At 40.3% G+C, this 288140-nt stretch overlaps 4 protein-coding genes across 8 annotated transcripts; 2 read left to right on the forward strand and 2 right to left on the reverse strand.

The window, feature by feature from the left end:
* The first annotated feature begins 4499 nt into the window (after positions 1-4499).
* NOPCHAP1 (NOP protein chaperone 1) lies at positions 4500-13569 on the forward strand. Its single transcript, XM_027967681.2, has 4 exons — positions 4500-4903; positions 7019-7105; positions 9785-9921; positions 12023-13569. The coding sequence occupies exons 1-4, from the start codon at positions 4789-4791 to the stop codon at positions 12260-12262; spliced, it is 579 nt and encodes a 192-aa protein (XP_027823482.2). The 5' UTR covers positions 4500-4788; the 3' UTR covers positions 12263-13569.
* A 3566-nt stretch (positions 13570-17135) lies between these two features.
* On the reverse strand, positions 17136-80557 carry ALDH1L2 (aldehyde dehydrogenase 1 family member L2). 2 transcript variants are annotated; one of them, XM_004006689.5, is made up of 23 exons: positions 80444-80557; positions 68494-68638; positions 66944-67178; positions 64791-64956; positions 60328-60429; positions 60037-60126; positions 57381-57515; positions 56162-56287; positions 55320-55411; positions 51071-51218; positions 46747-46866; positions 46004-46131; positions 44181-44331; positions 41031-41101; positions 40844-40949; positions 36646-36733; positions 33580-33673; positions 32318-32417; positions 31607-31705; positions 28592-28757; positions 26620-26725; positions 24436-24635; positions 17136-21377 (listed from the first exon to the last, which is right to left on the reverse strand). In XM_004006689.5, the coding sequence occupies exons 1-23, from the start codon at positions 80489-80491 to the stop codon at positions 21322-21324; spliced, it is 2772 nt and encodes a 923-aa protein (XP_004006738.2). In that variant the 5' UTR covers positions 80492-80557; the 3' UTR covers positions 17136-21321. The 2 variants fall into 2 exon arrangements, with proteins under 2 accessions (XP_004006738.2, XP_042103099.1); XM_042247165.1 differs by lacking the exon at positions 57381-57515.
* A 33636-nt stretch (positions 80558-114193) lies between these two features.
* On the forward strand, positions 114194-172085 carry WASHC4 (WASH complex subunit 4). Of its 2 annotated transcripts, XM_004006690.6 has the most exons (33): positions 114194-114340; positions 117289-117428; positions 118346-118399; positions 118493-118558; positions 119352-119397; positions 119861-119928; positions 124255-124337; positions 125904-125946; positions 126584-126687; positions 127270-127390; positions 129012-129135; positions 129234-129361; positions 130187-130347; positions 134799-134925; positions 140218-140343; positions 142412-142519; positions 142996-143142; positions 143261-143340; positions 144482-144587; positions 145065-145181; positions 146305-146473; positions 147143-147297; positions 149976-150050; positions 150302-150406; positions 152760-152894; positions 155497-155605; positions 160079-160145; positions 160644-160730; positions 163414-163561; positions 166577-166673; positions 167289-167485; positions 167816-167915; positions 169825-172085. In XM_004006690.6, the coding sequence occupies exons 1-33, from the start codon at positions 114280-114282 to the stop codon at positions 169890-169892; spliced, it is 3522 nt and encodes a 1173-aa protein (XP_004006739.3). In that variant the 5' UTR covers positions 114194-114279; the 3' UTR covers positions 169893-172085. The 2 variants fall into 2 exon arrangements, with proteins under 2 accessions (XP_004006739.3, XP_027823483.1); XM_027967682.3 differs by lacking the exons at positions 114194-114340; positions 117289-117428; positions 118346-118399; ... (1 more) ...; positions 119352-119397; positions 119861-119928 and having other exon boundaries at positions 124320-124337; positions 126572-126687.
* A 3586-nt stretch (positions 172086-175671) lies between these two features.
* Positions 175672-231090, reverse strand: APPL2 (adaptor protein, phosphotyrosine interacting with PH domain and leucine zipper 2). 3 transcript variants are annotated; one of them, XM_027967684.3, is made up of 21 exons: positions 230829-231090; positions 222442-222540; positions 211724-211783; positions 211086-211157; positions 205711-205798; positions 203147-203188; positions 202972-203030; positions 201868-202014; positions 198492-198574; positions 195073-195231; positions 193241-193429; positions 191766-191808; positions 191617-191673; positions 191428-191516; positions 185630-185788; positions 185416-185468; positions 183358-183532; positions 179438-179474; positions 178910-179050; positions 178047-178094; positions 175672-176578 (listed from the first exon to the last, which is right to left on the reverse strand). In XM_027967684.3, the coding sequence occupies exons 1-21, from the start codon at positions 230880-230882 to the stop codon at positions 176552-176554; spliced, it is 1881 nt and encodes a 626-aa protein (XP_027823485.1). In that variant the 5' UTR covers positions 230883-231090; the 3' UTR covers positions 175672-176551. The 3 variants fall into 3 exon arrangements, with proteins under 3 accessions (XP_027823485.1, XP_027823484.1, XP_060270095.1); XM_027967683.3 differs by having other exon boundaries at positions 175672-176794; XM_060414112.1 differs by having other exon boundaries at positions 175672-178094.
* Between the last annotated feature and the right edge of the window lie 57050 nt (positions 231091-288140).

Consider the following 288140-nt stretch of genomic DNA (forward strand, 5'->3'; position numbering starts at 1 on the left):
AAAAAGATGCTTGCTCATTGGAAGAAAAGCTATGACAAACCTAGACAGTGTATTAAAAAGCAGAGACATTACTTTGCCAAGAAAGTTCTGTCTAGTCAAAGCTTATGGTTTTTCCAGTAGTCATGCATGGATGTGACAGTTGGACCATAAAGAAGGCTGAGCACTGAAGAATTGATGCTTTTGAATTGTGGTGTTGGAGACGACTCTTGAGAGTCCCATGGACTGAAAGGAGATCCAACCAGTCCATCCTAAAGGAAAACAGTCCTGAATATTCATTGGAAGGACTGATGCTGAAGCTCCAATACTTTGGCCACCTGATGCTAAGAGCTGACTCATTAGAAAAGACCCTGGATGCTGGGAAAGATTGAGGACAGGAGCAGAGGATGACAGAGGATGAGATAGTTGGATGGCATCACCAACTAAATGGACATGAGTTTGAACAAGCTCTGGGAGATGGTGAAGGACACAGAAGCCTGGTGTGCTACTCCATGAGGTCTCAAAGAGCTGGACACGACTGAGCGACTGAACAACAACAAATCTCTTGCATCAATATTCATAATTAAGATTGATCTTGTCATAAAGGTTGTCAGTGCCTCATGCATAGCCCATTGGCACTTACTATTTATATACACTTCTGCTCAATTTTCTTTTTTCAAAAAATTGTTTTAATTAATTAATTTAATTTTTAGCTGCGCTAGGTCTTCATTGCTGGCATGGGCTTTCTCATTGTTGCCATGAGCAGGGGCTACTCTCCAGTTGCCAAGCGTGGGTTTCTCATTGCAGTGGCATCTCTTGTTGCAGAGCGTGGGCTCAAGCCCATGGGCTCAGCAGTTGCTGCATGTGGGCTTCAGTAGTTGTAGCCCTCGGGCTTAATTGTCCTGAGGTATGTGGAATATACCTCAGACCAGGGATCGAATCTGTGTGCCCTGCTTTGGCAAGAGGCTTCTTAACCACTGGACCACCAATTTTCAATGAACAGCATTTGTAACTTTCTGCCTGAAGATTTTCTCTTGCCACTGGAGCCCACTTTAACTAGAAAGCAAAGACCAGGCTGGAAATGCTGGGCAACTTGTACCGTGTAGGAGCAGCCCTCAACCAATAACTGACATGAGCTAGTAGACAAATACCTAGGCTCACTCAGGATAACTGAGAATTCCCCAGCAGAATTAAGTTCCAGTTGCCCTTAGCCACAATTTGCTATTGTGGATTCTCAGGTGGCGCTAGTGGTCAAAGAATCCGCCTGCCAATACAAGAGACTTCAGAGAAGCAGATTTGATTCCCTGGGTTGGGAAGATACCCTTACCCTGCAGTTCATTCTTACCTGGGAAATTCCATGGACAGAGGAGCACGGACAGTCCATGGGGCCACAGAGAGTTGGACACAACTGAGCACATAGCACAGTACCGGTTCCCTTCCTCCTCTGTTTCTCTTCCCTCTTCTGGCTCCAAAGCTACTTGCACTTGAACCTCATCTCTAGGCTGGCTTCTAGGGAAACCAATTAAGCCAGTTCGATGATTTTCTTTTTTGTACAATCTTTCTGAAGTTTGGGTATGAATGCTATATTCATTTCTTAGAACTTGGGAATTTTACTTTTATTTCCCATGCTCTGAAATAGTTTAAGTAGCATTAGGTTTATCTGATCTTTGAAAGTTTGATAGAAATCCCCTTGTAAAACCAACTGGGCATGGTGTTTTTATGTGAGAGCTCTGACAACCCTCTCTGTAACGTCTATAAAAACTGCTCTATTTAGACTTGCTATCGAATTCTGGGGAAATTTTGTAAATTATATATTTCTGGAACATTAACCATTTCAAATGGTTTCATTTAGCCTTTCAATTTTCTTTGCATAGAGTTGTGCAAAGTAGTGTTTATACGTTTTTACATATTTCCTCTGATTTTATGGTTATTGTTTCATTACCTTTTATTTCATATATTTATACCTTCAAACCTTCCTTCACCCCTGTATTTTGACTCACATTAAGCTAGTGGTTCGTCGTTTTCTTGACTTTTTCAAAATAGCTTTTTAAGGGCAAAGGTTCATTTCATTATTTCCTTTTAATGCAAGGATTGATTAGCAGTGTGTTTTTACATTTTTAGGTGGAAGAGATTTTTTTAAATGTCATTATTTGCTAGTTATATAGAATTGTGATCACAGAAGGCCACTTATATCATTTATATTTTTGGAATGTATTGAAATTTTGTGGACTATAATATGGCAGTTTTGTGAATTTTTCATCTGACTTAGATAGAAGGTTTAATCTCTGTTATCAGGATTCAGTGTTTACATTTATTAGATCTGTGTGTGTGTGCTCAATTGAATCTAACTCTTTGCAACCCCATGGACCATAGCCTACCAAGCTCATCTGTATGTGGAATTTTCCAGGCCAGAAAATTGGAGCAGCTTGGCATTTCCTACTTCAGGGTATCTTCCTGACTCAGGGATCAAACCTGCGTCTCCTGCATTGGTAAGGTGGATTCTTTACCTCTACTTTATTTATAATTTTGTTTAGGTCTTCTGTAACCACATAATTTTTTGTCCAATTAGATATAGTCTGTTCTGAAACAGTGTTAAAATTTCCAATTAGTAGAGTTTTTGCTTAATTTTCTTTGCATTCCTTTTTACTTTCTGTTTTATAATACTTGTTGCTGTTTTATTAGGCATGTGGATATTAATGATAGCTTCCTCTTTGCAGATTCTAGTATTTAGCATTATATTTATATTTAGCATTATAAAGTATCTTTTTGTTTCCATTTAGGGGAAAGAGCCTGAATTCTTCTCTATCTTATTAATTTTTATATTTATGAATATTTTTATTTTGTTCTAATAACTGTATTCAATATCATTCAGTCTCCTTTTATTTTGATATTGTCTTCTTACCACGAACAACATTGTAACTTACAAGTAACCTCCTCTTTCTCTTCTCTCCATTACCCCAAACATCTAACTTAAAATATTATCCTTTTATTCCAAGTTTTTAAAAAGTCAGATTTCCTCTTACTATATAGTCTCCGGGAGTTGGTGATGGACAGGGAGGCCTGGCGTGCTGCGATTCATGGGGTCTCAAAGAGTCCGGCACGACTGAGCAACTGAACTAACTAATATAGTCTCTGCTTTCTCCCCCTTTTTTGTCTTATATCCATGCTATCAAAACCTATAAAAATTAAAGACTATTCTTTCAACCTTATTCTCACTGTTTTCCCCCAATTCTACTGTAAAATACTACCAAAACTTAAGTTGCATTTCTCCAATTATTTTCTGAATCATATTTTCTAGGAAATTCCTCAAGGAGAGTTTGGGAGCAATATTTCCTGAGTTCTTGTATGTTCATAATGGTCTATGTCTCTAAAATATTATCATATATCTGATAAGAAAAGATAAATAACTCCTACAATTCAACACCAACAAAGCAACCTAACACAGGCAGTGGATGTGAATACACATCTCTGCAAAGTAGATACACAAATGGCCAATGAATAGGTGAAAACATGCTCAATATCACTAATTGTTCAGTTCAGTTCAGTCGCTCAGTCATGTCTGACTCTTTGCGACCCCATGAATCGCAGCACGCCAGGCTTCCCTGTCCATCACCAACTCCTGGAGTTTACCCAGACTCAAATCCATCGAGTCAGTGATGCCATTCAGCCATCTCATCCTTGGTCGTCCCCTTCTCCTCCTGCCCCCAATCCCTCCCAGCATCAGAGACTTTTCCAATGAGTCAACTCTTCACATGAGGTGGCCAAAGTACTGGAGCTTCAGCTTTAGCATCAATCCTTCCAAAGAAATCCCAGGGCTGATCTCCTTCAGAATGGACTGGCTGGATCTCCTTGCAGTCCAAGGGACTCTCAAGAGTCTTCTCCAACACCACAGTTCAAAAGCATCAAGAGAAATGCAAATCTAAACTACAGTGAGTTATCACCTCACACCAACTAGAAAGAAAGAAAGAAAGAAAGTGAAGTCGCTTAGTCGTTTCCGACTCTTTGAGACCCCATGGAGTGTAGCCTACTAGCTCCTCTGTCCAAGGGATTTTTCCAGGCAAGAACACTGGAATGGGTTGCCACTTCCTTCTCCAGGGGATCTTCCCAACCCAGGGATTGAACCCAGGGCTCTCGCATTGCAGGCAGATGCTTTACCATCTGAGCCACGAGGGAAGAATCCAACTAGGATGGACAGCCACTATTTAAAAAAAAAAGAAAGAAAGAAAAAGCAAATAAACATTGACGAGGATGTGGAGAAATTGGAGTCTTTATGGCACCCCACTCCAGTACTCTTGCCTGGAGTATATGGGTTTTTTTTTTAATTTAAGATTTCTCTTTGATGTGGATCATTTATAAAGTATTTATTGAAATTATTTTTAATATTGCTTCTGTTTTATATTTTTGTTTTTGTGGCTGGGAGACATGTGGGATCTTAGCTCCCAGACCGGGAATCCAACCTATACCCCCTGAACTGAAAGTCCAAGTCTTAACCACTGGACAGTCAAAGTGTGTTCTACGTCACAGAGGTTTGAAGGGGAGGGCAGCCCCCATGGTGCGCTCTTCACTTTTAAATCCAGCCTTGCTAACTCTTTGATCCAATCACAGATCTCTAGAGTCTCCACCTACCCTTTCTCCGGATAGGAATGGCCTCCTCACTCCGCTAGGTGCCGCCCTCGCCGCGGCCCTCCCTCGCCCTGCCCCTCGCCCCGCTCCTACGAGTTTCCTCCAATCGCAGTCCTGGCCCCGCCTCCTACCCCAGCCTTTTTCCTGCATCCGGGCTTGAAGAGGCCGCTGTGAAGGCCAGCGAGCAGCATGGAGGTTCGCGGCGAATCCCAGTCCGGCCCAAGCTGTTCGTCGTCCTCCCGGGATGGCTCCGGGGTCTCGGTCTCCAAGGAGTTGCTGATGGCAGGGAGCGGCGGCCGCGGAGGTGACGGACGGGTGGGCGGCAGCGGCGTGGGGCGCGCACGTGCAGCTGGGGGCGGCGCTGCTGGAGCCGCGGGTCAGGGGCTACCTGCGTAGCCCCTGCACCGCCGAGGGACCCGGACATGCCCCCGGCTGCGGGGTTGGGGGACTGGCCGGCCTAGGTGTGGGCATCCGGCCTCGAGCCCGAGGGTGGTTTGTGTTTTCATGTTTTAGGCACAGTGCTGAGTGCCCAGTGCTGAGCGCCGCAGCACGACCTCCCCTCGCCCCCCTCCCCCTCCCAAGGGGACGACCTTAGAGTCAGGTCTGGGTTCCAGCAGTTGGCTTAAGGGGAGCAGGTGAGTATTATGGATTGAGCACCCTCTCTCTGCAGATGTTCACAGAGCCTCCCTTAGTGCGCTCCCTTAGTGAGCTGCTCTGGTAGAGGGAGACGCGTCCAGGAAACCCTCGTAGGTTTTTAGACATCATAATAGAGAGCTAAAAAAAACAAACAAACTAGGGTTCGAATCCCAACCCCACGAGTAATTAGCTGTCGAACTCTTTTTGGAGGGGGCCGGTGTTGGATAATAAAGTTCATTCGAGTGGGAGACGCTGTTAGAACAGATGGCTGGCTCAAGGAAGAGCCAACCAGCTGTGGAACCTTTTTGTGGCCAATGTCCGACGCTTTGCGACCCCATGGACTGCAGCACTCCAGGCTTCCCTGTCCTTCACTATCTCCCTGAGTTTCCTGAAACTCATGTCCGTTGAGTGGATGATGCTATCCAACCATCTCATCCTCTGTCGCCCTCTTCTCCTCCTGCCCTCAGTCTTTCCCAGCATCAGAGTCGGGCTCTTCACATCAGGTGGCCAAAATATTGGAGCTTCAACTTCAACGTCAGTCCTTCCAATGAATATTTCAGTGTTGAGTTCCTTTAGGATTGACTGGTTTGATCTCCTTGCAGTCCAAGGGACTCTCAAGAATCTTCAGCACCATAGTAGGAGAGTTGTTTACATCCCCAGTGCTTCAGTTTTTACATTTGGAAAATGGAAGTAGTATTACCTATAATGTTTGTTTGTTTGTTTGTTTTCTGAGAAGAAGAATGAGTGTAATGTTGTGGGCATATCCTCATTAAATGTTAACTTGAAAAAAGATTCTGTGAGAATGGAGAGCATTCGAAGACAGTATAATAATAGCTGAAGCTTCTTAGTGCCTACTCTGCCCCAGGAATTAATTCGCTAAATTTAATCCTCACAACCTCCCTGTGTGGAGTTGGTTCTGTTAGGGCAGTTGTATAGAAGAGGAACCTGAGACCTGGTGTATCACACAGATAAGTAACTTGTTGGAGATCATGTGGGTGGAAAGTGGCAAAACTGGGATTTGAATCCAATCAGTGTGGCCCCAGAGTCCATGCTCTTTTCACTAATCCAGTTATTAGGTATAAGCTATTGATAGTACGCTAGGAGTGTTGAGCTGCTGCTTTGAGGGTGAACAGGATTTTTATACCAGAGTGAAGAGATTTTCCAGGTGTGGGAACCAGGGTGCATAAAGCCTTGGGTTTTGAAAGTTAAGTCCTGTTCTCTGTGCTCTGATGGGCTGGAGAGTTGGGTTGATTTGAGGAGCTGTGAAAAGGCTAAAGGGGTTCTCTTTAAAGGGCTGTTTTGTCTACATCAGACATCTTGACTGAAAGGGAACTTACCAGGCAGAGATGTTTTATAAATGAAGAAATTAATACTCAAAAAGTGTAGGTGATTTGCCCAGTATAATGCAACTGGTAAACCATTTCTGGCTTTACTTAACCCTTATGTACTCTGTACTGCTTCCTGCATTCTGTCAGTGCCGACCTACATTTGTTGCTGGTAGATTTCTGGCCCAGAAAGGTGCAGTTTAGTGGGCATTTATTACCTGACATTGGTGAGGCAGAGATGTAAGAGACAGGTTTAAAGGGGGGAGATCTGCAGAAAGAACTAAAATGTTGTAATGAAACTTGGAGTGCTCTTTTTTTTTTTTTTTTTTTTTTTAATGTGTTAGAAAGTGAGGAAGGAACAGTCAAGACTTGAGGATGGAGGGTGGTCTCAGAAAGTCTGCTCTTGGGCTCCTGTTTCTTTGTGCCTTAATAAAGGAAGTGTGTGTGTGTGTTTTCAGGTATATGGGACAGGTTGCTCATCGACTCCAAGCCTAATTCCAGAAAGAATTCTGCTCTTCAAACAGTTCGGATAGAGAGGAGTCCCTGTAAGTACCCTTCCCTCTCTTCTCTTTCTCTCTCTCAAGAACCCTCTCTGATGTGAAATTCTGCCTAATTAATCACTTATTTGTTGGGACAGTGTCTGCTTTTGTTGTCAGAGTCCATTCTAGCAAGTCTTACTTGGAAATTACATCGTGAATTCAGTGCACAGGGATAAAATTTCTTGCATTATTCCCCTGCAGTAAGAGGGCGGGGCTTAAACCATGCAGGAGACTGGTTTGATTCCTTGGTTGGGAATCTCATGGACAGAAGAGCCTGGCAGGCTACAGTCCTTGGGGTCACACTTAAGAGGGTAACCTTGCCCAGAAAAACTTGTGGGATGAATTTTTGGAATTCAAAATCAATTATTGTTAAACTCCATGGGAAATTTTTCCAGAGGTTACTGAGTCCCAAATTTCACACACAGATGTGGGAAAACACCACCAGATTTGATTAAATTGGACACAGTAAGTTAAATGGTAAATGTTACTCATAACAGGGCCAGTTCTTTTTATTAATTACTCTGCGCTGTTGCTGTACCGCATACTCTAAATATAGGTGAGTCAGACTTTGTTCAGATAGCATCATGTAATACTTAGCATCTGTGTAATTCCCTCTTAATGTTTAAAAAAAACAAAAGACAAGAATTAGTAAAAGTGGTGTAAATGATACATGAGGTTATCATGTCTGTAAACTACAAAATCGTGAGTAGTCGAGGGGAAGTTAACCATAATATGCACTAAATGTACAACAGCTGAAATGATTGCATGGTGGCTCCCTATTCAAATATAAGTTTTTGTGTGGACATAGGTTTATATTTTTGGAGGGTACATATCTCTCAGTGGAATTTTAAGAATTTTTATTTTTTAGTATTTTTGCCATGCCACCCATCATGTGGGATCTTAGTTCCCCAACCAGGGGTGGAACTGTCACCCCCCTGCATTGAAAGCATGGTGTCTCAACCACTGGACCCCAAGGGAAGTCCCCAGAGTGTATTTTTCAATAGAGAAAAGATTGCCAAATTCTTTTCCAAGTTGGGTATACCACCTGGAATTCACAATTCAAGGCCGTTTCTTGATCCTCACCTCCATTTTCTTCCTCCATGCTCTGAACATTTCAGTCCACTGTTGCATGGCTGTCAGTGACTTAAGTTCTGAGAGCTCATGACGTGCATGGTTATATGCTGGGCCTCTCTTGAGAGCTAACTCAATAAATGACATATCCCTGTTTTTTGTCTCCCCTGTGCTTAGCACAGTACCTGATAGTTACTACCCTTGTTTTACAGATGAATAAACTGAGGTTTTGATTGGTTAAATTAAATGTATTAGATTCCTCTGGTTGCACATGAATGAAACCCAGCTCCAATTGCCTTTAGCCAAGTGATGTTGGCTCATTTTGGGGGGAAAAGTACCCCCAGTGATTTCAGGTACCTCTGCATCCAGGTGCTCAGCGTCATCTGGGATCTGCCACTCTATATCTCTTAGTTCTACTTTCCTAGGTGTTGACTTTATCTAGAACCAGCTCTTCCCTGATGATGGGTGGTAGGTGGGCTGGTTTATCAGCAGCTCTGGGTTTACATTCAGCAGCTCACCTTGTCATTGACTCTGAAAGAATGGACATCTTTCTCAACAGTCCACAACAGAGTCCCAGGGTGATCCCTAATTGGCTTGCCAGATCACAGTGTCACGAGACCAAATCACAGTGGCCAAGGTTGTGGAATACATAGGCATGAACTGGGTAGGGACAAGAGTGACTAAGAGTGACAGAGTTTCAGAAAAGTCATCATTATCAGAAGAAAGGGAAACAGATGTGGGGCTTCACCAACATCCATTGCTTCATTAACCCGGAGAAGGCAGTGGCACCCCACTCCAGTACTCTTGCCTGAAAAATCCCACGGACAGAGCCTGGTAGGCTGTAGTCCGTGGGTCGCTAAGAGTCGGACACGACTGAGCGACTTCACTTTCACTTTTCACTTTCATGCATTGGAGAAGGAAATGGCAACCCAGTTTAGTGTTCTTGCCTGGAGAATCCCAGGGACGGGGGAGCCTGGTGGGCTGCCGTCTATGGGGTTGCACAGAGTCGGACACGACTGAAGCGGCTTAGCAGCAGCAGCAGCAGCTTCATTAACCTGCCCCAGGTAACTCAGATAGTAAGACGTGGAACCGGAGTTCTCTGAAGAGCCTCATCAGTCTGACCCCAAAGCCTTGGAGTCTCATGCATTAAACTGTTAAGTCCTACTGCCTACTTATTCAGTTACTGTCTGTTGAATGCCATTCTTCTAGGAATTTTCAGTTCTGAGCATATATGAAAACCAGAAAACATTGAGAAATAATTGATGAATTGTACAGTCATACTGTTCTACGGACAGAGGAATTCCCCAGACAAGAATACTGTCGTGGGTAACCATTCCCTTCTCCAGGAGATCTTCCTGACCCAGGGATTGAACCTGGGTCTCCTGCATTGCAGGCAGATTCTTTACTGTCTGAGCCACCAGGGAAGCCCACTGTTTTAAGAATTCAGAAGAGAATGGAAATTCTCTTTTAAAATAGAAGGAATTTGAATGCTTTTTATTGAACTGTTGCTATTATTCCTGTCAAATTGAGAAGTGTTTTTATAGAAATTCTGGATTTTAAAAGTTTGGCCAAAGACTAACATAAATATTGATAAATGATATTTTCGCTCCTTAGTATTGGACCAAGTACGGACCTTTCTCCCACAGATGGCTCAGGCAAATGAAAAGCTAAGAAAAGAAATGGCAGCTGCACCACCTGGTCATTTCAATATTGAAAATACTGATGAGACTCTTGGACAAGTTATTCAAATGGTAATTATGCCTTGTTTTCATTTCATAGTATAAAAAATAAACAATATGTTTCATCACCTGAAAAAGAAGGAGAACTTTTAAAATTTTGATTCCAAGTGTTATTTTCCTTCTTGCAAAGTCAGCTCATGTTTCCAGTACTGCACAGGTAACTCAGTCATTTGATGATTAAATGACCAAGTTATTTAATCCTAATAACCTCATAAGTCAGCAAGCTTCCCTGGGTGAAGTCTAGGAATTTAGTTATTCAGACTCATAGAAAGGCTTTTTCAACTCCAATAACACATGTGTTATCTAGAAGCATTTATATACTAAGTGCCCTGAGTTTTTTTTAAACTTCCCATTCAAGGCCAGAAAGAAGTAATCAGAGTCTTGATTCATTGAGAATGTAAAAATAAACAGTGTGTATAACAGAAAAACTGATTATATAACTCAGGTGTGAAAATTGTCTCTCACTTTGGGCTCCTCTTATTTCTGCACTGAAATCCCCTTTGTAACACTCGTGTCCGGACAGAGCTGACACCGTTTTTAATAATCATATACCTGATCCATCAGCAGTTATGGCAGCTCTGCATCTAGAGTACATCCCAAGTCAAGCCACTCCTGCTCGGCACCACGACCGTCACTCTAGGTGATGACAGTCTCTCCTCTGGGTTATCCCAGGAAGTTCCCAGCCAGACTTTCTGCTTCCACTTTTTTTCCCCCAGAGCTTGTTCTTGACGCATTGCATGTGGCCCCCAGTTTGGGAACCAGGGGGCTTCCTGTCTCATTTCTAATTCAGAGTCCTTCATGGGCCAGTGTGATCCTGCCTCCATCTCTCCATTGACCTTCTCTCCCACCAAGGACCCTCACTGATTGGACTCCAGCCTCCGTCTCCTTGCTCTGGGCCTCTTCCCTCTTTGTAAAATCCCATCCAAAAATTCCATCTTTCATCACTCGTCACCTCAATGGTTTTCTGTCTTCTTTTTTCTTTTTAAACTTTTCACTCCCCTCCACTGTGCTTTCTGAGTAACTGTTTATTGCCTTTTTAAAAAGATACATTTATTTATTCAGCTGCACCAGCCCTTAGGCTTTCAGTTGTAGCACATGGGATTTCGTTCCCCAACCAGGGATCAAATTCGGGCCCCCTGCATTGGGAGCATGGACCCACTGGACCACCAGAAAACCTGTTTCTTAACTAGAACAGAGGTCAGCAGCCATTATATGTAGGGGGCCAGATAGTAAATAACGTTAGGCTTTGTGGACCACGCTGTCTCTGTTATGACTGTTTATTTCTGCCATTTCCATGTGAAGACAGCTGTGTGTGTATGTGTGTGTGTTCGCTAAGTCGCTTCAGTTGTGTCCAACTCTTTGCGACCCTATGGACTATAGCCTGCCAGGCTCCTCTGTCCATGGGATTCTCCAGGCAAGAATACTAAAGTGGGTTGCCATGCCCTCCTCCATTGGATCTTCCTGACCGAGGGACTGAACCCACATCTCTTATGTCACCTGCATTGGCAGGCAGGTTCTTTACCACCAGCGCCACCTGTGAAGCCCCAAAGACGGCTGTAGATGATACATAATGAGTAGGCATGTTTTATAAACTTTTTATGGAATCCAAAATTTGAATTTCATACAATTTTTGCATTTCATGAAATACTATTCTTTTGTTTTGCTTTTTTCCTACCGCTCAAAATGTAAAAGCATTCTTAGTTCATAAGCTGCATGAAAACAGGCAGGGGGCTGGGTTTGCCCTGCAGGCCATGGTTTGCCAACTCCTGCTGAAAAACATAAGTTCCACCAAGGCAAGGATTTTGTTGTTGAGATTCTAATGTGGTGCCCGGTTAATGTTGGTATTTGTTAATATTTGTTGAGTGAGTTTTGTTGAATAGAGTCAGCTGTATAGAATTCAGTTGTGAGGAACTTTTTAGACTTGTAATAAAAGTAAATCCTTAGGCCGGACTCTGGCAACTGAAAGAATAATAGTATTGTATTAAAAACATTTCCTGTCTTCTGTGCTTCAGTATTTGTGCTAAGTGTTGGTCATTCCCAAAGTTGTTTTAATAACTTTTTAGGGAACTGCCCCAAAATAAATCTCCCACATGGTGTGTTTTTTTTCTTTCAGGACGTGGCCTTGTTTGAGATGAATCAGTCTCATTCGAAAGAAGAGGACAGTTTGGAAGAGAATTCACAAGACAGTTCAGAGGAAAGTTCAGAGTCTGAGGATGAAGATGACAGCACCTCTTCCGAAGCTGAAGTCACCATAGATAATATTAAGCTTCCTCATTCAGAAGACGGAAAAGGCAAGATAGAGGTTCTGGACAGTCCTGCTAGTGAAAACAAAGAAAAACAGGGAAGTAAGTGATCTGAGGAACAGGTGATAGATGCCTGCTAATTCTGTGGAAAAGAGTGTGAGTCACTAGTTGTTTTGCATTTCAGATACCTATGGTGCTTTTTTGCAATATTGAATATACTTTGTTTCTTGAAAAAACAGAAGCTGGCTTTTAAAGAGCTGGAAGAGATAGCATTTGGGGATCCTCTGAGAGCACACTGTATTTGATTTCATGCTAAAGAGATTGCGTTTAGAAAGCTTAATTTTATGTATGGTAATGAGTGAGTTTATTGGCATCCTTCATAGCATAGACTTCAGAAATCTCAAACTTATTTTAAGATAAAAATACATATCACCTGTTTGTTTTTACTTTAAATCGTCCACTTGGATAAAACAACCTAGGTTGGTTTTTATTTTTTAAGTTATAAAGTCAGACTTATTTATTACCATCAAAATGGGGGTCAGTGAGGGAGAAATCTTTTAAAGAAGTTTTTTATGGCCACCCTCAGACATATCTACTTTCATTAAAAAAAAAAAAAAAAAATCCTTTCCAGTTTAAGCTGGAAAACTGGTGTTTTGTGGTTGAATCACTGTCGATGACTCTGCAGCCCCTTATTACATACTAATATGTAGAAATTTTATATTTCTCCCTTGCCATGGCTGTCTCATATAATACAACTATATAGTTAAAGAAGTCATCTAAGTTCAGTTCTCTGAATTGTATGTAGAATTTACTCTCTTGGTTTTGTTTTTTCTTTTTCTCATAAAGCAATGTTTTTGTTTGTTTCAACTATTGAAATTATTCCTCACAGTTGCCCAGTGTTGAAATCTGTAGAGAATAGGGACACCCCAAGAAAAATAGGGCACAGTACATAAAAAGATAGTAATTGGTTTTCCCTTTCAAAAGACAAAATGATCCTACTTTGGAGTCTCCTTTCTGCCTTATTCTTGACCTTATTAAACTTGTTTGGGTTCTTATTTGCCATGGAACTGGCTTTGCTCAGGATGTAAACTAGAGAATTTAAAGGAATGTCTCCAAGTGCATTGAGCTGCTGGAACTGTGTTCCCTAATGTTTTAGGGTGTTTTTTTTTTAACTTTTTTTTTCTTACTCCTCAACCTTATCCTTGTGAATACTCTGAAGATTATTCTCAAGGTTCTTTCTGGTATTTCCCATTGGAAATTGGAACCTGGCTGTGCCTTAAAAGTGTGCAGAGTAAACAGATCTGGAAACCAGATTTCTCAGCTAGAAAAGATACTATGTTGTACCTTGTAGCACCAAACACAGCTGTGATGAATTATTGGTGTAATCATGTATTTGAATAAATTAATATTTAAATAATGTCTTCTATCAGCTAATATTTATGCCACATTGTGGGAAGAATTGCATTTGTCTGGTTCACTCCTTAGCATGGTGCATGGTACACAGTAGGCACTGAATGATGTACATAAATGAATCAACAGGTATATGGGGATGTACAGGGCGTTTTAAGCCATGGTATCCATGGGGATATGAAGGTGTAAGTTCACCAGAAATGCACACCTAAGTAGAAGTAGACTGGTCAGTGAAAGAGACTAGTCAGTGTAGAATTACATACTAGTATGTAGAATTTTAATATTTCTCCCCTTACATGGCTATCTCATATAATACAACTAAGTATTCTATACAGTTAAAGAAGTTACCTAAATTCAGTTCTCTGGACATTCTTATGACATTGGAGGAAAAACAAAAATCTAATATGTGATAGGGTTGTCCTTTTCAGTTCAGTTCAATTCAGTTGCTCAGTCATGTCCGACTCCTTGCGACCCCATGAATTGCAACACGCCCGGCCTCCCTGTCCATCACCAACTCCTGGAGTTCACCCAAACCCATGTTCATCGAGTCGGTGATGCCATCCAGCATCTCATCCTCTGTCGTCCCTTTCTCCTCCTGCCCCCAATCCCTCCCAGCATCAGAGTCTTTTCCAATGAGTCAACTCTTTGCATGAGGTGGCCAAAGTATTGGAGTTTCAGCCTCAGCCTCACTCCTTCCAATGAACACCCAGGACTGATCTCCTTTAGAATGGACTGGTTGGATCTCCTTGCAGTCCAACAGACTCTCAAGAGTCTTCTCCAACACCACAGTTCAAAAGCATCAATTCTTCGGCGCTCAGCTCTCTTCACAGTCCAACTCTCACATCCATACATGACCACAGGAAAAACCGCAGCCTTGACTAGACGGACCTTTGTTGGCAAAGTAATGTCTCTGCTTTTCAATATGGTATCTAGGTTGGTCATAACTTTTCCTTCCAATAAGTAAGTGTAAGTTGGATCCATTATTTAATACACAGTGTCAGGGATGGCTGTTTTTAAACAAAGTTAGAATCTAGGCTCATACCATGTACTAAAGTCAAGGAACAAATTGGGGAAAATATTTGCAATAAAAGGCAAAGAATGAGTGTTAATAGTATAAAATGGGCTCTTACAAATTAGTTAAAAAAAAAAAAAAAGACTAATAATCTCAGTAGTGAGATGTGAGCAGATAATTCACAGGGAAAAAATTCAGTCCCAAAAGTTCAGTCCCATTTCTCAAAGAAATGCAAATAAAACTAAGGTTGTATTTTTTTCACTTGTTGAAGTGGCAGATGAAACAACAGCTAGTACTTAACTAGTACTTAACCTTTTTGTGTGCCTGACACTATTCTGAGTGTTTTATGAGTTACCACCACTCTCACACATAGAAAAATTTATCGAGTTACACATTTAACATCTGTGTACTTTGTATGTTATACCTTAATGAAAAAGCTGTTTTGTTTGTAAGCAGCTTGCTCTATAGTCTCTTGGAAACTGAGTCACTGTCATGCTTTGGTTGGTCTGACCCTGTGCATTCTCTGCCTGATTCTTAGGTGTAAGGTGACGGCTGCCATTTGAACAGTCTTGTTCCTGCTAAGGCTGCTGAAATGTTCTCTTTAACCTGCGTGTCATCTTTTTATGGCTCTTTGACAGTCATAAACTGGGTAATTAGGTTTAATGGTCTTGGAAGCAAAAATATTCTTAATGAATCTCCTCTATCCTCATAATACTTTGTGCATCAAATGTGGTATTTATATATAAAAAAAAAAAAACTGCCTTGCCAAGTAGCTTGTATTCCTGTGCCTGAGTCTACTGCCGTGGCAGAAAAGACAAGAAGAGATTGAGTCTTTCATTTGTATTTTCCTCAGTGCCTGGCATGGTGCCTTTCACTCAGAATGTACAATAAATATTCATGAAAAAAAAATTTTTTTTCCTCTTGATCCCAATAAAGTAATACATCTTAAGCACCAGTGGTCACCAGTCCTGAAGAAAGACAGGTTTACTACTATCTTTTGTCCAACTGATTAGTAGACTTTTCCCCAGAGTTTAATGTTGGCATCTTTGTGGGTGACTCCCCACCATATGGGCTTCCCTGGTGGCTCAGACAGTAAAGACTCTGCAATGCGGGGTATTGAAAGGATGGGTAGGAAAGGTCCCCTGGAGAAAGGAATGGCAACCCACGCCAGTATTCTTGCCTGGAGAATTCCATGGGCAGAGGAACCTGGCAGGCTACTGTCCATGGGGTCGCAAAGAGTTGGATACGACTGAGTGAGTAACACTTTCACTTTCTCCACCATTTGTTCATGGAAAATCTTTGCAGTGATTGGTGTGGGGGATGGGTATGTGACAACCTTCACAAAGAGGCACAAGCCAAGTCTTGTTAGTAGACTTTCTGGAAAGAAAAGGATTTCTTATTCCTAAGAAGGAGGCACATGAGAAAATGGCTCCTTTGGAACCATGGATATCTTGTCGTTGGATATGGCTCTTGCCACTCCGACCTAGTGGGCATACCTGGAGCCACAGTCAGCATGCCAAGGAGAGCACAAAGAAGCAAGAAACATCACTGAATTACTGCATCAAATAACTTGACAAAGCTATCACTGGACTTCTAGTTTTGTGACAATGAATTTCTTTTTTATTTAAAAAAAAAAAAGCCAATTATGAGATACTCTTATACCTACTTCACAGATTTAAAGAAAAAAGTGGCAAGGAGACACTAAGCAAAAATTTTAAAGCCTCCCAATCGGTTAAGTGGTGGAGAGAGTTCCCCGGTGGTCCAGTGGCTGACTGTCCTTCCAGTGCAGGGCGCCCGGGTTCAATCCCTGGTCCAGGAATTAGATTGCACGTGCTGCAACTAAGACCCCGTGCAACTTACGTGGTGGAGCCACATTCTCAATTCGGTCAGCCACACGCTGCCATTATGGGTCTGCCAGTCACAAAGCCACAAGCACAGGCTCTGAAGCGGGATCGATCCCAGCCCAGCCACTTACCTTAGCTTTTCCATTTGTAAAATGGGAATAATAGTATCTCCCTTATGAGGTTTTAGTATTAATAAGAAATGAATGACTTAATACCTATCACGTGCTTAGAACAGTGTTTGGTGTGAGGTGTTATGCTATAACAAAAATACAGTGGTGGCAAAAATATGGAGAAGCTGTTGGTAAGATTGCTATATCCTTTTAATCAGATTATACCTCTAGGAATTTATTCTAATTAAGCAAATACAGTTTTGTTCACAAATTTCTGTATAAGATTGATTGTAGGGAACTCCCTGGTGGTCCAGTGGGTTAAGAATCTGCCTTGCAGTGCAGGGGACTGGGGTTCAATCCCTGGTCAGGGAACTAAGATTCCACATGCCTCGGAGCAACTAAACCCATGTGCTGCCCCTACTGAGCCCAGATACTGCAACTAGAAAGTCCATGTGCTGAAACAAAATATCCTGCATACTGGGATCAACTAAGACCCAGTGCAGCCAAGTAAATATTTTTTGGGGAAAAAAAAAAAAAAGATTGATTGCAGTGTTTAAAACAGTCAAAAAGCAAATATAAATGTCCAACAATAAGAGAACAAGTTGAATTAAAGCCAGTGAACATATATAGAGGTATGTTTATTGACATAGAAAGATGGTTACATATTTTTAATTGAAAAAAGCAGATAAAGTTATGTACAGTATATACTAGTTCTAAAAAAAAGTATACTCAGAAAAAATCTGGAACAATCTCAGATATCATCTGGTTATTTGTGGAGAGTGGTTGAATCTTACCTTCTCATTTTAATATTTTTACAAAATAAGGTGTGACTTAATCATTAAAAATCCACTTAGGTATTATTTGCATAATAGTAATAATCATAATAATTCATCCTTTCAATCATGTTCGTTTCTGATAACCTACTCCTAGACCAGGTTCCCTTGAGAGCTTCTGTTTTCTTAAAAAGGCAGGTGTAGGGAAACCAATTTGTTTCCTCACCCTGTCTCTTGACGTTTCCACAAAAACTCTCACAGTTCATGTTCCACTCAGTTTAGCTTTGAATTTGACAAATATTTAACACATGCCTACTATTCATTATCCAGGGTCTGATTTGGTTATGGGCAACAATGGGATCTTAGCTTGGTTAAAAGACTTTCAGCTTCATTGCTTGAGTACCTGCTCTGCCACCGAATAGCTGTTTGATCTGGGCAGATTACTTAACCTCCATCATTTGAAAACAAATATTTATTGAACTCCTCCTATGTGTTAGACACTGGAGACACAGCATTGAACAAAAGCCCCTGCTCACAAAGCTTAAGTTCTAATGGGAAGAGATCGATGATTAATAACCAGGTGGTGATAAGTGCTGCAAAAACAATGCAGGAGAAGGCAAATAACAAAATGAGAGGACAAATGAGGTGTGGATGTGGGACTCTTATGTGCTATCTTTATGTGCTCAGTGAATGGAGATGATGTTCGAGCAGAGACCTGGAGAAGATGAGGCAGCCTGTTGGGAGGTGGCATGTGGGGCAAGTTTCAAAAAGAGGCAGTGGTGTACTGGCTATAGCTCACACTTGTTCTAATCACACTCATCTCTTCCCAATTCTGTGTTCAGTGAAGTTTGTAGCTTGAAAGCAGCCAGTATGAGAGCATTTATACACAGAAATCAGAAAATGCTACAAGTCAGAATTTTGTTTTTGTTTTTTTCCCCAGAGAGCCCACTTGTTAAATATTTACCAGCACACTGTTGGGAACAAGGAGCAGTAAGTGCAAAGGCCCTGCACTTAGGAGTTAGGAGTGTGCTTGATCAGTTTGAGGAACATCAAGGCAGCCAGGGTGGCTAAACAGAATGAGAGGGTAGATGATAGGAGATGAGGTCAGAGGTAGCCAGGAACAAAGTTGATAGGACTTTGCAGGCATGGTAAGTGGTAGACTTTATTGTAAGCGAAATGGGGGCTATAAGGAGGTTTTGTGCAGAGGAGTGACACATTCTGACTTAGGGTTTGAACCACACAGGGAGGGATCAGGAAGGCCAGTCAGGAAACGCAATAACCTCTTGGTGGGGGTGGAGCCAGTAAAAAGCACCTCGATTTATTCATCTTTTCAGATGTGAAGTTTAAGTAAGCTGGTTTAGCATAGTGACTAGCATACAGCAGCCCCTACATAAGTGTTAGCTGTTATTATTGACAGATGGCAATCCTGAGAGTGGGGAAGGGATTCTCATATCTAATTAGGAAGACCAATCATTCCAGCACCACGTGGTAAGAACTGTGTTCCAGACAAAGTATAGAGGAGAGACTTAAAACCAAGCTGGGCATTGGAAAGGCCAGGAAGGGTGTTTGAACAAAAGGGCAGCACTAGGAAATGGGAGGAAAATAGAATGTTTAAAAGTGTCCACACCTTCTCAACTCCCCAGTTAGGGGAACAAATCACAGCTTTATCCTTTAGCAAAATAATCAGTGATGTGAAGAAATGGTGATAAATTACTCAGTATGTTAATTAAATTACCTAGTAGGCTGTGTATCATTAAATTCTCATTCAAATTCACTTGTCATTTTATAAATTCCATGTAGCCTTTGATTCTGGTCAGCAATCGGATATAAAAACTCAAGTCACTAAGAACTTCAAAACTCACTATGAAAAAATGAGTTCTTAATCTAGAGCTCAAGCATGGGTTTTAGGAGGTCTGTGAGTTTCTTGAAGATATTTGCAGAATTAGGTGTGAAGGTGTGAGTTTTGGACAGGGGCATCCATAGCTTTTATCAGATTTTCAAAAGAGGTTTATGACCCACCCCCCCAAAGATTAAAAGCACTGCAGTTGAGATTAATATTAGAAGGTAAAAGTCAGCCTAAAAGAAATGGGCATGTTTTTGTTTGCCATTTCATCTATCAGTAAAATATTCGGCAAAGTGATATTTTAAATCACATGAAATCAGTAAAAACACTGCATTTAAAACGTGGTTCCTTTATAATAAGAACTTTGTCATTTTATTCAAATATGAACTGTCAGTTTGGACCCTGTTGGGTCCAAATATAGAATTTTATCTGTGCCAACTTGCTTACAGGCAAAATTTGCTCTATTTATCATGCCAGGATCATACCTAATATTCTTCCTTTTGAAAGTTTTCTGCCCCTGACTTTTGTTATTGTTGTTTATTGATTAACAATTCCCTACACTCTTCTTGGTTAAATTGCTGAGTTCCAAAGTAGTAAGTAATCCCTAAGGGCTTCTTCAAAGCCAGAGAGATAGGAATGTTTACCGAAATTTTACTTTAAAAAGAGAATTAATGGAAATTAATTGCTCTGACAAACTTCTAGAGACTCTTCAAGTTAGGCTGTCACCTTCTGCTAGTCATACCTGGACTATTTACCCACCTATTTTTGTCTGACAACAGGCAATTATGAAGTGCTTCATGAGTTGTAATAATTCCTCTTTCTTGAGCACACAGAATGATCTAGACACCTGTTGAGTGCATTATGTATATAATCCCATTGAATCCTTACAATACCTAATGAGATAGGAACTTTATCCCTATTTTATAGATTGCACCTCTCGGCTTTATACTGATATATTAGGTAACCAGTCTGCCCTTTATTGAGTATTTACCATGAACAAAGCCCAGTGCAAGGTGCTTTACTAAAATTATTGCATTGAATCCTCACCTCATCATAAGGTTCCTGAGGGAGGCATTACTGTCCTCATTTTACATACAAGGAAACTAAGGCTTGGAGAAATTGCATCGGTTTCCCCAAGTCACATAGATAGTAAGATAGTATGTTATGAACCAAGATCAGCCTCCAAAAGCTACTTTCTTTATAATATATCATACTGTAAAAAAATTCACTTTAAAAGCTGTTGACAAGAATTTCAACTATCTGGGGTCAAAGATCATGTCATTAAACTTTGTGTACTCCTCAGGACATAATATAGCACCTCGGACTTAGTAGGTACTCAAGAACTATTTATGAGCTGGTCACATCACAGTGGGTTGAAAAATAGAACATCAAAGGCATAAAGATGTATCTTATTTCCAAAAGAAAATAAAAAAACTTCCTTCACTTTCCTTGGGAGATATACTGTTTCTTGAGAGCAAAATAATAGGGGAAGAAAGAATGGGGCAAATGGAGAAAGTGGTATTGACATGTATACGCTACAGTGTGTGAAATAGATAGCTGGTGAGAAGTTGGTATACAGCACAGAAGCCCAGCTTGGTGCCCTCTGATGACCTAGATGGGTGGGATGAGGGAAAGGAAGGGAGGCTCAACAGGGAGGTGATAGACGTATAATTTTGGCTGATTTGCCTTGTTCTGTGGCAGAAACCAACTATATTGTATAGCACTTATCCTCCAATTAAAAAATATATTTCAAAGATTACAGAAAATCTTTTTAATAACCCCCACATGCCTGGTTCATAGGTTAAAACCTTACCTGTTATACAAGGGTTCCCAACTTTCTGTACTATAACTGCCTCATATTGATGTTTGTAAAACTAACAACCTGGATTAGGATTAGTCTTGGTGGGGGCGGGGGGGAAAACAGCTCAATATTTTAGAAATACATGTGGTATATAACATAGTCAAAACCCAACATCATTTTAAGGTATAAAAGGGGTATTAGAAAATACTCAGGCACAGGTATAGATGCTTAGACACGTGGCCCCACCCTCTTCATGGTCCATGTGCGTGTTTTTCGGAGGGCGGCTGACACCTCTGTCCTCGGCGCAGCCGGGCTTCTTCAGCAGGAGAGCTGACAAGTGGCGGGCCTACGAGGAGTTCCCGAGGATGGCACTGCTCTAGTATTCCAGCGTCACAGACTTGGTTTTGAGGTACTCGTTTAGAGCTTCCTCGCCTAGGAAAGAGAAAAGCAGTTGATGGACCATGTGCACAGGTGGACATGATGGCGCCAGGTGTAGGTGTATCAGTCACTGAGCAAGAGAGTGGGGCTGAGATAGTGCTTCTCAAACGTTCAATTTCATGTGAATCACCTGATCTTATGACACTGTAGAGTCTGATTGGATTAAGTCCACCAGAGGCCCCAAGGTTATAAGGGAAAGTTGCTTAGTCGTGTCTGACTCTACAACCCCATGCACCATAGCCCACCAGGCTCCTCTGTCCCTGGGGATTCTCCAGGCAAGAATACTGGAGTGGGTTGCCATGCCACCCTCCAGGGGATCTTCTCAGCCCAGGAATAAAACCTGCATCTCCTGCATTGCAGGCAGATTCATTACCATCTGAGCCACCAGGGAATCCCTATATGCTTCTAAAGAAAGTGAAAGTGAAGTTGCTCAGTCGTGTCCGACTCTTTGCGACCCCATGGACTGTAGCCTACCAGGCTTCTCTGTCCATGGGATTCTCTAGGCAAGAGGACTGAAGTGGGTTACCATTTCCTTCTCCAGGGGATCTTCCTGACCCAGGGATCGAACCCGGGTCTCCCACATTGGAGGCAGACGCTTTAGCCTCTGAGCCACCAGGGAAGCCAAATATGCTTCTAACCATTCCCCAAATGCTGATGCTCATGGTCTACACTTTGAGGATAAGGGCTTAGACCAGCTACCAGGCCTTCTAAGGACCACACTGTTGGCTTATCAACCTCTACCCAGAACCCTTCTCCTTTATGTCCTGGCTTGATGACAAATCTACATGACAAATCTACAAATCTACAAATCTCTCTTCCTCGCCATTTAAGCTGAACAAAAGTGATCAGGATACTGTCCTTCCAATTACATTAAATGTAATTATATTAAATGCAGTTAAATGCATTAAATCCAATTACAATAAATGCAGAACAGAGTGAAGTTTGAGATCATTTTGTTTCATTTTGTTAGAGAAAAGAGAAATGTATTTTTCCTGACTTACATAGTATGTTAAAGACAGACAGGCATGCATGCATGCATGTAGTTACTATAGTCGTGTCTGACTCCCAGCAACCCTATGGACTGAAGCCCTCCAGGCTCCTCTGTCCATGGGATTCTCCAGGCAAGAATACTGGAGTGGGTTGCCATGTCCTCCTCCAGGGGATCTTCCCGACCCAGGGATTGAGCCTGGGCCACTTGTGTCACCTGCATTGTAGGCGGTTTCTTTACCCACTGAGCCACCTGGGAAATGCACAGAAGGCATATCCAGGCAAAAAATAGGTCTGCCATTTTGTTTCTGTTCTGTTCCTGTTTTGAGCTTCCACAGTCATTGATTTCTACAACTGTTAAGGGGCATGAATACCATGAGTGAAACTAATGAAGTATATGATTCTGGAGTTAAGCTTAAACTCAGGGTTCTTACTGTTAAATTAGAATCACGTTAGGGAGCTTTTAAAATTCCTGATCCCAAGTCACACCTCAGACCAGTTAAATCAGCATCTTTGCATTTTTTTTTTTTTAAATCTCCCAGGTGATTCTACTCCAGTGTGCAGCTGGGAACCATTGAGCTGAGGGAGTTTCAAATTCAGAGAGGAAGAAACTGTTAAGACAAAGTCTACTGTGTTACAATAAAACAGACAAATCGATCATTGTCTATCAAAAGACAAATGGAACACTATTGCTTCCTGATAATAATTTCCCTAAGAAAATCTACCCCTGTAGTTTAGATCCAGGGATGAAAGCCAGATTGAAGACATGAAAAAAAAAAAAAAAAAGAATTTATCTTCAACTCAATGGAATTTAAAACGGGAGTCACTCTTATTTTTGCAAATTGTCAAATGTCATCAGGAAAGAGAAGATACCCCAAATTAACCAAGCAGACTGTAATTTTGGTGAATCACAAACATTTCAACTTTTGAAACAACATGCCAGACTGACTGAAGGGTGAGGACATGGGCTACACAGCTGGAAGACCTCGCTTTGCAGTCTTTTTGCCCATGGGTGGCTGGCTGACTTTGGGCAAGTTACCCAGTCTCTCTGAGTGCCATTGTCCTCATCTGTGTAAAATAAAGATAACAGTAGCACCTGGGCTCCCGTGGCTGGGGCTTCCCTGGTGGCTCAGTGGTAAAGAATCCACCTGCCAATGCAGGAGATTTGTTCGATCCCTTGATCAGAAAGATCCTTTGAAGAAGAAAATGGCAACCCACTCCAGTATCCTTGCCTGGGAAATCCCATGGGCAAAGGAACCTGGCATGCTATAGTCCATGGGGTCGCAAGGAGTTGGACACAGTTTAGCCACTGGATAGCAATGCTCCCATGGCTATTGTGAGGGCTGCTCATATGCTCTTATAGGCCTGGTATGCATTTAGTTTTCAAAATAAGCTATCACTGGAAATGTGATAATGTTGCTGCCCACTGTAAATTATGTTTGGGGGAGCTTTCTGCAAACTCTACATCTGAGCTCCCAGAGGCCCAGAAAACTCTGCCAGTTTCAGTGTTGACTCTGAAAGACTGCCAAGTGGTTCAGAGACAGAATACATTCTTGGAGCTAGCTGGTTATTGCCTTCTACCCATTTTCCTTTCTTGGTTCCACTTGGTCCCATGACATCTAAACCAAGTTCATGCTGAATGTCCAGTTAAAAGAACCAACCGAACATATTTTAGCTAAATTGTCAGTGTTTTCTTTTCGATAGGAATCTTCTTTTTTAAAATGAAGCCCTTTTCCATACAATTTGTGTTCTTTTCTATATGTATGTTATGTTCAATAAAATGTTTAACCATTGATATGTGGCAGCCTGAGAGGGGCGGGGAGTTTGGGGAGAATGGATATGTTTATATGTGTGGCTGAGTCCCTTTGCAGTCCACGTGAAATTATCACAATATTGTTAATCAGCTATACTCCAAATGAAATAAAAAGTTTTTAGAAAATGTTTAACATTGAAAGAAAAATCAATACCATGTAGGAAATGCCCTTTACAGCAACATACAAGTGTTGGACAAAGCATGAGGTGGGCTTTTTGTGATGTGCAGTAGAAAGGTAAGACGTGTTCATACCTAAGTCTTTTCCAAACCCAGACTGCTTAAATCCACCGAAAGGAGCAGCCACATCCGTCTTGTTGTAGGTGTTAATAAAAACAGTTCCTGCTTCTAGTTTTTCACTCACATACATGGCTTTATTTATGTCTCTTGTAAAAACTCCTGAGGCCAAGCCGTATTCTGTATTATTTGCTCGCTGCAACACTCCATCGATGTCCCTGTAAGATGTTTTTAGGAAGACATAAAACCTCATTAAACGTAAAAGCAAAACACTTTCATTTTATGTTCTAATATTTTTCCCTTCTGTGCTAGAAACAGGAAAACGTTACTGCCAGTGTGCTTACGTTTTTATAAATGAAATATTCCAGGCTTACACCAAAAGAAACGTCCAATGAGATATTCCGGCCCTAGTATTGTATTTTTTCACATACAGCATGTGACACCCTTTAAAATCTGAGCTGAAGTCATCTTTTCAATCTTCTTCATTGGTTTTCCTTCATGACTGCCCCATTTGTCTTTCTCTCCCCTGAGTTCCATGTATAGATATTATATATTCTCAGAGCACCCTCTCAGTCCCTCCATCTATTCAGGTTTTACATGCACAGTTCAAGGGCTCATTCCATGCCTCACCCTGAAGCCTTCTCAGATCCCATCAGTGGTCCTGCTTAGGTGGTAGAGTGGAGTGGCCCAGTGAGAAGGCTCAGCAGCCACACTGCCTGGGTGACCTTTGGGCAAATGACCCCATCTCCCCCAGCTTTTCTGTATTCTTGTGAAAAAATGGAAATAGTAATAATAGCACCTGTCTGTTGTCATAAGGATTAAATGAGCCAATAGTGTCTGGAACAAAGGGAATGCTCAGTGAAAATCAGCTATAATCAGGTAGCCCATTTTCCTCCAACTCAGTCACCTTCCAACTAGATAGGAAGTTCCCCGAGGAGAGAGAGAACATTTTATTTTTCTCTATACTAGGATGTTGCAATATCAAATCTGAACTCAATTAACAGGCTAATCCAATAAAAGGGCAGTAAAATCATTCATTCAGTGGGTCTGGTGACTTCCTGCCTTTTGTCCAGTATGTGTGCATGGCCAAGTCAGTGCAGACATGAACCCACTCATGTCTCCGCTTGTTCCAGTTCCCATGTGCCTGCCGTACTGTGAGTATCTCATTTTTATGAGTGTCATCCTAATGTTAAAAAAAAAAAAACCAAAACATGAAATTTCTACAACATGGCCAGTAAATGCAAGCCAAGATTTCACCTGGGGATCCGGCAAGGAAATGGGATTTCTGTTCCAAAGCTGGAAGAAAAATTAATTGTGCTGAATTCTTTGAAGAGACAACAGAGGCTTGAATGTGGTGCCTCCCCTAGGGATTTTCAAAGGTACTGTTGTCTCTATCCAATTTCCAACTCTCATGAGAAATGTGGAATCTCACTTGGAGTGGACTAGGCTCTGCTAAAACTCTCACACTTGATACATGTCAAAATGTTACTCACTACAAGTTAGTGTCCCCAAAGTTCTCTTACAACCTATCAAAGACCAAGAAGCCCTTCTGAACTGGATATTCTGGTTTTTTACCATCTTCTCATGGGTTAAAGGAAAACTAAAGCCAGAATTCTAAAGAACTGTGTGCAGTATACCAGAGAGTCTATTATATTAAATATTATGTTAGGAACTCAGCTACCATATGGACTTCTTTGATATGCTAAATACTTTGGGAAGTTTCGGGGACCCTGACAAACCAGTACGTCATTTATGGTTGTTTATAAGGTGACTGTGGACCTTCTACAAAGAGTTGAGTTTTAGGTTTTGGGGGGCATGATCCCCTGTGGGGAAAACACTCCACTCTTTCTTTGGGAAAATCAGATTTCATAGATGCTGCCTTCTCTAGAAATGTAAATGCAAAAACCACTTCTGTTAGTCTCAGTTACTGACCTTATTCCAGAGATGCTTCAAATGCCAACTGTACAAAAATGAAAACTAGCAAATACCATATAATGTCAGCCATTAATTTAAGCTAAGGAGCAAAAATTTATTACAACTTACATTGTAAGTTAGCATTCTCTTCTAATTATTTGTCAATTATTATTATGGTAGAAGTTGTATGTTCATTAATTTTATGCTCCGTATATAGCACAGTGGTAGGGAAAAAGAAAAACAAACCCGTATTTAGTCAACCGGGTTAGATTATGCCTAAGAACATACCCATTTGGGAATTTAGAAATGACCATGATAGGCCCAAAGGATTCCTCTTTGGCAAGATACATGTGGTCTTCCACATCTGTGAAGACAGTAGGTTCCATAAAAAAGCCTATTCGAAAAGCAGAAGAAAATAACATCAATTATAGTGTAATTTTCAATTAGTAGTTCTCTCATTTAATTACATTATAACTTTTTTTTCTTTCCTTCTGGGTCAGTAAAACCAAGAAGACTTTCATTTTCCTATTTGGTGTTAACAATCCTAGGTTCTTACATTTTTAATGTACTTATTACAAAAATTTCAAACATGTAAAAGTAGAGAAAATAGTATAATGAATAGTAAAATAAATCTTTATGCATATATTTTGCTATATTTGATTCATTTTGTCCCTTGCTGATATAGTTCAAAGCAAATTCCACAGATCATAGATTCGTACTGGAATACTTGGAGTATAAATTGTAATGTACATTATCATACCTAGCAAAATGAATGCTAATCCCTTAATCATAGTTTGTTTCAATTTAACTTCTAATTTTTTAATTGAGATGTAATTGACACATAACATTAATTTCAGGTGTACAACATAATGATTTGATATTTGTATTCAATTTCTGATTTCTAGAAAATATCTCTTTGTAGTTGATTTGTTTGATTCAGGGATTCAAATAAATTACACTTTGCATTTGGTTGTTAGATAGCTTTAATCTGGAACATTTCCTCCTTTATGCCCGCCCCTTAATTTTCATGCCACTGACTTGTTAAACAGGTGAATTCCCAGTGGAAAAGAATCTGCTTGCTAATGCAGGAGATTCAAGAGACACAGGTTCAATCCCTGGGGTGGGAAGATTCCCCTGGAGTAGGAAATCGTAACCCACTCTGATATTCTTGCCTGAAAAATCCGATGGACAGAGGAGCCTGGCAGGCTAAAGTCCATAAGGGTCGCAAAGAGCTGGACATGACTGAAGTGACTTAGCGCACATGCATGACTTTGTTAAACAAACTGATTCAGTTGTCCGGCAGAATATCTTAGGCATTTCAGATTTGTCATTGCTTCTTTGGGATGATATTTGATTTGTTTCCCTATCCCCTGTGCTTCTTTAAATAGAAAACATGACGTAAAGGCATGGTTAGATTCATGGTTAAATGTTTTTGGTAAGAATACTTCATAGGTGATGCTGTGTTCCACACTGGATCCCATAGGAGACACATCATACCCAGCTGTACTGCCGGTACTCAGTCCACTGATCACAGTAAGACAGGAGGTTTTACAGTTGTTGTTTGTTCGCTTTTCTCTCCTTTTGGGTATCATGACATGGAGTCATTCACATACTTCTGTAACAAGTACTGGGTTCAGTTCCGTTCAGTCGCTCAGTCATGCCCGACTCTTTGCGACCCTGTGGCCTGCAGCACGCCAGGCTTCCCTGTCCTTCACCAACTCACAGAGCTTGCTCAAACTCATGTCCATCGAGTCAGTGATGCCATCCAAGCATTTCATCCTCTGCCGTCCCCGTCTCCTCCTGCCTTCAACCTTTCCCAGCATCAGGGTCTTTTCTAATGAGTCAGCTCTTCATTAACAGTTACACAACAGGAATGAATCCTTCCCAGGCTAAACTGGCTAAGATTAAGCCTCACATTGCCAGGAATGAAAACCGCCAGTGCCTGAACAACACTTATCCATTACACTTGCTTACTGCACAGCTAAGGGCCTGTCACATCATTTTATTTGATTTTCACAGCCTCGTAAAGCAGGATGTGCACATTTCATCGCATTTGACAACTAGGGCTCAACATAACTGTTGTCGAAGGTGTCACACCTTAAAAGTGGCCAAGCAGGATCTAGAACATACTTCTTCTGATCATAACATAAATGCCACTGTTTACTTCTGCGGCAAGATGGTGCTGTAATGAAACCTGTTACCGATTATTCCAACTTAAGAAGCCAGGCCTCCAGCATCCCTCCCCTGGAGGTGATCATACCTGGCCTTTGGACTTGTCTTCCTCCGTACACCAGGGTGGCCCCCTCTTTCACTCCAGCTTCACAGTACTGCAGAAGCTTTTCCAGATGGGCCTTATGATTTTGGGGCCCATGGTCGGTAGATCTGTCAAGTGGATCACCAATTTTCATCTTCTTAATTTCTTCCACCTGTATGTCACCCAGTTCACAGAACACAATTGACTGTTAATAATAGCAATGGATACCCTTCACCGAGCTTCCGCTGTGATGGGTGTTGTACTAAGCTCTTCCCAGATGTGTCCTCACTTAATCTTGGTAGCATTGGAGGTAGATATTTATTTCCATCTTACATATGAGGAAACTGAGGATCAGAGGGCTAAGTGACTAGCCGAAGGGCACACAACCACTAAATACTGTAGTTTTCTTGATGTGAAAGCCCAAGCTTTTCACCACTGAGTTTTAAACAGAACACAAGCCACATGCATTATATTAAAATTATCCTGAATGTTAATCCATTAAAATAGCAAACCTGATATTCTGGAATTTTTGTCAATACAGCATACTCTTCATGGCAAAGTAATTTCTAAAATGGTCACATTGTCGCCTTTTTCCTCTTCCTAAATGTGGCAGACTGCCCTCGTGAAAATCTCACGGTATAGCCACACCGGAGGATATACTAGAATGTTCTGATGAAAACCCATCTTTATATGGAATATTCATCACTCACACATGCTCCTTGGTTATCTTTTTTTTTAACTTTAATTTTGGAGTACAGCCAATTAACAATGTTGTGATAGTTTCAGGTAGACAGCAAAGAGACTCAGTCACACATATACAAGTATCTATCTATTCTTTCCCAAACTGCCCTCCCACTCAGGCTGCCACATAACACTGAGCAGAGTCCTCTGTGCTATACAGCGGGACCTTGTTATCCATTTTAAATACAGCAGTATGTACCTGTCCATCCCAAACTCCCTAACTATCCTGTCCCCCCATCCTTCCTGCCCTGGTAAGCACAAGTTTGTTCTCCAAATCTCTGAGCCTGTTTGTTTTGTAAATAGGTTCATTTTGTATCATTTCCTTTTAGATTTCAATATAAGGGAAGTCACACAATATTTCTCCTTCTCTGTCTGACTTACTTCACTCAGAATGACAATCTCTAGGGCTCCTTAATTATCTTAATCTGTTTCTGAATTTCTTGATGTTAAGACCAATTCTAATAAGGAGAAAGAATGGGAGTTACCACAACCCCACAGGGCCATGAATTTTGAATTTAGGTCTGGCTAAAATCCCTCAGTAAGTGCTCAAAAAATAGCTATTGAATAAATAAATTAATTCTGTTCCTATGTGTGCAAAACATATTACTGATGGACTGATAGCAGCAAATCCTTGACATTTCTGGTCTTCAGTTCAGTTCAGTTCAGTTCAGTCGCTCAGTCGTCCGACTCTTTGTGACCCCATGAATCGCAGCACGCCAGGTCTCCCTGTCCATCACCAACTCCTGGAGTTCACTCAGACTCACGTCCATCAAGTCAGTGATGCCATCCAGCCATCTCATCCTCGGTTGTCCCCTTCTCCTCCTGCCCCCAATCCCTCCCAGCATCAGAGTCTTTTCCAATGAGTCAACTCTTCACATGAGGTGGCCAAACTACTGGAGTTTCAGCTTTAGCATCATTCCTTCCAAAGAAATCCCAGGGCTGATCTCCTTCAGAATGGACTGGTTGGATCTCCTTGCAGTCCAAGGGACTCTCAAGAGTCTTCTCCAACACCACAGTTCAAAGGCATCAATTCTTTAGTGCTCAGCTTGCTTCACAGTCCAACTCTCGCATCCATACATGACCACTGGAAAAACCATAGCCTTGACTAGATGGACCTTAGTTGGCAAAGTAATTAATGTCTCTGCCTTTCAATATGCTATCTAGGTTGGTCATAACTTTTCTTCCAAGGAGTAAGCGTCTTTTAATTTCATGGCTGCAGTCACCATCTGCAGTGATTTTGGAGCCCCCCAAAATAAAGTCTGACACTGTTTCCATTGTTTCCCCATCTATTTCCCATGAAGTGATGGGACCAGATGTCATGATCTTCATTTTCGTGGTCTTAGCATTTGAAATTTCAGTAAGTTGTAGTTGGGAAAGCCCATGATGTGTCATGCTGTGCCCTGTATTTTACTAAGGCACAATAGTGAATTTCTGGGCTGCTCATGAGCCAGACACTGCCTGCCGTCTGCCCTTCTGTATGGCTTCCTTGTTTCCTACTCTCATGAGGAAAGATGCCTTTGCTTCTTGGGGGTGGAATTGGGGAATTGGCTCTGAAGGAAAAGAAAAGCTGGGTGCTGGTTTTTCAACTAGAAACAAGTTTGTGATTACTACGACCATAATGATGATACACTGTAGTATGTTCAGAGTTCATTTTTACCACAGAATTCATCTTAATAGTTCTATAAATGCTTCTAGTCTCATATTTATGGAATCATGTCCAACATCAGGGGTTATGTAGGTATGTATCTATCTTAGTGGAGGAAATATATATGCTGTCATTTTACTGTAAATTTGGGATTTGTAAGAATCTAGTGGTATATCTCATAGGCATTTTAGGGATTTATAATAACATAGGGGTATATATTCCATAAATATCAAGGATCTAATATACTATAAATACAGAGCGAGATAAAGAGCTCTTCAGTATACTTTATCAGGTTTTTTAATATAGACCTATAACTTTTTACTATGAAAAATTATAAAATTACATATAAAAGTAGGCAAATAACATAATGAAACTCCACATACCCATCAGTTAGCTTCAACAACTGCCAACCCATGATCAGTTTATTCCCTGACTGACTTCCTCCCCTTCTGCAGTATTTTGGAGCAAAGTCCAGATATCATAATCTAATCTATAAATATGTCAGAAAGTACTTCTAAAAAATAAGGATTGTATTGTTTTTAAAAAATATACTATCACCACTAATAATCCCAGAAGTACTTTGAAAGTAAAGACAATTTCTATCCAACTCACATAGCAAATCTGAAGATGCTTACCACTCTTGTCACAAATTCATCGTGGATGGATTCTTCCACAAACAGCCGACCAGCTGCAATACAGTTTTCTCCTTTGTTGAAAAATACTGCCCCCATGCCCTTTGGCAGTAAAAGACAAAATACTGTTGTTATTTGGGAAGTCAAGGTTGTCATAAAATTGCACACATTAAGAATTGTCTTATCATAAAATAGCAGGCAACACAGAGAAGTCAGAGAAAAAACACAAGCCCTTGGTCTAGTTAGTGATGCTTAGAGATTCTTGGTTTTGATATTTTTAGAAATTTATTTCTCCATTCCTCTTTTCTATCTATGAGTACTTTACAAGAGATGTACCTATCAAGGATGATATACCGATAAAAAGATTTTGTGTTATAAGAAAATGTAGACTACTCTATACATTTAAATGTAATGTTTGTATACCAAATTTTGCTTTTAGAATCTCTACATCAGTTTATATAAATCATCAATGTTTATAAATCTCTTCATCTGTTTGTAAAAACCTGGCTTCCAAGTTTTAAAAAGACCTTTGATTATAATGACATAATTTTTAAAATTAAGTGCCCTGAGCAATCCCAAATCTAAGCATAAAGAGAATGGTTTCTGTTTATGGTCAGATAAAACCAGACCTCATTTTAAGGCTCCTGATAAACAAGAAGCTGAAATGTGTTTCAGAAGTAGGCACCTATTTCACTGGACTTGACCTACTCTTACCATTCGCACAGCCTTCTCAAGTTCACAGTCATTGAATATTATAAGTGGGGATTTTCCACCAAGTTCAAGGGAAACTTTCTTCAAGTTGCTCACAGCACAGCTGGAGAAAAATAAATGGAATATGAGCATTTACTCTCTCGGTTTCTTTCTCTTATTTCTTGGACACAATTACTACTTAGCATGGAAAATATAATTGAGCCTCAGAAATATTAAGAAACTTAGCAAAGACAAAACATGAATGGTAGAATGGTGATGATAGCTGAAGCTGGCTGATGAGCACATTCATGGAGGTTCATTACACTATTCTGTGAGCTTTGTGACTATTAGAAATCTTCTGTAAAAATTGCTTCTTTAAAAAATTCTGTGGTCAAATAATTAGAGATTCTCATGGGTAAATACAGATTCTTTGGGTGTAAGAATTTTGATTACATAAAGGCCTGGCAAAGAATTTAACATTTAACTAGATTACTGGCACATTGGAGGAAAATATCCATTTTTAGAAGTTATTAAAAATTCTGTTTATTACTTCCTATTTGCAAAAATTTGTTATTTAAAGCATTTTAAAATACTTTTAAAAATTCAGAAAGAAGGAAAAAAATCACAAAGTTCCATTCCATGGCTCATTGATGACTGTTTTCTTTTTTTTTAACCATTTTGATATACTTGTTTCTGGTCTGTTTCCAAACACAGCCTTTGCCTTAGTTAACATAGTTAGGATTACCCAATATGTACAACTTTGTACCTTATTTTTCTTTCCATTTACCATTTAATAACAGTCTAGAGTTATTAAAAATTCTCCCTGACCACACAGTATTCCATTATGTTAACAAACTTTAACCACTGCCTTATTTTAGACATTTAGATGGTTTGCATTTTTTTGAACTAATGTTACTGTTTTTCAGGAATGCATTTTATAAATAATCCAGATTTGTCTTTTATATGTCTTTTCAGTTTCTTACTTAGGCTTCCAACACCAATTTGGGCCACAGTTTTAGTATCAAAAATTTTTGTGCCAGATTGTTAAAGCTGCCAGAAGCCTGCAGGCTTTCAATACATCTCTGGTTTTACTGACTTTGGGCTTTACACTTTAGAAAGTATTTTACTGTATTCAAACATTTCAATACCCTGGTGTGATAGGATTTCTCTTCCACATTCGATGTGATTTTTCTCCTTCCAAAAGCACCTTATTTAAAAAAGTAAAAGCAAAGCTAAAGACCTGGTCTAACAGGCTCCTGAGCAAATCAGCACACTAACACCAATACCTCTTCATGATCTGCTTGCCAATCAGAGTGGAGCCAGTGAAACCAAGTTTGCGGATATCAGGGTGCTCTGAAAGGCGCTGTCCCACTACGCCGCCTGTGCAATTAATGGAATAAAACACAAATTAAAACTTCATCAAGGTCTTAGGGTAAAGGTGTCTTTGAATTCACTGAAGCAGTTTTCCAAGCTCTCATTTAAATCTTAGTTTTACATTTTCTATAATAATAAAAGCGTGACAAAAATCTGAATAATGTCCTCTATGCAATTGTCAGTACCCCAAAGATGGGTGTCTCAATTTTTTTAATCTTCCAAAGTAATTTTGATGCAAAAGTAGGAAGTCAAGAAACACCTGGAGTAACAGACGAATTTGGCCTTAGAATGCAGAATGAAGCAGGGCAAAGACTAATAGAGTTTTGCCAAGAAAATGCACTGGTCATAGCAAACACCCTCTTCCAATAACACAAGAGAAGACTCTACACATAGACATCACCAGATGGTCAACACCAAAATCAGACTGATTATATTCTTTGCAGCCAAAGATGGAGAAGCTCTATACAGTCAACAAAAACAAGACCAGGAGCTGACTGTGGGTCAGATCATGAACTCCTTATTGCCAAATTCAGACTGAAATTGAAGAAAGTAGGGAAAACCACTAGACCATTCAGGTATGACCTAAATCAAATCCCTTATGATTATACAGTGGAAGTGAGAAATAGATTTAAGGGAGTAGATCTGATAGACAGAGTGCCTGATGAACTATGGACAGAGGTTCGTGACATTGTACAGGAGACAGGGATCAAGACCATCCCCATGGAAAAGAAATGCAAAAGAGCAAAATGGCTGTCTGGGGAGGCCTTGCAAATAGCTGTGAAAAGATGAGAAGCGAAAAGCAAAGGAGAAAAGGAAAAATATAAGCATCTGAATGCAGAGTTCCAAAGAATAGCAAGAAGAGATAAGAAAGCCTTCCTCAGCGATCAATGCAAAGAAATAGAGGCAAACAACAGAATGGGAGAGACTAGAGATCTCTTCAAGAAAATTAGAGATACCAAGGGAACATTTCACGCAAAGATGGGCTCGATAAAGGACAGAAATGGTATGGACCTAATAGAAGCAGACAATATTAAGAAGAGGTGGCAAGAATACACAGCAGAACTGTACAAAAAAAGATCTTCACAACCAAGATAATCACGATGGTGTGATCACTCACCTAGAGCCAGACATCCTGGAATGTGAAGTCAAGTGGGCCTTAGAAAGCATCACTATGAACAAAGCTAGTGGAGGTGATGGAATTCCAGTTGAGCTATTTCAAATCCTGAAAGATGATGCTGTGAAAGTGCTGCACTCAATATGCCAGCAAGTTTGGAAAACTCAGCAGTGGCCACAGGACTGGAAAAGGTCAGTTTTCATTCCAATCGCAAAGAAAGGTAATGCCAAAGAATGCTCAAACTACCGCACAATTGCCCTTATCTCACACACTAGTAAAGTAATGCTCAAAATTCTCCAAGCCAGGCTTCAGCAATATGTGAACCGTGAACTTCCTGATGTTCAAGCTGGTTTTTGGAAAGGCAGAGGAACCAGAGATCAAATTGCCAACATTTGCTGGATCATCGAAAAAGCAAGAGAGTTCCAGAAAAACATCTATTTCTGCTTTATTGACCATGCCAAAGCCTTTGACTGTGTGGATTACAATAAACTGGAAAATTCTGAAAGAGATGGGAATACCAGACCACCTGACCTGCCTCTTGAGAAACCTGTATGCAGTTCAGGAAGCAACAGTTAGAACTGGACATGGAACAACAGACTGGTTCCAAATAGGAAAAGGAGTATGTCAAGACTGTATATTGTCACCCTGCTTATTTAACTTATATGCAGAGTGCATCATGAGAAACGCTGGACTGGAAGAAGCACAAGCTGGAATCAAGATTGCTGGGAGAAATATCAATAACCTCAGATATGCAGATGACATCACCCTTATGGCAGAAAGTGAAGAGGAACTAAAGAGTCTCTTGATGAAAGTGAAAGAGGAGAGTGAAAAAGTTGGCTTAAAGCTCAACATTCAGACAACGAAGATCATGGCATCTGGTCCCATCACTTCATGGGAAATAGATGGGGAAACAGTGGAAATGGTGTCAGATTTTATTTTTGGGGGCTCCCAAATCACTGCAGATGGTGATTGCAGCCATGAAATTAAAAGACACTTACTCTTTGGAAGAAAAGTTATGACCAACCTAAATAGCATATTGAAAAGCAGAGACATTACTTTGCCAACAAAGGTCCATCTAGTCAAGGTTATGGTTTTTTCCAGTGATCATGTATGGATGTGAGAGTTGGACTGTGAAGAAAACTGAGCACTGAAGAATTGATGCTTTTAAACTGTGGTGTTGGAGAAGACTCTTGAGAGTCCCTTGGACTGCAAGGAGATCCAACCAGTCCATTCTGAAGGAGATCAGCCCTGGGATTTCTTTGGAAGGAATGATGCTAAAGCTGAAACTCCAGTACTTTGGCCACCTCATGTGAAGAGTTGACTCATTGGAAAAGACTCTGATGCTGGGAGGGATTGGGGGCAGGAGGCGAAGGGGATGACAGTGGATGAGATGGCTGGATGGCATCACTCGATGGACGTGAGTCTGAGTGAACTCCGGGAGTTGGTGATGGGCAGGGAGGCCTGGCATGCTGCGATTCATGGGGTTGCAAAGAGTCAGACATGACTGAGTGAGTGAACTGAACTGAAAGTAATTTAAAAAACTGAAATGGGACACCATAGGGTAGTTTTATCATGTTGTACAACTTCCACCCTCCCACTCAATTCACCTGCCACTGTATTTCCACTTTAAGATATTAGCACATGGTGAGTATGTTTCTATTGCACTGTTGCTAAACTGTATTTAGTTTTAATATTTTGGATTGGACAGAATGTTCATTCAGGTTTTTCCATAGGATGTCATGGAAAAGCCTAAATGAACTTTTTGACCAATCCAACAGCTATGTCAGGACAAGACTCCAGTGGGAAAACTCAATTACCCTTGACTGTTTATTAGTTACAGCAAAGTAGGTTCTTATTGGCTTACCTGAGCCTGGAATGATGTTGATTACCCCCTTCGGAAAGCCTGCTTTAACAGAGAGCTCAGCAAACTTCAAAGCAGTCAAGGGTGTGACCTGAGCAGAAGCAGACAGCAATTGCTTTCTTCAGACTCCGTCCTGTCCTGTGGATCAATACCTAGCTTTCCTTTTATGGCCACACAGTGTGGTGGGTTTTTTTTTTTTTTTTTTTTTTTGGTGGTTTTTCTTTCTTACTAGAGTTTATTTTTTCTCTTACTTTTACATAATTTCTGACTTATAGCAAAGTTGCAAAAAACAGTACAAAGAATTCCTATGTATCTGTCACCCAGATTCCTCAAATGTTAATATTTTACTGTTTGCTTTATCCTCTTCTTCTCTCTGTGTGTTTTTGAACTGTTTAAGGAGTATGATATAATCCCAACATCCACAATATATTTTACTTATTTGCTTAGTCCTAAAATATACAGAAAATATTTTGAAAATTACTAAGCCACATTGCTATGAAAAAGAAGCCTACTAACTTGAATACTTATTTACAGTGTTTCTGCCTCCAGTCTGAGGCCATAAAGTCCAAATGTCAGTCAAAAGTTTCTTGGGTTAGTGCTTCCTCATTGCCTTTAGCATGATGCTGTTATTAATTTGAAATTTAGCTTTTTTTTTTTTTGTATTCAGTGTTGGCATCCATGTTGATTATATTTCTTTTCTTTATTTGCTCACTTGTTGTTTTGTAGAGTATGGGAAACATGCTTCCAAAAGTGAGGATTATACAGCAGTACATTCAGAGATGTGTTGTTCTCCTGAACACCCCTTCCCCCATCCTTCCTAGGTCATCCTCCCAAGTAGTTAATCAATCTCATTAGGCTCTGATTTACCCTTACCATGTTTCTTTTTGCTCAAACGAACCCATAATATTTTCCCTTTCTTTTTACCAAAAAAAGTGGTATAGTTATGGATCTCATCTTAAAGATCTCTTACAGCAATGCATATCTCAGAAGCAAAATGAGAGTAATATGTTTACACTGAAAAACCAATGCTGATTAAGTCTTAAATTAGTATTCTGTTAGCTTGGTGTCAAAAAATGGAATGGACGAAAACTGAGTTGTGAATAGAAAAATAGTAGAGCTTCTATTTATATATTTTAACAGAGGAAGATAGGAAATAAATCTAACATAGCTAACAGTTAATATGGGGCTAGATAATGGTGCTCTCACTCTGTCTGAATGAAGGTCAGATGATCACCGATCACAGGTAAGTGCGGTGTCCTAGGAAAGAACAGAAGCTCACAAGGCCGAGGGACAGACTGTGGCTTCCTCACTTGCTCAGTATGCTTTCAGAATAGTGCCATGTGTTGGAGTTCACAGGCCTGCTTGCATATTCATAGTCTATATTGTTGTTTTAGCTAATAAAATGGTCAAGTGACTGAAAGGGACTCTATACAGAAACTGCATAATAAATAGTAATATTAATATGACAAACACAAGCAACAACAATAAAAAAGCAGGGTTAACATTTTTCCTCCTTCTAGTGACAGGTCCATGGCAATAAACATTATGATGTTTAAAAAAAAGTCAACGTAGTTATACCTGATGAGAAGTTTTTCAAATGCTCAGATATTTAAAATTGGCAAGAAGATATTCAAATAGTGCTTTATATCTACTATAGTTAAAGAGAATCCTGGACCAAAGTGTATATTTTTATGCCTTAGTATGAAATCATCATGATTGGAAAGACTTTTAAAAACTATCCTGAATCAGTAATTTCCATGGGACAGAAATTTTATGTCTTTGTCACTGATAATATGCCTGACAATTAGTGTGCACTCGATACATGTTTGTAATTTTTTAATATTCCGTGGAGTCATTGGAGTTTTCCAATGCTTAGCACTCTCTTTGGATACCACCATCTAGTGGTTCTCAACTCTGGCCGTACCTTAGAAATGAATGTGAGGAAGTTAAGTAATACCAAGGTCTGGTCTCTGACCCAGACCAATTAAATCACAATCTCTGCCAAGTGGGGCCAAGGTATTAGTATTTTTCAAAGAGAATTCTAAAATTTAGAATTTTAAATTCTAGAGAGAATTTAAAAGACGATTCTAATGTGCAGCCAGGATTGAGCACTGCTGGGCTAAGTTACCCGCCTCCTCTCTTCATTTTACTAGTTTTTTGCCGTTTAACGAGTGCCGCTGCTTGGGAGAAACAGCATTCGTACAGGATGCTGGTGAATTACTCAGTCCTTGTGAAAGAATGAGCCAATATCTATCACACAAAACATGGATCTATTAACTAAGTGATTCTGCTATTAGGAACATATCTTACAAAGATAGTTGCACATGTGCATGAAGCTGTATATTTTTTTCAAGTAAAAAATTTTTTTTGCTGTGCTGTGTGTGGGATCTTAGTTCCCTGACCAGGGATCAAACTCACACGCCTTACACTAGAAGCTTGGAGTCTTAGTCACTGGACTGCCAGGGAAGTCCCATGATGCTATATTTAAAAGGTTATTAATTGTAACATAGTTTATAACAGCAAAAAGGTGGGAAAATCTCAATGTCCATTAATTAGGTATAGGTTAAATAAAATAGTGTTTGTTTTTTATACTGGGCTTCCCTAGTGGCTCACATGGTAAAGAATCTGCCTCCAATGAGGGAGACCAGGGTTCTATCCTTGGGTTGGGAAAATCCCCTGGGGAAGGAAATGGCAATCCACTCCAGTATTCTTGCCTGGAGAATTCCATGGATAGAGGAGCCTGGCAGACTATAGTCCATGGGGTCGAAAAGACTCGGACACAACTGAGTGACTAACACATTTTTTACACTGAAAACTTTTTTTTAAAAAGTGTTTTCCCTTTTTGGTAAGTATGTATAGAGTGCTTCTATTTTACTTCATTTTATTTTTATACTGTATTATATTGTGCTAAGAACACTTAACATGACATCTACCCTCTTAACAATTTGTTTAGTGTACAATACAACATTATGGTTGTTCAACTGCTAAGTCATGTCCGATTCTTTGTGACCCCATGGACTTCCCAGCATGCCAGGTTTCCTTGTTCTCCACTATTTCCTGGAGTTTACGCAAATTCATGTCCAATAATATGATGTATAGCAGACCTCTAGAACTTGCTCATCTTACATAATTGAAATTTTATGCCTCTTGATTAGCAATTTCCCATTTCCCCTTCTCCTCCTGTGTGGTTTTCAGTTGGTTAAAAAATATTTTTAAAAACATTACCTAATTATTTAATTTTAAAAATATGCTTGTATACACAGAGAATATATCTGAAAATACCTCAGAAACTAATAAATAACAAAAACACTGGTTGCCTTAGGGAGGTAAATTTGTTAGCCAGGAGAATAAGAGGGAGACTTTTCATCATCTATCTCTTTGTATTTTTTTAATTAAAAAAATTTTGAATATATCTTTTTTTTTAATGAGGGAAACAAGATGGCTGGAGTCACATGACTATGTAGTTATTCTAAATGAAAAAAAAACTTTTTTTTTAATCCTAAAAGAAGAAATAAAACAATAATAGGTGGCAAACTGTAGACTCTTATTGAATAGAGACCAAGTTTTCCCCACCAACTTGGGTACCTCGGAGTGTTCACGCCTGTTCACTGTCTGGAGGAAATGCTTAGCCGGATGTTAAGTTTGCTACCACATTTTTTTTTTTTCTTGAAAAGTTACTCTAGCATTAAAAAGATGTTTTTGAGAACTCTATCATTTGAATTATTTTTAAACTAACTTCCTGTTTTCCACATATATATATATATATATATATTTCATACAGCTACAATTATGTATATTATTTGCATGATTTTCCCACATCTTCCATAACTTTACAATATTTTAATGCCTGTATAAAACTGCTTTTGGTATTTCGTAACTACTCTAAATAACTCCGTCAGTTCGGGGCCTGTGGCATTTTGCAAGCATTGAACTGGTTTGTAGAAATTCAGGGGATTTCACTGACATACACTATGCCTGCTTCCATTGTCATGGAGGTTTTAAAGTTTGGAATCCCCATTTTGGGTAGCTATTAAAAATGAATATTTACTAATATGAAAAGATGCCCAGGATATATGGGATATATGAAAGGATATATGAAAAGATGGTATAATATATGACCCCATTTTTTTCAAGAAATAATATTTGTCAACGTACATCTGTGGGAGGGGGTAGATGCCGCACCTGGCCTCACATGTCTTACCTGTGCTGGCTTGAGCACTAAGGTGTTGCCTGCTGCCAGACACGCGGCACTCTTCCATGCCAGCATCATCAGCGGGTAATTCCAAGGGATGATAATTGCACAGACTCTGCAAGGGGAGAAAGAGACAGCCTCAGTCCCCTCAAACTAACTTAATACACGTCACTCAGAGGCACTCTCCTTGTCTTACCCAAGAGGCTCCTTCTTGGTAAAGGTCAGATTGCGATTTGGACGGGCCTGGTTGATGGGAATTGTGGAACCCTAAAGAATAAAAAAAGGTTGATACTACTTTACTAATTTCATTTTTTTTCCTTTGCCATGCAGCATGTGGGATCTCAGTTCCCCAACCAGGGATCAAACTTGTACCCGCTGCACTGGAAGCATGGAGTCTTAACCACTAGACGGCCAGGGAAGTTGCTCCTTTATTAATTTAAATGAGTCAATTTAATCTCAATGAATCCATTTTCTGTCTGCCTCTCTTACTTTCTCTTAGCTGATATTAAAAAAAGCAGTGTTCATATGGGACTCTATTCAATGTTAATGTGTCAGCATGGATGGGAGGGGAGTTTGGGGGAGAATGGATGCGTGTATATGGCTGAGTCCTTCCGCTGTTCACCTGAAACTACCACAACATTGGTAATCAGCTATATCTCAATACAGAATCAACAGTTTGAAAAAAGAAGCATTGTTCAATTTATAAGAAACATAGCCACACCTAAAAAGGAACTGCTATGCCTTTCTCAAAAGAACTAAGACACAGGAGAAAAAAACCACATAATTCTAATTTGATCATCAGTCCCTTGGACTGCAAGGAGATCCAACCAGTCCATTCTGAAGGAGATCAGCCCTGGGATTTCTTTGGAAGGAATGATGCTAGAGCTGAAACTCCAGTACTTTGGCCACCTGATGCGAAGAGTTGACTCATTGGAAAAGAGTCTGATGCTGGGAGGGATTGAGGGCAGGAGGAGAAGAGGACGACAGAGGATGAGATGGCTGGATGGCATCACTGACTCGATGGACGCGAGTCTGAGTGAACTCTGGGAGTTGGTGATGGACAGGGAGGCCTGGCGTGCTGTGATTCATGGGGTCACAAAGAGTGGGACACGACTGAGCGACTGAACTGAACTGAACTGATTCCCAATTCCTGGGCATGGCAGAGAATGTTAATTGCCTGCCCAATATCTGTTCTCCCCTCTGTTCTTAGTAACAGAAATCCTTGATTAATAATGGGGGTGGCAATGTGCCAGGTAAAGTACTCTGTTCCCCAGTTTCCATAGCAAATAGTGATGATTAACGGAAGATGTAAGTACAAAGCGCTGGAAGGGGAACACTCTTTAAAGTAGGCTGACTCAGCTGAAACAAGTGCTGTTTTACCCATTCCCTCACTTCTTCATTCTTCCTTCCAGAGTGTTGCTAAAAAGGCTGGTGCTGCAGTGGCTATCATGACACCAAGAGGCAGCCATGAAGGTAGCCAATCACATGGTACTGAGGATGGCCTGGCAAAGAGACAGAAGGAATCTTCCCCTCTCAGACTAGTCTTGATTGCCTGCTTTTGGACTCCTTGAAAGTGAGATGAAAACAGACTCCTTGGTTGGGTTTTCTATTATATGCAGCTAAATTTGATCCCAACTGATTTTTTGGCAGTAATCTTGAACTGAAACTATCCGTCTGTTTTGCCACATAAAATATTGTTGCTGTTACTAATACAAGTATATAATCTCTCATCTGAAACCCTAGGGTCAGGTGTGCTTTGGGATTCAGAATTTGACTTTAGAAACATAATATAATGCATAAACAATACCTTATATAATGTTATAATATCTATAACCCCCATTAATGTCTGGGGTAGCCTCCCATAATCAAGCATATTAATATTTATTCAGCGCTTTCCTGGTAGCTCAGCTGGTAAAGAATCCACCTGCAATGCAGGAGACCCTGGTTTGATTCCTTGGTCAGGAAGATCCTCTGGAGAAGGAATAGGCTACCCACTCCAGTCACCTTGGGCTTCTCTGGTGATTCAGATGGTAAAGAATCCACCTGCAATGCAGGAGACCTAAGTTTGATCCCTGGATTGGGAAGATCCTCTGGAGAAGGGAAAGGCAACCCCACTGAACACTTATTCAGGGAACTATGAGTATTCACTCTAAGTGAGATGAATAAAACTTATAGACTTATGTTGGTTTGGGTAAGATTTTGGCACCAAATGAGTTTGAGTCAATCAAATCAATTTTCAGGTTTCAGAACTATTTGGATTTCATAATTGAGAATAAAGGATGGACTTAAACTGCTCTTACTAAATACTTATGACTTTGTAGCTGAACAATAATAAAAACTACACTTATGTGCAAGACCTACTATAGTACAGACTTTAATTCTGTATATATTAACTCGTAGTATATAAACACTCATTTCCAATTCTCATAACGTAGTTTGCAAGGTATGGATTATCATGACCATTTTACAGATGAGGAAAGTAAGGCTGAGAGAAGTAAATAACAACAACTGCTAGTAAGTGGCAAAGATGAGGCCTGGAACCAGGTTGTCTCTCTGATTCTATAAAAATGGTGGTACAGCAATGTGACCAGAAAAAAGTTTCCCAGTATCCTTAGTAGATAGAGACAGCCAATGGGAGATACAAGCACAAAGTGTAGGGAGGATGGGAATGCTTTTTAAAGTCCTTTTACCTTTCTCCCTCTTCCCCACTTACTCCTGGCTTTGGGAATGTGGCTGTGATGGCTGGTGCTTCAGTGGTTACCATGAGACTAGAGGTGGCATGCGTTCTGCTGTTTGCTGAAAGCCCTATTTCCCTTCTGTATCTCAATACCAAAGCCAAGTGTAGTTGCCATTTATCATCACACATGTGCTATTTATTTTCTTGTAAAAAGAAGGAAATTGACATTTTTATCAAATTTATGTTTTAAGAAATTTTTCTTATAACCAGTCTGCATAGCCCAGCTATGTTAGCTCTCTGACCTCCACAGGTATTTGAGTCTTCAATTCCTCCATGATATCAGGCTTCTCTCTATATGCCAACAAGACTATTAGATGCTCTAAAACAAAGAACAACATTAGATTTTAAGCTCAGAAAATCTTGAGTTCAAATCCTAACTCTACTTACTATGTGACCATAGGTAAGTCTTCATTGTCCTCAAACCTCAGTTTCTTCACCTGTAATAAGAGGTAACAACTATCCACCTACCTCAGATAACTGTTATGGGGATCAGATGAGAAAACCTACGGAAGTGGTGACTCTGACAAAGGGTCTTTATAAACTAACAAACATTCATCCATTTTCCTCTAGGAATGATCTCCACAGAAAAAAACAACATTTTGCACTTACCTGAATCTTGTCACACCAGCCAGCAAAATATCTGAATGTTTGCACAGACATTCCAATGTGAGTCTTCAGAGCCAAGGTGTAGACAGCCCCAGAATCGAGAGCTTCAATGGTTGCCAGTTCTTCTTGTTTCTCTTCCATTAGGTCTGCAAGTCTGTTGGCCAGTGAAAGAAATCCATTCAGCAAATATTGAGTCTCTACTGTGTAAAAGGCGCCCTCCCAAGGCCTGAGAACTCAGAGGTGGACACAAATGGACCAGGTCTCCATCCTCATGGAGAACGTGGTCTCATAGGGAAGACAGGCATTGAACTAACAATTGCATGAATAATTTGTTTTAAGAGTTATCATGAAGAGGCAGAGGGTGTTGGAAGTGTGTATCATTCGCATTGTAGATGCATAAGAAGTAAGAGGGATGGAGTCACAGTCAGCCAAGGAGATCTGTGACAGAACACAGTGGGAACGTGGATGGCTCCTGAATACACTGGGAGATGTTAGAGGGCGCCCCACACCCCTGGAGAACCTGTGAACACCTGAGGGTTTCTGGCAGGTGTAGAAATATTTCCACCACTGGCTGAAAAGGACAAGACAGAAATACATGGGATGAACTATAAACACCACAACAGGCTTCTGTTTGTCTGGTTTCTGTGGAAAGATGACTAGAAACTGTCTAATGACTATGAAATAGTCAAAATTCATCTTTCATGTTCGCCTCTTCCATTTGTTTCCCTTCCTTCCTTCCTTTCATGGTACTGACCCATTTCTTTCAGACCATTCCAGGTCAGGCTTGAAGTCTTCCTCCCTAATATTTCTTCCAGATCCTGCTCTAAGAGATCTTTTGAGCAAGGTCAGCTATTTGTCATTTAGTAAGCAGAGAACTGAATCTGGGATTGAATCTAATTACTCTTGGCAAACTCAGCTACCAATTTATAACACCCTTTCCAGGCCTTCGTGTTTTCCCTCCTTGTTTCTACTCACACATCAAGTAGATTTAAAGTTTCTCTTTGGAAACAGCAAGGTGCTGGATGTTCTCTATGTGCTGCATAAGCAGATGCTCTGTGACCCCTGGAGGATGACTTTTATAGATTACATCACTGGCTTCTGGGCTCTCTCACTGGACTTGAGTAATGACAGGCCAGTGGGAGGCAGCCCCAGGAGACTGGCAAACGAGGATAAAGTGGTCTGGGGATGGCTGACTGGTGGGCTGTGGATCGGCAGCGGCAGCTGCTATGTCCTCCCACCGAAACCCACGGGTGTGGTCTCCTCCTGCAGCCATAGATCTTGCCAGATTCTAGTAACAGCTCCTTCCTCTGTCCCTTTAGGCCTTGCAGTAAGAGCAGTTTCCCTGTTCTATGTTCAGCCTGAGTGCTTCATTATCCTTTGCTGGATTCCCTTGACCTTGCTTACATCTTTACAAATAAGTAGTCCTTTACTAAACTGCTCATATAGGGATGGTGACTGAAACAAGCAAAAATACAAAAATCAGGAACTCCCATATATGGGAGTTTATATGATGGAAGTGACAAAAGACATGCTATCTAATAGGTGCATAATAGAAAGTCTTGAAGATTTTTTTAAATCTTGGCAGTGTTAGTCAGTATCCAAAGCCCACAGACTTGTGCTCTTCTTCTTTTTTTTTTTTTTTTAAATATTTATTTATTTGGCTGCACCAGGTCTTAGCTGCAGCATGCAGGATCTTCAGCTGCAGCATGTGGGATCTAGTTCCCTGACCAGCGATCACACCTGGGCCCTCTGCATTGAGAGCGCGGACTCTTAGCCACTGGACCACCAGGAAAGTCCCCAGACGTGCACTCTTAAAAGAATCATACCGATACATCAGTCTTCCTCTGTCTCGTGCATTCATTCTTCCCCATTCACCGTTTTCAAAAGCATCTTTTGCTGCTGCTACTGCTTTATCAACATCCACCAAAGAGGCATAGGATACTTGGCATATCGTCTATTTCAAGGCAAGAAAACATAGGTTATAGACTACTTTTATAGAGAGATATACAACTTTTTCTTGAGATTAATATTCTACCATAAAATTCGAGGAGTTTTTATGATGGAAAATCAGTACTTCCAGTAAACTTCTGGTAATATAGCAAAGAAAAAGAAACCATTTTAACACGAAAATTGTGAGCCTAAAATTCAGTACTTCTCATTCACACTACACTATGAGAAGACACATGTAGGAAACTGTAACTATTTCTTCTCCTGCCTTAGGAAAGCTGAATTTCTCACCATGAGCTTGCACATTCTGAGATTTTCTCACATACACAGCTCCATGTGGAATTGTACCTCTGATGTATATAGTATAGCGACCCATCTAAATTCATCATAAATATTCATTCTTAAAAGTAAGTTACAGGAGATAACAGCAGCCAGAACCAGAGCTGAATAGTTTAAAAGAATACATGAAGTACATTTATATTACATGCTCAGACAGAGTAACAGAATAATAGAGAGACAGAGTAATAGAATAAGTAATTCTTAAGACTGTTTTATAATGGTGTATAAATGAAAAAAAAAATCCATGATCAGTGGTTACTGCACACACTAAGTCACAACTCACAGATCCATCTGTTGGGTTGATAGTATCATAAGTCTTTCCATCTTCAGCATCTGTGAACTGTCCATTTATGAAACACTGATATGGCATTTTTACTGTCATGTCATTGATCTCCTTTGAAACCTAAGAGAGAGAATTACTTTAATAAAGTCAATGGATTTCTGTATTTATGCAAAAAAGAAGCTTATTCACTAACGCAGACAGAGAAGTTGTCAGTGGGACTCTAGTGCCTACTGTTCAGAAGAGACAAGCAGATGTAATAGTTAGGCCTTATGATACTTAAAGTGGCCATTGAGACAGGAGGTCAGCTTCTGCGACGACCAAAGTGGTCTGAGTCGGGCATTGTAAAGATCTGTCTTTTCCTCATTGAGATGAAACATGACTCAGAAGACCTCCAGATAATGGAAACACCGCCATCTAGTGGCACTACTTATGGAGTTCAGCCATTGCTGTCACGCAAATTTTTGAAATTGCCCATCAACCCTCTTTCCTTTTATACTGGTGACATTTTAAGTTTTCTTTCCAGTGTCCATCCCCATTTTCAGTCTCCCCCTCTTACATATGTGCTGCTTAAATTGTAGTCTGTACTATTAGCTGGCAAGTGAATTTATATTCATCCATTAACCTCTATAAATCTTGGTTTGTTTCAACAATAAAATGATAATATACCTGCCTCATACAGTCATTAAGAGACATAATTAAAATCATATATGTGAAAGAGAACTGTTGGCATAAAATCCCACTTCAATGAAAGGTATTAAAGAGAAATTTTAATGATTTAAGAAATTATTTTATATAGAGAAATTGAGGATGCTTAGAAAAGAAACAAAAAAAATAGCAAAAGCGTAGTTTGCTGCTCATCATCACTAATTATTAGGGAAATGCAAATCAAAACTACAGTGAGGTACCACCTCACACTGGTCAGAGTGGCCATCATTAAAAAGTCTACAAATAATAAATGTTGGAGAGGGTGTGGAGAAAAGGGAACCCTACTACATTGTTGGTGGGAATGTAAATTGGGGTAGCCACTACAGAAAATGGTATGGAGGTTCCTTAAAAAACTAAAAGTAGTATTGTTAGGGGAAGCACACACTGATTGAAACTGCCCACCCTGGCCAGGCACCATAGTAACCATTTGCATGAGTTGTTTACAGGTGGTCCCTGCAAGGAACACAGAACTAATAATCCTCCACCAACCGGAAGAGTTTGGGAAAGGTCAAAAGGAGAAACCACATGTCCGACCACCTCCTAGAATCCTCCTCTCTGGCATCCATTTGGCTAAACAAGGCGTGCACCCCCAGGAAAGACTCTGAGTCAGATGATTGGGTAAAGACAACCCAGAAACTAATCCCATCACCATAAAACCTGAGACTGCAAGCCACGTGGCAGAGCAGTCCTCCTGGGTTCCCTTTCCCTACTGTTCTCCACCCGGGTGCCCTTTCCCAATAAAATCTCTTGCTTTGTTAGCACATGTGTCTCCTCGGACAATTCATTTCCGAGTGTTAGACAAGAGCCCAGTTTCAGGCCCTGGAAGGGGGCCCCCTTCTGGCAACAGTATCATACCATCCAGAAATCCTAATCCTAGGCATATATCCAAACAAAACTTTAATTATGAAAAGATACATACACTCCAATATTCATAGCAGCACAATTTACAATAGCCAAGACAAGGAAACAACCTAAATGTCCATCAACATATGAAGATGTGAGATATATATATATATATTTATATAAAAAAATATATATATAAAACCTACAATGGAATACTACTTAACCATAAAAGCAATGAGCAATAACTGAAGTTTTTAAAGTCATTAGAGGGGTTCAACAGGAGATTCAAGCAGGCAGAAGAAAGAAATAGAAAACCAAACAATGGGTCAATAGAGACATCCAGTCTGAAAATAGGAAAGAAAAACAATTTTAAAAATGAATAGAGCTTTAGAAGCCTGCAGGACACTATCAAATGTACTAACGTGCATAAAGAGAGTCTCAGAAAGAGGGGTGAGGGATGGAGGGGTAGAAAGACTATTTGAAGAAATAATGGCAGAAAATATCCCAAATTTTATTTTAAAAAATCAATCTGCACATCCAAGAAGCTCAATAAACTCCAAGTAGACAAATCTCAAAGAGATCCATCCTAAACGCATCATAATAAAATGGTCAAAAGACAAAGACAAAAAGGGAATCTGGAAAGCAGCAAGGGAGAAGAAGCAACTCATCACATGAAAGTTATCGCCATTAAAATTAACAGATGACTTATCCTCGGAAACTTCAGAGGCCAGAAAGCAATAAGATTATATATTAAAAGTGCTGAAAGAAAGAGAATGTCAACCCAAGATTCCATATACAGCAAGAATATCCTTCAGGAACAAAGGAGAAATTAAGTCATTCTCAAATGAACAAAAACTAAGATACTTCACTGCCAGCACATTGTCTTTCGAAAATGACTAAAAGGTGTCCTTGTGACAGAAATGAAAGAACACAGACAGTGACTTAAATCTACCTGAAAAAATAAAGAACACCGACAAAGGTAAATATAAGTCAGTATAAATGTAATTTTTATTTTAAACTCCTTTCTTCTCCTATCTGATTTAAAAGAAAACTGCATAAAGTGATAATTATAAGACTATGTTGATGGGCTAATACTGTATAAAGATGTATTTGTATGACAGTAATAGCACAGGTAAGCGGGTAGGGAGCAGAGCTATACTGTAACAAATTTTTTCTACACTATTGGTATTAAACTGGTATTAATCTGGGCAAGAATGTTTTAAGAAAAATGTCTCTTGGAAGGAATCCTCAACCACTAAGGAGATAACTAAAAGTATATAGCAAAAAACACAATAAGAGATTAAAAGGGTGTACTAGACAATATCCATTTAACAAAAAAGAGAGCAGTAAAGAGGAAGAGAGGAGAGAAAAAGGCATAAGTCAAGACTTACAGAAGCACAAGTGGCCAAAGGACAAACAGATTAATCAAACTTAATCACATTTTACAACTTGTGTGTGTTAAAGGATGCTATCAAAAAAGTGAAAAGAAAACCCACAGAATGGGAGAAAATATTTACAAATAATTCATCTGATTAGGGTCTACTATTTAAAATATACTCAAGCCATTTACAACTAAAAAATTAAAAAGACAAATATCCCAATTAAAAATACAGGTGAAGGGTTTGAGGGACCTCCCTGGTGGTCCAGTGGGTAGGACTAGGTATTCTCACTGCCAGGGGCTTGGGTTCCATCCCTGGTTGGAAAAGTAAGATCTCACAAGCCACCTGGTACAGCCAAAAAACAAAGGAGTTGAACAGATATTTCTCCAAAGAATATATACAAATGGCCAATAAGCACACGAAAAGATGTGTATCACTAGTCATTAGGAAAATGTAAATCAAAACCACAATGAGATACCACTTCACACCCACTAAGACAGCTGAAATAGAAAAAAATAGACAACATGCTGGCGAGGACATGAAGAAATTAGAAGCTTCCTCCATTGCTAGAGGCAGTGTAACATGATGTAGTCACTTTGCAAAGCAGATTGGTAGCTCCTCGAAAAGTTAAACACAAGAGTTCCCATATGACTCACCAATTCCACTTCTAGATATTTACCCAAGAGAATTGAGAACATACGTTCACACAAAAACTTAATATTGGGTTGGCCAAAAAGTCCATTCAGGTTTTTCTGTTACATCTTACCAAAAACACAAATGAACTTTTTGGCCAACCCTATGTGAATTTTCATAGCAGCGTAATTTATAATAGCCAAAAAGCAGAAACAACTCAAATGTACGCCAACCAAGGAAAGGATAAATAAAACATAATTATTCACACGGTGGACTATTGCTTGGCCAGGAAAAGGAATAAAGTGATAATCTACTCTAGAATGTCGATGAACCTTGAACACATTATGCTGAGTGAAAGAAACCAGCTGCAAAAGGCCACTTATCGCCTAATTCCATGTGTACGAAATGTCTCAAATAGGCAAATCCATAGAAACAGAAAGTAAATTGGTGATTTCCTGGCGCCAGGGCCCAGAAGAGGAGAGCAGAGAATGAATGCCAGTGGATATGGAGTTTCTTCGGGTGGGGGGGGGGGGTAAAAAAATGTTCCATAATCAGATCGTGGTCATGGTTGCTCAACTCAGTGAATAGACAATGAATTGTACATTTTTTAAAAGGTGAAATGTATGGTATCTGAATTATAATCTCAAAACTGTCTGTCATTTAAGAAAGTTGTAAATGAAAAGCAAATGGGTGAAAGGCACAGCAGTGTTCTCTAGCATGAAGGTCTTAACCATGTGGATTTTCAACACCGTGGACAGGCTTACATAATCCACCACTAGCTCTGCTTCCTGATCCTCTCCTCTCAGTTTCCTCACGACTTTTTGGATGAAGTCTTCAAATTTGGTGGCCATATAAACATCCTCATTCTGTAACTGAAGCCCTCCACACTTCTGTCTTATCTCTTCAACCAGTCTGAAAAGAAGAACCAGCTCACGTTACTGACATTTTTTTAAAGAGTTTAGAGGACTGTATGATTACATTTAGGTTGCTTTGAGGTAGGACTTATGTCACATACTAATTTATGCTCCATGAGATCATCTATATTAGAGAAATTAATAAGATTGAGAGAAAAAAATGTTAAAGCTTTCTCAAAAGGCAGCGGCAGTTTTTTTAAATACAAGAAACTGAAGCAAAGATATTTTCATTACTTTCAAGAGAAGAGTTGGACACAACTCTTCACTGAGCAACTAAGCACAGCACAGAAGCAGGTGATAAAGGGCACATAAAATCAGTCTCTATCCTTTCAAAAGTACTCCAGGAATAAAACATAAAGAAAATTTCTGAACTGTCATAATTCTGAGAGACCAAAGTCACAGCATAGACGATTTTCTCTGGATCTGGTGTAAGAATAAAACAAACATTTGTTTGTATTTCATGGCTAAGTGAACGTTTTAGTTCCTCAGTTGTGTTTAATTCTTTGGGACCCTGTGGACTGTAGCCTGCCAGGCTCCTCCATCCATGGAATTCCCCAGGCAAGAATACTGGAGTGGGTAGCCATTCCCTTCTTCAGGGGATCTTCCCAACCCAGGGATCGACTCCTCATCTCCTACACTGCAGGCGGATTCTTTACCCTCTGAGCCACCAGGAAAGCCCACATGGCTACGGTGGGTACTAAACAGAACCTCCCCAGGTAGTGCAGTTAGTAAAGAATCTGCCTGCCAGTACAGGAGATGCAGGAGACGTGGGCTTATCCTTGGGTCAGGAAGATCCCCTGAAATACAAAACGGCAACCCACCCCAGTATTCTTGCCTGGAAAATTCTGTGGACAGAGGAGCCTGGTGGGCTACCATCTATGGGGCCACAAAGAGTTGGACACAACTGAGCGTATACACACACACGTGTATATAAGATAGATAACCAATAAGAAGAACCTACTGTACAGCACAAGGAACTCTACCCAATGCTCCACAGTGGCCTATATGAGTATAAAATCTAAACAAGACTGAATATATGTGTATGCGTGAAATGAACATATCTCCTGCCATTTTAATATACAGAAAATGTCATAGCCATCAGCAATTTCTGGCCTCCAAATGTGAGTAAGGGCTCCCCAAACTGAGATCCAGCGGATGCTACCAACCCCTATGGTGATTGCTGAGGAGCTGGGGGAACACAGCAAGCAAGGTGAACAGGGAAACAGGATTGTGCCTAGGTAGCTGAGGTGCACGTGAAGGAATGAATGCAGTGAGCCCAGAGGCTTGCAACTCTCCATACTGCTGCTGCTAAGTCGCTTCAGTCGTGTCCGACTCTGTGTGACCCCATAGACGGCAGCCCACCAGGCTCCCCCGTCCCTGGGATTCTCCAGGCAAGAACGCTGGAGTGGGTTGCCATTGCCTTCTCCAATGCGTGAAAGTGAAAAGTCAAAGTGAAGTCGCTCAGTCGTGTCCGACTCAGCGACGCCATGGACTGCAGTCTACCAGGCTCCTCCGTCCATGGGATTTTCCAGGCAAGAGTACTGGAGTGGGGTGCCATTGCCTTCTCCAATCTCTCCATACACAGAATGCTAAATTCCTTAGCTCAGATACCTGAGTTCTGATGTTCAGGTGGCCTGCTCCCTTTGTTGCAAACTTGTATATAGCCAGACTTCCCCTCGTGCCTCCTTGGAGCAGTTTTCTCAGAGCTACTGAGATGCTGTCTCCTGGGCTCAGAGTTCTAAACATTCCCACCAAATGAAATAACTCTACTTTCAGGTTGTGACTTTATTTTTTAGTCAACAATGTGTAACTGATTCACTTTGTTATATAGCAGAAAATAACACAGCACTGAAAGTTAACTATACTTCAATAAAAATTATTTTAAAAAATACAAGAATGAATATGTGAACAGAATATTCATCAAGAACACTTGCTTTGTCAACATGAAGACTTTTACCTTGTTTATTTAGTAAATAGCCGTACGGTGGCCCTCAAAGGAAAAGCACCTCTACAAAATTCTCTACTATTAGGATCCTGGTCTGCTCTTCATGCCATAGAGGGCGGCTTTCTAGTCCTCTAGCCCTTTCTACCTATTGCAAACTTCTGCAGAGAAATTCTGACTATAGAGTGACTACTCTTACTCTTGCAAGAAGTCTGATGATCCTCATTCTAGATATACCATACTGGGTAACTTGGGGAGTTAGGAAAAAAGATTTGGGGTAAGCATAATCAATGTTAGGTATCCTTTTAGATGCAATTATATAGGAAAATTCCAATTAACATTCTCACTTCAGTTCAGTTCAGTCGCTCAGTCGTGTCCGACTCTTCATGACGCCATGAATTGCAGCATGCCAGGCCTCCCTGTTTATTACCATCTCCCAGAGTTCACTTAGACTCACGTCCATCGAGTCCGTGATGCCATCCAGCCATCTTATCCTTGGTCGTCCCCTTCTCCTCCTGCCCCCAATCCCTCCCAGCATCAGAGTCTTTTCCAATGAGTCAACTCTTCGCATGAGGTGACCCAAGTACTGGAGTTTCAGCTTTAGCATCATTCCTTCCAAAGAAATCCCAGGGTTGATCTCCTTCAGAATGGACTGGTTGGATCTCCTTGCAGTCCAAGGGACTCTCAAGAGTCTTCTCCAACACCACAGTTTAAAAGCATCAATTCTTCGGCACTCAGCCTTCTTTACAGTCCAACTCTCACATCCATACATGACTACAGGAAAACCATAGCCTTGACTAGACGGACCTTAGTCAGCAAAGTAATGTCTCTGCTTTCGAATATACTATCTAGGTTGGTCATAACTTTTCTTCCAAGGAGTAAGTGTCTTTTAATTTCATGGCTGCAATCACCATCTGCAGTGATTTTGGAGCCCCCAAAAATAAAGTCTGACACTGTTTCCACTGTTTCCCCATCTATCCGGTCCTCATCTGGTGGGACCGGATGCCATGATCTTCGTTTTCTGAATGTTGAGCTTTAAGCCAACTTTTTCACTCTCCTCTTTCACTTTCATCAAGAGGCTTTTTAGTTCCTCTTCACTTTCTGCCATAAGGGTGGTGTCATCTGCATATCTGAGGTTATTGATATTTCTCCCGGCAATCTTGATTCCAGCTTGTGTTTCTTCCAGTCCAGCGTTTCTCATGATGTACTCTGCATAGTCAAGTGGGCCTTAGAAAGCATCACTACAAACAAAGCTAGTGGAGGTGATGGAATTCCAGTTGAGCTATTTCAAATCCTGAAAGATGATGCTGTGAAAGTGCTGCACTCAATATGCCAGCAAATTTGGAAAACTCAGCAGTGGCCACAGGACTGGAAAAGGTCAGTTTTCATTCCAATCCCAAAGAAAGGCAATGCCAAAGAATGCTCAATCTACCGCACAATTGCCCTCATCTCACACGCTAGTAAAGTAATGCTCAAAATTCTCCAAGCCAGGCTTCAGCAATACGTGAACCGTGAACTCCCTGATGTTCAAGCTGGTTTTAGAAAAGGCAGAGGAACCAGGGATTAAATTGCCAACATCCACTGGATCATGGAAAAGCAAGAGAGTTCCAGAAAAACATCTATTTCTGCTTTATGACCATGCCAAAGCCTTTGACTGTGTGGATCACAATAGACTGTGGAAAATTCTGAAAGAGATGGGAATCCCAGACCACCTAACCTGCCTCTTGAGAAACCTGTATGCAGGTCAGGAAGCAACAGTTAGAACTGGACATGGAACAACAGACTGGTTCCAAATAGGAAAAGGAGTACATCAAGGCTGTATATTGTAACATTCTCACTTAGAGCCTCCCAATTCGAATTGGAGGAGAATAGGCTAAGAAATATGAAGACATATTTTTAAGTGAAATAAACAATTAGTAGGGTGGTTTTCTAGGTGTATAGTCAATATGAAAACACTCCTAGTTAGCAACAAAGAAAAGAGAACAAATACATGTGTTTGACCATGGAAACAAGCAAAGAAAGATGAAGGAAAGAGAAATATAATAGATGGGTATGATAGAGTGATGACATCTAGTACAAAGGATTTAGATTCGATTTTCAAGGTCAAAGTGAAAATCCCTGGTGCAGGGGTGTGAGTCACTGAGGTGGTGGTTTTACCTGGCAACATCCATTGATCTTGCTCCAGATTTAAAGAAGTCTGTTGAATCTTCAATAGCAGGGACATTGCTTAAAATTCCAGCCCAGATGACCTATATGACACGAGGGAAACTTTCATGAGGGAGCTGCCATATGGAACACTGGCGGAGAGTACTAGCTTCTCATCAAACCTACTTGTTTACATGTCTCAGCATCTCTTCAATTAGAGAGGGCCGTTTGACCAACTTCTAGCCAGTGAATATGAATATAAGTGACCTGTACTGTCCATCTTGATTCCCTAGTGGCTCAGTGGTTAAAAAGATCCACCTGCCAATGCAGGAGATGTGGGTTCGATCTCTGGATTGGGAAGATCCTCTGGAGAAGGAAATGGCAACCCACTCCAGCATTCCTGCCTGGGAAGTCCCATGGACAGAGGAGCCTGGCGGGCTACAGTCCATGGGGTTGCAAAAGAGTCAGACATGACTTAGCGACTAAACAACAATAACACTCTCAATTGTGGCCCATGAAAAACCTTCGTCACACGATTTTCTGTGCTCTTTTGCTCTTCTTGGCTGTCTGGGATGGAGATAACACCCAGCGGGTCCTTAAAGATAGCAGAGCCTGGGTTCCTGCTTGACTCTACCCCTAGCCCTCATATTCCCACTTTACCCCCATGCAAACCTAGAACTGCCTTGGATTACTTATATGAATGAGAAATAAATGTGCATCCTTTTGCAGCTAATACAAAAAAAGAGGAACTAAAAGTTCCATCCCAACTCCTTTGAAGATTAATGGTATGAGTTACAAAAATGGTTACAAGAATTCTTGCAAGACAAGGAACATTAAAAACTTCACGTGTTCACCTTGATGGTCTCTGCCACCTTCATCTCTTCAGCTGTGAGTTCCACCACTGACATCTCACCCGATGAAAAGTACTGAGAGGCAGGAATCATTTTTCCATCTTCAAACTGCAGATTTCTCACCATCAGCTGTAAAATAATGACAAAACAAGCGAAAAAATTGAGAATTAGGACAATTCAAAAGTGAGATTGGTGTGAGAAAGCATCTTATGTGAGTATAAGGACCAGCTTATTTGGCAAATACGAAAATATGGATTGAAAGCACTACCTACTGTGTATAAAAGGGCTGAAATGGTATTTCAGTTATGGCAGCAGAGAGGATGATAAACACCCCTAAAATTGACACTTGGATTCAGGTATTGGTTCTAAAGCTGACAATGACTACCATGCTACTAATAGCACTATTACTGCCTCTACTGCCATCTTCTGCACTCTTAGTCTGCAGCAGGCACAGTGCTAAGTACGTATATGCTGAGTATCTTATTCAGTCTCCTAAATTCTGATAGATGCAGGTGTCCTTATTATCCCCATTTTACTGATAAGCAAATGAAGGCTCAGTGAGGTTTAGTAATTTGCCCAGTGCCTCACAGCAAGTAACAGAGCTGAGGTTACAACCCAGGACAAGCTGGACTCTGAGGCCTACAGTCTTTATAACTGATGTATCCTGTGAGCCCAGAGAAGGTATCTGTGAGATGCAAATTCCCTTTTGTTTTGCTCATTGGGCACCTGCCCAAGAGCCCACCGAGGGTCAGAGTTCATGCTCCCACGTGCAGGCAGTGCAGATGGGCATCTCCCTATTGGCAAAGGGAGGACCATCTGAGAAGGCTCACACCACCTGATCCTCCCAGACCAGATCACACTCTCTGTTCTGTAGACGGAGAAACGGAGCCTCAGAGGCGAGAGGCATCCTGCTCACAACTGTAAGCGACAGAGCAGGGATTCACACCCTGGCTCCTGACCAAACGCTAAGCTCTTTCTACTGTATCACAGAGCAGGCTGTGCAGGTCCAGTGGGTCCATCCTGAGATGCCTGGTTCTCAATCAAGGCACATAAAGCCAGCTCATCCCCAGAGAGAAATGGGCCACAGACATCTTAAACCCCCTATATCCCACTATACAGCCAGACTGTCCTGGGAGTCTGCCCTGCCAGACTCCCTCAAGAGCTTGGGTAATTGAAGGAAACCACCAAAGTGATTTTATAGGGAACCCTATTGAACACTCACTGCTTTTCCATCGTTACCAAAAAGAACAAGTCCATTTTTGGTAACAAGACCAGGCTTCTCAGCACCTTTAATTTCCAGTGGTTCTCCAGGAGGGACGGAGCTATTCAGCAATGATGAGCCATAGAAAGTGACCACCTAGTAAAGAGACCAAACCCAAGTTGTGAAAGGAGGAAATGAAGGCTGTCTATAAGGGTGTATGAAAGCAGCATGCCCTGCAGAAAAAAGCAGCTGACATTCTCATTTATGCCCAAATGAGAGACCTCCCACTGCCAGTGTGAGAGACTATATCAAGCACCTATCGGAATGACACAAGGCAAGAGACAGTCTGTGAGGGTATGACTGAAGAGTTGAAAAACGCCCCACATCCAGGGGATGCAAGTATACATGTATCATTTATTTGCACTGACGCAAAGGTGAATGACATGACAGCTCTCACAGACTTTGCAGCCTGAAGGTAGAGTTTTTGTGGGAAGTGGAGGTATTGATGTGGGCGCAGGGAGGCAGGTGCAGAGTAGTAAACAGACTATTGCATTGCAGTGGAATGTGTGATGGGAGGTACAGGAAGCGTTGTGGGTCAGCTCATGGAAACAAGACTGGATCCAGACTGTAACCAAGAGAACTGGATATTAATTGATTTGCTATTGTCATGATAGTCATTACTTTAATTTTATGCTTGCCTGTGTGCTCAGTCCCTCAGTCGTGTCTGCCTCTCTGTGACCTCATGGACTGTAGCCTGCCAGGCTCCTCTGTCCATGGGATTTCCCAGGCAAGAGTACAGGAGTGAGTTGCCATTTTCACCTCCAGGGCATCTTACCAACCCAAGGACTGAACCTGTGTCCCTTACATCTGCATTGGTAGGCGGATTCTTTACCACTAAGCCACCTCTTATAATTCTGTGGTCATCAGCTACCATTTATTGACAACTCTATTATTTAATATTTATTGAGTATTTATTCTATGTCAGGTCTAAGTGCTTAGATGAATTAACATGTATTAACTCATTGCATCTTTACAACAACTCCAAACCAATGAAGGAGGCACTATTATTATTAGTCTCATTCTGCAATAAGGAAACCAAGGTACTCAATGGTTAAGTAACCTGCCCAAGGTTATACAACAAATAGTGGCAATGCCAGAATTTTACTGGAAACATTCTGGCTTCAGATCCCATACTTTTGGTGTGTGTGTGAGTATAAATGCTTTGAAAAACAAGGCATTATCAATTGTGATAGAATATATTCATACGCTATATGATGTCACTATAGTCCAAGATGTATATCCAATATTCCTCATGTAATCAAGAGTACATTTGTATAAGGATGTCCATGATAAAATGTTTTATTGAAGTATAGTTGATGTACAATATTATATAAGTTACAGGTGTACAACAGTGATTTCACAATTTTTATACTTCATTTATAGTTATTATAAAATATTGGCTGTAATCTCTACGTTGTACAATATATACTTGTAGCTTAATTTACACATAATAATTTGTACCTCTCAATTCCCTATTCCTGTCTTGCTCCTCCCCGCTTCCCTCTCCCCACTGGTAACCACTAGTTTGTTCTCTATATTTGGAGTCTGTTTCTTTCTTGTTATATTCACTACTTTGTTGTATTTTTTAGATTCCGTATATAAGTGATATCAGACGGCATTTGTCTTTCTCTGTCTGATTTATTTCACTTAGCGTAGTACCCTCCAATTCCATACTCTTATCCATGGCACTGGACTTCCACCTTTGGTTCTTCACTGATCCCATATAGTTTTATTGATATCTAATATGCACTGAGGACCCAGCTGAAGGACCGAGACTATCAAGACAACAGCATGATGCCCTTGCCCTTGAGGGGCTCCCGGTCTGTGGTGGGTAGAGGGATAGATACATAAAGAAATGCTTACAATAGACAATATGCTGAGTCAGAGCTAGGCAGGGCATTACTGGAAAGGAGAAAAGGGATGCCCAGTCCCACCAGGCTGGGAGTATGAGGTCAGGAGACTTCCTAGAGGAGGCAAAGCTTGAGAAGCTGAGTTGAGCGGAGTTTCCCCAGGTATCAGAAGGCTTTTCCTGTCCCTGCCCCTGCCCCTACCCCTGCCCACCGCCCCTGCAGCATCTCTTCTCCGTCCTCTCACTCTCACTCCTCACATCTGAGGCCCCAGCTTCTCTGAACTCTACTGCAAGTTCCTGTCCGGGTAACATGCTCTCCTACCTCTGGGTCTTTAACTCTGTGTCTCATTCTCTACTTGTTGACCTCTTCTTGAAGTGCAAGCCAAACAACTTTTCTAGGAAGGCTTTCCTAAGATACCTGAGGCTGGACCTCAGTTACAGCGTTTGTCTTACTGCCTTGTGAGTGCTTATTCATTTCCCTGCTTTCTCCATAAAACTACAGTCTCCCTGAGAGCAGAGGCTGTGCCTAGTGTCTGCCTCACATCAAAGGCTCCATATGTGCGGAGTAAAAAATGCAGCACATGACCATGTGCACCTAGGCTCTTTTAGCTGGCCACATGTACCTAAACTCCTTTAGTTGGTCATGTGTACCTAGAACACAAACTCTCCTCACAAGCAAAGGAAGAACCAGGGGAAGCCTCAACTCATGAGTAATGCCTCTTACAAAGGTCACACGCTGAAAGAAAACATTGGGCCTCTAGAACATACCTGTCCATTTATCTCTGCCCAAGCTCCAGGGACTTTATCATGACCTCGGATCCAGTTATGTAAAGCTTCAGCAGACTGATTCCAAGAGATCTAGGAATGCGCAAAGCACAGGTTGAACTTCTCAAGTCTCAAAGGCAATAGAGACATGTCTCTCCATCAGTGGCAGACATGGGTAGGGATGGGGCAGGTGGCTTGGAGATCTTCTTTTCATTGAGGAAATGGTACACTGAGAACTGCTCAAAGGTGGGGGACAGTGAATTCTGAGAAGCGTAACTAAGTTGATATAAATACCTCAGCATTTTCCTTTTTCTGGATACCTTCATATGTTGCTCCTTCTTCTGACTGGGGAATGCGAGGAGCTTTACCATCAGCTATAAGTTGGACAGCTTCCACCTAAAGCCAAACATGTTACCACTGTTTAACTGAAGTTTCTGTTTAACAGAATTACTATATATAAATATGTCCAGAGAGTCAGACTTTGATAAAATTTCTTTGAATCCATAATTGTACCAGGCAGTGTGTTAGGTGGGGCTTCCCAGGTGAGAGAGTCAATTCCTAGGCAGGTTGATAAGAAGTCCGGGGGTCCCCAAGGAGAGAGGGGTCAGGGGTTCTCAAGGAAGAGCTAGGGGTCTGGAATTGTTAGCCCCCATCTGTAAGAGAGAAAGAAGCAACCAGCACCATCTCTCTACCGGAGGCGTCCCTCACTGATCTACATGGGGGTATAGACAAACCTTACACCAAAGCTTCCCTTCCTTGGTCGGACTTAGTCTGTCCCTTACCGATGCAGTCACTGTACTCTTCCCTCCCAGTTCTACCACCGAGGCAGGGCAGAGATGCACCAGGGGTAGACCTGATGGCATCCCAGACTGATGTCCAGCTCCTCACCATTAAAACCTTGCTTGCCTCTGATGCCACCTGAGGTGCAATCAGTAACCTTCTGGAATGCCTCTCAAGCTAAGACTGCTGGGGGAAACATTCGTCACCTAAGTGCCTGTGCACAACCCTAAGTATATTCCTGACCACAATAAGACCAGTATGAACATAAAACTGAGATGTTCCTTCCAAGCATCACCACACCAGTATAAGCAATAGCAAAAGAGATGGTGAAGGACTGGCCAGTGAGGAAAAATTGATTTTTGTCCTCGAGTTATTAGGGCCAGTCCTTCCATTTCATTCCCACAGACTCCACAGAAAGAATATCTAAGGAGTTGGGACAAAAGCCACTGGAAAGCCTCCTCTGGTCCACTAAGAGCTAGCATTACCAAAGGAAGATACCCATTGCACTTCCAATCTGAGTAACCTTTAACCTCAGAGATGCTCTTGGGGCTAGAGCTCCATCTAGCTTCTGAACTTTCGACTCCTAGCAAGGCTAGGCGCTTCCTGACTACCAATCCAAGTTGGCGTCCTAAGTAACAGTACACAGTAACAGCATAGATCACAAGTCCCTTGAAAGTCTATGATCCGACAGATAGGTTAGTAGTTCTAATTCCCAAGGAGTTATGAAATGGTCAAAGAAACTGGAAAGTTTGACTGAGAAAGGAGAGTTCGGTCCACACACTTTGCCCATTTCTGGTCGGTCGCCAAAGGAGACATTGGGTGCCTCTTGGCATTGGCAGGTCGGTATAAACCCCTGACAGGTTTCTGCCATAAGCCATATGAGGTCACTGCAGAACCGCAGAACAGGGCTCCTCCTCACTTGCTTTGCTCAAGGCATGTCATTCATTCACACAAGCATACTGTAGAGTTAGTAAAGTACAGCAGAAAACGTGTTCGCTAGGAGAACAAAGAACTAGAGCTCCAAGCATCCTTACCTTGTCCTGAAGAATCCCGGACGAGCCCCAAAGATGAAAGGTTGTTACTGAACCATGAAAGCTGCTGGGATTCTTGGCCTCCGAAGGAGAAGAATTCAATCCGGGGCCAGAGACGAGGCTTGATCACTCAGAGCTTTTGTGTAATAAAGTTTTATTAAAGTATAAAGGAGATAGAGAAAGCTTCTGACAAAGACATCAGAAGGCGGCAGAAAGAGTGCCCCCTCGCTAGTGTTAGCAATGGAGTTATATACTTTTTAATTAGTTATTACAGTGAATCAAAAGAATGTCTGGAGGTTGTAAAAACCTTACTAGACCCACTCCCATAATTTACATTTTAAGATAACAGGATTAGCCAGAAAGTTTTTTCTAGAAACTGTCCTTAAGCAGGATACATTTCTGTTATATAATCCTAAGGAATGTAGAGGAAAAAAAGTTTGTCCTTTCCTCCTCCTTGAGAATTCCAGACCCCTCTCTCCTTGGGGACCCCCTAGACTTCTTATCAACCTGCCTAGGAATTGACTCTCTCAAAGGTGGCACTAATGGTAAAGAATCTGCCTGCTTGCCAATGCAAGAGGCATAAGAGACTCAGGTTCAGTCTCCAGGTAGGGAAGATCTCCTGGAATAGGAAATGGCAACCCACTCCAGTATATTTGCCTGGCAAATCTCATGGACAGAGGAGTCTGGTGGGCTGCAGTCCAAAGGGTTGCAAAGAATCGTACACAACTGAAGCAGCTTAACACACACACACACGGGTTAGCTTCTTTATGTAAAATATCCCTTGGTGGCTCAGAGAGTAAAGAATCTGCCTGCAATGCAAGAGACCTGGGTTCAATCCTAGAAGAAGGAAATGGCAATCCACTCCAGTATTCTTGCCTGGAGAATGCCATGGACAGAAGAGCCTGGTCAGCTACAATCTATGGGGTCACAAAGAGTCGGACATGACTGAGTGACTAACTAACATCACACAAGTCCTACAAGGTGGATATTATCAGTCTTGTTTTACATATGAGGTTGCAAAAAGCCTCAAGCAATTAGCTTGAGAAAAAGCAACTAGCTCAAGATCACAGAGGAGAAGGCACTGGTGACCCACTCCGGTACTCTTGCCTGGAAAAGCCCATGGATGGAGGAGCCTGGTAGGCTGCAGTTCATGTGGTCGCTAAGAATCAGACACAACTGAGCAACTTCACTTTCACTTTTCACTTTCATGCACTGGAGAAGGAAATGGCAACCCACTCCAGTGTTCTTGCCTGAAGAATCCCAGGGACGGGAGTCTGTGGGGCTGTCATCTATGGGGTTGCACAGAGTCAGCCATGACTGAAGTGACTTAGCAGCAGCAGCAGCAAGATCACAGAGACAGCTGGTAGGTGTGAGAGAAGGGTCTGTCTCCAGATCTATCTACTGCCAATATCCAGCCCGCACTTTTAAATATGACTCCTTTATTTAAACACATTTCAATCTTGCTTTTTCAATGGAAATATTAGGAAGATAATTGTAAAATAAGTCATTGCAGGTTACTTCTGCTCATCATGATGATTCTAGAAAATAATACATAGTTATGTTTAAGGAATTCACCTGGATTTATAGTTTAGGACACCTGGAATAAAAAAAAAATTAGTCTGTCCATGCGTCTGATTGCCTTTGGGATGTGTCCTGTGTCCTCTTCTGTGCACCATTTATTTTTACCTTGAGTTGAGAGCCTGTGTCCTTCACTGGGAGACTTATGTGAGCTCATGTTCTCAGTTTTCTCTCTAAGTACTCACAGCTAAGTACTCCAACCTCTTCAAGAGCATGTGGAGGGAGCCACCTGGGACAGGTTCAAGCTAAGCTCATTCATTCCACCTATTTCTGGCCATAATCCAGGTTTGCAAAAATGCTACTGGACACACAGACTGCTACTTTGATTATAATAATCATTTTGAGCACCTACTGTGTGCCAGATGCTTTACACAAATGTCATTTAATTTTCACAGCAACCTTGTAAGTCAGGCAGTAGTGTCCACATTTTATAGATGAGGAAACCAAGGCTAAAGGGGCTAAATGACTTGCCTACTATACAACAAACAAATGGTAGAGCAAGAACTACTCTTTTAATCATTGTGTCAGTCACTCAGTCATGTCCAACTCTTTGTGACCCCATGCATTGTAGCCACCCAGGCTCCTCTGTCCGTGGGATTCTCCAGGCAAGAATATTGGAGTGGGTTGCCATTTCCTTCTCCAGGGGATCTTCCCAACCCAGGGATCAAACCCAAGTCTCCTGCATTTCAGGCAGATGCTTTAGCATCTGAGCTACTAGGAAAGCACCCACTTAATCATTAAATGTTGACAAGCAAAATACTGCTCTCCTCTCTCCTAAATCAATGGCTGCTGTTTTATATCATCTTATTGTCCACCTCTGTGCTGTACTTCTACCATATCAAACACTATAAAACATTAAATGATACTGAAATTATCTTTCAATGTTTTTACAGGTTAATATATCACTTCTTGTGATGTGCATGTTTTGAGTTTTTAATTCAGAGCATACCTGAACAAATAAAGCAGCGTCAAATTTTGCCCTATTACATAGACTGATTTTAAATGTTTTTGAAGGAAGTCAAAATTATATAGCAAAATTTCTTCAGATTCTGCTACTTCTTTACAAATAGTCATTATAAACGGGATGGAGATCCAAATAAGTGGCAAAATAAATGAAGTTTGATGACTACTTTATCCAGTTGATCACTATCCTCAGAAGAATAAGTCAGCTTCACAGAATAAGAAATTCTGAAGTTCAGATTTCCTCCCTCAATATGCCATCCTATTAGTAAATATAATGAAATCTAATTTTGTTTTTCATACTTATTTTTAGTAAAAATTCATAGGAGTAAATCCTCAATAAAAGAGAAACATTGCCAAAACTTTAAAGGTTTACTAGATTCTCTGTGATGGCATAATTGTACTGACCATGGCCTTGATTCCTTCTGGAAAAAGAAACCGATTATAAAGCGCATCTACGGTATCATTGGGCTCCACATCACACGACCTCTGGAGAAGGATGGGTCCTGTGTCTAAACCATCATCAGCCCAGAAAACAGAAAACCCAGCTTTCTTATCTCCCATGATTAGAGTCCTGTGAAAAGAAGAGTTGCAATGTAACACATTGGTTACCTGTATCATAAGGTGAATCAGTAACATGAAAGTACAATGTGGTTACAGTGGAAAATAGACAGTGAATGAAGCTACTGTGAAAATTACAGCAGGGCTGGGCGATATCAGCACTCATAAAAAGGAGAACTTAGTGGCTCTGTGATTTTATACATCCCCATCTCTGTAATCTTTCTTATTAACACATAGTAATGAAAAGGCATCAGAGACCATCAGTACTACGTCTCACTGACTCCCAGACGTTGGCTTTCTATTGCAACATCAAGTAATTTTGCCCACCAGGGTCCAGTTCCCACATTGCACCCGACCCTGTATTAGGCAGAATAAGATCATGGAAGATAAAACAGAGGATAGTCAGTACAGTGTTGAAAGGGGAACTGATGTTTAACTTAGGTTGTATAATTCAGGTATAGGCATCACTTAGAGCTGGAATTAGATTGTCTATAAACAAATAATAGTAAAAGAGGGTGGATTAATTCAACTAATTGTATTATGTGTTCTATAAATTTAGCCTAAGAGGAAATACTGACCCTACAGACCTTATGGCTTCCCAGGTGGCGCTAGTGGTAGAGAACCTGCCTGCCAGTGCAGGAGACATGAGAGACTCGGGCTCAATCCCTGGGTCTGGAAGATTCCCTGGAGAGAGTCATGGCAACCCACTCTAGTATTCTTGCCTGGAGAATCCCATGGACAGAGGAGCCTGGAGGGCTACAGTCCATAGAGTCACAAAGAATCAGACACGACTGAAGCAACTTAGCACGGACACACACAGGCCTTATAGTATATACACTAAACCAGATAGATGGGAATACATATATAAAAGCATATCAGAAAGCAGGCTAATATAGACAGAGTATGAAGTGATAGGTCAGCCATACTCTTCACTGAAATCATTGTTGCCTCTCTGAGCTACTAGCCAAGAAGACCAACTCAGTCAACTGACCAATCAATCAACTACTCACTTCAGAAATCTTGAGGAACTAATTGGCACTGTGTTATCAAGAGCCTTGAAAATATTCATATACTTTGAGTCAATGATTCTACACATGGAAGCAATGTGAAATGAGAAAAAAAAAGTACGTTTAAATACAAAGATATTCACTATAGTACTATTTACAAGAGCCAAAAAGAAATCAATTCATGTAATCAGTCTTGAAACATTGGGTTGGGCAAAAAGTTCATATGGGGTTTTCCACAGTATGCTATAGAAACATCTGAATGACATTTTTGGCCAGCCCAATATAATTAAATGTTTTTCACCACATTTAAACCAAGGGTAGATTTTCTGCCTATATGATAACTTGACCCTGAGAGAGAGCTGGGGGTTATGCAGGTAAAGGAGAGATAGTAGAGATGATAAGAAAGGCCCACCTTGACCCACAGGATAGTGTACCTATGATACTGGGCAGTAGCAGGCAGTGTTCTTGAACCTGGGCCTTATGGCAATAAAAACGTTAGACCATAGTCCTTTCTCCGCTCAAGAAACTTAACCTTGAATGGGGGAAGACAGACCATGAGAAAGATAATTTCAGGTAATTCAGCATTTCTTGAAATGTACCTGAGATACTCTGCAAAAAAAGCTCTATGGCCAAATAAATTGAGGAACACTTTGTACTCACATTCTCCCTTGGAGATTAGTATGCTCACGTGAAAGCACATATTAAATTCTCTAGGTTCTGAGAAACAGAAATCCAGCATAACCCAGACTCGTCTGAACACAGGACCTTTGCTTGCTCAATACCTAGTTACATCCAGTGGAGCCAATAGGTCATAGAAGATTCTTGGGAATGCTGTTCTGGCTTATGCTGTACCTCAAGATCTCAGGGAGTTCATGCAATCAGGACCTCACAATTGTTCAAGCATACCTAGTTCCTTGATCACGTAGGTTAAACACAGAAAGATTACAGGCAATAGAAATGGGCCCATCTTGGTTATTTAAAGAAAAATCTCACCAGTTGATAGCAGAAGCTCCTCTGTGCCTGGGAAGGATAGACGGGTGATAAACAATGGAACCATGCTTTGGGCCGTCAATTACGTCCATGGGGATGAATTGTGTGCAGAAGGGAAGTACGTTGAGCTCAGCACCCACGGATCTGTAGGCCTCTGCCACCTCCTTTATGGTCTTGCCCTTGACTCTCCATCTAGGGAACTTGAACACAGGGGTCCCATTTTTCTCTGCAGCCAATGCTGAGCATGAAAGAGAAGATTATTTTCATCAAAAAAGTTTGGGCCATAATTTTGTATTACTATTAGTTCACACATCGTAATTTCATGAAACATCTACAAATAAAACATGATGAAGAACAATTTAGATTCTGACCATCTCATGGCCAAAGGTAGCTGCTTTAAGCCCCACTGTATAAGTTTAAGGTGTACAGCATAATGATCTGACATACATCATGAAAATGATCATCACAGTAGGCTTAGTAAACATTCTTCATCTTATATACATACAAAATAAATGAAGTAGAAAAAATTTTTTATTATGATGATAATGCTTTGGATTTACCCTCTTAACAACTTTCATATGTAACATACAGCAGTGTTCATTGTATTTATCAGGTTGTACATTATATCCCGCTGCTGCTGCGTCGCTTCAGTCGTGTCCGACTCTGTGCGACCCCGTGGACTGCAACCTACCAGGCTCCTCTGTTCATGGGATTTTCCAGGCAAGAGTACTGGAGTGGGTTGCCATTGCCTTCTCCGACATTATATCCCTACTCCTTACTCATAATTGGGAGTTTGTACCTTCTGACTGCCTTTATCCAATTCTCCCAGTAACAGAAACTAGAATAAACACCAGAGCTGCTTCTTTCAGGAAAAAAAAAAATTCAGAGTTATCATAGATATTATTTCCCAACCAATATATTGCATCATACCAGTGATTTATAAAGATTCAAGTCACAAGCCAAGGTTTCTAGATACTAGTCCTTATTCTCTACCTGTAGACTGTTTCTATCGGGTTGACCAAAAAGCTCATTCGGGTTTTCTGTACCATCTTACCAAAAAATGAACCTAATATCTGTTTCTTGCCCTTTCATTCAACATAACTAAAGTGAGCAAATCAGAATCACACTGTAGGTTTGCTTTGGGGATGGCTATTTTCTTTACCTACTGTTAAGAGTCAAGCAGCCATCGTTATAATTCGTTCTGAGATAAATGTGTTCTTTATAAGCCCACATCAATTGCTATTATTGGATGTGGGCTTCCTTGCATTTGTGTTGGCACCTCTGCATCAGACATTATTCTACATGTCTTATAGAACCTTTGGAAAGTCACAAGCATAACTCAGGAAAAACATATGCTTGGAAATTCCTCTGATGGACCTGATGATCACCACATTGTTAAGTGGAGAAACTCAGTACAACAGGGGCCTGCATCTTTGTCTTGAGGCCCACAAGAGAAGGGAGAATGTTTGAGTCTGTACCCACCATACAAATTGACTCGGCCCGAGAAGGCCAAGTGCAGAGTCCATGATCCAGTTGCTCCAAGATACACTCACCAAGTGGGTCAGCTTTTCCATCTTTGTCTGGAACTGTGAACACTCCCACGACTCGGTGGCCTTCTTTGCAGAGATGACTATAGACCTCCTGTCCAAAGAGGCTCTGACCAATAAGTGCCACTTTCAGCTTGTTTTTGAAACAAATCTGTGAAACAATTCAGTAGTGACAGATATTAGTATGGATGGGTTTCCCTGGTGGCTCCATAGTAAAGAATCTGCCTGCAGTGTAAGAGACACAGGTCTGATCCCTGGGTGGAGAAGATCCCCTGGAGAAGGAAACGGCAACCGACTCCAGTATTCTTGCTTGGGAAATCCCATGGACGGAGAAGCCCGGCAGGTTACAGTCCATGGGGTCACAAAAAAGTCAGATATGCGTTAGCGACTAAACAACAACATCAGTATAGATAGAAGATACATGGATAATAAATAATCTTTTCTCAATAATACCAGATGGTAAGGGCTACACAAGGCTTAAAGGTTTACAAAGCAAAATATTTATTGACATACACTGAACTCAGACTACATGCTACATACTTCAATTTCACACCTAAGTATTCCTCATTTTCCCTTTGCTTTTGCTTACGTGATTATTCACTATAATCATTGAGACTGCATATATTTTTACAAGGTATTTCAACTCCTTGATAAAATGAAACTAGATGTTAGCAAATAAGCCCAAGTTTCATAGTTAAAAAAAGTGTAATTCTCAGCAAGATCTACCTCAATATAAAACAATGTTTTTATACCCCACAATTTAGAAATAAGAGCTAAATCATCTCTCATCTCCAAAAAATAAAGCCAAGAATTAACATCTAGTAAAATATAGGGGTCAAAACCTAGTGCCACCCATCCCTTATTAGTTGTGTGACCTCAAGCAAGTAACTAACTTTTATTTGCCTTTTTTTCTCATCTATAAAATGCGAATAATACCAACTTACACAATTCTGATTGAAGTAGATGACAATATGTATTAGGCTTAAAGCAGTGTCTGACACACAGCACTGTTTAAGTAAAAGCTTTAATAATGTTTTAAAGGTTTTGCCACATAGTAGACAATTCTATGTTTTTTCACATAGTCCAGAATTCCAAAATTTTTGGTAAGTAATCTAAACTCATTTGGTCTCAAGATCTGGATTGATCTAATAAAATGTTTTTTATAGTCTTTGAAGATGTCTTATAAATTAACACAAAATCATTTGGCTTCAAACTTGACGGAACTGACAACACTGTTTATAGTCTTTAGTACGTTTTGCTGCAGAGAAAATCAATCAGTGTGCTTAGTTACAGATACTACCCCAGACCCTGCTATAAAGTGCGTGTAAGTTTCCATGTACCATACTAACTCTATTAAACGTGAATAACTCTGAACCCCAAACACATTTGGCCCCACAGGTTTCAGAGAAGAAATTGAGGTCTGCCCATTATTTCATTCACTTAATCTTCACAACTATCCTGTTTTCTTATCCCTTATTTTGTATCATTTTATGAATGAAGAAACCAAGCCTTAGAAAAATCTAGTTTATCACCAAGGTCATACTGGTAAAACAAGGCAAAGGTGGGACTTGAATCCAGGGCTGTCAGACTCCAAAGCCCTCGTATGTATTTAAACATAAAATGTGCCAGCACTGCCCATCTCTTCCAACTTCTGTTTTTTTCAAATTAAAAAAAGAAATTGCAGTATAACTGCTTTACAGTGTTGTGTTAGTCTACCTTCTTTTTAGAACACTGCACTAATGCACAAAAATACACTGATTGTCAATAAATATAAACATCATAAAGATAAGAATGGCACTAAAGGAGTTAAAGTTTTTAAGGACTGTCTTTAAGCAATTATACCTTTTGTAAATTCTCCCAAGAGGAAGTCTTTTCACAAAGCTGAAGGTAATGTGTTGACGTGTCGATTGTTAAGATGGTGAAGAGAGTCACCAGGTGAAGCGGGCTGGATGCAGGATTGTGCATATAGGGATGGTAATCAGGGAGTCATGACCTCCTATGTGAATCCCATTTTGGCAAAGAACCAACCCCAGCTCCCCAGAGTTCTTTCCATCTTTCATTCCACCATGTTAGAATTCAGCTCCACAGGATTTGGACATAGAACATTTTTCCTTCAGTTTGAATGGGATTCATTAATGTTCCAGAAAGTCATTCTAAATTAGCAAAGCCTCACTGTTAAAATCTGACTATAAGAAACTTAATTTTCCCTTATTTCCCATTTTATTTATTTATCGGTTTAATTGTTTTTAATTAAAAATTTTTTTAACTTTTTATTTTATATTGGAATATAGCCAATTAACAGAGCTGTGATAGTTTCAGGTGAACAGAAAAGGGACTCAGCCATACATATACACCTACCCATTCTCCCCCAAACTCCCCTCCCACCCAGGTTGTCACACTGAGCGGAGTTCCCTGTGCTACACAGTAGGATTTCATCGGTTATTCATTTAACATATAGCAGTATGTATATGTAGATCCCAAACTCCTTAACTAGCCTGTCTTCTCCTCATTCTTCCCTCCTGGCAACCATAAGTTCATTGTCTGTTTCTGCTTCGTAAATACATTAATTTGTATCATTTCTTTTTAGATTCTGTAGAAATATCACAGGACATCCCTTATATGGGGAATTCACTTTACTAAGGGCATAAATGGCATCCCTTTTTAGGCATGAACTTAAACGCATGCAAGTTCACACCTTCCCTGTGAGCTCATAATTAATCAATTAGGGTTTGGGTTTAAAAATTCCTTTCAAGGGCCAGCCAAAGTTTCTATCCCCTAAGAGCCTAAAGCTTCAACATCTAACAGATTCTTACAGACAGACAGATTTACTCTGTAAGAACAGCTCAATTTGCCTACAGATAACACATAACTATTTCATTTCCTCTCATTCAAAAACTCAAAATGTTTGGTAAATACTCTATTTTCAGATCCTATAATTAATGCTGTTGCTTGATACAGAACCAATGTGCTTGCTATCTTACAAAATTTGGCTTTTACCTCACACCATTACCAATGCCAAATATTTTAAGACGTCCTAAATATTAGTCGTAAAAGACAACCAAGGGCCATGAGGATGAGCTGACTCAAATGTAGTGTGTCCCCAGCTGTCATCTCGTTATTGGGATTTCAATTCCTAAATCAACAGTCTGCCAGAAAGTGCTTAAAGAAACCATGTCAGTATCTCTGGAAATTCTACATTCACTGAAACACTTTCTGAGCTTAGTGGTAAAACTGAGACTATAAAGGCAAGTTTCTAACAGTGAGAAGATTTCAGTTAATGATTTTAAGTGTTTATAGTGAGTTAGTATAATTCTAAACAGCTGTACTGGGATGTTTTACTTTAGCCTTATTTCTCCAAGTATGATCTGAGGACTGACAGTCCGTGTTGGCAGAATTATCTGGGAGGAAATATTAAAAATGTGGTTTCCTGGGTCCCACCCCTGATCTACTGAGTCAGACCCTCAGGAATTTGGCATTAACTCAAAAGCGTATGAGGAAGTTTGGACCCTGTCTCTGCACTATATTAGCCAAGGAAGCTGCATTTTAACAAGCTCTCCATTGACTGACAGGCATATGCAAATCAGCAAATCTCTGGTGTTTTAGAGTGTGTGTCCATCCCTCCAAAATGTGTCTGCCCTGGGGAGTCTGGGGAAGCGGTGGAAGTAATAGCAAACATTTTAATGAGACCCTGGGGTGTGCCAGGTATTTAATATATGTTTATTTTGATTGCCCAGTGACTCTCAGAGACAGGCATTAATATGTTGTTTTACAGATGAAGTGGGGAAGGGAATGGCAACACACTCCAGTATTCTTGCCTGGAGAATCTCATGGGCAGAGGAGCCTGGCAGGCAACAGTCACCAAGAGTCAGACATGACTGAAGCAACTTAGCACAGATGAAGAAATTAAAACAGAGAAATTAAGATACAGCCTGGAGTCCAGTCACTACTAAGTGGTAGCTCTGAGATTCTAACCCAGTTATCACATCAGTGCCATTGTTCTTCTATAACACCAGCTGTCGAGTATCAATTAAAATCTGAATAATAATAGTACTTATCCTATAAGTTACTATTATTATTGTCATAAGGATTTAGTGGGATAAAGCCTGTAATGTGGCGATGTGCCATGTGTGGCAATAGTAAATGCTCAAAAAATGTGAACTATACAGAAGAACTATACAAAAAAGATCTTCATGACTCAGATAACCACGACAATGTGATCACTCACCTAGAGCCAGACATCCTGGAATGTGAAGTCAAGTGGGCCTTAGGAAACATCACTACAAACAAAGCTAGTGGAGGTGATGGAATTCCAGGTGAGCTATTTCAAATCCTAAAAGATGATGCTATGAAAGTGCTGCACTCAATATGTCAGCAAATTTGGAAAATTCAGCAGTGGCCACAGGACTGGAAAAAGTCAGTTTTCATTCCAATTCCAAAGAAAGGCAATGCCAAAGAATGCTCAAACTACCTCACAGTTGCACTCATCTCACACGCTACCAAAGTAATGCTCAAAATTCTCCAAACGAACTTCAACAGTACATGAACTGTGAACTTCCAGAAGTTCAAGCTGGATTTAGAAAAGGCAGAGGAACCAGAGATCAAATTGCCAACATCTGCTGAGTCATCGAAAAAGCAAGAGAGTTCCAGAAAAACATCTGCTTCTGCCTTATTGAATACACCAAAACCTTTGACTGTGTGGATCACAACAAACTGTGGAAAATTCTGAAAGAGATGGGAATGCCAGATCACCTGACCTGCCTCTTGAGAAATCTGTATGCAGGTCAAGAAGCAAGTTAGAACTGGACATGGGACAACAGACTGGTACCAAATAGGCAAAGGAGTACGTCAAGGCTGTATATTGTTACCCTGCTTATTTAACTTAAATGCAGAGTACATCATGTGAAATGCCAGGCTGGATGAAACACAAGCTGAAATCAAGATTGCCGGGAGAAATATCAATAACCTCAGATATGCAGATGACACCACCCTTATGGCAGAAAGTGAAGAGAATCTAAACAGCCTCTTGATGAAAGTGAAAGAGGAGAGTGAAAAACCTGGCTTCAAATTCAACATTCAAAAAATGAAGATCATGGCATCCAGTCCCACCATTTCATAGCAAATAGATGTGGAAACAGTGAGAGACTTTATTTTCTTGGGCTCCAAAATCACTGCAGATGGTGACTGCAGCCATGAAATCAAAAGACGATTTCTCCTTTGAAGAAAGCTATGACCAACCTAGACAGCATATTAAAAAGCAGAGACATTACTTTGCCAACAAAGGTCTGTCTAATCAAAGATATGGTTTTTCCAGTAGTCATGTATGGATATGAGAGTTGGACTATAAAGAAAGCTGAGCACCAAAGAATTGATGCTTTTGAACTGTGGTGTTGGAGAAGACTCTTAAGAGTCCCTTGGACTGCAAGAAGATCAAACCAGTCAATCCTAAAGGAAATCAGTCCTGAATATTCATTGGAAAGACTCTTGCTGAAGCTGAAACTCCAATACTTTGGCGGCCTGATTCGAAGAACTGACTCCTTGGAAAAGACCCTGATGCTGGGAATGACTGAAGGCAGGAGGAGAATGGGACGACAAAGGATCAGATGGTTGGATGGCATCACCAACTCGATGGACATGAGTTTGAGTAAACTCCGGAAGTTGGTGATGGACAGGGCGTGCTGCAGTCCATGGGGTCGCAAAGAGTCAGACATGACTGAGCGACTGAACTGAACTGAACTGAAATGTCAGCTAGTATACTGTAAGTAATACCCAGGTAAATGAAAATGATGATAATGAACCTTTCCTATGGGAGTGTACCATGAGACAGGCACACTATTGAACCTCTTTCACTAATTTAAAAAATGTATCAAATCCTTATCATACATAATTAAGACTCACTGTGATCCATTTTATAAATGAGAAAACAGGGCTCAGGGAAGTTAAGTAACCTGGCCACAGATAATAATAATAATAAGGAGTAAAGGCAGGATTCAAACTCAGATCTATTTCACTTCAGCAGATGTACTTCTATTGCTTTCCTGTGTTGATGGTCTTCCTCCTCCCATCTTTTTTTTTTTTTTTTTTAAAGAAAAATTTGGCAATAGTTTGACAGGCCAATTATGGGATACAGTTTCATCAGAGTTTCTAATGGATTACCATGGTGGTCTTGTCATGGGAGACAGTTATCATTTGTTAAAGGGTGAAGGCTGGTGACCAGAGGACATTCTTTGAGATACTGTCAGTGCCTGTTTTGTTTGTTTGTCATAGTCAGAATTTATTAGGATTTGCAGAAGCATGAGAGGATGTACCACAAAAGTTTGACTTTATAACAAGGAAGTATGGTATCAATGTATAGTGTTGTCAGCAAAACTGGGATACAGAGCAGAGGTTCACATTTTTTAAAGGCAATGGATGACATCTACTCTTAAAATAAAATCCTTAAAATAAAAATAGGGAGACCAGCAGAATCTGTTACCTTGGTGAGAAAGAAGGGGGCATAAAGTGATCCACAGTATTTCTAAATCTGGGTGATAAGTGCTATTACCCTGCAATTCCCTTGAGATAATCTTCTGCATTAGAAGAGCCTTTTGCAGGGTATAGGGCTTTTGCTTCTTAAACTATTAATATGAAATATTGCATTCCTGAGACTATCCACATCTTGGTGAAACTCTCTTGGGAAGCAAGTTAATATGAACTCATTATACTCTAATGGTTGGAAAAAAACACAATCTTCTACAGAAAACTTAAAGGCACAGTGCTAAGAGTCTGAGTAATCCAAAGCCCTTCTTAATAAAAACACTTGAGCAGGGTGTAAAATAAGGTCAAAGCTGCCTATGTTAGAAATTGAGAGAATTGGCAGTTTTTCCAATGATAATGGGAAAGGACCTTTTTCACAAAAGAATAAAACAAAATAAATTTTTCTGAGACCGTGAGATACCTAACTCTTAAGGGACTATCTGGCACGTGGTTTCCCACATTATGCCTGACGGTGTGCAAGATCTGTTCAAGAAGCATATTCTGGGCATTTGCCATGCTCTGGGCACAGTGTGTGGTTGCTGTTGTTGTTCAGTCTCTCAATCATGTCCAACCCTTTGCGATCCCAAGGACTGCAGCACACCAGGCTTCCCTGTCCTTCCCTATCTCATGGAGTTTGGTCAAACTCATGTCCATTGAATCAGTGATGCCATCCAACCATCTCATCCTCTGTCTTCTCCTTCTCCTCCTGCCCTCAATATTTCCCAGCACCAGGGTCTTTTCCAAAGAGTCAGCTCTTGGCATCAAGTGGCCAAAGTATTAGAGCTTCAGCAACAGTCCTTCCAATGAATATTCAGGGTTGATTTCCTTTAGGATTGACTGAATTAATCTTACTGTCCAAAGGACTCTCAAGAATCTTCTCAAGCACCATAGGTCAAAATCATCAATTTTTGGGCACTCAGCCTTCTTCATTATCCAGCTCTCACATCTGTACAGGACTATTGCATGGTGAAGTGAAGTGAAAGTTGCTCAGTCATGTCTGACTCTTTGTGACCCCATGGACTGTACAGTCTGTGGAATTCTCCAAGCCAGAATACTGGAGTGAGTGGCCTTTCCTGTCTCCAGGGGATCTTCCCAACCCAGAGATAGAACCCAGGTCTCCCACGTTGCAGGAGGATTTTTTTACCAGCTGAGCCACCAGGGAAGCCCAAGAATACTGGATTGGGTAGCCTATCCCTCCTCCAGGTGATCTTCCTGACCCAGAAATTGACCAGGGTCTCCTGCACTGCAGGAGGATTCTTTAACAATCGAACTATCAGGGAAGCCCCCTGTTGCGTGGATAGGGGCTGCAAATTGGTGACCTGACAAGAGGATTATATTTGGCCCACAGAGCATTTGTAAAAGAACTGTGATAAGATTTTTGGGAGGTTTTACATTAGCAGGCTGAATTTCTGACTTATCTTTAAAAATCAGGAGGCTTGTCAACCATGATCAACATTCCCAAGTGGCAATGGTCAGCTGGAGCGGACCAGGGGATGCTGTCCTTCAACTCTGAACGTGGCTTACTCAGTCCAGCCCAAATGCTTCATTCGTCTGACCTGGGTGGGCTCTGTGGGCATTTTTGTTTGGGATTCCTACGCTGAAGGCAACCAGAAGAGTCCCTGTCCTAGTTTGGTTGAGTGCCTTTTCATATTTTATTCCTCATTTGTATTTCCATTCCGTTATTATTCTTTACCTAAAGGCAAGTTTAATCATTTGTCCTCGTAATCTATGAACTCTTTGAAAGCAGGGACTACTTATCTCTTCTTTTTTTTTTTCCTTCCTTTTTGGCTATGAGACTCTGAAAAAGTTTTTTAACTTCTCTGCATCTCAGTTTCCTGCTTTGTAAAATGGGCATATTAATATTACTTACCTCACTGAGATGTTATGAAGACTAAATGAGTATATGCAAAGCATTTATAACAGTGCCTGGTACATATAAAGTCCTAGAGCAATGGTATTTATTATTATTTCTTCAGGATTTAGACCAAGTGCTCAGTACATAATATATAATTTAATGTGGTTTGAAGTTGAATTTGAGGGTCCTAAATTAAACTAGACACCAAAGCAGAGGGTCATGCAATAAGGAAACAAGTAAAGGATCTAGTTGCTAGAACTAGGGTGTAAAGTCAGTACTTGGTTCCAAGAAGCAGGGAAGGGTCCTCTTGAAATGGATCATAAAGTAACCCCAAGTCCTGAACCAGTCAGGCTTGTCTCAGACACTGGCAGAGGAGCTAAGTAACAGATTGCCAAATAAATATAAGGCCTAAATAGCCCCCGCCATTGGGAGAAATTAAGAAGCAGTCAGCTAGGCAAGATACTGGAAGTGGACAATAATAGCTCATTGACAAGGGTTTTATTGCTAGATACAGTGAGAGTTGGACTGTGAAGAAAGCTGAGCACTGAAGAATTGATGCTTTTGAACTGTGGTGTTGGAGAAGACTCTTGAGAGTCTCTTGGACTGTAAGGAGATCCAACCAGTCCATTCTAAAGGAGATCAGTCCTGGGTGTTCTTTGGAAGGACTGATGCTAAAGCTGAAAGTCCAATACTTTGGCCACCTCATGCAAAGAGTTGACTCATTGGAAAAGACTCTGATGCTGGGAGGAATTGGGGGCAGGAGGAGAAGGGGACAACAGAGGATGAGATGGCTGGATGGCATCACCGACTCGATGGATGTGAGTCTGAGTGAACTCCGGGAGTTGGTGATGGACAGGGAGGCCTGGCATGCTGCGATTCTTGGGGTCACAAAGAGTCAGACACGACTGAGTGACTGAACTGATAGTTGCACTATTTAAAAAGATCCAGCCATATCATTAAGCTGAGATCATTAAATAACTGTAAATCCATTTCTTTAAGACAGAGAATTAATTATGCCAGGAAGTGTTTCAAGTAAATTTTCTCCTTGGATTTTATTAAATTCTGAGAGATTTTTTTTCATTCTTCCTTCATTCTGGTTTAATACAAACTCAAAAGTGCTGTGTGATTTAAAAAAAGTTTTTAAGATGAAGGTACAATGTATATACAATAAAACACCATTTTCAGTGTAAAATTCTGTGAGTTTGGACAATCACACAGTCATGTGACCCCTGCTACAATCAAGGTATAGAACAATTCCATCATCTTGCCAAATTCCCTTCTGTCCCTTTACAGTCACTCCCTCCCCCTAATTCCAACCCCTGATAATCACTGGTATTTTTTTCTATCACTATAGCTCACTCTCTCCAAAGTGTCAGATGAATGTGGCACGATATGTGCTCAGTTGCTCATTCGTGTCCAACTCTGCAACACCACGGACTCTAGCCTGCTAGGCTCCTCTGTCCATGGGATTTTCCAGGGAAGAATCCTGCAGTGGGTGGCCTGAGGGGATCTTCCTGCCATGTCTCCTGTACTGGCAGGGGGATTCTTTACCACTGAACCACCTGAGGACCCATATAAATATGAAACGCTTTGGGTTTGTCTTCTTACATTTAACATACATATTTGAGCTTCATCCCTATTGTTTTTATCAATAGTTCATTACATTTATTTTTCTGAGTAAGAGTCTACCATATGGATAGATATACCACAGTTTGCTTATCTTGACACCAACTGAAAGACGTTTAAATTGGTGATTATGAAGAAAGCCTCTGTAAACATCCAGGACAGGACCGGGAAGCCTGGAGTGCTGCACTCCATGGGATCGCAGGGAGTCCGACATGACTGAGTGACTGAACAACAACAAACATCCATAAATAGATACTCCGATGAACGTAAGATTTCATTTCTCTAGGGTGAATACCTCTGAGGACAGTTGCTGGGTCATGTCATAGGTGTATGTTTAACTTTATAAAAAAAAAGGTCAGTTGTCCAAAGTGACTGTACCATTTTGTACTCCTATCAGCCGTGTTTGATTTCAAACAATTCTTATAGAATACAGTCTAAAGGATGAATCTCCATTTTCTATGGAGTAAAATACCCCAAATGCATCACCTAATGTTCCATGCTCTCCTTTTGGCCACTGAAGAACTTGCCTTCTCCCCAGCCATATGGCACAGCTCTCCCACATGTATTCCTGGAGACAAACTCAGGCGCCTGACCTCAGACCATGCCTGGTGCTTCCCCACTTGGGTGTTTTTGTTTATGCCATTTGCTACCTGGGATGTTCATCTTTTATTACTGAAAGCTTATATAATCCCACTATTGACATGTTTTCATCCTTCAAGAATCCTGTCTGCTTCCAAAAAAGACAATTAAAGGTGTTGACAGGGGACGCCAATGAAATAGGCAAACACAAGCCCCTTGCTCTCTGTACCACTCAACACAGATTCCCATGTGCCACGTAGCAAGAGAGCTAAGGAGGAGTCCAGAGCACTGCAGAGGAAAAACATCAAAGTCTTTGCCACAACAGGTATCTTTCCCCTTATTACAAAAATAACTAGAACTGGCAGCATGGGATAAAGTGAATTCTCATTACTTGTGGCTGTCTGAGAGACCAAAGCTTTCCCATTTATGCAACTTTTGGCCAGTTCTGGATGCGACTCAAGACTTCTCTGCTCCAAGTTTTTTTTTTGTTTTTTTTTTTTTTTAATATCTGGATAGGTACACATGCACATATGACTCTAACAGAGAAGAGGAATCAAAATGCCAACTCTTTTATAACACAGCAAACATGCACTTCCTATAAAAGAGATGAGGTACATGGGATGGATCTGTTTTCCTCCCTAAACAGCTTGGACTCTACCTAGATGCATAGATGCATCTCTTCCCCAGGAACCCCAAAGTGCTGAAGTCAGCCCCACATGCAACGTGTCCTCCTTCATTTCATCGCTGGAGAAGCTGATGCAATTCCAAGGCTGCGGGCCGGGCCAGGCCAGGGCTCTGTTCTTGCATCATTGTTTACCAGTATTCCAGGGTGGCTGCTTCTGCAGCGCCTGGTAATCATAGAAAGCTTGCCATCTGCAGCTCCGGAATAATGAGCTGGCAGTCACCGGCTGGGACTGCCATTGTGTGAATGGGCACTGCATGCCCATCGGGAGCGCTGACAACTGTCGGGCTGCGGAGGAGGACCTGGTCGACTTGATGCCACTCTCCTCCAAGAGGTGGACTGGGTCCTGGACCTCCGCTCCACCTCGTAACCAGGCAGGGGTCTCAGCATTGAAATGAAAACTGAAAGGAAGCCGATTCTGTGCCCCTGGCCGAATGACCGTTTCCACCCTGTCAATCCCAGCCAGACATCCTCAGCCCTTCCTGCTAGAGGACAAAGGCTCGTTCGACAAGCCCATTCGGGACCCTCCCAGGACCTTTACTTCCACTCTCCCAGTTTAAAACAAACAAACAAACAAACAAACAAACGTTGTCTTGCAAAGTAAACAGCTGCCCACCCTAGCCCCGCCCCCCGGCCCCTCCCCGAATCTGGAAAGCAGTCCCCGGGTGAGAGAGCCTGGACGCTCGCCCGGGGGAACTCACTCGGCTGGTGGAGAAGCGCCGGAGCGCCTGGCCGCCCCGCCACAGCATGCTGGAAAGGAGCGCTCGCGCGGGCAGCCCGGGAGCAGCTCAGCCCAGACTCGGCCTGCAGCCTCTGGGTCCTCGGCGTGTCCCGGGACCCCGCTTACGGCCCCTCCCCCTCGCCTGGCCGGGCTCCCGCGGCCAATCCCGTGCGACGGGCGGGGCGTGAGCTGGTCTCCCGGAGCTGGCCTGGTGTCCAGCCAGAGGGACCGCTTCTGGCGGCTGCCGCCTTTCCACCCTCACTAGCTGTGGAATCTTCTACCAGTTACACTTCTGAGGTATACAAGGATCTGCCTTAAAGGTCAATCTGACACCCCAACTCATGTCCTTAACACAGTCCTGAAAAGACAACGTGGAGCCACGGAAGATAAGGGGTGGGGGCACCTTCTCCACGTAAGGGTCCTGATTCCTACCTCGTAGTCTGATAAGAACATTTAATGAGATTGTGTATAAAGCACCTGACAAAGGGCCTGGTACAGAGCTTGGTCCCTGACAGATGATAGACAGATAGATGGGTCCTTTTCCCTCACCTCCCTGAAGAAACGCTCAAGGCATGCTTTAGTTGAACACCTGTATCAAACACAACTCCTTAGCCTGGCATTCAAGGCATCTGTAGTTTGGCATTTACTCTTATTTCTTGCAACTCCTTTGCACCTGTAATTCAGTCTGAATGTAGTACATGTCTATGATTTCTTGGACAATATCTCCCAGGAAAATTTGCCGCCTGTCACTTATCACCAACTGCTGCTGCTGCTGCTGCTGCTGCTGCTGCTGCTGCTGCTGCTGCTGCTGCTGCTAAGTCGCATCAGTTGTGTCCGACTCCATGTGACCCCATAGACGGCAGCCCACCAGGCTCCTCTGTCACTGGGATTCTCCAGGCAAGAACACTGGAGTGGGTTGCCATTTCCTTCTCCAATGCATGAAAGTAAAAAGTGAAAGGGAAGTCGCTCAGTCGTATCCGACTCTTCCTGACCCCATGGAGTGTAGCTTACCAGGCTCCTCAGTCCATGGGATTTCCCAGGCAAGAGTACTGGAGTGGGATGCCATTGCCTTCTCCGTATCACCAGCTAAGCTGACCAAATTCCTTCTCTGCTTAAAGGTATAGCTCAAATGTTGCCTCCTAGAGAAAACAAATGTTTTCCTGATTATTTTTCCTCCCCCACCTCCTGACATCCCCAAAGTAATCTTTCACTCCTCTGAACTGGGAAAGATTTTTCTCTATGCATCTCTTCAGTTCAGTTCAGTTCACTTGCTCAGTCATGTCTAACTCTTTGCCACCCCATGAACTGCAACATGCCAGTCTTCCCTGTCCATCACCAACTCCCGGAGTTTACCCAAACTCATGTCCATTGAGTCAGCGATGCCATCCAACCATCTTATCATCTGTTGTCCCCTTCTTCGCATCAGGTGGCCAAAGTTTTGGAGTTTCAGCTTCGACATCAGTCCTTCCAATGAACACCCAGGACTGATTTCCTTTAGGATGGACTGGTTGGATCTCCTTGCAGTCCAAGGGACTCTCAAGAGTCTTCTCCAATGCCACAGTTCAAAAGCATCAGTTCTTCGGAGCTCAGCTTTCTTTATAGTCCAACTCTCACATCCACACATGACTACTGGAAAAAACCATAGCCTTGATTAGACAGACCTTTGTTGGGGAATTAATGTCTCTGCTTTTTAATATGCTGTCTAGGTTGGTTATAACTTTCCTTCCAAGGAAAGCATCTTTTAATTTCATGGCTGCAGTCATCATCTGCAGTGATTTTGGAGCCCCCCAAAATGAAGTCAGCTATCATTTTCCCATCTATTTGCCAGGAAGTGATGGGACCACATGCCATGATCTTAGTTTGCTGAATGTTGAGCTTTAAGCCAACTTTTTCACTCTCCTCTTTGACTTTCATCAAGAGGCTCTTTAGTTCTTCTTCACTTTCTGCCATAAGGATGGTGTCATCTGCATATCTGAGGTTATTGATATTTCTCCTGACAATCTTGATTCCAGCTTGTGCCTCATCCAGCCCAGAGTTTCTCATGATGTACTCTGTATATGAGTTAAATAAGCAGGGTGACAATATACAGCCTTGACGTGCTCCTTTTCCTATTTGGAACCAGTCTGTTGTTCCATGTCCGTTTCTAACTGTTGCTTCCTGACCTGCATACAGGTTTCTCAAGCGGTCTGGTATTCCCATCTCTTGAAGAATTTTCCACAGTTTGTTATGATCCACACTCAAAGGCTTTGGCATAGTCAATAAAGCAGATGTTTTTCTGGAACTCTTGCTTTTTCGATGATCCAGATGTTAGCAATTTGATCTCTGGTTCCTCTGCCTTTTCTAAAACCAGCTTGAATATCAGGAAGCTCACAGTTCATGTATTGCTGAAGCCTGGCTTGGAGAATTTTGAGCATTACTTTACTAGTGTGTGAGATGAATGCGATGGTGCTCTGGTTCGAGCATACTTTGGCATTTCCTTTCTTTGGAATTGGAATGAAAACTGACCTTTTCCAGTCCTGCGGCCACTGCTGAGTTTTCCAAATTTGCTGGCATATTGAGTGCAGTACTTTCACAGCATCATCTTTCAGGATTTGAAATAGCTCAATTGGAATTCCATCACCTCCACTAGCTTTATTCATAGTGATGCTTCCTAGGCCCACTTGACTTCACATTCCAGGATGTCTGGCTCTAGGTGAGTGATCACACCATCGTGATTATCTGGGTCATGAAGATCTTTTTTGTACAGTTCTTCTGTGTATTCTTGCCACCTCTTCTTAATATCTTCTGCTTCTGTTAGGTCCATACCATTTCTGTCCTTAATCAAGCCCATCTTTGCATGACATGTTCCCTTGGTATCTCTAATTTTCTTGAAGAGATCTCTAGTCTTTCCCATTCTGTTGTTTTCCTCTATTTCTTTGCATTGATCGCTGAGGAAGGCTTTCTTATCTCTCCTTGCTATTCTTTGGAACTCTGTATAATCTTTCCTTTTCTCCTTTGCTTTTTGCTTCTCTTCTTTTCACAGCTATTTGTAAGGCCTCTTCAGACAGCCATTTTCTTTTTTGCATTTCTTTTTCTTGGGAATGGTCTTGATCCCTGTCTCCTGTACAATGTCATGAACCTCTGTCCATAGTTCATCAGGCACTCTGTCTTTCAGATCCAGTTCCTTAAATCTATTTCTCACTTCTACTGTATAACTATAAGGGATTTGATTTAAGTCATCTTAGGTTGCCTCAGTCAGTACTGGTATTTATGTACCTGTCATCTTCTCTACTGGAAGCTCTTTGAAGACTGAATCCATGCCTTATTTATCAGAATTTAGCACTTAGCTAAAGTACTTAGCACTAAGCAGAGCTCAGAAAATACTTGTTGAAAGAGAGAACAAATCAACGAATGAATGTGTATAAGAAGGAAAGAAGGAAAGAAAAAGAACCGTTAAAAAATTATTGAAGTTCATGTACAATGTAGGGTTAATTTCTTATGTACGGCAAAGCCACTCAGTTATACAGATATATATATATACTATATATATATATATATATATATATATACTAGAAAAAGAACCATTCTTAAAGCCTGGAGAATTGCTGCAAACATCCAGGGTTTTGCTTTAGATACTGTCTGTCCCTTGACAATTTAACCTATTTCCCTGACTGCATTTTGTGACTTCTTGCTTCTCTTAAACTTCTAAATATTGATACTCTTTTTGAATTGTCCTGAACCAGGGATGGTAAGGAAGGAGTGTGGTTTTTCCTAAGTGAAGATTCCATAGTTATATACTTCAGCTCCCAACTTTGGAAAATGAGTTTATGTTTATCCAAATATAACAAAACATACACGATGCCTAAAATTTTCTTTATAAGAACCAGAAATGTAGTTCTTTTTATAACTGCAAGTTAAGCCAAATGCAACTAGAGAGGTTAACAAACAAACAAAAGCTAAAAACACCTACCAGTCTAGACTTTCTGCATGTGTGCTCAGTCGTTCAGTCATGTCTGACTCTTTGCGACCCCGTGGACTGTAGCCCACCCGGGTCCTCTGTCCATGGGATGTTCCAGGCAAGAATACTGGAGTGGGTTGCCATTTCCTTCTCCAGGGGGACCCCAACCAAAGGATCAAACCCTATTGCTGGCAAAAAATGGAGATGAAATAAAGCAAACTTTAAAATAAAAAAACTTGAGGGACTTTGTTATCAGTAGACATACAAAAAGGAATATTAGACTATGCTTCAAGTAGGAGAAAAATTACCAACTTGGAAGCCCAGACTGACAAAAAAGGCAAATACGTGAGGGAATTTAAGTAAACAATGACCATATGAACAAAACCAATAATAAAATCTTGGAGATATATATATATATATATATATATATATATATCAACAAGATATATACATGAAAATATAAAAGCAATAATAAAAAATTGTTGGATAAGTTGGGAAGGCTGGGAGGAACGGAATAGTCCTCAGGCAGAAAGAAAATTAATACTAGATGGAAGCTCAGAAATGGAGTGAAGAGCAAAGAGAGGGTAAATATGAGGACAAATTTAAATTAGTATTATATAGAATGATTCTAATAATGGTGATCTCATATAATCTCTATTTGTTACTTTCTTCTATCTTTTTCTTTTTGGATTTTGTAAAACAGAAGTTTAAGATCAAAGATTAGAAGGTATCACACATTTCAAAGAAATGTGAAAGATTTGTGGCTCTATAGTTGGACTTGATTTCCCTTAAATTGTTTCATTTTTAAAAATAGAATTTTTTTCTTGGGCAATATTCCTCATTCCTGTCTAACTTTGTGTGACACTGATGCTTACTCAAGAGAGCCCATGGTACCTAGTGTTTTTCACTTCTCTAGTGTTAGAATATCTTTTTGTTTTTGTTGAAGATGCCAATGAAGTGTGTACATGCATAATCTGTTGAATTCACTTTTGTGCCATTTTTGTGAATATAGTAATTGGTATAACTTTTCACGAATGTCGGAACTGATTTTACACATCAGGTGATAGAGGATGTGCCAGATGGAAACCCAAGGGATTCCACACAAAGCTCTGTGTGTAGAGCTGTGTGTAGGAAGAGTGGTTTATGGTCTTGGGCTTCTAAAATATCACACCGAAATCTTTACCAGTTTGCCATCAGTAAGTGTCTACTTCTGTGACTGGCATCTGTGACGTTCAGGGGCCTCGTTCAATTACGATATGTTGCCCAGCAATCTATTTAATGTTAAATCGTAGGTAGAACATTCATTGATAATTTTATGAAACTGCAAGTCATATAATCTATAAAATTTTTAAGCATATGAAAATTTTACTTTCACAGTCAACTTCAGGATTTTAGAATAAAATTCTGTATTTTCACACTCTCCTTTTGTTTGACTGGTTTTTTTGACTTAAACTGATGTGTAGCCATTTTTACTGTTTGGAAACATAGCCGTCTGCGTTTATTCTTAATTTGTTCTTCTGAATACTCTATGTTATTCATTTTCAGAATAGTGTTTTGACTATAAATTCTCATTTTAATTAACCCACTCTTGAAAACCAGTATTATTAGTAATGTTTGATTATTATTCAAGTGAGATTAATTTCATGATAAAAGAAATACTTGAGAACACCAACCCAGGGATCTACAACAGGAGGAACTGGAGTAGAGGTCAAAAGGCAAAAAGTAGAGGTCAAAAGGCAGAGAAACCAGCAGATTTCAGCAATTTCATGGGGGTAGAGAGAACAACTAGGGTTTGAGCAGCCAGAATGTGAGGAGCCAAGATCGCAGCAGTAAGGGAGATACAGAAATGCACTTAGCTCTTGACACTTGTTTTCAATTTCAGATATTTGCTGATTCTTCAGATACATGGATTAGAGGCTATACAACTAAGGAGAAAATTTCTAAAATGCAAAACAGTGTTTTCAATACCCAGAAACTGGAGTTGAACATCTGCCAAGAAGGAGGGAGTCTGGGAAACATCTCATCCCTCTCAACTGATACTCATGGAAGACATCTCCCTAGAAAGAGTGCGATCTAGAGGTAGAGCTATTAGGGGAAACAATGACTGAAACTGCCCATCCTGGCCAGGCACCATAGTAACCATTTGCATGAGTTATTTTAGGATAGGAGGTCCTGGAAAGGAACACGGAACTAACAAGTCATCACTAACCAGAAGAATTCAGGAAATGTGAGAAGGAGATGCCACATATCCTGCCAACATCCCAGAATCCTCCTCGCTGGAATCCATCTTGGCTGAGCAATGCATGCTTTCAGGAAGGACCCTGAGTCAGAATGATTGGTCAGAGACAACCCAAAAGCTAATCTCATCACCATAAATCTTGAGACTGCAAGCCACATGGCACAGCAGTTCTCCTGGATTCCTTTACCCTGTTCTCTGCCCAGCTGCCCCTTCCTAATAAAGTCTCTTGATTTGTCAGCATGTGTGTCTCCTCAGACAATTCATTTCTGAGTGTTAGGAGCCCACTCTTGTACCCTGGGAGGGGTCCTCCTTCCTGCAGCAGAGCAATTCGTAACCCGACTCACATGAGCTCAGCCCTCACTGTAATGAACTGATCTACCCTACTTTAGCTGCCTGCCAAAAAATAAGGTCAATATTTTCTGTAGAAAGATAACATTATCGAGAACCTTTGCAATCATTTCCCCTGCATTCAATCAAAAAATGTCAGGGACATCAAGAAAAATGTCCCCAAGAAGCAAACAGTATCATATGAGAAATGCTTAGGGTGGAAATGACCACTACCACTTTCATATTCTCACCAGTCATCTCTGTGCAATAAATAAATAATATATTGCTTTATCATGTCTGCCCCTACCAAACTGTGTGCCATTTAAGCACAAGTGTTCAGTAAATAACGTCTGAGCACCTACTATGTTCTAAGTACTGTGGTAGACGCTCGGCATGGAGAGATGGGAAGACAGATGATTCACTTCCCTCATGCTGCTTATAGTCCAGCAGGGGGTGGCAAATAAGCAAAGTGTGATCAGTGCTATAAAAGGTGAAACAGGGTTTCATGGAAACATGAAGCAGGAAGATCTAACTCAGGTCTAGTGAGGGTGCTGGTCACCTTGGACCCCAGTATTCAGCATAATTCTTTTTAAAATTTTTATTTATTTATTTTATTTTTGGCTGCACTGGAATTTGCCTTGCGTGGAATTTCTTCCATTGCAGCGAGCAGAGGCTACTCTCCAGTTGCGGTGCTGAGGCTTCCACTGCAGTGGCTGCTCAAGCTCAGCAGTCGCGGCTTGCAGTCTCTAGAGCAAAGGCTCAGTTGTTGTAGTGGACAGGTTTAGTTGCTCCAAGGCATGAGGAATCTAATTCTTGACACATGGAATATCTATTCATGGAACACAGAAGTAAGTGAATGTGGTGACTGGATAGAGGGTGAGGAACAAAGAGAAAGGAGTGACTAGCTCAGTTTCACATCATAAGGGAGGATTTTCACAGAAGATTTAACACTCTGCCCACTTTGATCTGCCCCTCTAAAAGATAAGTTTTGAACTGAAAGAATTTACCTAAAGGTGGAAAGAGCATCAGTGGTACAAGAAACAGCAAGTGAAAGTTACAAAGGACAGAAAGAGCTCTGGGCAAGATCAGAAAACACTTTCTCAAGGCTAGTTGAGATAACGACCATTAAACTTTTATTTAGAGGCAAAAATGTATTCTTTAAAGGAAATATTATGAAGAACCCCAATATATTACAAAATAAATGGCAGGGGCATGGTTTCACTTCATTTCTGAATGACGGAGAGCCCTCAATCTCCTGCTGTGACCTCCAAGGCACTTCTAAGAAGAGACTTAGTTAAGCTCATTTTGTAAGCCAGTGGACTACAGAGTGTTCATGAGAGTCAGGGGGAGCAGGCAAAGCCAGGGAGGCCGCGTGGGGTCTTGTAGGGCTTGTATACCATGCTAAGTAGGTAACGAAAAGGGCTAAATCTTTTTCATCCAGTCAGTATTGAATATTGTAAAATGCCGAAACGTATAAAGAGCAGAAACATCAAATCACCAATCCTGTGATTCAACATTTGGGTCTTTTTCCTCACTGAAACACAGTTAAGCAGTGCAGGGGGTGAGGGCAATTCCACTGCATTTTAAGAAAATCCTTTTGTTTGCAGCATGGAAGGTGGTAAGTGACGCCAGAGGCTGTTTAGGAAGAATTGCAATAGGTCAAAAAAGTCATCCCTGTTACAGTGGGAAGAAAAAGAAGGAACTGATTTGAAAGACATCATTAAAATCAACTAAACCCTGTGACTGATGAATGGATGAGAATGAGAGATAGAAGGTACATCCACAGTGGGCTTCTGTAGGAAATGAACCCACTTACTGAAACATGGGTTGCATACAGAATGAGAAGCAGGTTTTGGAATGGAAGATCATGAGTACACTAGTGAATGAGTTAAATTTGATAAGATGCCTATGGTTCCTGTGGAGCTGTCTAGTTGGCTACAGAAAAATCATGAGGGATACACCTAAAACCATTGTGAATCTCAAATTTTGGTGACAGGGGAATTTTTTTTTTTTTCAGATTCCTGGAATTCTCCAAACCATATTCCTGCCAAGAGAATTTCTTGTGTAAATCATCATCCTTCAAAATGATCACCTTTCAACTTCCCACCCCCTACCAATTTAATCTCTCCTTTGATGATCATTTTTATTAGAGAAAACAATTCATTGCACAATTTCCTTTGAGAACCTGTAATAAATGATTGGGGCTTCCCAGATGGCACAGTGGTAAAGAATCCACCTGCTCTTTATCTCTCTTAGGCTGGATTTGACATTATATTGATATGAGACCAAAGTTGCCAAGGACTAGTATAAGCAACCTAAAGAAGGTAGCAAAAACTGTTCAAGAGATGGAAAAGAAATGGCGAAAAGTCAAGACCTGACATCATAAAGGCTCCAGTCCCACCACCATGTTAACATAAAGTAAAAATTGACTTTGTTTTTGGTGTACACTTCTGTAAGTTTTAACATATGTGTAGATTTTGGATAAGGAACACCACAGCCAGAATACAGAACAGTTCCATTCCTCCCATACACAAAACACTCCCCTATACATAAAAACATCCTTCTCCTATACCTTTGTAGTCATGTCTACCAACCACCCCAAACACTGATAACCACTGATACATTGTGTCCTTGTAGTTTTATCTTTTCAAGAATGTCAAATAAATGGACTCATGTAGTATGTATTAATAAGTTATTAGAGAGACTTGCCTGGTGGTCCAGTGGTTAAGAATCCACCTTCCAATACAGGGGATGTGGGCTTGATCCTTGGTCAGGGAACTAATATCCCACATGCTGTGGGGTAACTAAGCCTGGATGCCACAATTAGAGAGTCCATGTGCTGCAACTGTACAGCTCATGCTCTGGAGCTTGGGTGCCACAACTAGAGAGAAGCCCACAATGCAATGAAGATCCCATGCTGCAAATAAGACCTGACGTTGTCAAAAATAAACACATATTTTTAAAAGTTATTAGACTGGTTGTCTTCATTCAGCATAATGCCCTTGAGATTCATGCTAATATTTAGAAATCTTCCAGGGATTTTGAGGTTCTTCTGTTATTGATCTTGATGTAATTCCACTGTGGTCGGAGAATGTCACTGTAACATTTCAATCCACTTAAATGTATTGAGGCTTGTTTTATGGCCTGTCTTGCTGGATATTCTTTGTATACTTGGGAAAAAAATGTCTGTTTTTCTGTTTGGTGATAAAATGTTTTATAAATACCAATTAAGACAAGTTAGTTGAGAGTATCATTCAAATATATATTCTGCCTGTGTTTAGTCACTCAGTCATGTCCAACTCTTTGTGACCCCATGGACTGTTGCCTGCCAGATTCCTCTGTCCATGAGGACTCTCCAGGCAGATACTGGAATAAGTTGCCATGCGTTCCTCCAGGAGAGCTTCTGAACCCAGGAATTGAACCCAGGTCTCCCACATTGCACGTGCATTCTTTACTGTCTGAGCCACCAGGGAAGCCCATATTCTGTCTGCTGCTGCTGCTAAGTCACTTCAGTCGTATCCAACTCTGTGTGACCCCATAGACGGCAGCCCACCAGGCTCCCCCATCCCTGGGCTTCTCCAGGCAAGAACACTGGAGTGGGTTGCCATTTCCTTCTCCAATGCATGAAAGTGAAAAGTGAAAGGGAAGTCACTCTGTCGTGTCCGACTCTTAGCAACCCCATGGACTGCAGCCTACCAGGCTCCTCCTTTATACCAGATACCAAGAGAGGTATTAAAATTTCCAAGTATAATTTTATTTATATCTTCTAATTCTGTCAGATTTTAACCAATTATAACTTTATCATTGTGAAAAAAAGCAAATTCACTGGTATTCTGGATTCTGTTATGGTCTTCAGAAAATTATTAGGGTTTTGATTTTGAAAGAAGTAAATTTGCTTGGATTCAAACTCTGTAGCATGTAATGGCTTATATTTCTGCTTAAGTCTTCACTTAAAGATTTGGCCACTGTTTTTGCTCATATGATGGGGTTCACCCTCTTTGCTGTTCCCCTGATGATCTGTTTTCCTTTCTAAATGGCAAGCTGCTCTGCCAGCCCAGTCTCTATTCTCTGCTGTCTTAAACCCACAGGGCTTAACCCTTGCTACCTGAGGTGTACATGTATTGGGGCATATATGTTGTCAGAGGACGGCAAACACATCTCTGACCCAGTACTGTTGTTTCTCAGTGACTCCTGAACAGCTCTTTCAGCAGGGCCTGGGCATGTAGTTCAGAGATCAGTCAGGGATTTTTAATCTCACCCCTTCTGTGGGTCCTTTGTTTCAGGATTCCCTCCCAAGTTTCCAGGTTCTCATCCAACAAACCTGAACTTCGTTTGCTACCACCTTGAGCCAGTAAGACTGCAGTCTGTCACTCCAGATTTGAAGGAGTGAGGACACTATCAGCTAAGAAGTCACAGACTCATTACCAGCTGCTCAGGAAATTCTCCTATGGTTTCTGCCTAAATTTATTCTCTTTCAGATTTTTCAAAAGTTATCTTTATTTTGTCTACTTTTTTTGTTATTAGCAGCAAGTGGCAACCCACTTGCTTTAGGCTGCCTCCAGTACCTCTTGAGAAGGACACAGAAGTATCTTTGTGAATTGCTTTAATATGTTAATTATAAGATTTCTCTAATAGTTATATTTTTGTTTTTTTAATTAAGGTATGATTGTTTTACGATGTTGTGTTAGTTTTTGCTGCAAATTAGGTTATTTCAACCCACTTTGTAGATTAAAACTCACATAGGCTTCCCTTGTGGTTCAGCTGGTAAAGAATCTGCCTGCAATGTGGGAGACCTGGGTTTGACCCCTGGGTTGGGAAGATCCCCTGGAGAAGGGAAAGGCTACCCACTCCTGTATTCTGACCTAGAGAATTCCACAGACTGTATAGTCCACGGGGTTGCAAAGAGTCAGACAGGACTGAGCAACTTTCACTTTCATATATATGTATATATACTATATATATATAGTTCATTTTGATCTTTTGGAATTAAAACAAGGGTTGGCAAGCTTTTCCTTAAAGGGCCAGATAGTAGAGATATTTTGGGCTTGTGAGCCTAAAATGGTCACTGTTGCAACCACTCAACTCTGCCCATTGTATTATGAAGCAATCATGGACAAAATGCAAATAAATGGGCATGATTGTGTTCTAAGATACTTTAGTTACAAAAATAGATAGTGGATATGCTTACTCTGTCGATCCCTAAGTTAAAATGTCTTAATAATTTATCTTACCAGACAACTGGGCTCTTTGAAAGATTTTAGTCAATATGAAGCATAGAACAGAGAAGATCCTGATTAAATACTGGTGGAAGAAATGAACAATTTTAAAAGCCACTTTAGAGGTGGTCCTAAGATGGCAGAGGAATAGGATGGGGAAACCACTTTCTCTCCAACAAATTCATCAAAAGAACATTTAACGCTGAATAAATTCCACAAAACACCTTCTGAATGCCGGCAGAGGACATCAGGCACCCAGAAAAGCAGCCCATTGTCTTCAAAAGGAGGTAGGAAAAAATATAAAAGACAAAAAGAGAGACAAAAGAGGTAGAGACGGAGGTCCATCCTGAAAAAGGGAGTCTTAAAAAGAGAGAAGTTTCCAAACACCAGGAAACACTCTCACTGCCGAGTCTGTGGCGAGCCTTGGAACCACAGAGGGCAACATAACTGGGAGGAAAAATAAATAAATAATTAAAACCCACAGATTACGTGCCCAGTGGTAACTCCCCCAGTGGAGAAGCAGCGCAGATGCCTGCACCCACCACTAGCAAGTGGGGGTTGGGCAGGGAGGCGCGGGCTGCATTGCTTAGAGTAAGGACCGAGCCTGAATGTCTAGAGGGCAATCTGAGGGAACTAGCTTGGGCTAGCAAACCAGACTGGGGAATAGCTACCATGCGCAAAGCTCTAACCTAAGACACCGCCAGGCCCCATGCACAGAACAAAGGACTGAACAGAACTAGCCGGCTGCAGACCATCCCCCTCCAGTGACAGGCAGCCAGAGCCAGAAGGGGGCAATCACAGCCCCAGAGAGGCATTATCTACCAAACTGCAAGCAGGCTTCTTTGCTAACTAAGACTTCTTGGGGTTTTGGACAGTCAACATCAGCCTGAGTAGGCGCACCAGTTGTACAACCAGAAAACCGAGCGGTAGGGACGGGGGAGGTGATAAAGTTGCAGCGACCGCTCTCACCAAACACCTCATCACCTGAGCTGCTTGGACTTGGGAAGGGCACAAAATGTGGGCCCAACCGAGTCTGCACCTCTGAGGACTACCCGAGTGCCTGCACCTGAGCAGCCTAGACCTGGGAGGTGCATACAGCCCAGGGCCGGCTTCTGATGGTTCCCAGTGGAGCAACCTAGAGCCTGAGCAGTGTGGGCAGGGAGGGCACATGCGCTGTGAGTGGGGACAGGCCCAGTGTGGCTGAGACATTGCCAGCACACGCCAGTGTTATTTGTTTGCAGCGTCCCTACCTCCCGACAGTGCGACTGAACAAGTGAGCCTAAAAAAGTGTCTACCACTGATCCCTCGTGTTGGGGCAGAAATCAGACACTGAAGAGACCAGCAAACATAAGAAGCTAAAACAGAGGGAACCTCCTTGGACGTGACAGGTGCAATAGATTAAAACCCTGTAGTTAGTACCGACTACATAGGAAGGGGCCTATAGATCCTGAGAAATATAAGCCGGACCAAGGAACTATCGGAAAATGAACTGACCCCACACTGCCCACAACAACACCAGAGAAAGTCCTAGATATATTTTACTATTTTTACTATCATTTTTTTAAATTAAAAAAATTTTAAGTCCTCTATTACTCCTTCAATTTTCATTTTTATAACCTACTATTACTTTTCAAAAAAAAAGAGACCCTATTTTTAAAGCAAACTTCATATATATTTTCTATAATTTTTGTGACTTTTTTTTCTTATCTTTAATATTGTATTTTTGAAAATCCAACCTCTACTCTAGATTTTTAATCTTTGCTTTTTGGTATTTGTTATCAAGTTTGTACCTTTAAGAACCCAATCTTCAGTACCCATTTTTACTTGGGAGTGAGATTACTGGCTTGACTGCTCTCTCCCTCTTTGGACTCTCCTTTTCTCCACCAGGTCGCCTCTATCTCCTCCCTCCCCATTCTCTTCTCTACCCAACTCTGTGAATCTCTTTGTGTGTTCCAGACAGTGGAGAACACTTAGGGAACTGATTACTGGCTGGATCTGTCTCTCTTCGATTCCCCCCTTTATCCTCCTGGCCCCGTCTGTCTCCTTCCTCCCTCTTCTCTTCTTTGTGTAACTCCATGGACATCTCTGAGTGGTCCAGACTGTGGAGCCCACATAAGGAAGTAATTACTGGCTAGCTTGCTCTCTCTTTTGATTCCACCGCATCTCATCCACCTAACTCCCTCCTCCCTCTTCTCTATGTAACTCTGTGAACCTCTCTGAGTGTCCCTCACTGTGGAGAAACTTTTCATCTTTAACCTAGATGTTTTGTAAATGGTGCTGTATAGATGGAGAAGTCTCGAGGCTACTGTAAAAATAAGACTGAAAACCAGAAGCAGGAGGCTTAAGTCCAAATCCTGAGAACACCAGAGAACTCCTGACTCCAGGGAACATTAATCAACAGGAGCTCATCAAACGCCTCCATACCTACACTGAAACCAAGCACCACCCAAGAACCAACAAGTTCCAGAGCAAGATGTACCATGAAAATTTTTCAGCAACACAGGAACACAGCCCTGATGCTGGGAGCCAGCACGGGAGATCCCACCCATGACAAGGTCATGTGGAAGAGAACTGTTAAGCAAGGCTTCAGGACTTGAGGGGCTCCCTAGACTTTCTCAGGCATCTACCCCCAAACCAGAGTCTGTCTGCCTTATTGTATTATGCCTGTCACCAACGTTCCTGACATTAACAGGGGGCTATCCCTGACCACCTTTCTCTGGAGAAAATCAACTTAGGGCTCTAGCTAATAAGCCTTCTGGACATGAGAGGAATATCTCAAATCAAACCCCCTCTGTTAGCATTCTAGCTTGCTTGGCAGGTCTATCCAGACTCTTGCAGCTACGCATATGATTGTTCACAGCCTCCCAGCTGTGAGAGGCATGGGAAGCCTAAAACATAGAGCCTTTCAAAGAGTTAAAAGTTATTAGAGTAGTGCTGGTGTAGGATTTCATTATTGGGCCAATGCTTGTTGCTAAGTTCCCATATCTCTTATCCACTGTGCACCTGGGAAAGCAGTATTTAACATAGTTAGAATGTAAGAAAAACAAGTATAGCCTTGAAATTAACCACATCAGAACTTTGAGCTAATTGGTTCTTTCTTGTAACTCACTGCACCTTTGCTCTGTGAAAAATGTAACTCTGTTTAGCATTTTCTGAGGCTGACATAGATTAGAAATATAAAGAAAAAACACTTTGAGGGAAAATAAGTTTTCTGGTTGAGCAGCCTTTATCAAAAGAGGGTCAAAAATGTTCACAGGCCTCCAAGGCCAGAAGATACTGTACACAACATCATTTGTGGGAAAGGTATGCAGAAAAAAATCCTGGTTTCGATAAGGGCAAAACTGCTGGAATGTTTGGGCTGACTCTGTATGACCTTGCATCTTTCATTTCCCTCTATGTATAAGGCAATGTATAAAAGTACCTTTTAAAAATAAAGCTATTGGGCCTCGCTCACTGAAGCAGCTTTGTCTCCCTGTGTCAATCATTCTCTCTCTATGGAAATGCTATGGAAAAACCCAAACAAACTTTGGGCAATTCAATGTAATGATATAATGAATTTGCAAGGGTTTTTTGTATGTGTCAGAGGGTGTAAACCTCCTTACTACAACCTAATTCTACCTGTTCAACATAAACTTTTAGATTAAACTGTAGTGGTCTTTCCCAAACACAGTAGGCTTATATCCCTGTGGTGAATGTGGAACCACTGATTTCAGAGAAGTTAGCATTCAATCATATATTTCCTATCCTTTGGCAACTAGAAAATGTTAAAGTGCTTGAAAGATGGACTGTACAATGATGTCCAGAAAGAAGACTTATTACCTGCTTAGGTACCAACAAAGATATTTAATAGTTAGATTTTAACAGAAGATACTGTTTTAACAGGCCAGAAGATACTGTACACAACATCATTTGTGGGAAAGGTATGCAGAAAAAATCCTGGTTTCGATAAGGGCAAAACTGTTGGAATGTTTGGGCTGACTCTGTATGACTTTGCATCTTTCATTTCCCTCTATGTATAAGGCAAGGTATAAAAGTACCTTTTAAAAATAAAGCTATTGGGCCTTGCTCACTGAAGCAGCTTGATCTCCCTGTGTCAATCATTCTCTCTGTTAAAATCTGTAGATTTGCATTACTGAGGCTGATCTTAAACTTTGCATAGTTCTACAGTCATATTGTAATTTGCATTCCCTCTCTTTTTCAGGCTGATCCCTTGGAGCATAGAGGCTCCCTGTGTTCACTTATCTGCCCAGGTTTCTAAGACCTGAACAGGAAGACGTTCTGCGTCTTCACTCCCTCAGGCAACTGGGAGGGCACCTGTGGCCTGCGTGAACAAGGCAAACTCTTTGTCTCGGAGTTTTATTGGTTTTCTATGTAAACCAAGGAATATCAGCCTCTTTCTCTCCTCTGTTTTCTTATCTTCAACATTCTTTCCTTATCTCTCTCTAAATCAATCGCCGATGCCCTTTTTCCTTCGGGTTCCCCTGGATCCTGTGGGGGCTGGACCCCGGCACTGAGCTTCAATATACAGGCTGCCCAAAGTCACTCCAACGCACTGACATCTCATAACTCATTACTGGCCACTTCATTGCACTCCAGAAAGAAATCCAGCTCCACCCACCAGAACACTGACACAAGCTTCCCTAACCAGGAAACCTTGACAAGCCACCCGTACAACCCCACCCACAGCAAGGAAAGTGAAAGTGAAGTCGCCCAGTCCTGTCCGACTCTTCGCGACCCCATGGACTGTAGCCTACCAGGCTCCTCCACCTGTGGGATTCTCCAGGCAAGAGTACTGGAGTGGGTTGCCGTTTCCTTCTCCAAAAGACCATCCCAACCCAGAGATTGAACCTGGGTCTCCCGCATTGCAGGCAGATGCTAAACTCAACAGTAAAGGGAACTCCACAAAGTGCCAGAATACAGAAAGGCCACCCCAAACACAGCAATATAAACAGGATGAAGAGACAGAGGAATACACAGCAGGTAAAAGAACAAGATTAATGCCAACCAAACCTGTAGGGAACAAGGTATAAGAAAGGTTGAGAAGTGCTTGTAAACGAGACTCTCCACCAGGGCTGAACATTCTTGCAAATGAGATGTTCAGCTAAGAATCCTCTGTTTGTTTCCGTGGGGAAAAAACATTTCTTGTACACAAGGATGTTTCTCTGATGCCTCAAAAGGAACAGACCCAGGGGCAAAACGGATTCTAAGTTGATAAGGAAGTTCCCAAAACAAAGTCTTAGCTGCAGTAAATAAGTCAAGGTAAAGGTTATCTCGCCCTGCGCATGTGCACTGTATAGTCACTAAATCATAGCACTTGGCAACTTGCCCTGTAGATTGTTGTTCAAAAGATATAAAATAAAGCAGCTGTAAAAAGCAAAGAGTAAAAGTAAAAAGATTCAAACCACTCTGCAGTGTTGGTGTTTCATTCCGTCGCCAGCACAAACCAAACAAAAGAGGAAGAGACAGGGAATCTACCTGATAAAGAATTCCGAATAATGATGGTGAAAATGATCCAAAAATCTTGAAATCAAAATGGAATCACAGAAAAATAGCCTGGAGACAAGGATTGAGAAGATACAAGAACGGTTTAACAAGGACCTAGAAGAAATAAAAAAGAGTCAATATGTAATGAATAATGCAAAAAATGACATTAAAAACACTCTGGAGGGAACAAATAGTAGAATATAGTAGAGGCAGAAGATACAATTAGTGAAGTAGAAGATAGAATGGTAGAAATAAATGAATCAGAGAGGAAAAAAGAAAAATGAATTAAAAGAAATGAGGACAACCTCAGAGCCCTCCGGGACAATGTTAAATGCCCCAACATTCGAATCATAGGAGTCTCAGAAGAAGAAGACAAAAAGAAAGACCATGAGAAAATACTTGAGGAGATAATAGTTGAAAACTTCCCTACAATGGGGAAGGAAATAATCACCCAAGTCCAAGATCATGGCATCTGGTCCCATCACTCCATGGGAAATAGATGGGGAAACAGTGGAAACAGTGTCAGACTTTATTTTTTGGGGCTCTTAGATCACTGCAGATGGTGATTGCAGCCATGAAATTAAAAGACACTTACTCCTTGGAAGAAAAGTTATGACCAACCTAGATAGCATATTCAAAAGCAGAGACATTACTTTGCCGACTAAGGTCCGTCTAGTCAAGGCTATGGTCTTTCCTGTGGTCATGTATGGATGTGAGAGTTGGACTGTGAAGAAGGCTGAGTGCCGAAGAATTGATGCTTTTAAAGTGTGGTGTTGGAGAAGACTCTTGAGAGTCCCTTGGACTGCAAGGAGATCCAACCAGTCCATTCTAAAGGAGCTCAACCCTGGGATTTCTTTGGAAGGAATGATGCTAAAGCTGAAACTCCAGTACTTTGGCCACCTGATGTGAAGAGTTGACTCACTGGAGAAGACCCTGATGCTGGGAGGGATTGGGGGCAGGGGGAGAAGGGGATGACCCGAGGATGAGATGCCCGATGGCATCACTGACTCAATGGAGGCGACTCTGAGTGAACTCCGGGAGTTGGTGATGGACAGGGAGGCCTGGTGTGCTGTGATTCATGGGGTCACAAAGAGTCAGACACGACTGAGTGACTGAACTGAACTGAACTGAACTGAACTCACACCTATGGATAGATCAACTAAACAGAAAATTAACAAGGAAACACAAACTTTAAATGATACAATAGACCAGTTAGACCTAATTGATATCTATAGGATATTTCACCCCCAAACAATGAATTTCACCTTTTTCTCAAGCGCACACAGAACCTTCTCCAGGATAGATCTCATCCTGGGCCATAAACCTAGCCTTGGTAAATTCAAAAAAATTGAACCCAAGTATCTTTTCTGACCACAATGCAGTAAGATTAGATCTCAGTTACAGGAGAAAAAACTATTAAAAATTCCAACATATGGAGGCTAAACAACACGCTGCTGAATAACCAACAAATCACAGAAGAAATCAAGTTCAGTTCAGTTCAGTCGCTCAGTAGTGTCCAACTCTTTGTGACCCTAGGCCTCCCTGTCCATCATCATCTCCCGGAGTTCACTCAGACTCACGTCCATCGAGTCCATGATGCCATCCAGCCATCTCATCCTCGGTTGTCCCCTTCTCCTCCTGCCCCCAACCCCTCCCAGCATCAGAGTCTTTTCAAAATATGCATAGGAACGAATGAAAATGAACACACAACAACGCAAAACCTGTGGGACACTGTAAAACCAGTGCTAAGGGGAAGGTTCATAGCAATACAGGCATACCTCAAGAAACAAGAAAAAAGTCAAATAAATAACCTGACTCTAAACCTAAAGCAACTAGAAAAGGAAGAAATGAAGAACCCCAGGGTTAGTAGAAAGAAAGAAATCTTTAAAAATTAGGGCAGAAATAAATGCAAAAGAAACAAAAGAGACCATAGCAAAAATCAACAAAGCCAAAAGCTGGTTCTTCGAAAGGATAAATAAAATTGACAAACCATTAGCCAGACTCATCAAGAAACAAAGGGAGAAAAATCAAATCAATAAAATTAGAAATGAAAATGGAGAGATCACAACGGACAACACAGAAATACAAAGGATCATAAGAGACTACTATCAGCAATTATATGCCAATAAAATGGACAACTTGGAGGAAATGGACAAAATCTTAGAAAAGTATAACTTTCCAAAACTGAACCAGGAAAAAATAGAAAATCTTAACAGACCCATCACAAACACAGAAATTGAAACTGTAATCAGAAATCTTCCAGCAAACAAAAGCCCAGGTCCAGATGGCTTCACAGCTGAATTCTACCAAAAATTTAGAGAAGAGCTAACACCTATCCTACTCAAACTCTTCCAAAAAATTGCAGAGGAAGATAAACTTCCAAACTCATTCTATGAGGCCACCATCACCCTAATACCAAAACCTGACAAAGATGCCACAAAAAAAGAAAACTACGGGCCAATATCACTGATGAACATAGATGCAAAAATCCTTAACAAAATTTGAGCAAACAGAATCCAACAACACATTAAAAAGCTCATACACCATGACCAAGTGGGCTTTATCCCAGGGATGCAAGGATTCTTCAGTATCCGCAAATCAATCAATGTAATTCACCACATTAACAAATTGAAAAATAAAAGCCATATGATTATCTCAATAGATGCAGAGAAAGCCTTTGACAAAATTCAACATCCATTTATGATTAAAAACTCTCCAGAAAGCAGGAAAAGAAGGAACATACCTGAACATAATAAAAGCTTTATATGACAAACCCACAGCAAACATTACCCTCAATGGTGAAAAATTGAAAGCATTTCCCCTAAAGTCAGGAACAAGACAAGGGTGCCCACTTTCACCACTACTGTTCAACATAGTTTTGGAAGTTTTGGCCATAGCAATCAGAGCAGAAAAAGACATAAAAGGAATCCAAATTGGAAAAGAAGAAGTAAAACTCTCACTGTTTGCAGATGACATGATCCTCTACATAGAAAACCCTCAATACTCCACCAGAAAATTACTAATCAATGAATACAGTAAAGTTGCAGGATATAAAATCAACACACAGAAATCCCTTGCATTCCTATACACTAATAATGAGAAAATAGAAAGAGAAATTAAGGAAACAATTCCATTCACCATTGCAATGAAAAGAATAAAATATTTAGGAATATATCTACCTAAAGAAACTAAAGATCTATATATAGAAAACTATAAAACACTGGTGAAAGAAATCAAAGAGGACACTAATAGATGGAGAAATATACCATGTTCATGGATCGGAAGAATCAATATAGTGAAAATGAGTATATTACCCAAAGCAATCTATAGATTCAATGCAATCCCTATCAAGCTACCAATGGTATTTTTCACAGAGCTAGAACAAATAATTTCACAATTTGTACGCAAATACAAAAAAACTCAAATAGCCAAAGCAAAATTGAGAAAGAAGAATGGAACTGGAGGAATCAACCTGCCTGACTTCAGGCTCTACTACAAAGCCAGTCATCAAGACAGTATGGTACTGGCACAAAGACAGAAATATAGATCAGTGGAACAAAATAGAAAGCCCAGAGATAAATCCACACATGTATGGACGCCTTATCTTCAACAAAGGAGGCAAGAATATACAATGGAGAAAAGACAATCTCTTTAACAAGTGGTACCGCGAAAACTGGTCAACCACTTGTAAAAGAATGAAACTAGGACACGTTCTAACACCATACACAAAAATAAACTAAAAATGGATTAAAGATCTAAACGTAAGACCAGAAACTATAAAACTCCTAGAGGAGAACATGGAGAAAACACTCTCCGGCATAAATCACAGCAGGATCTTCTATGACCCATCTCCCGGAGCAATGGAAATAAAAGCAAAAATAAACAAATCTACCTCATTAAAATTAAAAGCTTCTGCACAACAAAGGAAACTATAAGCAAGGTGAAAAGACAGCCTTCAGAATGGGAGAAAATAATAGCAAATGAAGCAACTGACAAAGAACTAATCTCAAAAATATGCAAGAAACTCCTGCAGCTCAATTCCAGAAAAATAAACGACCCAATCAAAAAATGGGCCAAAGAACCAAACAGACATTTCTCCACAGAAGACATACAGATGGCTAACAAACACATGAAAAGATGCTCAACATCACTCATTATCAGAGAAATGCAAATCAAATCCACAATGAGGTACCATTTCACACCAGTCAGAATGGCTGCGATCCAAAAGTCTACAAAAAATAAATGCTGGAGAGGATGTGGAGAAAAGGGAACCCTCTTACACTGTTGGTGGGAATGCAAACTACTACAGCCACTACGGAGAACAGTGTAGAGATCCCTTAAAAAACTGCAAATAGCACTGCCTTATGACTCAGCAATCCCACTACTGGGCATACACACCAAGGAAACCAGAATTGAAAGAGACACGTGTACCCCAATGTTCATTGCAGCACTGTTTATAATAGCCAGGACATGGAAGCAACCTAGATGTCCATCAGCAGATGAATGGATAAGAAAGCAGTGGTACATATACACAGTGGAGTGTTACTCAGCCATTAAAAAGAATACATTTGAATCAGTTCTAATGAGGTGGATGAAACTGGAGCCAATCATACAGAGTGAAGTAAACCAGAAAGAAAAACACCAATACAGTATACTAACGTATATATGTGGAATTTAGAAAGATGGTAACTATAACCCTGTATACGAGACAGCAAAAGAGACAGAGATGTATAGAACAGTTTTTTGGACTCTGTCAGAGAGGGAGAGGGTGGGATTATTTGGGAGAATGGCCTTGAAATATATATCATATATGAAACGAATCACCAGTCCAGATTCGATGCATGATACAGGATGCTTTGGGCTGGTGCACTGGGATGACCCAGAGGGATGGTACGGGGAGGGAGGTTGGAAGGGGATTCAGGATGGGGAACATGTGTATACCTGTGGCCGATTCATGTTGATATATGGCAAAACCAATACAATATTGTAAAGTAAGTAGCCTCCAATTAAAATAAATAAATTTATATAAAAAAGTAAAAAGTACAAAAACAGCAAAAATAAATAAATAAAAGACACTATTTTTTTGATACTTACAAATTCTTTAACCAACAGTGCCACCTACTGACAAACTAAGAGTAAATAATTTTCTTGTAAAATGAATATTATGGGTGTGTGCTCAGTTGGTAAATCAAGTCCAGTTATTTGCAACCCATGGGCTGTAGCCTGCCAGGCTCCTTTGTCCTTGGGATTTCTCAGGTAAGAATACTGGAGTGGTTTGGCATTTCCTTCTTCAGGGGAACTTCCCAACCCAGGGACCGAACCGGTGTCTCTTGCATCATTAGCAGGTAGGTTCTTTATCACTGAGACACCAGGGAAGCCCTCAAAAATGAATATTATAGAGAAATTGAAAAATATATATATTATTTATTCTTTCAACAAATATATGTATGTATGTATGTATGTATATATATATATATATATATATATATATATAAAATCTGTGTACCAAGCACTCTACTTGGCATTAAACTGTATCAAAGATACATGGCATGAATGTTTAGAATCTAGTGGGAGGGATAGAGATTAAGTAAGTAACCCTTCAGATATATGATTAAAAATTTTGGTAAGATTTACAAAGGAAAGAAACATAGTGAATTTCATACAATAGGAGTACATATCTGGGCTTGTGTCATCAAGGATGTCCTCACTAAGAAAGAGATATTTAATCAGAGATGTGAAAGATAACTGGAATGGAGCCAGTTGATGGAGGAGTAGAACTTTCCAGGCAAAAAGAGGACACAGTACGTGCGCAAGCCTTCATGTGGAAAAAGAGCTTGGTTTTTTGGAGGAACTGAACCACAAATGCGGCTGGATCATAAGGAGTGGAAAGAAAAGGGGCTGAAGATGATGCTACTAACTGGAAGCCACTGACAGTTTTTTTTTTTTTTAAACAAAGGAATAGAATACTGATTATATTTTAAAAATCAAACTCTGACTACTAAGTCAAGAATTAGAGTGGGGGAAAGAATGGAAACAGGGAAGTAAGCAATTGTATTATTAAAAACAAAAATAGAAACACCTTCAGGGCTTCTGGCTATGACTGCCTAGCTTCTGTCAGAACAACTCTCCTGCTGACAACAACTAGAAGAGCTGGTAAAATACACTTTAAAATCTTTTTGGGAGGAGAATGTTTAATTGTAGTAAAAAACACATAATATGAAGTTTAATTTCTTACATGTACATTTAAGCAGTGTTAACTATATTCACATAGTTGTGTAATTTAGACATGACTAAATGTAATTTAGTAATGTAATATAATTACATTATCAGTCAATCCTGAAGGAAATCAACCCTGGATATTTACTGGGAGGACTGTTGCTGAAGCTGAAGCTCCAATACACTGGCCACCTGATTCGAAGAGCTGACTCATTGGAAAAGACCCTGATGCTGGGAAAGATTGAGATCAGAAAGAGAGGGTTGGATGGCATCACCGACTCAATGGACATGAGTTTGAGCAGACTCTGGGAGATGGTGAAGGACAGGGAAGCTTGGTGCGCTTCAGTCATGGGGTTGCAAAGAGTCGGCTATGACTGAGTGAGTGAACAACAACAACAAAAGAAAGAAGTTGTGGTATAGATACACAATGGAATATCACTCAACCATGAAAAGGAACATGTTTGAGTCAGTTCTAACTAGGTGGATGAAACTCGAGTCTATTATACAGAGTGAAGTAAGTCAGGAAGACAAAAATAAATATCATATGTTAATGCACATATATGGAATCTAGAAAGATGGCACCAGTGAACCTATTTGCAAAGCAGCAATGGAGATGCAGACATAGAGAACAGACTTGTGACCACAGTGGGGGAAAGAGAAGGAGGGACAAACTAAAAGAGTAACATTGAAACATATGCATTACCTTCTGTAAAATAGATAGTGGGAATTTGCTGTATGACAGGGAGCTCAAACCCCATACTCTGTGTCAACCTAGATGGGTGGGATGGGGTGGGAAGTGGGAGGGAGGCTCCAGAGGGAGGGGACGTATATATATGTACCTATGGTTGATTCCTGTGGATGTATGGCAGAAACTAACACAATATTATAAAGCAATCATCCTCCAACTAAAACAACATTTTGATATATACCCAGAAATGGATTATATTCTAATTTTAGTTTTTTAAGGAACCTCCATAGTGTTTTCCATAGAGGCTGAATCATCTCTCCAGCTGTGCACAAGGTTTCCAATTTCTCCACTGTCTCATCAATACTTGTTATTTTTTGTGTGTTTATTTACATTTTTAAATAGTTGCCATCTTAATTAGTGTGAGGTGATATCTAATTGTGGTTTTGATTTACACTGTCCATTGATTAGGCTTCCATGGTGGCTCATACAGTAAAGAATCCACCTACAATGCAGGAGACCAGGGCTAGATCCCTGAGTTTGGAAGATCCCCTGGAGAAGGGAATGGCTACCCAATTCAGTTTTGTGGCCTAGAGAATTCCATGGACTGAATAGACCATGGGGTCTCAAAGAATTGGACACAACTGAGCGAATTTCACAGACAGACTCATTGATTAGTGATGTTTAGCATATTTTCAAATGCTTGTTGATCATTTGTATATCTTTTGGTGAAATGTCTATGCAGGTTTTCTGCTCATTTTTAATTGGGTTACTTTTTAATGCTTGAATTGTAGTAGCTCTTTGAATATACTGGATATTCACCCCTTATCAGATACATGATTTGCATTTTCTTTCATCCCATAGGTTGAGTTTTCACTCTTGATTGTTTCCTTTAATGTGCAGAGGTTTTGAAGTTTGGTATAGTCTCATTTATCCATTTTTGCTTTTGTTGCTAAAAATCTTTCTGAAGGCATTGGTGTCCTAAGACAGTAAGGATCCGAGGAAACAAGATTCATCAGAGAAGGTCCAGAGAGGTGAACCTCAAAGCATTTACTGATTTGTATGTGGTAGTTGAGGTTCTAAGAGGCTGAGAGGCAGAAAGCAGAAGCTCTGAGGTTGAAAAGCTGAGCAGAGGTTTGACAGGACTTGTCAAGTACACTTGCAGAGCTGTATCTGAGGATTAAGATGATGCAGAAATAGACCAGCCTCACAAAGACAGAAACCCATCTTGGAATTGCACTAGTCCTAGATGGAGTTAAAGTAATCTGCCCCTACTCTCATAACCTCCCAGAAGAGGTATTAATAGTAATCCTCTCTGGAGGAAGATAACATCATTCAGGCCCTCAACTTATCTCTATAATTTTTCACACTTAAAGACCAGGAAGCACTAAAAAATGATCAGGCTTATTAGGAAATAAGACCAATGGTAGAAAACCAAGAGGGAAAAGAAACCACCCACACACCAAACAACAGAATAGAGACATATAGATAATTCCAAATATTGGAATTATCAGAAAAGATGTCCTATATATACTGAGCTGAATAATAGATGCCCAAATATGTCTATGTCTTAATCCCCAAACCTGTGATTATTCTGTCTTATCTGTTTCAAGGGATTCTGTGGATGTGATTAAGTTAAGGCTCGAGAAAGGGAGATTAACCAGGATTATCTGCCTGAAAGTGAAGTCGCTCAGTCGTTTTTGACTCTTTGCTACCCCATGGACTGTAGCCCACCAGGGTCCTCTGTCCATGGGATTTTCCAGACAAGAATACTGGAGTGGGTTGCCATTTTCCTTCTCCAGGGGATCCTTCCAACCCAGAGATCGAACTCAGGTCTCCCGCATTGCAGGCAGACACTTTAACCTCTGAGCCAACAGGGAAGCCCTTATCTGCATGGGCCTGGTGTAATTATAAGGTCCTTAGAAGAGGACCTTCTTCCCTGCTGGAAGACCTCTTCCTTGGTGGCTCAGATGGTAAAGTGTCTGCCTATAATGCAGGTAGACCCGGGTTCAATCCATGGGCTGGAAGGATCCCCTGGAGAAGGAAATGGCAACCCACTCCAGTACTCTTGCCTGGAAAATCCCACTGATGGAGGAGCCGAGTAGGCTACAGTCCATGGGGTCATAAAGAGTCAGACATGACTGAGCAGCTTCACTTAGAAGGAGAAGTCAGGAGAATCGATGTCTGTGGTCGATGTGATGGCAGAAGCTAGAGACTGGCATAATGCATGGAAGCCAAAAAAGGCAGGAAAGTGGATTCTCCCTCAGTGTTTCTAGGAGGACTCAGCCCTGCCAAAATCTTGATTTTAGCCCAGTGAGGTTCATCTTGGACTTCTGATCTCCCTAACTGTAAGATAATAATCTGTTCTATTCTAAGCCAATGAGTTTGTGGCAATCTATCATAGCAATAGGAAACCAACAGATAGCCTAATAGGGGACACAATTATATCAACATACAATTTACAAGAAGTAAATACTATGGAAGCACAGGGTTGGACTGCTCAGTCCAATATGGGATTCACAGAATGAGGAATACTCACACATATGATAATAACCCACATGATCCTATAATCATTGGTCACCCGTGAGTACAGGAATACAATGATGCTGAATGGCAGATTTTTTGAATAATTAAGAGGCTGAAACAAAAACTTCAATTTATCTCTAATTAACAAGTTGGATTTAATGAACATAGTACTTTGCATTCAGTACTTAAACTTATTTTTTCCCAGGCTCATATGCATTTTCTCATTTCATCACTTATTAGGCTACAAATTAGGATACAAATGAAGTCTCAGAATATTTGAAAGAATTTATATTCTGCAGACCATCATCTCTGACCACATGCAGTTGAATTAGATTTCAATTTTGAATGATAAATCAAAAAATCCCCCTGCATTTGGAAACTTAAAAACACATTCAAGGGAATTCCCTGGTGGTCCAGTGGTTAAAACTTCATGCTTCCAATGCAGCGCGATTGAGTTTGATCCCTGCTCTGGGAACCAAGATATAAGATCCCACTTGTCAAGCAGTACAAAAACAAATAAACAAACAAAAAAAACCACAAGGTAATTACATCCTCATCTCCCATAGCGAGGGAAGATAATATATAATTCCCAAAGTCAAAAATTAAAGAAATAATACTGCAATTATGCTATTTAGAGAAATGGAAGTAAATACTAAAATAATCAGCTGAAAAGATAAAATGATTGCTTTGGGGGAGAGGAAAATGGGAGAGCAGTCAGTGAAACTTCGCTATTTTTCACAACAAACTTTGTATAACTGCATTGTTCTAGACTAGGAGTTGGCAAATCTCTGTAAAGGGTTAGGCAGTAAACATTCTAAGCTTTGCAGGCCATATGGTAGACTTGTTGCAACTACTTAACTATGGCTTAACAAAAGCAGCTAGAGACATTCCTAAACAAATGGATATAGCTGTATTCCAATAAAGCTTCATTATAGACACAGAAATTTGAATTTCATGTCATTTCAGGTGTCATAAAATATTTTTTCTTTTGAGTTTTTCAACCATTTAAAAATCGTAGTTTTGGAGCTGTATAAAAATAGACTGGATTTGGACTGAGCTATTGTTTGCTGATAACTGCTCTAAATGATATGTCTTTATATAACTATTAAAATAAACAAATAAAACCCAACACACCTCTTGCAAAGAAAGCTAAGACTAGCAGGAGACTTTATTTTTACCTTGATGAAGTGTACATTTTAAAACACTATAGCAAACAGCTTTCTTTTCATAGTGGGAGCAAGACAGAGATGTCTGTTATCACCACTTCTATTCAGCAGTATACAAGGCTCTAGAGAATGCAGTAAGACAATGAGAAAAAAATATAAGGATTAAAAAGGGAAACCAAAAATATCCTTATGCACAGACAAAATAACTGTTTAGGAAAGATGCAAAAGAATATGCAATTTGTTACAGTCAAATGGAGAATTTGACTGAATATAAGTTCCATAAATAAAAATCTATTACTTTGATACACCCACAAGAAACTGTTAGAAAACATTAAAAATAATACAGTTTATAATCGCAACCACTGAAAGCAAATTTCCTTTAAGAATAAGTCTATGTGACATGGACTTCTCTGGTTCAGTGGATAAGAGTCCCCCCACCAACAGAGGGGCCATGGGTTTGATACCTGGCCTGGGAAGATTCCACATGCTGCAGAGCAACTCAGCCTGTGTGCCACAACTGCTGAGACCATGTGCTGCAACTACTGAAGCCCTCAGGCCCTGGAGCCTGTGTTCGTTAATAAGAGAAGCCACGGCAATGAGAGGCCCGAGCATCCTGATGAAGAGTAGCCCCCATTCACTGCAACTAGAGAAAGCCTGTGTGCAGCAACAAAGACACAGCACAAAAATAAATTCATTAATAAAATAAGTCTGTGTGCCGCAACTAAGACCTGGAACAGACAAATAAATAAAAATATTTTTAAAAAAGAATAAGTCTGACAAAAGATATGCAAGAAGTTTATGAAAAGAAACCGCTGAAGTTCAGAAAGAAAAGAAAATTATACACTTGCTGAAAGACTTTAAGGAAAACCCAAATAAACGACAGTGTTAGAAAGATTCAATACCCATAGAAGAGAGATCTATTCCCACCAAACTGATTTAGTGCCATCTCAATTAGGATTCCAACAAGGTTTCCCATGGAACTCCATAAACTGAATAAAAAGTATTTGGAAAATCAAAGGGTCAAAAATAAAAATACCCCTGAGGAGAAAACAGGTATGGGGCTTGTCTAACTAGATAGCAACACTTAAAAATTTATTGTCATTAAGACTGGAGTTTTTGGTGTTGGGATGCATGTCTGACTCTTTGTGACCCCATGGACCATAGCCCTTCAGGCTTCTCTGTCCATGGAATTCTCCAGGCAAGAATACTGGAGTGGGGTGCCATTTCCTTCTGCAGGGGGATCATCCTATTCCAACCCAGAGATGGAACCTGGGTCTCTTGCATTGCAGGCAGATTCTTTACCATCTGAGCCATGAGGGAAATATATGAATTAACATTGTTGTTCAGTCACAGAGTCATGTCCAGCTCTTTACTACCCAAAGGACTGCAGCACTCCAGGCTTCCCAGTCCTCCACTGTCTCCTGGAGTTTGCTCAAACTCACGTCCATTGAGTCGATGATGCCACCAACCATCTTGTCCTCTGCCACCCTCTTCACCTTATACCTTCAATCTTTCCCAGCATCAGGGTCTTTTCCAGTGAGTTGGCTCTTCCAATCAGGTGGCCAAACTATTGGAGCTTCAGCTTCGGCATCAGTTCTTCTAATTAATATTCCTGATTGATTTTCTTTAGAATTGACTGGTTTGATTTCCTTGCAATCCAAGTGATTCTCAAGAATCTTCTCCAGCTCCACAATTTGAAGGCATCAATTCTTCAGCACTCAGCCTTTTTTATGGTCCAATTCTCATATCCAAACATGACTAGTGGAAAAATCACAGCTTTTGCTATGTGGACCTTTGTTGGCAAAATGATGTCTCTGCTTTTTAATACACTTTCTGGGTTTGTCACAGCTTCCCTTGCAAGAAGCAAGAGTAGTAACATATTAGGAATCTTTTTGACAGATACACATAGGACTCTGACAAATTACTAACAGAAATGTCTTTAGTGAGTTATTACCATAGATTTTCTATTGTAAGAAACATATTTTAAACATATATTAAGAAACTAGTTCATCAAGACCTTAGCACTACTATCTATCTATACTATGTTTCGGTATGAAATAAACTTGTAGTTAAGTTTAAGTTGTGGGTAGAATAGTTAAGTGAAAGGATTGCTAGGTGCCCGTGGGCAGGCACATTCTAAGGGCAATTGTTTTAAAGTTCTTCGAAGCTGCCAAAATAGCATGATACTGTCCATATAAAATATTTCCCCTTCTAGTTCCAAGCTTATCTTTCAGAAAGTACTGTTAAGAGTGATGAAAGTAGAAAGAAGGGTATTTAATTTTCAAAATGATTATTTGCCTTCGATAGCCTATGCCTAAGAAATACAGAAAATCTGTTGTAATAAATAACTTTCAGAGAGCACATTTCAGTTAATAATGTGCTTTAGAGTTAGCCTCTGACTTGTAGTTCTCTAGTAAAATTTGAAATTCTAGATATGGAACTTGATTTAAAGATATGCAAGCTCAAGACAGGCAATCCCTGTGATTTCTTTTAAAATTAGATTATAATGATTCAAAACAGCAAGCATTTTCATAGCATGTAGTTGTCATTGCTCTATACTTACGTGTATGAACTAAATTAGTCCTCATAACAATCCTATGAGGATTTTCCTATTATTTGTCCCACTTTACAAATGAGGAAATAGAGGCAGAGGTTAAATTACTTGGCCCCAAACCCCATGGCTAGTAGGTGGCAGAGCTATGATTCAGACCTACACAGTTTGACTGTAGAAACTATGCTTTTAGTTATTAAATGAAACTGCCTCTCACACTGATTTAATAGATTAGTGAATATGCAGATTCAAATTGCTCTGACCTTTAATTTCAATGTATCATAATGAGTTACTAGGGGATTAATTACAGTGATTAGCACAAACATGAAGAATATAGCACAGTCAAATTCATGATCACACAGAAGTAAAAGGAAAAAGTTTGCTAACCATTCAGCACTGATGTTTCCTGTTATTTTCAAAATTTTTCTTTTTTTCCTTTCTAAAATGCCCACTAAGACTGCAAGTACCACAGGGGTGGGATCCACCTTTCTTGTCTGTTTTTTTCCATAACAATCTCTACATCTAGCATGATGCCTGGTACCTAGTGGGTCCTCAAATATTTGACCAACTGCAGATTCAGGGGCCTCAAGGAATGTTCCTCAAGAGGCTGTTTACTTGCTTTGTTATTTTTGGTCCTATTTAAGACTACAGAAGACCTTCACAAATTCTCATTGCTAAAGATTAAAAAACATGTAAGTAGACACAATAAAACTTGAAAATTCACTTTCCAAGCACCAATACATACTCTTTTCCAGTTGACCACTGTCCTGTTTAGTGATTTCTCTTTCTTTTACTTACATGCACATATGCCAGTACAGGTTTATATGAAAACACAAAGGTAACCACAAATACACATTTTCCTGCAACTACCTCCTGTAAGTTTCTCATGTCTCTGTAAATCTACCACATTTCTTTGAACAGTTATCCAGTATTTCACAGTACAGACATATTAAACTTTATGTAGTTACTCCCCATGGATGGACATGCACAGGGTTTCTTACTAGTATCTACTGAAAATCATGCAGCAATGAACACTGCTGTGCAAATACATGTAGACATGTAGCATTACTGAGTAACACGGATCCCTGCTCACTGAAAAGCCTGTTAACAGGTAGGCACAGGTAGCTCCTTGGACAGCAAGGAGGTCAAACCAGTCAATCTTAAGGGAAATCAACCCTGAATACTGGCTGGAAGGACTGATGCTGAAGCTGAAACTCTAGTATTTTGGTCATCTGATGCCAACAGCTGACTCATTGGATAAGTCCCTGAAGCTGGGAAGGACCGAGGGCAGAAAAAGAGGGCTCAGAGAATTAGATGGCTGGATGGCCTCACTGATGCAATGGACATGAACATGGGCAAACTTCAGCAGATGGTGAGGGCCAGAGAGGCCTGGCGGGCTGTAGTCCATGGGGTCTCAAAGAGTTGGACATGACCGCGCATCTGAACAACAACAACAACAACAAGAAGTAGCCACTTCAACTGCGCTTCTTCCCTCTGGCTTTTTAAGAAGCGGTATGAATAGAGCCAGGGCTTCCCAGGCGGCTTCAGTTCAGTTCAGTTCAGTTGCTCAGTCGTGTCCGACTCTTTGCGACCCCATGAATCGCAGCACGCCAGGCCTCCCTGTCCATCACCATCTCCCAGAGTTCACTCAGACTCACGTCCATCAAGTCAGTGATGCCATCCAGCCATCTCATCCTCGGTCGTCCCCTTCTCTTCCTGCCCCCAATCTCTCCCAGCATCAGGGTCTTTTCCAATGAGTCAACTCTTTGCATCAGGTGGCCAAAGTACTGGAGCTTCAGCTTTAGCATCATTCCTTCCAAAGAAATCCCAGGGTTGAGCTCCTTCAGAATGGACTGGTTGGATCTCCTTGCACTCCAAGGGACCTTCAAGAGTCTTCTCCAACACCACAGTTCAAAAGCATCAATTCTTCGGCGCTCAGCCTTCTTCACAGCCCAACTCTCACATCCATACATGACCACAGGAAAAACCATAGCCTTGACTAGACGGACCTTAGTCGGCAAAGTAATGTCTCTGCTTTTGAATATGCTACCTAGGTTGGTCATAACTTGTTTTCCAAGGAGTAAGCGCCTTTTAATTTCATGGCTGCAATCACCATCTGCAGTGATTTTGGAGCCCCCAAAAATAAAGTCTGACACTGTTTCCACTGTTTCCCCATCTATTTCCCATGAAGTGATGGCACCAGATGCCATGATCTTTGTTTTCTGAATGTTGAGCTTTAAGCCAACTTTTTCACTCTCCTCTTTCACTTTCATCAAGAGGCTTTTGAGTTCCTCTTCACTTTCTGCCATAAGGGTGGTGTCACCTGCATATCTGAGGTTATTGATATTTCTCCGGCAATCTTGATTCCAGCTTGTGTTTCTTCCAGTCCAGCGTTTCTCATGATGCACTCTGCATACAAGTTAAATAAGCAGGGTGACAATATACAGCCTTGACGTACTCCTTTTCCTATTTGGAACCAGTCTGTTGTTCCATGTCCAGTTCTAACTGTTGCTTCCTGACCTGCATACAGATTTCTCAAGAGGCAGGTTAGGTGGTTGGGATTCCCATCTCTTTCAGAATTTTCCACAGTTTACTGTGATCCACACAGTCAAAGACTTTGGCATAGTCCATAAAGCAGAAATGGATGTTTTTCTGGAACTCTCTTGCTTTTTCCATGATCCAGCAGATGTTGGCAATTTGATCTCTGGTTCCTCTGCCTTTTCTAAAACCACCTGCCAATGCAGGAGATGCCAGTTCAGTCCCTGGGTCAGGAAGATCACCTGGTGGGCTATGGTCCATAGGGTCGAAGAGAGTCGGACATGACTGAGCACAAAGCACGGAAGATGAGAGCTGTTGATTAGAAGATAAACAGAGTAGTAAAATTCCTGGTCTAAATGTGTTCATAAAGTAACTCCTCTTGCACATTGTTCCCCTCCCCGCCCCCACCAAGAGCAACCCACATTGGGAGTGCAGGACAAGAGCGGCAAGAGCTCGTACGTTGGCGACCGGGAAGTCGTTGGCTAAACGAGCTTCTGGTAAGAAGTGCCTGGACAGCTATGTCCTAGTGGACCATGCCTTCCTATTAAGCCCTCACACCATCAATTTTGCCCTCTTTAGGTTAGACTGAGGGAGCAGTTCTTCTAGTATTAAAAAGTTCCTGGAGACTGCAGGGCTAAATTGAAGGTATAGAGATGTGGCGTGAGAAGTGAACTGGATGGTTGCGACGCCCAAGGAGGAACCAGGGGACACCTAAAGGGCCACCGCCACGGCTGTGGCTGCCTCACCGGCCCCCGCGGAGGACTCGGTTTCCCAGCGGCCCCCGCGGCCCGCAGGGGCGTCTAGCCCCGCTGGCCCTCGCGAGCGGGGGCGGGGCCGAAGCCGGAAGTCACGTGCTGCTACAGCCGCCGGGGTGAGGCCGCGGTCTTAGCGAAGGCTCGTTTGGGCTGTGACTGTGGTAGGCGCCGGGGTGATGGCGGTGGAGACTCTGTCCCCGGACTGGGAGTTCGACCGCGTAGACGACGGCTCACAGAGTAAGGGGGCGGCAGGGCGAGGGCTGCGGGTGGACGCTCATCGGCCCGCCGACGTCCGGAGAGCGCTCCTGCGGGAGGGCTTTGCGTTGCGGCGGGCGCGCAGCTTTCTGCGCTTTGGGGTGTGAGAGGGACGCGTTCGCGAACCTAACTTTCGGGGTCGGGAGCCCCAGTGATGGTGGGTCAGGCAGGCCCGGCCAGAGCTTGGCGTATGGGGCTGTGATTGTCCTGCGGAGCGCGCCGTGGCCCGGGGGGCGCGGCGTGTCCACTTGCTGCAGCCGGGGCCCCGGGCGGGGCACCCCCGGGGAGGTCCGCATCCTGGGGAGCGAAGTCGGCCTTGTCCTCGGTCTCCTGGGACTCTCGCCAGAGCCTCCGAGCGTGCAGTTTTAGGTGAGGTTGAGGTCCAGGTTCCTGTTTCGGTTTCCTGTTTTTCTTCGTTTTCCTCCCAAACCAACTTTGGGAAGTTTTGAGTGCTTTTGCCTTCATATTCTTAGAACTGTAGAAGGTAGCGAAAAAGAACTCAGGCGTGAAAAACAAACACGTGAACGTCAGTTTATTACCTTCCATGTCTTTTATTTAGGTTTAGTGGTATTTTTCAAAAAGTGACGCCCCGTGGTTTCCAGCGCACCTAGACAGGTTTCGGAAATTAACAGCATATCTTCCTGCAGATTTTACTTCATAAAATTGGATTGTCTCATTTTAATTTAGAAGTCTAACCCCCCAAAACCTAACAAATTCAGTTCCACGTAGCAAAATTTAGATAGAGGTCAAGCTGTTTCATTGAAACTACTTAAGATGAATACACATTGGCAGTCTGTTTCTTATCTTTGGTAATATGAATCTGTATAGGTGATTTAAATAAGAGATAATAGGCCTTAACTGCTTTGTGAATTTGATTTTTTATGTAGTTTTCTCAAAAGGTGTAGTTTTTAAAAATTACATGTAAATTTTGCTTAATTTTTACAAAGACAGACACGTTAGATGTATCTAGGTTTTATTAGCCTGTCAAAAGGGTGAGTTTAACTCAGGATGGTTAGCAGTTTCTCACAAAACTTTCCATGAGTTACTAGCTGTTACACAGCATGAAAAAACAATCCTGGTGGTAGTGACAGGATCTTTCAACTTGTTTGTGGAGAGGAGTCTGTCTTTGTTAAAGTGAACTGCACCTTGTCATGTATGAAGTTTTATGGATAGCGGTTCCTTATTCTGTATCTGTGAAATATTGGATTGAAGATATGTTTGGGTTTGAAAATGGTTCAGGTAGATTGAATCAATTCAATCTGATTCACTCAAAGATATTTTCCACACAAAGATAAAAAAAGGAATTCAGTCTCTTGGAAGTGATAAGCATGTTAATAGGTTTTTGGAATTTAGCTCTTGAAGAATCACTATAGAGTTCTTATTTCAGATCTTATTTTAACTTTTACCAGCTTAAAAACTTACTGGCAAGGAACTTTAAGTGTTATTACAGGTATTCTCTTGCCTGCTACTTTAATATCCAAACAGACTAAATGAATAATTCATTGGCATGTTTTTCTAGCGTTGTCATTAAGAAGTCATTTGCTGGTTAAATGCAGCTTTGGTCATTTCCCTTGTAACTGAAAATTAGACAGGTACTGGGGATTTTGAGAATCTTACACAGTTTTTAAAATTTAAGCTATAAGAGAGGGAAGAGCTCTCTTCTCTGGGCCTGGTTTTCATTAATTTTTGGAATATGACTCATATTGTTTTCCAGAATTGCCTAGATTAACGCTATAATAAAGCAGGAACCTTAATTAAATGGATCCACCTGATTCCAGGTATTAACTAAATGAATCCACCTGATTCTGAACATTAGTTGCAAAATAGGGGAGAATGTGAAGCTAGGTCTTCACTGAGTTGGAACATACTTACAGTTGCTTTGCATTGCTAATTTGAGGAGAGAGAAGTTTTACTTTTTTAAGAAGTCAGCAATTGAATAAAGTAATTCACATTAGTAAGAGAATCTGAGTTGGAGTTGAATTCGCTCCCTTTGGAATAAGTAATGATATAATGTATGGTGCTGAGTCACTTCAGTCCTGACCCACTCTTTGCGACCCTATGGACTGTAGCCCACCAGGCTCCTCTGTCCTTGGGATTCTCCAGGCAAGAATACTGGAGTGATTTGCCATGCCCTCCTCCAGGGGATTTTTTGAACCCAACATCTCTTTCATCTCTTGCATTGACAAGCAGGTTCTTTATCACTAATTTTGATGAGTAGGGAAACTTTTTTGTCCAGTTTATTCAATGACTTCTGGAGTCCTCTATTGTGTAAAGTCTGTAAATATCAATACAATATTCTGTACTCTGTGTCCTTTACTGGCTTTTCCGATTCTGTTATGATAATTAAAACAATATATCTTGGGACATTATAAATATAAAATTAGCAATATAAATTTGGGGCATTACAGAAATAATATGATGATGAAGCAGATCTAAAATCATTTCAAAAACAATATTTAGGTGTATTTTTAGGCTTAGTTTACTGTGTTTACTTAGTTTACTTTTAACTGTGAGCATTACAGTTAAAAATTTTGCTTCTATGACAGCTCAGATTTTTGCACCTAAGTAGGTTTTTTGCACAAAGTAGTTATTTATGATTAAAATAGAGAATTAGGACACTGAGTTGTCTAAGGCATTTTCAGATTGTTTAGATTATGTGGTAAATGGTATAGTGACTTTTTCGTAGTACTTTATAGTTTTAAGGATGATTTCTTAAAGTACCATCTACTGTATGTACCATTATTGTACTTGGAAAAGACAGAAAGTTCAGTTACTGTTTAACTTTAGAACTTTATTTTCAAGAAGTCCAGACATTCTAGGGTGATACATTAACAATGCTTAGTATCTACTTTTCTGTGACTTTTGAGATTATTTGAAGTAAATGTCTTGTAATTCATTACTTTTCACAAACTTTTCAAATTTATATTTAGAAATTCATGCTGAAGTCCAGCTTAAGAATTATGGGAAATTTCTTGAGGAGTATACCTCTCAATTGAGAAGAATTGAGGATGCACTGGATGACTCAATTGGAGATGTTTGGGATTTTAATCTTGATCCTATAGCATTAAAGGTTGGAATTTGTTTTATTTTTAATATATGTATACATTTTCAGAACATATATGCCTTGAAAACAGTGTTCAAAAATGGGATATATATTTTTATTTGGCATCTAGAGAGCTAAAAGAAACTTGGAGAAACATGGTTAATTTCCTTTTAACTTAGCTTAACTCTAAGCCATGCATGTGTTTTTTTTTTTTAAAAGAATGATGCAAACTCCAGTCTTTGAGCTGACTTTTGTTTTTCATTATCAAGAAAATGAAGAGGGTTGGAATAGCATATTTAGGCTTTGTTTTCTTATTAAGACTATTTTACATACAGAAAAGTGTGTAGGTTTAAAATATATTGTATAGTGAATTTTACCAAACATCTATTCCCTTGTAACTCATATCCCAGTCAAGATAAAGAATATTTCCATGATTTTTCAAAAGCTCCTTTATGCTATTTAGGGGCTCTTAATATGGGAGGTTTTATATATATATATATATATATATATATATATATATAAAAAAAATAAGCTGCTCTGTTCCATTTTGAGGTGGTTCTGTTTTGTTTCATCTTTGAAACTATAGCCTCTTACTAAAATAATAACATTTTTTGAGCATTTATTATGTGCTAGACAGCTGTCCTAAGGCAGCAATGTTGACTTTTTTTAATAGCAACTTTCCTGAGATGTAATTCGTGTATCATACAATTTCTTAGGTTTGTAGTGTATCCACAGACTTGTGCCACAGTCAATTGTAGAACACTTTCACCACTCCAGAAAGAAATCCTCTACCTGGTAGCAGTCACCATCAGCTGTGGGACGGATGCTGAGTACAGGGTCTAACACAACTTTCAGTAAAATAGAGCTAGTCTCAATTTGTGTATTGAGAATTTTAATAATTTTTTTCAAATTAAAAAGGAATTTATTTTCCTTTGTTTCTATAGCTTTTGCCTTATGAACAGTCTTCCCTTTTGGAACTCATCAAGACTGAAAACAAGGTACAGATTCCTAAACCTAAAAATCTATTTTTAAAAATGCTTTGTCTTCTGTAATTTACTTCTTTCCTTTTGTATTTTTCTCCGTGAAACTAGGTCCTAAACAAAGTCATCACTGTTTATGCTGCACTTTGTTGTGAAATCAAGAAATTAAAATATGAGGTAATTATTTGTACTTTTTAAGACATTAAAAACATGATTTACAAGGAAATATGAAAAAGAAAGCAAATATGTGCTTATATGTGTAAGTGTGCACAAATATTTCATGAAGATTGGGTGAGCTATATATTTATTTTAACAATAATAAATGAGACCATTCACTAAGTACTGTTTACCAAATACCATGCTAACCCTATTAACAGTAATATCCACTCTGGGAGGTACGTGAGGAATAGATGAGAACACTGAAGCTTAAAAAGGGTGTCACTCATCTAACATTTTATTGGTAGTAATGGTTTGAGTCTGGGCCTGCATTCCTTCTGTGTTACTTGTCATATATACCAGATCTTCTGGATATAACTGATTTTTTTTTAAAAAGGTTCGAATTTTTAATGATTTGTGTTTCCTCACCCATGAGCCATTGAAACTGGTAGATGGTAAACTTCATCTTTTCTTCTTTAGATTTTTTAAAAAGTTTATTTTTCTTTTTTACGTTTTTGGTACTACATGGTTGCTTTCTTTCATGAACTTGTGAGAGGACGTTGGACAATTAGAGTGGTCAGATAAAACAAAGTAAAGGCTAAAGAAATTAAGAAGTAATTTTGAGTATCAGTAGTGTCTTTGGTATTCTAAAGATAGATTGAATTTACCTATATTATAAGCAGTTTTTGATGTTAAGTAAATTTGTGTGTATGATGTAGTCATCTGTGTATTATTAAATAAGGATAATGAAGACAGCCTAGGAATTTAAAAACAAAATAGCAACCTTTAAAATTATTTTAATTTTTTTAAACAGGCTGAAACTAAATTTTATAATGGTCTCTTGTTTTATGGAGAAGGAGGTAAGTTTTAAAATTTCACATTGTAATGTTGTGGTGCCTTTTTTGAGATTGAAATAAAATTAAATGACAATTCTAGGACTTTTATGATCATGTGAAGTGTTAGTTTGAGCAGTGAACAGTCACTTTTTTTTGTTGGTTTGTGCTTTTGTTTAGTAAATAGGTGAAAACCTCAGTGAACAAGCGGCAGCAAATTCTGTGTAAAACTGATTTGTGAATATTTTTGTAAATTACAAAGCACAATAGCTAGATGAGGATTTTCCTTGAATTTGTTAAATAGTGGGACAGATGGTTGCTTTTAATTGTGTGATTAATGATTGTTTCATTTTTCTCTTTAGTGTAAAATTCTATTTTTCATACTAGCCAGATTAGAAGATGTCCTAATGAATAAAAATCATTCTCCTTTTTTGATATTGATTCACTTTAAGATAAAAACTTGAAATATTCTTCATGTTGCCTTTTAAAGCTACAGATTCCAGCATGGTGGAAGGTGATTGTCAAATTCAAATGGGAAGATTTATTTCATTCTTACAGGTAAGTGGTTTTTACTTTTTATTGAGTTTTTTTTTCCCCCCCAAAAGTTTGAGTAAATCACGTAATCAGAAAAGAGTTCTGAAATGTCAGATGCTAAGAAATTGTACTCTGAGGTTAAGGCACTTTGTTGCTATTGGATATTTAAAGAGATTGTAATTCCTGAAAGATTTTCAAAGCATTTTTAGTGACATAAGCTATCAAAATAAGTTTCTTTGTATAATTTAATTTATGGACAGTTTATCACCATGCCTCTTAAAACAATTTAAAGTTTGTACCTAGTAGGAAAAGATAATTCATGTTAGAAAAAGTGGCGAATGGAGATCATTAAGCTGTTATATGGACAAGGATGAAGTTTTAAAGGCAGCAGCGTATGCTGCTTTTAACCAGATGTTTCAATTTAGATATACTTTTCATTACGGTAAAGTTTTATTTTACAGTGTCAAGTTATTCTAGGTCTCTTGATTTATCAAAAGAATGAAATAAGTTCTGTTTCTCCCCTCCCTGTTGTAAAAGCAGTACTTAAATGACGAAAGCAAAAACTAGAAATCAGGAAACAATAGCCATAATCCCACTTACCTTCTGACTGTTGGATATAAGATTTGATGTATTTCATGCTAATATGTTCAAATCTTTCATATGTTTACCATTTTGTTTTGGTCTTCTCACCTAATTGAGAGCATTTTGTTGCAGTTGTCCTCTGTGATGGTACATGTCAGTTAGGGTTCAGTCCAAAAGCAGTATCACACAGGATATTTCAAAAGCGGAGATTTAAAAGAGCAACCATTTGGTCCAGCAATACCATTCTTGGGTATATATTCTGAAAAGATGAAAACTCCTAATTTGAAAAGTTAATGTGCACCCCAGTAATACAACACTGTTTACAGTAGCCGAGACATGGAAGCAACCTCAGTGCCTGTCAACAGATGAATGGATAAAGAAGATGTGGTATATACATACACAATGGAATATTACTCAGCCACAGAAAAGAATAAAGTCATGTCATTTGTAGCAACATGGCTGGACCTCGAGGTTATCATACTATAAGTGAAGGTAGAGAAAGACAAATATATCGCTTATGTGTGGGATCTAAAAAATAATACAAATAACTTGTTTACAAAACTGAAACAGACTCACAGACATAGATAACAAGCTTATGGTCACCACAGGGGAAAGGTGGGAAGAAAGATAAATTAGAAGTATGGGATTAACAGGTACACACTACTATACGCAAAACAGGTAAATAGCAGTGATTTACTGCATAGCACAGGGAACTGTACTCAGTTTTTTAAATTAACCTATAATGGAAACGAACCTGAAAAAAATATATTGTTGAATCACTTTGCTGTACCCCTGAAACTAATAAAATATTGTAAATCAACTGTACTTCAATTAAAGGAAAAAAGAATATATATTAAATCTAGAGAATTGGTTACATAAGAATTGGAGGGCTGAAAGGAAGAACAGTGAGGTAAGCCAGAGGACACAAGTATCACCTCTACATCTAGGGTAAAAAAGGAAAAAGGTTCAGGTTGTTAGAATCTGAGAGCTAGGAGGAGGAGCCCCAGGGAATTAGTGTTAATATCGTAGCTCTGAGGAATCAGTGCTGCCTGGCTGCTGCTGGTAGAGTTTAAAATTGAATATTGCTTCTGGGGTCGCTAAGAATTGGACACGACTGAGCGACTTCACTTTCATGCCTTGGAGAAGGAAATGGCAACCCACTCCAGTATTCTTGCCTGGAGAATCCCAGGGACGGGGGAGCCTGGTGGGCTGCTGTCTATGGGGTCACACAGAGTCGGACAGGACTGAAGTGACTTAGCAGCAGCAGCAGCAGCAGTGCTGAAAGAAGCTGGAGCCTGGGGCAAGTTGTAATTGCTGGGTTGAACTGCTCCTGCCTGGATTATGTTGATAAAAACAGCAAGAAATAGAAAGGATGTCCTTTTCCTGCCTTTAGGTCTCCTTTTAGTGCCACCTGTTGACAAAGCCTAACAAGAAGCCTGCTGAGCTGGGGTCTGAGAAATGTTGATTTGCACGGTTGAAGTGAAGGTGTCAGTTTCTCCTTCTGGTTTTGTCAAATTTTGCATTTCTTATTTTGAGGACATTTTATTTGGTGCTTATGAGTTTAGAATTGTTAATAATTCCCAGTAAACGTAATTGTTTATTGTGTGATGACCTTCTTAAACTGTGATAATTACGTATATAATATATAATTACATACGTATTAGCTATACTAATGCTAATAAAATCTATTTGATATTACTGTCACTGCCCCAGCTCTACTTTAGTTAGCATTTTCTTTTTTTAAAATTCTTTTTTATTCTTTCAGCCTTTCAGTGTCATTATGTTTCAGTTGTGTTTCTCTAAAACTGGGTCTATTTGGATTTTGCTTTTTTATATAATCTGAAAATTTTTGTGTTTTAATTGGTTCTTTTTCTAAATTTTATAGTCCATTATGCATCAGGACTCATTTCTGCCTTTTGCTTTGTGCTTTCTATTTGTCTTGCATTTTCTAGTCTTTGCTTTGCTTTTATTAGATTTATAGAAGTTTAATAAGAGATAACTGGAGCTGTTTAAGTAAAATGGAAATGCATTATTTTCACTTTTAAAACATTTAAATTGTGGATCTCACAGCTGCATATAATTTCATTTTATACATTCAACAAATGTTTTGGGAGCCTAGCATATGTTAGAAACTGTTATTGGTGCTTGGGATACAGCAGTGCACAAAACCAACAAATTTCTGCCCAGAGAGAGCTTATTGTTTAGAACAGCCATAAATTTAATTAGATTCTAAATAAGATAGGTGTGAGTTCAGTTCAGTCACTCAGTTATGTCCGACTCTTTGCAACCCCATGAACCACAGTACGCCAGGCCTCTCTGTCCATCACCAACTTCCGAAGTCCACCCAAACCCATGTCCATGGAGTCAGTGATGCCATGCAGCCATCTCATCCTCTGTTGTCCCCTTCTTCTTCTGCCCTCAATCAGGGTCTTTTCCAGTGTTAGCTCTTCACATCAGGTGGCCAAAATATTGGAGTTTCAGCTTCAACATCAGACCTTCCAATGAACACCCAGGACTGATCTCCTTTAGGATGGACTGGTTGGATCTCCTTGCAGTCCAAGGGACTCCCAAGAGTCTTCTTCAACACCACAGTCCAAAAGCATCAATTCTTGGTGCTCGGCTTTCTTTGTAGTCCAACTCTTACATCCATACATGACCACTGGAAAAACCATAGCCTTGACTAGACAGACCTTTGTTGACAAAGTAATGTCTCTGCTTTTTAATGTGCTGTCTAGGTTGGACATAACTTTCTTTCCAAGGAGTAAGCGTCTTTTGATTTCCTGGCTGCAGTCACCATCTGCAGTGATTTTGGAGCCCACAAAAATAAAGTCAGCCACTATTTCCCTATCTATTTGCCAGGAAGTGATGAAACTATATGCCATGATCTTTGTTTTCTGAATGATGAGCTTTAAACCAGCTTTTTCACTCTCCTCTTTCACCTTCATCAAGAGTCTCTTTAGTGCTTCTTCACTTTCTGCCATAAGGGTGGTGTCATCTGCATATCTGAGGTTACTGATATTTCTCCCGGCAGTCTTGATCCCAGCTTGTGCCCAGCATTTCTCATGATGTACTCTGCATATAAGTTAAATAAGCAGGGTGACAGTATACAGCCTTGACGTACTCCTTTTCCTATTTGGAACTAGTCTGTTCTATGTCCAGTACTAACTGTTGCTTCCTGACCTGCATACAGATTTCTCAAGAGGCAGGTCAGGTGGTCTGGTATTCCCATCTCTTTAAGAATGACACACACATTCCTGGGAAAACCTATATTTCTTTTAATGTGTGCCAAGCCTGTTAATAGGTAGAGTTAAAGGTTATAAACATTTGAAGTTATTTCAGAGTGATTTCTGAAGACCCTTTCCCTTCCTTGTCACACTTTCTAAACTGGCAGCTTTTGAGCTTCATTCATTCAGATGTTCATTTAATAGGCAGAAACTGAGAAGCAGTTGAAGATTAACCACCATATTGGACAGTGGCTATTTAAAGAGGGAGTAAGACAGCCTCTGTCACTTAGGAATTATATGAGCAGTGAAAGCAAGACTTAAATACAAGGATGAATGAAATGCTATGGAGGCAAAGAGGTAGAAATAACCGTGGGAGGTGAGTGAAGAACTGCTTGAAGGATGCTTGAAGTTGTCTTATTGCAGGTTAACTGGAGATTTTTACTGGAAAACAGTTTTGTTTATGTTTAGCATTGTTAACATAAAACACAGTCAGAAATGATGACATTTACTCAACTTGTAACATATACTCAACTTGTCATTTCAGGAACTGTCTTGTTTTGTTACGAGGTGCTATGAAGTAGTGATGAATGTGGTCCATCAGCTGGCTGCCCTCTATATCAGTAACAAGTAATGGATTTTAAAAGTCATTTTGCATTTTTAATAGAGATGTGGGGAATGGTTTTTCTTTTTTATTTTATTTTATTTTTTTTTAGTTTTTTATTTTTTAAATTTTGATATCTTTAATTCTTACATGGTTTTTCTTAAGCTAGCTAAATATCTAAAAGTTTTTCGTGTGTTTACTCACTCATTCCTTCAGTCACTTATTCAGCTTTCTTTGAACACGCATGATGTTTTAAACACTCCTTGATGTGTATAATGCAGAGGTTAGTAAGACAGTTTATACCGTGGTGCAGGAACCCATTATCTGTCTGAATGAGAATGTTGACAGAACAATCTTTAATTGTAGAGAATAGGGCTAATACAGAAGGTACTGAGTTCTCTTGACTTATTGCTTTCCTTTACATTGAAGTATTCTTCGCTCATTAGAATCATGTGACACTTAAACTATTGAATCTTAGGGAGAGGGGACTAGATAATCTATAATTCTAATGATCTTCCAGGTTTGGATATCATTGCCCTAAATCAAGAAAAATGATCAAATTGTCATAGTATTCCTAACCACCACAGAGTAATATCTTGCATTTGATTAAAACTTTATACTTAATTTTTCCCACTCACTTATAATCTTAAAATACCTTTGTTTAGGTATATGATTAGGAGTTGTCAGTTGTGAGAAGAGAGATAACTGAGGCCCAAAGATTTGCGAAAATTCCATAGCAGTTTCAGTCTGATTCTTTCGGTCACCGGTCCATTCATTGTTCTTCCTATTCCATGCTGCATCTTAACCCTTTATAAAGTGGAAGAGTGTGTTTCTCATTCTCATGTGTTTCTGCTCTGTCAGATATTTATTTTATGTTCTGTGTTTTCACTAAAGTTCTCCTCATGGCAGAAGGGAATGAGAGCATAGCTACCCCAGCCCCCCGTAGAACCTGGTGTGTGATTCAGAGAGACCCCTCTCTACCACACCCCCGACCTAGAAAGATGAAATTTATTTGAATTTTGTGTTTAATTTTTAAAGTATTCTATCTTGCAGAATATTTATACGTGCTTTAATGTATAAGTATTAATTTATTTACTGTTGAGTAGGTTGACTTTCTGGGAGGTAAAATTGAATTGTCCTGGGGCTTTGATTTTAGTGTAATCCCATCTGTATGCATTGTTTTCTCAGTAGGGATGAAAACTCTAGAAATAAACCCAACTGGAGAGAGGACTACTTTGCAAATGCCAGTTTGGGTAGGATAGCAAAGATTCTAGTTGAAAATGGAAAAATTCTAATAGTTCAGCAATAAATGAGAATCAGTTTTGTTATTTCTCTGCTTCATCCCAAGCTAGATGGGCCACGTATTGACGTATGCCTGCCCACTGAGTTGGGTATAGGCAAGGAGAGTACGTTAGTTCTCTTTTTGGGTGTGGACTATGATAGTAAACTTGTGTTGTGTAAATTTTAGTGACTAAAGCCTAAATAAAAGTAAATACATTTTTAAATTCCAAGAGGCTTTTTCCTTAAAATAAACATGAACTGTGACCAAAAAATGAGGTTTTCTTTTAAACTTGGATGTTATTTTATTACAGGATTGCACCCAAAATTATAGAAACAACTGGAGTTCATTTTCAGGTAAAAGTAATTTAACTTGTAAAATAATAATTTTTAGTGTATTTTACTTTGACATTTATATGATTGGGGAGTACTACACTTATTGCAAAGCTATTAAAGGATTTCTTTCTTTTGCATTTCTTCTCTCATTTGTGAACTTGATGCGTTATTGACCCACCGTGAGTGTAACTCTTCCTAGTATTGGCCCAATACAGACTCTCGAAATCAGTGGTCCTCAGCCTTTTTGGCACTAGGGACCACTTTTTTGGAAGACAGTTTTCCACAGACCACAGGGGTGGGGGAAAAGGGGGTGAATGGATGGTTTGGGGATGATCCAAGCACATTACATTTACTGTGCACTTTATTATTATTACGTCGGCTCTGTCTCTGATCATCAGGCATTAGATCCTGAAGGTTGGGGACCCCTGCTGTAAGTGGTCTGAGAGAATCTACTGTATCGTGATTAAGGATGAAATTTGGGTGAAGGGTTTTCCAATTTTAGGCTGTTCCACCTTGAGTATTAGTAGTTTCATCTGTAGCTTAACTTTCCTACTGCTTTAAGTTAGTAATTATCCCAAGTGTGTTTAACTTTAAAATCCACCTGAAGTTTAACTTCTAACTAGTGATTAAATGATAATCATTAAAGGTTTTTTGACAGACTATGTATGAGCACTTGGGAGAGCTGCTAACAGTTTTGCTTACCCTGGATGAAATTATTGATAACCACATCACATTAAAAGACCACTGGACTATGTACAAAAGGTGAGCCAACTAAAATGTTAAAAATGCTCTCTTTGTACAGTTAATGTATTACTAAAAAATAAATATAAATAGTACAGATCCTTTAAGAGACCTGAAGGTACATATTTAGAAGGATCTCATTTCAGATTTTCTTTGAGGACAGTAACCATTCTTCTAATTGCAGATGGGCTTTTTGAGAGTATGATATACTTGTATAAAGCATCCTAATTCTTAAAGTGTAGTGAATGTTAATTTGACTATTTTAGGACCCAAGTTTATTTTCCTTGTTCTATACAAGTAACATTTATTCTCAGCTTGGTTTTGTTTTATATTCCAAACTTTTTAAAGTGAAGGCATTTTATTTTATTCAATCTATTACGTTTTCACTAAATTTTATCTAGAGAGTACCAGGTATCTGAATTGAAGATGATATAAAAAGGTATGTGATTAGAAATTTAAATATCTTAGGATTGTTTTTGTTCAAATTTTCAAATGTGTAGAGCCAAATAAGTAATGACAAATATAGAACTTTGATTTGGGGGGATAGTTTTAATATAAGAATTTAATGGCAAATTGAAGGTCTTTCTCCTCCTTTTCTACAAGGTTACTGAAATCTGTTCATCACAATCCTTCAAAGTTTGGAATTCAGGAAGAAAAGCTAAAGCCATTTGAAAAGTTCTTGCTGAAGCTAGAAGGGCAGTTACTTGATGGAATGATATTTCAGGTATGAGAGCTGTATCAGACTGTAATAAATGGGCTTCTGTTAGTAGACCCAGCTCAGAATTGTAGTGGGGCACTTTTATAACATATTATTGTGACTGTATTTTTCTTTAAAAGTGCTCAAGCTTAAAACATTGATTATGTTGTAAAATATAATTATGTCAGTATCTAGTAGGTAATGAAATTAACAGTATACTGGTTGTATTTGGGATAAAGTTTTTTTTAATTATGTAAAATGATAGAACTGTTTGAGAATTAGTATGTAAACAGTTGTGTCAAGCATTTTTTTTTGTTGTTTATCTCTAGATTTTAGGTTTGTGAAACAGCCTCTTAAAAGTCTGTTTTAATTCTTCCTACACAGGGAATATAATTTGGATCTATACAATTCAGGTAGCTTCTAACCACATGTAGCTATTTAAGTTTAAATCACCCTCAGCCATACTAGCAACATTTCAAATGCTTAATAGCCACATATAATATAATTATCACACTTGTGTGTGTGCTCAGTCATGTCTGACTCTTTGCAGCCCCATGAACTGTAGCCCTCCAGTCTGCTATGTCCATGGCATTCTCCAGGCAAGAATATTGGAATGGGTTGCTGTTTCCTTCTCCAGGGGATCTTCCCGACTCAAGGATCAAACTCACATCTTCTGTGCTGGCAGGCAGATTCTTTGCTGCTGAGTCACAGGGAAGCCCTCACACCTTAAACTTAATATGTTACATGCCAGTGGTATCTCAGTAAAATGGGGAGCGGGGGGAGAGTCAGCTGTGGCTAACAGTCATACCAGTCAGCACATATAGAAAACATTTCCATCATCAGAGGAAGTTCTGTTAGATGGCACTGCTTTGGTAGTGTTCACCAGAAGTTGGCATTACAGTACACCCTTGAACAGCATGGGTTTGAACTGCACGGGTCCACTTATGTATGGATAGTTTCAATAGTAAACGCTATAGTATTACACCGTCCATAGTTGGTTGAATCCAAGTATGGAGAGGAACTGTGGATACAGAGGGCTAGCAATAAATTATATGTGATTTAACCCCCACTTGTTCAAGGTTCGACTGTATATTCCATTTAAAATCTATTTCAAGGTTACCTTTAATTTATATTTTAGATGGTCACAATTTTTACAGAATGATCACAGCTCTTGTTTGTACCAATTTTAGTACAAATCCATTAATTTTAGAAGAATTTTTTTCTTTGATTCTTTTTCTAGGAGCCATTTCTACACATGATGTATTAAAGTGCTAAGAGAGTAATTGTAACCAGAAAAAATAAAGTCTCTTCTTAAAAGTGTAAATTAAAATAATAAAACATGCTTTCCCATGCTTCATCAGATACACCTTCTGTACATTACCAAGCTCCACTGTGTCCCTTCATGTAGGATTGCAGATTTTCACTTCAGTTTTATTACTTTCATATAACTGGTGCTCAGATATATAAGTATATACATGTTCCCCATTCAGAAAGATTTAGATATTGGATTAGATTAAAAACTTGAGCCTCAGTAAAATTAAAATGATGAATGTAGGATTTTATCACTCTATATTTAATTCTGTTTCATAGCATATTAAGTCATGATAACTAATGAGAGTCTAAATTTCTCTAAATGTTTCCTGTGTAGACCTGTATAGAACAGCAGTTTGATTCTCTCAATGGAGGAGTATCTGTGTCGAAAAATAGCACTTTTGCTGAAGAATTTGCACATAGTATTCGCTCAATTTTTGCAAATGTAGAAGCCAGACTTGGTAATGTAAAATACATTTTTTTTTGTTTGTAAAGTTTTCATTTCCTTTAAAGCAGAACTGTAAGTATACTCTGTTTTTCTCTCATGTTGTTTTATAAGGAGAACCTTCTGAAATTGATCAGAGAGACAAGTATGTGGGAGTTTGTGGACTCTTTGTATTGCACTTTCAAATTTTTCGAACTGTCGATAAAAAGTTTTACAAGTCTTTATTGGACATTTGTAAGAAGGTAAGAATTTGTAACTTCTGTTTTTTTCAATTTGAATAGATGGAAAAGATTTTGGATAAAACTAGATATTTTAAAATGTGTTTTATTCCTGCTTACAAAAATGGTAATTTTTGTAATAGTTATAAAACTAATAGCATAATATTCATTTAAAAAACTAAGCTGTCCAAAAATAAGTAACCTTGTACATAAAAATATCCCATAATATAAATACAGATTAGTAGGTGCTTTTCTGGGTCTTTTCCTGTACATTAACTTCCTATTACTATTACTACATTTTTCTCTTCTCTTTCTCTTCTTTCTTTTTGTCATTCATTCCCACTATTGAAGTAGGAAAAATATGAAAGAATTTTTTTTTCCTGTCTTTGCTATTTCCATGGTGTGGTGCCTGATTTCACAGTTGAAAATTTTAATATTGTGTAGAATCAAGTATAGTGACCATGAGACCCCAGCCATCGTGGATATGTATTTTGCATTTTTTCACTAATAAAAAGTGAAAGTAAAGGTTGTAATGTTTCAAGTTTCTGTTTAATTTTTACATATTTTTGTTCATCTGAAAATCCATGAGTGTGTTTAAGTGTGTGTGCACGTGCATATGTATGTTTAATATTTAGGCAGAATAAAATTAATGTCATGCTCCACACCAGATACAGGAATGCCTTGCCATGAATTCTGTGCCATGTTAGCATAATTTTTCATATTAATGAGTATCTTTTTATAATTTTCTTGAAATAAATTGTCTTCCTTTGGCTGTTGTCAGACTGTTAAGCAGTTCATTATTTAGCCTGCATTTAATGATTTCCCCCTTTATTATATTTCCTGTTTCAGGTACCAGCGATCACTCTAACTGCTAATATTATTTGGTTTCCTGATAATTTTTTGATCCAGAAAATACCAGCAGCTGCCAAACTTCTGGACAAAAAAAGTCTTCAGGCCATTAAAATACACAGAGATACTTTCCTACAGCAGAAAGCGCAGTCACTTACCAAGTAGGTTTTATAAGTACCCATAATGAAAATATTTATATATTTTTATATTTCAGCTCTTACACTGATTCTGAATGTATGAAAAGCATTTGAATTATAAGATCAAATGTAGTTACTCATTACCAGAGAAAAGGCTGGGCAGTCTCTCCGAGATTTATTTTCTAGGTGTATGTTCTTGTTTTAAATGTTTTAGACATAAACCTCAGCTTAAGATGTGGACAAGGTATGCTTTATGGAAATACATATACGTGTGCACACTCATATATACATACACATGCTTTTTTATCAGGTGCATTACATATTTTCTGTGTGTGAAGTGAAGTCGCTGCAGTAGATGCCATTTGATGAATTAAGAACATCATGTGTACATGCTTCAGTGTTGAGTTTTGCAGGATTGATGCCATCCTTTTTTTATTTTTATGAAAGTAATGTATGTATGTATTTAAGAAGTTAAAAAGTACTAACGGCTCAAAGGGAAAAATAATTGTCCTCTGCTGAATTGCCTCCTATACCTTAGTCCTGTTCCCTAAAAGAATACTTTTAACTCCTAGTTTCTTCTAATATTTACATCTTTTAGCTTCTCTTCCTATGTGAAATTTCAAATACGCACAAAATAGAGAAAATAGTATAATGAACCCCCATGTTCTCATCATCTAGCTCAACAGTTAAGTTTACTCACTGGAGTATATTGCGTTCTCCCTGGAGTATAGTGCTAAAATTTTATGTTGACCTAGATGAAGATTTTAAGTGAGGTGTCATGGGACTTTGCCACTGGCCCAGTACTGATCACGGTTTTTATCTGTAACGTGGTTATATGATAATATGGGAAACTACCCACTTTCTGGCGATCTTCACTATTGAGGGGGAAGTTGTGTCACTCCTGTACAGTGGGGAAGAAGGAGTATGTGTGGAATGTATGAGATCCCCTAAAGCATCTTTTAGTACTCCTAAATCCTGTGATTAAAGTCATGGAGAGTGATAGCAACTCAATTCAGGCAGGACTACTCAGGGCAGATTTCAGGGCTCTCCAATACATGCTAAAACAGAGTTGAGAGATGAAGACATAAGTTTGGGGTTAGATTTCAGAGATGCGTTCAGTAGGATGGAGAGACAGGAATCAGATTTATTAGCAGTAATCTTAAAAAGATTTGGATATTTTTGTTATCAGAGGCTTAACGTTCTTTAACAATGCAATGCAATTGCTAAACATGTCAGTTTATATTTAGATTACATTAATAATTATACCCAAATTTTAGAAATTAGTTGCCATGTCTAGGCTAGGGGAATTGGTAGTTGCATTGAATTCTTACTGGTCACATAATTAGTGTTTGGTGGTGCCACATTTTAAGAGGGCCACAGAGTGCAGCATCCGTGGATGAAGCTGATCAGGATGTTAGATCTGAGAACCATGACCTTTGAAGACTTAATGGAAAAGTCTCTATATGGTTTGACCTTTAAAAGAGAAATCTGAAGAATGATGTGTTTTTTTAAAATATTTGGAGGGCATTCAGGTTGAAGAGGGAGCAGATTTAATTCCTGTGGCTTCAGAAGTTCAATCAGAACCAAAAGATGAACATGGCAGATATTAATAGTAATTGCCAATGTTTTTAAGCTTGTTCTAGGCAACCCACTCCAGTACTCTTGCCTGAAGAATCCCAAGGACAGGGGAGCCTGGTGGGCTGCTGTCTTTCAGGTCGCACAGAGTCAGATATGACTGAAGCAACTTAGTAGCAGCAGCAGCAGTAGGCCTTCTGCTAAAGGATTTAAACACAGTCTTACATAAACCCTGTAACAATCGTCTCATATGGGAAATAGTAAAATCACAACTAATATTTACCCTGTGCTTTCAGTAAGCCAGTATATTCCAGGAACTTCATATGTGTCATCTTTTTTAATCATCAGAAAATCCTGTGAGGTAGATACTGTTGTTATGGCCATTTTATAACTGAGAAAATTGAGACACAGAGAGAGTGACCTTACTCAAATTTAAACAAATGTGTTGCAGAGCTGGGAGTTCACCTCTAGAGCGCAAGCCCTTAACACTACTCTAATGTACTATTTTCATCCCATTTTCAGGTAAGGAAAATGAGGCTTAGAGAAATGAATGTGTCCAGGGCACATAGCTAGGTACATGTCAGAGAGGCCAGGCAGACCCGTGCCCAGCCTGCTCTTGAGCCTTTGCAGCAGAGTTGTGTAAGCTGCCCTGAGGACTAATGACCCTTACACCAGAGCTGCATAGGCAGAACACAGAGGACAGTCAGTCCAAGGTGCTATAGGAACTGAGTCTTCTTAAGTAAAAAATTGAATAAGTTGACTTTCAAAGATTCCTTCCCCCCATATGATAACATTTTAATGTTTCCAAATTCTTTTTTTTTTTTTTTTCTCAAAAATATACCTACACAGTCACTGCAGAGCTCCTTTGAGCTGAAGGGGGCAGTGTCTTTTTCATTGTCATAACTCTGCCAAAGAAACCTCAGATTCACAACACTGAAGTAAAGCCCAGGAGAGAGGAGTCCTGCTTGAGTCCTGATCACATTCTCCTCAAAGTGGAGGCGTTGCCCTGGGATTCTGCCCTTTATCTGTGTTCCAGACTTTTAAATCAAATTATCCACAAGTCAAATAATAAATTTTAGCACCATTTGAGGCAGAGTACAACTGTTGGTGGTGGTTGTTTAATGGAATCCTGGCTCAAAATAATTTTTCTCAGATTTGATGGTGAGGTTTTACCTCCTTAAAACACATTGAATTAATTGAAATTAATTTATTGTTTTTAAAATAAAAGAGTATACCTTAAATAGTTGTGCCCTGAAAGTTCTCATCTGAGTGATTTGATATGTATTGATAGAGTGATGTAGTGTTAATAAGCAACCTGCTTAGTAGAATTTTATTACTGATTCATCTTTTCCAGGTTGGGACAGTTTCCTAGATTTGGGCTTAAGTCCTGGCTCAGCTGAGTACAGTATGATGTTGGGCCCATTACTTAATTTCCCTGTGTGTCAATTTCCTGTTCTGTAAAATGTATATCATAATATGTTAGTTACCTCATAAGGTTAATGTGAGGATTGAATGTTAATTTGTGTAAAGTGCTTATGACAGTGATTGGGCATTTAGTAAGCATTCAGTAAATGTTAGCTTTTATTTTCAGATTCTAAATACTTCCACTGTGGTTCAAGCTGTCATCTCTTTTCCTCTGCATTATCACAGGAACTTCCTAAGTGGTTTTCCTGCTTTTACCATTGTCCCCTATATAGTTTATTTTCAGTATGCCAACCAAAGTGATACTGATCCTCCCCAGAGTTAGAGTAGATCAGTCCGCTCAAATCCGCTAGCAGGCATCCCCAACCTTCAGGATCTAATACCTTGATGACCTGAGGTGGAGCTGATATAATAATAGAAATAAAGTGCACAATAAATGTAGTGTGCTTGCATCATCCCATAACCATTCACCCCAGCTCCCCCAGGCTGTGGGAGAATCATCTTCCATAAAACTGGTCCCTTTAGTACCAACAAGGTTGAGTCTAAAGAGGGGCTTCCCTGGTGGCTCAGAAGGTAAAGCGTCTGCCTGCCATGTGGGAGACTCAGGTTCGATCCCTGGGTCAGGAAGATCCCCTGGAGAAGGAAATGGCAACCCACTCCAGTACTCTTGCCTGGAAAATGCCATGGATGGAGAAGCCTGGTAAGTTACAGTCCATGGGGTTGCAAAGAGTCAGACACGACTGAGCAACTTCACTCCAGAGGCTTTCCACTGAAGTCCTTACCAGGCCTTATACAAATCCCTTTCTGCTCTCCACTTTACCTGTTCCTCCAGCCCACTCACCCCTGTGTATCTCTGATTTCCTTTTCTGTTCTCACCCCTCTTTTCTGCTCTTCAGTCATCCTGACTTCTTTTAGTACTTGAGCATGGCACACACTCTTCTGTTTTGAGATGATTGCATTTGTTGTTTACTTTCCTAAAATTCTCATCTGTTATATATTTGCATGGATTACTTATTTATCTCCTTCTAATCTTGGCTCACGATCACTTTTTCAACAAGGCTACTTTGATCATTGTGTTTAAAATTGTACTTGCTGTCCCAGTCACTTTTCCCTGCTGTATTTTTTCCGAAGCACATATCTGACATCTCAGAGTTCAGTTACTGATTGCTTTATTGCACAACTCTTCTTTCTAGAATATAAGCTTCATGGGAGCAGAAATTTTTGTCTGTTTTGTTTACTGCTGTTTTTTGTTTTTAGTACTGAAAAACAATGCCTGGCCTGTATAGATATTCAGTGAATATTTGTTGCTTAAGTAAATTATGTGTGTATGTATAACATGTATATTTTGAAAATCTGAAAAAAAAAATCTGAAAGATGAATTGACTGCTGCCAGGAAATAGTTTATTCTAGCCAATATGAAGAAATAGAAGTAAATTTTCTTTCCTGTGCTGAATAACCTCAATATTTTCCTTTGTTAGAGATGTACAGTCTTACTACGTCTTTGTGAGCTCATGGATGATGAAAATGGAATCTATTTTATCTAAAGAGCAGAGAATGGATAAATTTGCTGAAGACCTCACCAGTAGATGTAATGTTTTTATACAGGTAGTTTCATCTTCTTTCTTAGAATGTTTGGATCATTTATTTGTTAATCCACTATACAGAAGGTACACTGTGAAAGAACTGTGAAGGGTGAAATATGTTTTTGTGTTTAAAACTGAAATTGATTTGGTTATGTAAGCTTGAATCTGTGTGACTTGTTTAGATTTTCTAATATATGGTTTTAATATATGCATCTAATATATGCAAATATATACTCCTTCCAAGTCCTGACTTCTTAGCTGTATCCCATAAGTTTTGATGTGTTGTATCTGTATTATTCTTTACTTCAAAATACTTAAAAAAAAATCATTGTGATTTCTTCTTTGCTCTCTTGACTGTTTTGAAATAGAATTCTTCATTTCCAAATGCATGAGGATTTCCTAGTTACCATTATTGATTTCTCCCAGTATGAAAATACTTTCAGTATTGAAGTTTGTTGAGATTTGCATGGTGGATTAGGCTATAGACAACCTTGGCAAACATTTCATGTTCACTTAAAAAGAACGTAGTTTGCTTTTTGTTGGTCATGGTATTTTATATATATCAAGAAGGATCATATTTAATTATTTTGTCTGAATATTCTGTCAGTTACTGAGATAATTGGGTTGGAATCTCCCACTGTGTTATAGATTTGTCTTATTTATCCTTTGTAGCTTTGTCAACTTTTATTTTATGTATTTTTAGACTAAATAGGCATAACATTTAGAATTGTTATAGCTTAGTGGTGAGTCAAACTTTTTATCATGTCTGGTAATGCTTTTTGTCATAGGTCTCTTGTGTGTGATAGTAACATAGCTAGCTGTACCAGTTTTCTTTTAATTAGGTCTGTCTGCAAGGTCCATTGGTTACCATCCTTTTATTTGCAACCTGTTTGGCCCCTTTATTTAATGTGTGTCTCCTTTCAGTTCAGTTCAGTTACTCAGTTGTGTCCAACTCTGCAACCCCATGAATTGCAGCACGCCAGGCCTCCCTGTCTATTACCAACTCCCGGAGTTCACCCAAACTCCTGTCCATCGAGTCAATGATACCATCCAGCCATCTCATCCTCTTTCGTCCCCTTCTCCTGCCCCCAATCCCTCCCACCATCAGGGTCTTTTCCAGTGAGTCAACTCTTCGCATGAGGTGGCCAAAGTATTGGAGATTCAGCTTTAGCATCAGTCCTTACAATGAACACCCAGGACTTATCTCCTTCAGAATGGACTGGTTGGATCTCCTTGCAGTCCAAGGGACTCCCAAGAGTCTTCTCCAACACCACACTTCAAAAGCATCAATTCTTCGGCGCTCAGCTTTCTTCACAGTCCAACTCTCACATCCGTTTATGACTACTGGAAAAACCATAGCCTTGACTAGACAGACCTTTGTTGACAAAGTAATGTCTCTGCTTTTGAATATGCTGTCTATCTAGGTTGGTCATAACTTTTCTTCCAAAGAGTAAGTGTCTTTTAATTTCATGGCTACAGTCACCATCTGCAGTGATTTTGGAGCCCAGAAAAATAAAGTCTGACACTGTTTCCCCATCTATTTCCCATGAAGTGATGGGACCAGATGCCATGATCTTCGTTTTCTGAATGTTGAGCTTTAAGCCAACTTTTTCACTCTCCTCTTTCACTTTCATCAAGAGGCTTTTTAGTTCTTCTTCACTTTCTGCCATAAGGGTGGTATCATCTGCATATCAGAGGTTATTGATGTTTCTCCCGGCAATCTTGATTCCACCTTGTGTTTTTTCAAGCCCAGCATTTCTCATGATGTACTCTGCGTAGAAATTAAATAAGCAAGGTGACAATATACAGCCTTGAGGCAGGTCAGGTGGTCTGGTATTACCATCTCTTTCGGAATTTTCCACAGTTTATTGTGATCCACACAGTCAAAGGCTTTCACATAGTCAGTAAAGCAGAAATAGATGTTTTTCTGGAACTCTCTTGCTTTTTCCATGATCCAGCGGATATTGGCAATTTGATCTCTGGTTCCTCTGCCTTTTCTAAAACCAGCTTGAACATCAGGGAGTTCACGGTTCACATATTGCTGAAGCCTGGCTTAGAGAATTTTGAGCATTACTTTACTAGCATGTGAGATGAGTGCAGTTGTGCAGTAGTTTGAGCATTCTTTGGCATTGCCTTTCTTTGGGATTGGAATGAAAGCTGACCTTTTCCAGTCCTGTGGCCACTGCTGAGTTTTCCAAATTTGCTGGCATACTGAGTGCAGCACTTTCACAGCATCATCTTTTAGGATTTGAAATAGCTCCACTGGAATTCCATCTCCTCCAGTAGCGTTGTTCGTAGTGATGCTTTCTAAGGCCCACTTGACTTCACATTCCAGGATGTCTGGCTCTAGGTGACTGATCACACCACCGTGATCATCTTGGTCATGTTTAAGCAACATGTATTTCTCCCCAATGAAACTCTTATGTATGTCAATACTGATACTCATATTTAATTAGCACCTGATTAATTGCTTTTTATTTGTCTCACTTGTTCTGTGTCTGTATTCTTTTCTTGCTCTCTTTTGAATTGTTTATTTTTCCTTCTGTTACTTTCATTCAGTATTTTACTGTTCTTTTAGTGGTTACTATAGAGATTTTAAGATGCATTATTGAACGTTCAACTCCAATATAAATGAGTAATTCAATTTCCAGACAGTATAAGGCTCTTGAAGTGAAGTGAAATCGCTCAGTCGTGTCCGACTCTTTGCGACCCCATGGACAATAGACTGCACCAGGCTCCTGCGTCCATAGGATTTTCTAGGCAAGAGTACTTGCCATTTCCTTCTCCAGATAAGGCTCTTAAGCCCTTTAAATTCTATTTACCCCTTCTCACCTATGCTCCTGTTGTGTATTTTGATTCTATGTATATTTTAAACCATGTAAGGCATTGTTGCTATTGTTTTTTAATAGTATTCATTTAGATTTACCCATATATTTACCTGTTCTGTTGCTTTTTATCCTTTTTGCATCCCTTCATCTTTCTACTTGTGGAATACCTGTTAAAATTTCACTTAATTTTTTATTGTTTTCTGGCTTCCTTTGTTTTTGTTGAGAAGGCAAGGCAGCTGTCAATTTTGCTGTTTTTTTCAATATATGTCTTTGTTGGATTGCTTATAAAATTTACTTTTTGGTTTTTAAGCAGTATTTTTTTATGCACCTACATGAGGTTTTCTATGTGTTTTTGCTGCTTGGGATTTGTAAAGCTTTTGGAATTCGTGGAAAATTCTCAGTCATCAACTCCTTAAGTACTGTTCCTGTTCTATTCTGTTTTTTATTTCTTCATCTAACCTACTATTAAATCTATTGACTTAATACTAATCTACTGACTTTTAAAACTTTTTCTTAGTTCTTAGTTTTAATTTTCAGTTTGTTTCTTTTTTATAGTTTCCAATTTTCTGAAATAATTTTGTGTTTTATTTCATTTTGCGTACTTAGCGTGATTACTTTGAAGATCATGTCCAATGATTGCATTATCTAGCTATTTCTAATCTATTTTTTGTTTGTTTTTTGAATATATCTTATCTCTTTCTATGCCTAGTGATTTTTAATAACCCAAATTGTATATAGAACTATAGAAATAATTTGAAGATCTGGGTATTGTGTTTCTTCCTCCAGAGAGAATTTAATATTTGCTTCCAATACACGTTAGTCTAGGACAACTAGTAACTGAGATTACCTCAGCCCAGTCATGGGTTTAGATGATCTAAATCAGTACCTAAATTGTATGATGGCTGTTTTTTTCTAGTTCACCCTGACTTTTTAGGGGAAAGTTTTTAAGAATCCCAATTCAGAGCCTGGTTGATTTAGCAGGACTCCCTCCTCTCCTTGATGGGCCATGAGCTCCTGTTTTTATCCTCAGGGATCCTGAAAGATATGTCTGGCTTCCGTCTTTGTTATCCTCTTTTGGAATGGGCAGATGCCTCTATGGGAAAGCAGCCTCAAATGCCGAGCTCATGTCTCTGGGTTTCTGTCTTCTCGCTATCATGGCCTTGTGGTTTCTTATTTTCTTGATAGCTCTTTGATACCTTCCAACAGTTAAAGAAAATGTTTTGTCCAGATTTTCTGGTTGTTTTATACAGGAACGTTGGTCCAACTTATCTATTCTGCCTTTTATAGAAACAGACCCCAGACCTTCCCCCATCCCATTTAGGTGTTTAAAAGTCATCCTTCATGTATATCCTTCACAAATTAATGGCCATGAATTAATTTGGGAATGAGGTAATAGTAGCTTGTGACCTCTCTGCCTCCTCCCACTTCTCCCCCCAAAAAAACCTCTTTTTCTGCCTGCCTTAGAGCTACACTTTCCCTGTTCCTTGTCTCTGCTTCTTCACTGTGCCCAGTGCTGCAGTAGGCTCAGGGTCTGGTGTAATAGCCCTGTAGCTGGCAAGGTAAGACTTGCGACTCTGCTGCATGTATCCCCCAAGCTCTGATCTTACTGCCACCTCTTAGGAAGCTACCTACTCTCTCATTTCTTAATTGTGTTGCGTCTCTTCACCATTATTATTGGTTCACAGAAAATTCCCCCTCCCTGCATTGTGTCGTTCCTTTAGTCGGCCACTGTTACTCATGGTGGAGCTGGAGAAAAAGGTTGAGAATCACTGGCATATAGCTGCTGCCCTGGCTCCTTGGATATATTCACAATAATATAGTTTAGGTTCATCTCTAAAGTGTACATGTATCTCTTTTTGGTCCTTCTCTATAAACCCAAAGAATCTGCATTATTCTGTTTCTGTGTGTCCTTTTTGGATCTAAATGAAAATATGTTTGAGAAGTAATACCCTTTTTCTTATTTTGTATTCTATACTGTTTTCTTGGGTTTATTAGCACTAAATTTTTTTTAATCCTCACAGGACTTCTGGCTTCCTTTATAAGTAGAAGGGTAAGAGGGACCCTGTTCTTGGGGCTGGAAGGAGAGAAAGTCGATTTAGCAGCAATAAGCAGGGGACATAGTAGCAGATGGATGGTAGGGGTTGGTTCTGGATGAGAAAGAAAGGGGAGATTGTTTTGGAACTGAGGAATGCTGTGGAACGTCTGTACTGGCCAGAGAACAGCTCTCTTTTTCCTCATTTTTCAGTTCCTACTTCCTTAGAGCCCTCAGCTCTTGTCTTAAGCTGCAGCAAATAGGTTGCATAACTTTGAAACTTCACCACCATGTATAATACTGCATGTAAAGAGTATTTCAAAATCTTAAATGCACTCTAGAAGCACTAGATATTGGCGAGTTGAAGAATTATTATCACACAGAGAATGAAATCTTGAAGAAATGAAACCTTTTATTGTGATTTTAATTGATGTTTTATGTTGTTTTTTTATAGGGATTTTTATATGCTTATAGTATTAGTACCATTATTAAAACCACAATGAATCTCTACATGTCCATGCAAAAGCCAATGACCAAAACATCAGTGAAGGCGTTGTGCAGGCTTGTTGAACTTCTTAAGGTAAGTTTTGGATTATTTTACCTTGCCATTATCACTGAGAAATGATCTAAGCATAAAGTAGGATTTTTAGGAGTAAGGTTTGACTTCTTGATTATGAGTATAAAAAATTATGGGAATGTATATTTGTCTCTTAGTTAGATAAAGGAACTAGCCAGTGACAGAAATTTCTTGAATAATTTTCTGTGAATGGCCAATATACTTAAACTTTATTAAAAGTTAACATGTAGTCAAAGAGAAAAGAAGGAAAAGGAAAAGATTAGTCAAAATATTAGTAGTTTTACTCATGGAAAGTTCTAAATGTGTTGCATGAGTTCTAAATGTGTTCTAAATGTGTTGCATGAGTTTTAAAAACTACACATAAAATGTTATAGTATTAAAATGCATATGAGGCTAGTCAGCATGAGGCTGTTTATTTTGTAATTTTAGAGGAAGTGTTGTAATCTTGGGATTTGAAAGGTTTTGAAAATGTGGTAAAACATTTCTTAGCATACTCATAAGTAAAAAAATAAAACTATAGGCGGGAGAGCGTACATGTAGCTTTCTGTAAAACCTGAGCTAAAGATTTGCTAGTGAATTTCTGTTAATAGTGGCTTTAGGGCTTCCCTGGTGGCTCAGAGGTTAAAGCGTCTGCCTCCAATGTGGGAGACCCGGGTTCAATCCCTGGGTTGGGAAGATCCCTTGGAGAAGGAAATGGCAACCCACTCCAGTGTTCTTGCCTGGAGAATCCCATGGACGGAGGAGCCTGGTAGGCTACAGTGCGCAGGGTCGCAAAGAGTCGGACACGACTGAGTGACTTCACCTTCACTTTCTTTAGATTTGCCTAGGAAATAAATATAGTTTGGAGATCTTGTCTTTAGATTTTTAGCCATTTTTTCCTTAAGGTATTATTAGTTATATTTATTTTTAATGAAATGCAAATACAAAAGTATATATATGTATACATAAATGCATGTATATCTTATATTTAATATGTAAGCATAATTTAAAAATACTGAACACTTAAAAACCTATCATCCCATTTAGGAAAGCAGATGTTACCAGTATTTTCAAAGCCCCCTGTGTTGTCGTTCCCAGACTGCATCCTAATCTACCCGCTTGGAGGACCTGCTGTCCTGAACTTTATTGTTCCCTTGTTTCTTTGTAGTTTGTGGCATATGACTGAACTTACCAACCACTCATTCTTTAGTTATAAATGTTTTTGAAGTTTTTATTAACGGAGTGATGTCTCATGTATTCTTTGGCTTGGTTTCTTTTTACTCAAGGGTGTTACCATGTTGGAACGAGTAGCTGTAGTTCATTAATTTTCATTACTGTGTAGTCTTCCTGGGTTTGGACTTTGGGTTGTTTCCAGTTTTTGCTATTTTAAATCATGTTGCCATTCTTTTATTAATTTATGTTTCTTGGTGTAATTGTGCAAAAGTTTTTATGAGGTGTTATAAACCTATGAGTGGATTGCTGGGTTTTATGCTATGTATATAATCAGCTTTTAAGATGATGCTAGATTATTTTTCAGGTAGTTAACATCAGTTTACATACCTCTGTCAATATATTAGATTTCTGTAGTTCCCTACTTGGCCAACATTGGTATTATCAACTTTTTGTGTGTTTGTGTGCACGTAAACTTATGTATTAGTATTTATAGATGACTTTATGCTTAATGTTTCCCTGATGATTAATGATAATATCTTTTCAAATATTATTAACTGCTTCTTTTGGAGAAATATTTTCATTTCTTTTGTTCAGGTATTTGTTGAATTGTTTGCCTTTTAAAAAAAGTGTTTGATTTGTTTGGTGTCCACATATTCTGAGTACTAATCTCGTGTGTGTGGCAGGTATTTTCTCATACATTGGTTTATCTTTCAATTTTATTTATAGTGGTTTTTGATAAACAGAAATTTATAATTTTAATACAATTGGATTGACCAGTCTTACCCTTTATAGTAGTGCCTTTTTCATCTCATTTATAAATTTCTTACCAGGCCCAAAGTCATAAAGATATTCTAGAATTGTGCCTAAATATTTTAAGTTTTAAGTTGATTCTCACAGAATCACTTCTGATTCTTTTTAGGCGATAGAGCATATGTTCTACAGGAGAAGCATGGTTGTGGCTGACTCAGTCTCACATATAACACAGCACCTTCAGCATCAGGCTCTTAATTCTATTTCTGTGGCCAAGGTATAAAAGCATAATTATATTGTCTTTCTAGTTTGCCCTTCTGTTGTTTTGTGTGTTCTAGTTAAGCATGTTTATCCACAGTATTCTTGGTTATAATCTCCAAGGTATTCCATGATTTTACTGAGAGTGGTCAGGATTATCTTTAGCCTGAATTTCTAGCATTAACACAGTTCTACTAAAAAAGGACATACTGTGCATTATTAAAATAACATTGTGTCTTTCTTAAATTATTTCCTTGTTAAATTGATATGGTAATTTTGAGGTACGCCTAGTAATTTGCTGTTCCTGACGGTGCTCAGCAAGAATGTTATGGAAATAAAGCATCTGACATCATAAGAAGTGAACAGGGAAAGTATTTGTCTTAAGTGCTGTTAAGTTGAATCATGGAAAAGATAACTGGAAAATTTTTCCTCATGAGTCTTTTGTTACTGCCTCAAATTTAAAGCTGGTATGTCCTGTTTCCTTTTATCTTTAAGAAAAGAGTAATTTCTGACAAAAAATATAGTGAACAGCGTCTTGATGTGCTCTCTGCTCTAGTTTTGGCTGAAAACACTCTAAATGGACCAAGCACAAAGCAGCGACGACTAATTGTTTCTTTGGCATTGAGTGTGGGCACACAAATGGTAAGTGTATTGCTGTTACTTACAGAGTAAGACCTGAGATTTCACACTTCCCTTTTTACTGGCTGAAGAAATCTGTCCTTCAAGTGCAACTTCTCTGTGCTTTTTCCCTCCCCAATAGAAAACATTTAAAGATGAAGAACTCTTTCCACTTCAGGTAGTCATGAAGAAGCTGGATCTTATCAGTGAACTTCGAGAAAGGTAAGTAGGGGTAGCTAATGGTAACAAAAGATACGGGTGATGGAAACATCAGGGCTTTTTTTTTTTTTTAATAGTCTAGCGGTAGAAGGAATGTAATCTAGGTAGACCTTTGGTTCCTCCTCATAATTTCTGTGGCATGGCTAGAATGAGACTCTGACAAGGGTTTGTATTTCTTTTACTTGTCTTCTGTAGTAAGGATGTAGCTTTTGGAAGAACTCACTTGAAAAATGCGATATAGCCCTTAGAGCATCTGGCAGACTCTGGAACTATTGTGCTTATTGTGATGGGTATCTCTAATGCACTCAATTGCTGCTTTGTAACAAAGCTTCATCTACTTGTGAGAGACTTAGAGCCATCTCACATAGTCTTCCATAATTATTTGGGACAGAATTTGAGTTACATCATTGGTTAGACAGTCACTAAGATGGGTTCATTTTTGGTTATTTGTATAACTCCTGTGGCTTTATTGTTTTCTTTTTATCAAGTAAGGATTGAGTTTCTTAGAGGGAAATTTTGATTTCCAGTCGAACTAAGATTACAGCACAATTTTTATTTAATGCTCGTATTTATAGCATAATGTTTTTGTTATTCTGAGAAGCTCAGATTTTTGTAGTTTGTGGCATTTCACTTTCTATCCATGGAAGAAATACTGAACTTTTCTTCACTATAAGATATTTATGATCAAGTTGTTGCCCTGTAAAGTGTGAAATAGTCACTTGGCAGAGATGATAAATAGGTTGAGTGCCACTGGTTTTTGTTGTTGCTGTTTTGGTCACAGTTTTTTGAAAGGTCTCCTTTTCAGCTTTGAGACAGGTAAAATGGTGCGTGTGGTGCAGGTCTTGTGAGTTTGGTCATATCAAATAATACAATTTAAACTGTGGTAAAGTTACATTTTTTTAAGTATGCTTTAAAACTAAAATGCATTTATAAAATTCCAACAGTGTCAGATACTGGACTGTTTTGTTACCATTTGAAAAATACTTATTTTATGACTTTTCTATGCTAATTTTGGGTCAAGTGATATAGGGAATACAGATATGAATAGACAGCTCTTACCTTTACAGTAAATAATGCCATTCTTTTCATTATTTTGGGGGCTTACTTCACTTTTGGTAGCATTAATTACTACTTTACATTGTAGAGTCCAGACACAGTGTGACTGCTGTTTTCTGTACTGGCATCGAGCTGTCTTCCCGATTTATTTAGATGACGTATATGAAAATGCTGTTGATGCAGCCAGACTACATGTAAGTAAAAGAATAGTGTAAAGAGCATTATTTCTTCATTTTTGTTATTCACTGTGCAAACCATTTTAATTAATTTTAAAATAGATCATTTAATAAACCATTTAAAAACTGGTGCTGTTTTTTAATAGTGCTATGCATATAAATTTTATATTAATACAAATGAATTAATTGGGTTTTAGTTGGTGTCAAAATAATTGACTTATTTGTCAGCAAGGTATTCAGATCTTTCCATTTCCTTGTGGAAATGAACGTATTTGAATGCTTAAGATAAAAAGGATTAGTTAATGTGATTGTTTTTTTTGGTATTAGCATATGGGCTTTGGAGAGTAAAATTCAGCTCTTAGGAAAGTAAGGTAGTCATGGGTGGAAAAACAGCCTTCAGATTGAGGCTTTGTCTTTTAAGATAGGTAACTTCTGTAATGTAATTCAAAGACGTAGTTTCTCTAAATGCATGTACATTCTCCTCCCCCTCTACAGTACATGTTCAGCGCTTTACGTGACTGTGTGCCCGCCATGATGCATGCAAGGCATTTGGAGTCCTGTGAGATGCTTCTCGATTGCTATGACAAGGAAATTACGGAAATTTTAAATGAGGTAACATTTGAGATTGAAAAGCATAAGATGTGTTTAGAATGCCGTGTTTGGGAAAACTTTTTGGGTTGAAGCAGACTTTCACAAATTTATGATTCTTACTTGCAAATCACTGTCTAGAACAAAGGAACTGTAATTGGTCTTTAGTTCCTAATTTTTTGTATAGAAATCCAGATTAGGAATTTGGAATTATTTTTTTCTTTTACTTTAGTAAGTAGTATATTTGAATTTAAAGTCCTATTCATTAGAAGACTGCAAATGCAAAATTGGTTTGAATATTGTCTGCTGCTCATGGTAATACAGTTAAGACAACTATCAATGTTGAATTTCATTTTGAGAGCTAATGACTGAAATCTTTTATATTTAAAAGTAAATCCTGTTTCTTGTGTAACAATTTAAATGAATCTCTCATTGTTCTAAAGAAGTGTGTGTGATAAACACTGCCATCTTTAAAACTGTATTTTCAGCCAGCAGTATTTTTATATGGAGGGAGGAATTAAAAATGAGTGAATTTTACAATGTAAACCTTACTCAGGTTTGATAAAAATGTGAGAGTTTTCATATAATTTCTCATGCTGAATATTCATATTTAGAAAGTAAGGTACATGTCTTGGTCAGTGTTTAGAACCCCATGTTACACCAGAAAAGATGATTAATTTCATTGCTGTTAACTACATGAATTTTGTGTTTTTTTAATAATTTTACATGGAAGCATTCAAAAATTTTCCTCTTGCATGTTCTCAGGATCTTTCTTCCTATGTTCTGGTTTATATAAATTTTATGCTTCATGTTGTATATTCATGTTTCTTTTGGTGAAACTACCAGAGATTAGCTTTTGATTTTCTTTGCAAGGGTATTATACTTAAAATACTAATGAACTCATTAGAACTCATCTGACTGCTTCCTGGTTAAAAAGAGTCATTGATTTAAAATGGATAGCAAAATAATTTGACTTTCCCAGTGAAATAGTATTTTACCAGGGAGTATTTAGTTTGACAGTTTGACAAATTTTTTCGTCATTGTACTGAGTAGGAAGCTCTTCACATTGAGAACATGGACATCTAGAAGAATCATACAATTGGAATATCATTTTGAAATTTTAAGATATCAATTCTTTTCTGAATAGCATTTGCTGGACAAGTTGTGCAAAGAAATAGAGAAGGACCTGCGACTTTCTGTGCATACTCATTTAAAGCTGGATGACAGAAACCCTTTCAAAGTTGGCATGAAAGACCTGGCCCTTTTTTTCTCTCTGAATCCAATTCGATTTTTCAATCGTTTCATTGACATTCGAGGTGAGTGTTCTGGTTTTCTTCTTAGGGTCGTATTCTATATGTATTTGCTCTGTTAAAGAACAAATAACAAAAACAAAACCTTGAGAAAAATCTTTCTTTGTATTAGTCCATCTATTCTTGAATTCCTTTTTGTTTCATCATTTTTGTTTTCCTAGCAGCTTATTTTATTATTTAAAGAACACTTTTTAGCTCTCAGTCTTTTCTCTTTAATTAATTCATTTTTTATTATTATTTTTGGTTGGACTGTGTCTTTGTTGCTGTGTGTGGGCTTTCTCTAATTGCAGCAAGTAGGGACTTCTCATTGTAGTGTGTGGGCTGCTCGTGGTGGTGGCTTCCCTCGTGAAGCACAGGCTTCAGTAGTTGTAGCATGTGGCTCAGTAGTTGCAGCCTGTGGACTCTAGAGCACAGCCTCAGTAGTGGTGGTGCTCGGGCTTAGTTGTTCCATGGCTTATGAAATCTTCTGACCAGGAATTGAACCCGTGTCCTCTGTGTTGGCAGGCAAATTCTTATCCATTGCATCACCAGGGAAGTCCCATTCCTAGCACCTTATTTTAAAGGAAGAAATTTAATGTTCAAAGACAAGTTGCTTTTTAGTGTCATTTTTCTTCCTTTCCTATTGTTACCATGAATCAAAAAAAGTTTTTATTTTTTTGTTTGTTTCTTTTGAAGCTTATGTAACTCACTACCTAGACAAGACTTTCTACAATCTAACGACAGTAGCTCTCCATGACTGGGCTACTTACAGTGAAATGAGAAATTTAGCTACTCAGCGTTATGGATTGGTTATGACAGAGGCCCATCTTCCTAGTCAGACTTTGGAACAGGTATAGTATAAAGTGTTCTTAGTATAGTCTAATGGTAGCTTAATAGTGTTTCTCTAAGACAATTAAAAAAAAATTATTTAGTACCGTGTTTATATTTCAAAGTTGAAAGTGAAAAGAAAATATTTGCTAAATATAAAAAGCTCACAGTTGAGAAGAATAAAAAATTAGTGCTGATTTCCTTTATGAAAGAATTTATCACATGCTTCCAAATGTTTGTACTTCACCTTTTGTTGAAATTTTGGTACATACATTTTTACATACAGCTTTTCAGAAACAAATCAGGATAGTGAGGTGACTTCTGCTGAACTTTTACAAGTTTAGTCAAGGTCACAGTTAAGAATTTTAAACTAGATAAAATATATGTGCTTTAATATCCTAGAAAAATGTAACGAGTGCAAAATATTTAGCTTTCTAAATTCAGTAAGCTAATTTACAATATGGTTGTATCTCAGGAGTACAAAGATTTGTTTTCAGTTAATTTGCATGTAATTATTTCTAAGATAATCCAGATATAATATTTACTAAAATCCATTAATTCAGTTCCAAAATTTGAAGATCATAATTTTTTGTTCATCTTACTGCATATATAGGGGCCAGTTCCAGGATCAGTTTGTATATCCTTTCATTCACTTATTTATAAAATTAATATTTATCAAACTGCACTGTGTTACTGGAGAGGGTTGCCATTTCATTCTCCAAGGGTCTTCCTGACCCAGGGATTGAACCCATTGACTGCTTTGCAGTCAGACTCTACCGCTGGGTCTCCTGTGAAGCCCTCAGTATGTTTAGGGATACAAAAATAAATAGAAACAGTCTTAGCTCATGTACCTGTAGCCTAGTGGAAGAAAAATAATGAGTAAATAAATTTTTAGATTAAAATGTAAGAAAATCTATAATAAAAACTTAATCAAAGGGGTGTTTTGATATTACTTTGAGCCCCAGTTAGAAAAGCTATGGAATAGTTTACATGATACCATTCATTAGATATTAGAGTAGTCACTGAAGAATGAAGGATTCTTATTAGGTAACTTGTATATTAAATGTACATATGGGTGAGCTCAGTCACTCAGTCGTGTCCTATTCTTTATGAATCCGTGGGCTATAGCCCACCAGGCTCCTCTGTCCATGGAATTTTCCAGGCAAGAATACTGGAGTGGGTTGCAATTTCATTCTCCAGGGGATCTTCCTGACCCTGGAATCAAACCTGCATCTCCTGCATTGACTGGAGGATTCTTTACCACTGAGTCATTTGAGAAGTCCTTATATTCAGGATGGTCTAGTTTAATTAAACAGAGAAGGCGATGGCACCCCACTCCAGTACTCTTGCCTGGAAAATCCCATGGATGGAAGAGCCTGGTGGGCTGCGGTCCATGGGATCGCGAAGAGTCGGACACGACTGAACGACTTCACTTTGACTTTTCACTTTCATGCATTGGAGAAGGAAATGGCAACCCACTCCAGTGTTCTTGCCTGGAGAATCCCAGGGACAAGGGAGCCTGTTGGGCTGCCGTCTGTGGAGTCACACAGAGTCGGACATGACTAAAGCGACTTAGCAGCAGCAGTATAATTAAAAGAAGCATAAAGATTTGGAATTAGACTTTCTAGAATCCCTGCGTTCTGCCTCTTCCTACCTCTTTGACTTTGCAGAACTCTTAGTTTCGTTTTCTTCACCTGTGGAATTTATTTTTGTCCTTTTTTATTTTTTAAATTATGAAAGTATAGTAACACATTTATAGGAGACTTAGAAAATACAGAACAAAGTTACATATAGTCCACTATACATTACAATTATTTTTTAAGATAAATTAAGATTTTTAGTTGGAGTTTCCTTATCAGACTCTCAAAAATTAATAAAATGAATAGAAAAGTAGAAGGATATAGTAGACCTGAAAAACACTATGAATCAATTCAACATAAGTAAGATTTATACAATTTTCACACAACAGCAGGATAGAAATTCTATTTAAGTTCCCTTAGACTATAAACCAGGAGACATTGGAACATATCCAGGGACATAAAGTGTAAAAATTTCATGGTCTAAAGGTAACTGAAGTCATACAATGTCTGTTCTCTTATCACTGTGGAATTATGTTAGAAATCAATATCAAAAGGTACTTGAAAATAGTCCACACATTTTCAAGTGCCATGTATCATTTACCAAGAGAGATCTTTAACTTAGCCATTGAAAGCCTCAGTAAAGATAAAAGACTGAAAAAACAGAGGGTGATCAGCTGTGGAATTTAGAATAATAATATCTTTTTGAGAATTCCATGTAAAGAACCTTGCACAGTGCTTGAAAAACAGTGTATACTTTAGAGATCACCACATATTCTGGCTGCCTTTTAGAATCTGGCTGTTAATTTACTTTCTAAAAAATATGGAAAAAATTCCTTGAGAAGACATATTCTCAGAAGTGGTAGGGAAATGATGTGAGTCATGGATCTTTGAAGTTTTAACTTTTCCTCTCTACACAAAAGATAAAAACAGTCAGATTTCCCCAAGCAGTTAGTCCTGATTGTGTGTGTCAGAAGCCTATTCTAACCTTTGGCTGTATGTTTTCTGTAGTTCTTTAAAATAATTTTAAAATATTGGGTGACTTAATGTAAGCAGTAAGTTACTATATTGGTAAGTTTTATTATTTTAAACTAATAATAGAACTTATGTGGATTGTTTTGTAGGGCCTGGATGTCTTGGAAATTATGAGAAACATTCATATATTTGTATCTCGATACCTCTATAATCTCAATAATCAAGTGAGTAAATTAAAAACAATTTTTAACGTGGGTGGGTGTATAGTAGGAAAGGCTGAGGGACAAAGAATTGATTCTTAGCAGCGAAAGTTAGCAAAATAAAGGAAACAGTGATTGTTTAGAGATATTATTTCTTTGATTTGACTGTATTATCTTCTTGAATGACTTTCCTATTATCTCTAATAAAATAGAGTTCTAAAATTCTTAGATTAACTGACCAATGTTTGCTATGGATTGTGTTTGTTCTATTACAGATTTTTATTGAACGAACAAGTAATAACAAACATTTGAACACTATTAATATTCGGCATATTGCTAATTCAATTCGAACACATGGCACAGGAATCATGAATACAACAGTAAGAACCTTCTGGGAGGGGGTGTTGTACAGATGTTTGATGCTGTTTAATTTGGAAGTTTAAAAACAGTTTTCATTGAAAAAACTGTTCATATTATACCTGAATTTCCATTTTTCTGTTTGCTGTAATTGAAGTATCTGGCACTGAAGTTGTGTAAGATGGAAATGGAAGCTTTGTGATTCAAAGGTCACTTAAGAATGTCTTACCATCTCAAGATCATTATAAATAACACTGCAAATTTGAAGACATCAGCATAAATATATATCTATGTGGATTGTCTGATAGTCTCTGAAAAGTTGCTTTTGAAAGCAAATCATTGATAGTTTATTTAACGTCAGTCCCTGGTGGCTTTGCCACCAGGCAAAGAATCTGCCTGTAACGCAGAAAACCCAGGTTTGATCCCTGGGTTGGGAAGATCCCCTGGAGAAGGGAATGGTAACCCACTCCAGTATTCTTACCTGGAGAATTCCATGGACAGAGAAGCCTGGAGGGCTACAGTCCATAGGGTCACAACGAATCAGACACGACTGAGCGACGAACACTTAACACTTGCATCCTCTTTTTCGGGGGAGGGTACTTACTAGTTATTTGATACCCTTAAAAATAGCAATTTGCTAAAAATATCTCAAATCTTCCTAAAAATGGGCAGTGATGTGAGAGAATGAATCATTTGAGCTTATATGCTGTTTTCCTCTGTTGGAAAAAGAGAAATCTTAAAATTTACTCTGCTTTTCAGGTTACAGTTTCTCCTTGAGGAAAGAATAATGAGAATGTTTAAATAGTACAGTATTATTAAGCATAGTTGAGAGTAAGGGAATAAGGAAAAGTTACATGACTGGAAGGTTGCAAAGGACCATTTTTAGTGTAGTGGAGAAGCTGTATTTGAGCTGATAAGTAACATGGTTGGAACTCTTCGTTAGTGGTTACCAGTAGAAAAAATGAGACATGGGTGGAATTTCAGATTTCAAGTCAGGAGTCATCTGCATAGAGATTTCTGAACCTTTCAGGATCAAACTCTTCTTTGACCTCATCTATCAACCATTCATGTAACGTGTAATTATGCTTGTATTTTATGTGTCTCAGGCACTGTGCTGGGTGCTGAGATGAGAAAAACAGACATTTCTTGGTCTTAGTAATTGTACTCTGGTGGGAGAAACAGCTGTTAATTAGTTAACCACAGTAATAAATGTAAATTCCTGATGTTTGGTGATGATGAGCTGAGCACAGAAAAAATAAGATCAGAGACTGGCAGATTTACTCACTATTAAGATGGGTAATAATCTTCTAAGAGCTACTACAACTGAGGAGATCAAGAAAAAGCAATGTTTCAAGCTGCAAGAAAAGTTCTGAGAAAGCACCCATTTCTATAACTGGGTGATGAAGACTGTTAGTTAACATGGGCGTACATATGCCAAAATAATTGGTAATATTTGAAGGTGGTGGGGATGGAAATTAATGCAAGGCTGATTCCCTGGTGGCTCAGATGGTAAAACATCTGCCTGCAATGTGGGAGACCCAGGTTTGATCCTCGGGTCGGGAAGATCCCCTGGAGAAGGAAATGGCAAAACCCACTCCAGTACTCTTGCCTAAAAAATTCCATGAATGGAGGAATCTGGTGGGCTACAGTCCATGGGGTCGCAAAGAGTCAGACACGACTGAGCGGCTTCATTTCTTTTCATCTGTGGATCAGAATTAATCTTGTTTTGACTTTAATCGCAACTTAAACCCTACTTTTTCAATGTTTTCTAAGTCTAGATCAGGGCCTTTTAATCCATTCTCAAAACATCTAAACTTATCATTTTACAGGTTATTGCAGTTGCGATTTCCTAGTTTATTTAACATGTATTATACTTGTCTTAAAATGCCTGTCCCTCCGACTAGAATTCACTTGGTGATGACAAGGGCAGTGTCTAGCATGAGAGCAGTTACATTGTCTTGCACGTAAGAGGTGCTCAAAATATTTATGGGTAAATAATTGAATGTTTACTGTCTTCCTTTAAGAAAGGTCAAAGAGCACCATGTTTTTTACTTTAGTATCAGTTCATTCATGCAGATTGGTAATAATCTCCTGAATGTGGTTTATGACATAAAACCTAGCGTGTTGGCAAATCTGGTTTATGATTCTCACTATAGCTCTTAGTCATATTACTATGTGAATATTTTTTAATTTCTTTCTTTGTGTCATAAAAATAAGAGGAGCTTTTAGAAGGTTCTATAAACTGTGGCAATAAAAACCTCATTTATTTAAGTATTTCAGGTCCAAAATGAATTAGACTTTATAAATGGATTATTTTATTTAGTACTGATTTGAAATTAATTTTTATATTTAATTTTTCCAATTTTAATTTTATAGGTCAATTTCACCTACCAGTTTTTGAAAAAGAAGTTCTATATATTTAGCCAATTTATGTATGATGAACATATCAAATCCAGATTGATTAAAGATATTCGGTTTTTCAGGGAGATCAAGGACCAAAATGATCATAAGGTATTTTACATATTCTTTTAAAAAGGTGGTTTGATTCAACTACTGAATATATTGACATACCTTACATTGCTGTGCTTTACTTCTTTGTGCTTTGCAGGTGCTATATTTTTTAACAAATTGAAGGTTTGTGGCAAACCTGCATTTTCAGATGATGGTTACCTTTTTTAGCAGCAAAGTTTTTTTAAATTAAGGCATGTATGTTATTTTTTTATATGTAATGCTATTGAATACTTAATAGACTACAGTATAGTGAAAACGTAACTGTTGTATTACACTGGGAAACCAAAAAATTAACATGACTCACTTTATTGCAGTATTTGCGTTGTTGCAGGATCTTGAACCAAACCTTCAATATCTTCAGCAGTTGCCTATATAGCAAATGTTTATGCTGAAATTCATTATGAGTTACTCTATTAGGGATTTTGTTTTCTTTTTTATTTTTCACATAACTCCCTGGTTTGACTTCCAGTTTTCTGTATTTTCCCTTGTAATTTCTTACCTTTTGCATTCTTTGTAAGTGAAAGTGTAAGGAAAAAGGAAATGATGAATGTAACCAGGTATTACTTTTGTTCATTTTAAAATAATGCAAAAGCAGAACGTGCTCATTTTGAAACATTTAAACAATGTATTGTTTAACATTTAAACTAAATGTTCTCCTTCATTTCTGTTTTCTCCCAATTCCATTTCTGGGAGCAGTTGCTATTAACAGTGTCATGTGACGTCTTCCAGATGTCTGTGTGATAAACATGTATTTGTGCATTACAAATACTGCTTTTTTCCTTAACAAAAATGGACTGATACTAAACATACTGTTTTGCAGTGAGCTTATCACATGTCAGTACCTATAGATCTACCTCAGTCTTTTGCACAGTTGATAGTAAAGATGCATACTATAACTCCTTTAACTTCCTACTGAGAAATACTTATTCAGTAGCTTCTGATTTCTCTGTGCTGCCAATAGTGCTATAGATAACATCCTTGCATATATATCTCTGTGTGTTAGGGACTGTTTCTGAAAGACAGATTCCTTGAAGCGGAAAAGGGCAAAGAATATGATTATTTAAATTTTTAACACATGTTGCCAAGTACTGTAAAAATATTGCACCAATTGACAATCCCACCAATAATTTATAAGAATGCTATATTACTTTCACCCTCTGGACTGAATTTTCCTGTAGTGAAGCGAATTGTGTTAACAGTACAGAGGCCACCTATAGCCGTGTGGATAGAGAAACCAGGCTTGGATGGATTTCATGTTTGATTTGCCACTTCCAGACCTATTGTTATTACTCTTCTTAAGCATCACCTGGTTCTAGCCCTCTTATATATTAGCTGTGCATTCTTCTCATTGTCAGGGCAGCAAAATAATTAATAAAATTATAGATTAGTTAGCACGAAATTATATTAACTCATTTTCATTGAATCAGAAATTAATGTTCAGAGAAATAAATGGTGCTGTTGTTATATAAGAATTGTTTCCATTTGTTACTTTTATAAAATGAATAATTTAAAAAAATTGACTAAGACTTGAAAAACCTTTTTTTATCGGTGAAAAAGTTGGCTTAAAGCTCAGCATTCAGAAAACGAAGATCATGGCATCTGGTCCCATCACTTCATGGGAAATAGATGGGGAAACAGTGGAAACAGTGTCACACTTTATTTTTGTGGGCTCCAAAATTGCTGCAGATGGTGATTGCAGCCATGAAATTAAAAGACACTGACTCCTTGGACGGAAAGTTATGACCAACCTAGATAGCATATTCAAAAGCAGAGACATTACTTTGCCAACTAAGGTCCATCTAGTCAAGGCTATGGTTTTCCAGTAGTCATGTATGGATGTGAGTTGGACTGCGAAGAAGGCTGAGTGCCAAAGAATTGATGCTTTTGAACTGTGGTGTTGGAGAAGACTCTTGAGAGTCCCTTGGACTGCAAGGAGATCCAACCAATCCATTCTGAAGGAGATCAGTCCTGGGTGTTCTTTGGAAGGAATGATGCTAAAGCTGAAACTCCAGTACTTTGGCCACCTCATGCTAAGAGTTGACTCATTGGAAAAGACCCTGATGGTGGGAGGGATTGGGGGCAGGAGGAGAAGGGGACGACAGAGGATGAGATGGCTGGATGGCACACCAACTCGATCGACATGAGTCTGAGTGAACTCTGGGAGATGGTGATGGACAGGGAGGCCTGGCGTGCTGCGATTCATGGGGTCGCAAAGAGTCGGACACGACTGAGTAACTGAACTGAACTGAATACTTTTCAGCCCATGGAAACTTACTACAAATCTCTGAACAGATGTTTCTAGGAAGCATTGATTTCTTTTATCTATCTGATAGAGCAGTTGGAAGACTAATATTGGTAATGGGAAATCTAAGTTTGGTGGCATTCATAATTATTCCCTTTAAAAATATTTATATTGACCTTGAATATTGGTAGTTTTTGTGCTATATATAATTTTTTTGTCATTAAATTTAGTAATTGTTTTTTTTTTGAACACAATGGAAATGCAAAATTAGAACAGTGATATTGGTATGATTGAGTTAGTAGGTATTTTATGTTTTAGGAGTCTTTATTAATAATGGCAGTCTTCAAATTTTCTCTCCAGTATCCTTTTGAAAGAGCAGAAAAATTCAATCGAGGCATCAGAAAACTTGGAATAACCCCAGAGGGACAAAGCTACCTTGATCAGTTCAGGCAGCTCATCAGCCAAATTGGTAAGTTATTGTAAACATGTTGGAAAGTAAAGTACAAATGCCTAGAATCTGTCTGATATATTATAAATATCTCATAGGAATAAACTTTAATATGTGTGTGCCTAAGTTTGGCTTTATTCCACTAGTAAATTCCTTTCCTTACCAAAAGTTTTTCAAGTATGATTGGATGGTTGGTGCACAAATAATTGATAGATAAATAAAATATTTATAAATAAAATAGTATAAATAAATGTTTTGTGGATAAATAAAACCTCTTCAGTTAAATTAAAAATATAACTCATCTCAAAGGCCATACTCATAGTAAATAGTCAACTGGTAATTATTTATTGGGTGCCTGTTCTTTTCAAGGTCCTATTTCAGACTTTTAAAAGAGATTCCCTTAGGTTAAGCCTAAATGCAAAGATATGCAGTGTTTATGTGAAAAGTTATTGAATAATTTTCCTATGATCCATCATTTTATATTTATATATAATTTCTTGAGTTGTCTGTCTGGCTTACAAGTAGAACTTGTTTTCTGAAATGTGTAACACTATTTAAAAGGAAGAGCTTCACTTAAAAATAATCCAAGATTTAAAAAACTGTATACTTATTTGAGCTTTTCATATGCATTACCTCTATTAATGTCCTCACAGTAACGCTTGAGATAGGCATGTAATCATCTTTTTAAAGATGAAAAAAAAGAGAAACTCAGAAATAAGTGGTGTTGCTGGCATTTTAACCAGGGTTTTTCGGCTCCATGTCCGAAGATGCTTTGTATTCTTCCCAGTTGCAGACCGCAAGTAGTTCAGTAAATTCTTACTGACTCTGAAACTGTTCAGTCATGTCTGACTCTCTGTGACCCCATGGATGGTAGCCCACCAGTATCCTGTGTCCCTGGGATTCTCCAGACAAGAATACTGGAGTGGGTTGCCATTTTCTTCTCCAGGGGCTCTTCCCGACCCAGGACTCAAACCTGGGTCTTACGCATTACAGGCAGTTTCTTTGCTGCCTGACCCATTGGAGAAGCCCCTTATTGACTCTAATTTGGCAAAATTTGGCCTCCTGAGATTCATTGATTCATTTATCAAACATTTATAAAGTCTTTGTTATACCAGATATTTTTCTTGATGCTGAAAATACAATTAGCCTTTGTTCTCAAGAGGCTTTAAGTTTACTAGTGGGAAAGGTATGATAAACATTTGGTTAGGGAATAAAGTCAGTGAGCACTAGCTAAAGTTGTATAAATTAATTGGTTTACACATTGAAACTTTGTTTTGTATTAGTACAAGAACTTAGAGACTTTTACCTTTGTAAATTTTAAATTTTAAACAATTTAATAGTGAGATACTGTCTAGTATTATTTTATTCATAGTGATATTTAATGTCATATTAGATTGTGAATTTATGGAGCAATAGTTTTTAACTCTTTTTGAGAATTTGATGAAAATACTGAATTGATTTTCCTCAGAATAATGCCCCTATGCATGTTCACATACAGTTTTGCATATAACATACCAGAGGTCAGATGCCCAAAGCTAGAGTCCATGGTACTCAAATTAAGAGCTGTTTCTTCAGAGCAGTGTTGCTTAAAACTTGAAAATTCACACACCAATAAGTTTTTTCCCCTTGTGACTACTGCTTGTGGTAGTACTTATTTCATGTTTTTACATTTTCTAAAGGTACTTTCGTACTATGAAATAATCATTAATTCATGAGCTTAGGACACTAGTCATCACCCCCCCCCCCCCCTGCAATATACATCAAAATACACATTTTTCCCCAGTACCCAAAAATCATGTCACTTCTGCCCCTGGCATGTATTGCACAGTTGGTGAATATTATCCTTTTCACTTCGTTCCAGTATTTTATTCTTTATTCTTTTCTTAAGTGAAAGCGAAATCGCTCAGTCGTGTCTGACCCTCAGCGACCCCATGGACTGCAGCCTTCCAGGCTCTTCCGTCCATGAGATTTTCCAGGCAAGAGTACTGGAATGGGGTGCCATTGCCTTCTCCGTTAGGCTTGCAGTGTTTTTCCTAAAAAGTTCTTTACCTCTGCCCATAAAAATTGTAATGTGCTTTTGAGTCTGTTAACTCTGTTGAGAAAAGGAGTAAGGAATCTAGAGCTGGGAGCAAAATGAGAAGTCTTTTTGTCTTATAACCTGCCTGCTGAATGAATAACCACCACCATTAACATTTATTGAGCGTTCATTATGTGCCAAAGTTATTCTGAGTGCTTTATATGTTCTAACACATGTAAAACTCAATGCTATGAAGTATTATATTCATTCATTCCACATATTTATTGAGGACAGTACAGTATTTCTAGGTGCTGGTAATATCTATGACAGTAAACCCAGTATTTAACCCATTATAGCTTAATTTAACAACTGAAGAGACTAAGGTACAAAGTTTATAACTTGACCTAGGTTTTGTAGCTAAAAAGCACAGAGTTCAGATTTGAACCCAGTAGTCTAGCTCACAGATTTACTCTTTACTGCTGCTCCCTATTTGCTTCTCACGGAGCCTGATGGGCTACAGTCCACGGGGTCGCTAAGAGTCGGACATGACTGAGCAGCTTCACTTTCACTCATTGGAGAAGGAAATGGCAACCCACTCCAGTGTTCTTGCCTGGAGAATCCCAGGGACGGAGGAGCCTGGTGGGCTGCCATCTATGGGGTCGCACAGAGTTGGACACGACTGAAACGACTTAGCAGCAGCAGCAGCAGCAGCAGCAGCATATTTTAATCAGCCAATTTGGAGGAAAACAATTTGACGGAAAACAATCAAACTAGATACTTCATTGTTCTAAGATGCATATTAAAAAAGCATTTTAACATCATTTCTTATATTGGGATAAGCCTTGGATTCAGTGATACCTAATTGAAGGTTTTTAACAATATTAGATGATGTCTGTTAAGTGCATAATTATATTATTGTAATATATGAAGTATTGACTACTTATCTTTTTGTCTGTTCTTACAAGTATTTTCATTTCATTTGAGTAGGAAATGTTGGCTTTAGGGGTGGAGCAGTTTAAGAACACAAAAGCTATATCATAGGTCTTGCATTCTAACGGGGGGAGATACAGACAGATACGTATCAGTAATAGGTGCTGAGTAAGGTGACACGTCATTAAACACTTAATGATTTTAAATGATTTTAATGATATTCAGGGGATGATACAGTTTAATGATATTTAGGGAAAGCTCTAAGTAGGTGACACATGAGCGGGAACCTAAATAACATGAAGGAATAATCCATGTGCATGCATAGCTAAGGAAAGAGTTTACCAGGAAGAGGTGGTGGTAAATGCAAAAGTCCCAAGTCTGCTTAGCAATTCTGGAAACCAGTCGGGCTGGAATGGAGTTAGTGAAGACCTGGATGGTAGGGTGTGGTATCAGAACAGTTGCAAGGGGCAGAATCAAAGAACCACTAACTGCTATATAAAGGAAACATTGTCGGGGGGTGGCATACTGAAGGTGGAAATAGATCAGGAAACCATTGCATAGTGTAATATTCTAGGCGAGAACTGCTGGTGGTTTGGAATAGGGTGAGAGCTGTGAAGGCTGGAAAAACTGCTTGAATTCTGGTGACATTTTGAAGGTAGAGCCAGTGTAATTTGCCATTGATTAAAGTATGAGGGAAAGGAGGGCTTCCCTGGTGGTTAGTGGTAAAGAAATCCTGCAAATGCAGGAGATACAGGTTTGAACCACAGGGAGGATCCCCTGGAGAAGGAAATGACAGCCCACTCCAGTATCCTTGCCTGGGGAATCCCATGGACAGAGGAGCCTGGCGGGCTATAGTCCATGGGGTCACAGAGTTGGACACGACTGACTAAACTAAACGACAACATTGAGGGTAAGGAAGGAGGCAGAGATGACTTCCCTGGGTTTGGCCTGAGCTATTGGAAGGATAGACTTGCCAGTTTCTGAGGAAGAAAATATAATTGAGGGTGAAGATCTTTAGTTGGAGTTAAACTTCTTAAATTAAAAATCCTTCTTAGACATGGAGATGTAGGCATGGGATTAAAAAAAGCCTAGAGGAATAGTCTCGGTTGGAGATACTAATTTGGGAGGAATCAAATAAGGATTTCTTGATACCACTTGCAGCTCTGTGTGTGTGAGAGAGAGAGACAGACAGACATATGATAACAGTAATCTTCAAATGTTTGATTTTTTAAAATGTGCTCAATTTAATGCATTTATCAATCAATTAAAACTTATTTTTAAAATATTTAATATAGATGGTGTAAGTTTATGTACATTTATATTTAAAGACTTGGACACTAATGACTGAGCAACAATATTTTAAGTGCACAAATATGTAAATTATATTTTTTTGGAGCAAAACTGAAGTAAAATACAGCAAAATCTCTTTAGTTTTTACGAGTTGAAACCTTGTAATTGACTGTTATATATAACTGTATTCCTGATCATTAGAACTTAGAGTTATTTGTATAAACATCTGATTTTTTTGTGTGTATGTGATTTTTAAGGTAATGCTATGGGCTATGTACGAATGATAAGATCTGGTGGCCTCCATTGTAGCAGCAATGCCATTAGGTATGGATGCAATATTTTTGCCTTATTTATGCCATTTAGAAATTTTATGTCATTTAAATCCATCTTTATTGTAAGTAATATTGTAGAAGGGGTTTTTTTCTTTTCTTGTGGATATATTTTGAGATCAAATATGGAAGAAAACCATTAATCCTACTACTTAAATATTTTCCTCAAATTTTAAGACTATAGCAGACTTGAAAATCTGTATTTTTTGAAGTTAATTTCTTTTACCAATGCAGTTTGAAATGTTCTATAGAGTACATAATTTTTAAAGATTATAATTTGATGATTATATGTAAATAATTAAAAATGCTAAAATTGAGTTTTGGAACTCAGTTGTTCCAAATATAAACTGGTGATATTAATAATATAACTGAAATGCAAAGTTCTTTCCAAAAATATTGTTGAAAAGTTCAGTGTTACAGTACTGCTTTTATGTCTGTCAGTTGCATATATTTAATTTGCTTTAATAAATGCCTTCTAAAATTCTTAACGTAGATTTGTACCTGATCTTGAAGATATTGTAAATTTTGAAGAACTAGTCAAAGAAGAAGGTCTTGCAGAAGAAACATTAAAAGCAGCAAGGTAATTAATCTTTGGAAAAATAAGTTAAATTTGGAGATTTAAAAAATGTATGATCATTTAAACATTAAAGACTAGAGGATAACATATAAACTGATGTGTCAGTGTTCTTATTATGCAAATAATGGTCTGTTTACGGGATACAATTTTTTTAAGACTACAGTATTCTGAGATCTTTCCAGTGTCACTAAAAGGGATCTTCTAGATGGTGCCTTCAAATACATGTGACTGTTCAACACTTGACGTGTGGTTAGTCCATATTGAAATGTGCTGAAGTAGAAAGTTCGTAACTAATTTTGAGGATTTAGTGTTTAAAAAAGAATGCCAAATATCTCATTAACAAAATTGGAACTTCCCTGGTGGTCCAGTGGCTAGGACTCCTCACTCCCAATGCAGAGGACCTGGCTTCTATCCCTGGTCAGGAAACTAGATCCCACAAGACCCGCAACGAAGAGTTCTTGTGCTCCAACTTAAGACTGGGTGCAGCCAAATAATTTTTAAAAAGAAGAAATTAAAAAAAAAATCTCATTAACAAAATTCATTTCACCTATTTTTAAAAATAATTTTATTTTCTCACTTATTTTTGGCTGTGCTGCATCTGTGTTGTTCCGTGCGCTTTTCTCTATTTGTGGCGCGTGAGGGCCACTCTCTGGTTGTGGTGCGTGGACTTCTCACTGCGCTGGTCTCCTTGTTGCGGCTCCCAGGCTCTGGAACACAGGCCCAGTAGTTGTAGCGCGTGGGCTTAGTTGCTCCATGGCCTGTGGGATCTTCCTGAATCAGACATCACACCCGTGTCTCCTGCATTGACAGGTGAATTCTTTACCACTGAGCCACCAGAGAAGCCCCTTACCTTTCTTTTCACTCTTTTTTAATATTCCTCTTCCCAGCATGGTTCTAATACTGCTCCGTCCTTTTATGTAATCTGGAGCAGTAGTATCCAGTACAGTGGTCACTACCGAATGTAGCTGTTGAACACTGGCAATAGGGCTAATGGACTAGGGGATTGAAATAAAATCTTTATTTCATTTAAATTTAAATAGCTAATGACAGTCTTACTGAACAGTGCAGATGTATAGACTTATAAGTAGTGATTTTGGAACACAATGTAAAACTTGAAAAGGCATGCAGAATTGTTACGTATTTAGAAAACCGGGTTTTCTTATTAATAACTATAACAGTTACTGGGTCAGGTATGAAGGGGCACCCTTGGACAAAGTGGAAACAATTTGAATATCAAAAAGAGTAATGGTAGAAATTGATCATAATATTGAATTTAAGAGTCCGTGATACAGTGATAATAAAAGTTGGAGAGACAGAGGGGAAGTTCCTTTTTACAGTGCTTGCCAGCTAGTAAATATGAAAGGGATGAGAAAATTTAGGGGAAAAACCAGTTTTGCAACTACCACTGTAGTACTTGACATCAGACAGAAACCATCAATGAATTCTCAAACATTTTTGGAGAATAGAGTATTCACTATGAAAACATTGTCTCACAAAGTGATTATTAATCATAAAGGGGGGGAAAACGCCTTCCCAAGGGGGAAAACACCTTCCCAATGGAGAGACTGATGTATCCACCTTACGTGCTGACACAGAGCCCCCGATGCAGTGTAATGCGAGTACCTGTGTTGTGTTCTTGCCTTGATGTTTACTCATCAAGTGAAACAAAGTTTATGGCAGGCGATGTCAGGGAGTTATGAGGTTATGATAATAAATTGATTCTCTAAATGGACATTAATGTCTTCTGGAACAGATATCATAGTTCAAGATAAATGAAGTACAGTGGTTAAACCACTTAATAGATGCCTGCTTTTAGGAGGGAGTGGTTGGATAGTTGGATATAGTTGGGTCACATGCATCTCAAAGGAGAGATTTCTACCATTTATTGGTGGAGGAATAGTAATTTGAAAGTGATAATAGCCATACATAAGGATGTAGAAGCAGCAGCTAATGTTTCTGAAGGTTGACTCAGTAAATGAGTGAAAGTCACTCAGTCATGTCTGAGCTCTTTACAACCTCACGGACTATAGAGTCCATGGAATTCTCCAGGCTGGAATACTGGAGTTGGGTAACCTTTCGGTTCTGCAGGGGATCTTCTCAACCCAGGGATCAAACCCAGGTCTTCCATGTTGCAGGGGGGTTCTTTACTGGCTGAGCCACAAGGGAAGGCCAGGAGTACTGGAGTGGATAGCCTGTCCCTTCTCCAGGGAATCTTCCTGACCCAGGAATCGAACCAGGGTCTCCTGCATTGCAGGCTGATTCTTTACCAACTGAGCTATGAGGGAAGGCTGAAGGTTGAGTGGGAAACTAGATTCTTGAAAAGGAGATCGATTACAGTTGAAGTCAGGAAGTGTAGAAGTGTTAGTGAAGAGAGTTAAAATGAAAAGGAATTTGTTTACAATGAAGTGGACTTCTGCATGGTTCATTTTGAGAAGAAGAAAATACAAAACTCTAAAATTTCAAGAGGCGCTACATATTCTCTTTTAGGGACTAAGTTAATTAAACAATGATAAGCTTCTGTCCGTTAAAAAAAAAATTCATCCTTTACTCCAAGGAAGTTTAGAGATGTCCTAAAGTAATTCATATTTTTGACTGCTCTTAACTAATGAGAGATGGATTTTAAAAGCTTCCTCTTCTTTTGAGAAAGGAGCCAAATAAATACTTTTTTTCTTTTTTTGCATTTTAGGCATTTGGATTCAGTCCTCAGTGATCACACACGAAATTCTGCTGAAGGCACAGAATATTTCAAAATGCTTGTGGATGTTTTTGCTCCAGAATTTCGAAGGCCAAAGAATATACATCTCCGAAATTTCTATATCATTGTTCCCCCTCTGGTGAGTATTTTTAATACACAAAATGAGTTTTTTAAAGTATTAATAGATACAGGTTTTTTTTTTTTCAGCAAGAAATGCACACAGACTGTATTGTTGACTTTTTGGTTGTAGATAAAACTAAATGTGGTCTCAGTGAATGTGTCCTAGAATTTTTACTTACTAGCTATGCAGAATGAGACTTCTTTATAATTAAGATAGATTCTTATTAATAACTGCCAGAGGAATCCTAGTGTGATTGAAATTACTTGCATATACTCCATTTTATATATATACCATGTAATCTTTGGACTGAATTATATAGTCATTTTAAGTGATTAATGTAGACTGTTAAAATATGAAGTGTTTCTTAAAAGCATACTATTTAAAGGGACTTCCCAGGTGGTGCTAGTGGTAAAGAACCACAGACGGAGCCTGGCAGGCTACAGACCGTTGGTTGCAAAGAGTTGGACATGACTGAAGCAACTTAGCATAGCATAGCATATCTCTACTCAGTAGTAAATATTAACATCTAAACTAAATTTTTTTTTATCATGTATAGTGTGTGGCACTCTAATTCTATAGTTGACGTCTTAAAAATAACCACAATTGCAGTATGAAAACAGTTATTACAGTGAGGAAAATGGAGTGAAGAGATTAGAAAGGTATATATTAGGAAAAAGAGTTATTCTTCTCTAAAGGTTTCTTTAACAAAGCTCTTTCTTTAAAAAATTGTAAAAGAATAGCTTTAAAGTCTAAATATCACTGAGCAGATGTAACTTCTGATTACATCTAACTTTGATCAACAGTAATAACTTTTTTCATGTTGCTGCCTGAATTAACACCGATATTCTAACATACTATTGTTAGTTGCTCAGTCATATTCAACTCTTCGCAGCCCCATGGAGTGTAGCCCGCCAGGCTCCTCTGTCCATGGAATCATCCAGGCAAGAATACTGGAGTGGGTAACCATTCCCTTCTCCAGGGAATCTTCTGACCCAGGTATTGAACTGGTGTCTCACACATTGCAGGTAGATTCTTTACAGTCTAAGCCATCAGGGAAACCTGAAAGTATTAGTCGCTCAGTCATGTCCAACTCTTTGCAACCCCATGGACTGTAGTCTGCCAACTTGGAACCATTATTATGAATTCAAAGTATCTGATGGCTATGGATGGCTTTTTTCTTCATGCATTTTCCTTTCTATTGTTTGTTTTTAAAATACATTTATTGTTAATACTCTCATAATTGTTATACCATGTAGCAAAAATGTCCATATTTATCTGATAAGCATTATCTTTTCATATTCAGATAGTTGTGAGACTGGAAGCAAGTCTACCTTAATTATATTTCAGTAATAATGTAGTTAACTCATGGTGAGTTCTCACCATATTTCTTTATAAATTTGAAGCCATAGTAAACATCAGTGAGGAACCATTTGTGGGTCTGAGGAAGAGTGGAGTTTTGCAGGGCAGCTGTCAAAATTCAGTTAGTGATGGAGAAAACAGGTGGGTTAAGAACACTACAAAGAAGAAAAGTATGGGACACTATTGTTTTTCTTGAGTTTTAATCTAATTTCAGAAAAAACCGTGAAATATCTAAGGAAGAAATCTTTAACAAAGATTTTACAAAATGCAGTTCATTGCCAAGTAAGTTTTACAGGCAAAAAAAAAAAGTGAAACTTGATAATCTTGTTTCCAGTGCAAGCTATTGTAGTACTTATCATATTGTACCACAGTTATTTTTAAACAGGCCCCTCTTTATTCCTGTGCTGTGCTATCGTAGCCCCCAAGTGGCCACTTAAATTTAAATTGGTTACAATTTTATAAAAAAAAAGTTCACTTGCTCAGTTTCACCAGCCGCATCTCCCGTGCACAGTGGCCAGATGTGGCCGGTGGTTTACTGGGCGGGCCGTGTAGAGGCGCTGCATTTCTGTCATTGTCAGGAGTGTTGCCCTGTAGAGTGTTAGATGGTATTCTTTTTTTTTACTGTAATTATTTCATTGAGCCCCCTGGTGGCTCAGTGGATAAAGAATTTACCTTCAGTGTATTAGACACAGGAGGCATGGGTTCGATCCCTGGGTTGGGACGATCCCCTGGGGAAGGGCATGACAGTCCTCTCCAGTATTCTTGCCTGGAGAACCCCATGGACAGAGGAGCCTGACAGGCTACAGTCCAGAGAGTCGTAAAGAGTCAGACAAGACTAAAGCAGCTGAGCACACATAGTAAGTTGCAGTAAATCTTTGTTGAATAAATGCTGTGATTAGTTAAGGTATTTTACAGGAGCTAAATTTTTTAGGGAAGTGCTTTTTTGAGGGGGGCTGGAATTCGTTAATCCAAATAACCACTAAGCTTTTTAAGCCAAGAATATGGTAAGAAATAGTATTATAGCATGAATTGGGTGGGCAGAACTAAGCATTGCTGTGTTTAAGAGTACTTAAGCTTTTAAATTGATCTTCCCTGGTGGCTTAGACAGTAAAGTGTCTGCCTACAATGCAGAAGAGCTGGGTTCAATCCCTGGGTCAGGAAGATCTCCTGGAGAAGGAAATGGCAACCCACTCCAGTATCCTTGCCTGAAAAATCCCATGGACAGAGGACAGAGTCCATGGGATCGCAAAGAGTCGGACACGACTGAGAGACTTCACTCAAGCTTTTAAATAAAGCAGACCTACTTTTCTGACTCAACTTTGCTTTAGATTATGGCTTTAGGGAAAGTACTAAACTTCTCAAGTCTTAGTCCCTTCATCTGTAAAATGTACATATTTTAGTAAGCATCTTATAACAAGGCACTGTGCTTGGGTTAAGTGGTGATTGAGGGAGTGCTGACATTTAAAGGATTTGGAAAAGAGCCATTATGAGATACTTACACATACTGTGACCTCACCAAGAGGCTTTTTATATGAGGCAAGTGTTTCAAATCAAAAAGGCAGGAACTTAGAAGAGATCCTATTTATAAGTTTTGAAATGTCTGTTTTAGGAACTAAATTCTGACGACTCTCTTTAGCACAGTCGTTTCTCTGATATGTTGTTATATCTTTTTAGACCCTCAACTTTGTAGAGCATTCCATTAGTTGCAAGGAGAAATTGAATAAAAAAAATAAAATTGGAGCTGCCTTTACTGATGATGGCTTTGCCATGGGTAAGTTTAATGAAATTCTTTTCCCATGAATTTTGTGTTTACCTTACAGTGAATTTTTTGAAATGTTTGCTTGAGAATAGATCTATGTGCTCTTTGTAGATTTGTTTTTCACAAGCTGTGTTTATTTACTGTTTACTTTTTAGGTGGGTCATCTGATTGGTAATGCTTGTTTCCCATCATTTGTACTGTTCATGCTCCTTTGGTGTTGCTAATCACTTGGATTAATTATTTAGGCTTTGTTTTTGTTGTAGTTTTACAGTCTGACCATCTTTTATTTAGTCTCTCTGCTTTCCTTATCGTTTCCTCACTTGTCTCTTTAGCAGGAGAACCACTCTTACAGCCCTGTGTTATCTCCAGGTGATCTGCAGATCTTCATAGCCATATTATTTCTTTTTATCGTCCTGATTGGCTTTTTAAAAAAAAATTTCTTTATAGGATCACATCTTTTTAAGGAGGAATTAAGCCATGTTGCTAAGTTTCTCATTTGTGCTGTAAAGCATAATTGGAAAGAGGATTAATTTTAAAATGGTTAGCTTAATTTTAAGAATTGTTGGTAGAGTGGAATACAGTTTGTGTACACATTGTAATTTGATTTGGTTTTGCTGATGACTCTAGGTGTGGCTTACATTCTGAAGCTTTTGGATCAGTACCAGGAATTTGACTCACTTCACTGGTTCCAATCTGTTAGAGAGAAATACCTGAAGGAGATGAGAGCAGTTGCTAAGCAACAAAATGTACAGTCAACTAGTCAGGATGAAAAACTACTACAAACCATGAATCTCACTCAGAAACGACTGGATGTTTATCTACAGGTAGAGGAGAATAATAGTCAAATCTGGTTTGACTTTTTAATACCCATTACTTCTTGATCACTGAAAAAATGTCAATCATATTGAAACTCCCATTTTAATAGGTGAAATGAATAATGGTCATAAAGAGTATATTTTTAAATGAATGATACTTGGAAGCCATTTGACTCATATCTTTAAAAATGGATAGATTGCTTAGTTCAGTTTCTGTATTTATGATGTGCACTTACTAGAGCATTTTAGAAAAATGAAGAGATATTAAATATGGTAATTTTGATATTTTGCTAAAATATATATTTTCAACTTTTATTTCTGATATTTTTATTTACTTAGGAATTTGAATTGCTGTATTTCTCACTGAGCAGTGCAAGAATTTTCTTCAGAGCTGACAAGACTGCAGCTGAAGAAAACCAAGAAAAGAAAGAGAAAGAAGGTTAGTGAGTGGCTTTTATTTGGAAAGACTAGTAAATCTTTCATCAATAATAGATATGAATACCCCATTTTATTGAGTCAGACTTTTCTTTTTGAAAAAATATATAAGCCTAGAAATATCCTTTTTTTAAAAAGTAAAGCCTAAGTGGATCATTTGTGAAACTGAAATTTAACATGCATTTCATTCTGGAATAACACTTTATTCAGCTCATCTTCTCTTAATTTAAAATTGCACCAAGTTTGGGTTTTTTCTTTCACCCTTCAGCTGTTAGCAGTTGAGAAGGAACAGATTAGAGGAGACTAAATGCTGCTGAGGGCAGGACTGCTGACTGGATGCTGACTGAATGCCAGGCCAAGTGACTCAGGACGCTTTCAGTATCAGAGTGAATAGCCTCCTGTGCCCCTCTATAGCCGGAGCTTGGAGAATCAGAGCAGTACAGCCATAGTAACTGATGGTCACTGGGCAGAGGATTCTGTCTGATATCATCTATGCGGGTGTAAATTCTTCAGTATTTCATACTTAAGGGACCCTCATGATCATTTCCCAGATTTGAAATTTAACACCAGTTGTTTTCTCTGAAAAATGGTAATTTCCTTTTTTCTGTTATGGAAGTTATGCCGCTTAGGCTTCCTCTGTGGACGCTCAAAACTACGTACAGCAACTTGACGGGTTTCATGTTTGCTCTGCTTCCTTTCTTCATGCCCGTATTTATTTCACAATGATCAAGAATAAAAGAACTTCATGAACTATGATATTTTTATTAATCTTATCAGTTAAATTTTTAAAATATGTATTTCACACTGAAGAGACATCATTCATTTCAGTAGACCACTTACATCCATTACCCTGTTTCCTATTGATAATGTTACATCAGTATTACTAGCATATGCAAGCATTTTTGGAATCTATACTAAGTAAGTGTGCTTGAAAAATGATTTCAGGCTGTTGCCTGGAAGATACTCAGTATTTATTAAATGAAAAAATATATTTACTACTTTGGGGTTCATTTAAAAATAATACTTAGCAGAGTCATCTGGAAGAATCTGAGTCAGTAGTAACTGAACTGTGAGTTCAGTTTAGATTAGAATCTAAGAGTTTAGATTCAGTAACTGAACTCTTAGAATCTAAGAGTTTAGATTCAGTAGTTCAGTTACTGCGTAGGCTGTGCTCAGGCCTGTCATGATGCCAGAACTTTGTCTGCAGGTGGACTGGATATTTACTTTTAAAGCCTAGAGCATTAAGACAAAATAAACATTGCAGTCTCAGTAGAGCTCCTTGCTTTGGACTGCTATTCTTAGGAACTCTCTGGGGTTTGGGGTTAATGTATGTCACCCAGATATCTGCCTGATGCCTGGGTGGTGGCTCTGCTGTAGGGCTGTTAGCTAAAGGTTGCTCAGAGTTGCTAAATGTATTAGCTAAATAGTTTTGCTCTGTTAATGAAATATATGCATATGAAATTTTGCACAAAAAGCCAGAATTCATTTTATTATGTTCATAATAAAAAATCACATTAAAAAATAAACTATAAACATAATTGGGAAGGTATTCATTCTGGACAGTTTTATATGTGAATTTGCAGTCATGTTTTTACCAGTAACAGCACTACAGTTTCCTTGCCCATGCAGAGGAATGTACAGTGTGAAACCAACCCCATTCCAGACACAGTTCTGATGTCTCAACAGTTCCACACCCTGATTACAAACTAGTCAGAACATCACATTTGCAGTATTTAGCCTAGAGTTCTAAAACATGAAGGTAGATAAACTGCATATAATTTGTGATATTAGAGAAATATTTGGTAGATGCAACGTTTTGTTCATTTGAAATTTAGCAATATTGTCCTTTTCGACTTTAGTTTGTGTTTTTAAATGAACATAAGTATGTCCATTATTTTTACTCATGCTTTCAGAAGAGACTAAAACAAGCAACGGAGACCTGTCCGACAGCACTGTGTCTGCAGATCCTGTTGTCAAATGATACTGATGGTATGCGTTGCCCCTGTGAGATCATCAGAATTGTACGTGAAATGGATATTATAAGCTAATAACAGAGTGTTTCCTGGGCCACATCTCTGGGAAACATTTAGATGCTGCATCTCTCTAAGGCAGTGCTCTAAAGTGAAGTCCATTCTCCGTCTAAAAGCTGTACTTATCGAAGGTTGAGAATGAGATTTTAAAATTAGATTTTTTTCTTGGACTTTTTAGGCTTGATGTGCCTGCTTGGGAACTGGTATTTGAAATGAAGTGTTAAAAGGGTTAACCCACATTCCTAAACTGCCACCTCAGATCTCTTATAATCTACATGAATGTTTATAATTTGTATTTGCATAGGTCTTTGATCCGTATTTTTGTCTCGGTCATTGGAAATTCGGTGCATATACTGTGTACAGCCAGTAAATATGTTTAAACAAAAGGAATTGAGCCTGAAATTCATGAAGCATACATATCAATATTATAAAAGGGACATATGAAGCTGGTATTGATACTAGAGATGAGGCACTAGTGTATCCTTTATGTCCAGTGTGCACTGGTTCATCGTTAATTTTGTGTGGCTCACAAGAGCTGCTGCTGTCCGGTGAGAGATTTTATAACTCGTTTACATTGCTTTGAGAACTTATTTAACCTCCAACAACTGCTTTAAATTTAAGATTTACTTAATACTCAAGATGGAGGAAAATACAGATAAAGCCATAGAGTCCTGCTTGACGCTTTACTTTTGGCTGAAGGCATATATGATACCCGAGAAAACTGAATGAATTCTTACTTCTACATCCAAACTCAGGTTTCTTCTACATTAGGTTCAGTTGAAGTCTTGGTGATGGTTTCGGCAGATTTTTTTTTCTTTAAACCAAGTATAATCTAAGAAATCAGATTTAGCACTGTGCAGGCTTTAAAAAAATTACCACTGTGAGAATGAAGTTCTAAATAACTAAATCATTTACTGATTTAAAAAGTACAGAAAGATTTAGAGTAAATTTAGTTCTGAACAAGCTATTATTAGCTTTATTTTTGTAAAGATTATATCAGTTAATAGTAAAATGGTTAATCATGGCCTATAATATTTTAATATAATACAATGATACCTTTACAGTGAAAACAAAGTTTGAAACTTTACATGTAATACTAATATTATTTTAGGAAATACTTGATTTTTCCATTGCACTTGCCTATAAAGCATTTCCTTGGGTAAATTTTGTGAGTAATTCTAACGTTTGATTTCCAGCTTTTGGAATGGGTGTACAATACCGTGTCTGTTCTCATTGATCACAGTCAGGGTAACTTTCCCAGCTCAAGATGAACACTTTCACTGTTAAAATTCAGAAGAAACAGAATAGGTAGGAAATGTTTTTTATTGTTTCAACATGACTTATAGAATTATGTACAATGGATGGATTAAAGGCATTGAATATTTGTAATTCATACTAACTGTAGAAATGGCCCTGAAGCATGCTGCATAATAATTTATATTTTTATTATCATAAATGTTTATAGTAATGATCTTGCATTTGACTCTGTCAAATTGGTCACCATTTCATAGCAACAGTATTATTTTTTTTCTTCTCTAACTTCCCTAAAATCATTTCCTTTAATAGAAATTCTAATTAGAAGAGAATCGAAGGTTTCTATCATTTTCCCCACATAAGTCAGTTATTTTATCCATACTAGATAGAGGTCACATGCTGACTCCATGATACCTATGATTATAAAAAGTGTGACAGATCAAATTTTACCTTTAGTTCAAAATAATGTCACTGCAGACTGGATAAGGTATAGTAAGTTTACTTATTTGAAATCTCTGAAAAAGATTAAGTGTATTTAAATGCTGTTAAAGTGCAGAGCAACAGGGCTGAGTGTCTCACACCTAAGTTAGATGTGCACACGTTTAGATGATGGTTTTCCTTGCCAGTGTATTAATGTTAACATTTTCATTTTTTTCAGACATACTGCAATTTAAAATTTGTGTGAGCATTTGTTGTAAATTCACAGAAAACTTAATGTTCAAATTCTCAGGAATTAAAGACTAACCATAACATTGTCAATTCTAATTAGATTTTATAAAAGATGGTAAATTTGTTATCTCCCTTAAGTGGGGGGCTTTCCTCTCCCCCAGTTCTAAGAGAATACAATATATGTATAATAGAACATTAATAAATGCAATTTCCAAAATTTACTTCCTTTGGATGTTTGTTCAGAATTGAATGTCTTAAACCAGTAGTTCTTACTCTTTCTGGAGTTCCCTTTAATCTAATAGTATGTGGAAATGTCTTTAAACAAATACTTGCATGCATATAGGCAAGACATTTCAAGTATAAAATTAGTATTGGCTTCTCTGTGTAGCCCAGGTGGACTTTTTGTTCTTTCCTTTTTATATTTTAATCTTTCTGTTGCTTGCTGTTTTCAAATAAAAGAACCCAAATGAATGTATCATTTTAAATCTTACTCCTGGGAAGGGATCATTAATCTGTGGTGCTGTAGTGCCATTTGCAGTCATGACTTGGACTGGCACAGTATAATAAAGGAGTGTTCTAAATACTGTGCTGGAGAAAATGTTCTGCTTTTCTCTTCTGAGGTGGTAAATTTGTAAGGTTGTGGGAAAGGTGAGACAATACCATCACATACATTGTCCTCTTGCTTTTTTATGCTGGACTGGCCAAATATAAATGGTGAACTTTAGCCAGTTTTAATAATTTTAGTTCTTTTTCCAGCTTAAGTTGCTGAAGTTTCAGACTGATGGTATTCCTTTTCTTAAGAGATTTAATGCTACATTTTTTTGTTTGTTTGTTTTTAGATGTTAGGACAATTAAAAGTTTAGATTGTCACAGATTTCAGTTTTAAAAAAGAAGTCCAGAATAAGTGGGTCTGTAGTGGTTAACTGAAGTCATAGAACTGTGCAGTGAACTCAGAGATGGTGATGACAAATGAGAGTTTAGTTTATACAGAAATTTCTTAAAGGAAAGGTTGATTTGGGCAAGTATATAGACATTTTCCTCTATTGTAATAGTTTGGTTCTTCTTTATCACCTAGTTTACCTAATAGCACTGGTTTTTCCCATGAGTGGAGAATATCATCGGGAAAATAGGTGAAATTTCTCTCTCAATCCGTGTAGATATGATGTCATAATTCTGGAGTCACCTTTAAGGGCTGTACAGTCTGTAATGTAAGATCTTTGTGTATTGAAACATTCTCTGGTAATGCAGTCATTATCATTAATGTGAGGGGCCAAAAAGTTAACACTTCTGTATCCAGAATCTCCTGTTTATATAAAGGTGGTAGTATTACAGTAAACATTTCAGAATCTGTACAAAAGGTAGTAAGGCATTAAAGATGCACTTTTAAGTTGATGTAATTACTGAATATCAGAATCTTCAGAGATGAATGCATTGAAACATTTGGAGGTTGCTTTGTCTCTGGTTTCCTGTGTGCTAATATAGCAGAAGCATAGATTCTGGAACCAGGAGTGATTTGAATCCTAAGTTGCTGCTTACAAGTTTACTTAACCTTTCTGTGCTTCATTTCCTGAGGCCTAAAATAGTGTAATAATATCATTCATAGATTGTTTGAGGATTTAGTTAATATGTATAAAGCCACTTTATTAGGAAACAGTAACTGTTATAAATACTAGCTATTATTATGGTTGCTCCTATTGGCAGAAATTTACTTGGCATGTAATTATTAGCTGTTGAAAAGTTTGAAGATAAACAGTCTGTATTTGACTTTCTGTTGGTCTCATAAAATCTTCCTTTTTAAATAATTCAGTGGAGTGTTGACAGTGTGAGGCAGGTCTTGCTCCTCCCTGAAGGTGGTCTGACAGGTGGCTAACAATGAAAAGGCAGTGCTGGGAGATACAGTTTGGTGAGGCTAGCTGCCTAAGAAAAGGTCTCATTTTCCTCCCTCCACCTTTTACATGGCACTTGTGAATTTTTCAGAGGGCTTTCCTATGCATTAATGCACATTTCAGTTGACAGAAAGGGAGTCACCCATTGTTTCTGAATTTTAAATTTTTATTTAAAAATCAGATACATGCAAAAGCAAATCAGTATGTATGTACTATTTAGTGATTGAAAAAAGAATGCCTGTGTAGCCACCAGGTGGGTTATAAGCTTGGATGCTCCCATTATTCCTGCCCTGCTCCCTTTTCTGCTGCAGAGGGAACCACAGTGCACTGCGTTTCTCTTGAGGGTTACAACTGTCATTATTTTAAACAATAATATGGTGATGTTTGTGTTATTTTTTAAAGTTAATATAAATGTATTTTTACTGTGTGCTTACGACTTTAATTCAGTATCACTTTTGAAATTCATCCACATTGATGTATATAGAGCTAGTTCATTTAGCTTTATTTCCCTCATCCTGGATTACATGAATACACAGATACTTAGTCTGTTAACAAGATCTGGGTTATTTCCAAATTTGGGATACTGTGAATAGTGCTGCTCTAATCGTCATTGTACTTGTCCCTGGGAATGTGTGTTGAGTTTCCCCGGGGTGTGTCATAAGTGAACCTCCTTGGTGGTAGGGCCAGGTTACCTGCAGGTTCATTGGAAAAGAATGCCAGGCTGTTGTCCCATCCCAGAAGTGGGTGAGGTGACTCCCATTCCCTGCCAGGAGCTGGATTTCTGCAGTCTGGTCAGTATCGTATCTGTGGTTTTAATTTGCAGTTCCTTGATTTTTATATGATTTAACATATTTCTATTTGAGCCTTTTTTTCCTATGAAATGTTTTCATGACTTTTTTTCATTTTTTTCTTACTAATTTTAGGGATATTTTATATATTCTGGGTACGAATTTTTGTTCATGTGTGTTTGCTAATTTGTTGTTCAGTCACTAGGTCATGTGACTTTGCGTCCCCATGAACTGCAGCACAGCAGGCTCCTCTGTCCTCCACTGTCTCCTGGGAAGATGCTCAGTTAATTTTGTATTTAATTTTGTATTTTCATGTTATGTTTTCTGTACCTCAGTCTGTTTTTCTGTTTGTATATAGAATTATATTATTTTCTTGAGTCCACATATAAGTGACACATAGCTCTTTGACTTCACTGAGTATAGTACCATCTATGTCCATCCATGTTGCTACCAATGGCAATATTCCATTCTTTTTTATGGCCGAGTAATATGCCTGTGTGTGTTTGCCACATCTTCTTAAGCCAGTTGTCTATTGTGTAAATAGTGCTGCATGAATCTTTTAGTTTTCATCTTTACTGGATACATACCTAGGACTGATAATGGCTGGATCATATGGTAGCTCTGTTTCATCTTTTAAGGAACTTCCATACTTTCCATAGGCTACACATTATTAAATTTTTACATTAAAAACATCGATTTTTATTGAGTTTTATTATGTAGATATATTATTTTACACCCTGAACAGTTCTAAGCAAGAATTCAGAGGGTGTAGCTCTTGAAGCTTGTCAGAACTTACTGAGCTATGAGCTACTGTGGTTGTGCTGTGATTTTATGGTGTATAATTTCATACTGTTTTGACCAGCTCACTGTGTTTCTGATGGTGCCTCTTTAATTCTGAGTTACAAAAGTTGTTTTATTAATCCATTAAAAAAGCAGCACCTTTTAAAAATTTGGCCTTGAGATCACGTTATTCGACTCACCTTGCATCATACATACCCTCTGCTGTGATTTCATTATGTCCTGGGGTTTTTTTTTTTTTTTTTTAATTAGCTGTTAAAGCTACAGAAACAACTTTAGTTTTCTTTCATGGATGTTGTAGAAAATAACCACAAAAAGAAAAAGAAACAGAATGATAGTTTTTATTTGCTAGCATTTATTGCTAGGTTAATTTATTATAAAGACAGTGGTATTTCTGTTGAACTTGGTTATAATTAAATACACTGTATCAATTAAAGATCATTATGCTTATTTCCTAGTGGGCTAGGATGTCTGGAACCTATGTGTCAGGGTGAAAATAGGAACTTTTCTACCAAGCCCCACGGCCAGCTGTGCTTCAAGTGAGTTTAAAAATTCATTGGTCCCTTCTTTAAGGAGGGTCTGGCTCAGAAGAAATAGAAATTAGTGGAGCTGTACACTGTCCATGGTGCTCCACCCCTAAAAACAGTATCTAAAGGCCCATACACTTCCAAATGCTGGTTCGTTAAGGTTCCACTGTAAAATCAGACATCTTTTGTGGTACTAATCTGCTTCTCTTTTTATTGTGTGATGTTTGAACAATTACTAGAACTAGACCTGCGTTTCTGCTAGTGCTCGCGGACTTCAAAGCACAGGGCTCATCACCTGACTGCACAAATTAATTCTGTTAGGTCAAAATGATGAGACAGCCTTGATTATAAACAGACCAATTCAGAATGACAGGCACTTACAGTTTCATTAAAATACAAAAATAGATTATATTAATAGGAAATATTTAGTGTCTATCAAATTATAAATCTAGACTTTTACCATTTTTTTTAAAGGATACTGAAAAAGAGATGACATTGAAATAAAGTGAACAATGCATTTTTTTTCATAGCTTTCATTCTGAGCACTGAACAATGCAATCTAAGAAAAGGACTTACCACAAAGCACCTAAAATAACATTTGTAGATGGGTATGTTGTCAACCATTTCTTATTGTTTCCCTGCCAAGTCTCAGTATCAAGGCATCAAGAGTACATTCCACAAGCGATTGTCAGCATTCTGAAACCAGGTGGTGTGCCTGTATGTATCAGAGAAGTTGAAAACCCTTAAGGAGGTAGCTCTCCTTCCTGGGTGCTCTTCACCCAGAGGCACAAGGAAGTTATGCTTCAGATTCTGCGCCTCTATTTTCACTTGGACTTCCATCATTGTCATCTGGTTGATCGTTTAATAGTACATATTTTCCATCATTGGTTAGTGGCATGGACAGCATTAATTGAGCCAGTGCTTCTGGATCCTGAAGTTACGGGAGTTTAAGAAGGAGAAAAGAAAACACTTAAAATGCACTTAAAACCCCTTTGGTTTGGCTGTCATTATATTCTGTAATCTAGCCTCACTTCTTCTGACTCTTAGGTATGCCTTCTTGCATCTCTTAAAAAAACACACCTCAATTGTATTACTTCTCCCAAAAACTAGGCCAAGGTTGTACCTGTCAGCCAAAATATCGTTTACATAGCAAACTCAAGAATCATCTTTGTGGAAAGAGTCCAGAGAGGAACTTCTTTCACAGCGCTGACCGCTGTCTTTAAACTCCTTTTTTTTCCTTTTACTCTATACCAAGAATTGCCAACTATGGCCATTTGGCTCATCACATGTTTTTATAAAGTTTTATTGGAATATAGCCATGCCAATTCATTTACATACTATGGCTGCTTTTGTGTTAAAACAGCAGAGTTGAGTAGTTTGGCAGCAGAGATGGTGAGCCTGGAAAGGTTTATCATCAGGCTTTTTATAGAAAGTTTGCCAACTCTGATTTACACCATAAGACACAAACTTGCCGTGAGTGTTCTTTTTTCATTATGTTGGTCCTAATCCTTGACCTGCCTGCCCCTCCCTGCTGGATTAGAACTGCACAAGTGTGATACCTACTAGCTACAGGTTACTATTTACATTAGTTAAAACTAAAAATTTCAAATCCAATTCCTTAGTCACACTAGCCACATTCAATCTGCCTATTAAACAGACCGTCTCTGTTACTACAGAAAGTTCTGCTGGGCAGTGCTGAACTAGAAGCCCCTGGGGGCAGGAACTGTGTCTCTGGCTCACTGCTATAACTGCAAGGATTTTTCTTACACAGAATTTGCTCTCAAAAATTAGTTGGGTAAATGAAAGATGATAAGCTACTGATACAGAGGTCTGAGAGTGTTCACTTCCAGACAGTTTGCAGATAACATCTCGGTGTTGCTGGGCCTGTGGCCACTCTGGGGAGTGAGGCCTTAGAGCCACGGCAGATGCTGGTTAGTGTCCTTTAATCTGAAACAGGAAACCCAGCCGACCACTGCAGGAGCTGCAGCCGTGGTATTTGTTAGCAACGCCACGCGTTTCTAGTGACAGGAACTAGCTGATCAAAAATGCCCGGCACACAGAAGGCTTAAAAGGAAGTCCAAGACGTGGCCACCGTGCCTAGTGAGCATCACTTTTCTTTCTGAGAGAAAGGTAAGTATACAGATAACTTTGAGTTGTTCAGCCAGCACTAAAATGAACCTTACCTTCTGAACCTCAATGATTTCTTTTCCCAAATTAATAGCATAACATATCTGCAAAAAAAAAAAAAAAAAACAAGCAGTGTTTGGCAAAGGCAGAAAAGGGTAAGAACTTAAGAAGAAAATGTGACTCTGAAAGTACAGCGAGGTCACAGTCTGCTCACATCACCACGGAGGCAGAGGATCTGGCTGCAGGAAGTTCGTCAGATGGGGCTTCTGAACACTAGCATCCACCTGGACTGGCCTGCTGTTGCCACTTTATGTTGAGTGAAAACTGACCGTATTAAACAGTCTGAAATTCTTACCGGGTACTTTTTTCCTCTCAACCATATTTAGCCACTGCATGTTCATACACACAGTGCTTAACAGATACTTCATGAAAGAAGTTTGAATCATTTTGATTAATTCTAGTAGCAAAGGCAGCCACAAAGTTTCGTACTAAAGCAAAGAACAGTTTAGATGTACTTTCCTCACATCTGCTTCCTTGGTTTCCTCCCTGAGAAAATATTTTCTCCATTGTAACTTTTTGAAAAGAAGAAATTTGAGGTGAACTGCTTTTTAACATTTCCTGATCTCTCCTAAGCAATTATATTTCACCATTAAAGTTCTTCACTCTTTTTGCTTGATATGTACTTTCCATATGGAAATTTTACTCCAATTTTCAGTGGGGCCTTCATAGGAGGTATTCTTAAACTTCTCAGTGGGGACCTGAAGAATAGTTAGCTAAATGCTGAAGAGGTTTGTGCAAAATAACCCTTTAAATATCTATCTTTGGACTGAAATTTGGCATCTTCGGTCTAATGCTATCCCAACTGAGCTGCTATTTCGGCCACTTTTGCAGCATCTTTAGATGAAGAAAATAACAAGACCTTTTCGCCTTCTGAGTTGCTTTCAAAAACATATGTGCTCAGAGACTCTCCGCCTGTGGATTCAGGCAAGCGGACCACAAAGCCAACCAGTCTCTTGTTTTCTTGATGAGCAGCAAACTGGGTGACACTGGTGAGTTCAAACTAGAAAAAAACAGGAATAGACTATTACTATGCAACAAACTGGAATTAGGGTCCCTGGTGGCTCAGAGGTTTAAGCGTCTGCCTGCAATGCAGAAGAGCTGGGTTTGATCCCTGGGTCGGGAAGATCCCCTGGAGAAGGAAATGGCACCCCACTCCAGTATTGCCTGGAGAATCCCATGGATGGAGGAGCCTGGTAGGCTACAGTCCACAGGGTCACAGAGTCAGACAGGACTAACCGACTTCACTTTCACTTTCCATAAAAACAGTGCACATTACTAGTGACATTTACTCTGGCAAGTAAATTTTTTTAAGTGCACACTGTTTCAGGTGACTACAAAGGTGAATTAAAGAGCAATCACTACAGTTAGCATGCAACAGGGTACTTACATTGGCCCTTGTTACTTGAGTCTGGGGATCTATCAACCTGAAAATTTAAGAGATTCATTATATCACAAATGTTGGATAAAATTATTTTCTTAGATGAGTGTAGAACTTCAGAAGGAAACCACACAAAACTTTAAATATGAAAACTTTATATTTCCATGTTTTTGTCTGGTTGAGGGCAAGGTGAGAGCACCATGGGACCATCCAAAGGGATTGAGTGCTCTGGTTTCTGCCTTGAGCGAACCTGTGCAGTTAAACCTCAGGGCATCTTTAATGGAAGATGATGGCAAATAGTGCATTTCACAGTATTTTAGTGCTTATCCAAAGAGGCAGCATTATTATTCTCCAGAAAAATTAACATGGATGGGTAATACTCTGTGTAGCCTCCTCAGAAATTCCTATCAGCCTGTTTCCCTTAAAGTACCAGAAACATATACTTCTCAGTTTTAACAAGTTTTCTCAAAAACATGGGGTAGAGGTGAGAACAGTTAAGGGATTTAACAGAGCTGTTCCCAGATTTAAGCAAACTTGTCAGTTTGGGTGTAGGAGGAGTAACTTTAGGAAGGTATTCAAGATACTCTTAACAGCATTTTAAGGATCATCCATGTCTGAGAAAACTACCTTAGAGAATTTACTGTTGTTTTATAGATAAAAATTTCTACTTTCTAAAACATAGTATTGTGTATATAAATTATTACTGATGTGCTATTTCATAAGTGAAAGTGAAATATCTATTCGCTCTGTTAAAAGATGGTTATAATTCCATTTATATGGAATATCCAGAATAGGAAAATCTGTTAAAACAGATTAGTGGCTAGGACTGAGCAGGTTGCAGGGGAAAGGGAGTGACTGCTAATGGGTGTGAGTTTTTTTGTGGGGGATGATGAAAATGTTCTAAAACTGGGTGACAGTTGTACAAATACGTACATACTAAAAAACACTGCAAATAGGTAAATTATACAGTATGTTAAGTTATATTTCAACAAAGCTGTCCCCCACCCCATGGTAACAATTTGAAAAATACACACTTAGATTTGTTAAAACACAATATTTATCATCAGAGGGCCCAAGACTAAATTCCTGGATACTAACTTTATGATCTTATGCAAGTCACCGTGCCTTCTCTCATTTGCTTTGTAAAACTGGGATAAGAACCTCCATAAATTTCAAAGAGGTGGTTAACAAAATATGCATGGAATTTTAAGCTGCAAAGCTAAATAATTATTTACGTCTTCATTAGTGAGTATGAATTTAATAATTTTTAAAATACACATCATAAGCATTTCCCTCAAGTTGGGATAACCGAAGTATTTTGTAAAAGTTTTCTATAAATGGGAATTTAAAACTTTTAGTTTGCTGTGTATAACAGGTAACCTGTATTTGCTTTTAAAAGATCTGATTTTCTGTGTGACTTCTAAAAACATATGAATTCCCATATAAGGATGTGTGTGTATATAGTGGTAAAATAGACCTAACATCAAATTGACCATTCTTGATACTTCACGCATCACAGGACTGAACAAGCATCACCACTATCTAGTTCTAGCTTCATCACCTCAGAGGGAAATTCTGTATCCATTAGAGCAGTCACTTCCCATTCTCCTTTCTTCTCAGCTTTTGGCATTTCTCGCTAATCTTTGTCTCTGTAGATTTGCCTGTTCTGGATGTATGTGGCTTTTGTGTCTGTCTTTCAATTAGTATAATGTTTTCAAGGTTCATCTGTGTTGTATAAACTACATATGTAGTATATACTTCATTCCTTTTTTTAAAATTTATTTTTAATTGGAGGATAATTGCTTACAATATTGTGTTGGTTTCTGCCATACATCAGCATGAGTCAGCCATAGGTATACATATGTCCCCTCCCTCTTGAACCTCCATTCCTTTTTAAGGCTGAGTAGTATCCCACTGTACGTATATACCACATTTTGTTTATATATTCATCTTTTGATGGACATTGGATTATTTCTCTACCTTTTGGCTATTGTGTATAGTACTCTTATATGAATACTTGTTTTAAATTCTTTTGGCTATCAACTCAGGAATGGAATTCTATGTTTAAGTTACAAAGGAACTGCCAAGTTACTTCCCATCTTACTGAACCATCTTACATGCCCACCAGCAACGGGTTCCAGTTGTTTCACATCCTTGCTAACACCTGCTATTTTCTTTTTTTTTTTCAATCTATAGTCATCCTTGTGGGTATGAAGTGGTTCTGGATATGATTTACATGTTAGTTACTAATGACACAGACATATTTTCATGTGCTTGTTGGCCAATTACATATCTTTGGAGGAAAAGATAGTCCTTTGTCCATTTTTAAACTGAGTTTTTCCTTTGTTGATATGTGAGAGTTGTGTGTATTAGATAAAGGATTTGAAAATGTTTTCTCCCATTCTGTGTGTTGTCTTTGCACTTTTTTTGGATTGTGCTTTGATGCACTATGTTTTTTCTCAGTGCTTTTACATAAATTTAATCTTTTTGGTGATGATTATAAGAACAGTGAGCCAATGCCTATGAAAGGTCCAGGGCATACTTGGAGAAAAGCTTTAAATAAATGTAAGTTTTTATTCGTAAGAACCTCATTCTCAAAGCAGGGCACTCAAACCCAGTGCTCTGGGACAACCCAGAGGGGTTGGGGGGAGGATGGAGAGGGGGATTCAGGATGGGGGGACACATGTACACTCGTGGCTGATTCATGTCGCTGTATGGCAAAAACCACCCCAATATTGTAAAGTAATTAGCCTCCAATTAAAATGAATAATTTTTAAAAAACCCTCATTCTTAGTAGGTTTGTAACAAATGAAAAGGACTGATTTTAATAAATGGAAGAAACTATATTTGATTTTTGCCAAAGTACTGGTTAACTTTTTTTGAAACTTACATTTATTGAGCACTTTCTATGTGCCAGTCATGGCTGTAAATGTTTTACATGAATTAACTCATTTATTCCTCATGACAACACTATGTGGAGTAGGATATGGTTGTTTTCATTTTATAACTGAAGAAACCGAGGCACAAAGGTTAAGTAACTCGCTCAAGTTCAAACAACTAATAAATGCCAGAGTCAGGAATAAGGCTCTAAAGCAGTGCTGCTGTCCCATAGAAATTTAATGTAAGCCTTATATGTAATTCAAAAATTTCTAGCAGCTGCATCAAAAAAAAAAAAAAGTGAAAGCAAGTGAAATTAATATAATAGATCAAAACTATTATCAGCTAGACATGTTACTAACATAACAATTACTTTGCTTTCTCTTTGAGGTGGGTACGATAGTATGAGAGCTTAAATATTGGTATGTGTTTTACACTCCTCAGTTCAGATGACTTAGGTTTCAGATATTACATGTAGCTGCAGTATGGACAGTGCAGGTCTTAATAAAACCTGTGCCAACCACAGCTTGACCACTGTTTGCCATCATTCATACAGCTCTTGTTACTTGAAACCCCAAATCACATAGTTGATATGGCTTGACTTGTTTATTTTCAGCCCAAGAAATAGTAACCAGGTTTTCCTTGTGGTGGTCTGGTTATCTCAGGTAGGCTCATGTTCTGTTTTCACAGTTTTAAAATTTTTATTACACAGTACACTGAGGTGAAAAAGAAAAAACCCCTTTCATTTGTAAGCTCTGAGAGAGAGAGAGAAACACTCAAATGACAGCATCTTTATGCATAATGGTGTAGGATTCACTCACCACTAAAAACACCAATTTCTAAAAATAACAGCTTTTGTCTTTAAGGGCACTTCTTTTAGCCAGTGTATCTTATGAAATTGAAATGTATTATAAAAAGCAAAGCAGAAACATGAATAGTGTCTTAATCCAATCAAGCAAGTATTCTGCTGTGAACATTCTAGATGATTAGACGTGACTTAACAGGGAATTAGTAGAAGCTGTAAGAAAGTCCGAAAATGAAACTGAATGTACCTCAGAGTCTGACTGGTGACCATCAGATGAGATTCTGTCATCCGGAAGATGTTATGGATAGCCCGAGCGGCCAATACTTGTCTCATTGCTTCGTAAATCACTTCCGTAGTGTTGTCTGTTTTGACTGCCATTGATCCCAAAAACCGAACTATAAACATCTGCTGCAAAAGGGAGTCTGCAAGAGAGCACTTTCTGCTCAGGATCATGTTCACTTCCTGCCTGCCGACCCACATACAAGAGGCACACCTGCTGGTCTGAGGACAGGCCAACTTCAGATTTTCCTTGCTTTCTGGAGGGCTTTCTAAAGCCAAAACTTCTCAATACTCTGATTATGTAAACCACAAACCGCCAAAGCTCTGAATCTTCTATTGTCTATATGTCTGTTTGGAACTATTCATTAGACTAGAAAAGCACCTTTTTCTTCATCTATAAAATGAAACCAGATGAATGTCCTTCTAGCACTAAAACTCTAGGTGACCACATGTAAGAGAAAGTGTATCATCTTACCTTCTCTCTGAAAATGAGCTTTTCCAGATAATAGAACATTTGGCCTGCTGACAAAATCCTCTTATAGAAGAAAATTTATTTGAAGAAAGTAAGACCTGATGTTGGATCTCACTCAATTTATGCACATCATTTATTACTGAAGGGCAGTGATGACATTCCATAAACTCTGGGAGGTCTCAAACTGTTAACTTACTTGATGCTAATGAACTTACAGTATTTGCTTCTTGATAATGACACATAACCTGACAAATAGTAACAGCAATCACAACTGGAAATCATGAAGAAGGTTTGAAAGATCGTTTCTTTCCTGTAAGAACAACAGTTCTCCTTTCCACCATTTGAAAGTAAGAAGCCTACATTTTCTTCACTTGTCTTCCCTATTAGTATCCTAGCCCCTAAAAAACGACTGGTGAAAAAACACATTAGGGAAAGATAACTGACATGTTATATAAATGGTTACTCCCATATGAAGATAGTTTTTACAAGTTTGATATTTTCTGTTTAGACCAGTAACAAACAGTGTGGACTGTGTGAAAAGTCAGCTAGAGAGTCAGATCTGAGGCACAGCCTATTTAATAACATTATTTTTCATTTTTCTGCCTAAAGCTGTGAGGACTGCCTCTTCACAAGTCCTACTTTTAAATAAGTGGCATTTCATTCTAATGATATTCTGTGGCTTCAGTCAGGAAGCCGTGTTAAAAACAAAAGGCCTTGCCAGCACTTGTAAACTGTCCCAGCTGGGAGCTGCAGCTCTGTGGGGAAGCAGGTTATGGTTAGCTCTATCGGGTGTGTTATGTGCCTTACAAGAATGTAAATCAGACAATAACAATCTGAGTTATGATGAATTAAATACCTTTTATTTTCCCCCCCAATTTCATGTCATCTTCAAATTTAAGAATGAGTTGTTTTTGTGCTTTTGGTTTTCTAAAATGAAATAGCGTATTTATGACATCTGGATTTTATCCTCTTGGAGTCTGTTTTGCAGTAATATGATAGCAGATTTAGATTTGGCAACATTGCTCTGCAGGAGCTACAAAAAGGTAATGGATGTGGCTAAATGGTACGATGCTTGCAGAAAATCTGTCAACCACCCCTCAGTTTTTATGCTGCTGCTGCTGCTAAGTTGCTTCAGTCGTGTCCGACTCTGTGCGACCCCACAGACGGCAGCCCACCAGGCTCCGCCGTCCCTGGGATTCTCCAGGCAGGAACACTGGAGTGGGTTGCCATTTCCTTCTCCAATGCGTGAAAGTGAAGCCACTGAGTCATGTCCAACTCTCAGTGACCCCACGGACTGCAGCCCACCATGCTCCTCCATCCACGGGATTTTTCAGGCAAGAGTACTAGAGTGGGGTGCCATTGCTTTCTCCAAGTTTTTACGCTAGACCTGTCCTAATAGCATTCTGTCCTAATGAGTTTTCACACAGAACACCTGTGGGTCATAATTTCAATTCACAGTTCAAGTCAAAGCTTTTTGGAACATGACTGTCACATTCAAGGGCCCTGATTATTCTGTGCTGGGGAAAGAAAAACCACACAGAATAAGCCACTTACCTTCTGCTTCTGGAAATGTTGCATCCTCAGTTTCACCAAAGGGGTTGGTACGCCTAGGGGGACAGCCAGAGTCAAAACAATCCCAAGGGCATCAGTTCAAAGAATGCTTAACACCTGAACTCTACGCAAGAAGGGGACGGTCTCTGGGGGTGGGGGTGAGGGGCGGGAGGAGAATGACATTCTCCCAGAAATGACCCCCCTTATTAGCCCATACCTGCCACCTCTGTTCTGATCAAGGAATTCCGTAGCGGGAAGTACAATGTCAAACTGAATAGGTGTTCCAGGCGCAATTAGTTGTTCAGCTTCAGGTATAACGACTGTCGCTTTCGGAACTATCTTGTCATTTTCCATCTCTGAACCTTTCACATTCTGGCTGGAGTACAAAGTTGGAAAAAAAATTTTTTTAATGCCTTTTGACCTTAAGTTTACAATCATATGAATACATGTCGAATGCCTATGTGACTTTTACAGGTAGATAAGGGAGAAGATCTAACTTACTCTTCCAATAAATCTTTTAAGATGTCATTCACGTCCGTGGTTAAAATTACTCGGATATTCCCACTACCTACAGCTGGTTCTATTCCACATGATGCCAGACTGCTTCTTCTATTACCTGTTAATTTCCTGTATCTTTAAGACAGGTTTTTGAGGGCAGGAGCTGTAGCTAAATCATATTTATCACTTGGTACACAGTTCAGTTCAGTCGCTCAGTTGTGTCCAACTCTGCAACCCATGAATCGCAGCACGCCAGGCCTCCCTGTCCATCACCAACTCCCGGAGTTTATTCAGACCCACATCCATCAAGTCAGTGATGCCATCCAGTCATCTCATCCTCTGTCGTCCCCTTCTCCTCCTGCCCCCAATCCCTCCCAGCATCAGAGTCTTTTCCAGTGAGTCAACTCTTCACATGAGGTGGCCAAAGTACTGGAGTTTCAGCTTTAGCATCATTCCTTCCAAGGAAATCCCAGGGCTGATCTCCTTCAGAATGGACTGGTTGGATCTCCTTGCAGTCCAAGGGACTCTCAAGAGTCTTCTCCAACGCCACACTTCAAAAGTATCAATTCTTCGGCGCTCAGCCTTCTTCACAGTCCAACTCTCACATCCATACATGACCACAGGAAAAACCATAGCCTTGACTAGACGGACCTTAGTCGGCAAAGTAATGTCTCTGCTTTTGAATATGCTATCTAGGTTGGTCATAACTTTTCTTCCAAGGAGTAAGCGTCTTTTAATTTCATGGCTGCAGTCACCATCTGCAGTGATTTTGGAGCCCCCCAAAATAAAGTCTGACACTGTTTCCACTGTTTCCCCATCTATTTCCCATGAAGTGATGGGACTGGATGCCATGATCTTCGTTTTCTGAATGTTGAGGTTTAAGCCAACTTTTTCACTCTCCTCTTTCACTTTCATCAAGAGGCTTTTTAGTTCCTCTTCACTTTCTGCCATAAGGGTGGTGTCATCTGCATATCTGAGGTTATTGATATTTCTCCCAGCAATCTTGATTCCAGCTTGTGTTTCTTCCAGTCCAGCGTGTCTCATGATGTACTCTGCATATAAGAAACATCTATTTCTGCTTTATTGACTATGCCAAAGCCTTTGACTGTGTGGATTACAATAAACTGTGGAAAATTCTGAAAGAGATGGGAATACCACACCACCTGACCTACCTCTTGAGAAATCTGTATGCAGGTCAGGAAGCAACAGTTAGAACTGGACATGGAACAACAGACTGGTTCCAAATAGGAAAAGGAGTATGTCAAGGCTGTATATTGTCACCCTGCTTATTTAACTTCTATGCAGAGTACATCATGAGAAACGCTGAACTGGTACACAGTAGGCACTCACAAATGTTTGCTGAATGAACACTACATTTTGGCCTAGCACTCAACCACCTGGCTTTCCTTCTCCTGAGGGCCTCCCTCTCCGCCCCCTCAGTACACTCTCCACTGTGCTCCTCCTGCCACCGACTCTGCCTCAGTTCCACTGCTCACCCACTCTCTCCCACACTGCAAGCGTCAGCTCAGATCGCCCTCCATCCACCAGGCCTTGCAAGCCAGCCTGACCCTCTCCCTCCTCTGCAGTCCTGCGTTTCTTCTCGGGAAGTCAGGAGGACAGTCTTGGACTTCGCTGTGCCTCCGGGGCTCAGCACTGGACCCACACATGGTGTTGGGAGATTGTGGCCAGACAGTAGAGCACTGTCTGAACAGTGATTCACTCTGTCTGTTCTCTTCCCAGTGTCAGCATAATTTAACCTTTCATATGTTTACAGCCTTTTCTCCCTAGCTAGAGTGTAAATGCCTGTGAGGGGCAAAGAAAGTAAAAGTATTTTGATTTCTTACACTATTTGAACCAAAAGAAGACTCTCAGTATCTTTCCATTCATTTGATATTTTGTGTATCAGTATTTCAAATTTCTCAAGTGTGTCAGTAACTTAATATGTTATAAGGAACTATTTTATAGTATCATCTGACAAATGAGCATAATGAATGGAAAGTGGACAGGGATACAGTAGACAGAAGAGTAGATGATCACTACAAGGAGACACACTTAGTTTAACCTCCACTGTTAACAGAAAAGGAATCCATGGCCTCTAGAGAAGCTGATGATCCTGAATGCACTCGGTCATCTGGTGGGCGAGCTAGATTAAGAACTGAGTCTTTCCCACAGTGTCACGCTGCCTTAGTAACCAGAATGACAGAGTCACACCTGCTATTCAACGCAGTCTTTAAGAGGGGAGTGTGATACAAGTGACTCACTGGAGGAAGGTGTGAGTCTGACTTCCTTCACAGTCTGTCCGTCTCCCTCCTTCCCAAGCTCATCTCTCTGGCCTCCCTTGGCTGACCATCATCTAGTTACACTGATACCTTTCAGTTCCCAAAAGACACCAAGCTCTTCTCTGCCATTCAGCCTCCACAGCTGATGTTGGGAATGCAGTACGTCTGGCTCTCTGCAAGAGAGGCTACTTCTCATCTCTTACTTCTCAGTTTAAATACTATCTCCCCAGACAGGCCCTAAATTGGTCTCCTCTTTATTCTTTATGACAGCATTCTTATCTTTACCATAATGCTTTCTTTATTTCAACTTATTTACCTTTTGCCTGTCTTTCCCTACAAGTCTGTAAGTTTCATGCTCTAGCTCATTGCCTGGCCACATACTGGACATTTAACAAATGTGTGTTGAACATTTAACAAATGTGTGTTGAACAACAGGATAAATGAATGAATATCAGATATAAGTAACTGCAGAACGAGTGAAGGCCACACGAGATTTGCTTGGAAGTAAACACAATTTGTCCCCAAGAACAGTTTCTCTGCTTCATTCCCTGTCATCAAAACATTTCTTTATCCTTAATGAGTGGACCCTAAGAGAGTACCCCGCCCCTCCACTGCTCAGAGACCACCTGGCAGCCGTGTGTCACCCTTCCAATCTCTGGGCAGATTCAGCCAGCTGGCTAGTCTTTTTTTTCTCGGGATTCTTCTGTGGGGTCCTTTCTAAGAATGTGGTTTACATATTCTAGAGCGGAAGAGAAAAATCAGTTATTGAATCTGAGCTGCAAACTGTTTTTCAGAAAGCCAATCACACCTTTTAATTACTAACTTTGGCACCGCAGAAAGATGGCGTTTTAAGAGCGGGAAGAGGTGGTCTCGGAGGTGGTCTAATTCATTTCATGTCAGAGTCGGGACAGAGGCCTGGAGTGTTGATGACTCACTCAGGGACATCTACCTGTGTTCAGAGCAGAGCTGTTGGTAAGACCACGTCTCCTGACTTCAGTGCATGTTCTCCGCTCTGTCCCCTCACACTCGCGTGGCTTTACAGAGAGAGGACAGACACTGACCCAATCCAAGGCTCAGAGAGGAGCCCCACTGGCTCGATCTGTATTTCCATTTCCATTCATAAAGTGCTTTCCTTAAAGCTGCACTTGATAAGTATGCTACTTGTGTGTAAACTGATACCCTTAAATTAGGGCACTGGAGTGTTCTCAAGACTTCTTGCCTCCTCCTCATTTTCATTCCCTTGGCTCAAGTTCTCCTCACAGGACATCCTATGGGGCCCTCTGCCCTTCTCTTCTCCCACCCCACCCACTCTCTCTTAGAACGGTCACCAAGCAGTCTTCCCACGCCATTCTGACTGCCTCCCCACTTCTCAAAGCCTGCAGTCCTGCTCTGCTGCCATTCTTTCAAGACTCAACCTCTCTTCTGTTTCATCTCATGCTCTTCCTCCTCACATCCCCGTGTTGGGTGTGTGAACACTGGCTCCACACTGCACAGCACTGAGACCCTGGGAAGTTACTTAACTGAGCTTTCTGACAACTTTCTTCTGGAATCACCGGACGGTATCCGTAAAACACGTAACGGGGTTCTTTCTACCATGCCATTGAAGATGGGTGCCTGATACACTCATGATTTAACTCACCCTTTGATACCACGCTTTCATCAGCATAACAGATAAATCAGCCTTCTATTATTTAACTAATGGAAAATCCCATTTAGATAAAGGGGGGCATTCCTAGAATAAATCCTAATGCAGCATTCTAAACAAGAGGATAGCTGTCTGTGTGAAAATGCTCACTATAAATGACAACAGCAAGTAAAGGAAGGGAAGACAACCAGTGTAGTCAGACAGACAATAATTGATGGAATAGTGTGGAGTCAAAGCATCACCCTGCTTATTTAACTTATATGCAGAGTACATCATGAGAAACGCTGGACTGGAAGAAGCACAAGCTGGGATCAATATTGCCGGGAGAAATATCAATAACCTCAGATACGCAGATGACCACCCTTATGGCAGAAAGTGAAGAGGAACTAAAAAGCCTCTTGATGAAAGTGAAAGAGGAGAGTGATAAAGTTGGCTTAAAGCTCAACATTCAGAAAACGAAGATCATGGCATCCAGTCCCATCACTTCATGGGAAATAGATGGGGAAACAGTGGAAACAGTGTCAGACTTTATTTTGGGGGGCTCCAAAATCACTGCAGATGGTAACTGCAGCCATGAAATTAAAAGACGCTTACTCCTTGGAAGAAAAGTTATGACCAACCTAGATAGCATATTCAAAAGCAGAGATATTACTTTGCCAACTAAGGTCCATCTAGTCAAGGCTATGGTTTTTCCTGTGGTCATGTATGGATGTGAGAGTTGGACTGTGAAGAAGGCTGAGGGCCGAAGAATTGATGCTTTTGAAGTGTGGTGTTGGAGAAGACTCTTGAGAGTCCCTTGGACTGCAAGGAGATCCAACCAGTCCATTCTGAAGGAGATCAGCCCTGGAATTTCTTTGGAAGGAATGATGTTAAAACTGAAACTCCAGTACTTTGGCCACCTCATGTGAAGAGTTGACTCATTGGAAAACTGATGCTGGGAGGGATTGGGGGCAGGAGGAGAAGGGGACGACAGAGGGTGAGATGGCTGGATGGCATCACTGACTCGATGGTCGTGAGTCTGAGTGAACTCCAGGAGTTGGTGATGGACAGGGAGGCTTGGTGTGCTGTGATTCATAGGGTCACAAAGAGTCACTGAGGGACTGAACTGAACTAAAAGCAACAATTATGAAAAAAGTAAAAATATGAAAATATGTATGTGAAACAAATGCACATATGAAAATACCACTGTACGTGCTGATAAGGCCTGCAGCTGTAACATGGACACACAAAAGGTGATTTTCTTCCTTATTTTAAAAAAATTTGTTTTGGTTCCATAACTCTGTTGATAATGATACAAATGTGGAGAGAACGCCTATTAGACACTCAATGCACATTCTGTTTGCTCAGGCTGGAGCTGCATGGGCCCAGGGAAGGACGCTGATGTTGAAAGCTGACAGCTCTGAATCCTGGCTTGGCCCCCCATCTGTGGTGTGACCTTGAGCAAAGTGTTTACCCTTTCCTGGTCCGAGTTACTGTTTCTGTAGTACAGGGCTGAACTGGGAGGGCTGGAAGGATGAAATTTCTAGTACATGTGAAATTCCTAATACAAAGTTTGGCTCCATAAAAGCTACTTTTCTTTTGTCCTTTAGTTACCTGGGGCGTGGACTTTCTTGTTTTTTTGCAAAGCTTGTAATTGGAGTCACTGCTTGGAGAGCCGTCTGATTCAGCTTGATGGCAACTGCCTAAAAATCCACAGGAAGACACACTCAGGTCCAGGAGGTAGACGCTTACCTTTCACACTAAGAAAAGTGCTGAGATGCAGGGGTGGTGGCTGTGAATTACCTCTGGGTTGTCAGTCAGGTAGATCTGTCTGGAGATGTTGTTTATTGCACATATCCACTGCAAAGGACATTAAAAAAAAAAAACAAAACCTGCTGAATCCCAAAGTCACCCACCATACTACAACAGAATGAAACAAACGAAATCTTTACCTCTTCATTTTCCTTTCTGCTTTCTGCCTGGAGGATTATTCCCCTGAAATAAAGTACATCTAAGTAAGTGCTTCCCAGATCTCTGTGACTGGGGCATACTTCCCTCCCCTGGGCCTCAGGTTTCCCATCTCTACAGTGAGCAAGCTGGACTCAGACCTGCTAGCCCAAGGTCATGATTCTGCAGCATTGACCATCTTGTGGCCCTGCGTAGATGATCCAAGGTAGCCAAAACTGTGGCCTCACCACTCCAGCCACACCCAAAGAACCAGCAGCCATTCCATGCCTTCCTAAGAACTGAATCTCTGCATGCCGTGGCCTGGGAGTAAGGCATGTGCAATCCTGCCCTACTTCCATAAAGGCATCGCTCCTGAAGGGACTCCACACCTGCCAGTTCCTGTGTTCCTCATCGCGTCTCTGGGAGCTGGGGAACGTGGATCGTATCCCTATTTCTTACCTCAGGGAAGTGAAGCCCAGAGGAGTTTCATAACTGCCTGGGACTGTGACTAGAATCCGGTATCTTCATTCCCAAGTCATTTCCCAGCACCCAGGGAGGAAGGATGATGTCTGAATATGCTCTGCCATTCTGGGAGAAGAGACGGTCTACACCATACAACACTGCCCCCTCCCCTGAGAATCTCAGCTCAGAAGCCCAGTGGAGAAAGGAAATGTAAGCAGAGCAGCGCTGAGCACAGGCCACTCCTCCCCACAAGCAGGTGAGGCCTAGAACACTTCACGGGGCTCCGGACTCCGTGAAGCAGTTTCAGACCACTGCTCCAAGTGAGAGGGGATCTCGCTCAGACAGGGTCTACTGTGATGATATGATCTGTGTAAGTGTGTGATCGGTCACTTCTGGGCCCAAGGTGCGCAGCAGTATGTGGGGACAAGCGTGTTAATGACACAACACTGCTGCAGCCGAACGTCCTGCTCACGTCAGCTGTGTCAGCCGGAGCAGTGGACGCCTCAGGCAGGCACCCACTTCCCCTTTAGCTGCATAGCCAACCCACACGATGCGGACACAAAGGCTTGTCTAGGAACAGGAAGAGCCTGGCACCACCCCTCTCTGAGTCTCTACTGATCAATAGCTCCTTCCATCGCACTCTACACATGTAGGTCACCCCTTCTCCAAAGCCACACACAAACCCTCCCTGGGACTTCTTTTTTTTGGCTGCATGGTACGCAGGATCTTAGTTCCCTGAACACGGATCCAACCTGCACCCCCAGCAGTGTAAGCATGGAGTCTTAACTACTGGACCTCCAGGGAAGTCTCCTCCCTGGGACTTCTTATAAAAGGCAGGCTGGACTCCATATGGTCCAGTATCCTTGTTTAAAGAGAACATAAAACCACCCTCAGGAAAGGTCAACATCACCCAGAGCGGGGCCTCCCCCAAGGAGGGCCAGCACACAGAGTGACTTAGGAGGCCCTCGCAGAGGTGGACTCACTGCCCATTCCTCCCACATAAACCCGCGTGGCCTACGCTTTTCCATTGGGAGTGGTGATCTGGAAGCAGTATCGTCGGTCCTCACAGTCCACCGCCATCACCGAGCAGTTGTCCAGGTCCTGGATCAGGCCCCCGGCCACGGCGCCCCTGGGCTGGCACATGAGATTCCCGCCTTGGGTGAAGAAGTAGAGTCTCTCCCAGGTGGTTGAGACCAGCCCTGTTTTACTGTGAGAATTGAATTGTGAAAAGCCCATGAGCACTAGGAAGCATGAACGGCACCTCAAGAGTCTTGCTGCCTCTTTATGGGTACTGGTAGTGTTTCAGAGGACGTCCCTGGTGGCTCAGATGGTAAAGCCTCTGTCTACAATGCAGGAGACTCGGATTCAAGCCCTGCATTGGGAATGTCCCCTGGAGAAAAAAAATGGCAATCCACTCCAGTACTATTGCCTAGAAAATCCCATGGACAGAGGAGCCTGGCAGGCTGCAGTCTATGGGGTCGCAAAGAGTCGGACACAACTGAGTGACTTCACTTCACTTCAGTGTTTCAGAAACGATGGGTTTCTTGACGTTAAAGCAAAAGTGCTTTGAAAAGAACTCAAGTGCAAAGACTAGCAGTGGGGGGTACAGTGCAGCCTGAGTGAGTGGGGAGATGACAGGCTCTGCTGGTCCCAGGGCCAGCTCCAGGATGTGTGCGGGGCACCTACGCCACTGCAGCCAGACTTGGCTTCTCAACCCAGTGTCAGCCATCAGACACCGAAAACCTCGAAGACCACTCCTCTTAAGACTCAGAGCTGAACTGCTCGAAATCTAGTTACAGAGTTACCAGGGTCACCTCAGCCCACAGCACATACCCCAGAATCCTGGGCACTTTTTATCAGACTGGGTTTTGTTCCAGCTTAGATGTTATTCTTGTTTTGTGGGCTGTTTACGAGAGAAAAATCCAGTTCTGACCAGTAACACCAGAACCTTGTGGAGTTTTCGGTACAGAACTAAAGGAGATATGTGGCTTGTGAGCTTGACAAGCTTTATGGACTCTCGAAGAGGTCTACCCTGGAAGGAAAGCAGCTGGCAATTCCTCTTCATGCCCCCTCCATTTGGGGGGCGTCAAATATATTTACTTCATTCAGTGTGTACGGAGTGTGACTATGTATGGGGCACTAGGTTTCCAGCCTCAATAATTACAATTTCCAAAAATGGTAACAGCTAACACTGGAGTGCTTATACCTGCTAGGAGTTACCTCAGTTAATCTTTGTAACAATTTTATGATGTAGGTTCAGTTTTCAGCTCTATTTGATAAATGAAGTGATCGGGGCCCCAGCCCAGCCAGGGCGTCTGACCAGTGGGAGTTCACCACTGCTCCTGTTCTGCTCTTAGGCTCAGGTAAACCTGAGTGTCTCGTTCATTTGAAATGGGCAGTTGGAAGACCTGAAGGTTAAATATGAGATTCAGTCTATAGAAATCTAGACGACTCTGATAAGTTCCTGGCCCTCAAGACTCTGGGCCTCAGTGCTGAGTCACTGGCACACTGCTCTCACCCACTGGGAGTCTGGGGAAGGGTCTCAGTGGTCTAGGACGATGACCACTAAGAGCAGTCTACTTACAAATGGCCCTGGTGAGCAGGAAGGGGTGGCCTGTGGTGTCTTGGGAGTCCACGTACTAGGTTCTTACTCACACAACTGTTTCAAGCCCATCTCTCAGCACAGTTTGGGACCTGGCCCAGGTCCTGTGTCCCAGGCGGGAGGGGCGCCTGGTGGGAGCTCTTCCTCACCCTCACACACCCCCACCCTTTGATGGGGCACATAACAGGTGCTCTCAGCCACTGCTAGGGAACACAGCTTTTAGAAGGGGGCGGGCAGAGCACTCTTACTTTCTAAGATTAAGGTAACCAGCCTTCTGGATAAGGTTCCTGTTGATCTGGGGTGCAGCCACATCGAAGTCTGGGGTGTAAACAGCTTCGTCGAGAGAAAGTAACTCTTGCTGGGATGCCCTCATCTTCTCTGCTTCCACTTCTAGTTCCACCTGGATGCTTGAGACAGAAGGTGTCAGATCAGTCACTTGTCACAGCAGATGGTGGAGCCTCCCCATGGCTTCCTGGCTCACACAGGATACACAAGGCTCCACCTGAGGCCCTGAAAGCTGAAGACCACAGGGACTCCACTCTGTGTTACCTAAAGTGTTAACAAGACTGCTGTTTTCAAACAGAGCAGAACTGAATAGCACTGGGTGAGGCCTGAATCCAGGTAAGCAGTTACTCTGCTGACACAGTGGTGTCCAGGCTCAGAACTACCAGTGTGAGTTTGAGAAGGCAAGCCCGTCCTCGGGAGCCACAGGTGCTGGCAGCTGTGGAAGTGCCGGGGAGGCAGGAAGGAGACGGCCGTCATTATGCACCCACCTACCCATCTAGGCAGGAGTGGAGATAGCCGCTGGAGACTGGAAAGCAACTAGAGCACAAACACAAAGGCAAGGCCAATGCTTCTCCCTCGTGTGACAGCTACTCAACTGCCCAGAGATAGCACGGGCTGGCGGGCCATAATTTGCCTATGGTCTGGCTTCATTTCCTTGTGCCCTGAAGTGTGGAAAACCTGGAAGCTTTACCTTGAAACAAGCAGCTAGCTGCCCTTTCTCCCCGATAAGGTGAGGCCCCAACAGCTACCACACCCAGTGAGGACAGCCTGGGTTATAAAGTCTTATATGCAATCTGCCAGGATGGTCCCTCCACCCAAGAATGGAGGCACTGTTCCACTTCCCCACTGCAGTAAGGAGGCAGGACTGAACTCCACTGTTGATTTCAGAACGAAACCTGGGGGCCACCGAGTCCAGGGTTTTAGAGTGAGCTCCTCAGCATTTCCTTTCAAAAGCGCTCTGCAGGTGAGTGAGCTCAGGCTTGGTCATTCCACGTTCTCCTCTTAGAGGTTCAGTGTCTACTGCCTGTCTACTGCCGTCTTGTTTAATGCTGCCCTGATACAAGCAGTCAGTCTGAGTTAATTTTGGCTGTTTGGACATTTGAATGGAATGCCTGGGGCTCCACCAATGAACCTCATTAGTTTAACCTGCCTGTCACTGCCAAGGCTGAGAGAAAGAAATGAGAAAAAAAAAAAAAAAATTAAGCGGTAAGGATGTAGAAAGAGGAAGCCAAACGTATACAGAATCTGGTAGGCTCACCAGCTTTTGTGAGAAGCCTCTGAAGATCTCATGAAAGGTAAGCATGCTTTCCCCCAGAAGAGCCTTCATGTGAACCACCACCACATCATGCACACAACTGCAGGGAGCTTGTAGCCCCTTCCCCTCCCCAAGCCGTGTGGACCCAGGCTCAGACTCTGAGCTAATGCAGGAATTCAGAGAACAGGGGAGAAAAGTCACCATCTTCAAATGTTCCCTTCAAAGTTTTTTTTTTTTTTTTTACAAAATCATGTTTTATTTAATTAAAAAGTGTGTGTGGAAAAAAAAAAAAAACAATAAAAAAGGCTGACATGTTATCACTTGGAGTAGGGATTGAAAGCAAAGCCCCTGGCACCAGAGGTGGTTTGAAATACCACCCATGTGGGTTCAGGCTAGGTTCTGAATCCTCTCACACCTGTATGGGAGGCCAGGCACCCATCTCCAGGGGAAGCATCACAGAGCCCAGAGCCTCCATGAGACACTCTTCCCTTGGCCCCTCAGGTGGGGTGGCTGCTGACATATGGCAGTGCAGCAGTAAGACCCTTCCCCATAGGCTGGCGGGGGTGGGGGGCAGGAGTATTTATCTACTCACCAGAAGAAAATGTAAGGGATAGGAAAATGAGAATTCTTAACTGTATGCTTTCACTGTTTGAACCAGGAGGTTCCGGGGCTCCCGGGTTCAGCTGGGAACCCCACCTGCTGCCTCTGTAGCAAAATGCCTCGTCAGGCAGCAGAAGCGCAACTCACAAAAGTAGACCCAGCCCTCGGGAGCAGGGTGTGTGGCCAGGGCCGAGTCACAAGACTGTGGGAACAGCTGGTGCCCTGGTGACAGTTCAGAGAGAGAGACGCCAACAAGGAGAGGACGCGAGCACTGCAGCGTGCCGGAAATGGGCACAAACGTCCTGCCATCCGTTAATAAAAAAGTCTAGTCCATGAGAAAACCCTGAAGCACAAGTAGTTCTCGCAGAGACACAGAAAACCATGGGATTCTGAGAGTTAAGCAGGATGAGAGAGGCGGCGAGAGATAAGGGAGAGCGTTTTGCAGTGACAAGTTAATGGGCTCCCTATTTTCACTTTCTCCTGACACTCCTGGGGTTCACAATCAAATTACAAGGCAGGAAATTGAATTCAGATTTCACAAATTGCTTTCTAGCATAATTATAAATTTAACGTGCATGCAGCAATCAGAGGGAAAAAAGTTTGGGGACTTTCACGAAGGAATATACGCTTTCCTGAACCGCAGCTCTCCATGTATTGCCCAAACAAATTCTGCTCCTTGGCCTTTTAAAGATACTTTGAAATGCAGCATCCTCAAGAAAATGGACACCACTTATTTTTCCACACAAAATAAGATCCTATACTTATATTTCTGTTTTGTACACTGACTTGTCAGTTATGCATCTATATATACAGAGAGACAACATTTCTGTATTCCAGGAATCGTGAGGAGTGCTCAAGGAACCACACGTCTGTGCTGTTAATGAAATGAGCCTGGCGTTGGCGGTGCCTGGGCGCCTTCCGTGAGCTCACTAGCGGGGACACTGATGACAGGAAGCGAGGAGACTCAGAGCAGCCGCAGCCTCAATTAAATGTGGGCAGGACGGTCTGCATTTGCAAAGCTGAGCTGCAGTTTGGTAAATGAATTTTAAAAAGGCTTAATGTCTTATTTATCTATTTGTCATTCACAAATGATGCTGAGTTTCCTGAAAAGCTGCAGCACTTCTGGCTGATAACCCCATTAGCTCTCAAAGAAAAAAGCAAGCCACTCTTCTAAACCGGACTCATAGGCTTGTAACGTGAAACTTGAGTATTAAAAAAGAAGATGTTAAGAAGAGGAACTTGGACTTAATGGGAAAGTACCCTTGTGGACGTTTTAATTTTTATTTAGAATTTGTAGTAGATAGGACTCTGGCTCCATACAAGTCAAGAACTGCAGAAATCATGACTTTCCAAGCACACTACTCAACAAAGAGCACAGCGAAGAGATGGGTGCCGTCTCTGAGCGTTTTTGGAGTGGAGGCGGTCAGGGTCGGGGGCTCTGTGGGGCCCTCCCCTCACCTTGCAGAGAGACTGACCCACAAGAAGAGACAAAAGGCAAAGGAGATTCAAACCAGAGCACAGCATTACCTTTGAACCATGTCTGCAACGGAGGATAAGAAGCCGTCCATACTCTGGGAAAACATCTCTGCTCCCTTCTTAAAAAAGTTAATCTGAAAGATACAATTTTGACATTCTGAAAACTGTCTGGAAAAGGTGATTGATAAAACTCATGGAATGTGAGCTTGACAGCACCAGGGCAGTTGACACTAGTGGGCCCTCCTGCCCGCAGCATTCACTGCCTTCCAGCTGAGGCCCACCTCACCAGCCGAGAGTTACTCCCAAAGCCCTCAGTGCGTCGGTAGAGGGAGGGGGGTGAAGCCTGCTAGCTTGCTGAAAAGCTGTGAAGACCAGAGGTAGTATAAGGGCTTGGTACATACCCTCCTCATCAATAACTACTACTGATAATTATTTAGATATTATCATCTGCCTTTTTCCTGTGTGAATTTAGAGTCATCTCTTCAGGGCCAGTATCAGGTCTTATTCACCTTTGGGTCTCCAGCAGCCAACACGGTGACATGCACAGCACCAGCAAGAAGCAGAGAAGCAGTGTGCAGCTCTCAGTGAAGGGAAGGCCACACTGACGGCCTCTTCTCACTGAGCCACGTGTGGCTCTGAACGCAGGCCAGACAGATGGTGACCTGGCTGCCAGCTTGCAGAAGGAAAATGGGGCTGAAGATCCTTAAAAGGCCCTTCCAACTTTGACATCAACTTAAAGGGGATTGTGCATGAGAAGGACACAGCAGGGCTGTGGCACTGTGTAGGTGCTGGACACTGGGGGCGGGGCCCTCCTGCTCCCCAACATTCTGATCTGGAAGCAGGTCTTATCTGGGTGGTGGGCATGGAAATCCACCTTTCACCTCTAAGAGGCTAGGAGGTGTCATTGGTACAGTTCTGACATCCTCACACCTGGGCCCCCAGACACCCGGGGGAGGCACATACACCAGTGTACTTAGTTCTTACGGTACAGAAACACAAGGCTCGGGGTATTCCTAATGCGAGGAATACCTGCAGGGAGATGCCCTGGCTCCGTGATCTTGGACCCATACAGAGATCAACACTGTAAATGCCACTCTGAGTCCCAGAAATGTTAAACATCAAAGTCTGTTAAATAAGCATTCTACATTTCTGAGGGCACAGCATGAAGGTGGCTTTTCCTCTGCTTCCCCACCCTGAACTCCTTGGAATTGATACTAAGTCTATACCTCAGCTCGTCTACTATTCTGTAAAGGCCGAGGGCAGAGGCTCATGCAGTCCTTTAAACCACCTGACGGAAGGAAGGCATTCACCACCGGCTTCTACAACCACGTGATGTACGACTCACCCTGTAAATACAACGTTTTTTGTGTTCTCATGTACCTGTACACAGATTACAAAACCTCAATCTGTGGGTAGGCATCAAGATTGAATCATAGCTTAATTGGAAGCCTGTTTACTGAGGGCCAGAGGAGGAAAAACTGGAGTCAGACCACCTTCACTGAAGTGGATGGTGCTGAGAAGTCTCATTTGGTGCAACATCATCCGAAGCCCTCAGTTTGTGGCCCTCTGTGAACAGCAGAAGTACTGTGGTCACATGACCATCAGCTACCAAAGCAGATGCTCTGTGGGCAGTGGGTACAGAGGGCTGATGAGGCAGGAGGACAGTGAATGCTTCAGAATCATCCAAAGATTCACGGTGTCAGACAACAACCTCGTTTACAGGAAGGAACTATTGTTTTTACCAGAATTTAGAAGTCTGCAGGGTGAGACTTTCATCCAGCCTTCTGTCTTGAAATCTGCATACTTTTCATATAAAAAATGAAACATGCCATCCTCAGTCCTCGAAAACGATGCTGCCACCACCCAACAAGGATGGTGTGCTCTGCTCTGCCTTCCTAGGTGCAGGGGCTACACCGCGCTACTGCACCTGATGTCTTGTCTTCCCCTCTGCGGCCAGGCTGGGAGATGTGCTAGAATCCTTGGCTGTGAAAGCCAGTGAAACAAGTCAGTATCAAACCCATCTTTCAGGCCTTGTGAGGACCCTCCTCTGACCAACCCAGCTCCCCAAGCACTGACCTGTCAGGCCTGGAGCTGTTCATCTTTCTGAGATGCTGAGTCCAGGTCCTTCCCTGACTTGGGGCCTCTAACTGAGAAAGAATACTGCTCCAAAGGCAAGAACTGCTAATCAAGGAGGTCAGATGTAAGAAGAGGTATTAGTCAGAGAGAACAAGGGAGTACTGGCATTCTCTAACAATGCCAGGACAAGGGCAGGGGCAGAGGGACAGTATTTAGCAGAAGAGGGGAGGGCAGCAGAGTGTGAGTATACACGAGCAGACACATGTGCCCCTTCCGAGGAAGCTGGGCAGTGCCCAAGGATTTGCTCAGGATTGGGGCCCACAGCTGGACAGCGCTAGTTTCTGGTTTAATCCAGCTTTACTCAGCTGACACACAGATTATATTGCTCTAGTTAAATATTACCTCCAAAGACATAAGCTGACCTTACTGTCCCCACCACTAAACAATGTAACAAACATATTGAGAAGATAGCTGAGCTTAAATGTTTGAAGGTTCTCTCTTATTCTCTTTTTGAATGAAACGGATATTTTATTTTTTGGAAATATACGTATTTTTAAAATGTATTTTAAAAATAATAGATGTTCACATGTGGGGTTTTTTTAAAGTTGCTTTTTTTCTTCTCAACGTTTTGCTTCTTCACATTCCCTTCAGTCCCTAGAAGGTTAACTGAGAAGATTCCCAGGTGTGTTTCTCACGTGCCCAAGTGAGGTTTTGGAGCCAAGCTAAGTGGGGCAAACGCAGGGTAGGTAGGGGTGAAGTGCGAGGGCTGGTGTCCCAGGTCAAGGCCTCATCCTGAAACTGTAGCCTCCCTGCAGACAGTATTCAGTAGTCCGTGAAATGGGAGGAAGAAGGTGGATCAGTATTCTACAGAGACTTCATCAGGCAGTGGCAATGTTTCCCCATGCCCCAGAAGCCAAGGTGCTGGCAATAACCTCAGCAAGGTTATCTTGTGAGAAGAGCCCTTCCCACACAGAAGACAAAGGAACATGAGGAGTCCTGGGTTGCAGGCCCAGTTCTACCAATCTGGGAGTCAGAGGCTTCTCAGAACATTGGACCAGGCCTGGCTTTCATTTGAATCAGACACAAAGGCCATGCCGGCTCCTCCCCACGGGAGTCCTGGGAACGGGCCATTGTTTCCTGCACATACAGCCTAACAAGTCCAGCTACTGAGGACCCAGCCCCTCTGGAAGCTGTCCAAGTGCTGGCATCTAGTAGCTTCCAGGAAGGCTGTGCACCTGTGTTTTTTTCTCTGATGATGCTTCCATGTCTCCTAGGGGCTTCGTCAGCAGAACACCACGCTGTTCTCCGCAGCTGGTCAGGTCTGAGGCCTCGGGGCGGGGGACAGCCCTACCTGTCCATGGGCAAAGCCCAGCATGGGCTCCACCATGGCCACACGCTTCCTGTACTGCAGCGCATTGAGGGCACAGTAGTACTGAAGGGAGGAAAGGTGCTGTTTTCGCCGGGCTGCGGCCACCTCCTTCACGATTTCAGCCTTCACCTGGTTAAGAGAGGAAAGGAAAACCAATGGCAAGCTGTCCAAAGCAAGCGGCAATTCTGCACGGGCTGGCAGCTTCAAAACATGTTTGTTTATTCATTAGAGCAATACTTGTGACAAAAAACATAAGGTTCTCCCCCAACTTTTTAAGAAGTCAAATTAAAAATAACAAAATTAATGGCATCTCAGTGTTTGTGAGGGTGAAGCCAAGACTTTCTGCTGGCAGTACTACAAAGAACTACAGTCCTTTAGGAGAATAATATGGCAGCATGCAATCAAAGCCATACACATTCTGCTTCACTCATAAGACTGTTCCTAGGAAATCATGGAACGGAAGTGAAAGTTATACATCTGAAAATATTCGATATTCTCCGTGCATGTGTGTGTTAGTCATTTAGTTGTGTCCAACTCTTTGTGACCCCTTGGACTGTGGCCCACCAGGCTCCTCTGTCCATGGGATTCTCCAGGCAAGAATACTGGAGTGGGTTGCCATTTCCTTCTCCAGGGGATCTTGACTCAGGGACTGAAGCTGGGTCTCCTGCACTGCAGGCAGATTCTTTACCATCTGAGCTATAGGGAAGTCTCCGATATTCTCTATAGCACCTAAGAAGCTAGAAAGCATGAGTTGAAGAATTAGAGGCTACATCCAGGGCAAGGAGATCAAGCGCCTGAGTATATTTGAGTCAGATAATCATATGAGGTATCAAGCTTAAGTTAGAATCATTACATGATTATCATTTTACAATGGTTCCAAGTTCATGTTTAATAAACCAGTTTGAAAAGCTAGAATAGGGAAGAAGAAGTCTACTTAAGAGATTTGGAATAAATATTTTTAAAAATCCATGTGTAGGGAAAAAAAAATCTCAGGACACCCTCAATGCCACAAATTCATAACAGGAAAACATGAAAGGAGCTTAAATAAATGAAGTGAAAAATAACACGGAAGGTAGGTTTTCTTACCTTTTCATTCTCCTTTTTTTTAGGAAGCCTACTATATTTTGCCATTGAGAGGTCATGCTCTAAAAATAAACAGACATTTTAGCACCCAGATGGGTTGAAAGGCAAGAACATTCATTCAGCATCTCTACCCACAGACAAACTAAACCCTCATACCAAGACCAGAGAAGATGCTTACCGCTGCTGGCGAGTCCGAAAAGATCCTTTAAAGTGCTTACTTCTGAATAAGAGAAAAGAAACATCTTAAAACAAAGAGAAAGTATGCCAACCCAGAGCTCTGTGCTTTCCCAGGAAAAAAGATATGTACATGGAAGGGGAAAGTCTTCACCAGCACTCCCAGGTCCTGGTGACTGGGGATGCTTGCTTTAATGAAAAACTTCTGAAGCGATCTAGTATACTGTACTTGCAACAAGTCAACACCAATAAATATTACCCCATGTAGGTGCCACACACAACATGTATAAAGACGGCTTAACAAAGTCTAAGACCAAAACAACAAAGTCAATGTTAGAGAGAATGACCATCCAAGGTTAAAAACTTAAAAGCATGGAGATATTTAAAAGGAAGCGACACTTTCTACAATTCTAAAATACTCCATTTTTACTTTATCAACAGAGAAAAGCATTTTCACATTTTCTATGTTGTTTTTTGTCTCAAAACTGCTTCCAGCTTATAAATTTCTCTTCACATTTTTGTTATTCTTTCTAATATGGAGGCTACTTTCTGCCTTTCTATTCTTTTTCTTTCTTTCTCATCTTTTACTTCCCATTGGAGCAGTTTTAGAGTTTTTTCCTTATCAATTTTAATTCACTTGCTTAAAAACTCTTGTATTATATTCATTCAGATTATGTACTTATACTGGTGGGTAAGCAGGCTTCCCAGATAGTTCAAGTGGTAAGGAACCCCCCTGCTAATGCAGGAGACCCAGGTTCAATCTCTTGGTTGGGAAGATCCCCTGGAGGAGGAAATGGCAACCCACTCCAGTATTCTTGCCTGGGAAATCCCATGGACAGAGGAGCCTGGTGGGCTACAGTCCATGGGGTCACTAAAGAGTTGGTATGACCCAAGGCAAACCCTTCAAATCTCTGTCTTGGTGTTATCAGAAAAGGATAACAACTTTTTTCATGAATACTAAGAGACTTCTCTTTTCACTATTACTAGATACTTTTATTCTCTTAAAAAAAATTATCATCCTGGTAAATATTACTGCTCCACAAGTTGAGCCCTCTGGACTAACAAGGGCCATGTCATCAAGGCTGCAGGGCACCTCAGGCTGAGGTTCCCACCAACAAACCTGAGAAACATCAGTCTGACCATAAAAGTCGTCAGGGGGGATTCTTCTGTCTCCAAAAGACTTAAGAGTTTGTTTTTTAAATGATACCCCTACATGTTTCTAATATTTTCATTTAGAGAAAATCTTTTTTAAAATGCACTCAATGAAGTTTTCAGTTACCACTGGATAAACAGCACAGGACAGGACTGTATTTAGGTCTGGGATTTACATGCGATTATAGATGAGCAACACTAAAAAACATAAAAAAATCCTGCTCAGTTGAGATTTCTCTTCATACAAGCTGACATGTATTACGTTTTATTTATCAAGCATTGCTGCTGCCAAGTGCTGCTCTACTTGGGGGGAGTTTAGGGTGACATGATCACAGGGGATCTCAAAGTGAGGGGGAAGAAAGCTTCATGTTTAAGATCTGGCCTTCCATGAATGGCATCTTTTCTGCCTAAAACAAAAACTTTAAGGTGCTGTATTTTTAAAGATGAAGTACTATCCTGAACAACAGAGCTTTCAGCACTCAGGTTCAGACTTTCTGTTCTGCAATTTTTTATATCGGTGTTGTAGAAAATACAATTCTTTACTCTTTGAGCAATGAACATTTTCAATGAAATAAAAATGGACAAAAGGACTAGAAAACCCACATTCCCAAAAGTAATATTAACTAAGTTTTTTCAAGATTATATTTTTTTTCACTACCTTCATTTCAAATGATATAAAATTAAAGTTTTATTTTAGTTGAAGAACCAAAATTAACCCAAAAGAGCAACTAGGCTCTCTGAACTAGTCACAGGTACTCCCTCCCAGTAAATGTGAGCTCCACTGTTGTTGTTCACAGCTACATCCCAGAATCGAGCACGGATACCGCATGGTCCCCACTTTGGCCTTTCCTCCTGAAGCTTCCCACTTACGTTCCAAAGTATTCATGGCTCCACAAGAACAGCATGCCTTTACAAATGTCCCCAACATGAGTTTGGGTAAACTCCGGGAGACAGTGAAGGACACGGAAGGAAGCCTGGCTTGCTGCAGTCCATGGAGTCACAAACACTGGACATGACTTAGCGACTGATCAACAACAACCTGTAATATGAGTCTTGTTATCTCTGTCTACTTGGTAAACATTTATTTACCAAAACCCAGCTCAGAGATCTTCTCTAGGAAGCCTTCCTTGGCACCCTACCCTCCAAAGGGTAATAACGCCTTTCTATGTGCTGTTTCTGTTCCCTGTACAGCCCTATCAAGCTGCCCTAGTCACATTACAATTGTTTCCAACTTTGTTTTCTTATTAGCCTTTGACTTCCTTTAGGTGAGCCAAGAACACTGTGAGGATTTAATAAAAGCTGAAAAAGAGGGTATTTCTCAATGATCCACACACTTAAAAGAAATAGTTGCAGAAAAAAAAATACTAAAAGAATTAATATTCTGAAAGTATATGGCATTGAACTCAGATATTTTACCTGTAAGATCCTTTTCTCGAAATTGTATAATTGGTAGAACCATTGTGTCTGCCAACTGTTTAGCCAGCTCTGTATGGAGAACATTAAGCTGAAAGAAAGAGAAATCTGTTGAAGAAAATAATACCTACTATTTCTGACACTGTCTTATTTCACCGAGCGATCACACTGAACACTTCCATGTGATTAAAGAGCTCAGTTAGACTTCTCAGCAAATAAATTACCCTTCATAAAGCAGTAAATGACATAGGCAAAGAGGTATTAAAAACTAAAGTCAAGGTTCTAACTGACCAATGCACCATTTAAGTTTGCTACAGGAATTTCTGAGCCCAGGGTTACTGTTTGTTTACTGTGCAAATTCTGGCTCTGTGTTCTTGACGTGAGCCACATGTCCCTAGAGAAGGAAAAAGCTCTGATGTGTGGGCAGTAAGGTTAGCACTTTGCCAGGCCTCTGTGTGAGCATATTCTCTCAGATGGGGCTGAGGTCATACCTTAAAGACTGGCCTGCTCGGAACCTATCTACCTTGCAAGTGTAGGCACTGGGGACCTGGGAAATGCTATGGAGAGAGAAAGCTCCCTGCGGAGACAACCCAGCCAGATTGCAGACCTTTCCAGGAACAAGAAGGCTATATTCAGATATGCTCCTCCTCACCAGATAATTTTAACAGCTCTTGATTCTTTCCTCTCTTCCATCTCAAGGCCTTACTAAATCCTGTCTTTGTAAAAGGTCTAGGAGAAATAAAAATCATCACCACCAGCACGAACACTTTGGAGCACCTCATGCACCACTTTGTGTGCCCGCTTTCTGTGCTTTTATATCACTTAGTTCCCATCTACTCTGTCAGATGGGTATTATTTATTATACTCAGTTTTATAAGTGGACAAATAAATAGCTAAATCTACAGAGCAAATCAGTGGAACAGCTAGGATGTTAATCCCTGGCTCAGATCGGTTCAGTTCAGTCGCTCAGTCGTCATGTCCGACTCTTTGTAACCCCATGAACTGCAGCATGCCAGGCCTCCCTGTCCATCTCCAACTCCCAGAGTTCACTCAAACTCACGTCCATCGAGTCGGTGATGCCATCCAGTCATTTCATCCTCTTTCGTCCCCTTCTCCTCCTGCCCCCAATCCCTCCCAGCATCAGAGTCTTTTCCAATGAGTCAACTCTTGGCATGAGGTGGCCAAAGTACTGGAGTTTCAGCTTTAGCATCATTCCTTCCAAAGAACACCCAAGGCTGATCTCCTTTAGAATGGACTGGTTGGACTTCCTTGCAGTCCAAAGGACTCTCAAGAGTCTTTCCCAACACCACACTTCAAAAGCATCAATTCTTTGGCGCTCAACTTTCTTCACAGTCCAACTCTCACATCCATACATGACCACAGGAAAAACCATAGCCTTGACTAGATGGACCTTTGTTGGCAAAGTAATGTCTCTGCTTTTCAATATACTATCCAAGGAGTAAGCATCTTTTAATTTCATGGCTGCAGTCACCATCTGCAGCGATTTTGGAGCCCCAAAAAATAAAGTCTGACACTGTTTCCACTGTTTCCCCATCTATTTCCCATGAAGTGATGGCACCAGATGCCATGATCTTCGTTTTCTGAATGCTGAGGTTTAAGCCAACTTTTTCACTCTCCTCTTTCACTTTCATCAAGAGGCTTTTAGTTCCTCTTCTCTTTCTGCCATAAGGGTGGTGTCATCTGTATATCTGAGGTTATTGATATTTCTCCCGGCAATCTTGATTCCAGCTTGTCCTTCTTCTAGCCCAGTGTTCATGATGTACTCTGCACAGAAGTTAAATAAGCAGGGTGACAATATACAGCCTCAACGTACTCCTTTTCCTATTTGGAACCAGGCTACTGAGATCTAAAATTCACACTCTTCTCAAAACATTGTCTGGGATACAGTTTGTCTTTCATGCTCACAAGTGGCCAAAACATTTAACGTGTGGTAGTTGGTAATGAACAAAGTGGAAGGCCCTGACTTCCAGATACTATGAGGATGCTCTGGGATTCCTGTTGGGTGTATAAGGAGAAATCACCCAGCGATTGTTTTTTGGGGTAAATGTTAGGCGAAGTTTCTTTCAGCAGCGATTAAAGACACACCCACATCCCCCTTTTGCACACAGATCTCCCAACAGATCTGGTCCTTCAGGGTGGTGCTTTCAGAGGCTCTGACAAGATTAAAAACTGGCCTAAAGTCAACCATCTGTCAGGCAAGGGAGCAGCTGGCCAGTCAATGTTCCCCTTATCTTTCAATCAAGCCAAAGGATGGCAGTTGTGTTTTTTTTTTCCTCCCTGTGAGGGAACACATGAAGACAGCCATGCCAAAAAATGCATTAGGATATAGAACATGTTAACTACTTTTCCTGAATAACTACAATAGAAAATGTACCTTTTTTTTTTTTACTAACAATTAATTAGATGAATTCAATGAACTAGCTCTGCATCAAATGCTCTAATTATTTAATATAATCTTTATAACAGCTTGGTTAAGTGGACTATCCCGCTTCTGTCATTTACAGATGAAAAAAACCAAAACACAGAGAGGTTAAATGGTTTTCTTTCCAAAGGTTATATTCCTCAGGAATGACAAATTTCCGAATTATTCATTTTCTTCCTAATTTCTTCTGAAGGATCAAGGGATCTGTGTCACCAACTCTTTCCTTTGGGGCCTTGGGAGGTAAGGAATAATCACTTCCAAACACACCACCTCTGCTGAGAAGTATGCAAAGAACACAGACCTTCTCTTGGCACTTCAGTATCATCACACAGAAAATGGGCAACACAGCATGCTCCTTGCATGACTCTTTTGAGGATAAAACAATAACGTGAATAAGTAACACTCAGAGGAGAGGGCCTGACACACTGGGCAATGGAATCAATAATGTCAAAAATTTCCTGTCTCAGATGCACTAAAAATAAGTAATCTAGAAACCTTGCTTTTGGTGAAATCATCAAGGATAAAAATCTCTATATGCCTGTAATATCAAAGATCTGAATCCAACACATCCTATTAAATATAAGTGACACAAATCTCTACTTTTAGTTGGATTTTTCAATTTCTGAGTCAAATTACTTCTTTTGAAAAACTGTCAATCTGATATAGACCCAGGTAGAGAAAACTACCTCAAAAGTTACTCTCTACTTCCCACCTGAGTTAACTGCTTTCACTGGCTTAAGTCTTGACATCAAGAGGCTTGTGTGAAAAGTCACAGTGCTAAGTTTCCAGAAAGCTATGATACTGCCTATAAAAAAATCACACTTCCAAGCTTCCATCCTTTTGGAATAATCAGTCCCCACTGAAAGAATCATCACTGGCCAGTAAGTTCATGAAAAGACGCTCAACATCACTAATTGTTAGAGAGATGCAAATGAAAACTATAATGAGGTATAATAAATGCTGGAGAGGGTGTGGAGAAAAGAGAAGGCTCCTATACTGTTGGTGGGAATGTAAACCAGTGCAGCTACTATGGAAATCATGTGGTATCACTTATACATGGAATTTAAAATATGATACAAATGTGCTTATTTACAAAACAGAAACAGACTCACAGACATAGAAAGCAAACTTCAAGTTACCAAAGAGGAAAAGATGTGGAAGAATAAGTTAGGAGTTTGAGATTAGCAGATATAAACTACTACATATAAAATAAACAACAAGGCCCTACTATATTCAATATTGTGTAAGAAACTATAATGGAAAGGAATATGAAAGAAAAAATATATATCTGAATCACTTTGCTGTAATCAACTATGTTTCAATAAAAATCAATTCATTAAAAAAAAAAAAAGAAGAATGATCATTCCTGCCCAGGAAAATATAGTTATAAGTAAAGATCTTAAAGTGGAAATCCTAATTTAGGGTATTCACAAATAACCACATTTCCTTAGCAACTCTCTTTTGGTCAAGAAAACATAACTTCAGTGAGTGCAGACTACCGCTTCTCCCCCTGGGCTATTCATTTACTGTTAACTAAGGAAAATTCTTCTCACCTTCAACAAAATTACTTGTTGCTCTTCCCTAATTCCATTTTCCATTCATCTTCCTCCTCTTCTGGACTAGACATGCATCCATATTATTATACAAAGAGCCCCAGCAGTGGAACAGAGGACAAAGCTCACTACCAACTGGAGGTTTGTATCCACATCCCTAGTGCCTGGAACTGCATCTGCTAAATAGCAGGTGGTCAGTATTTGTTGAATGAATATCGACTTGGTGAACTGAATGAACAGACAATTGGCACAAATTTATGTGAACATTAGTTTCTCGCTTTCTAAACTGAAGACAGCGTCACCTTCGTATCAACGGTGGCGCAATGCAATGGCACCTGTGCGCTGTCTTGTTTGCTTATTCTCTGAAGATGTTCTATTGTAAGCGCTACAAATGCCTTGAAAAATAAAGTCATTTACGCTCATCTAATTTGGCAGAGGGTGCTGCCCAGCACCTGTAGCACCTGAGCTCTTAAGTTTTTTATGATCAGGATGTAGACACTTTTCCTATACCAACACATGCTTTTCACAAATATTCCAAATATATTATACAACAGGGCCATAAGAACAGTTGTCAAAATCTCTCTGTAGTGGGTTGACTCACACTCCCCGCAAAGTGATGTCTATACCATGTGAATTTTAGGGAAAAGGATCTTTGCAGATACAATAAAGGATCTTAAAATAAGATCACTCTGGGTTATCCAGGTGTGCCCTAAATCCACTGACAAGCGTTCTAATAAGAGAATAGGACCCAGACATGGAGCAAACAGATGTGATAGGGTGGGGAGAGAAGGCCATGTGAACTCAGGGGTAGGGACGGGGGCGATGCTGCCACAAGTCAAGGAACACCCAGAGTCACCAGAAGTTGGGAGAAGCAAGGACAGATTCTCCTCTGGATGCTCCAGAGGGAACGTGGCCCTGCCAACAACTTGATTTCATACTTGTGGCCTCCAGAACTGTGAGAGAATACACTTCCATTGTTTCAGGCCACCTGTGTGTAACTTTATTACAGCAGCCCCGAGACACTAATTCTTCCTCCTTAGGAAACTGAATTCTTAGAAGTCTTTCTTTCAGTCTATTGCTTATGTGGACCAAGGCCTGTCCCTTTAAGCCAAAATCAAACATAACCGCATACAAATCTCATTTATGAAATGAGCCTTGGAAGATAAGGCTGAGATACCTTCTCAGATATTTAAGTAGATACCTAAAAATGAAAAGTAGGCAGAAATAAAGAGGAAAGAAAGTTCAAAAAAAGAATCAAATAAAAATTTGCTAGGTATACCTATGGCTGATTCATGTTGATGTTCGGCAGAAACAAGCACAATTCTGTAAAACCTTTATCCTTCAATCAAAAAAAAAAAAAAATTGCCATGTTGCCATCTTACCTCATCCACCACTTTGGAAAAATAGTGGAGTGTAGAAATGACCTCTTCATCCCCTTTGCCAAGAGCAAAATTCTAAGACCAAAGGAAAAAAGTGCCAGGTGTTAGCTAAATGCCAGGGGATTCAGCACTATAGCATCATCCCACAAGACACTGCCCTCTGCATCGACTTCCTCCCGTCCCAAGAGCACATGATGTCAGAGTGTCTGACTGCAGAGAACCAGAGCTCTCCCTTGTTCTGCCCCAGCCACGCTGTCAGCTGCCTTTCCCAGGCTATCCCATTGTTGGTCGTCACCCTTCTATCTAGATATAATAGTATCTTTCAGTTTATTGCTTGGAATTCTTAGTGTTGATGCACTTGTAGTCCCTCAAAAAATACGAACCCTCAGAGCAGTTGATTACTTTTGTAAGCTAATTTTAAGAATACATATATAAGAATATACCATAAAGACTTTCAGATAATCATCAGTTAGAATTTATCAGTGGATAAGAAAAGGCAAGAACAAGAAAAAATGGAACTGGCCTATGGAAAAAAAACAAAGTTAGAAGGAAGGTCTCTAAAGGATGCCCCCAGAACATTCCTTTGTAAGAACTCCACCTAGGACTCTCTTAAGACATATGCCACATATTTATCAAGTTACCTGTTTTTCATATGCCAGCAGTTGCTTAGAAAGCTGTTGAGTAGCCAGGCACATTTCATTCTGTAGGGAAAAGAGAAAAGTAAGATTTGTCCAGCACACATACAGTCACTGAAAATAATGCCATGTCAGAGAATCCCTTAAACATAATATGTATCTATAAAATAATAAAATACTTTGTTCAGAAATTATTTGAAAAAGAAGACCAAAACAAAAAAAAATTTTTTTATAAAAAAGCTTTTCTCATACCCACCATTTATAAATCAATGCTCCTTCTGGTCATTCAGTCAGTAAACAAATGTAGTAAGCCACTAAAGTGTGCCAAACATCCAACCAAGGTTTGGTCCCTGCCCTCACAGGGTTTGTTGGGGAAACAGACATTAAAAACTAGTTACAAGCATGATGAGACCCACAGAGGAAAGACTGGATGCATTAGGAGGCTCTGACGGGAGGAGCTGGATGGTCTCTAATGAAGAGATATTTCAAGCAGACAGATCCCTGGAGAAAGACCAGGAACTGGCCACAGGGACGAGCTTTCCAGGAGGGATGGGCATGTAGAAAAGCACCCAGCATGTTTGAAAAGCTATAAAGCTACCCAGCTTGAGCTAGAGCTTGGGGTACAGGGTGTGGAAGTGAGACAAGCCTGGCAAGGCAGGCAGAGTGAGGGCATGCAGGACTCTGTGGCCCAGCTGTAAGCAGCATTACGACACGACACATAGTCGGATTCTACCAAAAACACAGCACTAAGTCAGTGTTATCCATGTGTTACCACTGTGTTACCAATGATGGATGGCAATTCAGAAGCACAGCTACAGTGCCTGGGAAGGTCCCTTTTGTACTGTTTTTCACTGGCAGACATGGTCCACTTTCACCTTATTGTATTTCTCTCTCTAATCTCTGGCTACATAGCAGCTGTCTACCACTATCCTCCCAGCATCAACACATCCGGCCTAGAAAACGTGTCTTACACGTCTATAGCTCAGTGAAGGCTTCTCTTTAGGTTTAGGGTATACTCCTAAGAGAGGAACAGTGCCAGACGAGGGGAGGGTACTGGCCAGCCTTGATCTCCACTGCTGTTCTAATTCTCCTGGGTTTGCTGTGCCCTCGGGGTGAAGGCCTGAGTTCTGCCAGGGCTTGTTTTATTTTTCATGGGCCTCCTTTGCAAGATCCATCAAAGCCTAATCCCATGGTTTTTTGGCCTTCTTTGCAGATAACTGGTCAACCTGTTCCCCAGTTTCTTTCTTCTGTCCCAAGAAACAGCCATCAGTAGACCCTGAAATGCGGTATGCTCTCTTCTCCCCCAGGATAAAGTCAGCAAACATAACGAAAATTCCCAGCTTTGGCATCCTACTGGGGTGCCACCACTTTGAAAACAAACTAGAGCTGGCAGTCATGTAGCCAAGAGGGAGGCAAAGGAACAAATCCAGAAGCACTGTGTCCTGGATCTAGACAGGACTGTGCAACTGTTCTCAGCACAGAGAAGCACTCCACAAGTGCTTAATGCATGGAGGAACAAACAGAGTTAGAAGCCTCATCTAAATTTCAAGTTTTTAAACAATACCTGGGATCACAGCATAAGGACAAAAATACTTCCTAATCGTATAAGGCAACATCACAAACAAGGGGGGAACAGAATACAGAGTGGACAGGGATGATGCAGTCAGTCAGGAGACAGTCTGCGCACCATCTTCAGCAGTGCTGTTCTGACGATCGGGGTGCCGGGGAACAAGGGTCTCAGCCCATTCACTGAGCTGCTACTCTGCTGTGTCAGAAAACCCCCTACTCCTCTTCTTTGAGCTCATGGCAGTGGGTCTGAGATGGATCTGTTCAAGTCACCCCAGACAGCACAATGGAGACTATGATTTGCAGAGCCACAGAATCATCCTAACAACAGCAGTGAACATTTACAGAGCTCTTAATTCAAGCCAGATACCACACACTAAGTGCATTCTTGGCATTGTGTCATTTCATCCTGGCAACCCTGTAAGGCAGGTTCTAACTATTAACTTGATTTTACAGAAGAAATGGAGGCACAGAGACGTTAGGCCATCTGCCCAAGGTCACATAGCTAGTTAGCAGCAGGACTGAGATATGAGTCCACATCTGTCTGAGTCTAAAACCCACGCTCTTAAGATCCTAAGTCCTGCTAAGAGAAAAGACCTGAGAAGACCACTACTTTGGGCTAGAGATGACACACTTTTCCTATAAAAGGCCAGAGAGCAATTATTTTTGACTCATTGGACGGATGGTCTCTGTCATGACACAAAAGCAGCCATAAATAATTCATGGGCAAAAGAGTGTGGCTTTGTTCCGATAAAACTTTAGTTACAAAATAAGAGCCCAGTCCAAGGGTCATAAAGTGCTGGTCCTGTTTAGACAGTAAACGTCTCACAGATCGTCCTCGGCCTCACCTCTCTCAGGAGGCTCTCCATGAAGCTACAACTCTTCAGAGTCAGGAACAGACTCTGCACTTCTAGTCCATTCTTTTCTTTATTGTAGCTAAGTCTAAAATATTACTGCCCCATATCTGCCTCCTTAGAGACCAATCAACAGGATAACCACACTCCTTGCTTTCATAACAAGCAAAGGCCACAGGCTGCTTGAATCCTTCTCTACTTTGGAGGGTCCTGGCAAGCACCCTCACGTGTAGTGGAGACACCTGCCAGGGAGCGGCCGGCACCTGACAGTGCCCAGGCCTGGGGGGGGTGTTCACGGGGAGAGGTGCTCACGCGCTACGTGCACAACGCCACTGAGGCGCAGGGAGAAGGGGCAGAGCAAACACCACACAACTGCTTCCAAAACCCCTGTGCACAGTGGCCTCTGCCAGGTCTCCACTAGAAACAGTTTCTGAAAATCCTGTGCATTCCAGATGTGTGTGATTCCAGGCACCAAGATTCTGTTCTACAACATGACTCCATCAAAGACAAAAACAATATATGTTACAAAATGGCCTGTCACCTGCCCTGAAAAGAAATGAAACTCCCCTGTACAGAGCACATGATACGAAGTCTTTTTAGACTAGACCAACTTTAATCTTAACTCATACTTAATCTATTGCACACAAAGGTTTCATGAAATGCTTTACCGACATCAATTAATTAATCCACACCCTGTGAGGTAAGCCTGCCTAATTATCTCCGCAATAAGACCTGTAAAACTGGAACTTGTGTGAAGAGTAAATATTAGTAGTAACAATAAATAAAAGTAGCTGCTAATATTTACTGAGTCTTTTCTAAGTACCTGAATTGCTGTTAAGCATTGTTTATATATCATCACATTAAATCCTTATAAGGCACTTACAATATAGAGAATATTCTTACTTTCATACAAATGAGGAGAAAGGTTCTTCTGTAACTACACAATTAGTAACCAGAATGGCAACAACTCGACTCAGAACTGTCAGACTCAAAATCTAAAGCGCAAGTTCTTAACAATATATTGGGTTGGCCAAAAAGTTCATTTATAAAACCCAAATGAACTTTTTGGCTAACCCAATACTATTCCTATCCAAAGTCCAAAACTGTACTTAGTTGTACTCCGTGGGCAGGCCTTGTAGGGCCTATAAATATCAGCATAAATTCTCTATTCTTCTAGCTGTAGCTCAGCAAAAGCAGTGGTCTAAAATGTAGACTCTATGGATAATGGAGCTCTGGGAGTAGAGTCCTTCAGCACTCTGGGATAGCGCTCTGGTTACTATCTACTCTATCAGATGTGTCATAGGAACCCTTAGAGAGAGAACCTGACGAAGGGTTTACTGACAGAATGTTCTATTTTAAACAGCACTTCGCCAAGGCTGGTGCCAAGCAGAAAGTCCAGTGGTTGACAAACCCAGGAGGAAAACTGAGATTTGGACAAAGAAACTGTTTACCTCATGGTGGCATGGAGCACTCACCAACTGCAACTGTCACCTGAAACCGCCTGAAGGCCCCTGGACAGGAAAGGAGAGGCCGGGAGTGGGGGCAGAGGAAATCCACTAGGGTCACCGTCACAGCATAGGCACTGCTGTGATCTCCACCAAATATCTGGCCAGGAGCGTTACCTAAAGTCAAGTGGTTGAGAGTCTCATTCATCACAGCACTACCCGCAAGCTGATGGGATCAGGAGCCCAGGCTGGAGCGTGGCAAGGAGAAAGGTTAGAGAGCCCTGACTGGGGCAGGCCCTGAGGGGTGCCTGCTGAGGACTCCGACAGTACTCTGCAGGTACCAGGGAAGCCCTGAGGAACCTGGGCAGGAGAATAACAAGGTCAGATGTGAGCAGAATTCCGAAAGTGACTGTGTTGTAAAAGAAACCTTGAAGGGAGAAAGAGGATGACATGAGAGTCAGGAGACCATTTGAAGTTGAGTGAGAAAGAGAAAAGGCTGAAGCCAACAACAGAGGATTAGATGGCTGGATGGCATCACCGATTCGATGGACCTGAGTTTGAGTGAACTCCAGGAGATGGTGATGGACAGGGAGGCCTGGTGTGCTGCAATTCATGGAGTCACAGAGAGTCGGACATGACTGAGTGACTGAACTGAACTGAACTGAAGCCAGAAAGTAGAGAAGGCAGCAGAGATCTGCCTGGTATCGCTGAGGCAGAAACATCAGGCTTGAGTGAATGGGGGAGGAGGAGGAGTCCAAGATGGCTGGACCCTAGACCAGATGACCCACGATGGCAGTGCCCCAAGCTAAGGTGCTGATCGCGGGGCCCAGACCTGGGAGGGACAATCAAGCACACAGTGAGGGTACAGCGACATTCTCATCAGTCCTTCATTTAACACCTAGTTATCAACTAGTGAGTGAGGCCAGGCAAGGTGCTGGGCACTGGAGACAAAGAATATCTGCTCTCGGAGCTCACGGTGCACAGAGAGGCAAAAAAATCCCACACACTGTCCCTCAGAGTTCTGACCCATAAAAGCGCAGGGTGTCTGGGTGCTTTGGTCAGAAGGGAGAAAAGGAACACAGGAAAGGTGTCAGATACCTCGGATCTGAAGTCAGCCTTAAAAGTCACCTGCTGGGAAGGCCATTTGTCAGGACAAGGGGCCCCTGGGGATTCCAGGCAGCAGGAACAGCACAGCACAGTCTCAAGATGTGTGCAGGGCCAGGCACACTGGGCCAGCTGAAGACGAAACTAGAGGAGCAGGCCGAGACTCAGTGCACAAAGAGCTCTGCGTGCCTTACTGAGGAGGTTCATCTCGGAGCCACAGAAGCATCTGGAGACAGGAAGGGAGGGAGGGAAGGTTTGGATGTGGTAGCTTGAGGGTAAAGAATGGACAGAAGAGTGAAAGACAATCCCCTTACTACAGGGAAACTGCTTAGGATGGTGCTGCAGTAGCCCAGGTAAGAGCGGAAAACTCACTCTCCACAGTGACAAGAGGCAAAAGTCGTGTGGAATAAGGACCTAGAGATGAGGGCTGGAAACAGATTCTGAAATGGCCAGGCTGTGCTGCAGTGACCTTGCCCAGCAAGCTAGTAGACACTAACCAGAGAAGGCCTCCTGTGGAATTAGACTTAAGGGGTAGGCAGCAAAGGGTGCCAGGACAAGAAAACAATCAGGAATGGTGGGCAGAGACCAAAGACAGTTAGTTGTGCAGGGGCCGCTGGCACCAGCATCGGGTGCTGCCCGGGAGGGAAGGTGGACAGGGGCTGGGAATCAGGCACTAAGCAGCCTGTGCAGCCAGCGGGGGATGAAGTCTAGAATGAGGAGCAAACATCAACGACACAGTGAGGAGTCAGGAACACAGCTACACTGCTCCTTCAGGAAAGTCAAGATCAGAGGACCAAGTTCTATTTAATCCAACCAGTGGACCCAGGGTAACAGTGCTATCGTAACTATGATTATTCTAAGGCTGAGAAGGTGGTTATGTTAACGGTGAGCACTTCCTGCCAAGGACTGATCTTATACTTTACAGGGATTAACTCCATTAACCCTCACAACAACCTATGAGGTGGTTATTAATATTAATATGACCTCTGTTTACCTGTAAGGAAACACAGGCAATCAAGTGACCTGCTCAAGGTCACCCAGCAAGTGGCCAAGACTGGAACTCAGAGCTGATACATCTAAGGTCACACACTTAACCTCGTACCTAAGCAATGAGCCTGGCCCAGAATAATCTTCTCTACCAATCTGAAAGCCTTCAATGTTGGCATGAGGGAAGGGTGTAGATTCCATATGCAAACCCAGTGCAAAAACCCAGGTCTCTGAGGTTGCTTCCAGGAAGCATTCAGGGGCTCTCTGCTCCTGTATCTCGGCCTTGAGCTACACATATTCCTCTATCCCTGTCATATGAACCTCAATGTGACTGTTTTTGAGAGCTGTTAAAATGCACTGATTGAAACCATTATGAATAAAACCCAATTAAACAAGGGGAGTTTTCCTGGGACACAAAAAGGAGCTGGCTCCCACCTTTAACACACTACAGAGCTGCTAGGCTGCTAAGCAGGGTTGTTCTGTGATGACAGGAACAACTGTTGAAGACTCCCACTTCCTTAGCCTCGGCTGACATTTCCAGAGACCAGTGTGTCAAAAGAGTACAGCGAGGCGGTATAGCGTGCGAGTGCAGTAAAGTTTTAGAGTCAAAGACCTGAGTTCAAATTCTGATCCTGACTCTCATCAGCTGTATGATCACAGGCAAGCTGCATAAGCTCTCTTAGTTACCCTGCCTGTAAACACCTACTATAATAATGCCTCTCCTTTATTGGGCAAGCTAAATGAAATTATACACAAGAGGTGTCTTGCCAAGTGTGTGGTACATTTATGTGTCTCATACTATTTTTATAATTAAAATACACAGTTCTGATCCTCTATTTGGAAGCCTTCCAAATCCTTCTCTCTCCCCCATTACAAGCTCACACTCCTGGTTGCCCACTACTCTGTTTCCCAAGAGGAACATTGACTTATTTAGCTTGATATCTATATCTATATCTATATCTATATATATCATCATTTCTAAAGAAAAGTATTTTCCTCTTTATAATAACAAATGTACGCATATCTTGCAAAGTACTTTACTCCTATACCCTCCCGATGCCTAAGCCCAATTTGGAAAGATAAGATTCCCAACTCCAGTGTGGACTTTTACATTTTAGGATCAGGAGTTCTGCACGCCAAAAGGTCTGTTTAAGAACAGCTGCAAAGGGATGTTCCTGGTGGTCCAGTGGTTAAGACTTGACCTTCCAATGCAAGGAGTATGGGTTCGATCCCTGTTTGGGGAATTAAGATCCCATATGCTGCAGGGTGTGTTTTAAAGTTGTAAAAAAATTTTAACAAAAAAAGTTAAATAAAAAAGGAACAGCTGCAGAGATGAGACCATGTTTAAGCAAGCCAGTTTTGCTGAAGGAAAGGGAAAGAGCCTGAACCATGGTTCTCACGTCAAAAAATTCCATCCAAATGTAATTAAAAAAAAACAACACCAGAACAAACGAAAAAACCCATCCAGACTGAAGGCACCAACTACAGAGGCTTGTCATCTGTTGGAGGAGAAAGACGGGTTCTAGGAGATGCCAGGTTTCACTAACACTGCTGGTAACATCATTTGACCTTCCCCTGTTTCCTCAGTACAGTGTCTGAGAAAAGTTGTATTACCAAAGTAAACTTGCCAGATCCTAATAAATCCATTTTTTAAAGATTTTTAAAAACCTTAACCTTTCTAGGAAAGAAACAAAAGTACAGCTGATATACGAAATCAAAACAAATATATTAAATGCAAAACTTGGGCAGATTTTTACTGAATATGTATACACATGCATATATTTAAATACTATGTAAGTTTTAAACTTACTTAGTCAATAGTTTGAAAGACAGCTGAGATTTCTAAGTATGTAAACCATCTCTGCAGCAGGAGATAAATTCTTTCTTTCAGATGACCCACAATGGAGTACGCAGCCCCTGCGTGCGCAATGGCGTGTCTGACACTTAGGAAACCACAAGCGATCCAAGGACTGCTGCAAAATGCTGAAAACAGCTTAGAGCCCATAGCTTCATTCTACTGCTTAAGACAAATAAAATTACAGATTTCCCCCAAACCAGCCAATATCAGCAAAACTGCTCACAGAACTTTCCTCTAGTTTTTTTCCACTCTTCCTCTTTCTAAAACTAAGGCCCAAATGGTCAAGTTCACTGTATCAGAATCCAGAAAATTACCATGTGGCTTGATTTAAAATATCTTTTATGAACATTTATCATTTATTAACAGCATTAACCTGGTTCAAAAATGTAATAATGAAAAACATCTTGCTAAGCACCCGTATTTTAAAATGAAATTACAAAACTCTATTAATATAATTTAACAGGTCTAGGTGTGAAGTATTTAAGGAAGAATGTTAAATAAAACCAAGAAAACATAACCTAGGGGGGAAACACTGAATGAAAATAGTGGCAGCTCTTTCTCTTTCTCCCTCCCTCTCTTTCTCTCTTTCTTCCCAACCACATACATGGACATAAACAAATGGATCAAAAAGGAGTTAGAGAAGTTTTCTTAAGAAACAAAACATGTTCAAATAAACCTGAAAAACAACTAGCCCTGACCTCAGCCAATCTGAGTGCCCCCGGACACTGCCAGAGTCCGTCACTGCGCTGGCAGCATTAGCCAGACGCTCCTGCTAGGCTTCTGCCACAGGAAACGCCGAGGCAGAAGGAAGGGTTTCTGCCAGCACGAGAGCCCATGTGATGATCATGTGGCGTGAACTGAGAGCCGGTTACAGTCTCTTGGAATGCAAGACCCACTTAATTTTGGCAAAATGCAGTTTTCTGGGCTCAAAAGGAAAAAAAAAAAACACATAAGAGAGTGTCTGGACATCTCCAAGTAAATGATTCTGACAGACAAGGAGAGGCAGAGCACAGACTCTTGGGAGAGGCGGAGTTGTGGTACCTTAAGTCTTGGGACTCTTAAAACCTTGAACAGGAGACCAATCATTTGACAACAATACTCAAATTCCTGAACAGCAAGCAAATTTCAGTAAAAAAAATTTTCTATTCTCTTAAATTTTGAATATTCAGGGAAAAAATACAAAAAAAGTAATAGAAATAAATAGGGTTTTTGAAAAACTGACGAAGTGGGTCTCCTAGTTTCTGAATGCTTTACCTCAGAAGCAAAACCACAAATAATTGTGTGATTCTTTTGGTCACTAAAATTAGTTCCAATTAATAAGTAACACTTTTATAACACAGTAGTTTGCAGATCTCTATCTCTAGCCTGAACTCTGGATCTGAACCTTCAATATGATCTCTTTCCCCGCTTTGATGTCCCATGGATACCTCAGCCTTTCAAGAATTAAGATTGGCGTCTCTGCCATTCCTGTCACTGTCACACACACACACATCCACACACACACTCACACACAGCCCCACACACATCCTGCTCCTCTTCCTGTGTTCTCCCAACTGTGCACCCTGTCGTTCAAGTCAGAGACCTGGGCATCATTCTTGATTCATGCTTCACTGACCTGACCCCTTCACAGTCAGTCAATCACCAGTCTACCTCTGCCTATTGCCACTGCCACTGCCCTAGGTCAGGCTGCCACTCTTATGTTTAGCAGTTAAGAGTCTGGGCTTTGGCTTCAGGCTGACTTGCTCTACCATGTATTAACAGGGTGGACGCGGGAAGTCATTCATCATCAGAATCCTTAAGTCTCCTGACCCAGAAAATGAAGAAAATAGTAACAGCACTCACCTCACAGAGTTGTGAGTGAATTTAAATGAAATGATTACAGGTAAAAGCCTCTGAAACTGTGCCTGGGCCTTAAGAAGTTGTCAATAAATCTCAACCGTCACAATCGTCCTCCTTTTGGGTGTCCAGCACAATCCTCCGGGTTAGGCACCCTTTCTCTCCCAGCACCTCTACACTCTTTGCTAACTGTTTTGTCTCCCAACCCAGCTGTAAGCTCCCTAATGGCAAGGACTGAGTCTTTTTCCCATATATGATATGAACGACCGATTAATAAAACAATGATATAAGTGTTATACATGAAGAATAAGTAATAATAAATGACTACACATGACTACTAATATATACTATTATACACTGAATGTGGTATTTATTTAGAGATCACAGGTGAGAAAAAGAAACAGTAACATGGACAGATTTAAGTCAGCTAGGAATTAATGAAACTGGTTGCCATAATATTTTGATGTGTAAGGTAACAAATTTTAAAGTAACTCTCAAGTTTTATCCTAGAAAGTAACATACACAGGCAATTCTTGATCTTAAAAAGATTCACTTTTGCTACTCAGCAATTTATTTTCCATGGTTTTGCAAGACAAAGATACTTGTTCCTCAAAACAAAGAACCACCCAACTGTTCTAGAACTGTGATTCAAGTCTTTTCAGAGGAAGCACTTGAAAAAACATCTCTATGTGCCTGCACTGACATCTAAGACTGATATTCATGAGAAACAAAAGAGCCATGCCTCAGAATACTGAACCCACTCATTCACAAGTAGGAAGAGGAGACCCAAATGTTTCCCTTTGGGACTGCATTTTTTTTTTTTATTAAAAAGCAGTGATGTACCTTTCTACTGGTTCTACTAGTTACAGGAAAATTACCCTATTTCTTAGGCTATGAAAGCAAACTGTCCTTAGTTTTTTGAGATGAAGAGAAGAGAAAAACAATTGTGATTTTATTTCAAAAATATAAAGGGGGGTGTTCTGACTCAAATCTCTCGACCTCCTGAGAGAGGTTCAAGGTGAGGGCAGAGGGCTCCTATTCTGTTCCTCTCCAGGTGAGTGGGCAGGAGGATACCTGGGCTCCATAGACGCGCTGCATCGCCTGGAGCAGCTGGTTGGTATAATCCGTGAGAGTGCCGGCATCTTCCTCAAATACACTCAGTAAAGAGCGAGTCTGCAAGAAAAGAGGCCAGTATTATTTCTAAGTGGAAAAGTTACAAAAGAAGTAAAACAAATACACACACACAGAGAGAACTGGGAAGGGCAGATGCCTGTTCTCTGGCTTTATTTTTTTATTGCTAATACTGATACAAGTTGATTCCTGGAGCTTTAATTTAGAATTCCTTTTCTAATCCTTTGGACTACAGTGCAAGGCCAAGGCCAAACTGAATACAGTTCGAGTACTGGGAACAGAGAAGGAAAGCCAGTTTCTAAAGGGTTAAGGCGCAAGGGCTATTATCTGTCTCGACTTTAGCCTCTACCCAAGCACTAGTAAAGTTCATCCAATAAAATAGTGTTAAAAAGGGCAGCCTCTCCCTTCAAGCCCATAAACTGAACTCCGTGTCAGTCCTGTCTGTGTACCTGGGGTGTGGTCACCCAGCACTGCATCATCACAGTAGTTAACCAGCCGTCTGGTTTTCTGCAGTCTTCAGTGTCTTGCAGGAGTGTGTCATTCCTTCTGCTTAAGACACTGCAATCAATCTCCATGTCTTTCGTCACACTCTAGTAAACCACGTTTTAAAACTCATGGCCAGGAAATTTCATGTACTGTGGGCATGCCAGCAGAAGTTCTGGGCACAAAACTCAAATAGAAACTTAGAACGCTAGCTCCGTTCCTTTGGGAAGACTACTCAGGGTTTCAAGAACAGCTGAGCAATGTCTTAGATGAAAGGTATTTCCTACCATTTTCATGCAGAGTGCCTGATCTGCTGAGCACTAAGAAAATAGTTATATATTGGAAGATGTCTAAAGAAGTATCACGGCATCACATAAAAGACCATGTCTGTTCAAGGGACTACTGTTAATGTGTCCAGCACAATGGGAAACATTAGTGACAATGGGATCTCTATTTCAGAAGACAACCCACTAGGCACAGAACAGAGAGGCAACTACAGAAATGTCTTTAATAAGGTGATTCCAGGGCAGCTTACAAAGAACAATCCATTAAGGTGCATAATTTCCCTGCAAATTAATTTCAATTCCTTCTTTCTTTTTCTAACTTATCTTGGGCAAGAGAACAATAACTGACCCAAAAGCATCCCCCAATAAACTAGAAGAGAAATCCAGGCATTTGAATTGTCTGACCTGTGATTTTGTTGACAAACTCTGGGGCACTTTACAGCAGTATATATTATCCTGGCTTTGCCTGAGGTCTTTATGGCTAAAAATACCTTCTCTGAAACCAATAAACTCTTCAGTACCAATTCCTATCAACAGAAGGATCAGAACAAATAAAACAAAAATCATGGCTGTGACCCACTGGATCTCTTAATCCATCACTGGATGTCAATGAGTAGGTGAAAAACATTGGTTTAGAATTCTTTATTATATCTCTTTCAAATATACTATTTGAAAAAAATATTGCTAAAAGATGTTTTTGGAACCTACAGGGACTAGTCTATTACTCTGGAGTCATTCATTCATGTATATACTTCGGCCTTCATCCAATATTGGATGAAACACTGTGATGGGAATTGAGATTCAGTGGTGATCAGAACCAGCTCTGTTCTCCAGAAGCTTATAGTCTACTGGGGCCTCTCAAAGGCTCTGGAATCCCCTTGGGACCATGTCAGTCCTGGGTCCAGATTCAGGCCCTAACACTAATCTGCAGGTAGCACTAGAAGTAGAGAAAGTACTTAAGGTGCCTACCAGTGTCTAACACATAGTGGCAGCAGAGGATAGTGATCACAAAGCAGATAATGAATGTCGGTTGCTTATTACACATTGGCTTCACACGCATGATTTCATTCCAACACTATGGCAACATTATCTACACAGTTAACTACTGACATAAACATCAGCTAATAGGAGAGACCCTTTCGGTACTCATGGTGTCAATGATGACGGAGTTCTTCAATGTTCCTTATGGTTCGGGCTCCTTTCTTTGCTATAACAGTACGTCTAAGAGAAAGAAAGAGTGATACAACTAGATCAAGGCTATTTAATTTTATAAAACACTACTTACAACCATTTAGCTGAATCTTACTTACTGTTTTTAAAACTCTTAGAAACAAAACAGAATGGAAAATGAGCTGTAGGATGAAATGAGAGGGCTTGTATAAATATCCTCCATAAAGAGAGCAGAAAGAAAACGAAAAACTACTATGTCCTATGTATCAGACACTGTGTCGAGCACTGAATACTGCTTCATCTAATCCTTCCACCAACTTTATTAGATACCACAGTTAAACTAACCCATTTTACAGATGATAAAACTGAGGCTCATCAAGGTTAAGAAACCTCCCACAACTGGGAAGCAGCAGGGCTGCAATGTAAACCCAAGTCAGGCTGGCACCAATGGCCAACCTTTTTTCCACCACAGGAGTCTGTACCCATCACCCAGCAAAGGTGGGTCTCATCAGTGGGCATGCTCCTTGGCCCACAGCCCCCCATCCTGTCTGGAGGCAGGATGCAGCTGTCTGGAGCTGGCTTCTCTTTGGTCATCCTACTATCACGCTCTTACCTGTGATAATAGCCAAAACTACATCACAAATCTTTTTTTTAATATCCTGAACATGTTTATCATGATACTCATTAAAACTGACAAAAACATTCCTATCTTCCCTTTCTAACTGAACGAGGCCACGATCATCCTTTAAAAAAAATACCCAGCTATCTCAGACACTGTTTTAATATCCACATTTATCAGCTCTCTTATCTGTTTAAACTTATACGTGGAACAGCAGGAATGTTCTGAGATATGAAGAAGGAATAGGACAGGTCAAAGGCACACTAGTTGCTGGAAAGTTCTACCAAAAAACCCAGAGGACACTGTTGCATATAATTATAAGGACAACGACAGCAGTCCTTTATGGGGTTACTGTAACATGCAAGCATGGAGATATTGATACTTTACGTATGTTGCTTACTCTTCATAAGAATTAAGCAAGTATTTTAATTGTGATTTTACACAGGCTGAAACACAAGCTCAGAGAGGTTGAGTCACCTGCTGGATCAAAATTTAAATTCCATCCTATCTCTACTACTCTATACTTTCAAGAGTATGCCTGGATAGAAGAACAAAACCAAACACCTTAGCCTTAGCTCCACACTACCTTCTATCTTACAATAAAGACACCAAGTGTAATCTAATAAAATAGTCCTAAACATTTTTCACACCTAAAAACAGCATCTAATTATATAATGGCACAACTTCAATAGCTGTGATTATAAAATTTACACACACATATGTGTATATTTTATATATATATTTAAAATGTTTCAATATTATCACATATAATATATACAAGTATAAATACTACATATTATATCTAAGGTAAAAACAAAACTCTTATTCCCATATTATGGGAGAGGGACAGAAATGTCTCAGTAGAACCAAGTCTGCTGCTAAGTCACTTCAGTCGTGTCCGATTCTGTGTGACCCCATAGACAGCAGCCCACCAGGCTCCCCCGTCCCTGGGATTCTCCAGGCAAGAACACTGGAGTGGGTTGCCGTTTCCTTCTCCAATGCATGAAAGTGAAAAGTGAAAGGGAAGTCACTCAGTCGTGTCCGACTCTTCGCAACCTCATGGACTGCAGCCTACCAGGCTCCTCTGTCCATAGGATTTTCCAGGCAAGAGTACTGGAGTGGGGTGCCATTGCCCTGAGAACCAAGTCTACTGAAATAAAAACGTATTATAAACAAAGAGTACAGCAGGACAAAAGTCTTCCACAATGAAGACAAAACCACTAGGTAATGTTCTGATGCATCTTGCCTGAGCTAAAAAAGGCCTGGTTTCCCAGTTGGACCTCTCACTGCATAATCTCAGAACTTAGTCTTAACATGTGTTGTCTGTGCTTCAGCTGTGCCAACTGCAAAGGAAACAAACACCATAACAAAACAGCAAGCAACAGCGCTTCACTTTATCTCAAAAGCACACCACATACAGGAAAAAGAAGAGCCCCTGGAGAAGGGCAAGCTGCAGCAGCTCAAAGTTGCATTTGTGTTCCTATCACAGTAGTATTCACACAGTGCAGGCACTGCTGCTCTCCTTATCTGTGTCCCAGAACAGACTGTGAACCAGCAGAGGGCAGGCATTCTTATCTTATTTGTCATTACATTCCAGCATTTACCAGCACTTAGCCAGGAGCAGGGGACTTCCCAGGTGGCTCTAGTGGTAAGAACCCGCCTGCCAATGCAGGAGACAAAGGAGACACAAGTTCAATCCCTGGGTCAGGAAGAACCCCTGCAGAATGGAATGGCAACCCACTCCAGTATTCTTGCCTGGAGAATTCCATGGACAGAGGAGCCTGGCGGGCTACAGTCCATAAGGTTGCTAAGAGTCAGACATGACTGAAATGACTTAGCACAGCACAGCCAGGATCAGAGGCTCCCAAAGAGCAACAGAGACAAGTATCTTAATCCCTAAAACATTCTGTTGCTCATATAGCAGAGATCAAATTGTGAACATCCGTTGGATCATTGAGAAAGCAAGTGAGTTCCAGAAAAACATCTACTTCTGCTTTATTGACTAGGCCAAAGCCTTTGATTGTGTGGATCACAACAAACTGTAGAAAATTCTTGAAGAGATGGGAATACCAGACCACCTTACCTGCCTCCTGAGAAATCTGTATGCAGGTCAAGAAGCAATGGTTACAGCTGGACATGGAACAACAGACTGGTTCCAAATGGGGAAAGGAGGACATCAAGGCTGTATATCATCACCCTGCTTATTAACTCATATACAGAGTACATCATTCGAAATGTTGGGCTGGAGAAGCACAAGTTGGAATCAAGATTGCCGAGAGAAATATCAATAACCTCAGATATACAGATGACACCACCCTTATGGCAGAAAGCAAAGAACTAAAGATGAAAGTGATGAAAGTGAAAGAGGAGAGTGAAAAAGTTGGCTTCAAACTCAACATTCAGAAAATGAAGATCATGGTATCCGGTCCTATCACTTCATGGCAAATAGATGGGGAAACAGTGGAAACAGAGAGATACTTTATTTGTGGGCCTCCAAAATCACTGCAAATGGTGACTATAGCCATGAAAATAGAAGACGCTTACTCCTTGGAAGGAAAGTTATGACCAACCTAGACAGCATATTAAAAAGCAGAGACATTACTTTGCTGACAAAGGTCCATCTAGTCAAGGCTATGTATGGTTTTTCCAGTAGTCGTGTATGGATGTGAGGGTTGGACTATAAAGAAAGCTGAGTGCTGAAGAATTGATGCTTTTGAACTGTGGCGTTGAAGAAGACTCTTCAGAGTCCCTTGGACTGCAAGGAGATCAAACCAATCAGTCCTAAAGGAAATCAGTCCTGAACATTTACTGGAAGGACTGATGCTGAAGCTCCAATACTTTGGCCACCTGATGGGAAGAACTGACTGCTTAGAAAGACCCTGATGCTAGGAAAGATTGAAGGCGGGAGGAGAACAGAATGACAGAGGATGAGATGGTTGGATGGCATCACTGACTCGACTGACATGAGTGTGAATAAGCTCTGGGAGTTGGTGATGGACAGGGAAGCCTGGCATGCTGCCATCCAAGGGGTTGCAAAGAGTCGGACATGACTGAGCGACTGAACTGAACCAGAGATAATACATGTACACTCATCAACTAGTCTTATACTACGTTGTGCACGGCTGTGAACTATAAAGAAAAAAGGACGTGAACAGATGTATCTAAGGTCAATGAACTGTTAATCAGCTCCTCTTGGGTCACCGAGTTTAAACATAAAAGCTTCTGTGTTCATTAACGAATCCTATGCAACCAGGTTACTGGAGTAACCCTCATAAATACTCCACATAAAACAAGAGGAAACACACAATAGATGGTTTCTTAAGAATGCTTCCTTTTAGTGAAATATTCTAGGTCACCGATGACAGAAAAGCCAGGTGCTAGGTGGCTGGGCTAACTTCAACAACATAGGCAGACTGCCTGAATTCCAATCCTGGCTCTTATACTCTAATGTATAATCTTCGGGGCAAATTACTTAACTTCTCTGCTCCTTGGTAATTTTAATAGAGGACCTACTTCAAAAGATTGTTGGATTAGATGAGTTAACATATGTAAAGTATTGAGAACAGTGCCTGGCACATAAAATGCATATATGATACAGGTGTTTGCTATGGTTTTTATTCTTTATAGATAAAACGAAGGAGTTGGATTAGATTCTTTCCAATTATAAGTCTATGAATCTCTTGGGAGGAAAGCTGCATTAGGCACAGGCCCCACACAAGAACACTATACTCTGATGGTTATCAGAGATCGTCCTAGAAGTTAGCTTCCTTTCAAACCTCACTAAGAACCCTTGTAAGTGGCACTCACGTCTCAAAAGCAATGACAAATTCATCACATAAAGAGGAACCCTAAAGACGAATGACAAGGCCTCCATACCTCTTCTTCCTCAAGCATGATAAAACTTTAAGCCCCTTAAAGATCATCTGCTCCTCATTCTACAGATGGGAAAAACTGAGCCAGTCACACGACTGGGCTCGTGCTGCCGCTCGGTCATGCCCAACTCTTTGCAACTCCGTGGAGCCCACTAGGCTGCTCTGTCCATGGGATTTCCCAGGCAAGAATACTGGAGCGGGTTGCCATTTCCTCCATCAGGGGAATCTTCCTGATTCAGGGTTTGAACCGGGTCTCTTTTGTCTCTTGCATTAGCACGTGTGTTTTTTATCACTGTGCCACCTGGGAAGCCCCAGTCACAGGACAGGGATGAGGAATTCACCCAAATCAAATGATGAGTTAATGTTAGAGCCACAATTAGGACCCAGGTGTCCCAACTTGCTTGCCAGTCCTCTTTAGCCTGCCTGATAGCTGAGTACATCCTGAAAACACTCAGAACTAGTGCATATACACTGATGTGAGAGCCAAAAATTCCAAATATTAACTCCTCAGTGAGGGCAACACTGAGATTCAGTTAGTGCAGCCTCTCTAATCTGGCTCAGCCATCACCATGCTCCATTAGGAAAGCAATGTATCTTTGCATCTCAGTTTCTCCAACTACAAAGCAAGTGGAAATCCTTGTTCAAAATGATACAAATCCCACTTTATTATCTTTAGATCCCACATAACAAGTCTGAGGATGGACAAAATGACTTCTACCAAGGGCTTTTGTCCCATCAAAATGCCAGAAGTGCAGAGACTTCAAAGCAGTTTTTGAAAGAGTCAATCAGACCTGAGGATGCCAATTAAAAAAAATAATAAATCACGGCTTCCTTACAATTTCTTGACTATGTAAGGAAGATCACAAAGAAATGGGCACAAGTTTCTAAGCTCAGAGTCCTTCGATTACTAAGTGTGAAGTGGAGAGATGTAGAGTGGGTAAGTTCATCAAAGGATCATCTCCAGGAGGCCCAATTACATTAAGAAGAAAATCGAAAGGAAGCAAAAAGCGAAGAGAAGTTGTGAGAGGAAAATAGTTTACTCTGAAAATCTTACTCTCATTTTTTAAGAGTTGAGATACTAGGGAATAAAGAGCCTTACTTAAATAACCCAGGGACGCAGAGCCACTAGGGTAAATAAGAAGCTGGGGAAACGTTAATGAAGGTGAACAAAGCTTCCCTGGGGAAAGGTGTACTGATTTAGGAACTAAAGTCATTCTGCACTCACTATATTTACACACCAGCTTTCTGCAGAGCTCAAAGGACTTGAATCTCATCTCGGGAGTGCTAATGAAGTCTCCCTGTGCGACAAATGAGAGAGGTATTGTATTATTACAATTTCCTCTTCACGAATGGGAAAATAGGGCCAAGGGGAAGTCTGGCACCGCTGGGAAAGAGGTCGAGGCTCTCTGCCTCTCACTCTGGCCCTAAATCCACCAAGGTCCCAGCATATCAGCAGCAGGAATAAGACTGACTTCTTATTCTGTGCCAGACATTACTCGCTAACAACTTTACAGGCATTTCTTCAATTCTAACAACTCTAGAAGGCAGGTACAATTATTATCCCTATCTTACAGATGACGAAACTGAGGCAGAAAAGATTATCTGCCCGGGGCGCTCCGCTAGTAAGCAGTGGAGCCCAGGTGTAGGCCAAGCAGCCCCAGTTTCATTTGAGTTTGGAAAGGGGTCGGGACACAAAGACTGGGGGTTGCTTTCCCGGTGTCTCCAGCTTTGCCTGAGGGATGCCATGTCCCGGAGCATCCCGGGTTCAGGACTCTGGGCCGGGACCCGCCCCCTCCTTGCCCCCAAGGTGGCCCGGCGTACTCCCCGCCTCCACCCCGGGGCTGCAAGGGCCTCCTCGGCCTCAAGCCCTCGGGCGAGGGGGACCCAGGCGGCGGGAGGTACCTGGGGGCTGTCCTGCAACGCCTCCTCTAGCAAGAGCTTGTCCACAGCGGGCATGGTGCCGCGCGGAGAGCCGAGGGCCGGATGGAAGGACGAAGAGCGGATGGCACGGCAGTCGAGGGTGCTCCAGGCTCAGGCGACGAGCGTATGCTCTGTGCCCTGGGTGGCCCCGCGCGCGCCCACGCCTGGCCAGTGGCCGCCGCCGTCCGCCCGCCGGCCCTCCTCTCAGCCCAGCCCTCAGCTGAGCAGGATCAACAGGAAGTGTGGCGGGCGCCCTACGCGGCCACCGGAAGTGTGGCGGCCGCCTCTTCCGCCAGAGCCCTTCTCTCGCGGGAAACCGCATACCCCGCCCGGCTCCCAGAGAGCGAGTAGAGTGTGAGGGTCCGTGGTTAAGGGGTCAGGGCTTAAGCTCGTCGGGGAAGGCAATGGCACCCCACTCCAGTACTCTTGCCTGGGAAATCTCATGGACAGAGAAGCCTGGTAGGCTGCAGTCCATGGGGTCACTACTAGTCAGACACGACTGAGCGACTTCACTTTCACTTTTCACTTTCCACTTTCATGCATTGGAGAAGAAAATGGCAACCCACCCCAGTGTTCTTGCCTGGAGAATCCCAAGGACGGGGGAGCCTGGTGGGCCGCCGTCTCCGGGGTCGCACAGAGTCGGACACGACTGAAGCGACTTAGCAGCAGCAGCTTAAGCTCGTGAATGCATCTAAAGCCCAGGAGGGGGAACTCAAGAGCGGAAGTGAGTGAAAGTCGCTCAGTAATGTCTGACTCTTTGCGACCCCATGGACTATTCAGTCCTTGGAATTCTCCAGGCCAGAACACTGGAGTGGGTAGCCTTTGCCTTCTCCAGGGTTGGGATCAAACTCAGGTCTCTCCCATTGCAGGCAGATTCTTTACCAGCTAAGCCACAAGAGCGCAAAGATAAGGTTTTATCTACTTGTGGTACCCAGACTTTTTGAGTAAAGGAGATTAAGAACCGATAGGTTTTGAAAATCTGTGAAATGCTGTGTGAAAATCTTAAGTTCCCCGTACCACTTTTTCTAGAAAAATCTCAGTGCCCTCCGGACAGCTCTGAGAGCAGAGAGGTCAGCTAGTTCTAGGGAAAAAAAAATAGGTAACTGAATCATTTGTGGTATTTAGAAGTAACCTTTTGGGAAACCACAGCTATTTGGCTAATATGGTTAGGCCTCATCCTCGTGAACTGCTATGTTTCATCGTTTTGGAAAATGTCCTAATTAAGTTTTTAGGGTAGATGATCTAGTTCAGTGTTGTCATTTAGAGATTTTTTTTTAAGGGACCCTAAGAATGATTTGGTCAGAGTCAGTTATGGAAGCTAGAGGAAGAAGAGAAAGAGGGAAGAGGAGGTGATGGTGAATACTGGCAAATGAAACTTGGTATCTTCTTACACCAAAGGCAAGGGTTTCAGAATCTCCTCCTTTAGGAATCTAAGATTTTTGTAATAGGACATATTACCAAAAACAGACAAACAAAAACACCAAAACCAAACCAACAAACAAAAAAGGCAAGCAGAATATGACTTTTTAAAAAATACAAATTCTGTGTTTTATAGAAACACCTAGGTATATTAAGACACAGTCTGAATTGCAAACACCTCTGAAAAGCCAATGATGTTCTACCTGATCACTTGAAAACTCCAAGCCCATTATTCCCTGTCTGGCTCTAGACAGCATTAACCTTTCCTGAGCCATGGTGCAGGCTCCATGGGGAAATCATCCACCAACGTTTCCCCACCATATTCTTTCTTCTTGTTGAATAGAACCACGCTCATACCATGTTTCTTCCTTTTCCTGTATTTTCTATCAAGTATCATTCAAAGAGCCCACCTGCCAATGCAGGAGGTGTAAGAGATGCTGGTTGGATCCACGGGTCTGGAAGATCCCCTACAGGTAGGGCATGGCAACCCACTCCAGTGTTCTTTCCTGGAGAATCCCATGGACAGAGGAGCCTGGCAGGATGCGGTACATAGGGTGGCAAAGAGTCGGACACGACTCAAGCTGCTTAGCCCTCATGCACATCATTCAGTTAATTTCACCTCATACCCCCTCCCAACTCTTTTGTGACTGAAATCCTTTTCCACAAGGTCAGACTCAAACACTTTCTTCTCCCTTCCTGGCACCAAAGATTGCTACCTTCTCTGAGTCTTGACTGTCATCCAATGTGACTTGATTGTCATCCAGCATGACTTACTTGGTAGGGCCTTTTCTTTCTATATGCAGGTCTTACTCTGTCTATAAATAGTGAGTCTCTCTGTATCACCTTCCCTCTATTCTGAATACTGAGACACATAATAACAAATACAAGTTTGCTATTTATAGCACACTCATTTCTTCCAACTCCTTTCCAATTAAGAAGAATTTCCCTCAACCTTCCATCTTGCTTTTTGTTTCTACCCTTCCATTCAATTAGAAACACAACAGTTGTTAACTGCCTACCAAACAAACACTAAAAGTCCTTCTGAATATAAGAATAGTACAAGATTGTATCAAGGGAGAGATATTGCATGCATTTTTATTTGAAATAGATGTAAAAAGGGGACAGAATACTTGAAAGGTCTCAGAAGTCCCAATGGGAATTACCACATTTTTCATGCACCCCCTCATCTCTTGATTAAAGTTACTTTTCCTGAAACACCAGTATTCAAGATTGTTTAAACTGTGTTCTTACATGATGCCATTACTTTTCTATGTTTTATTGCTACATTATGGGCTAAACAGCCTTAGTGGGATTTCTTGCCACTTAAGTACCATTTATAAAATTGTTTCTACGGGAAAATGCATCCCAAATTCAAAACAACTGAGTTATAAAACCAACCTGGAAATACAACACATTTGTAAATGTTTAATTAATTTCATTAATTTATCCAATTATTCATTCATGTAATAAATATAGGCTGCTCGATGTTAAGTGCTGTGTCTCCCACTTATTTTACTGCCTTCTTTGTGATTCTCATTTAAATTCTGAAGCCAAGGATTCTCCTCTTCAATAGTTAATCTGTACAAAACTATGTAAGAGGAGTTTTTATGTAAACGAGACATTTTTCGTTATAAGTATCTGCCCCTATTAACCTCTTGTGAGGGAAGACTGCAAACCATCCACCCAGCTGTATCTGAAATCCCTGGACAGCTGTGAGGCTGCTGACAGGAAGTAGAGAAATGGACAATTTAGAGTTGCCATGTCCTCTGGGGTGAGACAGCTGAACTCTACGGAGCTACAATCTTTTTACCCATTGAAGACCAATGAGGAAAAGTACAAGTGTTGTTTCCATAGGCAACTATCTATGTGTCCTGTATTAGTCAGGACTTTCTCAGTTGCAACTGACAGAAACCTAACTCCTATTTGCTTAAAGAAAACATAAAGGTCTGGGAGAAACAGAGAGATGAGAAGACTGTATTTCTTAGGTTATATGTACACTGATGAGGATGAACCAGTGGAACAGGGGAAACGGAAGATACAGAAGGGTGGAGAGATAATTGCAGGAACACAGTCCTTGAGCAGACAAAAAGGAGTGGGAACCTAGTCATGGGGGGAATAGAAGCAGGTTCAGGTTGATAGATAAGACAGTAGGTTGGTAGATTAAATGGAGTAAAATGGAGGAGCTCTTTTCTGATTGCTTTTATTTTCTCAGGCCTTACTTCACATATCTTTATTTCTTCAACACTAAACTCAGGACTTGATTTATAATTGGCTTTCAATGAAAATTTGCTCAGTGAGGTATCAGTAGGGTTAAATATGGCTGTAACTAATAAGAAACAGATTATGGTGTCAAACACCATAGAACTTTATTTCTCTTAAGCACTTAAGAAGTCTAGAGATGGTGGCATGGCCTTCTACAGTATCAGTCACTGATTCCTTCGATCCTGTCCTCCAGCTTCCCTTCCCAAAGTCACTCCATGGCCCAAGATGGCTGCTGGTATTCTGGTCATTAAGTCTACCTTCCAAACCAGCAGGTTGAATAAAGCAGCAGGGGCCATGCTTCCCCCAGAAAGTGCTTGTACTTCTTCTTCTTACATTCCATCTCCTAAGCCAGAACTTTCTCTTATGGCCACACATAGATATGTGGGAAGCTAGAAAATTCACCTTTTCCCAGGCTTAGTATGCCCAGCTAAAACCAAAGACTCTCTTCATATACTGCTGGTGGGGATGTAAAATGGCATAGCACTGTGGGAAATAGTTTGGCAGCTCTTCAAAATATTAAACATAAAGTTATCAAATGACCCAGCAACTCCTTCCTAGTGTAAACACAAGAGAATTGAAAAGATCTCTCTGCACCAAAGCTTATACATGAATGTTCAGGGTAGCATTATTCATAATAGCCAAGAAGTGGGAAACAACCCAAATGTTTATCAACTATCGATAGATAGGGCTTCCCTGGTGGCTCAGTGGTAAAGAATCCACCTGTCAGTGCAGGAGACATGGGTTCAATCCCTGGTCTAGGAAGATCTCACATGCTGTTGAACAAATAAGTCCACGCACCACAATTATTGAGCCTGTGCTGTAGAACCCAGGAGCTGCAACTACTGACGCCAGCATACCCTAGAGCCCATGCTCTGCAACAAAAGAAGTCACTTAACAATTAAGAAGCCTGCACATCACAACTAGAGAGTAGCCCCCCTCACTGCAACTAGAGAAAAGCCCATGTAGCGACAAAGACCCAGCACAGCCAAAAATGTCAATTTAAAAAAATTTATTTAAAAAACTATTAATGTGACTGTCCAGCACCCCCAGAAGTCTTAGCAAAGGAGCCTGTAATAATTTGGGGACAGTGGTTTCTGCTATAGTTTCCTAGAATGAGTTAATTGATGATTCTCTTTGGGTTGCATTTAGGTTAATTTGAATAAAAGGGGAAAAATTCTGTAAAGAGGAATATGTGCCACGTCACACCAGTCAGAATGGCCATCATCAAAAAGTCTACAAATAATAAATGCTGGAGAGGGTGTGGAGAAAAGGGAACCCTCCTACAGTGCTGGTGGGAATGTACCTTAGTGATCCAGTAATCCCAACCCTGGACATATACCTGGAAAAGACAAAAACTTTAATTCAAAAAGATACATGCATCCCAATGTTCATGCTGCTGCTGCTGCTAAGGCGCTTCAGTTGTGTCCAACTCTGTGCGAGCCCATCGACGGCAGCTCACCAGACACGCCCATCCCTGGGATTCTCCAGGCAAGAACACTGGAGTGGGTTGCCATTTCCTTCTCCAATGTATGAAAGTGAAAAGTGAAAGTGAAGTTGCTCAGTCATGTCCGACTCTTAGTGACCCCATGGACTGTGGCCTACCAGGCTCCTCCGTCCTTAGGATTTTCCAGTCTTCATAGCAGCACTATTTACAATACCCAAGACATGGAGGCAACCTAAATGTTCATCAACAGATAAACAGATAAAGAAGATGTGATAAATATATGCAATGGAATATTGAAAAGTAGTGAAAGAGTTAGTAGCTCAGTCGTGTCCAGCTCTTTGCAACCCCATGGACTGTAGCTCACCAGGCTACTCTGTCCATGGAATTGTCCAAGAAAGAATACTGGAGTGGGTATTCCCTTCTCCAAGTGATCTTCCCAACCCAGGGATTGAACCCTGGTCTCCCACACTGCAGAATCTTTACCATCTGAGCCACCAGGGAAGCCCAGTGGAATATTCAGTTCAGTTCAGTCACTCAGTCATGTCTGACTCTTTGCAATCCCTTGGACTGGACCACGCCAGGCTTCCCTATCCATCACCGACCCCTGGAGCTTGCTCAAACTCATGTCCATCTAGTCGGTAATGCCATCCAACCATCTCCTCCTCTGTTATCCCCTTCTCTTCCTGCCTTCAGTCTTTCCCAGCATCAGGGTCTTTTCCAGTGAGTCAGGTGGCCAAAGTATTGGAGCTTCAGCTGCAACATCAGTCCTTTCATTGAATATTCAGGACTGATTTCCTTTAGGAATGGAATATTACTCAGCCATAAAAAAGAATGAAATCATGCCATTTACAGTGACGTGGATGGACCTAGAGATTATCATACTAGGTGAAGTATGTTCGACAAAGCAAACATATGATATCACTTATATATGGAGTCTAAAAAATTATACAAATAAACTTATTTATAAAACAGAAATAGACTCACAGATAGAAAACAAACTCATGGTTACCAAAGGGAAAAGGGGAGGGATAAATTAGGAGTTTGAGATTAACAGATATACACTGCTGCTGCTGCTGAGTCACTTTAGTTGTATCTGACTCTGTGCAACCCCATAGATGGCAGCCCACCAGGCTCCTCTGTCCCTGGGATTCTCCAGGCAAGAACACTGGAGTGGGTTGCCATTTCCTTCTCCACACATATACACTACTATATATAAAATAGATAAACAAGGACCTACTGTATATTTGATATCTTATAATAACCCATGTTAAAAAGAACCTGATTGTATGTATGTATCCTGAATCACTTTTCTGTATACCTGAAACTAACACAGCATTATAAGTTAACTATACTTCAATTTTTAAAAGAAGAAGAGTACGTGACATGAACAGAGAAGCAGGCTTGAGAAAATTCCCAGAGAGATATTTTCAAGTTCTAATGCCATGGGCTCAGTTTATCATCACCTCCTTGCTGAAGATTAAAGACTTGACTTTCCATTTGAACTCATAAAACAAAACCGTTTCAGAAAATAGTGTCTTGGTCATAAGGTCATTGACTTTAAACTTCTGCAAAATTAACAACTTGGCTCTCTGTTAGCAGTGACTTTTAAATTGGAATAGTCAGAGCCTGGGCAATGCTCCAGAGTAACCACTGTCTGGTCCTCATAGCATTTGGTTATCAAGCAAGAAACTTGGATGTCCAGTAGGAAGACCATCCCTAAAGTTGAAGCCCCATATTTATAGAAAAGAATGCTAAGAATAATGAACAGGTTATGAGGAAAGTGTGGCATTATAAAAAGATAACTGACTTTGCAGTTAGACCTGTATTCAACCGTTGGCATCGTGGTTTGCTAGCTGTGAAACTTTCAGGCAAGTTATTCAAGTTTTCCAAACCTTCTGAGCCTCAGATCACTTCTCTACGGTATGGGAATGATAGTATCTACAAAGCCTGTTTCCATGGGCACCTGACCAGCTATACTGTTTTAAATAGGACTCTTTCAGTCACACATGGCAGAACTCTGATTAGCTTAAGGAAAATATAAACAGCTGGGAGAAAGTGGAGGGGCATGAGGGAAGGCTGGATTTCTGAGACTGTCTAACCAGGAAGGGCACTCATGAAGCTGGAGACTGTTGGAAGGAGAAACTCAAAATCCTCAGGGCTGGCTCCCCACCAGTCATCCTCTCCATGTGGGTTTCCCTCTCTCAGCCCTGAGTCCCAGGCTCTAGAAGCGTGTCTGCTGGCAGCTGCAGGCTCATCTCTGGCACTGAAGAGCAAAGGACTGTCTCCATCTTTAGTTAGTTAAGGACTCTGGTAATCCTGCCTTAGGACCCCTACTTATCCACTCCTTGGATCACTAACTGTGGCTGTGTGTGCACATGCTACCTTGAAACACAAAGGGCTTGGCCCAGGTCAGGACCACACCCTTGATGCCGGAGGAGATGGGGTTAGTTACCGGAAGACAACAGAGGAAGTACTGCATAAATTCAGGCTTAAGGAGTCTACCCCCTCTCCCAGACCAAACTCAGCCTTCAACCTATCCCTCCTCCCTCACCATCCCTACTCTCTCTTCTATTCCACGTCTCAGTGAATAATTTCACCCAGTAGCTGAAGCCAGGAGTCTGGAGTCGAGCTATCTTCCCCTCCCCTAGTGGAATGACTCACCCAGTCCTTGAACTCTGCCTACAAGTTCCTCTCACATCTATCACTTTCTCTCCATCCCCCGCCACTGCCCTGGCACAGGACTCACCATCCTTCATCTGTGTGATGGTAATAATAGGTGTTCTTTCTTTTTGTTGTAACTCCTTCTATATTAACTTCCCCACTCTGCTGAGAGTTATTTTTCTAAAGAAAAAATAACTTGTCTTGTGTCTTTCTTCCCTGGTCAAGATTGTTTAACAGCTCCCCATCAAGGCCAGCTACATAGCTTATGGAACCTGGCGCAAAATATTGAGAAAGCAAGGGGAGAGTGCCATTAAAGTTACTAAAATATAAAGTTCTCCCCTTTTTGGTCATCTCTTTTTCAACATGTCATGGTATTTTTATTTGCCACAATATTCTAAGAAAAGAAAATTTTGCATGAGAAATGGTTAGCATGAACTTTACTGTTCATCTGCGCATGCCAGTTTTAAATGGAAATATGAGTGTTTAAGTCATATGAGGAATCACTGAAGTGATATAATTTGTATTTATAGCCCACAGAACAAAACTAGCCCAACTGTTTTATCTCACTTCTTAAAATGCACATGGTCTATCAACACTTAGGGGGAGCTGGAGCCTTTCATAATATGCTTCCCTTGTTCTTGCTTTCAGGGGCTAAGAATGCCTAGGGGGCTCTAGTGTGCCTACTTTAATTTTGTGCTCATGGAGCATCAGTGAAGACTGCAGGTGAGTGAAGCAGCAAGATAACGCAGAAGTACACGTGGCATATACCTCCTCTGCTTGTGTGTATACACCACTGTCTTATTAGACTTCACTTACGAAACACAAATTCAGAGATAAAAGTATTTCCATCAACAGGTGAATGGATAAAGAAGATGTGATATATACACACATAGATACAATGGAATACTACTCAGCTATAAAAAAGAATGAACTTTTGCCATTTGTAACAACATGGGTCAACTTAGAGGGTCTTATGCTAAAGCGAAATAAGTCAGACAGAGAAAGACAAATACCATGATACCATATATATCATGTATGTGTGGAATCTAAAAAATACAACACACTAGCAAATATAACAGAAAAGAAATAGACTGACAGAGAGAACAAACTAGTGGTTACCACTGGGGAGAGGGAAGGTAGGAGGGGCAACATAGGGGTCGGGGGGACGGGGGGTTGAGAGTTACAAACTACTATGTATAAAGTAAGCTACAAGGAAAGTAATTATCTTCCAATTAAATTAATCAATTTTTTGAAAAAGAAATTTAGAAAAAGTAAGTTACAACACAGGAAATATAACCAGTATTTCATAATAACCATAAATCTTTAAAATTTGTGAATCACTGTATAATACATGCTAGTGGTAAAGAGTCTGTCTGCCAGTGCAGGCAATGAGGGTTCAGTCTCTGGGCTGGGAAGATCTCTGGAGTAGGAAATGGCAACCCACTCCAGTATTCTTGTCTGGAAAATTCCATCGGCAGAGGAGTCTGGTAGGCTATAGCCTATGGGATCACAAAGAGTCAGACACAACTAAGCATGAGGATAATTTAAGTAACACTGTACATCAAAAACTGTACTTTAATTAAATAAATAAATAAGAAAAGAAACTAAATTATTGAGAATTTCAGAACAGCTGGCAGCAGAGTATTAAACCAAGCATGGGGCCCAACCAAGCATGAAGTCCCGTGGGACTGCACCAGCTACACACCCATGAAGCCGAACTTGATTTCTGTTTTCTGTAGGGTGAGTTCAACTATTTTAAATGAAATACTGGACCTTTTATGAGTAGCTGGAAGCCTCTCCCTTCCTTTCTCTATCCATTCTCCCACTTCTTTGCCGCACAGAATTTTTTTCTCCTCCAAGGATGCGCTTCTTGTAGTAAACAAGTTTCTCTCACACCATCCTCATTGCCTGAAATGTCTGAGATCCTTCATGCATTTTAAGTCTCAGTTCAAAGGCTGCCTCCTCTGTGGGGATTGCCTTGGTTCTTCCAGGAAGGTTTAAGACCTCTTCTATGCGTGCCTGAGCTCTGATAAACAGCTTGTGATCGTTATATATTGCATCACCATTGCCTGTAGGTCTATGTCGCCGAGACTGTAAGCTCTTTGAGGGCAAGAACTGCTTCTTTTCTTGTTGGAATCCACGGTGTCCAGCAGAGTGCTTGGCAAATGATAGGAGCTCACTCAGGAAAACATGTGTGAATTGAATGAAAGAATGACACAGTGCCTGGCATACAGTGGGTATTCACTGATAGATTCATTCCTTCAAAATAGTTACTGGTTGCCACTGGTTGCTCTATGCCGTGTCTGTCCTTCCTTCAACAAACAGTGAATGTCTGCTGCACGTCAGGACCTATGCTGGGAGCTGGAAACAAACTAGTGAACAAACGGACCGGCTCCCTTCCTTCTAAGACCTCATGTTCCAGTGAACGCTCAAGAAATGTGATTTTACTTCCTCCCTCTTCCCCAGCGCCTCCTAAGAGGTAACCAAATCAGTCATACATATTTTAAGACTTTCTCTGTCTCCACCTTCTGCTCAGGATTCTCTTTCTCTGCTTCATTGTCAGGTACCAAGAGATGGATGCTTGATCTTGCCAGAGTTGTTTCGTTTTTTTCAACCACTGCAGAGATCAATGTGGAATGAACATGAAATCAGCCCTTTGGCCCCTGCACCAGCTCAGGCCATCTCACTAAATTATTCCAGGGATAATTCCCCCAGTTCAAGAAAATCACTCAATGCTGACTACTGTTTTTAATCTTGTCCCCTCCCCTAATTGTTTCTATCTCACAAACTAGAGATTTATGGGACTTCCCTGGTGGTCCAGTGGTTAAGACTCTGTGCTTGCACTGCAGGGGGCATGGGTTCTATCCCTGTTCAGGGAACCAAGATCCTGCATTGTGCACAGCCAAAATAAACAAATTAGAGGTATTTCCTTGTAATCAAAACTGTGCGTGTCTCATTTGCTGTTCAATTGTTTCCAGAGCTGAGCTCAGGCTAACGAGCAAGAGAACAGAGCTGTTTGGACACTTGAGTTCTGGGTGACATAGGCTTATTTTCCATCCTCCCTTCACTTCTCTGTGACCTTCTGCCCTCGTGTAATTTCTAAGTGTTCTTTAGGAAAGAGGAATGTCACAAAGCCTCTATATTAAAGAACTTTGACTCATACAGAACTGATTTTTTCCTGATGTTCTCCCAGCTGAGATAAAATGTTTCACACTTAATCATGGCTAAAAAAACCCCAAATATTTTGGGAAGTTGGACCAGTCTTACTTTCAGGAGTTATTTATGACTTAGAGAATTGTAGAAATGTTTAAGAGATGAAGTCTCATTTGGGGCATACTGTGGACCCAGTTATGCACTCCCCCCTCCATTCATATGGGCTTCCAAGATGGCTCAGTGGTAAAGAATCTGCCTGCAACGCAGGAGACATAGGTTTGATCCCTGGGTCAGGAAGATCCCCTGAAGAAGGAAATGGCAACCCACTTCAATATTCTTGCCAGAAAAATCCCAGGGACAGAAGAGCCTGGTGGGCTACAGTCTGTGGGAGTCACAGAAAAGTCAGACATGATTTAGCAAGTAAACTTCAACAACTCATTTATATGTTGAAGCCTTGACCCCTCAATGTGATGGTATTTGGAAATGGGGCCTTTGGGAGGTCATTAGACTTGGATGAGATGGGGTGGGGCCCTTGTGATGGGGTTAGTGGTTTTACAAGAAGAAGAAAGAGAGGTCATTCCTTCCCCACCATGTAAGGACACAGTGAGGAGACGATTGTCTGCAAATCAGGAAGAGGGTTCTCACTAAGAATTGGCCAGCACTTTGATCTTGGACTTCTTCGTCTGCGGAGATCATAATTTCCACACACGTCTATTAAGTGCTAGTCACTGTCGAATAGTCTGGGTCTCTCCAGGGCCTGTGAGAGTCCAGACAGACCACATCAACTGCCTCAGTCTCTCACTATGCTTTTTGCATTTAAATGATGACCCTAGCTGAGCTCTCACACATTGGAAGTGGCAGTGTGTTGACTCTTTGCAACCTTATGAATAGCAACATGCCAGGCTTCTATGTCTTCCACTATCTCTTGGAATTTGCTCAAATTCATGTCCATTGAGTAGGTGATGCCATCCAACCATCTCATCCTCTGTCAACCCCTTCTCCTCATGCTCTCAATCTTTTCCAGCATCAGAGTCTTTTCCAATGAGTCAGTTCTTCCCATCAGGTGGCCAAAGTATTGGAGCTTCAGTCCTTCAGCATCAGTCCTTCCAATAAATATTAAGGGATGATCTCATTTAGGATTGACTAATTTGATCTCCTTCTTATCCAAGGGACTCTCAAGAGTCATCTCTAGCACCACAGTTCAAAAACATCAATTCTTCAGCACTCAGTCTTCTTTATGGCTTTCTCTCACATCCTTACATGACTACTGGAAAAACCATACTTTCAACTATATGGACCTTTGTAGGCAAAGTGATGTGTCTGCTTTTTAATACACTGTCTAGGTTTATATATGAATATAACAACAAAAACAAAGGTTAAAGTCATAGAAACAGATCCAGCATGGAATGAAAATTAACCCTTCCAGGTTATAGTGGTTTACGGCATTGTTCTTGAAGGAGAGAAGTTTGAAACAATCATGTTTTTCAAACACCATGGAAAGTGAAGGCAGGAGCTATGAATGATGGTCAACCAGAAAAATGTAAATTTGTTGCAGCATTTCATGAAGTTGATCGCTTTAAGAACTACTCTCTGTCCTTACACCTGGGCTCCAGCCTTTCTAAGAAAGCACACTTTCTGGAAGGCAACAGGTTCTCTTGAGCCTGCGCAGTTGCACCTTCCTTTCTTAGGAGCATTCTCTCCCTTTCTTGCCACTCTTTCCTAGATGTCCCTCCTGCCCCATCGTCTTGGACACTCACTGACCCGAAGATGGCTTCTCACTGTACCTACCTCCATAAAGGTGGATGGCACCCTGCGCCATAAAGATCTGTTTACAGCTGAGTCTCCTACCTGATGCCACCATCCTGGAGGGTTCCTTCCTATCCGGGTGTGACCCAGCCCCTGCTTAGCAAAGCCATTGCATGTTGTAGTCCCTCGATACATATTTCTTGAATGAATGAGCATTTATGCCTTGGATGATGAAGGGAACATAATCACTGTTGTCTGAAAAAAAAATATATAAAGCACATGAGAGTTGTGAGTTGAGCTCTTTGGGGGCAAAATAAGAACTATACCCCAGGGGGCGACAGCTTCTCAGATAGCTCTGAGGAACTGCTTCAAAGAAGAGGTGGGAGGGTCAGTGTTACAGATGGTTTTAGTGGAGAGGCGGGTACGTGCAGTCAGACACACGTTTTGGCAGAGGGTTGTTGCTAGTCATGAGGAACAGATGTCACTGTTAACGATTTTAGTGCTTTTGTAGATATGACAAGATGCAAGAATTCGAGCTCATAAAACCTCCTCCTGAAAATATTGAATTCTCTTAAAGCCTGTTCTGCCAGTTTTTCCCAGAGCACAGGATACTTTATTCCTAATCTCCACCTCGAACTCCTTTCAGCATGTTTGTGGCGTTATCATTGTGGTCAGGGTAGCAAAACGTATAAATCATTTTTTTTTTTTCTGAATGCCTTTCTTGTGAATGTGAGTTTCAGGTCCATGATGCTCTAAACCTTTAGATATGAAGCTGATTTGATAGCTTCTGTGTGCCTGTGTCATTCTGACTTCAGGTTTCATTTCATAGCTCTGCTTCTGCTGTGAATCCAACGCTTACCTCCCACTACCCCCACCAATTTACTCACCAAAAGGTGAGTTCCTCTGGGCTCTGGCTTTCTCTAGAGAGGTCAGCAGAGGGTTCCTTCCTTACTCTTTAGTTTTCTGCATCTCTCCCAGGAGGGTATCAGGTTACCTGGCCAACAGCAGAATTTCACTCCTGGAGTTCTTGGCATTTGCAGCGTTGGCAGTCAATGGATTTTCAAGTAAAGCTCTCTGATGGGTAGACAGAGGAAGGGTCTCTCCTGAGACCCTCCTGTAGCAAGTGTCCAGTGAATACATGGGTTTAGAGGGAAGGCTGCCCTGCTTTGGTTACCAGCCAGCTGTTTACTTAGCTTCTTGATCTATAGCTTCCTCACTGATAAGAAGTTAATAAAAGTCCTGACATCATAAGCTTTTTTGTAATAATTAAATAAAATGGTGCACATAAAGTATAACATCAAATCTGGCCTACACTAAGCAGTCAATAACAAAAGCTAATTGATGCCCCTAATGCATGTGTGTGTGTAATTGATGACATAATAAATTTAATTTTCTAGTCTAAAGATTTCAGATATGATTCATCTAAACCTCTGGGGGAAGGTTTTGGGATATGAGATATTACAAAATATACCAACAAAGAAGCAACAAAATGCAATATAATATCAAGATTAGGTTCAGCAGTAACAGAGACCTCAAATAACTGTGGCTTCTACAACATAGAAATTTCTCTCTTACATAAAAGCCCAGAATTAGCAGTCTAATGTCAAGATGGCACTTTGTGAGGTCCTCAGAGATTTAGGCTGTCTCTAATCCCCTCCCACCTCCAACTTTATTGAAGTATAATATACAAAAGTATATATATTTAAAGTGTACAACTTGATGCTTTAATACATGTGTACATTGTGAATTGAGTACCACAATCAAGTCAATGAACACATTCATCATGTTACATAGTTACTTTTTTTATGAAAATGCTTGAAATCTATTTTCTTAGCCTATTTCAGGTACACAGTACATAATTATTAACTATAGTCACCATGACGTTCATTAGATACTCAGAACACATTTATCTTATGACTAAGTTTATACCCTTGGACAACATCTCCCCATTTCCCGCATCCTCAGCCCTTGACAACCACCTTTCAACTATGTTTTTATGATTTGACTTTTTAAAAAAGTTCCACATAGAATGAAACATACCATAGTTGTCCTTTTTTGGCTTATTTTACTTAGTGTAAAGCCCTCCAGGTTCATATATGTTGTCAGAAATGGCAGGATTTCATTCTTTTTTAAACGAATAATGTATACTTATCTATTTCTTTATCCATTCATCCATCCACAGACACTTAGGTTGTTCCTCTCTCTGTCTTGATGCTTCACCATACATTGACCCCTTGAGTCACTTCTTGACCCAAGAGGGCTGCTCGACTCCATCCATCAATTTTTTTTTTTTTTTTTTTTTAGTTTTGTACCAGCTTACTTAGTGGATAAGAAGGCTGTGGTACATATACACAATGGAGTATTACTCAGCCATTAAAAAGAATACATTTGAATCAGTTCTAATGAGGTGGATGAAACTGGAGCCGATTATACAGAGTGAAGTAAGCCAGAAAGAAAAACACCAATACAGTATACTAACACATATATATGGAATTTAGAAAGATGGTAACGATAACCCTGTATGCGAGACAGCAAAAGAGACACAGATGTATCTATCAAATTTAATTCAAGGCAGGAAGAAGTAGAAAAAAGAAAGAACAGATGGTATAAACTTGCCCTCCTTTTAGGAGGATCCCTGGAAGCTATCACATGACACTTCTGCTTAGAACCCATTGGTCAGAACTGAGTCACATGGCCTTACCCAACAGCAAAGGAGGCTGAGAAATTCAACCTTTATTCTGTACTGCCATATGCCCAACCAAAAACCAGTGGTTCTATTATGATGGAGGAAATGGAAAATGAAGATTGTAAACAGTCTCTACCATAAAACCCCACCCTTCTCCTCATGATATTCATCATAATCAAGGATCTTAAGTGAGGTCCTTAAAATGTTACTGCATTTTTTCAATAAATTCAATAATAAGGCCTAGCATTATGCTTGGCACTGATATACAAGCCATAAATCTAGGCACTGAGGGTACAAAGATAAGTAAGGAACAGTTCCTCCCCAAAAATAGTACAATGTTTTATGTGCTGTACCAGCGGTGGTTACAAAGTGTTACTGGATATGGAGGAAGGAATGATTAAACTTTCTGGGGGAGAGAGTTACAGGGGATGGCCTGAGGAGGCCTCATGGAAAATAATTTTTGTTTGGGACCTTCATAGATAAATAAAACCTTCTTAGAAATAAGCAGAATTGAGCTCAAAGCTGACTGCTGGGAACATTCTCCACTATAGAAAAGGGATGCTTGGCTTAAGTAAGTGGATTCAAGCAAAGAGTTAAAGAGAAATGGAATGGCGAGGGAGAAGAAAAGAATGTAAAGCAATGATCATTTTTTACTTTCAGTGATGAAACTTGGCTGGACCACTTATGGTCTTAACCTATTTTTTTCCCCCTGAAATATTGAGTACTCTTCACGAAGAGCTAATTTAGCATACTGTATATAGGGCAGCGAAGAGGAACTAAAGAGCCTCTTGATGAAAGTGAAAGAAGAGAGTGAAAAAGCTGGCTTAAAACTCAACATTCAAAAAACAAAGATCATGGCAACTGGTCCCATCGCTTCATGGCAAATAGATGGGGAAACAATGGAAACAGTGACAGACTTTATTTTCCTGGGCTCCAAAAGCACTGCAGATGGTGACTGCAGCCATGAAATTAAAAGACACTTTCTCCTTGAAAGAAAAGCTATGACCAATGTAGACGGCATATTAAAAAGCAGAGACATTACTTTGCTGACAAAGGTCCATCTAGTCAGAACTATGGTTTTTCCAGTGGTCATGTATGGATGTGAGAGTTGGATTATAAAGAAAGCTGAGCACTGAAGAATTGATGCTTTTGAACTGTGGTGTTAGAGAAGACTCTTGAGAGTCCCTTGGACAGCAAGGAGACCCAAACAGTCAATCCTAAAGGAATCAGTCCTGAATATTCATTGGAAGGACTGATGCTGAAGCTGAAACTTTAATACTTCGGCTACCTGATGTGAAGAACTGACTCCTTGGAAAAGACCCTGATACAGGGAAGGATTGAAGGTAAGAGGAGAAGGGGATGACAGAGGATGAGATGGACTCAATGGACATGAGTTTGAGCAAGCTCTGGGAGTTGGTGATGGACAGGGAAGCCTGGAATGCTGCAGTCCATGGGATCACAAAGAGTTGGACATGACTGAGTGACTGCACTGAACTGACACGGGGCAGAAAGATTCTTTTTAGAAACAGATTAACAGTATTAAATGTCAGGCTTAGCTGAAGTTTATATGATATGAAATTTCTCCTAGAATATAGAAAATAATCTCATTGAGAAAGTAATCAAAGCTCCAGGAGAAAAGCTTCAGTGATGGCAATAAAATCAATCTCAATTTATGATTACAAATGGGGAAATGAATTTATAAAGTTAACAAGCTTTCCCAAATCATGGGGCTTCATTATGGAAGGAACTCAGATTTTCTCATTCCTGGCAATGTCGGGTTCCCTCAGTTACTAAGCCTGTTTTGAATGCGGATGTGGAATTTTCTATATTGAATACAAGTGATGATAAATTGAAATAATAATGGAGCACAGCTCAGGCAAATAAACATGGAACTGGGTGTACATTGAGGATCTGGTCTCAGGCAGATCTCTGCACTGAGAACTTGAACTTTCTGTGTCCTGTACCAGACCCAAGGATATCGTCAGCCATATTCAGAACATCACTTGCCAGCTACAACCTTATGGTCTCAAGGTTTCCCCTTGTATCTATGCAACCATTTTGGATTACAACCAATCCTTACTTAACAACACCTTTACTTCTTGCCAGATCCAACTATCGTTCAGTTGCTCAGTGTGTCCGGCTGTTTGTGACCCCATGGACTGCAGCATTCTAGGCTTCCCTGTCCTTCACTATCTCCAGGAGTTTGCTCAAACTCATATCCATTGAGTTGGTGATGTCATCCAACCATCCTATCCTCATGGGCCCCTTCTCCTCCTGCCTTCAATCTTTCCCAGCATAAGGGTCTTTTCTAACGAGTCTGCTCATCGCATCAGGTGGCCAAAGTATCAGAGCTTCAGCTTCAGCATCAGTCCCTCCAATGAATATTCAGGATTGGTTTAATTTAGGATTGACCAGTTTGATCTCCTTGCAGATCCAACTATAATTCTTGATAAATAACTCATGTAACCAGTTGTAAGCTTGAGATTTTGCCTATATAGTTCTGCTCCATTTTGTAGTCTGGCAGAAAGCAATTCAAGTGCCTCTTGAATCTGCAGCTCCCAGGCTATAGTCCCAACAAACCCAAATAAACGTCTTTTTATTTCAATCAGGTCTCTGTTTCTCAAACTCTGTTTAACACATGTAGTGTTTCAAATTCCTATTTGTTTTCTATTCTGTTCCAGCATGTATACATTCTAACATAAACTCACATGTACAAGCTGAAAATACCTATAGTTGATTGTGAAAAATGTCTTGATAAAGTTTTATCATGCATCTGGATAAAAAATTAAACATTGTAGACTGTGATGCTACAAAACTGTCACTATAAACATAGAAGCCATCACATGTCAAAACTGGATTCAAGATAGTTTGAAGAACTTCTTTCTAAAAGAGCACAGAAGGATTTCAGTTCATCAGAATCTGGGGAAGAAAAAGTATTCAGCCATCCGAGGCATTGTTGAGTGTGACATAAACCTTCCTGCAGTTGGGATGGGAGACTGTGAGAAGCCTAGAGTCTATTCAAGAGACAGATACAAAGTCTGTATGCAAAATATGCTGCTTTCAGCAGAAAAAAATAAGGATGAAGCAAAATAAAAGTAGCAATTGTGTTAGACTCTTTTGTTTCATGCTAGGGAGGGATTTTCAGTGCTAATCAACTTAAATGGCCCATTTTGAAATAATTTCACTATGTAATTTCAAGGAAATGCAATAAAAGTTTCCCAAGCAATAAATGTCACTATTAATTTATAAAACTTCTTGTTGCCCACTGGATTTGTATTCAAGATGGTCTTTTTTTTTTTTTCTCTCTCTCTCTATCTTTTAAGTTACTTTCAATTAGCTTCTGCAGATTACCATTCCCTAAGTCAGATACAATTTTGATTTTTTTTTTTTTTTACTTTCCTGTCTTGGGAACTTTTGTGATTTGTTTTCATTTTTGGCCACTCCGGATGGCATGTAGAATATTAGTTCCCTGACCAGGGATCAAATTCATGCCCTCTGCAGTGGAAGTGCAGAGTCTTAATGACTGGACTGCCAGGGAAGTCCGAGGATTTTTGTTTTTGACTCTTAAGAACCCACCAACCTCTTGGCCAGGGTCTTCCTCTAGCTGAGCCACACCTAGGTTTCCAGCACAAGAGGTTACAAGGTGGTAGACTCAGTTAGCCAGAGGGGCTGTATGCTAGTAAGCATGTGAACCTTGGGCTTGAATACTAGCCCTGCCACTTTCTAGCTGTGTGACTTTAGACAGGTTGTTTAACCTCTCTGTGTCTCAGTTGCCTACATCATAAGTTGCTGCAAGGACTGAGTACCCAATGCATAATGAACGTTCAAAGAAATGTTACTTAATGTCATTATTGTGTTTCCAACAATATATTTATGTTCGAAGCAAATGCTTCTTTTAAAAAATTGATTTATTTATTTTAATTGGAGGCTAATTACTTTACAGTATTGTAGTGGTTTTTGCCATACATTGACATGAATCAGCCATGGGTGTACATGTGTTCCCCATCCTGAACCCCCCTCCCACCTCCCTCCCCATCCTATCCCTCAGGGTCATCCCAGTGCACCAGCCCTGAGCACCCTGTCTCATGCATCAATCCTGGACTGGCAATCTGTTTCACATATGACAATACACATGTTTCAATGCTATTCTCTCAAATCATCCCATCCTTGCTTTCTCCCACAGAGTCCGAAAGACTGTTCTATACATCTGTGTCTCTTTGCTGTCTCGCATATAGGGTCATCATTACCATTTTTCTAAATTCCATATATATGTGTTAGTATACTGTATTGGTGTTTATTTTTTTAGCTTACTTCACTCTGTATAATAGGCTCCAGTTTCATCCACCTCATTAGAACTGATTCAAGTGCATTCTTTCTAATGGCTGAGTAAGATTCCATTGTGTATATGTACCACAGCTTTCTTATCCATTCATCTGCTGATGGACATCTAGGTGAAGCAAATGCTTCTTTAACATTTTCTTTAATATAATGTGTGATGAAGAGGAGAATCCAGTTATTGAAGTCAAAAGATCTTGGTTCAAAGCCCAACATTGCCACGTTCTAAATGTGTGACTTGGCAAAGCATACAGCCCTCATGGGCCTCAGTTTTCTCAACCATAAAATATAAAGAGAGATGGATACCCTTTGATGCAAAACTCCTATACATTCCAGCTCCTGCCTTCGCCTCTTCAGAGCAGTTTCTCAGAGTTTATCTGAAACGCTGTCTCCCAGGCAGCAGTCTTCATTTTGCCCCCAAATAAACCTTAACTTAAAACTCTCACATTGTGCAAACTTTTTTCAATATGTATCTGCCCAATATTATCTTTTCAAATATTATCAATTTTTTCAAATGGAGTCATTCGTCAGGGATTCTCCCACACACACCACATATTTGTCACGCAGATGAACTGTGAATTTAATGTTTCCAGGCTTCCCAGGTGGCGCTAGTGGTAAGAACCCACCTGCCAATGCAGGAGACATAAGAAATTTGGATTTGATCCCTGGGTTGGGAAGATCCTCTGGAGGAGGGCATGGCAACCCTCCAGTATTCTTGCCTGGAGAATCCCATGGACAGAGGCGCTTGGTGGGCTATGATCCATGGGGTCACAAAGATTAGGGTACAATTTAGCAGACATGGCTCAGGGATCTCTTTGGGAAGCTAGAGGACGCCCAGGAAGCTCCCAACACACTGAGGGGCACACAGGCCAAACAGAGTTTGGGCACTACCTTAGGGGCTGGCTGACGATGTTGTAGCCTAATCATGGGCTGTAAGAGTAAGTCACAAACTGGGGAGCTGTACTGCTAAGATCACCTCTGGTGCTGCAGTGGTGAAGAATCTACCTGTAGGAGATGCAAAAGGCGCAGGTTCGATCCCTGGGTGGGGAAGATCCCCTGGAGTAGGAAGTGGCAACCCATTCCAGTATTCTTGCCTGGAAAACTCCATGGACAGAGGAGCCTGGTGGACTAAACAGTCCACGGGTTTGCAAAGAGTCAGATATTACTGAACACGCACACATGCTACAGAATTCCAGAAATCAGGAAAGGAATTTAGTGGCAGCTACCTGTTTGAGGATCAACACTGGCAAAGATAAGTGTCTATCAATCACGAGGGAACTTTGCCTTCTGCAAGCAGTGTCGGAGGGGAATGAAAAGCATTAAAAATGTGAAGCAGGTCATCTAACTTCCCAGTTCAAGCTCTCCAATGTTTCCTCATCAAATTTCTGTAAAATCTAAAGTCTTTTCCATGGTTTGTGAGGTTCTAGCTAATCTGGTCCCTGCCTACCTATGCTCCCTGACCCCAACCCGACTTGCTTTGCTCCAAGAATGCTGCCCTTTCATCTGTTTTCAAAGACATCAAGTTGGTTCTTTTATCTTCTGACTGGGGCTGTCTGACTCAGATGTTGTCATTAAGGCTTTTCTTGTGACTCAGGTCTCAGCCCTGATGTCATTGCTGACAGAATCTAAAATCGCCCCTTAGACCCTCTCCATCATTTATGTTTATAATATCCTGGGAACTTATCACTGTCTCAGTTTTCTTATTTGTTATATATTTATTGTCAATTTCAAGCCCAAAGGGTATAATTCCCCTGAGAGGGGAGGGGGCTTTTCTGTCTTGTTTCCTGCTGTATCCTCACATAGGTAGCAGAGCACCTAGCACATAGTTGGTACTCAGTAAAGTTTTAATATATGGATGAGCGAATGAGTGAGTGAGGATGGTATCAGAGGAGCCTGCCTTCTTCTCTGTTTTAATTTCATGTAATTAACAGAAGGGGTGGGTTTTGGAAATAGGGTAATTAACACGAAGAAACTCTTGAGATGAGTCTCAACAATCAGAGTGATGTAGTATTTTGAGGACCACGGAATCTGGAGTCAGACTTGCCAAGTTCAGTTCCCATCCTGCTGCTCTGTGACTTGCAGTAGGTTCTCTAACTCTCTGGAAAAAAATTTGAGTGTGATAGTAAAAATGCTTCTTATTGTTTGAGCATTAAATGAGATAATACATATAAAGCTCTTTAAATAATAACAGGCCCGTAATAAATCGTTGTGTTGTTGTTTGGTAAAACTTCAAGTCTCTGAGTCCCTAGCCTCCTCCCTCCCCCACTTCATGTCAGCTTTCCCAAATGCTGAGCATTGCCTCATGTGACAGGAGCCTGCCCTCCCAGGAGATCTCAGTCCTCCCCATGCTACTCCCATGTGCTAAGGAAATTTCCACCTCCAGGTCCCTGGGGTTTAGCTTCAATTCCATCCGTTTCTTTCTTACTGGAGAAAGCTCTTTGGAAAACAAAGCGAAAACCCAGTTATTAGAAGGATAACAGGAATCTTCTCAAATTTAGAAAACCATAGGTGTAAATCATTAGAAAACTCTGTCACCTCTCAAATGACACTAGATAAATGAGACTGGGAACCACTGCCTTCATGGCATACTGAGCAAGAAAAGGATTGAAAATGAAATGGAGAAGAAAGCTGCCTTGAGCAGTAACTCCTGTGGTCCCAAATTATAGTTGATGATGTTACCTACCATCAGGTCCCAGGGAAGAATCTTCCTGAACTGCATCCAGGAAGTTACACTGTCCATCAAGAGTAATGGAATTGGATCCCTGCCCATCCACAGGGGAGCAATTGATTGAAAATGGTAGGTAAGTTAATGCTTGAAAAAGTCCATTAGCAGGGATTGCATCCTGCCAGAACTGTGCACACGGAACATCAGCGGAATGAATGGCTTCAGACTTCTACGAGGTAGTGGGTGATACTGAAACTGTTAGGTGTTATAGGTGTCTGAAGAGCTCTGGCACCTTAATTCTTTATGTCTCAACACAGAAAGGAATTCAGTGAGAGGCAAAGTGATAGATAAGAAGTGATTTATTAGAATAGGATGCTTGTAAGGTTTACAAGCTGGCAGGCAAGCACTGAGCTCGCTGCCCTGGGTACTCAATGGGTTATGTTTTTATAATTAGAGAAAGAAGGTGGGGAGGGGGGAGCTGATCTTTGTCTTTCTTAAGTAGACATCATGTTTCCTTCATCAGTTCCTCCCCCAGGTAGGGCAGGGACGTTTACTTGTCCCTCCTTATACGGTCAGGCCAGGACCGTCGTTAACACTTTGGAAAAATATTTTCGGATGTCAGTACAATGAGATTCTTTCATTTTGAAAAGTCACCTTCCCATAAATGACTGTTGTGTGTGTGTGTGTGTGTGTGTGCACAGAACCTGTTTTGGAAGTCATTAACTTGATGATTTCATTGGGTAGTTGGTAGGCCTTATTTTCTACTATTGTTTTATTGTTTTGGGGGGCATGGTACAAAGAACATGCTTTGTGGTTACTAATTCACTGAGCTCCCTGGGTAGGATGTGGGTCTCATGCCACCAATGTTCTATTGTTTGGGGGCATGTCTTCTATTTCTGTTGCATGGCTTTGTTGCTAAGCAAGTTAGCTTGATTTCATCATTAGGCAAGCCCATCTGACTTTGATGCAAAGTGACTTGTTTTACTTTATGAGTCAAGCAGGCTCACATTGTCTCAGAATTTTCCCATTATTTTCTTGAGTGATCATTAGTCTTACTGTGGTCTGCCAAATTCCCCTCAAGTTCTCTATCAACAATTCTCTAAGGGTTTCTAAGCTAACTATTTGATCATCCTATCCTGTCCTTATCAATACCATTATTTTTAACTGAATAATAAAATGCATATAATTCTCCTTCTATATGGTGTTCCATTACATTCTTCATTTGTGATCTTTGTAGAAACCTGAGAAGAAGTATACTCCTAAGGACTAGTTATGGATCTGAAGACTAGTTATATATCTGAGCTGGGTTACATGACTGTCTTAGAATTCCTTCCCAAACCAAACCCTTAGGCAAGGATTTGAATGTTAAGTTGCTTATTGGCAAGTACAAGGAACATTGTTAGGAGAGTGGACAAGTGCTACAGGGAAAGGATGAAGCCAATAAAGAAGGTGTTATGAAACCAGTCGCCTCAGTGGGCAACTGAAATATAATGCCATAGGGAAATTCTGGGAAACAGTATGAAACACACATCTCAGAATAATCCTACCTAAGGGACAAGGGCTTGGGGTAGATTGAGCAGGAGGGTCATTGGAGTGAGACAAAGCTGCAATAATTTCCTGGTGTTTCCAGACTGCTGCAAACACATGTCATTGAAAGTGCCTTACAGGTTTCCAAAAAGAGCCCTTTAGGTCCCAAGATGCCCATGCTCGAGCTCCGTCAGATGGAGCACGCTGAGTTGGTGAGGGCCGTAAGGGGGATACTGGTGGTAGATGCATCATTAACCACGGTAGTCAATGTAAGCTAATCTGAATGCCATGACTAGCTGGAAGATCCCTGGCAAAATTTTAACCTTCTTTTGTCTCAGTATTTAAGCCTAAAGATTAATACCAGCCTTATCAGGCTGCTGTGAGTATTAACGCAGAAAATGTATGTCAAGTAAACCCTGGCACACAGTAACCCTTCAACAAATTTTACATATATACGAAGTCCTTGGGGTCCTGAGACCAGACCAACTGCTCTCTTATTGAATGTAGCTTTAACAGGGCTTACTTTTTTTGTTTTTTAACCATGCTTGCTTTGATCTGGGAATGTAACATATTACCAACTACAGCAGGAGAGAAAAGGCCTATTTGTATGTCAGATAATCACCCCATTATTAAGTATATATTATACAAACAGGATCTAGATTGCTATGCCCAGAGGTTTAAACAATTTTTGAAGAAGTAGCACAACAGAACTTCTGTGCCCCCGTGGATGGCTTCATGGCTCTCTCTGCCCTCAGTCTGTGCTTTAGTCCCAAATGCAAGCCCCAGATCAACCCTTTTACCTAGTGGTTGTGTGGCTCCCTCCCCTTGGCAGTAGACAGGAGGAAACAGGGGGTGTTGTCAGTTTCCAAGGGAACCATTCATCTCAAGATGCTTAACAGACCTGCATGTTCTTTTCTCAGTCTGTGGCCGTGGTCATTCCATTTGTAAATAATGAAATGTGCTCCTAAACATTATTTCTTTTATGGAAAGAAGAATGCTGTCAAAAGAGAAAAATCTTAGTTTTGCAAAACTCTAAAAGGAACCCAATAGAAACTGTTGATTTACCTGCATGTTTATCTTTCAAATTGGGGAAATAAATACGTTTTTAGAAATTACCTTTCATACAAAAGATACTTATTGACATTTTATGGGTTTAAAAAAACCTTTCTTTACTGTATCATTGACAGTCTGAGAAAAGATCTGTTGTATTTAAAGTTATTTTTGTCTTAAGAAAGAACTGTAAATAGCTGCATTCAGTTGGTTCTTAAATATCAGGGTGAGAATTTGATTTGGATTTTAAAGCTATTAGTCTCCCAGTCAACATTATTGAAGAACTTCTTTGCAAGAGTACAAATTGAAAAGAGGCAAAATATTTAATAAAAATAGATGGTTATCAAATTTTCAAGAGAATGTCAATTTCTAACAACCATTTTTTTAAAATAATTTTTTTGATGTGGATCATTTTAAAAGTCTATTGAATCTTTTGCAGTATTGCTTCTGTTGTTTATAGTTTGGTTTTTTGGCCACGATGCATGTGGGATCCAACCCATACCTCCTGCATTGGAAGGTGAACTCTTAACCACTGCACTGCCAGGGAAGTCCCCTAACAATTATTCTTGAGAAAAGATTTGGAGTACTTTCTAGGTATTTTTAAACAATGGATCAAGATTTACTTTCTGGTTTTATGTAAAAGCAGTTTGAGCAAGAACAAAAAAAATGTAACTGGTTCCATTTTCAACATCTCTTCTTATCTTTTTCTTTTATGGCTTGACTGCAGAGAAGAACATCTTGGAAGATTACCAGTTCAATGCCTCTTCTTTTCGGATTCATTAGTGGTACCATTTTGTTCATAGACTGATTTTTTCCAAGGCTGGAATCAGAGTTGATGCTTTTTACATGCTAATATCTGCTCATTTAGATTTCTTCTTCTTTTTTTTTTTTTTTGTTTTTCATAATAAATTTTCGCCTGTCTTATTTTCAGCCTTTCTACTTAGCCACCCAATTACTCAAACTACATAATATATATAATGCCCAAGATCTCATATCCTATTCTCTTTAGAGAAATGACCAGAAACCCTAAAAGTTAATGCTTTCCGCTTACAAACTCACTTAAGCCCTGCTAAAGTGGAACTGAGATTTCTTAATTGCGTCTCTGTTTAGCAGAGCTTTGATTTTTAATCCTTGTCTGTATGGTTCCAAAGTTCATGCATTTGATTTTATATCAAACACCTCTTTGTTCGGTGCAAAACTAAAAAAAAGAACCTTTTATCTTTTTTGATACTCATACAATGAATGTTGCTGGTGCATCAGGACCAAGGAATAGGAAATTCACAACAAACAGCCAGCAACTAATCACCTCTAAAGTGCTCAAAATTGGTTGGGAGATATGTTCATAATCTTCACAACACTTTTCACTAACCTCCTTTACTTCTTATTTTGAGGTAAAAGAAAACTCATTTTTGAGTTCCCCAAGACAGACGTTTAATATTTAAAAAACATTCTTCATTCATTGCATCACTTTTGTATTTACTTTCATTACCACCATTGAAACTTCTTGTTCCTGCCTTTTTTCCTGCAAATAGATAAAACTGAACAACATCAAGGCATAAATAAGCCTCTGGAGGTTGATCTGGGAGCCCTACCCTGTGAGAAGACATGTACCAATTCTAAACAAACAAATTAGAACACAATCCCTTTGTACATTGGACATGCTGATTTGTACCAGGTTAAAAATGGATTGGAAGTAGGATGGATTGAAATCTAAAGGTTGACTTTGCCTCCACCTGGGTTTGTCATCTTGAGCAAGTTTCCAAACCTTTCTAAACCTCTATTTCCTTTTATTTAATATGGGGGAAATAATAGTGCCTACTACAAAGGGTTGCTATGAGATATAAGTGATATATGTAAAGCACCTTGTAAAAGCTAAACAAATATTAGCTATTATGATCATGTTCTTAAGGCACGCTTTAGACCCCAGATTACAAATATTGGGGGCTAGAAAGATCAGGGTTCAGACCCAAAGTGCTTTCTAGCATGAAATCCAGTGGTTTATTACAAAGAGATTACTGTTACTAGTAAGGATTTCTAGTATAACCCTGGAAAATTTCACAATCTTTTAGGTCTGTATTTTCTTCTTTAGAATAGATGTAAGTAATAACAAAACCTACCTCTCCTTTTCCCCCCTTGGTTTCATTGGGCTATAATTGACATGGAACATTGTGTAAGTTTAAGGTATAGGACTTGATCATTTGATATATGTATATATTATAAAATAACTGACATAATAAGGTTAGTTAACCCCTCCATCACCTCACATAGTTAACTTTTGTGTGTGTGAGTATATGTGATGATTACATTTAAGATCTACTCTCTTAGGAACTTTCAAGTATATAATACAGTTTTGTTAACTATCATCACCATGCTGAACATTAGATCCCTAGAATTTCTTACTCTTTTAACTGGAGGTTTAACCCTTTCCCCAACATCTCCCCATTTCCCCTACCCTCAGCCCCTGGCAGCCACCATTCTACTATCTATTTCTATTAGCTCAAAAATCTCCCTCTCCTGGGTGTGGAGAAAAGGGAATTCTTTTAAACTCTTGGTGGAAAAACCATAGCTTTGACTACCAAAGCTAGCCAAAAAACCATAGCTTTGTTGGCAAAGTAATGTCTCTGCTTTTTAATAAGCTGTCTAGGTTGGTCATAGCTTTTCTTCCAAGGAGCAAGTGTCTTTTAATTTCATGGCTGCTATCATCTGCAGTGATCTTGGAGCCCAAGAAAATAAAGTCTGTCACTATTTCCATTGTTTCTCCATCTACTTGCTGTGAAGTGATGGGATCAGATGCCATGATCTTCATTTTTTGAATGTTGAGTTTTAAGCCAGCTTTTTCACTCTCTTCTTTCACCTTCATCAAGAGGCTCTTTAGCTCCTCTTCACTTTCTGCCATAAGGGTGGTATCATCTACATATCTGAGATTATTGATATTTCTTCTTGCAATCTGGATTCCAGCTTGTGCTTCATCCAGCTTGGCATTTCACATGATGTTCTCTGCATGTAAGTTAAACAAGCAGGGTGACAATATACAGCCTTGACGTACTCCTTTCCCAATTTGGAACTTGTCTGTTGTTACACGTTCAGTTCTAACTGTTGCTTCTTTACCTGCATACAGATTTCTCAGGAGGCAGGTCAGGTAGTCTGGTATTCCCATTTCTTGAAGAATTTTCAACAGTTTGTTGTGATCTTCACAGTCAAAGGCTTTGGTGTAATCACTAAAGCAGAAGTATATGTTTTTCTGGAATTCTCTTGCCTTTTCTATGATCCAGCAGATGTTGTTAATTTGATCTCTGGTTCCTCTACCTTTTCTAAATCCAGCTCGAACATCTGGAAGTTCACGGTTCATGTACTGTTGAAGCCTGGCTTGGAGAATTTTGAGCATTACTTTGCTAGCATGTGAGATGAGTGCAATTGTGTGGTAGTTGGAACATTCTTTGGCGTTGACTTTCTTTGAGATTGGAATGAAAATTGACCTTTTCCAGTCCTGTGGCCATTGCTGAGTTTTCCAAATTTGCTGGCATATAGAATCCACTTTAGCAGCATCATCTTTTAGGATTTGAATTCCATCACCTCCACTAGCTTTGTTCGTAGTGATGCTTCCTAAGGCCCACTTGACTTTGCATTCCAGGATGTCTGGCTCTAGGTGGGTGATCACACCATCGTGGCTATCAGGGTCATGAAGATCTTTTCTGTATAGTTTTTCTGTGTATTCTTGCCGCCTCTTCTTAGTATCTTTGGCTTCTGTTAGGTCCATACCATTTCTGTCCTTTATTGTGCCCATCTTTGCATGTAAGATTCCTTTGGTATCTGATTTTCTTGAAGGGATCTCTAGTCTTTCCCATTCTATTGTTTTCCTCTATTTCTTTGCATTGATCACTGAGGAAGGTTTTCTTATCTCTCCTTGCTATTCTTTGGAACTCTGCATTCAAATGGGTATGCTTCCCTCACAGGGCCATGCTAAAGATGAAACAAGATGTTACACACAGCCCACTTTGCATAGTGTCCAATTCAGGATCAATGGTCAAAACATTAGAGATGGGATGAAGATGGTGATGATGCTGGTGGTGGCTGTGACGAGATTAATGATGAGGAGGATGGTGAAGGTGATGGGATTGATGATGGTAATGAATGTGATAATGATCACGACACTGGTGCTGGTGGTAATGATGATGATGATTTTGTTGATTTACTGCTTAAAATTGTTTACTCTTTCATTTTTCTTTTCAGAGTTGCTGTTGTTTGCTGAAGCCACGGGCACTTAAAATTCAGACTTGAACTCTCCAAAGACACTCCTTTCTTTTTTTTCTAATATAATCTGTTTGAAATTGTTTCCCTGATCAAATTACCTTGTTGGTTCCATATCTAACTCCTGTTTTATAAGCTACTTATTAAAACAAAAAGAAATGATGATACGAGACAACTATTTTTACATTTTCTTTTTTTTTCACTTAATTTAATGAATTTTCTGCTTGTTTTAAAGAAATAATGATATTGGCAGAGTGCTCAGATTGTCATTTTGATGGACCTTTGTAGTATTTGACAAGATTTGACAGAGCTTTAAAAAACTGTTAGGTTTATAAAAATTCTATTCTGTACTTTGTCACGATCCACCATCATTTATTATAAATCAGAGACCTGTCAGATAAAAATGTTGTCATAGCAGGGGTTGTCAGTCTGTGCTCCTCGGGTCACCTGTGCCTCATTCAAACCAAAGAGCTACAATTTTATATCCCGAAATTCCAGATAAGATTTCATTTGGAAAGAGGTTGCACAGCTAAAATATTTGTGCTTTTGTACATGCATGTCTTTCTGTAGACTGCGACAGAAGATATATTTCCAGACAAGAAAAAATTATAATTAGTCATTTTTAGTAGGTCAGAAAGATAATGGAGAAATGATGAGAAGAGTAAGGAAAAAAGGGAAGTAAATAAAGACAGACAGGTAGATAAAGACACACTTGATTAGATAAGTATGTTTTAAATTTATTTTTTGTTTGATATAAGATTAACATATCCTTGGGATCTAAGTTCAACAAGCAGTTCCTTGAGGATAGGAACTGGAATTTACACTGAGTTTTGTACATCATTAATCTCTGCTCTGGCAGAGTCCAGGTATGGCTGGATCCAGAAGCTTAAAAACTGACTGATTACTCACTGGTCTCTTTCTTTTCATCACTCTGCTTTCCTATGTTAATTTCACAATCAGACAGGATTTTACCAACATCAGTGATGCCTGTTGCCTCCATGGTTCTTCACTAGTGATCCTGGGAGTGGAGAATTAAAGGGTGGGTAAGTACTCTACTTTCTCAGTATTACTAGAAATGGTCCTAAGCATGACCCTCATTAGCCTGACTTGAGTCGTGTGTCCATATTTTAGCCAATCACTGTGATTAGAGGAATGAAGTATTTTCACTGGCCATTTCTGGGTCACGTGTTTATTACTAGCGCTAGAGCAGGGAGGTAAATCCTATATGATGTATGTGGACCTGAGAGCAAGGAAGGAGTGTTAAGTAAAAGAAAATCAGGGTGCTCTTCCCAAGAGGCAAAACAACTGATATATGTTGTATCTCTGAGGTTGTGGGCTTTCCAGGTGGCTCAGGCATAAAGAATCTGCCTGCCAGTGCAGGAGACGCAGGTGCAATCCCTGGGTCAGGAATATACCGTGGAAAAGGGAAGTGGAAACCCACTCCAGTATTCTTGCCTGGGAAATACCATGGACAAAGGAAACTGGTGGGCTACAGTCCACGGGGTCACAAAAAAGTCGGACACGGCTTAGTGACTAAACAACAATAGGAACAGTATCCTTGAAGCTACCTCCGCCCTTTCTCCTCTGGTTCACTCCTAAAACTCTCCAAAGAAAATATTCACCCTCCAAAGGAAATATTATGAAGAAAGAGTTAAAATACCAGCTTTGGAATATAACATTCTGTGTTTAAATTTTGTTACTGCCACTTACTAACTTGGTATGTTGCTGGACAATGACCTAACCTCTTTGAACTTCATTAGTTGCTGAGATTAAATGAGATAAGACTAAAGCAACACTGAGATGTTTGGACCTAGTAAGAACTCAATCAATGTTATATTTCACAGAAGCTCTGTTAACCTCTGTTAACCTCTGTTAACCTGCTTAAACTTCTCTCTAGCCTCAAAATACACAGACAGACACCTAGAACACAACTATGGCTTGCTGAATATCTGGACACTTCTATTCCCACCTTCTGAATTGCTATTGTTCCCAAACATGTATATCCCACTGTGCTTCTTATTATATTAACATAATTATCACTAACTTCAATACTTTGGCCACCTCATGCGAAGAGTTGACTCATTGGAAAAGACCCTGATGCTGAGAGGGTTTGAGGGCAGGAGGAGAAGGGGACGACAGAGGATGAGATGGCTGGATGGCATCACTGACTCGATGGACATGAGCTTGGGTAAACTCCAGGAGTTGCTGATGGACAGGGAGGCCTGGCGTACTGCGATTCATGGGGTCGCAAAGAGTTAGACACGACTAAGCGTCTGAACTGAACTGAATTATTACTAAACCAATGTCCTAAAAGTGCAAAAACAGACGTATTTCTGTGAAACGTCTTTTGAATGCTTTATGAATTTTCTGGAAAGATTTGGTAAAAGTGAATTACTAAAAAGAATTACTATGAAATTAAAGATGAGCAAAACGAGTGTGAAAGATTGGGGAAAGTAGTAAAGTTCAAGGAGGATTCTGCTCACTAAATAGTTTACAAGTGTGGTTTAGTGAAGAAACATGATATAGAACTCTAATCTCAGACCTTTACTCAAGTAAAAATTGTGGCTATAGTATATCAGTTGACTGGTGACTGTATATAAAATTATGTGCTTTAAATTCAAATAATGCCCAAGGTATCCATGAACTATGTTTATGATTCCATGCTTTAGATATTTTCCTAATTGACTAAACAGTAACTAGTCTTAATTGCTTTATATAGATAGAAAATTGTATCTCCTATGTTATCATTACTATCATCACTACGACTCATTGTCAGTACTTTTTAACCTCCCATTCACTTCTCAACCATTCACAATCTGGCATCTACATCTGTCACTCTCCTTGATCTTTTATATAAGAAATGTGTGACCTCAATTCTTTGCTTATTCTTTAAATGCTGCAGTTTCTCAGAATTTTGCCTCCTCTGAAATATTCAGACTCCAGGGGATTATTTCCAAATGCCTCATGAAGCTGAAGAACTGGAAAATCTAATCAGTCTATTTGGGATCCACTTTTCAGCATTATCAGTGCCACCACTGACAGCCCACCTGGGTCACAGAGTCCTTATTGTAGGACACCTCTGTTGTCCAAAGTACCTGTACAGGCTTCTTTCATGGTCTCCAACATTCCAGATCCCAGACTCACAGCCACATACTCTGTCTCCATTCCTGCATCAGGACCGCTATGCCTGGGGGCTTGAGCAAAGGGCCACTTTGCCACATGCTGGGACCAACTCCCTAGACCTTGCTGTTGAGTCTGTCTCCCCTTCCATCTAGAGAGTTCTTCCTTGGGCCTTTGCTGTCCTTCTGTCTCAGGGGGGTTGAAGTGGGACATTCTCAGTGTCCTAGAGAATTTTGTAGGGAAAATTAAGATGAACTCAAAGAGTACCATTTGTCTTCAGTGAAAAACGAGGTGTTTTCTGGCATATCATTCTGGATTATCTGTTGGATGGGGCCCTGTGCCTTTTGCTGTCTTAAAGGGATTTTATAACTATTATTTTGAGATAGCTAATAGCAATGTCAATACTTTTCCATGGATAAAAGCAAATTCTCACCACTATAAGGACAATTGTTTCCCACTCTTTCAACCAAAGAAGCCAGTTTTGCACCTATTTCTAAATTTATTTTAGCACTCAGGATTGACTTACATAAGTGTGGCAATGTGGATTCTCCATTGAACTGATTGTAACTGCTTATGGCTACTTCATTAATTAATGAGTTAAACAAAGTCTTTGACGAGTGTTCAGCTTGCATTTGTATAAGGGTCATGATTGGGCTTCCCAGGTGGTTCAATGGTAAAGAATCACCTGCCCATGCTGAAGCCAAGGGGATCCCTAAATCAGGAAGATCCCCTGGAGAAGGAAATGGCAACCGAATCCAGTATTCTTGCCTCAGAAATCCCATGGACAGAGGAGCCTGGCAGGCCCCAGTCCATGGGGTCACAGATAGTTGGACACAGCTTAGTGACTAAGCATGCATGCACATACAAGGGTCATGATTACACCATCTTTAAAAAACTGTTCATTTTTTAACAGCTTTTAATATCCTCGATCCTCCCAAGGGTAGGAGGATCTCCCTTTGTCTTATCAGAGTCCTATTACATCCTCCTCCAGTACAATAGGTAGCAACTTTCCTTACCTTCACACCACTAGGAGAAACCACCTACATGATTCTTCCCAGAGCAGAGAAACTCTGCATCAAGATAATTTACTATTTCCATTTGGAAAGCAGCTGGCAGCTCTTACATGGCAACTTCTCTCTCTCAAGTTCCTTCTAACCAGCTGTCTCCCTACAGGAGGTCATTTTTTACATTCTACATGAAACTGTTCATCTGTATCCTTGTGTCATCTTCCCATCCACCCACTCTGGAGCTTTTGGAGTGAGGATATGTCTTATTCCTCTTTATAGTCTCCGTGATGTATAAAATTGTGCCTTGCATATTGTAGGTGTTCAGAAAATGTTTACTGAATTTATACCATATTATAGGATGGAAGTGGCTCAGTTGGTAAAGAATCTAGTTGCAATGCAGGAGACACAGGTTTGATCCCTAGGTTTGGAAGATCCCCTGAAGAAGGAAATGACAACCCACTCGAATATTTCTGCCTGGGAAACCCATCCACGGGGTTGCAAGAGTCAGACATGACTTAGTGACTCAACCACCAACCATAGGGTGGAGAAGAATAGAATGGCAGCCAGTTAGAGCAAGGATCTTAAAGTATAATATTAGGCTGATAGAATTTTAGAATTCAAAGAACTGAGCAAACTCTGGGAAGTGGTGAAGGATAGGAAAGCCTGGCGTGCTGCAGTCAATGGGGTCACAAAGAGTCAAACATAACTGAGTGATTGCCAACAACCATCTTTTAGTGAATTTGATAAAAGGAAAACTAAAAAGGGAGTGGTAGCCATCTATCAACAGTAATTTCAGATGTCCCTTCATAATGCCAAGGTCCCTGGCTCCCTCCCTAATCTGAGGGACTAACATGTCCCTACAGTCCTAAGAGGCTTTTACTGAATTTGGATCAAGAACAGGCCTTTGCACAAACAAGGTTAACACTTTGTATCATTTCAGATCTGGGACACCCTGAACTAACAAGGGCAGAGTGATTATGAGCCAAATAATAACCTGGCACTTGCCGTGCAGGGAATTTTAGATAAAGAAAAGATATTCTGTGATACCTTGAGATTCCTTTTTAGCCAGCACTCAGTGATCCCAGAAGAGATTAAAAATACCACAAAGTTTTTTTTTTTGCGTGTGAAACTAACCCACAATGTCATCAGTTTAATAGAGAACACATGACTCTGGCCATTCTCCTGAAACTGACTTTTTACTACAGCAAAATCTCAGAACAGTGCTCTTCAGTTCAGTTCAGTCACTCAGTTATGTCCGACTCTTTGTGACCCCACGGACTGCAGCACACCAGGCCTCCCTGTCCATCACCAACTCCTGGAGCTTACTCAAACTCATGTCCATCGAGTTGGTGATGTCATCCAACCATCTGATCCTTTGTCGTCCCCTTCTCCTCCCACCTTCAATCTTTCTCAGCAGTGCTATCCATGAGCGTATCAATGAGGTTTGTTCTTTATATATTTGTAAATGAAGTAACTAGAACAAATGAAGTTTATCTTTGGTAGCGTCAAGTTCAGAATCACAGACTTTCAGAACCATGAAGCTAGGATTTTCCAGTCTAACACCAGTGAGAAACACAATATTTACATTTTGCTCATCAGAAGAGGAAAAGAAACTGACTCCCAAAGTAGTAACAGTCATTAATTGACCACTGTAAGCATCCTTTAGCCAAAGGAGCTTGTTCAGTTCACCAGGAACACACCTATAGTTGAACAGGCTGGGCTCAGTGCAGCCAGGACTGTGCACACCAGGGGAACTGGTATTTCAGTAAGTGGTAGTAGAAAGAACCTATGATAGGATTTAGGTTTTGGTTGAGGAATATTGGGGAGAAGCTAATGAAGCAAGGGCCTTATCAGGAAGCAGCGGCAATACCATGATTGGGCATTTCAATAAATCTTATCTCCAGGGAGGGCAGCCCAGAATCAGGGATGATGCAGTAATTGGTAAGGAAGTAGTAGCCACTCATTTGAGCAGAGAGGGGCATGTTCGCTATTTTGTGGGCTTCTCTCTCGTGTTATCATGGTTTCAGAGTGGCCTTGTCTGATGTCAGTGTCCTGTGGGATGGTTTATGTCCAGCAGGAGAACCACATGGCCTGTCTGGGAACATCATACCAGCAGTGCAGGGAATGTCAAAGGCTGCTTTCTCAGCATTAACTATGTGTTTAGTGCTTCATACACATTATTTCATTTAAACCCTACAATTCTATTGTTTTTGTCATTCAGTCGCCAAGTCCAACTCTTTACAACCCCATGGACTATAGCACCCCACGCTCCTCTGTCCTCCAATATTTCCCAGAGTTTGCTCAAATTCATGTCCATTGAGTTGGTAATGCTATCTAACCATCTCAGCCTCTGTTGCCTCCTTCTCCTCCTGCCTCTCAATCTTTCCCAGCATCAGGGTTTTTCCAATGAGATAGCTCTTTGCATCAAGTGGCCAAAGTATTGGAGTTTCAGCATCTTTCCTTCCAGTGAATATTCAGGGTTGAGTTCCTTTAGGACTGACTGGTTTGATCTTCTTGGAGGCTATTAGGTAGATATTATGAGTCCCATGTTACAAATGAGACAATAGAGATTTGAAGAAGCTGATGTTGTTGGTGGTGGTTTAGTTGCTAAATCGTGTCCAAATCTTGCAACCCCCATGGACAGAGGAGCCTGGCAGGCTACAGTTCATGGGTTTCTCCAGGCAAGAATACTGGAGTGGGTTGCCATTTCCTTCTCCAGGGGAAGCTAATGTTAATAGTGAGGAAATGGCAAGTGGAGTCAGGACTGATACAAGCTGGATAGATGTAGGTGCCAATAATAAAAAGTTGTTAGGCTGAGGGTTGGAAGGGGTGAAAGTATTCTTCAACTCAACAGCTGCCTAGGGCTCTTGGGAACCTCTGTAAACCAAAGAAACCCTTCCTTTCAAACGTGTGAAGGCACTTGCTCATTGACTAACATAGACTAACTTTACAAGAAACCCATGTAAGTGTCCAGACATTTACTTCTGGGTTTTAACCCACTCTAATATTCTTGTCTGGAGAATCCCATGGACAAAGGAGCCTGGCAATCTACGGCCCATAGGGTCACAAAGAGTTGAACACAACTGAAGCAACTGAGCATGGATGCAGGTCTTTAAAATGTAAAAAGACAAAAGCTAGCTCTCAAATCTACTAGGCTGAACCACTTCTTCTGACTCCTTGAGATATTGTTACTTATTTATTAAGAAATACTGTCTGCTGCCAGTAGCTTTCTTTTAATTTTCTTTAGAAAATAGCAACCAACATATGTTGCTTTTGATTGTTGGAATGAATTAATTTCAATTTATAGTGATGGCAACTGTTCCAGGATGACCTACTATAAACAATCTATTAAAGGTATGTAAGAAATGAAAGGAAAGTTAATTTTTAAAAGTTCAGCCAGAAAAAGGAAACATTAGTCTCTATGATAATTTTTAATTTGAAAAATATGTTCATTACCCTCCTCCTCAATTCTTGAGATTACTGTCAATTTCAAAAGTATCTTCTACTTCTAAATACTATAGATTTCTTGCTTTTGAAACATACTAGTCTATCCCCTGGAGAAGGGAATGACTACCCACTCCGGTATTCTTACCTGGAGAATTCCATGGACAGAGGAGCCTGGTGGGTTATGGTTCATGGGGTCGAAAAGAGATGCAACTGAGTGACTAACACTTTCATTTTCAGCCTGTGTAATAAAGGAGATGAATATAAATCTACTATTTTAAAAAACTAGAAAACAATTTCAGAACAATCATCAATGCCTACCCTGAGCTAATGTAACAAAATCTAGAGAAAAAAGTTAAACAGTTCTTAGTATTCCTAGAAAGCACAAAAATTTATTTTTAGATCTTGCTGATGATATTGACTGTAAATTTCTTTAACATTTATCTGGTTCTACATATTCCTTTTTACTCTGTTGCTATAAAAATGTTGGTTTCAGCAAGCAAGTTTAAAAAAAAACAGCAAAGCAAACACTAGAGAAGGTAGGTGTTTCTTTTCTGAACTCTAAAGGGAAGAAGCACTGTTTTCATTGCTGGTAATCATATTCTGAAAAACCCAGGGCTGAAACTTTTCTTCATCTGTGATATTCTACTTCTCTTCCTTCATTTTCGTCATGTATTTCACTGCTCAAAACCTTATTTGAAAGGTGTATTTTAAAAAAATATTTATTTATTTACTTTATTTTTTGGCTGTGGTGGGTCTTCATTGCTGATGCAGGCTTTCTCTAGTTGCAGCAAGCAGGGGCTACTCTCTCGTTGTCATCTGCAGGCTTTTCATTGCAGTGGCTTCTTTTGTTGTGGAACCCAAGCTCTAGAGCATCAGCTCAGAGTTTGGTGCACAGGCTTAGCAGACCAGGGATTGAATCTGTGTTCCTTGCACTGTAAGGCAAGTTCCTAACCAGTGGACCACCAGGGAAACTCGAAAGGTGTATTTTTTGTATTTTAATATCATAAAGAACAAAAAGATATACAGAGAAGTCTTTCTTTGTTCCCTAGGAATTCCCTTTCTCAGAGTCAAATACAGATTTTCAGTTGGTTGTGTATCCCTTTTATGTGTTCACATGTAAATATGTATCAGTGCTTGTGTGTGTACATGTATCAATTTTTTCTTAAAAGTAACTTTATATTTTGAACTTATTTATGAATCATAAAAAGCTGGAAAAAATGGCACAGAGTTCCTTTGTACACTTTAGCCAGCTTCCCCCAAACATCTAGCATCTCTATCCTCTCCTAAATAGAGGCATACGATAAAAGCACACCTCCATCTACACAGAACTGTTAATAGTTGTTGTCTCTGGGCTACAGGATTGGGAATGGGAACAACTTGATTCTCTACTTTTATACCTTTCCAAATCCATTTTTATACATTTCCAAAATGTCTGAATTTTTATAAAATATTTATTATTTTGATATTGATGAGATAAAATGTGGTTTGAAAACTAACGGGAAGGAGAACTCATAGAGGCAGATAGCAGAGTGGTGGTTGCCAGGGGCTTGAGAGGGGCAAATAGGGAGCTGTTGTCTGATGGGTATAGTTTTATAAGATGAATAAGTTCTGGAGATTGATTTCATAACAATGGGAATGTACTCAACACTATTCAGTGGTATGGGCTTCCCAGGTAGCTCAGTAGTAAATGATCTGCCTGCAGTGCATCAGACACAGGTTTGATCCCTGGGTCGGGAAGATCCCCTGGAGAAGGAAATGGCAACCCGCTTCAGTATTCTTTCCTGGGAAATCCCATAGACAGAGGAGCTTGGTAGGCTATAGTCCATGGGGTCACAAACAGACATAGCTTAGTGACTAAACAACAATGAGAACTCAACGGTACAATTAAAAATTGTTACAGTAGTACATTTTGTGTGTGTTTTACCAAAATTTTTACAAAAGTAGAGCTTTTTCTTTTTTAATATTTCAAGAAGCAGAGTATAATTCACCATTGGAATGTAGCCAAGATCCAGATAAAGAGCCTTCCAAATATTTAATGACCATATATGGTATGGCCCTGAGAAATTATGATCATCCAAAAGATTTAAGTCTTACACCTCTCAGTGAGGGAAAATGACAGCAGTGAAAATACCCAAGGCCATTTTTTCATGAAAATGCCTTTTGATATTGGCCACAGCTTTAGGATAGGAAAGGAAAAAGATCTAATATTTGTTCTGAGCATTATTCTCCCTCAAAATCCTGAAATCCTTAAGTCAAAAAAACTCTGATGTGCAAAACTTTGTATCAGTTTATTGTTAAGGATTCCCTACCAAGTAGATTTCTGAACAAAGATTGTATTACCAGGATCAGTTCAGTTCAGTCGCTCAGTCATGTCCGACTCTTTGAGACCCCATGAACTGCAGCACACCAGGCCTCCCTGTCCATCACCAACTCCTGGAGTCCACCCAATCCTATGTCCATTGTGTCAGTAATGCCATCCAACCATCTCATCCTCTGTTGTCCCCTTCCCCTGCCCTCAATCTTTCCCACCATTAAGGTCTTTTCCATTGAATCAGCTCTCTGCATCAGGTAGCCAAAGTATTGTAGTTTCAGCTTCAACATCAGTCCCTTCAATGAACACCCAGGACTGATCTCCTTTAGGATGGATTGGTTGGATCTCCTTGCAGCCCAAGGGACTCTCAAGAGTCTTCTCCAGCACCACAGTTCAAAAGCATCAATTCTTCAGCGCTCAGCTTTCTTCACAGTCCAACTCTCACATCCATACATGACCACTGGAAAAACCATAGCCTTGACTAGATGGACCTTTGTTGACAAAGTAATGTCTCTGCTTCTTAATATACTATCTGGGTTGGTCATAACTGTCCTTCCAAGGAGCAAGCATCTTTTAACTTTATGGCTGCAATCACCATCTGCAGTGATTTTGGAGCCCAGAAAAAGAAAGTCAACCACTGTTTCCACTGTTTCCTCATCTATTTCCCATGAAGTGATGGGACCAGATGCCATAATCTTAGTTTTCTGAATGTTGAGCTTTAAGTCAAATTTTTCTCTCTGCCCTTTCACTTTCATCAAGAGGCTCTTTAGTTCCTCTTCACTTTCTGCCGTAAGGGTGGTGTCATCTGCATATCTGAGGTTATTGATATTTCTCCCGGCAATCTTGATTCCAGCTTGTGCTTCATCCAGCCCAGCGTTTCTCATGATGTACTTTGCATATAAGTTAAACATGCATGCTTGCATAAATAAGCAGGGTGACAATATACCGCCTTGATGTACTCCTTTTCCTATTTGGAACCAGTCTGTTGTTCCACGTCCAGTTCTAACTCTTGCTTCCTGACCTATATACAGGAATACCAGGATAGATAAAGTTAATTTTGTAATACTATAGAGATCAATAAATCAAGCGGACATAATGATCTTTGATGTTTTTAAGGGTCATGTACCTATTCCTGTTATTCTAGTTGGAAACCACTAACAAACATACCTGTTTGGAAAGAGGGTAGAAGTTCTTACAAAGCAGGAGACTTACGTAGAAAAAAACCAATGGATGTCCATTACAAAGATGCTTGGTTAGACTAGTCCAGGAATATGGATGAGATGTGGTACAAAACACTTGACGTTAGGATGTTCTGAGAAGTCCAGGGGACATCATAAAAAAATCTATATAGCACTATTTCCTTCTAGTACTCAAGGGTATTTATTATTGGCATTTGTGGAAGAAATGAAGAAATTTGTCAAGCTGTCAGTTTCAACTCTAAATTTGATGTTTTAATTTTTTTCAAGGACAAATGAAATTATTTCACAATGGGAAAAGTATGGCTGATAAATGATGAAGTGCATTTGATACAGCCATTTAAAAAATATTTATTTAACAAAAGACCATATGCTTTCTACTGCTTCAGGAAAGTGACCTTTTGCAAAGTAGAGTTCTTGGATCCTTGATTATCTCACATTTCTGTTACTCTAAATCTATAGCTTCTAGATGTGGTTGTGTGACATGATAAAGGGAATATATGAATGTATAATGAAACAGACCATGAAAGTTTTTTCTTGGGTTTTTTCCATTTTTATCTGATAATAATTGCACAGCTTTATTTCTATATTAATTTCTCTGCCTTTTATTTGCTTTCAAATACTTTGTTTCTTGGTAATTTAATTTAAAAGGGTTTCTCTTGGTCCAGATTGAAGGCAGCACCGAACTTACACGGTGGGGACTTGATGGAGGAAGCACCCATCTTTGCGTTCCAGTGCAACCACATTCTCATTGATGAGGGTACACAGTCAACACATGAACAGGGTATAATAAGGAGGTCATTCCCATCACCATTTTGGAATTCTAGCTTACAGGAATGATTTAAAATTGAGCTTCCTATTTACTTGAGGACTTAATGGGTCCCTTGAGAAAACCAATAAAGAGACATTGGGAACTGATGGATGGCCATGGAAACATTTACTTTCTTCTGCAAATACTTTCTGATTCTTTCTCTTTTTTATAAATAACCCTCCTTGTTCCAAAACAGACTATTTGCCTTTGAAAAAAATTTGTCTGCAAAACTTGATTTGCTAAAGCAAACATTTTATTTAAAAAAATTGTCTAGAAAATTGTTCCTGCTAGTGCAATTTCCATCCTATATTAAAATTTTTTCTTTCCTTTTTAAAAATGATTTTTAAAAATCAAAGTATAGTTAATTTCAAATGTTGTGTTAGTTTAAGGTGTACAGCAAAGTTATTTGGATATATGTACATATATACATATATGTATCCTCTTTCAGTGGAGACGGCAATGGCACCCCACTCCAGTACTCTTGCCTGGAAAATCCCATGGATGGAGGAGCCTGGTACGCTGCAGTCCATGGGTTGCAAAGAGTTGGACACGACTAAGCGACTTCTTTCACCTTTCACTTTCATGCATTGGAGAAGGAACTGGCAACCCACTCCAGTATTCTTGCCTGGAGAATCCCAGGGACACGACTGAAGCGACTTAGCAGCAGCAGCAGCAGCATCCTCTTTCAGAGTCGTTTCCACTCTAGGTTAGTTCAAGCGATTGAGTTTAGGTCCCTGTGCTCTACAGTGGATCCCTGTTGTTTACCTATTTTATATATGTGTGTGCTTACTTGTGTCCAACTCTTTGTGACCCTATGGGCTAGCCCACCAGGCTCCTCTGTCCATGGAACTTTCCAGGCAAAATTATTGGAGTGGGTTGTCATTTCCTATTCTAGGAGATCTTCCTGACCCAAGGATCAAACCCAAGTCTCTCACTTCTCCTGCATTGGTGGATTCTTTACCCCTACACCTGGGAAGTCCTCTACATTATATATAGTAGTGAGTGTATGTTAATCCCAAACTCTTAATTTATCTCTACCACCAGCCTTCATATTCCCTTTGGTAACCATAAGTTTGTTTTCCGTGTGAGTCTATTTCTGTTTTGTGAACAAGTTCATGTCTTTCTTTAGATTCCACGTATAAGTGATATTATATACTATTTGTCTTTCTCTGTCTGGCTTCATTTAATATGATGATTTCCGGGTTGATTTATGTTGCGGCAATGGCATTATTTCATTCTTTTTCATGGCTGAGTAATATTCCATTATGTATATGTACTACATCCTCTTTATCCTTTTACTCTGTCAAAGGACCATTAGATTGCTGCCAAGTATTGGCTATTGTAAATAGTGCTGCAATGAACATCGGGGTGCTTGTATTTTTTTCTTTTTTTCTTTTTTTTTTTAGTTTTTTATTTTTTAAATTTTAAAATCTTTAATTCTTACATGCGTTCCCAAACATGAACCCCCTCCCACCTCCCTCCCCATAACATCACTCTGGGTCATCCCCATGCACCAGCCCCAAGCATGCTGTATCCTGCGTCAGACATAGACTGGCGATTCAATTCTTACATGATAGTATACATGTTAGAATGCCATTCTCCCAAATCATCCCACCCTCTCCCTCTCCCTCTGAGTCCAAAAGTCCATTATACACATCTGTGTCTTTTTTCCTGTCTTGCATACAGGGTCATCATTGCCGTCTTCCTAAATTCCATATATATGTGTTAGTATACTGTATTGGTGTTTTTCTTTCTGGCTTACTTCACTCTGTATAATCGGCTCCAGTTTCATCCATCTCATCAGAACTGATTCAAATGAATTCTTTTTAACTGCTGAGTAATACTCCATTGTGTATATGTACCACAGCTTTCTTATCCATTCATCTGCTGATGGACATCTAGGTTGTTTCCATGTCCTGGCTATTATAAACAGTGCTGCGATGAACATTGGGGTACATGTGTCTCTTTCAATCCTGGTTTCCAAGTTTTCTCCAGATATATGCCTAGGAGTGGGATTGCAGGATCATATGTTAGTTCCGTTGTTTTTTAAGGAACCTTCATACTATTCTCCCTAGTGGTTGTACCAGTTTATATTCGCACCAACAGGGTAGGAGGGTTCTCTCTCCTCCACACCCTTTCCAACATTCATCACATGTAGACCTCTAAACGATGGTCATTCTGACTGGTGTGATGTCATACCAAATTGTGGTGCTGATTTGCATTTCTCTAATAATTAGCACCATTGAGCATCTTTTCATGTGACTGTTGGCCATCTGTATATCTTCTTAGGAGAAATGTCACAGTAGGCCTTTTGCCCATTTTTTGATTGGGTTGTTTGCTTTTTTGGTGTTAAGCTGTTTGAAACATTTGTGTATCCCTTGTCGGTAGCATCACTGGCAAATATTTTCTCCCAGTCCGTAGGTTGTCTTTTTGTTTTGTTTATGGTTTCCTTTGCTGTGCAAATGCTTTTAAGTTTAATTAGGTCCCATTTGTTTATTTTTGTTTTTATTTCCATTACTCTAGGAGTTGGATTCCCAAAGGTATTGCTGCAATTTGTGTCAAAGAATGTTCTGCCTATGTTTTCCTCTGGGAGTCTTATAGTGTATGATCTTACATTTAGGCCTTTAGTCAAATGATAATAAATTTTTAGTAAAATCTCTCTTTTTATACCACTTGATCACCTTCTATCCTCTCATAACTGTTTTGGGTTTGTATATCTTTTATCCTCTAACTCCAGGGAAGGAAGTGGATTTTATTTTCTTTGAATATCAGTGCTTTGCATATCATTCTGGCATATAATACATATGCAACCAGCATCTGCTTAATGAGTGAACAAACTGATGACTGCTAAAAGCTTAACAATTTTGAAGCTGTCTGTAAAAATCTCTTTTCAATTTATGGTGAATTATGTTATTGCTGTTGTTCAGTCACTCCGTCATCTCCAACTCTTTGCAGCCCCATGGACTGCAGCACACCAGGCTCCCCGTCTTTCACTGTATTTGTTTTATAGTAAAGCAACCTGTAAGTAGGCATCTCATATTCACAGTGACTAAAAGACAGGACAAACTTCTTGTACTAAAGAGAGAAGCTTTCCAAAGTTAAGAGTATGAAATGTGGGTCTTCCCTGGAGGTCCCATGGCTGGGACGCTGCACTTCAAATGCAGGCAGTATGGGCTTGATTCCTGGTTGGGGAACTAAGACCCCACAGCCACATGGAGTGGCTGAAAAAAAAGGTGTGAAACATGAAGAGTCTTTGGAAACAAGGTTGGAAAAAAAGAAAAGGAGGGTTTTTAGAGAAACTGCTGATCAGCAGGCGTGACACTTAAATGAGGGTGAGGGATCAAACCGGGTTCTGAGACTTGATTTCCAATCCATGGGTGGGGCTTTCCCTCATGGCACCAAGGAATTCTCCAGAAACCAGCTGGTATCCTACAGTGCAATTCAATTCTGGCACCATCCACTGGGAAAAAGCATCAGATCAAGTAAAGGTTCAGTCCTACAAGACTGTCCATATCCCTTCCATCTTCAGGGTTGTTGCCTCTACTTCTGACCAATTGGCTATAAATCAGAAGTTCTCATGACTCCTATCTCAGGTTTGGTTAACTTGCTAGAGTGTCTCAGAGCACTTAGAAAAACATGTTAATTACTAAATCACTGGTTTAAGGTAAAAGGATATAGTTCAGGAACAACCAGATGAAGAGATGCATAGAGCAAGCTGTGCATCCAGTCTCCATGCCCTCTCCAGGCACGCCCCTCTCTCGGCCCCTCGAACTTGGAAGTTCTCCAAAGAGTTTTTACGAAGTTTCATTACCTGGGCATGGTTGATTAAATCATTGTTCACTGGTCATTGATTCAACCTTGAGCCACTCTCCCTTCCCTGGAGGTTGGAGGGTAGGATTGAAAATCCCAACACTCTAATCACACAGTTGGCTCCAATGGCAACAAGCTCCCATTTTGGGGTACTTCCCAAAAGTCACCTCTTTCACATAATGAAAGAAACTCTTATCACTTCCAATTTTTAGGAAGGTCCAAATTTTGGAAACCATGGAGGGAAACCAAATACTCATGAGAATTATATTTGTCAGCTGAATGACCATATGTATATACATATTTTCCTTATAAATCATCATATCACAGGGTACCACATTGGCTTACTAAGAAATACATTCTATTGATTTCCACAAATAACAGAAACCTCTATTTGGTAGCTTAAACACATCAGTTTATTTATCGCATGTCTAGGGGGAAGCCATGCAAAGATGGTATGGTAGCTCCAAATTGTCTCCAATTGTTCCCATAGGAAGAGCATCAAAATTGCTTGTTCACTAGCTAAAAGTCAGGTTTCTGGACCCACTACCCAATTTACTGAATCAAAATTCTAGGTATGGCCACGGGGAATCTGAACGTTGAACTGGTACCACCTGTTTTTCTAATAGAGGGCACTGACCTAAAACAGTGTGCCAGTTATTTTTCCAGCAGAAATTTTTGTTTTTGGGCGGCGGTGGGCATCAGCAAAGAATTGCAATATAGACCTGCAACCATGGTGAATCATATGCAAGTCCTCACATAACAAGAAGAGAACTCTTTTAAAGAGGGGAAAAGGAAGTTGGGAAGGCTAGAGTAAACAAAGAATTGATTGGAGGAACTGATAGTTTGAAGTGTAGCGCTGAGTTATGACATTCTCTCAGTGGCTGAGCTATTTCCAAGAAAGAAGAGTCTTTTTACTTCCGGGCATAAGAGCTCCCCCTTCTGGCTTCCCAACTCTATTTTAATTGAGGTTTCTCAAAGTTTTACAAGGGCCTAAGTTGACAATCATTTGTATTTTTCTAAATTCCTACCTGCAAGAATTTCTGTCCTGAGATTTCTGCTGCAAGCTGGTAAAATGGCTTTCATCTCTAAATGGCTGTGGCAGAGTGTTAAGCTAAGAGTCCAGCATGGAAGAGGGAAAAGGAAAGCAAAAATGTGTTAAAGCTAGTGTCTCAAAGCTGTAAGCTAAAGAGGAGAAAGTTCTTGTTCTTTGGCTAACAGCAGTGGAATTTTACCATTGAGGTATACTAAAAAATATTCCGTTTAGGATTGTCTCAGCCTATTTCATTAGGACCTATCAAAATGATAAACGATTATAGTTCTTAATAATAGCACTCAATGATATGTTGGCTGTTTCCCTGGTGGCTCATATGGTAAGGAATCCTCCTGCAATGAGGGAGACCTGGGTTCGATCTCTGGCTTGGGAAGATCCCCTGGAGGAGGGCATGGCAATCCAGTCTAGTATTCTTGCCTGGAGAATCCCCATGGACAGAGGAGCCTGGTAGGCTACAGTCCATGGGGTCACAAAGAGTTGGACATGACTGAGCAACTAAGTACAGCACATGTTGGCTGTTGAAAATCAGACTTTTCAGTAGGGAACTAAAACAGTAAAAATTTTAGGTTGATTTATGGATCTTTTCACTAAAGGAAGAGAGACAAAGCAGTTTTTATGTATGTGGCATATAAGATGGTGGATGGGAATTTACTTTCCTGTTCTCCATCCCTGTAGTAGTTTTAAGACTTTTTTTTCCTCCTTGGGCTATAATGTTTCCACTTCCAAATTTCAATGTAAGTTGTTTGTTTCTTCCCCCATTATGTATTTTCCTTTATTAATTTCTGTGCACCCAATGCTAGCAAGTGTCAACATTGCTTTGAGTCCTTGTACTTGTGGCATAATTAGGAGAACTTGCATTTTGAGAGAAAGTGCAATTCCTTTAATTGAGAAATTATACTAATGACTTTTATCTCATTTTCCTGGTGCAATGGTCCCTAAAACTGGTTCTTGATTAGAAAGCCCTGGGAAACTTTTAAAATATTTTTCACTGCTAATTAATTAATTTCAAGTACAAATGTAGCATGTACTTTTTAAAAAATAGTTCAAAAAGTGCAGAAGGGTAAAAAGTGAAAAGTAAATCCCCTCTTCTCCACTTTGAACTTCTTAGAATACTCCTATTGGTAATATATTATTGTGTATTGCCTTTCAAAAACTTTGGTACTTAATGCAACCATGAAAAGTGAAAAAAAAGTGAAAATGTTAGTCACTCAGTCATGTATGACTCTTTGCGACCCCATGGACTGTAGCTGCCAGGCTCCTTAACTGATGAAATTCTCTAGGCAAGAGTACTGGAGTGGGTAACCATTCCCTTCTCCAGGGTCTCTTCCCAACCCAGGGATTGATCCCCAGTCTCCTGCATTGCAGGCAGATTCTTTACTGTCTGAGACACCAGTGAAGCCCTAATACAACCATGGTGGTGGGGGTAGTGGTTTAGTCAGTAAGTCATGTCTGACTCTTGTGATCCCATGGACTGTAGCCTGCCAGCCTCCTCTGTCATGAGATTCTCTAGGCAAGAATACTGGAGTGGGTTGTCATTTCCTTCTCCAGTACAACCATATGCATATTTATATCTCCCCCCCACCCCCAACAAATGTGACCATTCTAAATCTACCATTCTGTAATTTGCTTTTCCTGTCCACTGTTTCCTGGACACCTTTTTTATATAACATGTGTAGTTCCACTCCAGTCTCTTAAATGGATATGTTTTTCATTAAAATGATTCTGATTCATTCAATCAGGGGAAGGATTTGTGCTTCTCTGAGAAGCTGCTGTATTATTTCTGATACAAACTAATCCATGAACTAGCATTTAGAAACCACTGTCTTAGCTCATGTGGCAAAACATGTTTTAAGATATGTCATCTTCCACATTTGGCTGAAATGTCTTTACATCAAGATTAGAAATGATGTTTTCCTTTCTACTTCCTGATAAGAATGAGAAATGCAATATACAACTGCCCCCTAAGAGATGTTTTATAAGACAAAAAATTCTCCTATATATACAAGGAAGAAAAGTTTCCTTGGCAACTGATGGCAAGTATGGAAGATAATGGGTGGAATTTATTGTAAGAACAAGGCAACATTTCTACTGAGAGAATGTCAGACTAAAGTAGTCTAAACAAGGTATTTACAGGTCTGCATGCAGAGCCAGGAATAAACAACTGAGAGTTACAGATAAATGGATGGAGTGGCCAAGAAGTTAAAATTAAACACTGCCCCTCCCCTTTTAAAGCTAAAAGTATTTTCCTTCTATCAAAATCATCTCTCCTTTGAACTTGAGTCCTGGTGAGTTGCCTTGACTAAAGTTTCCTGCCGAGGGATAAAGATTTCATTTCTGAAAAAAGCTATTCAAAGCTGTGGGTGGAGGTTTTGAGTAGTCTTCTAGGAAACAACTAGAAGTCAAAAGGCCTGCCAAGAAACTTCTCTGGGGCTCCCTGCCTGGGTGGCTTGTCATCGAGCAGAACGGAAATGTACTGTTCTGCAGGGTGAATCTTGGCTGGTCAAATTCAGACTTGATAAGAACACTAATTAGAGTAATGGAAGTTAGAGTTCATTTATCCCTTAGGAAAGATTATGAATGGTGTAGGGGTGGGGACTTGAGAATATAGTGTCCATTAAATCCCTTAGTTTAGAAGAAAGAAACTGCCCCTCCAAGCAGAACATCTCCCAGCTTGTGACAAGTGCTAGATGCAATGAGTTTCCAAGACCTGAATATCAAGCTTTATTTTAATCACGCCACAGTTTCCAAAATGAAAAAAAAATTTAAACAGAACTCAAAAGATCTTTTAAGCTCAATTTTTCCCCAAAAACATCTATAGAGACAATTGGAATAGAAGCTGAGCACTTTCAAAACACATTCTTAGAGATTTCAGTTTGGTTTTAATCATTCATGGGACTCTCCCATTTTGGAAATTACCACTTTAAGAATTCAAACTGCATTAGACTGCGTATCATAACTATGATAACTATGGAAAAGTTGCATATTTGTATTTCTAGGTTGGTTTCTGAAGAAGTATTCACTGATTTAGGTATTTAATTCCCTGGTGGCTCAGACAGTAAAGCATCTGCCAGCAGTGCGAGAGACCCGGGTTCAATCCCTGGGTTAGGAAGATCCCCTGGAGAAGGAAATGGCAACCCACTCCAGTACTCTTGCCTGGAAAATTCCATGGACTGAGAGGCTCCTCAGAGCCTAGTAGGCTACAGTCCATGGTGTCGCAGAGTCAGACACGACTGAGTGACTTCACTTTCTTTCTACATTGCTTTGGTTATAGTTAGAAACTAAGTTTGCTTGCTAAGTCACTTTGGTCATGTCTGACTCTTTGCAACCCTATGGACTGTAACCTGCCAGGCTCTTCTGTCCATGGGGATTCTCCAGGCAAGAATACTGGAGTGGGTTGCCATGTCCTCCTCCAGAGGATCTTCTTAGCCCAGGGATCAAACCCACATCTCTTGTCTCCTTAACTGGCAGGCAGGTTCTTTACCACTAGTGCTAGATTCCTGGGAAGCCAAGTTAGGTTAACTTAAAAAAAATAGAATATTTTAGAAGGAAATTACACTGCTTTAGAGAATCAAAGGAGGAATTGGTCATAGATAAATAATGGCAAAGTAGTTAAATTAAGTAAATGTTTTTTAAGCCAAGAGTATTTCCTTCTATCAGCATCATAGTTACCTTGAATTTGGGTTCTGTTGGCTTCTCTGGTGGCTCAGAGGTTAAAGCGTCTGCCTGGAATGCAGGAGACCTGGGTTTGATCCCTGGGTTGGGAAGATCCCCTGGAGAAGGAAATGGCAACCCACTCCAGTACTCTTGCCTGGAGAATCCCATGGAGGGAGGAGCCTGGTAGGCTTCAGTCCATGGGGTCGCAAAGAGTCAGACAGGACTGAGCGACTTCACTTCATTTCACTTCACTTCAAATTGCCTTATCTATTTTAGTTAACAGCAGGCCTTGGGAAAAGGGATCAGGGCAGAAATGGAGATTCCACAAACAGGCTCTTTGGGGGCATTGCCATTAGGATAACTCAGCCCCAACTGCTTTCCATGCAGGTGAGCTTTCCATGCTCAAAATTCAGATTCTAGTGGAAGGATTGGATTGCCCTAGGTTGGATCACAGCCCATTTCTCAACCAAGTCTTCTTCTTCATGAGCTGCTGTGGCCCACAGTCCCCTCAGAACCATGTTGAATGGGAGATGAAGAGTTACCCAATGGGTTCTTGTGGTAAGAAGGGAAAAGATGTACTTGGTAGGTCAAAACTAGAGCAACCCGGAGGGATAAATTGGGAGATTGGGTTTGACATACGTGCTGTGTGGTTAGTTGCTCAGTTGTGTCCGACTCTTTGTGATCCCATGGACTGTAACCTTCCAGGCTCCTCTGCCCATGGGATTCTCCAGGCAAGAATACTGGAGTGGGTTGTCATACCCTCCTCCAGGGGATCTTCCCATCCCAGGGATGGAACCCAGGTCTCTCGCACTGAAGACAGATTCTTTACTGTCTGAGCAACCGGGGAAGCCCGGGATTGACATATATACTCCATTATGTATAGACTAAATAACTAATAAGGACCTACTGTATAGCAAAGGGAATTCTTCCCAATACTCTGTAATAAACTATATGGGAAAGAATCTAAAAAAGAATGGATACTTGTGTATGCATAACTGATTCCTTTGCTGTACAGTGAAACAAACACAACATGGTAAATCAACTATACTTCAAAAAAAAAACCTAAAGCAGCCACTGCTGTCACCAAGTATATTAATTAAGATGATTTCAGCAGCAAGAAGGAATATCTAACTATTGTGAAAAGTAGAAGTTTTATGGTCTCACCACCTTGGAAGAAGTCCAGAGGTTCCAGAAGATACTCTACAAATACTCATGATGAGTAGACAGGGAGTTCTGGAAAGACGGGAGGTGTGCCATAAATGAGGGAAGTTAGAAAGGGTAGTAGGGGGATGGAATCAAACAGCATAATTTATTTCTACAATGGAGGGAGATGTTCTCACTCTGAAAGTCAGAGAAAAGGTAAAAACTGATGCTCTCTGTGTAAAAGAGGAACATGATAAATGTGAGATGCCTTTTTTGGTATAATGGGGGTGGAGTCCAAGGCACAGGTGGAAGGTGACCTACTTGCAGAAAAAGTACATATGGGAGCTTTCTTCAAGTGTGGTAAGGGATGGATAATGCCCATCTTAATTTCTGATGTGTGTGACCACATACTATGACTACTCTAGCAGCCCAACTCTGATAATAAGGCAAATGAAATAGAAAAAATGTCGCCGATATTAAATGCCCTTATCCTGCTTTTGCTGCCATAGGCTTTCTCCTATTAGATATAGTTCATTCTCAGTGATGTTGGTGAAGCATTTTTCAGCACCCTTCACTTAGGGGACCTGAGGGTCAAGTCCCCACTTCTATTGGCAGAGCCTAAATTGGTCTCATGTATGTCCTTGGCCAGCTATGGAGGAAAAGAATTTCATTCTGTGCCAATAGGTGGGAATTATTTCCAATTTATTGCTCAGGGGAATTTAGGTCATGGTCTGTAATGGTTGATAAGAGCTCATTGGATAACACAAGGAACTCACATTCCAGGACTGAATTTGATAGGATGTGGGACTCTGTAGAATAGTTTCTTCCAGTGACTTTTCTCTTATTGGACGTACATTTCAAAAACAAGTGCTCCAAAGACTAAGAAGTGAAAAAGTAAGGAAAAACAGCTTGATTTTTTTTTGCATGAAATTGCTGTGGACAATCTCTGATCAGGTTGAGTGGCTCCTTCTTTAACAAGTTCTCCTTGACTGGCTCCATGACTTGGTGAATATTTGTCCAGCATCCATCAGAGAAATAGTAGCTTACGATTACTGAGAGTTTGCCATGTGCTTAGCTACGCTCTGAAAATGGAAAGTTGAACAGAATCTTGACCTTGTGGAATTTGTATTTTAGTATTGGTTGGGGGGGGGTGATGATGGATAAACAAGACCTAATGATATAGTATGGTAAGGAATGTGCCTGTGGTATAGCGAAAGTGAAAGTCGCTCAGTCATGTCTGACTCTTTGTGACCCCATGAACTGTAGCCTGCCGGACTCCTCTGTCCATGGAACTATCCAGACAAGAACACTGAAGTGGGTAGCTGTTCTGTTCTCCAGGGGATCTTCCCAACCCAGGGATCTTCCCAACCCAGGGATCGGACCCAGGTCTCCTGCATTGCAGGCAAATTCTTTACACTCTGAGCCACTAAGGAAGCCCATGGTATAGAGGGAGGAGGAATTATTTCCTCCTGGGAAAATAGGAGAAGACTTGCTGAGAAGATAACATTTGATGGGCCTTGAGGATTGAATATGAAGATGTCAGAGAATGGAGGAGAGGGAGGAAGGTATGCTGGGCCGGGGCACCTGTGTGAGCAAAGGTGTGGTGGTGACAGCCTGTTTGGAGAGCTCAGAACACAGTGCTCAGAAAAGAGATGGAGCTACAAAGGTGGAAGAATCAGATGATACCAAGGCTCTAATTGTCACCTAGAGAGCTTGGCCTTTGTCTTATTGGCAGTGAGGAGTCAACATGGGATGTAAAGGAGGGGAATGATATGATCAAGTGTGCTTGGACAGAAGGAAGCCTTGGCAGCAGTGTCGAGGATGGCTGCTTTCTCTCCTGGAATGACCCCTTGTCTTCTCCATCTGGCTGGACCATTCATATTTAAAGGTTCAGCTCAAGTGTCACCGCCTTCAGAGCCTTCTCTGATCTCCTCCATCTGGAACACCATGGAATCCTATAAAATGTGTTTCATAGCACCCCAAACACCCAGTGGCACATTTCTTTCCTGGTTAACCTGAGGGTTGTGAGGATTGGCCTCCTATCCTTGCAGCTCTGTGTGGTCAGCACCTGGCACCGTCTGCGGCATTTCCTAATTGCTCACTAAAAATTTTATTGTTGAATGAATGAGCATAAGCATCCACTGTCTTTATATTTGCTGAAGCTGGTTATACATAAAAAGTACTATCAACTGAATGCTTACTCTTTGTGAGATAATTGTGATCTCACTTAATTCTCACACAAAACTATTTGCAATAGTGAGAATGTTTCTTTTTCTTGTATTGCTACTACTACTATTATTACTATTACTACTGAAATTTCTTACATGTCTCTCACTATGTGCCAGACACTGAAGTGATAGACATATATTAACTCAATTCTCATAGCAACCTGCTGGTGTAGGTGCTAGTCCCCATAACCCTCCCCCCCCTTTTTTTTTTTTTTACAAATAAGGAAGCTGAGACAGAGTGTGATGAGGTAACTTGCTAGTCAGTGGTGAATTAGGATTTGGGCCCAAGCAGTCTGGCTCTAAGAATCTGTGTGCTTTCCGTTGTTTAGATTATGTCCAGGACTTCCCTGGCAGTTCAGTAGTTAAGACTCCACACTTACACTGCAGGGAGCGTGGATTCGATCCCTGGTTGGGGAGCTAGGATCCCATGTGCCACGTCCATATGATAGGTCTAAAGCAGTTAGGAGGGTTTAGGTTATTCAGTTATAAATGTCAGGACGAAGAACTAACTCCATGTCTATCTGGCTCCAAAGTCCTAAGATTTTAGATTCCTGCTCTGTTTTATATTAAACATAATATGAGTGTTCACCAGGGTTATCACTAGGACATTCGGGAGAAGTCTGATTCCTAGAGGGTTTAGAAGTAGGGGAGGCTAGAGAAACTCAGGGTGGGTGGATTGAGTGTCTATAAGAAATTGGAAGTTAGAATTACCTCAGTCTAGGAAGTTTCTAGTCTGAGACACTATATCTGAAATCAGATTTTAAGACCTTCAAGCTAGGAAACATCTAGTAACTTAATAGATCTTGTGTGTGTGTAGGGGGGAGAGGTGTCATTTTTTAAAGCACTTAAAATCAGAAAATGATGTACTTGTAATCTCTCTGAATCCTAAAAGATTTTCATTACCAAAGAAGCCTGAAACTGGAAATCATTTTCTTTAGAAATCCCTTTGTGTCCAAACACAGTTCAATTTTCTTGTGCTTTAGCTAATGATTAAATATCTCCCTTCACCCTTCAGTTCCTTCCCCCTTTTCCAAGCAATTTAATCTTAGCCATTCATATATATTGTTTAGTTAGTCATGGCAACCAGGTCCTTTGATAGGCCAGTTAGCAACTAAATTTAGACACAGTATTGACAGTCTGGCTGTATTAGCCAAAATTTCTAACATAAGGTTTGAATGATCTACATGGATGGCCAATACCCTTGGAAATGATGACACTAAAACCAAATGGAAAAGTTTCTTTGGCAGGCTAGATTGGTATTGCTTTGTCTTTCAAGTGCATTTGTAAGGAAAACATAAGAGGTGAAAATGCAGCTCATTTGGTTTCATTTAAGGTAGTCCTTGAAAAAAATAATACAAAAGGGAGGAAATTCCTTTGGAAGAAAAGGACTTTTCAGGAGAAATGTGGATGTGAGAATTTCAATATCAAGCTTCCTTTTATTTTCCTGTGTAGAGAAACAAGTACGTAACTATTAAAATCCCATTTTCAAATATCAAATTTATAAATGACAGTTCATGGTAATGAAAACTTCATATGAATGCATCTAAACTGTCACTCTAAGTTTTCTCTAAGGTTTGACGGTGTTGTATAATTTAAAATATGTGATCTTAACTGTAATTCAAGTGAAAGGATATTTACAAGTTTAACATTGTCGATGAATACAACATTGGAAGAGTCTTACTGCATGATTTTTCAGCCATCAGAGATTATTAAACCGTGTTTCAAATCTTCAAAAATAGTATGTAAAAAAAAATCATTAAAAAAAATTCAGGCAAATTACTTCCTGCCCTTGAATTCTAGCTTGATGTCTCTTCAGTTCAACAGGGCAAGCTCATCCACTCTCTACAGGTTAATAGCTGCTTTTACATCCTGAATGTTTGGCTGCCCAAGGAAAATGCTCACAGTTCCCTTTAGGAAATGAGAAAATGCTTCAGAGAAAAGGACATGACATTTTTTATTTTACATGTGCGTTAAATTTTCATCATGCTGCTGACCAAGCCTCAAGAAGCAGGATTGCCACTTAGCTCCTGCAAATTTTCCCCAGTATCTTCTCATTGTTATAAAAAACTATTGACTCCATACAGAACATTTTACTCTAGATCTCACTTGGACCTATTTAGTCTGTAAATTCATGGGCACGCCAAACAATATACAAGCTTTAATAATGTAAAAATACTATGGAATAACGCTAAATGTAAACTGTAATAACATCTCCATTTATATGAAGTGCTCGGAATAGGCAAATCCACAGAGATGGAAAGTAGAGGAGTGGTTGCCAGGGGCTGGGAATAAAGGGGGGGGGGCGATGGGGAGTAACCACTTAATGGGTGCAAGGTTTCCTTTTGAGATGATGAAAATTGTTTGGATCTAGATAGTGGTGATGGCACTGTGAAGATTAAATGCCACTAAATTGTATAGTTTAAAATGCTTTATTTATGTTATATGAATTGTATGTCCATTTAAAAAATGTAGCAACATCAAATTGGGAGGACTGGCAGTGATACTTGGTGAGGGAAAGGGATACTTTACAAGGAGATTGAAGTCACATGCCTGTTTTTGCTCTGTGCCTCAGCCTCTTCCTTTAAAAATGGCCAAGTAATTAGACATCACCTGGAGAAAAGGAAGCAGACACATCGTGTGAGCTATAAAATGGGGACACCCCTCCCCCAAGATATTTGATGGCAAAACATTGGACCATATTTCCTGGCATCTTTTCTTACTCTGAAACCCCAGGAAATTTGCTCAACACATTTTTCTCACATATTTTCTAGTGGTGTCCCACCTGCTCTTTGATTCTAAGTCCTAAGTCTTGGAGTCCTGAGGTGGTCATAGCCAATTAAAACACAAAGCAAAGAAGCTTTAAAAGCCTAGGTCCTTCCTAAATCAGAATACTGGAGTGGGTAGGTAACATTTCCCTGGTTGTGGATGGATTCTTAACCAGCTGAGCCACAAGGGAAGCCCAAGAATACTGGAGTGGGTAGCCTATCCATTTTCCAGGGGATCTTCCCAACCCAGGAATTGAACCAGGGTCTCCTGCATTGCAGGCAGGTTCTTTACCAACTGAGCTATCAGGGAAGCCCAATCCTATCCTCAGGAATTACCTTAAATGTCACCATCAGTGTCTATGAAGTTCCTCCACTTGTATATTTAATCTCAGCCTGTTTTGTGACTGAATCTCTTCCTTGCACTTACCCCAACTAGTAATTTGAGGGGATCTATTTGTGGATTTTTGTTGTTGTTGCCTTGTTTGTTTGTTTTGTTGTTGTTGTTGTTGTTGTTTTTTTCAAACTGTCTCCTTCTCTAGGTCAACCTCATAGTGGCGTGGATGAATGTTTACCTATATTCCTAAGTCCCTGCTTAGGTCCAAAGACTGATTGAAGTGCTGGAGAAGCAATGATTAACTCAAGAAGTTGTAAAAATAGCAAAGCAAACTCAAAAGAGATTAGAAAGAAGAAAATAATAAAGGCTAGTTATAAACTGAAAACCAAACAAAAAAAGAGGTGGTAAGAAAATGAACAGTGGACTCTAAAACTGCAATAAAATGGACAAATCTGTAGCAAGACAAATCAAGAAAGAAAGAAAAAGTGCAAATAAACAGCAAAAGGGAGACAGCAAAAGGGAGCACATTCACAGATATAAAAGAGATCAAAATCACAAGAAAAATACTGTGGTCAATTTTATGCCCATACATTTGAAAATGTATATTGTACCAAACACAGATTTGGTTGTTATATCTGTGTTATGATACATTATAAAATGCTATGCTCTGTTTTGATATGATATGGTATGGTATGATACACCTATTGGTTTGTGATGATAACCCTAACATCTCAGTGACTTGAATATAACAGAAGTTTCTTTCTTGCTCATGCTGTAGCTCCACTATGCATGTGGGTGGGGACCTGTCTGATGCAGTGATTTAGAGATCTAGGCTGATGGAGGGTGAAACTCCTCTACATGTACCTCTAGGGTCCTCACAGCTGGAGAATCTAGCACTTGCAATCAAGAGTTTCTTCATGTGCAGCTGGCTTGAAGATGTGCTACTCAGACACCCCTTCAAGAGAGAACTTGCTATGAGGGTTGATAGTCTCCAGCTCTTGGCATCTTCGAGACCTGCTGCTGTGGTCAAGCTGAGGTCAAGATCTCTCTGGACAGCTTCCAGCCCAGCTGGGATCCTAGGACTTGGCCGTCTCTGCCCAGCATGGGCCTACCCTTGCAGCAAATCTACACTTGAAGTTCTGTTGCCTTGGCTAAGACTTTCTCAGAGCTGCACCAGTCTGAGCTTCTTCCTGCCCAGTCCTCCTTAGAGACCTCTCTTCT

Source organism: Ovis aries, chromosome 3, assembly GCF_016772045.2.
Source record: "Ovis aries strain OAR_USU_Benz2616 breed Rambouillet chromosome 3, ARS-UI_Ramb_v3.0, whole genome shotgun sequence".
NCBI classification, from domain to species: Eukaryota; Metazoa; Chordata; class Mammalia; order Artiodactyla; family Bovidae; genus Ovis; species Ovis aries.

Coding starts and splice junctions, on each gene's coding strand:
- NOPCHAP1 (XM_027967681.2), top strand. CDS start 4,789: ATGGAGGTTCGCGGCGAATCCCAGTCCGGCCCAAGCTGTTCGTCGTCC. Junction 4,904..7,018: donor AGGGAGCGGCGGCCGCGGAG/GTGACGGACGGG, acceptor GTGTGTTTTCAG/GTATATGGGACAGGTTGCTC. Junction 9,922..12,022: donor TTGGACAAGTTATTCAAATG/GTAATTATGCCT, acceptor TTTTTCTTTCAG/GACGTGGCCTTGTTTGAGAT.
- ALDH1L2 (XM_004006689.5), bottom strand. CDS start 80,491: ATGCTGTGGCGGGGCGGCCAGGCGCTCCGGCGCTTCTCCACCAGCCGA. Junction 67,179..68,493: donor TGGAAAAGCTGACCCACTTG/GTGAGTGTATCT, acceptor TTTCATGCTCAG/CATTGGCTGCAGAGAAAAAT. Junction 32,418..33,579: donor GGCAAGCAGATCATGAAGAG/GTATTGGTGTTA, acceptor ATTTTTCTCCAG/CTGTGCTGTGAGCAACTTGA.
- WASHC4 (XM_004006690.6), top strand. CDS start 114,280: ATGGCGGTGGAGACTCTGTCCCCGGACTGGGAGTTCGACCGCGTAGAC. Junction 118,559..119,351: donor TCAAGAAATTAAAATATGAG/GTAATTATTTGT, acceptor TTTTTTAAACAG/GCTGAAACTAAATTTTATAA. Junction 125,947..126,583: donor CAACTGGAGTTCATTTTCAG/GTAAAAGTAATT, acceptor GTTTTTTGACAG/ACTATGTATGAGCACTTGGG.
- APPL2 (XM_060414112.1), bottom strand. CDS start 230,882: ATGCCCGCTGTGGACAAGCTCTTGCTAGAGGAGGCGTTGCAGGACAGC. Junction 205,799..211,085: donor TTTCCAAAGTGGTGGATGAG/GTAAGATGGCAA, acceptor TCTTTCTTTCAG/CTTAATGTTCTCCATACAGA. Junction 195,232..198,491: donor GTTGCAGACATGGTTCAAAG/GTAATGCTGTGC, acceptor TTCTGTCTCAAG/CATCCAGGTGGAACTAGAAG.